The sequence below is a fragment of the Jaculus jaculus genome, chromosome 11, assembly GCF_020740685.1.
Source record: "Jaculus jaculus isolate mJacJac1 chromosome 11, mJacJac1.mat.Y.cur, whole genome shotgun sequence".
Classification (NCBI taxonomy): domain Eukaryota; kingdom Metazoa; phylum Chordata; class Mammalia; order Rodentia; family Dipodidae; genus Jaculus; species Jaculus jaculus.
In genome coordinates, this window is record NC_059112.1 from 90,391,031 (window position 1) to 90,641,025 (window position 249,995).

The 249,995-nt window shown below is 44.9% G+C and overlaps 4 protein-coding genes across 5 annotated transcripts; 3 read left to right on the forward strand and 1 right to left on the reverse strand.

Annotated features, from left to right (window-relative positions):
• The first annotated feature begins 39,815 nt into the window (after nucleotides 1-39,815).
• Nucleotides 39,816-71,403, forward strand: Actl6a (actin like 6A). The gene is made up of 14 exons (XM_045130126.1): nucleotides 39,816-40,025; nucleotides 48,305-48,381; nucleotides 49,529-49,703; nucleotides 56,220-56,320; nucleotides 57,199-57,296; nucleotides 59,268-59,362; nucleotides 59,623-59,729; nucleotides 59,829-59,918; nucleotides 61,953-62,014; nucleotides 63,874-63,988; nucleotides 64,171-64,251; nucleotides 66,393-66,488; nucleotides 70,055-70,141; nucleotides 70,927-71,403. Exons 1-14 carry the CDS (start codon nucleotides 40,001-40,003, stop codon nucleotides 71,005-71,007), a joined length of 1,290 nt encoding a protein of 429 aa, XP_044986061.1. The 5' UTR covers nucleotides 39,816-40,000; the 3' UTR covers nucleotides 71,008-71,403.
• Nucleotides 71,404-71,645: 242 nt separating this feature from the next.
• Mrpl47 (mitochondrial ribosomal protein L47) lies at nucleotides 71,646-84,863 on the reverse strand. Its single transcript, XM_004652321.2, has 7 exons — nucleotides 84,727-84,863; nucleotides 82,044-82,189; nucleotides 81,325-81,385; nucleotides 78,724-78,820; nucleotides 74,855-74,985; nucleotides 73,064-73,159; nucleotides 71,646-71,866 (listed from the first exon to the last, which is right to left on the reverse strand). Exons 1-7 carry the CDS (start codon nucleotides 84,822-84,824, stop codon nucleotides 71,743-71,745), a joined length of 753 nt encoding a protein of 250 aa, XP_004652378.1. The 5' UTR covers nucleotides 84,825-84,863; the 3' UTR covers nucleotides 71,646-71,742.
• Nucleotides 84,864-85,164: 301 nt separating this feature from the next.
• On the forward strand, nucleotides 85,165-98,839 carry Ndufb5 (NADH:ubiquinone oxidoreductase subunit B5). The gene is made up of 6 exons (XM_004652318.2): nucleotides 85,165-85,323; nucleotides 91,854-91,939; nucleotides 93,417-93,483; nucleotides 94,860-94,921; nucleotides 97,498-97,604; nucleotides 98,620-98,839. The coding sequence occupies exons 1-6, from the start codon at nucleotides 85,200-85,202 to the stop codon at nucleotides 98,738-98,740; spliced, it is 567 nt and encodes a 188-aa protein (XP_004652375.1). The 5' UTR covers nucleotides 85,165-85,199; the 3' UTR covers nucleotides 98,741-98,839.
• A 20,383-nt stretch (nucleotides 98,840-119,222) lies between these two features.
• On the forward strand, nucleotides 119,223-241,444 carry Usp13 (ubiquitin specific peptidase 13). Of its 2 annotated transcripts, none has more exons than XM_045161512.1 (21): nucleotides 119,223-119,399; nucleotides 144,112-144,237; nucleotides 156,137-156,197; nucleotides 169,050-169,171; nucleotides 175,000-175,142; nucleotides 177,796-177,980; nucleotides 184,663-184,757; nucleotides 187,534-187,721; nucleotides 191,732-191,803; nucleotides 192,268-192,361; nucleotides 203,726-203,851; nucleotides 205,139-205,292; nucleotides 206,331-206,505; nucleotides 216,459-216,547; nucleotides 218,671-218,793; nucleotides 222,978-223,004; nucleotides 223,442-223,585; nucleotides 225,421-225,587; nucleotides 226,396-226,549; nucleotides 234,382-234,466; nucleotides 236,661-241,444. In XM_045161512.1, the coding sequence occupies exons 1-21, from the start codon at nucleotides 119,223-119,225 to the stop codon at nucleotides 236,752-236,754; spliced, it is 2,601 nt and encodes an 866-aa protein (XP_045017447.1). In that variant the 3' UTR covers nucleotides 236,755-241,444. The 2 variants fall into 2 exon arrangements, with proteins under 2 accessions (XP_045017447.1, XP_045017448.1); XM_045161513.1 differs by lacking the exon at nucleotides 119,223-119,399 and adding an exon at nucleotides 119,822-119,903.
• Nucleotides 241,445-249,995: the final 8,551 nt, after the last annotated feature.

Consider the following 249,995-nt stretch of genomic DNA (forward strand, 5'->3'; position numbering starts at 1 on the left):
AGTGAATTCCAGGTCAGCCTGGGTTAGAGCGAGACCCTGCCTTGAAAAACCAAATAAATATATATAAATATTTAATTAATTTATTTGTTTGCAAGGAGAAAGAGAGAAACAGAAACACAGAGAGAATGGACACACTAGGACTTCTTGACACCACAAACAAACTCCAGACACATGTACCACTTTGTGCACCTGGCTTTTTACATGGGTACTGGGGAATTCAACTCGCATGGGCAGGGTTTGCAAGCAAGCACCTTTAACCACTGAGCCATCGTTTCAGCCTAGAAATGGTTTCTGTTGTTTAAGTCACTTGATCTATGGCATTCTGTTCCACAGAGCTCATTGTTTTGCATATGTAGAACATTCTTTGCTCTGACCAGAAGCTAGGTTTTTTAGTGGCATCTTAACACCACAGAATTATTCTTATCTGTTGGGCTCTTTGTTTCCCCATCAATACAAGTGGTACTGACCTAACTTTTTGTTTCATTATTTAATTATCTGATAGGGGGCTAGAGAGATGGCTTAGCAGTTAAGGTGCTTGCCTGCAAAATCAAAGGACCCAGGTTCGATTCCCCAGGACCCATGTAAGTCAGATGCACAAGGTGACACATGTGTCTGGAATTCATTTGCAGTGGCTGGATGCCCTGGCATGCCCATTCTCTCTCTATCTCTCAAATAACTAAATTAAATAAAAATATTTAATTACCTGATAGCATTCAGATATTCATTCATGCTACAGAACAGTCCTCTCTATACAGACATTCCAAAGTCATAGTCCTAACATACCCTGACAATTTCAATAAAAAGGAGCCACAAGACTAGTAGCAATAGGGCTGGAGAGATGGCTTAGTGGTTAAGCGCTTGCCTGTGAAGCCTAAGAACCCCCGTTGGAGGTTCGATTCCCCAGGACCCACCTTCACCAGATGCACAAGGGGGCGCACGCATCTGGAGTTCATTTGCAGTGGCTGGAGGCCCTGGCGCGCCCATTCTCTCTCTCTCCCTCTTTCTCTCTGTCTGTTGCTCTCAAATAAACAAATAAAAATAAAGAAAATTTTTTAAAAAGAATAGTAGCAATAAAATTAACATGGCTGGGGGGCTGGGGAGATGGCTTATTGGTTAAGGCGCTTGCCTGCAAAGCCAAAGAACCTAAGTTTGATACCCCAAGACCCTCGTAAGCCAGATACACAAGGTGGCACATCCATCTGGAGCGTATGCAGTGGCTGGAGGCCCTGGCGTGCCCATTCTCTTTCTCTCTCTCAAATAAATAAATAAAATAAAATTTAAAAATTAACATGGCTGCTAATACTGTGTGTTTGCAGAGAGCAGAGCACACACTACCCCAGGTTCTAGAGTTTTGAGTCACTGGTTACTATTATTATCCCAAGTTCACAGCCAACAGGTGAAGTAACTTGTCCCACACAGAAAATGCAGAACTAAATTGGAAACTGACCTAATTTCCTTGGACATCTGACCTTATTATTAAAACACTAATAGGAAGAAAATGCATGACCATGTGTGGAAGATATTCTATTTTTAGATATGACTCAAAGTTTTAAGAAAATGAATTCTGTGATAACACTGGGCTACCTGGGATGTGAGTCAAAGACAGAAGAGGGCTGCAGAGATGGCTTAGCAGTTAAGGTGCATGCTTGTGAAGCCTAAGGACCCATGTTCAATTCTTCAGGTTCCATGAAAGCCAGATGCACGTGGTGGCGCATGCATCTGGAGTTCATTTGCAGTGGCTAGAGGCCCTGGCATGCCCATTCTCTCTCTCTCTGTCTCTTTCTCTTCCTCACTGTCTGTCTCTAATAAATAAATAAAAATTTTAAAATATTTAAGAAAAAAAAAAGAAGGGCTGGGCTGGAGAGATGGCTTAGTGGTTAAGGCATTTGCCTGCAAAGCCAAAGGATCCTGGTTTGATTCTCCAGGACCCACATAAGCCAGATACACAAGGGGTCACATGCATCTGGAGTTTGTTTGCAGTGGCTAGAAGCCCTGGAGTGCCCACTCTCCCCCTCTCTCTTTCTCTCTCTCTGCCTCTTTCTCTCTATCAAATAAATAAATAAAATATATTTTTACAAAAGAAGGGCTGAAGAGATGGCTTAGCAGTTAAGGCATTTGCCTGCAAAGTCAAAGTTCAATTCTCCAGGATCCATGTAAGACAGATGCTCAAGGGAACGCATACGTCTAGAGTTTGTTTACAGTAGCTAGAGGTCCTGGTGCACCCATTTTCTCTTTCTGCCTCTCTCTCTCTCTCTCAAATAAATAAATAAGTAAATAAATAAAATATATTTTTAAAAGAAGAAAAGATGGCTTAGCAGTAAAGGCATTTGCCTATAAGCCTAAGGACCCAGGTTCAATTCCCCAGGACCCACGTAAACCATATGCACAAGATGACACATGCATCTGGAGTTTGTTTGCAGCAGCTGGAGGCCCTGGTGCCCCCATTCTCTCCCTCTCCCTCTCTCTATATCTCTTTCCTTGCAAATTACCAAATAAGTAAAAGAAAATTGTGCCTTCCAGCTTCATTTGGACTTCAGGAACTGTCTGTGTCTTCACTGTCATTGCTGAAAACACTGCGTATTGCAGCCTGACTTGTTCTGATGGCAAAAAAATATAACTGTGGGCTGAGAGGACCAGGGGCCATCCTGTGCAGTGCTGCGTGAATGGTTGGTTCACCACCCTGTCAGACATTTCTATATTTTGTTCTCACATCTTTGTCATCTTTATTGCAAAGGTCAGAACTGTGCTTCCTTACCAAGACTGTGAAGTTGTCCTCTGGCATCAGTTTTCTTCATCTAGTTATATAAACTCTTGAAGACAGATCAAAATTTTCCTCTCCTTTTCTCATCGGCTAGCTGCTTCCGTGACAAATCACTCCAGTGTTTTGGGCACAGAAGCTCCATATTAAACAGTTTTGAGCCATAGGAAAGAAGAAATGGAGAACATTCCTAGAATTAACAAGAAGAAAAAATTGCTTCATATATGAACAGTACAGATGGGAATTTATAGAAGGCATAAGGAGGGGTCTGGAGAGATGGCTTAGCTGTTAAGGGGTTTGCCTGCAAAGCCAAAGGATCCCAGCTGGACTCTCCAGGACCCATGTAAGCCAGATGCACAAGAGGGTGCATGCGTCTGGAGTTCATTTGCAGTGGCTGGAGGCCCTGGCATAACCATTCTCTCCCTCCCTCTCTCTCTCTCCCCGTCTTTCACTCTCTCAAATAAATAAATAAAATATTTTTTTTAAATAAGGGACTTATATTAAAAGACAATAAAGAAGGCATAAGGAGGTTTAAAGAAAATGGAATATTCTATGAACAGGTCTCTAACCCACGGGGTAAAAAAGTTTTAAGTGTATGTCTTGCCCTGGGAAAGGGGTGTTTAGTAATTAAATAGTTAAGCCTCAGTGAAAGCTGCTGGCAGCTGAGGGGGTGCTGACACAGGAGACAGGAAGCGTGGAGTCAATGACTTCTGCTGACAGGAAGGGGTCCAGGGAAGAGGGAGGGAGAAGGAAAACAGGGTGTCCCAGGGAAGATTCTCAGTTGTCCTCGGCTTGGAAATCTTTCTCTCCCAAGTTGAAGCCAGGCATTGGTTGGCAAACTTCTCCCATTGCACCAGGAAGATTGACAATGAGCTGAGAGGAGAGAGTTGAGCCAGTTGAGAGGCGCAGGCGTCACGCCCAGACCCAGTTGGAACTAACTTCAGCATCTCAATGGAGGGAGGAACTGAGATGCTCAGACATCTAGAAACGTAGTAGATAAAGCTTTCTCGCATAAAGTGATCAAAAAAAAAACATACTTAACATTCGCTTGACAATTTTTGCATGCCAAGAACTGTATCAAATACTTTCTAGCCATTATCTCATTTAATTGTCAAGACCATGCCAGGAAAGTATACATGGTAGGAATTATTTCTCTCTTCCTAAATAAACACATGAGGTTTTGCAGACTAAATAGCTTGCCCAAAGTAGAAATTTAAATAGTTTTCTCGTGCCAAAGTATAAATTTCAAACAGTTGAAAATATGATATTGGTAAAAATACCACAGTGAAAAAAATGCCTAAAATGTAATTCATTTATAAGAGAGCCCCAGCTGATTCAAAGAGGAAGACAGAAGTGTGTGTGCTTGCGTGCGTGCATTGTATCTCACCAGCAGGAGAAAAGAATGCTGGATAATGTCACAAAGTTAGAGAAAAATGGTCTGATACTGCTGAGCGTGGTGGTGCACACCTTCAGTGCCAGCACTTGGGAGTCTGAGGTAGGAAGACTGCTCTGATTTAAAGGCTAGCCTGGGGCTAAAAAGTGAGTTCCAGGTCAGACCTTGCCTAGAAAAAAATACAAATAATAATAATAATAATAATAACAATAACAATAAAGAAAATGAACTGATATGAACTTAAACCCACAAACTTTGGGGCTCTTTTTCTTTTTTGTTTTTGTTTTTGGCTTTTTGAGGTAGGGTCCCATTCTAGCTCAGGCTGACCTGGAATTCACTATGTAGGCTCAGGGTGGCCTCGAACTCTCAGCAATCCTCCTACCTCTGCCTCCCAGAGTGCTGGGATTAAAGGCATGTGCCACCACACCCAGCTTTTTTCTTTCTTTTTAAAGGTTATATTCTTTAAAAATATTTTTTTGTGTGTGGTTTTTTGAGGTAGGGTCTCACTCTAGCCCAGGTTGACCTGGAATTCACTATACAGTCTCAGGGTGACATCAAATTCATGGTGATCCTCCTACCTCTGCTTCCCAAGTGCTGGGTTTAAAGGCGTGCGCCACCAAACATGGCTTTTAAAAATATTTTCTATTTATTTGAGAGAGAGGGGAAGAATGAGAGAGAAAATGGGCATGCAGGACCTCTAGCCATTGCAAAACAAACTTCAGATGCATGAGCCACCTTGTGCATCTGGCTTTACATGGGTACTAGGGAATCGAACCTGGTCAACAGACTTTGCAAGTAAACATCTTTAACTCTTGAGCCAGTTCTCCAGTCCTGGGGTTCTTTTTCATTTGGATTTAAAATATCTGCTTTCCTATAAGACAAAAGTTTCAGCTGCTCAGTGCAATAGAGGTTCGTATCTAATTTTAAGGACTTAAAATCCAATCAATGAAACATAATAGATCAAACAAAATTATATCCCCAAGTAACCAAGTGCTCTGAGGTGGACTTAGTATACAGTATCTGCTATAGTCTGATTGTTTGTGTCCACCCTAAATTCATGGATTGAAATCTTGTTTATAATGTAATGGTAATAAAGAGGGATTGAAGGGTCAAGCATGATTCAAAGAGCATGATTCAGTCATAAAGACAGAATCCTAAAGGAATGGGATGGATGGGATTGGTGCCTTTGTTTGTATGGTTTTCTTGTTTTAGTTTTCACTCTGGTCCAGGCTGACCTGGAATTAACTATGTATTCTCAGGGTGGCCTCGAACTCACGGTGATCTTCCTACCTCTGCCTCCCGAGTGCTGGGATTAAAGGCATGCGCTACCATGCCCAGCTTGTTTGTATGTTTTGAGAGATGGTCTAATGTAGACCAGGCTGACTTTGAATTTATTACAAAACTGAGACTGGCCTTTGACTCCTGATTCCCCTGCCTCCACCTTCCAAGTGCTGGGATTACAGGTGTATGGCTCTGTGATCGTTTATATTGATTATTAATTTAGAATTTAGACTTACCTGTGAGGGATTATGAGGGTGAGATCAGCCTCTAGGCTTTCCTGTGAATTATCTTCATTAGGTTAGTTGAGGAGAGTGGCACTATTCCATGGGCTGGGGTCCTGGGTGATATAAAAGAAGAGAGCCAGCCGGGCATGGTGGCACATGCCATTAATCCTAGCACTTGGGAGGCAGAGGTAGGAGGATCACCATGAAGTTGAGGCCACCCTGAGACTATATAATGAATTCCAGGTCAGCTTGAGCCAGAGTGAGATCCTACCTCAAAAGAGAGAGAGAGAGAGAGAGAGCTGGCTGAGTGGCAGAATTCATCACTCTCTTCTTCCTCACTGTTGAATGTGACATGTGACCAGCTGAATGTGAGCAGCTTGGCTTCAAGCCCTCATTGCCATTCCTTAGCCTGGCATGATGCACTGTAACCTTGAACTGTAAGTGGAAATAAACACTTCCTTCCTTACATTCCTTTTATTTATTTACTTATTTGACAGAGAGAGAGAGAGAGAGAGAATGGGTGTACCAGGGCCTCCAGCCACTGTAAATGAACTCCAGACACATGTGCCCCCTTGTGCATCTGACTTATGTGGGCACTAGGGAATTGAACCCGGGTCCTTTGACTTTGCAGGCAAACACCTTAACTGCTAAGCCATCCCTCTAGCCCCCTTACATTCCTTTTGTCAGATATTTGGTCACTGCAAGGAGAAAGTAACTGATACAGTCATCATATCCATAGGTAGTTCCCTTTTAAAAGAAGCCCCAAAGAGGTGAGTTTCTCTTTATGCTATGAGAGCACACACTGAGAAAGTACCCCTTATGTAGCAGAACGTGGGCCCGATACTGGATCTGCCAGCACCTAGATCGATCTTGGACTTCTTAGCCTAGTCACACAGTCTATGGTATTTTGTGGCAGCTGGAATTGCCTAAGACAATGTTGTGTACTGCCCTTTCTCAGTCTAGTGAGGCAACTACAGGCCACATGTGGCTGTTTGGCATGTGAACTGTGATTGACCAGTGACCAGGGTTTTGCATGACACAGCCCTGCGGCTTTGGGGGAGTGCAGTGGACGGCACGCCCAGTGGGCCACAGACACACTGTTGTAGGTGATAGTGACATGGGTGGTTTCTCTACCACATGTGTGCCTCTGACCCATGCTCTTCTCCAACCTTAGTGAGACAGTTGTCTCGAGGTTTACAGTCCATCAAAACCACTCATAATGGTTTCAGTGTGGTGCAAGCTCCCACAGGCTCATGAGTTGAACGCTAGAGAACTCTCTTAGCACTCTTTTTTTAAAAATGTTATTGAGGGCTGGAGAGATGGCTTAGCGGTTAAGCGCTTGCCTGTGAAGCCTAAGGACCCCGGTTCGAGGCTCGGTTCCCCAGGACCCACGTTAGCCAGATGCACAAGGGGCGCACGCGTCTGGAGTTCGTTTGCAGAGGCTGGAAGCCCTGGCTCGCCCATTCTCTCTCTCTCCCTCTATCTGTCTTTCTCTCTGTGTCTGTCGCTCTCAAATAAAAAAAAAAAATTTTAAAATGTTATTTATTTACTTGAGAGAGATGGAGAAAGAGGCAGATTAGAGAGAGAGGGAGAGACAGAGAGAGAATGGGCATGCCTAATGGTTTCAGGGTGACACCAGCTCCCACAGGCTCATGAGTTGAATGCTAGAGAACTCTCTTAGCACTCTTTTTTTTTTAATTTTATTTATTTATTTGAGAGAGATGGAGAAAGAGGCAGAGAGAGAGAGGCAGAAAGAGAGAAAAAGAATGGGTGCGCCAGGGCCTACAACCACTGCAAACAAACCCCAGATGTATGCACCACCTTATGCATCTAGCTTAGGTACTGGGGAATTGACCCTGGGTCCTTTGGCTTTGCAGGCAAGTGCCTTAACCGCTAAGCCATCTCTCCAGCCCCTCTCTTGGCACTCTTTTCTGAGGGGATGGAAGCTTTAGGAGGTGAGGCCTGGCTCAGAGCAGTAGGTCACTGGGATGTGACTTTGGGGTTTGCATCTGCCTCGAGGTAAACATTCCTCTGCCATATGCTTCCACCACCACGATGTTCTGTGTCTCCTGGACCCAGAAGCAACAGAGCCACGAACTCCAATTAACCAATAACTGAAACCTCTTAAGAGCTTCCAGAAATCTTTGTCCTTAGAGTTGTTTACATGAAGCATTTTGTCACAGCCTTGAAAAAGCCAAGTAACATACCAGTGTGGTGCATTTTCTCCCTGCCATTATTTTCCACTTTGAAATTTCTTCATCTCCATTATGTCTTCTTTGACAGTAATTAGCGTTGCAAGTGGGTTTTATTATTATTTTTTGCAAGTAGGTTTTAATTTGATCTTTGATCTTTATTTTTTTATTTTATTTTTTTAATTTTTCGAGGTAGGGTCTCACTCTAGCCCAGGCTGACCTGGAATTCACTATGGAGTCTCAGGGTGGCCTTGAACTCACGGCAATCTTCCTACCTCTGTCTCCCGAGTGCTGGGATTAAAGGCATGTGCCACCACGCCTGGCTTGATCTTTAATCTTGAATGATACCATCTTCCTGAGGTATAGAACTGCTGGGGTAGGAAATGACAGAGGAGAAGAGAATTCCACTTTGAAATGACCACTGGGTTGTGTTAGCTTTTGCAAATTCTCTGAACCTCTCTAGATGAATTTTGAAGGTAGGAGACACCTATTTATGAACCCCTTATTTGCCAGTTATGACAATTAGTAAGTCATTAAATATCACTTTAGACCTTGCTTTGGTGCCTGGGATGGCCCTGGGAATTCCTATGACTCTCTCAGGTGACAAGTCTTTAGAGACTTTGTCAAAAAACAAATGTGATGGGCATGGTGGCACACACCTTTAATCCCAATACTCAGGAGGCAGAGGTAGGAGGATCGACATGAGTTCAAGGCCACCCTGAGAATACATAGTCAGCCTGAGCTACAGTAAGACCCTACCTCAAAAAACCAATAAATAAATAAATAAAAACAAATGTGACCCTTGCATACAGGCACAATAAGACACATGGGCTTGGTAGTCATGCCTTGGGTCCTGGTGATACTCTGCTCAGGTCCCCCGTGTGGCTTCAATACCAGCTCTGCACTTGTACAGATCACTTCACTCACCCACCGTGTTGGCTTGATTCAGGTCCGCTGTTGGCACGAAGAGAATTTCCATGAGCCTCCAATCGCAGCCTCCTCACAGGACCTTTTCCCACCCAGGCAGAAACTTTGAGCACAGCTAGCTAGTCGAGAGAGCTTGTGAGGCAATATAGAGTTATGCATCCTTGGGCAAATTACTTGATGATTCTGAACTTTCTCTCCATAGGAAAACAGAGATGATAATGTTCACCTTGCTGGGTCATTGGAGGAGTTAAATATGACTTTGATAAGACCCCCCCCCAAAAAAAGAATGCATGACCAAGAGTATACAATCGTGGATACAGGGGGATGGTTCAGTGGATAAAGTGCGTGCCACACAAGTGTGGTGAGGCCACAACTATTGGGGTGTGCCAGCTTCTGCATCTCCCCAGGACAGACATGAAGCGGGATGTGGTGGCATGTTTGGAATCCCAAAATGACTACAGTGAGGTGGGAGCTGGAGGCAGGAACCGACTCCCGGGCCAGCTGGCTTGGTAACAGGAAACCCTGATTCAAACAAACTGGGTAACAAGGACAGATACCTGAGGTTGACCTCTGACCTCCACATCCAGGCTGTGGCACATGTGAGCCCGCACTCACACATACACCACACACGCATGAAAGTACACACGCATCATATACACACAAAGATTAAAAAAGAGTATACGATAGTAAGAGCTTACTTCAAAATTAGAGATGCCAGCAGTATCTGGAGTATCTGGAGCTGAGGGAAGCTCAGTGGTAGAGTGCTTGCCTAGGTTTGAAAAATAACTGTGTGCCAGGACTAAAATTTTCCAATTTTCTCTTTCTTTTTTTCTTTTATTTATTCATTTATTTATTTGAGAGAGAGAGAGAGAGAAGGAGAAGGGCAGAGAGAGAGAAAGGGAGAGAATGGGCACGCCAGGGCCTCTAGCCACTTCAAATGGACTCCAGATGCATGAACTACCTAGTGCATCTGGCTTTATGTGGGTACTAGGGAATCAAACCTGAGTCTATAGGCTTTGCAGGCAAGCACCTTAGCCACTGAGCAATCTTTCTAGCCCCAAAATTTCTGATTTTTTAAAATATATTTTATTTATTTGAGAGAGAAAGAGGTAGAGAGAGAGAGAGAGAGAACGGGCATGCCAGGGCCTCCAGCTACTGCAAACAAACTCCAGATGCATGCTCCCTCTTGTATATCTGGCTAACGTGGGTCCTAGAGAATTGAACCAGGATCCTCCTTAACGGCTAATCCATCTCTCCTGCTCCAGATTTTCTAATTTCTAAGACTACAGTGAGCTCATATTGACATTACTTGAAATGTGATAGACTACCTCCTCAACACACAGTGGTTTATTTATTGATCACACATAAAAATATATTTGTTAAATGTTCAAAGTTAGAATTCCTTTTACTGATGAGAAATATAGAACTGATGTGACTTTATTGATTTTTTTTCCTGATAAAAACATATGAACTATTCATGCTGATTGAAACCCCAAGTCTTATTTTTCAATATTTGTTTTAAATCATTTCATTTCCAATGAACATGAAATATCCCTCTATCTACATCTATTGGTTTCTCACCCATGAGTTCAGGCCACTATGCTTATACAAAATAATCCTCCCCAAATTACACCTGAACTAAACATGTATAGATTTTTTTTTGTTCATTTTTTATTTATTTATTTGAGAGAGACAGACATAGAGAGAAAGACAGATAGAGGGAGAGAGAGAGAATGGGCGCACCAGGGCTTCCAGCCACTGCAAACAAACTCCAGACGCGTGCACCCCCTTGTGCATCTGGCTAATGTGGGACCTGGGGAACCGAGCCTCGAACCGGGGTCCTTAGGCTTCACAGGCAAGCGCTTAACTGCTAAGCCATCTCTCCAGCCCAACATGTATAGATTTTTAAAAAATATTTATTTACTTACTAGAGAAAGAGAGAGAAACAAGCAGATATATAGGGAGAGAGAATGGGCACACCAGGGCCTCTAGCCACTGCAAATGAACTCCAGCTGCATGTATCACCTTATACATCTGGCTTATGTGGCCCTAGGGAATCAAACCTGGGTCCTTAGGCTTCACAGGCAAGCAGCTTAACCACTAAGCCATCTCTCCAGTCCCATATGTAAGGTTTTTTTTTTTTTATTGTCATCATTCCCTAAATACTAACTATAACAATAATTTACATAACAATTACATTATATTAAATATTTTATTCAACACAGGGATGGTTTAAAGTATGGAGGGGGGATGTTATGTGAGAATCCTATGCTATTCTATAAAAGAGGCCTGACGATTCTTGATTTTGGTGATTTCACCGAGTCCTAGAACCAATGCCTCATGGATATCCAGGAACAACTGGATTTCCTTTTTGGAACAGATCCATCATGTTTCCCTTTGAAGTAAAGTGGGTTTATCTAGTGACTTTACCAAGACTATTTTATGAACTACATTCAATTCCCTCTCACATTTTTCCACAGATGAAAGAAATCGGTGTGTATAGAGAGAAAAAAAACTATATACTGTTCTTAGAACAATGCCAGTCATTAAAATTAGAGCTTCAGAGACAAAGACGGGGAATTCTTTTCTCTACTGTGAAGTCAAGTTCTCTGTGAAATAGAATTTCATCAAACTGAATGTGTCATGAATTTTAAATGCCATATATTTGATGCTGGGAGGGAGAAGGTGAGGATGTTGTCCCTTTTTGAAGTCTTGTCTTTAGATGTGTTTGGTCATTGCCTTGGCAACCCTCACAAATGGCAAGCGACATCAAGGAAGGAGAAGCACTGCTGAGCGCACACCCCACACGCATCATAGAGCATTCCAGAGCCTGGGCTCATGCAGACACCAGGTGGCTGTCACATGAGTGCAAGCAATATTCCCTCTCATGGACATTCTTCCTGAACTTTTTGATTATCACTTGATTTTTTTGACAATGTCATAAACCTATGCATAACATATACAAATTATTTTTGCATATGTACAAAAATATACATAGCATAAACAAAACAGACCCGTATTATTTTATGTGCTTATGTATAACGTGGCTGGATCATATTCACCCCATTACCCTCCCTGACCCCCCACTCATCCATGCTGATCCCCTTCTTCCCAACAAATCTCCCTTCACGCTTGTGTCTGTTTTTAAAACTTTTAGTGGTTCAATGAGTTAATTGGGGTTGTGTAGGTGAGCATGGGTGGGGTGTTATTTATGTAACTTACCAGGGGTTACCCCAAGTGAAGAAAATGTCTCCCTCTCTGGGCTGGAGAGATAGCTCAGCAGTTAAGGACACTTGCTTGCAAAGCCTGCTTTCCCAGGTTTAATTCCCCAGTACCTACATAAAACCAGATGCACAAAGTGACGGTTACATCTGGAGTTTATTTGCAGTGGCAAAAGGCCCTGATCACTTCTCTCTCTCTCTCTCTCTCTCTCTCTCTTTCTCTCTCTCCTCTCCTCTCTCTCTCTCCTTCTTCTCTCATCCTGCAAATATAGTAAAATAAATGCAAAAATAGCAACTGTAAATGCTGAGTTTTGTGGGGTTGTTTTATTTTTTATTTTTTGAGCTAGGGTCTCACTCTAGCCCAGGCTGACCTGGAATTCACTTTATTCTCAGGGTGGTCTCTAACTCATGGTGATCCTCCTACCTCTGCCTCCCAAGTGCTGGGATTAAAGGCACGCACAAGCACACCCGGATATGCTGAGGTTTTTTTTTTTAATTTTTATTTTATTTTTTTATTTGAGAGCGACAGACACAGAGAGAAAGACAGATAGAGGGAGAGAGAGAGAATGGGCGCGCCAGGGCTTCCAGCCTCTGCAAACGAACTCCAGACGCGTGCGCCCCCTTGTGCATCTGGCTAACGTGGGACCTGGGGAACCGAGCCTCGAACCGAGCTTCTTAAGCTTCATAGGCAAGCGCTTAACCGCTAAGCCATCTCTCCAGCCCTTTTTCTTTTTTTTTTTTTAAAGCCTTTATTTCCATGTTTTCCTCCAAATCTTTTGCTTTCTTTTTTTTTTTTCTTTTTATAGCCTTTAGGCGATACTGAGTTTTGATAAATGCACACATCTGCCACCTACAACAAGATATAAAATCATATCACCCCCTTCAAGTCTCAGGAAGCCTTAGAGAAGAGTGGGTGGAAAGAATGTAAGAGGCAGAAGATGGGGAGCAGTGTGGTGGAACGGTTGTTGGACATGACGTGGTTGCTGCGATACAGAACCTTATTACTATTCAGATGACCCTCGCTACATCCACGCTCCTTAGACAACCACTCCTTTGATAGGACGAAAGCATTTTTAAGAGCCTCGTATTAAGGCTTATTACTTGTAAGAGCCTCTTCTCGTGAACCGCCCCCAAAGCCTTTCGAAACACAAAGTCCAAATGCATAGATGCACTTCATGTCGGGCATTCACTGTAGCTCTTCCTCGAGGTCAGCCATGGAAACTCAGCTCCCACCTCCAGGGCAACATCAGAGCAGGCCACCTAATTTGTGGGATCCTGTACAAACTAAAACTGCCAAGTTTGTTTTTGAAATGTACTGAACGATTCCAGACGGTGGCAGACAAGAATTTGGCTCAGCATGGGCCTGTGTGAGCTCAGTAAATGTCCACTGTGACTCGATGAGCGAATCACGCATCAGCCATGGACGCCAAGCCAGGTGTGAGGCCCCTTGCTATGTATGCCACACGTTACTTCCTTGGCCATTGAAGGGACAAGGAGCCCAAAAGGATTCGGTAGAGGGCTAAGGCTACCTTGGCCCTAACTATTTTATTTTATTTTTTATTTGAGAGCGACAGGCAGACAGAGAGAGAATGGGCGCGCCAGGGCCTCCAGCCACTGCAAATGAGCTCCAGAGGAGTGCACCCCCCTTGTGCATCTGGCTAACGTGGGTCCTGGGGAATTGAGCCTTGAACCGGGGTCCTTAGGCTTCACAGGCAAGCGTTTAACCGCTACGCCACCTCTCCAGCCCCTGGCCCTAACGTTTTAGGGAGAATTTCAGCGGAGATCTGTTGGAAGATACATAGAGGTGTGGCGCTATCTTAGCCTTGCATATAGTGAAATTGAAGTCGACTAAGAAGGGACCAACTCCAGCTCAGGTGCTTGAATCAGGACGTGCCTACGTAGTAGTTCATTCTCTTTAGAAAGTGGGGAAGTGTGTTCATAGCTCAAGCTAGACCAATCTCCCCCGTGAGATTTGCGCCTTCTTAGATGAGAAATGAATCAGGAAGTTTTAGGGATTTGGTAAGTTTCAGTTTAGTGAATTAGGTTTTCAACATTTATGAATTTTTTTCTCCCCTATTTTCTTCACACGTTTTTTTGTTGTTGTTGTTTTGTTTTGTTTTCAAGGTAGGGTCTCTCTCTAGCCCAGGGTGACCTGAAATTCACTATGTAGTCTCAGGGTGGCCTTGAACTCATGGCAATCCTCCTACCTCTGCCTCCCAAGTGCTGGGATTAAAGGCATGTACCACCAAGCCCAGTTTTTCTTCACACATTTTAAAAAATATTTAATTTAATTTATTTATTTATTTGACACACAGAGAGAATGGGTGTACCAGGGCCTCCAGCCTCTGCACACAAACTCCAGATGCATGCAGCCCCTTGTGCAGCTGGCTAATGTGGGTCCTGGGGAATCGAACCTGGGTCCTTTTAGCTTTTCAGGCAAGCACCTTAACTGCTAAACCATCCCTCCAGTCCTCTTCATGCATTTTTAAAAATAGTTTATTTGAGACAGAGAGAGAGAGAGAGAGAGCCAAAGAGAGAGAGAGAGGCAAGGAGAGAGAGAGGATGAATAGGTATGCTAGGGTCTTCAGCCACTGAAAATGAACCCCAGAAACATGTGCCACCTTATACATCTGCCTTAACACAGCACTGGGAATTGAACTCAAGTCCCTTAGGCTTCACAGGCAAGCACTTTGACCATTGGGCCATCTCTTCAGCACTCTTCACACTTTTTTTTTTCTTGGTTTTTCGAGGTAGGGTCTCACTCTAGCCCAGGCTGACCTGGAATTCACTATGGAGTCTCAGGGTGGCCTCGAACTCATGGCACTCCTACCTCTGCCTCCTGAGTGCTGGGATTAAAGGCGTGCACCACCACGTCCAGCTACACATTTTTAACAATAGTCTTAAATTGCTGCTATTTGCTTTTAGTTTGTTTGGTTAATGCGTTTTGTTTTTGAGACAGTGTCTCATGTAGTCAAGGGTGGCCATGAATTCACTATGTAGCAGAGGATGACCTTGAGCTCCTGATCCTCTGCTTCTACCTCCCGAGTGCTAGGGTTACGGGCGTGGCCGCCATATCCAGTTTATGCAGAGATGGGGATCTTTGTACATGCTAGGCAAGCACGATGCCAACTGAGCTTCATTCCCAGCCCAACAGACTACTTTTTTTTGTTTGTTTGTTTTATTTTTTGAGGTAGGGTTTCATTGTAGCTCAGGCTGATCTGGAATTCATATGTAGTCTCAGGGGGTGGCCTCGAACTCGTGGTGATCCTCCTACGTCTGCCTCCCAAGTGCTGGGATGAAAGGCATGCACCACTATGCTCAGCCAACAGACTACTTTTAACTCAGTCCTAGTTTGATGGCAAAGTACAGTGGAAAGCACCAAGAGTTCCCATATGCTTCCTGTCCCCCACCCCATCCCCACCCCATGCACAGTCTGTCACCTCAGAATTCCCCATCTTAGCATCCAGTGGTTCAGTGAATCTACACTGAACATCATCATTACCTCAAGTTCACATCAGTGCCGGCTCATGGGGTTATACATTCTATGGATTTGAACTGTATTGTCACACCTATATTTACCACTGTAGTGTCTCTCAGAACAGTTTCACCACCCTAAAACTTTTCCATGTTTCACTGGTCCATCCCTCTTTCTTTACAACCCCTGGCAAACACTGATCAGGTTTATATTTATTTAAAAGAGAGAGAGAGATAATGGGCATGCCAGGGCCACCAACCACTGCAAATGAACTCCAGATGCATGTGCCACCTTGTGCATCTGGCTTACGTGGGTCCTGGAGAATTGAACTGGGATCCTTTGGCTTTGGCAGGCAAAAGCCTTAATCTCTCCAGCCCTGATCAGTTTTTATTTTCATGCTTTATTTCTTTGTGTGTGTGTGTGTGTGTGTGTGTGTGAGAGAGAGAGAGAGAGAGAGAGAGAGAGAGAGAGAGAGAGAGAGAGAGAGAGAGAATGAATGGAAGTGCCAGGGCTCGCTGCAAACGAACTCGAGACACATGCACCACTCCGTGCGCCTGGATTTCCGTGGGTACTGGGAAATAAAAGCTGGGCCAGCAGGCTCTGCAAGCAAGTGGCTTTAACCACCAAGACTTCTTCCCAGCCCAAACACTGATCTTACTGCTGTTTTCCCGTTCCATGTCATGTGGTTGCAGGCGTGCATCATGCAGAGTTCGCACATCGCTTCTTCTTTTAGTAATTTGCATCTAAAGTTCCTTCCTGTCTTTGCCTCCCAACCCCCCAGTTTGATAGCTCATTTCTCATTTGTGGTGTGCATATTCCATTGTCTGATTTAACCATCCATTCATTACTGAAGGGCATCTAATTGTTTCCAGTTTGGGAAACTGTGAATAAGGCTGCTGGAAACATCCATGTGCAGGTTTTTGGACATAAGGTTTCAGCATGTTTGTGTAAATAGTAAGACGTTTAACCACTGGATTGTTTTTTGGCAAAAATGTGTTTAGTTTTGTCAGAAACCACCAAACTCAAAAGTGGCTGCCCCCCCCAAAAAAAAACAAACAGAGACCCCTGCTTCTCTTCCTTGTCAGCACTTGTGCCTTCACTGTTTGGGATCTGGGGCACTCTAATAGTATGTGATGGTAGCTTTTTATTTCAATTTGTTTTATGTCCCTTATGAGGTAAGATAATGACAATCTTTGCATGCGCTTCTCGGCCTGTGTAGTTTCTTGGGTGAGGAGTGTGTTGTGGTTTGGGGTTTAAGTAAGACTTTTTTTAATTTTTATTTTTTTTGAGGTAGGGTCTCACTCTAGCCCAGGCTGACCTGGAATTCACTATGGAGTATGGAGTCTCAGCGTGGACTCGAACTCACTGAGATCCTCCTACCTCTGCCTCCCAAGTGCTGGAATTAAAGGCGTGTGCCACCATGCCCGGCTTTGAATATACTTTTTAAAAAACAGAATAATTAGTCGGGCATGGTGGTGCTCATCTCCTATCCCAGCACTCTGGAGACAGAGGTAGGAGGATCACCATGAGTTCAAGGCCACTCTGAGACTACATAGTGAATTCTAGGTCAGCCTGAGCTAGAGTGAGACCCTACCACAAAAAGGAAAAAAAAAAAAAAAAAAGCCAGAATAGAACTGAGAAACTGACAACATAAACTGCAGAAACAAAGCCTGTAGATTCAGGTCACTTGGGTTCTTGGAAGCATTGGGTAAATGTATTAGTACTGTCTTCCCAACAAAAAGTCTCTTTGTTTAAAAGTGTGGCACTGCTGCTCACTAATGTCTGGTACCATTCTCAGAATGCACGCTGCGGAACCAGCACGTTTTCACAGTGGCCACTTTATTATCTGCAGCCTTTGTGCAGCGAGTTCGACTGATTCTTCAATTCTTGCTCGCCTAAGATGGTCTCTAAGAAAGCTCCTTCTGCCCAGTGTTTTAGAACTAATAGGCATTTAAAAACCGTAAATATGGATATTTGAATTTCGTTCAGTACCTCACTGAATTTTCAAGGGGATGGGGGAAGACAGAAAAAGTATGTATTCCGCCAGGCGTGGTGGCGCAGGCCTTTAATCCCAGCACTCGGGAGGCAGAGGGAGGAGGATCGCTGTGAGTTTGAGGCCACCCTGAAAGTACATAGTGAATTCCAGCTCAGCCTGGACTAGAATGAAGCCCTACCTCAAAAAATTAAAAAAAAAAAAAGAAAAGTATGTAGTCCATTTAAGCAGCTGTCGCTATCTGCATTTGATTATGTTACCGAGTCTCAGCCCTGGTATCACAGAGATAGACATAGAAGAGAGGCGTGAGTAGAGAGACCGTAACTTAATACTCAGATGGAGGAAATACAGGCCTCATTAGGATCTGAGTGAGGGGATCAAGTGATCAAACACTCCATGTAGATATAAACTGCTGTATTAATCAGGACCTTTGGTTACTGGTGGTAGCAGTCTAACCCAAAACACAACAAACCAAAAGAGGGAACTTTTTGCTCTTATCCACTGAGGATGGAGCAGGGGCACAATTGGGATTGTGGGATGCGAGATGTAGGAAATCAGTGCTGGTAGGATTCCCTGTGTTGGGCCTCCCTCTGGGAACTCTCAGAGGAGACACTTAGGTTTTCTTTTCTCTTCTTTTCCTTCCCTCCCTTCCTTCCTTCCTTCCTTCCTTCCTTCCTTCCTTCCTTCCTTCCTTCCTTCCTTCCTTCCTTCCTTTCTTTCTTTCTTTCTTTTTCTTTTGTTTTGTTTTTCGAGGTAGGTCTTGCTCTAGCCCAGGCTGACCTGGAATTCCCTATGCAGACTTAGGCTGGCCTCAAACTCACAGCGATCCTCCTACCTCTGCCTCCCAAGTGCTGGGATTAAAGGAGTGCGCTACCATGCCCGGCTCAGAGGAGACAGTGATTCTTTTGTTCCACTTTGGAACATCCTGAATGATTCTGATGGGTCTTGCCTGGTCAGTTACTTGCCCAGTGCTGAGGTAAACATGTGTCACTCCTAGCAGTTCTCCTTAGGAGGAGGAAGGCGTTCTGGGCAGACAGGCGTGAACATAATTGCTCAGATTCAGAACTGAACTGGACTCTGGTGTAATGGGTTCCAACCTCCTGAGTCAAGGTGCTCCTGATTCAGACAAGTTGATCCGACCCCACCAGAGTTTTCGGAGCACTTGGTGAATGTGGAAACTCATTCCAAAGCCGTGGTGGACGCTCTTGCCAGCCTTACTGATAGTGTAGCAAAGATGAACACCATTTAAGAAGTGGGCTTATAGGTGCTCACCCATTATTTTGGTGTGGAAGAAATGGATGGGAAAGTCAGGGGAGAGCTAGAAAGATGGCTTAGCAGTTAAGGCACTTGCATGTGAAGCATAAGGACCCATGTTCGATTCTCCAGATCCCACGTATGCCAAACGCACAAAGATGAACAAGTGCAAGGTTGCACGTGCCCACTAGGTGGCGCAAGCGTCTGGAGTTCAATTGCAGTGGCTGAGGCCCTGGAGTGTCAATTCTCTTTCTCTCTCTCTCTAGATAGATAGATAGATAGATAGATAGATAGAGATAGATAGAGATAGATAGATATAGATATAGATATAGATATAGATATAGATATAGATATAGATATAGATATAGATATAGATATAGATATAGATATAGATATAGATATAGATATAGATATAGATATCTTGCTCTCTCCAAAAATAAAAAAATAGGGGCTGGAGAGATCGCTTAGTGGGCAAGGTGCTTATCTGCAACGTCAAAGGACCCAGGTTCGATTATCCAGGACCCACGTAAGCCAGATGCACAAGGAAATGCATGTGTCTGGAGTTTGTTTGCAGTAGCTACAAGCCCTCATGCACCCATTCATTCCCTCTCTCTCTCTCTCTCTCTCTCTCTCTCTGCCTCTCTCTCAAATAAAGAAATAATAATAAATATGTTTTTAAAATTTAAAAATTAAAAAAGCAGGGGAATGAAAAGGCTCTCTGCAGGTATGATAAGCCAGGGGCCTGAAAGATACAAACGGGGTGAGTAGCTTGAGTTTGGGAGGTGTAGTGGCTGAACTGTGATCTCCTAACCCCTTCAGAAAGAGTTATCCTGAAGAGCCAATCCCTGCCACCCATGAATGTGGCCCTGTGAGAGAAACAGGGTTTATGTAGACGGAATTAAAAATGGATTCTGGGGCTGGAGAGATGGCTTAGCAGGTAAAGGTGCTTGCTGGCAAAGCCTGATGGCCTAGGTTTGATTTCCCCAGTACTCAGGTAAAGCCAGGTACACAAAACCGCACTGTGTCTGGAATTTGTTTGCAGTGGCAGCAGGCCCTGTGTTCCCAAGCCTCCTTCCCTCCACCCCTCTCAATTAGTTAAATTAAAAACAAAAACCTTTTTTAAAACAGTGGACTTGGGGCTGGAGAGTTGGCTTAGCAGTTAAGGCGTTTGCCTGCAAAGCCTAAGGATCCAGGTTTGACTCCCCAGGACCCATGTAAGCCAAATGCACAAGATAGCTCATGGGTCTGGAGTTCGCTCACAGTGGCTACAGGCCCAAGTCCACTTATTCTCTCTCTCTCTCTCTCAAATAAATAAAATACTTAAAGGGGGGGAAGGGCTGGAGAGATGGCTTAGCGGTTAAGCGCTTGCCTGTGAAGCCTAAGGACCCTGGTTTTAGGCTCGATTCCCCAGGACCCAAGTAAGGCAGATGCACAAGGGGGTGCGCGCATCTGGAGTTCGTTTGCAGTGGCTGGAGGCCCTGGCGCGCCCATTCTCTCTCTCTTTCTCTCTGCCTCTTTCTCTGTCCATCACTTTCAAATAAACATAAAACAAAAAAAAATTTTTTTTAAAGGTGGGGGGAAAGAGTGGACTTTATCCCAGTATGACTGAAGTCCTGATAAGAAGAGGAAATTTGGACGCAGACACGGATTCTCACAGGGGAAAGTCAGCGCAGGGCACAAAGGGAAAGAACGGCCCTGCGGGGACTGTCAGAAGCTAAGGAAGCCTGGAGACCAGCAGAAGCTGGAGGACAGTGGGAAAGATGCCCCCTAGTGGCTTTCCGGGGAATGGTTCTTTCAACACCCTCGACTAGACCCGCAAAACAATGAAATCTGGTGTTTCAAGTCGCTGAGTTTGTGGTGCTTTATTGGGCAACACCAGAAAACTGACTCCAATGGTGAAGTGGGACTTAGGGAGCCAAAATGAACAAGTGAGAAGCTCCAATACGTATGATGTGATAGCATTTATCTGTTTAGATTGTGTAAGTATGTGCATGAAAAAACATGCAAATTAAAGAGAGAAAGTTAAAAAGAATACCTCTCCCACTTTTTTTCTTTTCTTTTCTTTTTTTGAGAAAGCATCTCACGTTGATCCTCCTGCTGGGTGCTGGGATGATGGGTGCGTACCACCATTACCGCCTGGCGTATGCAGTTCTGGGGACCTAACCCAGGACTTTGTGTATACTAGGCAAGTGTTCTACCAACCAAGGCATGCCCTGTCCTCTCCCTTACATTTTTAAAAAATATTTGATTTTTATTTATTTATTTGTGTGGGAGGAAGAGGCAAATACAGAAAGAATGGGTGCAAACCTGGATCCTTTGGCTTTTCAGACAAGTGCCCTAACTGCTAAGCCATCTCTCCAGCCCTACATATCTAATTTTAAAAAATGTGGGCTGGAGAGATTTTAAAAAATGTGACTTAGTGGTTAAACACTTGCCTGTGAAGCCTAAGGATCCCAGTTGGAGGCTCGATTCCCCAGGTCCCACGTTAGCCAGATGCACAAGGGGGCACATGCGTCTGGAGTTCATTTGCAGAGGCTGGAAGCCCTGGCGCGCCCATTCTCTCTCTCTCTCTCTCTTTCTGCCTCTTTCTGTCTGTCGCTCTCAAATAAATAAATAAAAATAAACAAAAAAAAATTAATTTTTTTTTTTTTTTTGCGGTCCGGACGTGGTGGCGCATGCCTTTAATTCTAGCACTCGGGAGGCAGAGGAAGGAGGATCACTGAGAGTTCGAGGCCACCCTGAGACTCCATAGTTAATTCCAGGTCAGCCTGGACCAGAGTGAGACCCTACCTCGAAAAAAAAAAAAAAAATTGAGAGAGAGAGAGAGAGAAAAGGCACACCAGGGCTTTCAGCTGCTGTGAACGAACTCCAGACGAGAGCGTGGGGGGGAGGGGAGGGGACACTTGTGCGCATGTGCAACATTGCACACTTGCGTCACTGTGTTTCTGTCTTACTTGGGACCTGGAGATTCGGGTCATGAGTTCTTAGGCTTCGCAGGCAAGTGCCTTAACTGCTAAGCCATCTCTCCAGCCCACTCCCCTACATTTTTAACCAAGCAGGGATTCATTTATTTCAGTTTGTAGGCATCTGTTTTAAAATGCAAACATCCCTTGAAAGTTTATTGGAATAGTCTATATTTAAGGGTGTTCTGCAAATAGCTAGTCAAAGTACTTCGAATACTCAACAGATAACAGAACCAGGGGGACTCTAAATTTCTTTTTTAGGATGGCCTGGAGTACAGAGTCTGGTTAATTGACCATTATTTTAACATTCTCTAGGTAATATTTCTAGGAATAGTCCTACTTAATTTTTTATGTTAATCTGTTTGTTATATTTTCTGTTTCAGTTATTAGGCTATGCTTGACCCCTGGTTTAAATAATATAAAGTTTGGGACTGAGGAGATGGTTCAGTGGATTAAGTGCTTGCCTCACAAGTAGGACTCCCTGAGTTCCTGTCCCCAGCCCCCCCATAAAAACTGGATGCGTTTAGGGCAAACATCTTCAGTGTGATAGGAGGTGAAGACAGCAGAACCCCCTGGAAGCTAGCCTGGCAAACACAGCGCTAAAGGAGAAACCTCTTCAAACAAGGTGATGGTGAGGCGTGGTTCTAGGGATGTCCCATGAACTCCGCACACACACATGCACACGCTCCCCTAAGGACCATAAGGTTTTGAGGACTCTAGATAGAAAATCTTTTATTTACTAAGAGAACTTCAGACAAGAAGGGGGCCAGGGAGGGAAAGGATCTTCTGTGGAAGTGGAGGGGGCTGCGGTGAGTGAGAGGAGAGCCTGAGAAAAGCAAGGCAAGAGAAACATCTCGCAGAGCCTGATGGGCAGTCACTGTCCGTTGGTAACATTTGCATTCAGGCAAAAGCTTGGGTTTCATTTCCCAGGTCTCATCTCATTTGAATTCTGTATTCTAGGGGGTGCTACATCAGCATTTGTTTCAACAGAAAATGTTATTTTCATTTCCTTACCCCATAGGTCACTTAAGTCCCTTTCTCCCCATGGCCCTCCCTTCTGATTTTTGAGAAAAAAAAAATGAGAATCTTCAAGAAGATGCACTATGTAATCCGGGCATGGTGGCAAATGCCTATAATCCCAGTATTTGGGATGTGATGGCAGGAGGATCAGGAGTTCAAGGCCATGCTTAGCTACATAGCAAGTTTGAGGCTAGCTGGGCTACATCAGACCCTATCTCAAAAAGAAGAAGGAGGAGGAGGAGGAAGAGGAGGAGGAGGAGGAGAAGAGAGCCAAAACAAACAACAAAAACCCCAAAACAAAAATTCAAATATCCAAAGAAAATAGGCCATATCTCACATCTGAAGTAAGTAACATGATGTTGGAGTTACGCATAGGACATAAAATATCATTTCTGCCATGTGAAATGTTTTTCAGAACATGAAACAGCAATATTATTACTATTTCAGGTACCCAAAAAGAGAGCGTTTTTGTATTGCATTTGAAAATAGGAAATCGGGGCTGGACTGATGGCTTAGCTGCTAAGGCACATGCCTGCAAAGCCAAAGGGTCTCGGGTTTGATTCTCCAGGTCCCACGTGGGCCAGGTGCACAAGGCGCACATGCATCTGGAGCTGGTTTGCAGTGGCTGGAGGCCATGGTGTGCCCATTCTCTCTCTCTCTCTCTCTCTCTCTCTCTCTCTCAAATACATACAATATGAAAAACAAGAAAATAGGAAATTGCAAGCATCTGCTGAGTACTTGTACTGGGCATGATACTTTGCTAGACCCCGAGCCCGTGTGTGTGTGTGTGTGTATGTGTGTGTGTGTGTGTGTGTGTGTGTGTGTGTGTGTGCACATGTATGTGGGAGGTGGTGTTAGGGCTCACACAGAAGCAATAGACAGGTAATGTCCTCTAAGAACTTATAGTTTGGTATAAGACATCAAATACGCATAGAAGTAGCATGCACAAGGGGGATCATAGGGAAATTTGAAGGGGTTTTTTGAGCTCAGTTCTATCCATTTGGGTCAGAGGAGGAAGTAGGGCTTGAGCTGTGTTTTTTTTTAATTTTATTTTTATTTATTTATTTTTTATTTTTTTTAAATTTATTTATTTATTTGAGAGTGACAGACACAGAGAGAAAGACAGATAGAAGGAGAGAGAGAGAATGGATGCGCCAGGGCTTCCAGCCTCTGCAAATGAAGTCCAGACGCATGCGCCCCCTTGTGCATCTGGCTAACGTGGGACCTGGGGAACTGAGCCTCGAACCGGGGTCCTTAGGCTTCACAGGCAAGCGCTTAACTGCTAAGCCATCTCTCCAGCCCTTAATTTTATTTTTTATTGACTACTTCCATGAGTATCGACAATACGCCATGGTATTCCCTCCCGCTATTCCTATTTCCCTCCCAAACCTTCCCGCCATTGCGTAGCTGCTTCTTTCCAACGAGTCTCTCTTCTATTTTGATGTCATCATCGTTTTCTCCTCTCATGAAGGTCTTGTGCAGGCAGTGTCAGGCACTGTGAGGTCACGAACATTAAGGCTATTTTGTGTCTGGAAGACAGCAGCCCTACCCTTTCTTTGGTTCTTACCTTCTTTCCACCACCTCTTCTGCAACAGACCCTGAGCCTTGGAGGGTGTGATAGAGATGCCTCAGCGCGGAACCCTACATTGTCACTTCTTCCCAGCACTACAGTGAGTCCCAAGTCACCCAAGTGGTCACTGCCGTCTGAAGAGAGAAGCCCTTCTAATTAAACGTGAGAGTAGCATTAACATATGGGCACAGAAAGTGTTTAGAGGGCAGTTGGTGGGCATAATATATGGATTTAGCCAGACAATAGTTGTCATTACTCCCCTGGGCCTTATGACCTCTCCAGCATTAGGCTTTAGACTAGGTTTTCAGTACCAGCCATGAAGTCCCTCCCTTGGAGTGGTCTCTAGTCCAATCAGAGAGCAGTTGGTTTCCCCCATAACACATGTTCACTATTGCAGGAGTTAGCACAGGTTGGCCTGGCTTTCAGGGTCCACTGCTGGTTAACACCACTGGTGACTTCTCTCTCCTAGGCTGACCTGGACTTCACTCTGTATTCTCAGTGGCCTCAAACTCACTGCAATCCTCCTACCTTTGCCTTCCAAGTGCTGGGATTAAAGGCGAGCCCCACCACGCCCGGCTTCATTTCCTTCAAGCTTTTCCGACAGCTGGTCAACAGAGAGGGGGTTTCCACTGAGCTGGTTTTTGGAAGGAAGACTTGACTCAGACATGGGCACAGCAAGGATGCTCAAAGAATACAATGTTATGAGTAGAACCCATGGGCAAGGACGCCTCAGAGGCTGGCCAGTGGCTGGTGTGGGTGACGACAGAATCAGGAGTGGTGGTGAGGACAGGTACGTAGGTGGTGTTATGGGCTGAATGCTGCCTTTTTAGTCATATGTTCAAGTCGTAAGCCCAGTGCCTCAGAGTGAAACCATATTCGCAGATAATGTCTTTCAACTAAGCCATGATGGGTCTTTAGAGCAGACCCTAATCCAATATGACTTACAACCTTTGTGAGAAGAGGGAATTTGGGCGCAGGTGTGTGTGCACTCAGAAATCCCTCAAGAAGACACAGGGAGAAGTTGGGTAAGAATGAGCCCAAGAGGCCTCAGATGACATGAAGCCTGTCAGCGGCTTTTTTAATTTTTCTTTATTTATTTTTTGGCTTTTCGAGGTAAGGTCTCACTCTAGCCCAGGCTGACCTGGAATTCACTATGTAGTCTCAGGGTGGCCTCGAACTCATGGTGATCCTCCTACCTCTCCCTCCCAAGTGCTGAGATTAAAGGTGTGCGCCACCATGCCCGGCTTTATTTTGTTTTTGAGAGAGGCAGAGAGAGAGAGAGAGAGAGAGAGAGAGGGAGAGAGAGAGGGAGACAGGGAGAGAACATGTGCACCAGGGCCTTTCAGTTGCTGTGAAAGAACTCCAGACACATGCGCCCCCTTGTGCACATGTGTAACGTTGCATGTTTGTGTCACTGCTTCTGGCTACGTGGTTCCTGGGGATTCGAACATTCATTCTTAGGCTTTGAAGGCAAGCACCTTAATTGCTAATCCATTTTTCCAGCCTTTTTCACTTGTTCAAATTAGAATACAATGTAATTGGGTTTCATCATGGTATTTTCTTTTTCTTTTCTTGTCTTTTTAAATATTGTTATTCATTTGAGAGATGGGTAGGGAGAGAGAGAATATGGGTACACCAGGGCCTTCAGCCACTGCAGATGAACTCCAGATGCATGTGCCACCTTGTTCTTCGGGCTTACTTAGGTTCTGGGGAATTGAGCCTGAGTCCTTTGGCTTTGCAGGCAAGCTCCCTAGTTGCTAAGCCATCTCTCCAGCCCATGATTTTTTTTTTTTTTTTTTGAGGTAGGGTCTCACTTTAGTCCAGGCTGACATGGAGCTCATTCTGTGGTCCTAGGCTGGCCTCAAATTCAGTGATCCTCTAACTCTGCCTCCCAAATGCTGGGATTAAAGGTGTGTGCCACCACACCTGGAGCATTTTTAAAAAAGTTATGTATTTATTGATTTATTTGGAAGGAGAGAGAGTATGAGCACACCGGAACCTCTTGCCAATGCAAAAGAACTCCAGATGCATGTGCCACTTTGTGCATTTGGCCTTATATGGGTACTGGAGAATTAAACCCAGGCCATCAGGCTTTGTAAGCAAGTGCCTTTAACTGCTGAGCCAAATCTCCAGCCCGTATCATGACATTTTCATACTTTGCTCTTATTGGTCCATCTCTGCCACTCTGCTGGTCCTCTTTCCCTTCCTGCAGATTCCCTTTCTTTCCCCCAATGTCATATCCCCTCTTTTTCATGTCACCTGTATTCTATTACCCTCAGCTCTTCTTTCTCTCTATGGTCTCCTTTCTAGTTTCAACACAAACACACACACACACATCTAGTCTCTGTGTATGATAGAAAGCATGGTATTTGCCAGGCATGGTGATACATGTCTTTAATCCCAGCACTCATGAGTTCAAGGCCACCCTGAGACTACATAGTGAATTCCAGATCAACTTGGGCTAGAGTGAGATCCTATCTCGAGAAACAAAAGAAAAAAAGAATGTGGGCGGTGGCTTTTGTCTTCCTTCCTTGCTTATTTTGTTTAACATAATGATTTCCGGTTGCATCCATTTTTCTGAAAATGTCAAGATTTAATTTTTCTTTACAGTGGAACAAATTACACAATATATATAAACATATGTCACATTCTCTTCATTCACATAGGTTGATTCCATTTTTTGGCTACTGTGAATAAAGCGGCAATAAACAAGGGTGTACAGGGGTCTCTGCAGCAGGACTTGGAGGCTAATGCGATCCATGCTGTGCTTGAAGAAGGGAACAAGAACCATCCTCTGAAGGCCCTGCTCTAGAATGGGGAGAGGCAGAAGGGCAGGATGGAGGGAGAGGCAGAGGGCAAGAGGATTATTGCTGTCAAGGCTGATTCTTCTTGGTGTCTATACCTGGAGCTCAAGACTTATGTGTTTTTTGGCATGAGCCCAGACACAACAGCCTTTCCAGGATAAGAAGATCAAATGGTCTGGGGCAGGTAAGGAAAAAAAAAAAAGACAAAAAACATTCTTTTGACAGTTTCAGTTGAATGAACTCTGGGAATCTTTAAGAGCTTTTTTTTTTTTTTTAATTAACATTTTCCATGATTATAAACAGTAACCCTTGGTAATGCCCTCCCTCATCCCCCCCCCCTTTTTTGAGATAGGGTCTCACTCTGGGCCAGGCTGACCTGGAACTCACTATCTAGCCTCAGGGTGGCCTCAAACTCGTGGTGGTCCTCCTAACTCTGCCTCTGGAGTGCTGGGATGAAAGGTGTGTGCTACCATGCCCAGTAAAAAGCTTTTTTTATTTTATTTTTTTATTTTTATTTTTTATTTTCAATGAGGCCATGAGGACCACCAAACGATTTTGCAGCAGTGACCATCAAGGACAAAATATGTCCTATTTCCCCACATGCTGAGGATATTGCAAGGGATAGAAAACAGTGAGACCCAACCTTGTAAATAACTTGTCTCTTAAGCTAGTAGACTTGCCTAGAAAAGACGTAAAAACTCCAGACGTGATTTGATGTGTTCTTTTCACTTCATTTTGTTTATGGTCTTCTGGAGTCTGATATCCAAGGAACGTGAGGAACAGGACTTCACGCACTGGGTAATAGAAGCTAGCCGAGGAGCTGGGCACGTGGTTGGGGGGACAGAGGTGGAGGCGAGGCGGAGTGATATTCATAGAGAAGAGCAACCAGTTGGGGGGTGAGGACACCGGAGGGGGTAACTGGGAGTAGCCAGCTCAGAAGTTGAAATGCTCAGGGCCTGGATTTTGTCTTTTATTTTTTTTTTACATTCATTTATTTATTTTGTTCATTTTTATTTATTTGAGAATTACAGAGAGAGAGAGAGAGAGAGAGAGAGAGAGAGAACGGGCGCGCCAGGGCCTCTAGCCACTGCAAAGGAACTCCAGACGCGTGCGCCCCCTTGTGCATCTGGCTAACGTGGGTCCTGGGGAATCGAGCCTCGAACCGGGGTCCTTAGGCTTCCCCAGGCAAGCACTTAACCACTAAGCTATCTCTCCAGCCCTCATTTATTTATTTTGAGATAGGAAAAGAAAAGGGCGGGGGGGGGGGAATAGGCATGCTACCAGGGTCTCCTGACATTGCGAACAAACTCCAGACACATGTGTCAGTGTGCACTGGGAACTTGAATCCAGGCTGTCAGGTTTTGCAAGCAACCATCTTTAACCATTGAGCCATCTCTCCAGCCCGGATTGCATTTTTATTTTATTTTATTGAGACAGGGTCTTCTTTGTTATCCTTAATCTTCATTATCAGTTTAACTGGATTTACAATCACCATGGAAATAGCCCCTGGGCGTGTCTATGAGGTAGCTTGAATGCGGGCAGCTCCACTCCATGGGCTGGGGACTGGACTAAACAAAAACGAGAGAGAAAGCTGCGCACGAGAATTCTTCTCTCCGTCTGCTTCCTGACTATGGATACACTGTGACCAGGTGCCTCACTCTTGTGCCACCATGATGGACTGAACCCTCGAGCTGTGACTCATATAAACATTTCCTTTTCTAAGTTGCTTTCTCAGGTATTTTGTCATACCTGAGAGTGATTAATACAGTCCTGCCATTGCAGTCCTAAACTGACTTGAGCTCACCATCCTCCTGTTTTTGCCTTCCCAGTGCTGGGATTACAGGCACACCCAACCCAGAGTTTGAATTGTCGAAGAGAAAAATAAGTTCACTTTTGGGTATTTTCAGTGAGGTGAGCTGCACTTTACAAACACTGAATGGGCCAAGATGGGAATACAGAGACACGACAGTGATTTGCGTGGAGGTGCTAGTCAAGGTCAAAGGAGTGAAGGACACATCCATGCGTCGGCATTGGAAGAAGAGGGTACAGACCACGAAGTCCCAGGCTCAGGTACAAGAAAGGAGAGGCGGAGGAGTGGTCATAACCAGATAGGACAACCAGGACACAAAGCCGTCCAGAGGGGGTCAAGCCAAGGAACAAGGGATGTGGTTCAATTTTTTGAGTGAAAATTAATATATAAAAATACTAAAAAAAAAAAAAATTCTATGAGGTCCTGAGACTTCATAGTGAGTTCTAGGTCAGCCTGGGCTAGTATGAAACCCTGCCTCGAAAAACCAAAATAATAATAATTAATAATTGATACTAAGAATAAATAAATTAAGAAATAAATAAAAATACTATGAGGGGAGGGCTGGGGAGACGGCTCAGTGGGCAAAGAACCTGAGTTTGGATCCCACCACTCAGGTGCAAGGAAGCCAGGCATGGTGCCAGGAGCCTGCACCCCTACATTGCTGAGGCAGAAACAGGGGCTCCTTGGGGCTCAGTGTCCAGCTGGTGTAGCTGAACTGATGAGCTCCGGGTTCAGTGTGAGACTCTGTCTCAAAAAATAAGACGGGGGGCTGGGGAGACTACTCACTGGTTAAGGCGATGGTCAGCCAACCCTAATGACCTGGGTTTGATTCCCCAGTGCCCACATAAGCCAGATACACAAAGTGGCGCATGCATCTGGAGGGTGTTTGCAGTGGCTAGAGGCCCTGGCACACCCATACCTTCTCTCTGTCTGTATCTCTCTGCTTGCAAATAAATAAGTAAAATATTAAAGATATCCTTAACAATATAAGATGGAGTGTGTTTGAGAAGATACACTGACCTCCGCCCTCCACATACAGGCATACACATGTGTGCTTAGACATACATGTTTACCTACATACATATGAACATGCATGCACACAAACATGTGCCAAAAAATACAAACAGGAATAGGGTTAAAGCTATGAAAGCCATCAGGCATGTTCAACCCATGATCCATGGGTTGCATGCTGTCCAGGAAAGCTATGAATGTAGCCCAACATGAACTCATGAGCTTACTTAAGATACTGAGATGTTTTCTACTTTTGCGATAATTTTTTTCTTTGTTCTTATTAATTTATTTATTTGAGAGGCAGAAAGAGAAGCGGGTAGAGAATGGGCATACCAGGGCCTCTAGCCACTGCAAATTAACTCCAGACAAATGTGCCACCTTGTGCATCTTGCTTACATTTTTGCAATATTTTTGCAATTTGATGGCATGGCTCTTGTGTATAATCTTTTTACGTGTGTGTATTTGTGTGTGTAGGTGGGTGCATATGCATGTGCAGCTGAGTGTGCTCACGTGGAGGCCGGAGGACAACCACGGGAATCATCCTCCTCGGGAATGCTTTCACCCATTGAGATGGTCTTTTACCTGCAGCTCACAAATTAGCCTAGACTGGCTGGCTGGTGATCCCAGGAATCCAATTGTTCCTGTCTCCTTGGTGCACCACCATGCACTTTGTTTTGAAGTTTACTAGGACCATAGACACAGACAGGAAAAGGGATCTTGAAATAGAAAGGATATGTTCTGACCGCTTCAAATCCTTATCCTTTCACTAGCTGTGTGATATTGGGAACACTGATGAGTCTCTTTGTGTGTGTGTGTGTGTGTGTGTGTGTGTATGTGTGTATGCACGCTTCTGTGTGTGCACATGGAGGCTAGAGGTCTATGTTAGATGTTGTCCTCACTCTCCGTCTTAGTTTTCAACACCGGATCTCTCATTGAACCTGGAGATTACTGATTTGGCTAGACTAGCTGGCCATTGAGTCCCAGGGACTCTTGGGTCTCCACCTCCCCAGTACTGAAATTATAAATGCATACCACTATGCCTGGCATTGTTACTTAGGTACTGGGGACTGAACTCAGGTCCTCAGCCTTGCAATATAAGGCACTTTACTGACAGCCACATCCCCATCCTCAAAATCAAAATTGAGTGAACAAAGTGAACAAACTCTCATAGGATGATGTTGTGATCTTACATACACGCAACCTTTTCTGGGCTAGTATATTTTCACGGTCAGTAATATATAACTATTATGAAGCCTTATGAAGGCAGGTGAAATCTTCCTCATTCTAAAATGTTTTTAGAGTTCTTGAAGAAAACTTATGGAGCAACCACAGGAAGAGGGTCAGACTTACACCTGTGTTTGCCATTAGGATGGTAAGCATCTGGTAGCCATTGCAATAATTAGATTTACAAAGAAGTGAGCAGAAGTGTGTTTGATCTCAGCGGGTACCTTCATACTACGTCAGTAGGTGTGTTTCCATGTTAACAATGTGGTCCTGGAACGATGAAAAAAATGGAGGAACAGAAAAGATGTCCTAACTGGCTCCTTGGGCTGTGTGACAGACAGCCCCATCATTCCGTGTTGTCCCTAAACTGGACCACTGTGAAAAGCCCGACTTACCCTAGAGTGACTCAAGGTGTCATGGTGTCACTTTACAGCACCAACTGGTGAAGTACTGGCATGCCTCACTCATCTTGAGACTTCCCACGGAGCCACAGCAAATGCATGGAGAGGAAAAAACAACAAAACCAAACTGACTCCAGACGGCCGTCTCTTACTCAGGATGCTTGCATGAGTATTACATTTTTTGAACCTCAGTAAACAGAGGTTGATCTTTCTCTGACTCTGTCTATATACATTCAGAAATGCCCTTATTAAAATGTGATTTTTGAACTGAGCATGGTGGGGCACGCCTTTAATCCCAGCCCTCCAAAGGCAGAGAAAGAAGGATCATCGTGAGTTTGAGGCCACCTTGAGACTATATAGTGAATTCCAGATCAGCCAGGGTGAGACCCTGCCTCAATAAAACCAACCAACCAAACAAACAAAAATTTCCTTCCCCCCCACCCAAATTTGCTTTTCATACTTGCTTACTTCTTGTACTTTGCAGTGTGAAATAAAACAATTCTAGATATATATAATTGTTTGTGTTGTTGATTAACATGATAACACTCCGAACTTGTTTCTTTCTTTCTTTTTTTTTTTTTTTTTTTCGTTTTTCAAGATAGGGTTTCGCTCTAGCCCAGGCTAACCTGAAATTCACTATGTAGCCCCAGGGTGGCCTTGAACTCAAGGAGATCCTCCTACCTCTGCCTCCCGAGTGCTGGGATTAAAGGTGTGTGCCACCACACCCGGCTGAAACTTTTTTTTTTTTTTTCCCAACAGTGAATTTAATCAAAGCTGAGGGAGGGACCAGATAGATCCCTTTCGTAGGAGCGCTGACCTGAGCATCCCATCTGGCTGTGCAATAAGAACAGAGAACGAGCGACGCCAAGAGGCAAAGATAGGTATTGCATCTTGTTACAGGCCATCCTTTATGTTTATTACAAAGTCTTTTTTTTTTTTTAACTCTCCATTTTTGTTTTGTTTTGTTTTGTTTTTTTGAGGTAGGGTCTCGCTCTAGCCCATGCTGACCTAGATTTCATTATGTACTCTCAGTCTGGCCTTGAACTCACGGTGATTCTCCCACCTCTACCTCCCAAGTGCTGGGATTAAAGGTGTGCGCCAGCACACCCAGCTACAAATGCTTTATTTATTTATTTTAAAGTTTTTATTTATTTATTTATTTATTTATTTATTTATTTATAGATGGAGTGAGAGAGAATGGGCCCACCAGGGCCTCTAGATACAGCAAATGAACTCCACATGCATGCACCACCATGTGCATCTGGCTTATGTGGGACCTGGAGAATCGAACCTGGGTTCTTAGGCTTCAAAGGCAAGTGCCTTCACCAACAGCCATCTCTCCAGCTTTTTATTTATTTATTTATTTATTTATTTATTTATTTTTTTTTTTTTTTTTTAGGTAAGGTCTTACTCTCAGCCCAGGCTGACCTGGAATTCACTGTATTGTCTCAGGGTGGCCTTGAACTCACAACAATCCTCTTACCCGTGCCTCTTGAGTGCTGGGATTAAAGGCCTGTTCCACCACGCTAGGCTACAAAAGCTTTTTGAAGAGCACTTGTCGGCATAGATTTGGACTTACAGTCACCTTGTGACTATTTGCTGTGGTCCAGATAAGTTTGTGGCACTTTAACTTATTTTAAAAATATATTTTATTTATTAATTTGAGAGAGAGAGAGAGAGAGAGAGAGAGGGAGAGAGAGGCAGATAGTTCAAGTGCTTTTAGTTTTGATATGATGTAGCCTTGAGAAATGAGGAAATAGAATTGTTCTTTAATATGACTAATTATCAGTAACACTAATGTAGGCCAAGCCAAAACTTTAGAGAAAACGGGTGTGATAGTTTGAATGTGTAAAGTGTCCCCCACGGCCTCATGTGATTGTGTTTTTAAGCCTCACACTCAGTCCCCTGTGGCAACTTGGGAGGTGGAGGCTTTCTGGAGAAAATGTGTTGCTGGGGGCGGCTTTAGGGTGTTATAGCCAGCTCCCCTTTCCAGAGCCAAGTTACTCTTCCTGCTACCCACCTGCCACTGTGCCAAGATGCGATACCCAGCCTCGGCTCTGCCATGCTGTGGTGAACCTCCCCCTTGAGACCAAGCCAGAACGAAACCTTCCTTCCACATGCCGCTTCTGGTTGAGCGTTCAGTCCCTGCAATAAGGTAACTGCAAAATAGGCTATAGAGGAGAAATATTAATGCAAACAAACTGCAGCGAGTCTAATACTTTATGTAGCATCAAATAGATTCTGCTAGGTTAGTATTGCATGGAGGTAAGGAGTACCAGAGATTGAGTTCAGTTTTTTTTTTTTTTTTTTTTACTCTTTTAGTGTATTTTCCAGTTTTTGTTTGTTTTTTGAGGTATGGCTTTACTCTTTTTTAATTAATTTTTTAATTTAATATATTTTATTCTTTGAGAGAAAGAGGCAGAGGAAGACAGAGAGGGAAAGGGAGAATGGGTGTGCCAGGGCCTCCAGCCACTACAAATGATGCATGCGGTCCCTTGTGCACCTGGTTTACGTGGGGCCTGGAGAGTCAAACCAGGATCCTTTGGCTTTGCAGGCAAACACCTTACCTGCTAAACCATCTCTCCAGCCCCAAGGTATGGTTCTAATCTTAATGTATTTTTTTGTATTAGCTTTTTGTAATTTTTTAAGAAAGAGAGAGAGAGAATTGGTGCACCAGGGCCTCAGCCACTGAAATTGAACTCCAGACTTGCACCACCTAGTGGCCAAGTGTGATCTTGTGTTTGCCTCACTTCTTGGGTGTCTGGCTTATGTGGGATCTGGAGAGTTGAACATGGGTCCTCAGGCTTTGCAGGCAAGCCATCTCTCCAGCCCTTTTGTCATTTTTTGAATTAATTTATCTTTTGAAGTATGGTATCACTCTACATCACGCTAACCTGGAATTCACTACATAGTCTCAGGGTGGCCTTGAACTCACAGTGAGTGCCTCCTGAGTGCTGGGATTAAAGGTATGTACCATCATGCCCAGTGTAAAAAAAAAAATTTTTTTTTCCCTTTTTGGGGTAGGGTCTTACTCTAACCCAGGCTGACCTGGAATTCACTATGTAGTGAACTCCTTGAACTCACAGCCATCCTCCTACCTCTGCCTCCCAAGCACTGGAATTAAAGGGATACACCACTATGCCTGGCTGAATTTAAAATTTTAATTAATTTATTTATTTGCAAGGAGAGATAGAGAGATTAGTCCTGACACTCAAGTGCCCTATGGAGAAGTCCATTTCCTCTGAGGTTCATTATAACAGTTCATTGTTAAATAATGCCATAATTTCAGCAAAGTATCAAGAGAACCACACTGCCCCCAAATCATGAGTGAACCAATGGTCTCTTCTGGTGTCTCTCTGAACTACCAAATTCAATAAATCTCTTGTTTTGTCTAAACTGTCTAAGCACAATGCGGTGGTTTGAGTGAAAAATGATGTCCCCCATAGCCTCATGTATTTGTGAGTAAGCCTCGTACTTGATCCCCAGCTGGGGAACCCTTGCTAGAGGAGGTGTGTCACTAGGGGCAGGCTTTTGGATTTTATAATCTAGTCCTGCTTGCTATAGCTGGCTGGCTTACTCATGCTGCTTCCTTCCAGCTAATGTGACAAGATATGACACCCTACTATCTGTTTATGCCATGATTTCTCCATCACGATGAAACTTCCCCTTAAAACTGTAAGCCCAGGGCTGGAGAGATGGCTTACTGGTTAAGCACTTGCCTGTGAAGCCTAAGGACCTCAGTTCAAGGCTTGATTCCCCAGGACCCACGTAAGCCAGATGCACAAGGTGGCGCATACAACGGGAGCTTGTTTGCAGTGGCTGGAGGCCCTGATGCACCCATTCTCTCTCTCTCTCTCTCTGCCTCTTTCTCTCTCTGTCTGTCTGTCACTCTCAAATAAATAAATAAATAAATAAATAAATAAAAATGAAGAATTTTTTTAAAAATACAAAACAAAACAAAACCCTGCAAGCTCAAATCAACCCTTTCCTTCCATAAGATGCTTCCGGTTGGGTATCTTTTTTTTCCCCCAGCAATGAGAAGGTAACTGATACACACGACTTTCCAGCACTCTGTCAGCTGTCCTTTTGGCTGTCCAAGCTTCGTGTTCCTCTATGCCTCGTGCAGTGGGAGAAAAGAGTCATAGCGCCTCAGGCTTCACTGTGGCTGAAGGTGTGGTCCTCATCAGCTCTGCTGAACTGTTCCACTGTCTGAAGAATTCTGGACTGCTGGGACAAGTAATCAGTATTTCAGTGCATGGTAGATGTATTGGTGAGGGCTATCAGTAGATCAACCTGTTTAACTTGTTGCATATGAATAGGTAGGCATTTAAATGTTAAGCTGATTTCAATGGATTACTGTGCTATAAACTCAAAAACAATCTCTCTTCAATATTTTTTTTCATTTTTTTAAATTTACTTATTTGAGAGTGACAGAGAGAGAGGGAGAGAGAGACAGATAGAGAGAGAATGGGTGCGCCAGGACTTCCAGCCACTGCAATCGAATTCCAGATGCATGCGCCCCCTGGTGCATCTGGCTAACGTGGGTCCTGGGGAATTGAGCCTCGAACTGATGTCCTTAGGCTTCACAGGCAAGCGTTTAACCGCTAAGCCATCTCCCCAGCCCTCTCTTCAATATTTTATTAGAAGTTCATTACCATATAATTTTTTTTTTCGAGGTAGGACCTCATTGTACCCCAGGCTGACCTGGAATTCACTATGTAGTCTCAGGGTGGCCTCAAACAGCAATCCTCCTACCTCTGCATCTTGAGTGCTGGGATTAAAGGCGTGCACCACCATGCCCAGTTTATGGTTTGTTTTTTAAGGACTTTTTATTTATTTATTTGAGAGAGATAAGAGGAGGCAGATAGAGAGAGAATGGGCATGCCAGGGCCTCCAGGCACTGCAAATGAACTCCAGATACATTCACCACTTTGTACATCTGTCTTACGTGGGTCCTGGGGAAAGCAAGGAAGTGCCTTAACAGCTAAGCCTATTACCTTATAATTCAATGGCTTAATTCAAACAGATCAAATATGGATTGGAAGTAGAAACATTTGAAGGGCTGATGTGCATCTACAGTGAGTCCTGGTCATGAGGAACATAGTATGCAGCACTCAGACTCAGCGCTAGGTGTTGGGCATGGGGACTCAGCACACAGTACTGGGGCATACAGTGTACAGCACGGGCACTTAGCATGCAGCACTTGGGCAGACAGTGTTACCGCATGGGGACTCAGCACTCGAGCAGATAGTGGCACAGCTGACAGGCCAGCAAACCCTCTCCATGGCCCCATGGCAGTAGGCAGGCTCTCCTGTTTTCCCGCCAGTTGCTCTCTGTCACACTCAGCTCTGCCTTTATGAGGTCAGCGAATAAACTTGGTAAGGTCCCAATAAAATTTAGTTTAAGGTTCTTGACATGTGAATATCATGTTACTTTCACACATCTCGAAATACTCTTTTTGTATGTCTGTGTGTATACTGTGCATGTGCATATGTTCATATGTGTGGGCACGTGTGGGGGCACACATGTGTGTACAGATGTGTACACATGTGGAGGCCACAAATAGATGTCTGGGATCTTCCTCAGTCACTCTCCACCTTATTCTTGGAGACAGGGTCTCTCTTCTTTTAATTTTATTTATTTATTAGATACAGAGACAGGGAGGGAGAAAGAGATAGAGAGAGAGAGAATGGGTGCGCCAAAGCCTCCAGACACTGCAAATGAACTCCAGACTCATGCACCACCTTGTGCATCTGGCTTACGTGGGACCTGGAGAATAGAACCTGGGTCCTTAGTCTTCGCTGACAAGCACCTTAACCACTAAGCCATCTCTCCAGCCCGAGGCAGAGTGATGAACCAATTCAGCCAGCCAGTGAACCCCAGAAACTCCATGTCCCCACCTCCCCAGTGCTAGGATTGCATGTGTGACACCATACCTAGCTTAAAAATCATTTTGAACCTGACCCAGGACCCTCCCTGGTGGACAGCTCAGCCTAGCTGTGTTTCAGTAAGTGACTGGCATGGGCATGTCCACGTGTGTGTGTGTGTGCGTGTGTGTGTGTCCACACACACACATGCTCATGTGCACTGTTGTAAAATGACTGCTATCTGGTTATGTTACTCAGGGTAGGATGGGGCCTCACCTGAGAAATCCTCCCAGTCTGACCAAGATAGTTTTTTTCCTTGTATCCTCTTCAGTGCGATCAGAGTCCAGGGAACTTGAGGGGGTCACAATGAATAACCAGAGGAGTTGGGGTGTGGGATGGGATGGTGCCAGGGCCCTGCCACCTGGCTTTAGTTTTCTGCTTTCTTTTCTCAGGATGCCCCTAGGCCTGGGACATGTGCCTGGCTTATAGAAGCATCTGTGGCTGGGTGATCATGGGCTCCTCTCTCTGACCAGGGCAGGCATTTCTGCCCCCGAGACTGGGCAACAGATGTTTCCACAGCATATTTATTTTTACTTGGTTTTCATGTCATTTAATTTTTTTTTTTAGGGCTGGAGAGATGGCTTAGCAGTTAAGGTGCTTGCCTGCGAAGCCTAAGAAGCAATGTTCAACTCTCCAGGTCCCATGTTACCCAGATATGCAAAATTGAGGCAAGCACAAGGTCACACACGCCCACTAGGTGGCGCAAGCGTCTGGGGTTGGATTGCAGTGGCTGAGGCCCTGGTGTGCCAATTCTCTCTGTCTTTCTCCCTCCTCTCTATAAATAAATAAATAAATAAATAAACAAACAAACAAACAAACAGACAGACAAATGAATGAATGAATGTATATCTGGTCCGTTGTTAAAAAATTTTTAAATGTTTTTTAAATTTATTTATTTGAGAGACAGAGGAGAGAGAGGCAGATAGAGAGAGCGAATGGGCAGGCCAGGTTATCTAGAGGCTGCAAAGGAACTCCAGATGCATGTGCCACCCTATTTATGGCTCATCTCAAAAAACACAATCCCAAATAATCATTCTTATCTCAGAACATAAAAAAAAAAACACAAAAAAAACAGATGGTAGGTGGGATTTGGCCAAAAGACTATAGTTTGCTGAATTCTACATTGTTGACTTTTTCCTAGATGACCAGATGTACTGTGGTGGTCTTGCGAGTGGGAAGGCATGTTCATACTTGCTTTGTTCCCCAACTACTCATGTCACTCTCTGCTTCCTCGCTGGCGTTGAGATGGAGGGATGGGGCTTTAATCAAACGAGGTTTGGATATTAAAAGAAATTTTTTTGTTGTTGTTCTTTTTTTTATTTGAGAGTGACAGAGAGAGAGAGAATGGGCGCGCCAGGGCTTCCAGCCACTGCAAATGAACTTCAGACGCGTGCGCCCCCTTGTGCATTTGGCTAACGTGGGTCCTGGAGAATCAAGCCTCGAACCAGGGTCCTTAGGCTTCACAGGCAAGCGCTTAACTGCTAAGCCATCTCTCCAGCCTGGTTTGGACAACATTTTTACAGATCAACCTGTTTGTCAAACCTGAAGGACCGAAGTACAACTCGTTTCAGTAATCCAGGCACAACAGTCAGTGTGGAGATTGGAGATGTATTTAGGACAGGGTGTGGACTTGAATGGCAACCTATTAGCTTGTTTAATGCCTGCCTCACAGGATGAAATTGAAGAAAAAAAAATATAATATATATACATATATATATTATATTTATATTATATATATATATATATATTTTTTTCCCCTGAGGTAGGGTCTCTCTCTACCCCAGGGTGACCTGGCACTCACTCTGTAGTTCCGGGGTGGCCTCGAGCTCACAGCGATCCTCCTATCTCTACCTCCCGAGTGAGTGCTCCACCACGCCTGGTTGCATTTTCACTTCTCAAACATAACAGTTAGTTGTAAAGTCTTTTTTTTTTTTTCCATTCATCACAAATCTCACACCACGTCGACCTCCATGCTTTTTTTTTCCTGGACGTCTACCTTCCTCAGTCACAGTTCCCACCTTCCCAGGGCGATCAGCTACACCCCAAGTAACCAGACTGAGCAGAGGTTTCTCACGGAGCCTTGCTCCTCCGCCCACTCTCCCGCTCAGCTCCGAAGCCCCGCCCACCCTCCAGCACCAAGCCCCGCCCATCACACGCAGGCGCGCGCACGCACACACACCCTCCGAGAGGCCAAGCTTGTGAAGCCCCGCCCCTTCCAGCCCCGGAATTCAGTTCCCTTCTGCCTACGCTCCCCTCTCTCCCCACCCCCACGGCTGCCTCCCATTGGACAAGCTGTCCGTGCCGCGACAGGAGCCTCGCTCTTATTGGCTGGAACGTGAGACGGGCTCCCTCGTGATTGGCTGACATGAAAGCCCAGCAAGAGTGGCTGTGCTGCCCGGGTGTGTGGACGCCGCTTTGTTGCCTGAGGGGGGCGGCGGTGGAAGTTGAGGGCTTGGGGGGTGACTAGCGCGTTGCGTGGACCCGGAGTCGCCGCCGCTGCCGCCGTCCCTGCACCCGGTTCCCTTCAGCTGAGCATTCACCGGACCGCAGCCATGAGCGGAGGCGTGTACGGCGGAGGTGAGTGAGTGAGCGTGGCCAGGCAAGCGCGCGCCCCCGGCGGCCGTGTGCGGCTCGGTAAACGGCCGGCCCCGTTTCCCCTAACCCCCTCCCGTTTCCCCTCCGGTCCCTGGCGGGCCCTTCCGGTGCACCGCCGGCCCTTCCGGTTCTCCGGCTGGATCGCGGCCTCCCCGCCCACTTGGCTCCGGAGCCCGCTTGCACGAGCGCGCCTGCCTGGCTCGGCGTCTGGGGAACAGGGAGCGCTGCGTGCGGCGGCCGGGGGATGGCGGGGAACGTGTGGGATGACACGGGGACGGTGCGAGGGAAGACTGACGTGCGGTCCCGGGCGCTCCGCGGCGTGCCGGCCAGGGCAGCCGCGGCTGGGAGCGAAGTTCCCGGGCGGCGGCGGCGGCGGCGGTCGTTCGCGGATGCCCAGCGCGCGGCGTCCCGCCTCGCTGCAACTTGCCCAGGGCGGATGCACGGTCACTGGTCACTGTTTGCAGGAGGGACCCCTAGAAGGGACCGGCGGGGCAAGCCCTGCGGCGTGGGTGTCCCACGTTCTCGGATTTTGACGCGCGGTTTAGAGTCTCTTGGAGGTGGATGCCGACCTCCGCTTCCTTCCTCCTCCTCTTCTGTCCTTGGCTTTGCCTCCCCGGCGTGAGTAGCTTGTCTCTTCCTTTCCTCTTTGGTTTCTTTCCCTATCCTATCCCTTCTACTTTCTCCCTTCTTTTCCCCTCCTTCCTTCCCTTCCCCCTCCTCCTTTTTTGGTTTCTCCTTTCCTCCCTCTTTTCGTCCTCCCTTTACCTTCAATTTACTTCCTCGTCCCTTTCCTTCTTACCTCCCTCCTTTCCATCCTCTCAGTCATTCCCTCTTTTCTCTCCCTTTCTCCTCCTTTCTTACCGCTTCTTTCCTCCTCTCCCCCTTTCCTTCCTTTCCATCTCCCTTTCCCCTTCATTTCTCCTTATCTTCCCTCTCTTTTCCCCTTCATTCCTATCCTTTCTCTTTTTTCTCCCCTCCTTCCACTTCCTTTCTTCCCCTTTCCCTTCCCCTCTCTCATCTGACCGTCCAGTCCTGACATAAAAACATGTGCCTATGTGAGTGGGTCTCTTAGAACTCCGCAGGTTATGACTTTCAGGTTCACTGATCCAAAGAGCTGGAGGCTGTCCATCCTTACATAGCATCGCTCAGGATGGCTAAGGAAGAGCTAGTATTCATGCTAGCAGCTGGCATGTACTTAATGCGTGCAGTCCCAAAGACTTTCTACACATTGCATTTAACCTGTGTATTTATTTAATCTACATTAACATATAACAACCTGTATATGTTAGGAAACTAGGTATCAACAAGTATCAAGTAACGAGCCCAAAGTTAAATGACTTCCCTATGTCGGTGGGACTTGGTGGTGCACACTTTTAATCCCAGCGGGAGAAACAGGTAGGAGGATCATTGTGATTTTTTTTTTTTTTTTTCAGATGTAAGCCGGGCGTGATGGCGCACACCTTTTTTTTTTTAAAATTTTTTATTTATTTATTTGAGAGCGACAGACACAGAGAGTAAGACAGATAGAGGGAGAGAGAGAGAATGGGCGCGCCAGGGCTTCCAGCCTCTGCAAACGAACTCCAGACGCGTGCGCCCCCTTGTGCATCTGGCTAACGTGGGACCTGGGGAACCGAGCCTCGAACCGGGGTCCTTAGGCTTCACAGGCAAGCGCTTAACCGCTAAGCCATCTCTCCAGCCCGATCATTGTGATTTATAGGCCACCCTGAGACTACATAGTGAATTCCAGGTCAGCCTGGGCTATATAGCGAGACCCTACCTCAAAAAAAAAAAAACAAAGAAAAAAGTTTTGTGGTTGTTTCTTTATTAGCTACTTTTCAAGCATATAACAACATATGGTTTAGGTCTGAGAACCAACACCCTGCTTCTTACTGGCTTACATAGAGGGGTGCATCTTAAAGGCTAGTTTACATACAAAGCATTTACAACTTGAAGCATAAACATATGATTTTGTTTTGAGCTACCAATGTAGGTAGTGTTTATAATAGTACATTTCCTAAAGAGTTTACTATAAAGCGCAACATCTTCCACTTAAATATTGAGTACTTACCTTAAACTTGCCTGTATATTAAAAAGGTCTTTGTAAGTTGTAGAAGTTAATGGCTGTCATATGCTAAAGCTTATTTCCGACCGAGTCTCACATCAACTTGAGTACCTAACTCATCTGACATTCCGCACTGTGACAATGGTTTCCCAAGGTGGTGGTGGGGTGATCACCCGTACAGTCTTCTTTCATCTGCACTTAGCACACCTTTACATGATAAGTGTGAGCCAGTGTACCACCAAGTCACCTTTGCTCCATCGTTAGCTTCATCCCTTTATCCTTCTTCTCCTTTAAGGTTGACTTTAACAGTACCTCAAAATCAGCTTCTGCTGAAGTCCCTCGCCTGTCCTGGGGCACCTGGTCCAAGTGGAACCACCTGCCGCCTCCCAAATTGCCTTCAGCCGTTTCAGCCTTTAGCTGTCTCTATACAGGATGCTTGAAGGCCGAGTTATTGTTTCCTTAGAAAATTACATCACCCACAAGCTTGGAAGCCGTTTTCTTTGGGAGCAGGGTTGGCAAAGCTTTCAACAGTGAAATCATGCAGGTTTTAGTAGAAACGGGTTTTTATCCATCAGAAATTGCTTGCTAGGTTCTAAACCTCCAGAGTGGTGCAGTTACAACATGAAGCCTCCTGTCTTGTTGCCACTTTCCTTCGGATTTATTGGTGCTTGGCTTTAACATCAAGTTACAGGAAATAGATACATCCCCATTCTTGAAAAGGAAAATGGAAAGATTTCAGTTAAGATTCTACTATGTGCAGATTACCGTAATCAAGTCCAGAAGATAAACTGCTTATTTGGTTCATTTTACACACAATTCTTTCTTTTTCCTTAGTGTTTTCTGGGTGCCATGTTTAGGCTCTGATTTTAAGGAGTTCACAGTCTAGTAGGTGAGTGAATTATTAAATAAATGTGTACTCCTGGGCTGGAGAGATGGCTCAGTGGTTAAGGCGCTTGCCTCCAATCCTAACGACCCAGGTTTGATTTCTCAGTATCCACATAAAGCCAGATGCACAAAGTGGCACATGCATCTGGAGTTTGTTTGCAGCAGCTGCAGGCCCTGGCACTCCCATTCTGCCTTGTCTCTCTCCTCTCTTCTCTGCTTGCAGATAAATAAATAAAATTTAAAAGTAGATGTGTACCCTAGATACTTCATTGCTATACATTTTTTTCTATTATTAAGCAGATGAAGGTAGAATGTTAATTTTTTTTTTTTTTTTTGGTTTTTTGAGGTCTCGCTTTAGCCCAGGCTGACCTGAAATTCACTCTGTAGTCTCATGGTGGCCTTGAACTCACAGCAGTACTCCTACCTCTGCCTCCCAAGTGCTAGATTAAAGGTGTGTGCCACCATGCCCAGCTCTAGAATGTTAGCTCTAGAATATCAGTTGTGTAGCCGAGTTTAATGGCAACATTTTAATTGTATATGAAATAAGGGTGTATGTTGTACATTTTGTATGGGTGACAGGTGGTCACTAGTGAAAAAACATAAAAGGGGCAAATTAGCACAGTGGAGGGGGCAGTCAGACTTTACAAAAGAGTTGGTGGAGAGGATGGAGGAGGAGAGAGGGACGGCTAGCTGAAGGAGAGTAAGTGGTGTGTTGGGAGACAGTGTGAGACTGCTGTTGGATATGCCTGGACTTAGTTACTGAATGATTTTTTCCCCCCAAGATAGTATCTCACTTTAGCCCAGGTTGACCTGAGACTCTCTGTAGCTCCAGGCTGGCCTCAAACTCACAGTAATCTTCCTTTCTCTGCCTCCTGAGTGCTGGGATTGAAGGCATGTGCCACTGTGCCTGGTATTTTTATTTTTGAGATCTTTTATGTATGTGTGTGTCAACAGCTCATATTCATTGTTATTCTTTTTAAATTTATGTTTTTGATGTGTGTGCACGTGTGTGGATGCTTATGTGTATCTTTAAGGATCCCCGATTTCAGACAAAATAATTTGAACCAGAAGACAAAGGATTGATGTCTTGGGACAATATAGCAAATCAAACTAGAGATAAAAATAGGTGCTCTTCATTTTATTTAAGTAAGATAGGATGATTCTGCAAAGGTACAGCCTTTCAGCTCAATATTTACAAAGGAATTGTAGGAAGCTTGCATGTGATACTTCTGTACTTAGTACTGAGAATAAGTAGATACTATGTTTTACCATGCTTGTCTCCAATAGCTTAGGAAGAAAGAGGTTCCTGGTAGACTCCTCCTCTCCTTAGCATATCCACTTAACTGAATGTAACGTTCTCTGACTCCATGCATATGCTTATACTTTACTATGCAAATGTACCTTCATAGTGAGTTAAATAGTATCAGTGGCATGGACACGTGTGTGTTTGTGTGTAATTTGTGCCTAGACTTTAGTCTAAGCATTCTTTTGTTGTGTATCTATATTGATTCCTGGAGTTTGATAGCATTCATATAACTGCTAAGAATGAACTGTAGCTGTTTTTCCTAATGAGAACCATTAAGTTATTTCTGTGTTTCCTCTGGCAAGAAATGTGACAGTAATTGTAACAGCCAATCCTTGCTATGTCAGCTACTGTTCGCAGTGCTTGCATGTGTTATTTAATCAGCATAGTATTCTATGAGAAGGAAGTTGTTATGCACATTTGGCCAAATAGGACACTGAGGTAGAGAAGTTCACATAGCTTGTGAACAGTTTGTGCGTCTCTGAGCTGGATGCATCTTGACTAGATAGATGACGTACTACTATGTAGATACATCTTCACTTCTGTAGGACTTAGTAGGACTGACTTGCTTTAGTGGTTGCCATGATTTACAGATTTTACTAGCAAATACTCTATATCCTTGCCAGTTTAATAAAGGTAGATAAGATTTAATAATAATTGGAAAAATATTTTAATAAATCAATACCTGAAAACCAAAGTGCTTTGTTCATGATGTCTACCGTTTCGTATGAGGTATTTAAAAGTCTAACCAGAGGCTTTTCATTGAATTTCTCCTTCAGCATTAAACGTTAATCTCCCAGGATCTGAGATGTGTAAAATTTAATGACATCTTCCTTTTACTGTTTGCTTGGCCTGTATAGTTCAAAAATTGGTTCTCCATCATATTTATTTATTTTATTTATTTTAAATTTTTTGTTCAGTTTTATTTACTTATTTGAGTGTGACAGAGAGAGAGAGAGAGAGAGAGAGAGAGAGAGAGAGAGAGAGAGAGGGAGGGAGGGAGAATGGGTGCGCCAGGGCTTCCAACCACTGCTGGCGAACTCCAGATGCATGCGTCCCCTTATGCATCTGGCCAACATGGGTCCTGGGGAATCCAGCCTTGAACCGGGGTCCTTAGGCTTCACAGGCAAGCGCTTAACTGCTCAGCCATCTCTCCAGCCCTCATATTTATTTTTATTGATGTGTTGCCTTTTTGGCTGCTTGAGGTATAATAAATATGAATAAATGAACTGCACTCACGTGGTCTAGGTGTCTTTTGCCACCATTGCCACTTGTACTGTGTGCCTTTACAGACTGTTGTTGCGGTCAGGTTCTCATTGATGGTGGAAATCACCCAACCAAGAGCAGCTTGTGGGAAAAAGAGGTTTATTTTGTCTTACAGGCTGGAGGGGAAGCTCCACAATGGCAGGAGGAAATGATGGCATGAGCACAGGGTGAACATCACCCCCTGGCCAACATAAGGTGGACAGTAGCAATAGGAGAGTGTGCCAAACACTAGATAGGGGGAGCTGGTTTTAATACCCATAAGCCTATCCCCAACAATATACCCCCTCCAGGAGGCATTAATTCCCAAATCTCTATCAGTGGGGAATCCAGCATTCAGAACACCTAAGTTTATGGGAGACACCTGAATCAAACCACCACATTCCACCCCTGGCCCCCAAAAACTGATAACCATCCATGATATAAAATGCAATACATTCACCTGACTTTAAAAGTCCCCATAGTTTTTACCAATTCCAATGATGTTCATACATCCCCATAATCCAAGGTCTTTTACCTGAGCCATAATAACCAAAAATTCGCCCCCAAACCCATAATGACACAGTAATCATTCACACTGCAAAAGATGGCATTGGGCATAGCAAAGAAATATTCAACCAACACAAGATTTAAAACAGGGCTGGAGAGATGGCGTAGCGGTTAAGCGCTTGCCTGTGAAGCCTAAGGACCCCGGTTCGAGGCTCGATTCCCCAGGTCCCACGTTAGCCAGATGCACAAGGGGGCGCACGCGTCTGGAGTTCGTTTGCAGAGGCTGGAAGCCCTGGCGCGCCCATTCTCTCTCTCTCCCTCTACCTGTCTTTCTCTCGGTGTCTGTTGCTCTCAAATAAATAAATAAAAAATTAAAAAAAAAAAAAGATTTAAAACAACCAGGGCAAACGTCAAACTCTGTAGCTCCAAGTCCAACAACTCTAGTTAGTGACAAATCTCTTAAGTGTGATAATTCTAACCAGCAGCAAGTCTCTGGAATTCCAGTTCTGCCCCTCCTAAGCTACTCACAGTCCTGGAAAACTTCATCAAGGCCGGCAGCTTTCCTTAGCCATCTCGTGGTCCCAACATCTTCACTGGGTCTCCACTGCAATGCATGGTTCATCTTCATGGCCCCATGGAGTCTCCATGCAGGCATCCAGCAAACCTGCTTCACACTGCCCATGGCCATTTCCAAAACAAAGACCACATTGCAAACTCAATGACCCTCTCTTTCCTGCATTTCTTATACACCACAGTACCAGGTAGGGTGCCAGTTTGTTAATCAGGGGGGAATAAAGCAGACTTTGAAGAACAGGACACTCCTAGAGCACTCAGGCCCCTTCAAAAGAGTCTACATTCTTCCTTTTTAACCCTGGGCAGGTCAGCTGGCCCAATCTGAAAGGTTGTAATTTCTCAATTGCAGCTGAATGGATCTCTTCCCTGGTGGTCTACTGGTTAGGATTTCGTGCTATCTCAATTGCATCTGAACAGGCAGCAGTTCACCCAAAGATTTTCGTTTTCCTGTGCCATATCCCTCTGCTCACACCAGTTCATTTCTATGCAAAGCAGCCCTGCAGAATTTCTCTGGACATGGGCATAACAGTAAGCCTCACACAAGCTGCTAGGCCAGTCCCAAGCACAGCTCTTTCCTACCCACATAAGCCAAACCTCAACATTCCATAGTTCTTACTGCATTCAGGTCTTTCAACTCTGACCAGAATAGTCCATCAAGCTGTACTTACATATATCTGCAAGGTATCTCTGAGGCCAAAGTTTGAAATCCTTCCACATTCCTCTTGAAAATCAGCTCTGAAAGATGATAGCTACACAGTCAGGTGTCTAGCAGCAATCCCACTCCTTGGTGCCACTTTATTGTTGCAGTCAGGTTTGCATTGCTGGCAGAAATCACCCAACCAAGAGCAGCTTATGTGAAAAAGGTTTATTTTGGCATATAGGCTTGAGAGGAAGCTCCACAATGTCAGGGGAAAACAATGGCATGAGCAGAAGGTGGACATCACCCCTTGGCCAACATAAGATGGACAGTAGCAATAGGAGAGTGTGCCAAACACTAGCAAGGGCGAGCTAGCTTTAACACCCATAAGCCTGTCCCCCAAAATACTCTGCCTTCGGGAGGCATTGATTCCCAAAGCTCCATCAGCTGGGAACCTAGCATTCACAACACCTAAGTTTATGGGGGACACCTGAATCAAACCACCACAACTGCCATGGTGGGTTCTCTCAGCATCTAACTTCAGCTTTGGATTTTCACATTTAGAATTGTCCCAGTTTGCATGCTAATTGCAGAATCACCCTGGTTGTTGGTGCAGAAGAGGTCTGTGCTTCTCAGCTGGGGTCCCGCCTCTGACAGCCATGGCTGACTGCTGAAGGTCCCAGCTCCTGTCTCTCTCCAGGGATAATACTTCTTGCTGCCTCAGTTCCAAGAATGAAACCCTGTTTGCATTAGCCCTAAGATACTGAACTGTCCCTTTTGTCCTCTTATACCTTGGCTATAGATATTTGTAAATAGTGCCTTCAATAAGGAAATTCACCACCCACTCTACTGATGCAGTGTATGACTGACTTTGTTTAATTAAGTGAATCTTTAAGGTGTATTTAAAATTAGATTCAATCTCATAGTAATACGAATGTATTTTTTTATGGTTTTCACATAATCTCATTTTAAGCTCATTAAATATGTCCTTAATTTCCATACAGTGCTACTTGGAAGACGTTATGGTAATTACCTTTTTCTCTTTTCAGATGAGGTTGGTGCCCTTGTTTTTGACATTGGTTCCTACACTGTGAGAGCTGGTTATGCTGGTGAGGACTGCCCCAAGGTAGGTGTAATGCTGGAGATAATTGGATATAAATGCCTTTAATTTTTTTTTTTATTTACTTACTTATGAGAGAGAGAGAGAATGGGTGTGTCAGGGCCTCTAGTCACTGCAGACGAACTCCAGACGCATGAGCCACCATGGGCATCTGGCTTATGTGAGTACTGGGGAATCGAAACTGGGTCCTTAGGCTTTGCAGGCAAGTGCCTTGTTGCAGTCCGGTTTGCATTGCTGGTAGAAATCACCCAACCAAAAGCATCTTCTGGGAAAAAGAGATTTATTTTGGCTTACAGGCTCGAGGGGAAGCTCCACGATGGCAGGGAAAAACGATGGCATGAGCAGAGGGTGGACATCACCCCCTGGCCAACGTAAGGTGGAACACAGCAACAGGAGGGTGTGCCAAACACTGGGATGGGGAAACTGGCTATAAAGCCCATAAGCCCACCCCCAACAATACACTCCCTCCAGGAGGCATTAATTCCCAAATATCCATCAGCTGGGAACCTAGCATTCAGAACACCTAAGTTTATGGGGGACACCTGAATCAAACCACCACATGCCTTAACCACTAAACCATCTCTCCAGCCCTGTAAGTGCCTTTGTTTACAAAAAAAATAGAATTTATTATTGGAGAGAGACAAAGAGGCATAAAGAATGGGTCTGCCAGGTCCTGCACCCAGTACAAATAAATTACAGATGAATGTGCCACCATATGCAAATGGCTTATGTTGGTTCTGGGCAGTCAAACCTGGATCCTTAGGGCTTTGTAGGCAAGTGCTTTAACCGCTAAGCCATCTTTCCAGCCCTGTAAGTGCTTTGTATGTAAAATTAAGTTCTTATAAAAATACTGACTCAAGCTGGGTGCACTGGCACATGCCTTTCATCCCAGCACTTGGAAAGCAGAGGTAGGAGGATTGCCATGGGTTCAAGGACACCCTGAGACTACATAGTGAATTCCAGGTCAGCCTAGGCTAGAGCAAGGCCCTACCTCAGAAACATATGACCAAAAGTAAATAAATAAATTCAAAAAGAAATCTGACTCAAATTTGGCAATAGCTATCAGGAAACCCGTCCCCCCCCCCAAAAAAAAAACAACAAACTTCCTTGTAAGAGCAGGTGAGACTTCCCACACTGTCTTTGACCCTTGCAGGTGGATTTCCCAACAGCCATAGGTATGGTGGTGGAAAGAGATGACGGCAGCACGCTGATGGAGATAGACGGAGACAAGGGCAAGCAAGGCGGCCCCACCTACTACATAGACACCAATGCTCTGCGCGTTCCCAGGGAGAGCATGGAGGCCATCTCACCGCTGAAAAATGGGATGGGTACGGTGTTTTCCCGTGGACTTGATTATCAGTAATGTATGAAACTTCTCGATGCAGGGAACTTCTTTTTTCCAAGTTAGGGTCTCTCTCTAGCCCAGGCTGACCTGCAATACACTATGTAGTCTCAGGGTGGCCTTGAACTCATGGTGATCTTCCGACCTCTGCCTCCCGAGTGCTGGGATTAAAGTTGTGTGCCACCACTCAGCGTCTTATAAATTGGATGTCAGGTTTTTTGTTTGTTTGCTTTTGGTGTGCATGTGTGTTGTGTTGTGTTGTGTTTTTGTCTTTTCTAGGCAGGGTTTCACTTTAGCCCAGGCTGATCTGGAACTCACTCTGAATTACCTGGCTAGCCTCAAGCTCCTGGCGATTCTCCTACCTCCTGAGTATTGGCATTAAAGATGTGTGCCACCATGCCCAGCTTTGCTTTGTTTTTATTTGATTTCGCTGCCTGAAATTCCAGGAACCAAGAATACAAAGGTGCATGAGAAACTTAAAAAAAAATATTCATTGATTTATTTATTTGAGAGAGAGAATGGGCGTGCCAGGGCCTCCAGCTGCTACAAATGAACTCCAGATGTGTGTGCCCCCTTGTGCATCTGGCTTACATGGGTCCTGGGGAATTGAACCGGGTCCTTTGGCTTTGCAGGCAAGTGCCCTAACTACTAAGCCATCTCTCCAGCCCTGTATGTGTGTGTATGTATATATTTATTTATTTATTTATTTATTTATGTTTTATTTTATTTATTAGAGAGAGACACACACAAATAGATAGGCATACCAGGGCCTTCAAGCTGCTGTAAAAAAAAAAAATCCTTGGACACATGTGACATCTTGTGCATCTGGCTTACGTGGGTCCATCCCTCTAGCCCAAGAAACATTGTTAAACTCAGTTGGAAGGGTGTATCATGGGGTGGGTTGTCTATAATGCGTTCAGTAAACAGTGGGTTTACAGAGGAGAGGTTTTTGAGGTCAGGATGGTTTTCACAAAGGAGGGAACATGTGGAGGGAATCCTGGCCAGTGAATAAAAATTTGTCCAGCTGACACAGGGATCAGCTGTGTGAAGGGGTGGGTTTGTGAAAGAAACATCTCAAGTACACATGGCTGTAGCTTTGAGTGTGTTAGGATCAGTAGCAAGAGAAAGAGATGGAGAACAACCAACCACCAAAAGGTAGAAAGCATCCCAAGGAGCACACTAAGCTAGTAACTAAAGAGTAACTCCCAGGGTTTTACATTGAGATGGAATGTGTTCATATTTGTCAGATTGAAAGATTCTCTGACTGCAGTGTGTAGGTTCTATTGGAGGGAAGTACTGGAGGCAGGAAGAAAGAGATGGGAGTTTAGCTAAGGAGTGAAGAAGTTTTGAACTGTAATACCGATGGCAGAGATCCTGAAGGGGGATTTCAGGTTTCCAGGAGACGAACAGTACTGAGGGATTGGAGAGTTCCCAGAGTTTGGCTGGGTGGCTGAGTAAAGGGAACAATGTGCTCAGATAAGGACTGGTGGTGGAGAAGGTTATGGTCGTGAAACGTAAATCACTCTCAGGTATAGCTATTTACTACAACGACTCACAGGACACAGTGTGCAGTTGTCCTCAAAGATTAGGTTTATTGCACTGGAAAGACACACAGGGAAATTGACAGTATAGTCAACTTCAGTTTGCAGAGATGAACTTCCAAATCAGGCACAGTTAAGGAAGAAGGGATGTTCATTTGAAGCTTACAGATCCAGGGGAAGTTCCATAATGACAGAAGAAGCTGGCCTGTTTTCACAGGTCCAAGCAGAGAGAGAGAAAAACCATAAGCCAAAACCCAAAAGCCACGTCACACAGCACACTTAGGAATTCCAGGCAGAGCTCAGGCACTTTGCATTTTCTTTAGAATTCCAAATCTACCTTTATACCTTAGGGCTGGAACCTAGAATCCACCCAGTGATGCCTTCTCCATCTAGGTAGCCGTAGATGTAAATTATACACTTTAATAAAATTCTGAATATAGTAGGGGCCATCTATTTCAACTACCACATTCTACCCCTGGCCCCAGTAGATTCATAATCATCTCACATTGTATATTGTCAAACTCAAAGGTCCCCACAGTTCTTTATCAACTTAAGATCGTACCAAAGTCCCAAGTCTCCTTAGATTTAAGATCATCTCTTAGCTGTGAGTTCCATAAAATCAAACAAGATTTTTACTTTCAACATATAAAGGCACAAGGTAAACACTTTTTCTTTTTTTTGCTTTGCTTTTTTTGTTTTTCAAGGTAGGGTCTCACTCTGGTCCAGGCTGACCTGGAATTACGTATGCAGTATGTAGTCTCAGGGTGGCCTCAAACACACGGCAGTCCTCCTACCTCTGCCTCCCAAGTGCTGGGATTAAAGTCATGCGCCACCACGCCCGGGTTTTTTTTTTTTTTGTTTTTTTTTTTTTGGTTTTCAAGGTAGGGTCTCACTCTAGCGCAGGCTGACCTGGAATTCACTATGGAGTCTCAGGGTGACCTCGAACTCATGGTAATCCTCCTATCTCTGCCTCCCCTGGGATTAAAGGCGTACACCACCACACCTCTTTTTTTTTTTTCCTTTTTATTGATAGTTTCCATACTTGTAGACCATAAACCATAATTCCCTCCCCTCTCTCACATCCACACTCCATCATATCCCCTCCCTCTCTCCATTAGTCTCTTTTATTTTGATGTTATCATCTTTTCCTCCTATTATGAGGGTCTTATTAAGATAGTGCTAGGTACTGCGAGGTCATGGATATCCAGTCCAATTTCTGCCTGGTCACTTGCATTGTAAGCAATCCTACCCTTCCTTCAGCTCTTACATTCTTTCTGCCGCCTCTTCTGCAATGGACCCCGAGCTTTAGAAGGTGTTATAGAGATGTTTCAGTGCTGAACATTCCTCTATCACATTTTCTCAGCACTATGGTGCCTTTTGGGTCATCCCAGTGGTCACTGCCATTTGAAAAGAGAAGTTTCTCTCACCAAAAATGAGAGTAGCATTAATACATGGATATGAACATTAAGTAAAGTGCTTACAGAGCAGTTTGGTGAGCATAATATATACATTTAGCCAGATAAGAGCAGGTATTATACTCCTAATGCTCATGACCTCTCCCATCATAGGCTTTTGATTAAGTTTTCAGTAACAGGCATGTATTCCCTCCCATAGAGTGGGTCTCCAGTCCAGTTAGAAAGCAGTTGGTCTCTCCCATAACAGACATGCCACTATTGTACCCGCTGGCTCATTTGGTCTGGCTGGCCAAACTTGATACTTGTAGTGACCACTGCTTTCACCACTAATGGTTTCTGTTTCCCTTAAGGCTGCATGCAGTGCAGCTTTTTCCAGCTATCTGTTAGCTGGTCTACAGGGAGGAGGTTTTCAGCTCAGCACCAGTTTGATTTCTTGGTGACCTTGTAGCCTGGGCATGTGGAGTCTTCAGCAATAGGGTCTTATCATCTATTCCTGGTGGGAAACCAAGAACTTTGGCAACAGGCTGTAATGTTTTGGGGTTATCAGAGACTTCCTTGGCTAACAACTCACTGGAAGGTATCCCACTCTTGGCACTGAAATTTTTCTAGTAACAGTCTATGGCTTGTGGGTGTGCTGTTATCCAGAAAAAGTAGGTTATCATGTGGCTCATTCATAGTAACCTGAGTTTTGATTAACCTTCCCCCCACACTCCTTTTACTCAATCTCTTCCCCTGACCTCGCTTAGGCCATTCCACCTGCAGTAATCTGTCCATCTACTTTCATATATACAGTACCGTCCCCTTAAGTCTACTGCTCTCCTCCCTCCCTTAGAGCCCTTTTCTAGCTTACTGGCCTCTCTCTGCAAGGTAAACATTTTCAATTGCTGTAAGGCATAATAGGGAGAGAGTGAAACAATGCAGACTCAACAGCCATCAAGCAAACATCAAACTTCTGCAGTTCAAGTCCAATATAACCACTGACTGACAGTCTCTGGATTTTTCAATTCCACCCCTCCAGCTGGGTAGGGTAGCCAGGGAAAACTGGCATCCCTAGCCACCAGCCTCCATGGTAGCCCTTGTACAGTCCTAATATATCCAAAACACCTTTGGGTCTCTGTGCAGAGTGCAGCCCATCTTCTAATGGCTTTGCCGCATGTCAGGGTCATCGTGCCCCGCCTTGTGCTGCATCTCAGCAGCAGCTCCTGGAACCATGTGTGCACTTCATGACCCATTTCATGCATTTTTTATGTTTCCAAGACCAATACCAGGTGTGCAGGTCACAGCCATATCCTTAATTCATAACCTTGAAATAATAAAATACATCATAACCTTGAATTAATGAAATAAATCATAACCTTGAAGGACAGGTTCCTTCTCAAGTCTAATCTTTCGAAAAGAATTTGCATTTCTATCATAGTCTTTCCTCAGGCATCCTTTCCATTGTTTCAGTGTAAAGTAGTTGAACCATCTTCCTTGCAAATCAAATATTTGACAATAGCAGCTTTAGCAACCAGTTTCTGTGCCAATAATTTTAAACTCGCTTGAATTTTTCCAACTTACAGTCTTTGATCTCTCAGTCCCCTATCATTAGCCAAACACATCAGTCCATTACAGATTTAACCTTTAAGTTCTCTGGGCCAGGGCAGCAAAATGCAGTCAGCCCTTATGCCAGTAGCCCAGTTCTAAGATAGTTCTCTGCAGTTTTTCCTTCCCCTTAGAAAGTTCCTAAGCCAACTCTCCAAATACACTTCTCTCTGCACTTAGCCCTTTCAAACTTTCATCAGAATAGTCCATAATACTTGGCTTTTCACTTCAGAAGGCATCTTCAGTTACAAGTACTAAGTCCATGTCCATTCCTCTAAAACAAAAGTTCCAAAAGACCAAAATCTACATTAATTTTAGCTGTACCCCACTCTTGGTACCAATTTTGTAGCAATCAGCTTCAGTTTGCTGAGAAGAACTTCCAGATCAGGCACAGTTACTGAGGAAGGGATATTTATTTGAAGCTTACAGATCTAGGGGAAATTCAGTAATGGCAGAAGAAGCTAGCCTGTTTTCACAGGGCTAACCAGAGAGAGAGAAGAGCTACAAGCCAAAAGCCAGACCAGGGTGCACAATTAGGAATTTCAGGTACTCTGCATGTCTTTAGACTGGAATTCCAAATCTACCTCCATACCTTAGGACTGGAACCTTTGGCTCTGCCCAGTGATACCTCCTCCAGCCAGGTGACTGTAAATTACAAACTTTAATAAAATCCTGAATATATTGGGTATCATCTATTTAAACTACCACACAGGGCAGGGGTGAATCCCGAGGAAACCAGGGATAAGCTTCTAAAAGTCTCAAGGGAGTTGTGTATATGCTTCATGCTTCGATAACTAGTTGTAATGACATTGTATTAGATGCCAAAGAAACTCATTAGAGAATCATTCAGTTAACCGGAGATGGTCATGTACTGCCTATGCCTAGCATGTGCCAAAACTCTAGACTCACAGGAGGGAAGCACTATGCTCAAGCAGGTGAGAACAGTGAGCAGTGGGGAGGCTTTACACCAGCATAAGGCGTGGTTACTAATGCAGCGCCCAGACACTGGGCGAGCTGTGCTAGAACTTTATGCACAGCAAGTTCATGGACTTCAGTGCAGTTGGGGGCATCAGTCATAATCCAGTAGCAGGTCAATAAAGGTCATGAGAAGAAGTGATGAAGTGGAGTTGCATTGTATTACTCAAAGGATTTGGAATCTGAGAAGAGGGTGAAGAATGCAGATTCTCAAGAAGACATGCTCCGTCTTAACCACTAGAGAAAGTGGTAGAGGAAGGAGCAGGCCGCCCTGGAATTGGGAATGTAGGGAAAACTCAAGGCAGAGAAGAAAGTTTCAGGAAGGATGAAAGTCCACTGATCTATGCTGTCAGGTGTGACATTGACGTCTGCACTGCTGCTTTTCAAGGCTATGACGTAAAAAGAAAACCTCAGAAAAGTCTCTGGATGTATATTGAGAAATAATGACATTTCTTTTTTGAGCTGTGCCTGAAAAACTCCATAAATACTTGGAATCAATATTGCCAAGTAATTTCAAAAGATTCAGTCAGAAAATATGAGGTATTCACTAGAATTGCTTATTTAATTCATTAGTAGCTTATGTGAGCCATAGAGGACTGTATAATATGTCAAGTTGAAGATGGTAGTCTCTGAATTTTAAATGAAGCCTTTAGATCATTGTTTTCCAAGTAGACCACAAGCTTTTTGAGTGTCGAGCCTGGATCATGCACTACTTTAGCATTTTTCTCTTGGAATCTGATCACGTATTGGGCCTCTAATAAAAGCTTACTGAGTAACAATTATCGATATTTTGGGTCTGTTAAATACCATAATTATATTTGGCACAGTTCTGGGGGCTCAAGTGACCAAGAAAGCTATAGTGACCTCATATAAAGTGCCATGCTACTAAGTGCTCTGTAAAGTAAGTGGGTATATTAAAGTAGTGATTTGTATCCCTAGGAACAATCTCTGTCTTCAACTCAACTTTTTTTCAATCTTCTCTTCTAGTTGAAGACTGGGATAGCTTCCAGGCAATTCTGGATCACACCTATAAAATGCACGTCAAGTCAGAAGCCAGCCTGCACCCTGTTCTTATGTCAGAGGCACCGGTGAGCAGACTTACTTAGGCTTCTAAGTTCTCTAGGTTTTGTTTTGTTCTTTAGTGCTATTTGCATTTGAAGAGTTCATTGTTTTTCTTTTGAATAAGCATAGAAGTTCACATTTTGAATTTGAAAGGATTAATTTTAAATATGGTTATCGCTTTCAGTATTTCCACAAATAAAATATTCACAGAACAGCAGAATGCCCATTGGTTTTTCCAGAGACTTGTTTAACCTTGGTTTCCTTGGACTGCTTTCCATTCTGTCCATGTGTCACTGTTCCCTGTGCCTCAGGGCACAGTGTGTCTTTCTATCTATCTTCTCTCTCCCTCCCTCCCTCCCTCCCTCCTTCTGTGTGTGTCTGACTTTATGTGGGTGTTTGCAAGCAAGCACTTTAACCACTGAACCATCTCCCCAGCCCTCATACTCAGATTTCTGAAAAAGGCTAATGATGAACTAGGGCTAGAAATTTCTAGACTGATGTCTTTTGTGAAATATACTTAGAATGTAAAGACCAGAACATGAATGTAATGACTAAATTAGCAGTGTCTTGTTGCAGTTTCTTTTATGAATACCAACTATCAGTGGGACAATTTGGTATTTTAAAATTCATATTAATACTTTATGTTAAGAATCTTAATTTTCCTGTGCTTTGGGGGAAATCTGTAATTTCTACACTTCATAGCAGCTGACAGTTTTACCTAATAATAATAAATAAGAAAATTTAAAATTTACTAAGTTTCATTATAAAGAGGAAACAAAAATAGAGATATTATGAAAATCTACCATAGTATTTTATTTTGAATGTTTTGTATTTTTGCTAATATGGTTCTGTAATGTAGCTTTTAAGGTAAAATGAACAATGAGCCTTTTCTCTCCTTTCTCAGTGGAATACTAGAGCAAAGAGAGAGAAACTGACGGAGCTGATGTTTGAACATTACAACATTCCAGCATTCTTCCTTTGCAAAACTGCAGTTTTGACAGCGTATCCTTGAAAGGAAAACACTCAGTTTTTATCTACAGTATATAAGATGTTCCCAGCTATACCTATGGCAGATACTGGCTTTTCTTGCTTTTTTAGCTATCCATCTTCCAAACAAGTTCAGGTGTGTTCAGGTTGGTATGGCCGTAGACAGCTATCCATTTTTCAATTTTTTTTTTTTTTCCCCGAGGTAGGGTCTCACTCTAGCTCAGGCTGACGTGGAACTTACTATGTCATCTTGAACTCAGGGCAATCCTCCTACCTCTGCCTCCTGAGTGGTGGGATTAAAGGCGTGCATTACCATGCCTGGCTATTTTCCAGTATTTTTCTAACCTTTTTTTTTTAATGGCATTTATTTGTCGTACATAGTGTTGCATGTCATAGACAGTTTCTTTCAACTGTGTCATGTACTTTGTCCATATTTGCCCCAGTCTTAGTAGTTCCCCTCCTTAGTTCCTCCTCCCTGTCTTCCATCCATCTCCCTTTTGCTTTTGTGCCCTATGTATATGTTTTTAAATTCTGTGAACTCTTGGATCTTAATATGATGGTTTCCAGTTACATCCATTTTCCAGCAAATGACAAATTTTACTCTTCATGTCTCAGTTAAACTCCCATTATGTACACATACCACATTTTCTTTTTTTTTTAATTTTTTTTTTTGTTTATTTTATTTATTTATTTATTTGAGAGCAACAGAGAGAGAAAGAGGCAGATAGAGATAGAGCGAGAATGGGCGCGCCAGGGCCTCTAGCCACTGCGAACGAACTCCAGACGCATGCACCCCCTTGTGCATCTGGCTAACGTGGGTCCTGGGGAATTGAGCCTCGAACCAGGGTCCTTAGGCTTCACAGGCAAGCGCTTAACCGCTAAGCCATCTCTCCAGCCCCACATTTTCTTTATGATTCCATCTGTTGACATCTAGGCTGATGTCATAATTTAGCTGTGGGGAGTAGTGCTGCAAAAACCACGGCTGTAGCTGGGTGTGGGGGAGCACTCGTTTAATCCCAGCTCTCTGGAGGCTGATGTAGAAGGATCACAGTGAGCTCAAAGCCAGCTTTGGCTACAGAGTAAGTTTCAGGTCAGCCTAACCTACAGTAAGACTCTGCGTCAAAAATACATAAGTAAATAAAACAAAACAGAAACTATGGATATGTAGGTATCACCTGTGATGTGCTGACTTGGAGTCTTTTGGGTTGATTCTTGCAAACAGAATAGCTGGGTCAGCTACAAGTTCTATTTGTTTCTTTATTTACAGGCATAGGGCATATGGGAAGTATAGCAGCACCTGAGCCTTTTGCTGCTGCAAGTGAACTCCAGATGAACGCACCACTTTGTACATCTGAACTTACATGGCAACTGGGGGACTGAACCCTGTCTGGCAGGCTTTGAAAGTAAGCTCTTTAACTGCTTGAACCACCTGCCCATCCCTTCAGTGTATATAAATCGATAGATTAGGTAGGTAGGTAGGTAGGTAGGTAGGTAGGTAGGTAGGTAGATGGATGATAGATAATAGATAGGCAGGCAGGCTGGCTTATGTGGATGGTTTGGGAATTGAATCTAGACTGGTAGGCTTTGCAAGCAAGTGCCTTTAAATGTTGAGCCATATTCCCAGCCTCCTCGGTGTTTTGTGAGAGTGGTGGTGTTTCCTGCCTCAAATGTTACAACCTTCCACTGTCTTTGCTAAGGTTTTGTAATTTTGTTACATCTGCGTTTGTTGAAAGCTTCTTGATCAGACGCTGGAGACTTTGAGCAATTGTGCTCATTTTAGCCAGCTTCATTAAGGAAATGTTCTTCTTGCAACCATCTAGAAGTTCTGCCTGGGAAGTTTGTTTTCATGCCTATACTTACTTTAACACATTTTCAACCTTAATGATATGTTTTAAAAATGGTTTAAACATTGAAAGAGCCTGCCTTTCAAAATAGGTATTATTTAAGGAACCTTGTTACTTTCTTTTCCTTAACGCTTTAACCCAGATTTGCTAATGGTCGTTCTACTGGGCTGATTTTGGACAGTGGAGCCACTCATACCACTGCAATTCCAGTCCATGACGGCTATGTCCTTCAGCAAGGTAACTGCTTACCTGGGACCAGAGATTACTTTAATTTCATGGAGACATAATGAAGCAAGACAATGAACTGGACTACTAACGCATATTGGTTTTCAAGTCATGTTTTCCATTAAGAGTATTTTTAAACCTTTATTCTTTATGGTACCATAAAACTGGTGCATGGCTTTGTGCTTTTGAAAGACAGTTTAATTCACAGAGCATATTTATCCCCGGGAATTTAGACTTACTGTTCTTTTAGCCTTGTTTACCTTGGTGCACAGGCATTGTGAAATCCCCTCTCGCTGGAGATTTTATTACCATGCAATGCAGAGAACTCTTCCAAGAAATGAATATAGAATTGATCCCTCCGTATATGATTGCTTCAAAAGTAAGTAATGACTGGATTTTCTTTGTGAAGTTGATCTTTAGCTCCCTGCTCATGTGCTGTGAAGGCTGTTAATTAAGCACATGCTCTTGGTACTCTCAGGAGGCTGTACGTGAAGGATCTCCAGCCAACTGGAAAAGAAAAGAGAAACTGCCACAAGTCACAAGGTCCTGGCACAACTACATGTGTAATGTAAGTTTTCTTTACTCTCTTTGTAAAAGAATGTGAACACATTGTACTTTAAGCTCTGTAGTATTTAAAAAATCTTTACTTATTTATATTTATTTGAGAGAGAAGCAGAGAGAGACAGAGAATGGGCACACCAGAACCTCCAGCCACTGTAAATGAATTCCAGGCACATGTGCCACCTTGTGCATCTGGCTTATGTGGGTCCTGGGGAATTGAACCTAGGTCCTTTGGCTTTGCAGGCAACTGTCTTAACCACTAAGCCATCTCTCCAGCACCAAGCTCTGTAGTTTTTTGTTTTGCTTTTTTCTAGGTAGGATCTTGCTCTAGCCAGGCTGACCTGGTCTCAAGGTGGCCTTGAACTCACAGTGATCCTCCTACCTCTGCCTCCTGAGTGCTGGGATTAAAGGTGTGTGCCACCACGCCTGGCTCATATCTCTGTAGTTTTAATGATACTTTACAAATAAATTTAATAGCTCAGGGCTGGAGAGATGGCTGAGTAGTTAAGGTAGATGCTTGCAAAACCTGATGGACCAGGTTTGATTCCCCAGGACCCAAGTAAAGCCAGATGCACAAAATGGTGCATGCATCTGAAGTTCATTTGCAGCAGCATGAGGCCCTGGTGTGCCCATTCTGTCTGTCTTTCTGTCTCTTTCCATGCAAATGAATAAAATATTTAAAGAAATGTTTAAAATATTAATAGCTCAGTGGGGTGTGTGTGGCACTTTGTATATCGGTGAAATGTTCTCCAGACTATTGTATTTTCAGTTGGATTATTGTGCTAAGCCCTGGAAGGAATTTTAGTTTTAGGGTAGAAACAAGGGTTATGCTATTCTGTTTCTCTTTCCTTTTTCTTTTTTTGTTTTCTTTTGACTAAGAAATTGATTCTAGCTCCTACAGAGCCTGCTAGCATGGTATACATTTCCTTTCCCAGCATTAACCAGCCATATCTAAAATACTTGTGACCGCTCTCAGCAACCAGCCAGTGACAGGCTCTCTCCTAAAAATCTGAATGTGTAGACCTGTATGGGTGAGAGGTTAGTATAACAATCTGTCAATCCGTAGATACGTATTTGTTTTTTGTAAAAGAATAAGTCGTAATTTCCTAAGAGAGTATATATTATTTACTAAGAGAGTATATATGTGACAGTATATTTTAGGTTACATAACTAAAGTTGTATATGTTGGAAAATGGAAAATTGGAAAGGATTAGTAATTTTACCTAGATAATTAGAAATTATTTTCCCTTATCAGCCTACAGGTCCTGCCTATTTAACAGCAAAAAGTGTTAACTTTTATGTTATGTGCAGCAATTCCAAATTTATACTGAAGATGTGTATGTGTGTATATTCAGGTATAAAATCTGGCTTTTAAATCCAAATTATTTTTAAGGAAAAAATGATGTTCTGAGACTGGTTTAGCTATGTAGTACCATGGCACAGGTTCCTTAATATTTGTATCTCATTGTTTTGTATATATGTTGTAATGCACATATTATAATTTACATAACTCTATTGTATATAAGTTACAATTCCTATAAATGTACTTTGGTTATGTTCTCTCTGAACCATATTTTATGTACTTATTTATTTATAAATTTTTTTGTTTCTTTTTATTTATTTGAGAGTGATGGGGGGGGGGAGGGACGGGCAGGCAGGCAGAGAGCGAAAGAGAGAATGGGCGCGCCAGGGCCTACAGCCACTGCAAACGAACTCCAGACGCGTGCGCCCCCTTGTGCTTCTGGCTAACGTGGGTCCTGGAGAATTGAGCCTCGAACCAGGGTCCTTAGGCTTCACAGGCAAGCACCTAACCACTAAGCCGTCTTTCCAGCCCTGAACCATATTTTATAAATTTTCATGTAAACGTTCAGAATTGGGTTTCTTGATCCTTACGAATGCATGCTACAGCTTTGTGGTTTGTAAAAGGTTTACCATCCACAGCTGTTGTCAAATCTCCCACTCAGGAGGGAGTTTTACTTGTTAAATGTAGATGACAAGCAGAGTCCAACCTTGTTTCTTACACTTGTTTGCTCATCCTTAGTGTGTCATCCAGGATTTTCAAGCTTCTGTTCTTCAAGTGTCAGATTCAACTTACGATGAACAGTATGTTTTCCTAATTTAATGGTATACTGTTTTAATATTAAAAATGCTAGAATGTGTTCAGTCCAGTATATAAAGCTATGGTAGATACTGAATACTGTTTGTAAATATGTTTTAATTTCTTACAAATTGGTGCTCTGTAGTTGTGAAGGAGAGTGTGCTCCACGTGTCACAGGGTCGTCGTCCCCGTGGTGATTGTGAAGGAGAGTGTGCTCCGTGTGTCACAATGTCGTCGTCCCCGTGGTGATTGTGAAGGAGAGTGTGCTCCGCGTGTCACAGGGTCGTCCCCGTGGTGATTGTGAAGGAGAGTGTGCTCCGCGTGTCACAGTGTCGTCGTCCCCGTGGTGATTGTGAAGGAGAGTGTGCTCCGCGTGTCATAGGGTCGTCCCCGTGGTGATTGTGAAGGAGAGTGTGCTCCGCGTGTCACACTGTCGTCGTCCCCGTGGTGATTGTGAAGGAGAGTGTGCTCCGCGTGTCACAGGGTCGTCGTCCCTGTGGTGATTGTGAAGGAGAGTGTGCTCCGCGTGTCACAGGGTCGTCGTCCCCGTGGTGATTGTGAAGGAGAGTGTGCTCCGCGTGTCACAGGGTCGTCGTCCCCGTGGTGATTGTGAAGGAGAGTGTGCTCCGCGTGTCACACTGTCGTCGTCCCCGTGGTGATTGTGAAGGAGAGTGTGCTCCGCGTGTCACAGGGTCGTCGTCCCCGTGGTGATTGTGAAGGAGAGTGTGCTCCGCGTGTCACAGTGTCGTCGTCCCCGTGGTGATTGTGAAGGAGAGTGTGCTCCGAGTGTCACAGGGTCGTCCCCGTGGTGATTGTGAAGGAGAGTGTGCTCCGCGTGTCACAGTGTCGTCCCCGTGTTGATTGTGAAGGAGAGTGTGCTCCGAGTGTCACAGTGTTGTCCCCGTGGTGATTGTGAAGGAGAGTGTGCTCTGCGTGTCACAGTGTCGTCCCCGTGGTGATTGTGAAGGAGAGTGTGCTCCGCGTGTCACAGTGTCATCGTCCCCGTGGTGATTGTGAAGGAGAGTGTGCTCCGCGTGTCACAGTGTCATCGTCCCCGTGGTGATTGTGAAGGAGAGTGTGCTCCGCGTGTCACACTGTCGTCGTCCCCGTGGTGATTGTGAAGGAGAGTGTGCTCCGAGTGTCACAGGGTCGTCCCCGTGGTGATTGTGAAGGAGAGTGTGCTCCGCGTGTCACAGTGTCGTCCCCGTGGTGATTGTGAAGGAGAGTGTGCTCCGAGTGTCACAGTGTCGTCCCCGTGGTGATTGTGAAGGAGAGTGTGCTCTGCGTGTCACAGTGTCGTCCCCGTGGTGATTGTGAAGGAGAGTGTGCTCCGCGTGTCACAGTGTCATCGTCCCCGTGGTGATTGTGAAGGAGAGTGTGCTCCGCGTGTCACACTGTCGTCGTCCCCGTGGTGATTGTGAAGGAGAGTGTGCTCCGAGTGTCACAGGGTCGTCCCCGTGGTGATTGTGAAGGAGAGTGTGCTCCGTGTGTCACAGTGTCGTCGTCCCCGTGGTGATTGTGAAGGAGAGTGTGCTCCGCGTGTCACAGGGTCGTCGTCCCCGTGGTGATTGTGAAGGAGAGTGTGCTCCGCGTGTCACAGTGTCGTCCCCGTGTTGATTGTGAAGGAGAGTGTGCTCCGCGTGTCACAGGGTCGTCGTCCCCGTGGTGATTGTGAAGGAGAGTGTGCTCCGCGTGTCACAATGTCGTTGTCCCCGTGGTGATTGTGAAGGAGAGTGTGCTCCGCGTGTCACAGTGTCGTCCCCGTGGTGATTGTGAAGGAGAGTGTGCTCCGCGTGTCACAGTGCCATCGTCCCTGTAGTGCTTTGGGGTTTTGAGGGAGTGTTTATGCTTTGTGTGTTTTCAGAGTAGCCGCACAGATGCCGACTGTTCATTATGAATTCCCCAATGGTTACAACTGTGATTTTGGTGCAGAGCGGCTAAAAATCCCTGAAGGATTGTTTGATCCCTCCAATGTGAAGGTATGATAGCTTACTTCACAAATATCTTGGCTTTTTTTTATGTGTAGCATGTGTATTGGATTATAAAACCTAAAGGTTTAATTTAATTTAATTTAATTTTAATTTTAATGAGGTTAATTTGTTGGGGGTGGGTGCTTTACTTGCAGCGCCTCTGCATCAACACTTATTTTCTTTTGCTCTAGGGCTTGTCTGGAAATACAATGTTGGGGGTCAGTCATGTTGTCACCACAAGTGTTGGAATGTGTGATATTGATATCAGACCAGTAAGTGCCAGTCTCTTCTTTTAGGGCAGTAAAATGCCCCAAATCATTGCTCAGTTGACAACTTCGGCCACTTTGAAGTAATTTGTAGTATGTGTAAAGGATGAAACACCAGGAAAGGCGAAGTGCAGAACTCTAGAGCTGTGGGATCCATGCAGCGTGCACTTCTGGAACATGTGTATGATTTAAATGATGGAATGAGACTTGAACTCAGCTGTGTTGCTGTGCCAGCCCCACTGTAAACGTGGCTCATGGTTACTCTGCTGGGCATTGCAGATCATGAGAATATTGGTATTCTTACAGGAAGCTTCTTTGAGTAGGGATGCTTGATTTCCTAAAATGCAGCAAACCAAAATACATGAAACTGGTGTTTTTCTTGATATAGTACAGCTTTATTCCTCCCTCTTGTGTTTCAGGAAGGCGTGGTTTAAAGTGTGTAACATTTACATGGAGTTGATTTAGATGATTTTTACATTGTGCTATTGCTTGACTCTGTGTACTGTGTTGGTTGAGTATTTACTTAGGTTGGTTGTAAAGGCCTTTGAGTGACCATGAAAGACGTTTATTTCCTGAACAGACCTGTACTGTCTCTAGGACAGGAAGGTTTGGAGGTTTTTTTTAGTGTTATTTGAAGGCCACTTCAGAGCAGGCAATTGAAATACATTTACAATAATGATGACTTCCATTTTTATTGAGATTTCACTTTCAAATTAATGATGATTGCAGATGAGATAACTTTTTTGTTCCATTTTGTTTCAAATATTTAGATGATTTAGATTCCTAGAATAAGTTTTTAAGAGTTTAGCTATTTTAAAACCATTAACATTAACTTTTTAGTGTATACATGGAAAGTAGATGTACATAGACTCTTATAAGAAGGAATTAGTTTTTATTTGGGAGGCCTCAGTGTGTGTATCTTGAAGCTCCCGCATACCTGTGTGAAAAAGAAAGCATTTTGTGGCTGGGAAGATGGCTCAGCAGTTAAAGGTGCTTGCTTGCAAAGCCTGTCAGCCCAGGTTTAGTTCCTAAGTACTCACATAAAGTCAGATTCACAAAGTGGCACATGCATCTAGAGTTCATTTGCAGTGCAAGAGGCCCCGGTGTGCCCATTCGAGGTAGGGTTTCACTTTAGCCCAAGCTGACCTGGAATTGACTACATAGTCTCAGGGTGGCCTTAAACTCACGGTGGTCCTCCTACCCATACAAGTGCTGGGATTCAGGGTGTGTGCCACCACGCCCAGCTTTTGTCTTAACATAAATAAAAAAATTTTAAATGGTAACGTTGTTTGGCTATGATTCTTATAATTTTTGTTTTGTTTTGTTTTTCATTTTTTGAGGTAGGTTCTCACTGTAGCCCAGGCTGACCTGGAATTCACTATGTAATCTGAGGGTGGCCTCGAAATCACGGTGATCCTCCTACCTCTGCTTCCTGAATGCTGAGATTAAAGGCATGTGTCACCATGTCCAGCAGGCTATGATTTTTATATTGTGCTCTTGTCATTTTAACTCTACTGTGTTGATTATAATTTACTAAACAATTACCTGTCCTGATGAGAAAAGATCTCATGTAAATATTGATATAATCATGTCTGGATGAGTACTTGAAGATGAAGTCATTAATAAACTATACCTTTAATATTAGCAGCTGTTCTGCCAAGCAATTACGAATTTTTGTTTGTTTGTTTGTTTTGGGGTTTTTTTGTTTTTTTTTTTTTTGAGGTAGGGTCTCACTCTGGCTCAGGCAGATCTGGAATTCACTATGTAGTCTCAGGGTGACCTCGAACTCACGGCGATCCTCTGCCTCCCGAGTGCTGGGATTAAAGGCATGTGCCACCATGCCTGGGCAATTACGATTTTTAGAATAGCAGTTTGAAGTTGGTGGCTCCTCAAGCTCGGTGTCCATCAGAGTCTTCTGAGGCTAGTTCTTGCCTACAGGCAGTGTAGCAGGATGGCAGAACTGTAGAGGAGGGCTTTAGTTTTCTTGGTTTCTTTTTTCCTAAAAGCTAGGTTCTCACTATATAACTCAGTCTAGCTTCTTTGTAATCCTTCTGCTGCAGCCTGTGGAGTGCTATATAATTAAAGGCATATGCTACCCTGATTAGCTGGAAGCATCAGGAGCTAACTTGTTTCTGTTTTTACCCTAGGGCCTCTACGGCAGTGTGATTGTAGCAGGAGGGAACACGCTGATCCAGAGTTTCACTGACAGATTGAACAGAGAGTTATCTCAGAAAACTCCTCCAGTGAGTTCTCATTGTTGTTTAGTCTTGTGTATCCTCACTGATGGTGTAGAATGGTGTGCTTTTCAGGAGATGTTTTGTGTGTGCCTTGCACATTTTTACTTAATATGTCTTTACTTTTTACTATGTATTTATTTGATAGAGAAAGATGGGGAGAGAGAGAATGGGCATGCCAGGGCCTCCAGCCACTGCAAATGAACTCCATATTTTATGCCCCCTTGTGCATCTGGCTAACATGGGTCCTGGGGAATCGAACCTGGGTCCTTTGGCTTATTAACCATAATTTCTCAATGTTACCTATTGGTATTATTTGTCTTTTGTTTTGTTTTTCAAGGTAGGGTCTCACTGTAACCCAGACTGACCTGGAATTCACTATGTATCTCAGGGTAGCCTCGAACTCATGGCGATCCTCCTACCTCTGCCTCCCGAGTGCTGGGATTAAAGGCAAGTGCCACCATGCCTGGCCTGATTGTCATCTTCTTAAAAATTTATTTTTTTAACTTGAAAGAAAAATTTTTGAGAGACAGAATGGGTATGCCATGGCCTCTAGCCACTGCAAACAAACTCCAGACACATGTACCACCTTGTGCATCTGGCTTTACATGGGTACTGGGCAATTGAATCTCGGTCCTTTGACTTTGCAGGCAAGTGCCGTAACTGCAGCCCTTATCTACTCATTTTATATTTAAGTGCTTCTATTCTGGTAGGCACGGGGAAGACAAGTATAATTACTCCCCCACAAGGGCTCATCCTACCAGGAAGGTTAGGCATGCAAAAAACACTTGTAATGTGCTAAGTGGTTCAGTATGCCATGAGCCAGATGCTCACTACACTGGGGAACGAGACTTACCTCTCTAGGAGTGTCAAGAGGAGGGCTTCGTGGAGCCGCTGCGTGAATGGACACTGTCAAGTTGCATGTAGGTGAAGGGAAGGCCGTGTGTAAGAAGTATGGTAGAGGACGGCCTGTGCATGTGGTTGAGTGTAGTTGGTGTACAGTTGTATAGGTGAACAGTGTGCCTGGAAAGAATGAATGTCATTCACTACAGTTACAGATGTCATCACAGATCAGTGGCTAATGCAGTGGAAAATTGTCAGTTATGGAGATCCAGTGTGCAGTCAAGGTGCTGTTGGGCCACACTCCCTCCTTGATGCTGGGGGACAACCTTTGCTTCCTGCTTCCAAACCCTGCGCTTTAGCAGCAGTGCTCAACTCGCATCTGCTTCTGCTCCCTTGCACAGGACACCTGTCGTGATGGCGTGACAGGAATACCTCCTCCACTGATTTCTTCTGAGCTGATTCAGTGTTCCACATTGGGCATACTTCTAGCACCAGTGATTAAGACTTCAGCATAGCCTTTTAAGAGATATAATCCAACCCACAACAGATGTGTAGCAGGCCATGTTTCATTAATGAGCTGTTTGGATTTTTTTTAATCATAGTAGCAAATTTATAGGATAAAGTTTGACAGAAGACCATTGACCCTCATATATTAAAAAAAAAAAATCACAGGAGCATTGTGCTAATTCTATTATGTTTATTATGTTTGGTTTTTCAAGATAGGGTCTCACTCTAATCCAGAGTGACCTGGAATTCACTATGTAGTCTCAGGGTGGCCTCAAACTCACAGTGATCCTCCTACCTCTGCCTCTGAGTGCTGGGATTAAAGGAGTGTGCCACCATGCCTGGTGATTGTGGTAATTTTAAAAGGACTAGACAAACTTGGGGTTCAGAGAGGAGGTGATTTACATGGTAGCAAGAATAGGCTTAACCTTTAAATTTTTTAAACCAATATCAGGTGTGTGTTTGTGTTTAAATAAGGTATTCTTCATTAATATTAACTTAAAACTTTAAGCCCTAATAATGTTTGTAGAATTTGTACCTTTACTAGTCTTAAGGCATCTCATTCACACACACACACACACACACACACACACACACACACCCCTACTGAGTATTGATGCAGCTACAAGACTGATGCATGGTTTAGAGGTACTGCATTCTTGGATGTAAGAATCTGATCCAGCCGGGCATGGTGGTGCACACCTTTAATCCCAGCACTCGGGAGGCAGAGGTAGGAGGATTGCTGTGAGTTCGAGGCCACCCTGAGACTACATAGTGAATTCCAGGTCAGCCTGGGCTAGAGTGAGACCCTACCTCAAAAATAAAAAAAATTAAAAAAAAAGAATCTGACCCAGGGCATCCCCAAAGCAGTACTGATCTTAGAAAGTCCTTGCATGACAAGTACAGGCACTGGTGGTCCAAGGGCTGCTCAAGCATAGTTTTGCCCTTCAGGAGGTAAAGGTCAAAGGGGTGGTGGGGAGATTCCATTTGTATTGATAGCTTTCCTTTACGTGCTTATCCTTCATATCTCCAGCACCTTTCCCTTGCCCTGTGCTCTACCCCTGCCAGTTTAGTGACAAAACTCAGGCTTATGTCTGTGTACAGGTTACTATCACCAGTTTGAGAGCTGTCCCTAGGGGCAGGTTCCCAAGAATGGGGAAAATCTGTTATGGGAAGTGTGGCCAAACTTGTTAGGCAGGCCTGTAATCCCATCTGAGTTAGAATTACAAAACAAGTTCAAGGCTAGTTTGGGCTACACAATGACATCAAGGTCACTGGACAACTTAGTGAGACTGTATCCCAAAAAGTAAAGAGGGGCTGGAGAAATGGCTTAGTGGTTAAGGTGCTTGTCTGCAAAGCCAAAGGACCTTGGCTCGATTCCCTAGGACCCACACCCACGTAAGCCAGATGCAAGGCGGCACATGCGTCTGGAGCTCGTTTGCACGTGCCCGTTCTCTTATCACTCTCTCTCTCTCTTTCTCTCAAGTAAATTTTTTTTAAAAAGTAAGAGAACTGGGAAGATAGCTAAGTGGTAGAGCACTTGGCTAGCATGTGCAAGGCTCCAAGTTCCATCCCCAGTGTGGGAAATAGAAAGTGTGAATTCAAAATGATGGTGTTCTTGGAAGGCTGGGGCAGGGAATCACAAGTTCAAGGGCATTCTTGGCTACATAGTGAGGCCCTGTCTCTATAAGAAAAACCTGTGGCTCAGCTGTTAAAAGCACTTGCTTGCAAGGCCTGACTGCTTGGGTTCAATTCCCAGTATCCATGTACACTCAGATGTACAAAGTGGCACATGTATCTGAAGTTCTTTGCAGCGGCAGGAGGCTCTGCTGCACTTACTCTGTCTCTCAAATAAATAAATAAACAAACAAACCCAAAATCATTCTGAAAAGAAAATGTGAATTCAAAAAGAAGTCCTAGTTTGGTAGGCGAGTAGTGTGAGAACCACTGAGGTGGAAGGGTGGGACAGCATGAAGCCCAGAAGGGAGATCTGAGAGGGGAGGCAGGCTGGGATGATTACAGTTGGGGTTGCATGAAATGGAAGCAGTGTAAGACAGCACCTTACCTGTGTTATGTGTATGCTTGCTATGACAGAATATGAACTGTAAATAAGGAACTTAAGCTGTTTCAAAAGTCACCAAGTTTGGTAATTGAAAAAATGTCACACTTGAATTTCTAAGCTGAGCCAGCTGTCTTGGTTGTCCTAATGCTTCTTCCCTCCTTTGTAGAGCATGCGGCTGAAACTGATTGCAAATAATACTACGGTGGAACGGAGGTTTAGCTCCTGGATTGGTGGTTCCATTCTAGCTTCTCTGGTTAGTTGAGCAGTTACTTTTCAAAAGGATTCTTACTCAGATTTGGTATACTGTTGAAATACTAAATTTACTAACAATATTCATCCTTACGTTTTATAGCTATCTACATACAGATGCACATGCATATTTTAATTTTTTTTTCCTGAGAGAATCTGGCCTTAAGCAGTTTTCCTGCCTCAGTCCCACATTCAGCTGGCTGAATGTTCTGGTATACAAAATGTCCTTTTGTCTTATTAGTGAACACTTGTCAGCCTGGTTGAAGTTCCCTTCCATACAGGGGTAGAAAAGTTAAGTCATGTGTCTTGTCATACTTCTGCTGGCAAGTGCTGGCTTTTGTCTGCAGTGCATTTAAAATTAAATCATTCCATTTCAAAGTTCCCTGGACTGTTGGTGAGACAGTCTTGGGGCAAGTGAAATCATGGTGCTGGTTCTTTGAACAGTACTTGTACATCTCTCGATCCTAGGCTTGGAGCCTTCTTCCCTCAGAAGGGTTGAAGGAAACATACTGAGGTTTTCCAACAATTTCTGTTACTGCCTTCATTTTCTCTGCCACATCCTGGACTGTGTAACAGGCACAGAAAGTTGCAGTCCTTTTGAACACCTGAAAGGCAAGGCTCTATCCAGTCCTCAGCTGGTTCTGGAGGAGGGAAACGAGAAGAGAGTGGGGAGGGCTATTTTGGGGGAAGGGTTTAATAGTTCCTAGGCCTTTAGGAATTGGTCAGCATTTAAGAATAAAAAGCACTTGATAAAAAGTGAGACATGATATATTTCTTTCCATTCTACAGGGTACTTTTCAACAGATGTGGATCTCCAAGCAAGAGTACGAAGAAGGAGGGAAGCAGTGTGTAGAAAGGAAATGCCCTTGAGAGTTCCCAAGCCCTGACCTCCCGTGTCACCTTGTGTTTCATAGCTTTAGTACACTCAGGAAAAACGACCATTTTTTGTAGAATGTTTATACATGTTTGCATATTTCAATTTCCACTTAAATTTTTTAAGGCTTTAACTGCTATAAATTAAAATGAGTTTGTGCTTTCCTTGAAATACACTTATTCTTATTACAAGCGCATTTTATAATTTTGTATAAATGTCTATTTTCTCTAAATATTTTGCTTTCAGTAAAATTCTTTACAACTCTTTTTAGTATATTAATTACCAGTGGGTTGGTAGGATTGCCTTTTATTGACTAGTAAGAGTTACTGCCTATGCCTTTTATCTTAGGCTTACAAAATTAAATAAAAATTACTAGCCATTCCAGAAACATGTTTTGGACTTGTGTATTGTGATTTGCCTCTTTAAACACTAACTTTTTACTATTATTTTGTTTTATTAGCATTATAAAATCCCATTTTCATCCTACTAGCAGAAGTAGTAAAATTACCTGAATTTCAAAAGCAACCTTACTGCCTTTTGCTCTGACAGCTCAGCTAACTGTCACACTGAGAAAGCCCTACAGAGTGGGGATTAATTCTGCAGTACACAACTTCCAGAAATAACTGGGAGGTCATTTGTTCAGAAACATGATTGCTTTATAAACCACTTAACATATACGTAGTATACAGACCACCGTGAAGAAAAACAAAACAGAGCTTTAAGAGTTCATATTAAATAAGTCTTGACTTCTGAGCTTCAAAACGATGTGGAAATTTTTCCTGAAGAATTTTTTCTTTCTTCTTCTGTAAGCTTTTCTTTCTTGCTGTTGTGCGGGCTTGTTTCTCAAGTCTTAGTCTAAAATAATAAACGCATAACAAGCAATTTATAAAAAAAAGATTTTCTTATTTCTCTAAATGTGGCCGAATCAATTGCATCAAACCCTCAACCATGCCAGTTTGTCTCTGCAACTTCGATCACCATGGTGCGCCGCTGCAAGAGACAGCTGAGTCCACAGTCCTTGCAAATCAGCAAGACTGCAGAAGTTCAGTGCTGAAGCGACCAAGGCATTTTCCTGTCTTATTTGAGAGAAGCTAGGATTTCACTGAGTATGCTGGGCTTTTTGTTCTTTGTGAGGCAGGGTCTCTCACTCTAGCTCAGTGTAGCCTTGAGCTCAAAGCTATTGTACTCCAGTCTCCCCAGTGCTGGGATTAAAGGTGGTGAGTAGGCACTATCTGGTTTTACTGCTCTCTACCACAGCACCCCAGACTCTGCTAACAGGAAGCATTAATATTGGGACATGATAAATTCAGAAGCACCAAAGTTTCTATGGGATTTCAAGTTTTGGGGGGTGAACTATTTTATGTTTGCTTTTGGATATGGAATCAGTGTTTTAACCAGTTTTGTTTTGGGGGAGAGTAGGGAAAGATTCAAGGTAGGGGTCCACTCTAGCCCAGACTAAGCTGGAACTCACTGTGCAGTCCCCAGGTTGGCCTCTAACTCACAACGATCCTCCTACCTCTATTTCCTAAGTGCTGGGATTAAAGGTGTGTCACCATGCCCAAATTAACCAGTTTTAAAAAACTTTAGTTTCTAGTTGGTGATTCTTGGGACAACTACACTCCTCTACCAATAAATGCAGTATATTCTCTATCCAGTGGAGACTGCGGAGATGAAGACCCTGTAGGACACTATGAATTCAGAGACTCATAACTCAGAGACCCTTCTCTCCATCGCCCCTTTTCATCATTAGTCTTGGAATAACACAAGCTCACACTTGATAAATGCTTTGGACCTTCACTTTCGTGTGACAGCATTTCCTCACCTATTTACACACATATACAAAAAGCCATTTTTGATAATTCTGAAAGGATAACACCTGTTAACTGGCTGGAGGTGAAATATGACTTCAATTTTCTCTCTTCTGTAATTCAATCTTCCTGTTTTTCTATAACGACCATGTATTGTTTATGTAATAGAAATTAAAATATAAAAAGGTTTACTATGTCATCTGACGTAAACAGGCTGTAATACAGTAAGGGGATTTGTGCTCACCTGACAAAACGCTCCACATAAGGCATTGCAAAGAACCGTTTCCTGTTGTATCTTTTATTTAGGTACCAAGGAATAGGCCATTGCTTGAACTTGTGCCTACCAAGAAAGCAAAGCATCACTACTTTAGAGAAAAACACTTTGTATATTTTGTACTTCCATCTTTCTTCCTAACTGGCTTCAAGTGAATTAATCTTTGCAGGGCAATCACTTTATCCACTAAGCCACCTTAGCCTAAGAACTTTTAATAGTTCTAGTTTTTGTGTGTGTGTATGTTTTGATTTATTTGTGAATACAATGAGAGAGGGAGCGGGGAGTATGGGACACCAGGGCCTCTTGTCGCTATAAGTGAACTCCACACATATAACTACTTTGTTGTGTACCTGGCTTTACTTGAGTATAGGGGAGCTGAGCCCAGGCTGGCAGGCTTTGCAACCAAGCATTTTAACTGCTGAGCCATCTCCCTAGCCCGTAGCTACAGATTTTTTTTTTTCGAGGTGGGGGTCTCTAGTTCAGGCTGACCTGGAATTCACTAGTCTCAGGGTGGCCTTGAATTCACAGCAATCCTCCTACCTCTGCCTCTCGAGTGTTAGGATTAAAGGCGTGCGCCACCATGCCCGGACTAGTTCTAGATTTTTTTTTTTTTTTTGAGAGCGACACAGAGAGAGAGAGGAGAGTGAGCATGCCAGGGCTGCTTAGCCACTGCAAACGAACTCCAGACGCATGTGCCCCCTTGTGCATCTGGCTAATGTGGGTCCTGGGGAATCGAGCCTTGAACCAGGGTCCTTAGGCTTCACAAGCAAGCGCTTAACTGCTAAGCCATCTCTCCAGCCCTAGTTGTAGATTTTTAATGGACAAAGAGCAGAGGTATATCTTCAAGTTTGCTTCATGGGTTTTATAACCTGAAGTTACATGTATATGTCTTTATTTTTGTGCATCTGGGGAGATGGCTTAGTGGGTGAACAAGCTGCACAAGCATGAGGACCTGAGTTTAGATCCCCCAAGCCCATCACACAAAACAACAGGAATGGAGGTGCATGCCTGTAATCCCAGCACTGGGGAGGTAGGGCTCAATAAGCTTGTGTAGTCAGACTGACCCTGACTCAGAACAAGGTAGTGAGGAACTGACATCAACCTCGGGCCTCCACACAGATGCCCATGTGTTCCTGCACACTAGTACACACATGCAAATAAGTCATGAGATTCTTGCAATGTCCTATGATTTACATAAGACAAGAACCTCTGTTATAATTAACTGCATATATAACAGTCACAGGAATGGGATAAGGATGAGATGGCTGGGATGGTACTAGCTTTACCCAATAAAGTGACCTTCATTCATATTCTTGGTGCTCTGAGGGGGTTGGAGAACTCTCGTTACATAATTCACATCTTTAATTTGTTGTTGTTGTTGTTGTTTTTTGATGTAGGGTCTTGCTGTAGCTCAGGCTGACTTGAAATTCACTATGTAGTACCAGAGTGGCCTCTAACCCTCAGAGATCCTCCTACTTCTGCCTCCCAAGTGCTGGGATTAAAGGTGTGCGACACTATGCCTAGCTGATTTTTCTTTTTCTTTTTTTTTTTTTTTTTTGAGGTAGGGTCTCACTCTAGCCCAGGATGACCTGGAACTCACACTTTAATTCTAGACTGGCCTCTAACTCTTCCTACCACTGCCTCCCAAGTGCTGTGACCAAAGGTGTGCACCACCACGCCTGGCCCTCTGTTTAGACTTCTTAAAACATAAAGCCTGGGAACAGATCTCCACTGTCAACGAGGCACAATGCAACTATGTACCAGATGATTCTTCCAAAGATGTCCCTCCTCCAGGCACCAGGCCTTGCTTTTTCTTGACCGGTCTGAAGAAGCCGTAAAGCATCTTCTCTCTCCTGGACAACTTTATCTAATGCATCCATGGAGTCAACCACCTGGAAAAAAAACTCAAATCTTTAGTTTGTATCTTATGTTTAGAATAATCTTTTTATTATTGCTTGAGAATTTCCTTAGTAGTATGCCAATAAAATGTTAGGAACATTAGACATATTTGAGCTTTAAAAGAATTATGAGTAGCTGGGTGTGGTAATACATGTTTCTAATCATGGCCAGTTGGGTACATATAATGAGACTTTGCTAAAACACACACACAGCAATAAAAAATTATGATTAGTTTACCTGAAGGAAGTTTTTAAATCTATTAATTAAAAAGCTAGAGTGTGGGGCTGGAGAGATGGCTTAGTGGTTAAGGCACTTGCTGCCAAAGCCAAAGAACCCAGGTTCTATTCCCCAGGACCCACATAAGCCAGATGCACAAGGTGGTGCATGCATCTGGAGTTCATTTGCAGTGGCTGGAGACCCTGGCATGCCCACCCTCCCGCCCGCCTTCCCTCTCTCTCCCCCTCCCCACTCTCAAATGAAAATAAAAACCTAACAAACCCCAAAAAACTAGTGTGTATATGACCTACTGGGGAATTTATTTCTGAAATACATTAGCAGGGAGGGGTGATTAATTAAACTCAGAAGTATTACTAGATACTATCATTATAGGAAATGCATTCATCAGTGAAGAATGTTTATCAAGTGCCTTGCTTGCTGACGTACTTAAGAGTCCAAATAATATAAATTTCCTTAATATACACCTGAAAATACACTATGTGTGTATGTGTGCTTGTGTGAAAAAAATATATATATATTTTAATTTACGTCACACAGCAATGAGGATAATGACCATGAGATCCTAGTCTCCAATACATCATTTTCTACAGACTTAGTTATTTGAGAGAGAGAGGGAATGGTACACTGGGGCCTCTAGCCAGTGCAAATGAACTCCAGATGCATGCTCTCCTTTGTGCATCTGGCTTATGCAGGTACTAGGGAATCACACCTGGGTCCTTGGGCTTCACAGGAAAGTGCCTTAATCACTAAGCCATCTCTTCAGCCCCTGAAATACATATTCCTTAAGTATCAGATTTCTTTCTCTAAAGTGGCTGGTCCCAATGTGGGGGCAGAGAAAGGACTAAATGGGTCTTGGACATCTTGGCGAACCTCTTTAGAAGAAAGTGTTGCTCTGCATATCCCAGAAAAATGGGGAAGGGGCAAATGTGGAGAGAACCTCCAGACAACTGTAAGACAACTGTAAGAGTTGGTGAGCTGGATGGGGTTGGGGATTTAGCTCAGTGGATGAGTGCTTGACTACCAAGCACAACACTCTAGAGATGCGCTGGAAGAGGAGGCTGGCAAAAGGATACTTGTGACTGTAAACAGAAGGAAGAAAATACAGGGGGAAGAATGGGAGGAAGAAAGGGAGGAAGGATAGGAGTCATTTGTATTTGAAAATGATACAAATTTGCAAAAGAAAACAAGAGCATTAAGGAAGCAGGGTCCAGCCTGAAGAGACTTACACTGGCCAAATGCGTGACGACCGGTTACAGGACGAAGGAGAGAAAGAACAAGAAAGCCTTTCCTTTCAGCAGAAAGCCAACTAATAAGTACAGAATGAATGATGATGGGATTAGAAGATCTCACCAAACACAAGAGGCTCAGGTAAGAATCATCAGGGCACGCTAAGCCCTGTGAGTGAAAGTTAAGTATAAGATCTCAAAGTCCACCCTAACAAGATGCTTATTTAGATAGGAAGAATGTATGTGCATAGCAGGAAAACCTGACCGAAGGTACTTAACCACACTGCTACTGCAACAGGCTCAGTAGAGCATACCTACATGCTGCATGATGCAGAATTTTCTTTCTTTCTTTCTTTCTTTTTTTTTTTTTTTGAGGTAGGGTCTCGCTTTAGTCCAAGCTGACCTGGAATTCACTCTGTAGTTCCCGAGGAAATGCATATGTCATTGCTGATACTCCCATCATTCTTTTTTTTTTTTTTTTTAATCACTCTAGCTCAGGCTGACCTGGAATTCACTATGGAGTCTCAGGGTGGCCTTGAACTCACAGCAATCCTCCCACCTCTGCCTCCTGAGTGCTGGGATTAAAGGCGTGCGCCACTATGCCCAGCTTTATTTTTAAACACACACACACACATTTTTTTTTGGTTATTCGAGGTGGGGTCTCACTATAGCTCAGGCTAACCTGAAATTCACTCTGTATTCTCAGGGTGGCCTTGAACTCATGGTGATCCTCCCACCTCTGCCTCCTGAGTACTGGGATTAAGGGCATGTGCCGCCACGCTCATCCCTTAAGTATTTTTTTAAAAAGTAAAGATTTTTAAATTTGTATTTACTTATTAGAGAGAGAGCAAGAAAGTGAGAGAGAAAGAATGGGCATGCCAGGGATTGTTTTGCTTTTTGAGATAGGCTAATTAGCAAAGGTAGCCTAGGCTGGCCTGGAATTCATCATCTTCTGGCTTCAGGCTCCAGAGTGGGGGTTATAAGCATGCACTACCATATCCAGTTACCCTGTCTATCTGAACACGAAAAACATCAGATTCAAACTGAGGGACAAGCTCATAATCTTCAACACAACTCATGTAACAAAGACTGAATCTATGGATTAGGGGACTACAGAAAAACTGAAAATGCATGATCCAGAATTTTCTTTTTTTCTTTCATTTTTTTTGAGGTAGGGTCTTGCTTTAGTCCAAGCTGACCTGGAATTCACTCTGTAGTCTCAGGGTGGCCTCGAACTCACGGCGATCCTCCTACCTCTGCCACAAAAGTGCTGGGATTAAATGCATGTGCCATCATACCCAGCTTAGAATTTTCTTTTGCTAAAAAGAATATTGTTAAGATATTTGATACAATCTAACATATATAGATTACACCAATGTTAATTTCCTAATTTACAAATTATAGAGTTGGGCTGCAGAGATGGCTCAATGGTCAAAAGTGCTTGTTTGCAATGCCTGACAGTCTGGGTTCAATTTCCTAGTACCCACATAAAGCCAGATGCACAAAGTGGCACATGTATCTGGAGTTCATCTGCAGTGGCAGAAGGCCCTGGCAGGCCCATATTCCCTTTCTTTCTCTTTCTGAAACGGATAAAAAATTTTTTAAAAAAATTATATGGTGGTTATGGAAGCAAATTCTGTTGTGTGGAAATGTTTTTTATATAAAAGGACATGATACATCCACCTTGGTCTCAAGTCTAGGAAAAACATGTGTATGTGGAATTGGGAAAGAGAAGATGGTAACACAAGTATGATAAAATGTTTATTCATGGAGTCTGGGTGAAGACTCTAAGAGAACACTTGGTACTATTCCTTTAGGCTTTTCGGCATCTCTAGTAACATGTAAAGTAAAGTTTGCAAAGAACCAAGTATGTAGTTCAGACTTCATTAAGCCAGGGTCACCTTCTCCATGATTTGTGGAAACACCTGAGCTTTCACTCCACACATTCCTTGAATTTCTTGAGACATCATGTCTGTAGCCATTACAGCTATGCATGTTTTAGCAAACTACTAATTGTTTCTTACATGTCAAACAGACTCACCATGGATGACCCAACAACCTTATTCCTAGGTATCTACTCAAGGTCGGATAAGGTCACAGCAGAGGAGCATGAACTTTGGTTTTTAGGTGTCAGAAATGTTCTATAATGAGAGAGTTTTAATGGGTGCACAACTCTTCAAATCTGCTTTAAAAAAAAAAAAAAGGAACCATATGCTCTTTCTTTTTCACTTTTACCCCACAGAAGTTTCTAGCCTCCCACAGCTTTACCTTTTCTAACCGCTCTGGACTTGGCATTGGCAAACTCTGCCGCTTGGCCTCCTGTTCCAGAGTGAGAAGCATGTTCCTTTCTTTCAGCAGGACATACCTGGATTAAAGAACACAAAGACAACGCTACTCTGAGTGATGTTAGTAAAGCTGTGATTTGTCACATCAAATTTCATGTTCTGTACTTGAAAGCCCTTCAGAAACCACTGCCAAGAACAATCCTTTCGATGGTGCTGCACTTAGCTGCTTCATCTGCTCAGTAAGTGAGTGCCATGAATGAAGTGTTAGGAGAGTCCTAACAGAGCCAAGTCACAGTCTCTGCATTCCAAGTGGAAAGAAGAGGAAGACGTGTGATGAATGACATTTACTAAGTACCTGCTCCATGCCAGGTTACACTGGAGCACCTTATATTCAGTTCTGATTTCCTATCACAGCAACCTTTTGAGGTGAGCACTGCTTATTTCCTCTTCCTGCAAGAAGAAACTAAGGCTGAGAGAAGTAGGGTGTTCTCAGTCACACAGCCAATTCTGGATTAAAATCTCTGGCTTGCTGTATAAAAACATCCTATTCTTACTCTACCATGCTATTTCTGGAGTGACTTATTGGGGGAGAGAGAAAGAGAGAGAGAGAGAAAACAAACGAACATACTGGAATAATGAAGTAGAAAGATGAGGTCTCTTTTCTTGAGCCAAGATGACCAGGGAAAGCTTTCTAGAGCTGAGATTTGTCCAGATGGAAGGGAGACCACACCAGCCTATGCAGAGGTACTGACCCAGCCCAGCAGAGTTGAGTGAGGGAGGTTTTGTGTATACGTTTTACAATTATAACTGGAAGAAATGGAACAACTGGAGTGCACTGTAAATGAGACAAAGGAATGTATGCTATGGAAAAAAGACAACTGGGGAAAGGAGAGGTCAAAGGCAGTTTGATTTTAGCCACAATGAATGAAAAAGTCCCAAGTTTCCCTTTACTGGCAATTTATAATGGTAATGTTTTGGTATCTTATTTTCTTATAACAAATAAACATACAATATCAGTGAGTTTTGTAAGCACTTTTCAATTTTTTAATCTGCTAAGAAATGTAATTAATCCTTCAAGTTAGAAAATGTAATGCCTACTAGAGTGCCTAGACAAATAACAATTGTGATAGTTTGAATGTATGTCCCCCATAGACTCAGGTGGTTTCTTAAAGCTTGTCTCCAGCTGCCTGGCTGGAGAGGTATCACTGTGGGTGGATCCTAGGGCCCAGCCCAAGATGTGTTTGGGGTTGATTTGAATTCCAGACTAAAGGTATGCAGAGAGGTCTGGGCACTGGTGGGTTTGTACTGGCTGCTTTTCGGTGTTTGCTCGCTGGCAGTGGTGTCTCTCTTTGCTTGGATTGATGAACAGCAGCCATCTTCTTCCTCCACTAATGGAAGTTCCCTTGGATCCGTTAACTGAAATCAATTCTGTTCCTCCCATAAACAGGGTTTGGTTGGCTGTTCATCTCAGCATTGTTGAACTGTCTACTACAAGAATTATCAGTGAAGTGGGTTGAGTCAAAGAACTGGTGGGGACACAGACCAGCTAATTGCTTTCATGCAGGGATACAGGGACAGTGCTGCCAGACCATAGGTCTGACCATTCACGAGAAGCCAGGAGTCTACATATTTCACATGCAATTTCAAAAACAAGTATGGGCTAAATATATTCAATTAAAAATGCAACCCTGGGCTGGAGAGATGGCACAAGGTGGCACAGGCACCTGGAGTTCGTTTTGCAGTGGCTGGAGGCCCTGGTATGCCCATTCTCTCTCTATCTGCCTCTTTCTCTCTCCATTTATCACTCTCAAATATATAAAAAATAAACAAAAATATATTTTAAAAATGCAACCCTATCATAAATCTTCTCAAGTTCTTCAGGGAAATCTGCCAGAAAACCCTAAGTTCCCAATTAAAGGAACCTTCAACATGAATCCCCAATCTAAAGAACAAAGGTATGAAACAGGTAAGGAAAAGAAAGCCTAATTTTACTAGCCATTTTCCACATCATTTTCTGAGCTAATTTAGGAATCCAAGATTGGCTGTGTGACCCAGAATACCTTCATTCTCTCAGCCTTAGTTTCTTCATGTAGGAAGAGGAAATCAAATGGTACCAACTTCAAAAGTTTATGAGAATTAAATTAAAAACTGAATAAAAATCGCTCAAAGCGGGTGTGGTGACGCACGCCTTTAATCCCAGCACTTGGGAGGCAGAGGTAGGAGGATTGCCATGAGTTCGAGGCCACCCTGAGACTGCATAGTGAATTCCAGGTCAGCCTGGGATAGAGTGAGACCCTACCTCGAAAAAAAGTAAAATAAAATTGGTCAAATTGTTAATGTGACAGTATTGGTTTGACATGTAGCTCTTAAAGTCTCTAAACCCCCAACTGCTTTAGAACTGATCTATGTGCCTTAATGTAATCTAATCTACCCTATTTATAAATTCTCTCATGCTCTCACCAATCATATAACCACCCACAGTACTATGGAGCAAGTGACTGTGCCCAGTTCCTTCATCACACAGCGTTATACTATACTACAGCTGCTCCAACCACTGGGCTACTGCCCTATTTAGGATACTTACCAAAGTTTATGTAAATCTTCGTTACTTTTATTCCGTAACTGTTGACAGGTCCATGCAGCTCCTATTTAATCGAGAAATTCACAGCATGAAATAATGCTTCTAGCTCTCTGTCCTTCACAAATTACTTATCCTCTCTAAATCTATGTTCTTATTGGTAAAATATATAATAGCACCATTATATAATTCAATTAAACAACACTATGAAAATATTAGTAACATGACTGGCAATAGCATGCAAAAACTGTTAACATTAATATCAAATGAATTTTCATACCTTAACATTATCCTGTCATTATAAATTAATGTTCAATTATCACTAAAAAAAATAACCTAAAGTAATCCCTAACCTCACTTTAGTTGATAATTTGAATCTATTCTTTTTCTAAACATTCTGTCAACCTGTCAAGGGACTGCTAACTCTATTGTTATAATGACCTTTAAAGTTTTTCTAGTGAAGAGCCCCCACCCTCCCCCAAAATTGATTTTATCGTTTGAGGGAAGGCCTTGCTCTACTTCACACTACTGATCTGGAATTCATTTTGTAGCCCAGGCTGGCCTCAAACTCACAGCAATCCTCCTGGGATTAAAGGCGTATGTTACAAACTAGTTCAAAGGAAATCCTAAAAAAGTAAATACCCAAATAATTACTAAACTGGATAATCCTAGAATGATGGCACATTCAATAAATATATTTTGTATTGCCACTCTATATATCTCACCAGATTTTACTTTTTCTTCCCCCCAATTCTTTGGGTCATCAAAAAATTCTTCGAGTCCTTTCCTTGGCAATGTGGTGTGAAGTGACTTACGTTGCTGAAGGGATGTGATATCTGGTGCATTCTTAGGCAACAAACTAAGAGAATATCTGCAAATGAATATACATCAAGTGATTACAGTTTTACAATATCTGGATTTTATAAGCATTAAGTTGAATCATTTTCTCACTATAATATTTTAAAAACCCACTCAAGATATTTTTGTACCAGAAATAGCAAGCTTTAAAATGCTTAAGAAAGTATACTTAATATTGTACCATAAAGACTGCTATAATTTTAGACATAGTACATTAACACACTTTTAGTTTAATGTAACATTTTTAGGCCCTTCATCCACTACAGCAGTAAGCCTATGATTTAAGTATTTTTTAGAATGGCCAGTAAAGTGACCTAAAATAAAATGGGAAATGTATCACAGGTGTTATTTTCCTACCAAGAATACTTAACTTGAATCTAATCATGATGACATAATCAGAGGAGTCCAATAAGAGGGTTATTCTAAACTAATACTACCACAAATACCAGTATCCTGAAAAGGTGGGGGAGTAAATGTTTTGAATTAATGGTAACAAATGTAGTAAATGATGCTTCAATGAATTCTGAACACTTCAAAAAAAAGAGAGAAGAAAGAACCAGGACAATTTTAATTTGTACTCCATGCTACATAATGGTATATTTCTTCAAACAATCTTTGTGTTGTGGTTAATACGATTTATGCATGTGACATGATGTTTGAAATTTGGTATTTGATACACAGTGCCTAATAAAAGGTTCATAAATATAGACATACACAGAAATGTGACAAAAAACTAATGAGTGGTTAATAGAAATGAAGACTATATGGCTACTCTGTCTTACTCTAACAACTTTTCTATTGGTTTGACAGGATTTTTAAAAAATATTTTATTTACCTGCAAAGCAGAGAGAGAGAGAGACAGACAGACAGACAGACAGAGAGACAGACAGATGGACAGAATGGGCATGCCAGGACCTCCAGCCATTGCAAACGAACTCCAGATGCATGCATCACCTTGTGCATCTGTCTTATGTGGGTACTGGGGAATTGAACTTGGGTCCTTAGGCTTCGCAGACAAATACCTTAACTGCTAAGCCACCTCTCTAGCCCTGATTTGACAGTTTTTATTAAAAAAAATGGATAAACAACAGTAAACAAAAAATATATGTGCACCTACAAAGTTAAAAAACAATGGATAGAGGGCTGGAGAGATGGCTCAGCAGTTAAGCGCTTGCCTGTGAAGCCTAAGGACCCAGGTCCGAAGCTGGATTCTCCAGGACCCACGTTAGCCAGATGCACAAGGGGGAGCATGCATCTGGAGTTTGTTTGCAGTGGCTGGAAGCCCTGGATCGCCCATTCTCTCTCTCTCCATCTATCTGCCTCTTTCTCTCTCTGTCACTCTCAAGTAAATAAATAAATAAAAATGAACAAAAAAAATAAAAAATAAACAAAACAATGGATAGAAATGAAACGTGTTTTCCCGGGTATACAATTGATTTTTATTTTCTTTATTTTCTTCTAAATATTTTATTCCTTTTTCTCAGCAAACAGGTATTCATTTTACAGTAACTATTTCCATTTTAAGCAAGAGAGAGAAGAAAAAATTGATTCAAGTCTGTCACCTTGTTCAACTTATAATCTCTGAACTTAAACAAAATGGGGGGGGAAAAAGCCAAAGGCTTATCTCTTAAGTTATTTGTGCAATAATACAATAGAACACAAATGTCAATCAGTGTGCCTCCAACGATGTAAAAAGGCAGAGGTACTCTTATAAAACTCAGCTCGTTGCAGGCAAATGTCAACAAAGGGTAGGAAAACACACCCTAGCATAAAAACTCACTGGTCAATCCAAAAGACAAGTTACCTTTCATTTAAAAATAATGTGCATTTGCCTTCCAAGGCTCAGGGTCTAATGAGGAAGAGGTGGCAGAAAGAATGTAAGAGCCAAAGGAAGGGTAGGACTCCTTACAACATATTCCCTCCTGACATAAAATGGCCTGGATATCCATGGCCTCACAGTGCCTGATACTACCTGCATAAGACCACCATAAGAGGAGGAAAAGATCAAGACATCAAAAGTAAAAGAGAGACTTATTAAGATGGGGAAGGGGTATGATGGAAAATGGAGTTTCAAAGGGGTAAGTGGGGGGGGGGGGAGGGAGGATATCACCATAGGGTATTTTTTTATAATCATGGAAGTTGTTAATAAAATTTTTTTAAAAAAATAATGTGCATTTGTAGGATGTTCCTTTCTCAAACTTGCATAAAATTTTCAGTGGACTTGGCTAGTTTCATTACCGAACCCTTTATGGGCATTCTCTTTGTGACAGAACCTAGAAGTACGAAGACCCCTTCCTTTTCACCACACAAACCAGACACAGCGTACAGTGCATAATCAAACACTCTTCAGAAACGTGTCCCCCCCACCCAAAGGTCACCCAGCCCAGTGGTCTGTTGCTGTGCTGCTAGGTTTAATTTAACAAGGGCTCCTTCTGCAAGGTCACAAACCCACAGCGGTGGGCTCGGCCATCTAGGCCGTTCCCTCGGAGCTGCTCTGGGCCGTTCCGGGAGCTAGAAAAGGTGGACAGACCTACTCCTCACATCGCTTACCCTGGGCTGGCAGCGGCCTTGGGACATATTAGCAACTTGGTAGCTTTCAGGACCGCTGAGGCTCTTCTGCAAAGACCCGTCAAACTGGACGCAGCCATCTTTCCAAACGGAGCATAGCGTGTTTCCGCTAACACATCGTCACTTCCGTTGTTCGCGCGGCGGGTGAAGAGAGCATGAATGGGCCTCTGCCCTCACTCAATATGGCCACCTCTCACCTTCGTCCTCATTGGTAAGAGTGCCACTTTCACTTTCCGTTACTCTTTCCCCCCTCCCACCTCGGCCTATACGTCACTTCCGTTTTCTGGGGCCGACCGGTAAAGAGAACAGTCACAGATCCTTGCCCTCACTCAATATGGCCACATTTCGCCTTCGCCCTCACTCAATATGGACACGCCCCGCCTTCGCCCTCCCTGGAAGATTGACCTTCGCGGCTCCCGTTACTCTGCCCGCTTCCTCCCGTGCCCGGCCTAGCCATGGTGGGCATGAGCTTGTTGCGGCGGGCTTCGGCCACCGCGCTGACAGCTGTGTGTGCCCGCCGGGTAGGCAGCCGACTCGCAGTCGGAGGCTTTCTCACGCGGAGCTTTCCGAAGGCTGTTGGTGAGTGCTGGCCTTGGGCGACTCCGCGGACCGAGGGGCGGCAGGAGAGACGGGAGGACGGCTCCCGGGTGACCTTGGACGGATCCGCGGGCGGCTCGGGCGGGTTGTGGGCCCGGGGCGTTCGGAAGGGCTGGCGCCCTGCACGAGTAACCCCGCAGGCGTGTCCCGCTAGGCAGCACTGGTAACGCGCTTGGCCGTTCTCCACGCCAGCCAGGCGCAGAGCTGCGACCTGTCTGTAACGGCCCTGGGCGCCTTGTTTTTGAGACAGGCTCCCCAACTTGCCGCCATCCTGCCTCAGGCCCCGAGTTGCAAGGATTACAGACGTGAGTCACCACACTCAAGGCACCGCATTCTTTTTTTTTTTTTTTTGACTTTTTATTAAAAACTTCCACGAGTATAAACAATATGCATGATCATAATCCCCTCCCAGGTCCTCCCAAATCCCCCTCCACTGAATCTTTTCTTGTTTACAATTAGTCTCTCTTCTCTTTTGATGTCATCATTGTTTTTCCTCCTATCGTGCAGGTCTTGTGTAGTTAGCCTCAGTCACTGTGAGGCCACTTTGTGTCTGTAAAACAGCATTGTAAGCTGTCCTGTCTTTCCTTTGGCTCTTTCTGCCACCTCTTCACCAATGTTCTCTGAGCCTTGGACGGTGTGATAGAAATGTCTCAGTGCTGAACATTCCACTGTTACTTCTTCCCAGCACTATGCAGAGTTTTGAGTCACCCCAGTGGTCACCACCATCTGACAAGATAAGACCAAACGTGAGCATAACATTAACCTATGGGCATAAACATAAGTGTTTAGAGGGCAGTTTGGAGGGTATAATATATGCATTTAGGTAGATAACAGAAGTAGTTTTACCCCGTAGGGCTTATGACCTCCCCAGCTGTAGGCTTTTGAGTTGGTTTTTATATTTAAAATTTTTAAAAATAATTTATTAGAAAAAGAGAAAGAGAATGGGCGCAATAGGGCTTCCAGGCACTGCAAACGAACTCCAAATGCATGCGCCCCTTGTGCATCTGGCTAACATGGGTCCTGGGGAATTGAACCTGGGTCCTTTGGCTTTGCAGGAAAGCACCTTAACCACTAAGCCATCCCTCCAGCCCTTTTTAATTTTTTATTTATTTGAGAGAGGTAAATGGGCACACCAGGGCTTTCAGCCACTGCAAACAAACTCTAGATGCATGAGGCATCTTGTGTGTCTGGCATATGTGGGTCGTGGGGAATGGAACCAGGGTGTTTTGGCTTTGAGAGCAAGTGCCTTAACCGGTAAGCCAGCTCTCCAGCCCTTCACAAGATTTTTAGTACAAGGTATGAATTCCCTCCTATGGAGCAGGCCTCCAGTGCAACCAGAGAACCTTTGGTTTTCCCCCAAACAGACACGCCACGACTGCATCAGTTGGTACATTTGGCCTATCTGGCCAATCTTAAGGCTTCCAGGGTCCATTGATAGTAAGACCATTGATGCCTTCTCTCCCAACAGGCTGCATAGCTCTTTCCAGCATCCTGACAGGTAGTCAACAGGGAGGTTTCCAGCTCAGCTCTAGCTTGACTTTTAGTGACCTGCAGCCCAAGCATGTGGAGTCTTTACCAATAGGGTCATACCATTAGTTCTGGTGGGCAACCAAGAACCTTGAAGTCACCATGTTCTTGACAGATTCCACCTGACACAGCTTCTAGCCCCACAGATAAGAAGTAGGGTTGATAGAAGCCCATGATTGCTGAGGCTGTCCTAATACAAAACAGGCCTGCATATTCATTAGGCACAGTAGTTACTCTGCCCATAGAGTTCATGATGGTTTTAGGAGTCTACAAAAATGTTTTTGCTTTTTTAAAATTTTTATTTATTTATTTGCAAAGAGAGAGAATGAATGAATATGAGAATGGGCGTGCCAGGGCCTCTAGTCAGCGCAAACAAACTCCAGACACATGAACTACTGTGTGCGTCTGGCTTTATGTGGGTCCTGGGGAATCAAACTTGAGTCATTAGGCTTTGCAGGCAAGCACCTTAACCACTGAACAATCTCTCTAGCCTGTAAGATTTTTTGAGGTAGGCTGTCTAGTCCAGGCTGACCTAGCATTTGCTATGTAATCTCAGGTTTGCCTCGAGTTCATGGCAATCTGCCTATCTCTGTCTCCCAAGTGCTGGGATTAAGGGTGTGCATCAGCACATCTGGCTATAACTTTCTTTTTATTTTATTTTATTTTTATTTATTTGACAGAGAAAGAGGAGGGAGGGAGGGAAAGAGAGAGAGAAGAAATGGGTATGCCAGGGCCTCCCGCCACTGCAAATGAATTCCAGACATGTGCACCCCCTTGTGCATCTGGCTAACGTGGGTCCTGGAGAATCAAACCTGGGTCCTTTGGCTTTGTAGGCAAACGCCTTAGCTGCTAAGCCATCCCTCTGGCTCTATAACTTTCTTTTTTAAAGGCTAATGTTTCTGAATACATAATCTTTCAGTTCAGATGGTATTCTACATTAATCCAGTCGTAGCATAGCATTTTTACTGTCTTAGAAAGGATCCTGAGAGGGTGGTACTGAAGTCTAAGGACAGCCAGAGCACAGACGTGTGAGCATTGATTGGGAGCTCTGTGGACTGTGAGCTGTTTTCTAAGTTACAGTCATTGCACCAACCCTCACATGGTTGGTGAAATATGCCATTTATTTCATTTTTTTTTTTCTTTTTGTACTGGTGATTAAATTTAAGACCTTGCATGTGCTAGGTAAGTACTTTGTCACTAACCTGTATACCCCCTGCCAGCCCTTTTCCCTGTATTTATTTATTTATTCATTTATGACAGAGAGAAAGAGGCAGATAAAGAGAGTGGGGCTGGAGAGATGGCTTAGCAGTTAAGGTGCTTGCCTGTGAAATGTAAGGACCCAGGTTCATTTCCCCAGAACCCACATAAACCATATGCATATGGTGGCACATGTGTCTGGAGTTCATTTGCAGTGGCTAGGGGCCCTGTTGTGCCCATTCTCATTCTCTCTCACACTCACACACACTCTCTCTCTCTCCCACTCTTCTCTCTAACAAATAAAAAGTGTGAGAGAGAGATTGGATGAACCAGGGCCTCTAGCCACTGCAAACAAACTCCAGATGCATGTGCCACTATGTGCATCTGGCTTTTATGTGGGTACTAGGGAATTGAACCTGGGTTCTTTGGCTTTGCAGGCAAGTGCCTTCACCACTGAAACCATCTCTCCAGCCCTATTTTTTTGCATTATTATTATTATTATTATTTTGAGACCATGTCTCACCAAATTGTGCAGCCTAGTCTTGAACTCACTGTGTTAACATAGGCTGGATTTGAACTTATGATCCTCCTACCTCAGCCTTCTAAGTAGCTAGAACTATAGGCTTGTGTCATCAGACCCAGCATAATTGACCATCTTATCCATCTGTAAGTGTGAGCTTGTTATTGAATGTATTCGTAGTGTTGTACTACCGTCTCTGTCATCCAGCTTCATAACTCTTTGCATTTTGCAAACTAACTTTTCCTGCTCAATAATGACTCCCCATTAGCCTCTGACAACCATTCTACTACCTGACTGTATAGTTTTGACTTTTTTACCTCATAAATGTGGAATCATTATTTTGTGTCTGGCTTATATCAGTTAATATAACATCCTCAAAGGTGGGGGGTCGAGAATGGTCATGCCAGGACCTCTTGCCACTGCAGATAAACTGCAAATACACCACTTTGTGCATCTGGTTTTATGTGGGTACCGGGGAATCGAACCAGGGCCAGCAGGCTTTGAAAGCAAGCAGCTTTAACCACTGAGCAATCTCTCCAGCTCCCAGGTTTTTCAAATCTAAATAACAACCATTGGCAGGGATGTACATTTGTGCCTCAGGATCTACAGGGATTCGCTCCAGGCCACTCAGATACCAAGGTCCTTGTTGCTCATCTCTTGCACAGTGTCTTAGTGTATGCATGTAGCCAGTGCACTCCTGCTATGCATTTTATATCTTCTCTAGATTCTTGATGGTAATGCCGTGCAGTACTAGTGAATAGTTGCTGTGCTGTTCGGGGGACAATGTGTGTTCAGTCCAGGTGCAGTGCTGTTTCAAATACTTGTGTTGGTGGAGCGTAAGTGTGTGGAACCCACTGTGTCACTGAGTCCTTATCTGGTCATTTGTCAGTGGAAACTTGGGTTTCTTCTGGGTGCCAGCTATTGTGAATAATGTGCACATGACATCAGAGCATGTCTCTGAGGTCCTGCCTTCCGTTCTTCGGGGTGTGTTCCCAGAAGAGGAGTATTGCTACCACATCATAAATCTCTTTTCAAGGAACCATCATACTGTTTTCCACAGCTGCTACACCATTTTGCGTCCTCACCAGCAGTGTACATGTGGTTTAGTTTTTCCAAGTTCTCATCTGGCTTTTAAAAATAGTAACATCCTAATGGGTATACAGGGGGATCTCATTAGTGTTCATATGTGTTTCCTTAGTGATGAGTGCTGTTGAATGTTTTTTTTTTTTTGTGAGTGTATTTTTTTTTTTACTTGTCATTGATAAATGATAACCAGGAAGAGCACTAACATTGTTTAGCCCATACAATTATTAGGAAGTAGGGAAAGTCAGTGGCCAGTTTTGATTATTGTGGTTGAAACAACACAAAACTTTCCTTCTCTCTGTCTCTCTCTCTCTCTATTTTTCTCTCTCTCTCCTCCAAGTCAAATTCCTGCTGGATATTTGTTGATAAATACTGCAGGTTCTTTCTATTTATTTGGCAGTGGCCTCCTAATTTATATTCCCTTATAAGAATTGACATAACTTGGGCTGGAGGGATGGCTTAGTGGTTAAGGCGCTTGCCTACAAAGCCAAAGGACCCAGGTTCGATTCCCCAGGACCTATCGGGAGTTTGTTTGCAGTTGCTGGAGGCCTTGGCACACCCGTTCTCATTCCCTTCCTCTCTTACTCCCTCCCTCCTTCCCTCTCTCTTTCTCTCCCTCCCTCTCTCCCTCCCTCCCTCCTTCTCTCTCTCCCTCTCTCTCTGTCTCTTTCTCAAATAAATAAAAATATATATTTTTATAAAAAGAATTGGGGCTGGAGAGATGGCTTAGCAGTTAAGGCACTTGGCACTTGCCTATGAAGCCTAGGGACCCGGGTTCAGTCTCTCTCTGGATCCCACGTAAGCCAGATGCACAGAGGTGACACAAGCGTTTAGTTGTTGAACATGCACACTCGGTGGCGCAAGCATCTGGAGTTCCATTGATGTAGCTGTGGCCCTGGTGCGCGGATTCATTCTCTCTCTCTCTCTCTCTCTCTCTCTCTCTCTCTCTCTCTCTCTCTCTCTCTCTCCCTCCCTCCCTCCCTCCCTCCCTCCCTCCCTCCCTCCCTCTCTCTCTCTTTCTCCCCCCTCCCCCCCTTCTCTCTCTTGCTGTTGCTCTCACTCTTGCTCTTTCTATGAAAAAAAAAAAGAATTGGCATAACCTGAAGTTCTTTACCGCTTTAGCACAGTTGTGCAGAGGACACAAAGTGAGCAGCTTGTCAAGGGTATCCGCCCTTCCTGCTTGCTTTTGAAACTGTGGGAATGGTTGCCAGGTGTTTCATTTTAATTTTAATTTTTTATTTAAAATTTTTTTTTATTTATTTGACAGTGACAGACAGAGAAAGAGGCAGATAGAGAGAATGGGAGCACCAGGGCCTCCAGCCACTGCAAACAAACTCCAGATGCGTGCGCCCCCTTATGCATCTGGCTAACGTGGATCCTGGGGAATCGAGCCTTGAACTGGGGTCCTTAGGCTTCACAGGCAAGCGCTTAACCACTAAGCCATCTCTCCAGCCCCAGGTGTTTCATTTTTCATTAATTAATTTATTTATTTACTTGAGAGAGAGTGTGGGGTGCCAGAGCTTCTTGCTTGCCACTGCATACAAACACCAGATATATGTACCATTTTGTGCATTCAGTTTTCCATGGGTACTGGAAAATCGAACCACGCCCAGCAGTCTTTGCGAGCAAGCACTTTTAATGCTGAGCCATCTTTCCAGCCCCTAATTATTAGTTGTTTCTTTTTTATTTATTTACCTAGTTATTTGAGAGAGAGAGGGAAAGGCAGAGAGAGAGAATGGGTGTCAGGGCTTCCAACCACCACATCTAGCATCTAGCTTTTGTGGGTACTGGGAAATTGAACCTGGGTCCTTAGGCTTCACAGGCAAAGGCCTTAACCACTAAGCTATTTCCCCAGCCGTAGATGTTTCTTTGACAATGAATTAGTATGAAGAGAACTGAAGAGTTGTAGAACACTTTCCAGCACACATAAGACCCTGGAATTCATCTATTACTGCCAAAAATAACAATAATAAAATAATGAAGAGAGCTCTGTTTTAGAACAGAAGATGTCCTGCCCACCCTGGCCTTAGTACTCAAATAAAAATTAGTATTTAAAAGTCTTATTTCATTTAAAAAAGTTATATATCTGTATTTTCTTATAATCTAATCTCACCCCACAATGCATTGATGATATTCCTACTTGATCCTTGTGTGAAACAGCCCCCTTTCACTTTCATCCTTGTAGCTCCTGTTCGACACAGTGGAGACCACAGCAAACTATTCATCATCAAAACATCTTCATTCTACGACAATCGGTTTTTAAAGTTGCTGGTGAGTTAAAACATCTTATTGAACTGAAATCTTTGCACAAAGTATCACTTGTCTGCCTGTTTAGGAGACATTGTTCATTTTAAAATTCATGTTTCTTAGAAGGGATTCAGAGTGTATAGTAATATCTGATTTGTTACTGAATCTTCTTTTAAGTTAGAGAACCTTTTTGTCAAGAGAAGTTTCAGACTGACTGGAGGTAGGACTTGAGCCATTCTTCTCAGGGTCATGGTGTTTTGAAGTCTATTGTGCGTTCTCTGGTATAAGGGTGAAAAGATGTATCTGCAGGATGGGGCCGGTGTAACTGTAGCATGTCTGTATCAGCCCTTAAGAGTCCAGCCTCCGCCCACTATCCGGGGTGGGGGAGTGCAGATTTATGAAACTTAAGAAAGTAAAATTATGTGAGGTTTTTTGTATTATTAAAATATATCTTTAAATATTTATTTATTTGAGAGAGTTGGGGCCTTTTGCTACTGCAAAAGAACTCCAGATGCATGTGCCATTGTGTGCATCTGGCTTTATGTGGGTACTGGGGAATTGAACTGGGCCATCAGACTTTGCAAACATGCCTTGAACTGCTGAGCCATCTCCCTACTCCATGTATTACTAAAGTATTTTTGTTTAATTACCAAAGAACTCATTGAAAGAGATCTTTAATTAAGGAGCTCTATTTTGGTATGTGATTTTTAAATTTCTGTTATTTGGAAATACTGACTGAGTGCATAGACCCTCGCTGTACAGGACTGTTTGCCTGTAGCTCAGGGCTGAAAAATGCCAGGTCAGGGTTTTGATATGGATGGCCCTTGGAACTCCATATGTAGCTGAGGATGACCTTAACCTTTGGATTCTTCCTGCCTCCACCTCCCCAGTGCTAGAATCCCAAGCATGGACCACCACACCTGGCCAGCTTCTCTTTTCACAACCATTCCAAAGACTGTTCAGTAGATAGAGTTGTTCTAATATGTTTACCCTGTGTTCTCCCTCCCTCCCCCCTCCCCCCCTCCCCCCCCCCCCCCCCCCCCCCCCGCTCTCTCTCTCGCGCGCGCTCTTTTTTTTTTGAGGTAGGGTCTCACTCTAGCCCAGGCTGACCCAGAATTCACTATGTAGTCTGTGGGTAGCCTCCAGTTCATGGCAGTCCTCCTACCTCTGCCTCCCAAGTGCTGGGATTAAAGGTGTGCGCCACAGCGCCTGACCCGGCCCTGTGTTCTTAATACAAGCACTTCTTTTACTGCTTTAATTTAAAAAAATAGGAGTTACTTCATCTTTATTATGTTGTATTTATGCAATTAATCCTGATTTTTAATTTTCATTTTTGGTGATAAATACAATCTAGGTCAAAAGAATGCCACAGAAATCAATCATTTGACCCTTGTTCCCATTTATTTAGCACAAAGTTTAAGAAAGTCCTCTAAGGATGATTCAGGTGAAGAGACATAGGAAATGGCCATGAGAACAACTTTTTATTTCTTTATCCTAACAGAAATTCTACCTTTTACTGACTGGGGTTCCAGTGTTGATTGGCATAACATGGGTGAACATATTTATTGGTAAGTCCTCACATTTAGTCCATGCGTCATCAAACTGGTAAACTTGTATAACATGTTCTAATGTTTAAAAGGGCATCGTATTTGCATTGCTTGACCTAAACAGGGAGGAAAGGTTTATCTGGGCTCACAACTCCAGAGCGATTTTAGTTCATCGTAGAGGGGGAGCTCTCCTGTAGCAGAAGGAGCACCAGTAAGCAGAGGAAGCAGGCTTAGCCCGTAAAGGTCTGTCCCTAGTGACCTACTGCCAGCTACGTTCACCTTCTAAAGGCTTCATGGCTTTTAGAATGGCAGCGCGTGCTGGGGACTGGACGTGTAGCAGGCGAGCTGCTGGGGACATCAGTACAGAGGCCGTGTGGGAGGCTCCCGGAAGCCTCACCTTCCTTTTCCTGCCTCCCCCAAACCGGCTCTGGCAGGTAGAATAAGGAAAAGTAAACGGTGAGAAAAGAGGCCAAAAGCCGTTTAAAAAATTCTTCCTAGAGTATGTGAGCCTATGGCTTTAGAAACTGAACTAACTGCAAGCCTCAGATTTCCACAGAAGACCTTCTGAACAGTATTAAATGCTAGCTTTTCTTCTTGAACCTTCAATTTTGTTTCTCTAATGTGTCTTATTATACTTTGTATAAAAACAATATGGGAAACTCATTGATTGATATTGGAGATTATGACCTACTCTTGGAAGATGGCTAAAAATACCTCCTGATTGTATAGAGTTTCAACTATGGAATTTAGAAAATTGGATCATCGGTACACATAAAAGAAGTAAAAATCCTTTAATACTGTTGGGTGTGGTGGTGCATACCTTAAATCCCAGCACTCAGGAGGCTGAGGTAGGAGGTTTGCTGGGAGTTCACGGCCAGCCTGGAACTACAGAGCGAGACTCTACCTTGAAAATAAACAAACAAACAAATCCTTGACTGCATAAAGTAGGTTTCCTACTTTGTTGCTGAGGAATTAATATTCTAAACTTCCCCTTCCTCCCTCCCTGCCCACTCTAGCCCAAGCTGTCCTCAAACTCATGGCAGTTCTACCTCAGCTGGGATTACAGGTGTGTGCCACCATACTGGCTAATATTATAAACTCTTTTTTAAATAAAACAAATCCTTTTTAAATTTTAATTTGTTTATTTGCAAGCACAGAGAGAGATAGAGAGAAGAGAGACAGACAGAGATAGAATGGGCACGCCAGGGCCTCTAGCCACTGCAAACGAACTCCAGACACATGTGTCCTTTGTGCATCTGGCTTACATGGGTCCTGGGGAATTGAACCTGGGTCCTTTGGTTTCGCATGCAAACGTTTTAACCTCTAAGCCATCTCTCCAGCCCTAATATTATAAACACTTAATGCTGAGGTTGAACATTACCATTTTCTCTTACTAGGTGAAGCTGAGTTAGCAGAAATCCCAGAAGGCTATATCCCAGAGCACTGGGAATACTACAAGGTCTGTATAGTTCACTGAAAATTACCTTCTGCTAGTTGTACTAGTTAATGTGAATCTTTTCTTTTAAATTTATTTTAAAAGTATTTTATTACATATGTTCATGCATCACCTTTACATGAGGTAGATCATTCAGTTTTTTAAAAATTTTATTGACAACTTGCATACATATAGGCAATATACCACGATCATAATCCCCTCCCACCACCCAGCCTTCCCCTCTCAATTCCTCCCCTCAGTGAATCCCTGTTTTCCCAACTAGTCTCTCTCTTTAAAAAAAAAATTATTGAGAACGTATAAATGTAGACGATATGCCATGATCATAATCTCTTTTCATCATCCTCCTTTTAGACAGTTAGGATATAGTTTTATATTCAGTTTTTTATATCAAGTAGACTGATAGATTTCTGACATTTAAACAAGTACTCTTGAGAGTTTCTGCATGTGCATGTATAGAGAATATGTGTAGAGAGACATACAGCGTGTGCACATGTGTGTGTGTAGATATATGTGTAGGAGGCATGCGATGTGTACACGTATATATGTGTGTAGAGAATGAGTGTAGGCTGGCTGAAGTGTGTACATGTATGCATTTGTAGAGTATGCATGTAGGGAGGCGTGAAATTTGTGCATTTTTGCATGTGTAGAGAATGCATCTCAAGACTGCAGTGTGGGCATGTGTGCGTGTGTAGACTATGCATGTAGGGAGGTGTACAGTATGTGTACATATGTGTGTGTAGAGCATACAGGTGGGGAGGATGCAGTGTGTGCACATACGCATGTATGTGTGTAGGGAAGCATGTAGTGTGTAGAGTATGTATGTGGGAGGCGTGCAGTGCGCACATGTGTGTGCAGGGTATGCGTGTAGGGAGGCGTGTAGCGTGTGCACGTGCGTGTGTAGGGTATGTGCGTAGGGAGGCGTGCAGCGTGCACACGTGTGTAGGGTATGTGTGTAGGGAGGCGTGCAGCGTGCACACGTGTGTGTAGGGTATGTGCGTAGGGAGGTGTGCAGCGTGCGCACGTGCGTGTGTAGGGTATGTGCGTAGGGAGGCGTGCAGCGTGCGCACGTGCGTGTGTGGGTATGCGTGTAGGGAGGCGTGCAGCGTGCACACGTGTGTGTAGGGTATGTGCGTAGGGAGGCATGCAGCGTGCACACGTGTGTGTAGGGTATGTGTGTAGGGAGGCATGCAGCGTGCACACGTGTGTGTAGGGTATGTGCGTAGGGAGGCGTGCAGCGTGCACACGTGCGTGTGCAGGGTATGCATGTAGGGAGGCGTGCAGCGTGCACACGTGCGTGTGTAGGGTATGTGTGTAGGGAGGCGTGCAGCGTGCACACGTGTGTGTAGAGTATGTGTGTAGGGAGGCGTGCAGCGTGCACACGTGCGTGTGTAGGGTATGTGCGTAGGGAGGCGTGGTGCATGTGCATGTGCATGTGTAGGATATGCGTGTAGGGAGGCGTGCAGCGTGCACACGTGCATGTGTAGGGTATGTGTGTAGGGAGGCGTGCAGCATGCACACGTGTGTGTAGGGTATGTGTGTAGGGAGGCGTGCAGCGTGCACACGTGCGTGTGTAGGGTATGTGCGTAGGGAGGCGTGTAGCGTGTGCACGTGCGTGTGTAGGGTATGTGTGTAGGGAGGCGTGCAGCGTGCACACGTGCGTGTGTAGGGTATGTGCATAGGGAGGCGTGTAGCGTGTGCACGTGCCTGTGTAGGGTATGTGTGTAGGGAGGCGTGCAGCATGCGCACGTGCGTGTGTAGGGTATGCGTGTAGGCAGGCGTGCAGTGTGTGCACATGTGCGTGTGTAGAACATTCTGAGGGCTGATTTATCAGTTAAGGTGCTTGCCTGCAAAGCCCAAGGACCCAGGTTCAATTCTCCAGGAACCATGTAAGACAGATGCACAAGATGGCACTTGTGCCTGGAATGCCTGGAATTTGTTTGTAGCAGCTGGAGGCCCTGATGCTTCCATTTTCTATCTGCCTGTCTCTCTCTCAAATACATAAGTAAAAATAAATGCTAAAAAATTATTTGCATGTGTGTATGCACATGTGTCAGTTTGGGTGCACCAAAATTGTTTGGCTTTATGTGAGTGGCTGAGAAATTGAACTCAGGCTGACAGTCTTTACAAAGCAAGTGCCTTTAACTACTGAGCTATCTCTCCAGCTCCATGTAATCTTTTTTTTAAAATTTAATTAAATTAATTTATTTATTTGAAAGAGAGAGAGAATGAGAGAGAATTGGCGTACCAGGGCTTCTAGCCACTGTAAACGAACTCCAGATGCATGCACCACCTTGTGCATCTGGCTTACATGGTTCCTGGGGAATAAAAGCAAGATCCTTGGGCCTTGCAGGCAAGCACCTTAACTGTTAAGCCATCTCTGCAGTCCTTCATGTAATCTTTTAAATGAGAGTAAAAATAGTATCTATTTAATGGGTTAAAAAGATTTAAAACATATAAAATAGTTGGCACAGTAAAGGCCTGGTTCTATGTGACTAAAATGGACATTTTAAGCTGTAGTCAGCTAGGAAAGCCGGCAATACCCAGAAAGTAACTTGTTTCCAACAACCCATCTCTTGTAGCACCCAATCTCAAGATGGATTGCCCGTACTTTCTATGACAGTCCTGAGAAGAATTATGAGAAAGGAATGGCTATTCTTGAAATTGAGGCTGAAAAGGCTGATCTATGGTAAGAAAAGGGTTGGGGATAAAATGGTTTCCTTGGGTTGTAAATTACAAGAAGGGTTAATAAAACAGTTTCATCCAGGTGTGGTGGTGCACTCCGGAGGCAGAGGTAGGAGGATCGCCATGAGTTCAAGGTTACCCTGAGGCTACAGAGTGAATTCCAGGTCAGCCTGGGCTACAGTGAGACCCTACCTCAAAAACCAAAATAAATAAATAAACAAAATAGTTTCAACATGGTCAAGACCCTCAATGAGAAAGCCTGCTTCATTTCCTTCCATCCCACACCTAGTCTCATCCTTATTTAATAATTTCTTAGATCTGTTTCTAGAGAAAATTTTATGTTAAAATACACTTTATGGGAACAAAAGAGAGTTGAGGGAGGAGATTACAATCAAGGTGCGTTATGTAGATGAGTGAAAGTTGTCAATAAAATTTAAAATAGGGCTGGAGAGATGGCCTAGCAGTTAGGCGCTTGCCATCGAAGCCTAAGGACTCCTGTTTGAATCCTCCAAATCCAACGTAGCCAGATGCAACAGTGACACAGTGTGCAGTGTTACACATGCCCACAAAGAAGTGAACGTATCTGGAGTTTGTTCACAGTGGCTGAAAGGCCTCCCATTCCCTCTTTCTCTTTGCATGTGTGTGTGTGTGTCTGTCTATAAAAAAGAAAAAAAAATAATAAAATATAATTTTTACTCAGAATGGTATAGCTGGGTCATATGGTGGTTCTATTTTTGTTTCTTTGTTTTTGTTTGTCAAGGTAGGGTTTCACTCTAGCCCAGGCTGACCTGGAATTCACTATGTAGTCTCAGGGTGGCCTTGAACTCACGGCAATTCCTACCTCTGCCTCCTGAGTGCTGGGATGAAAGGCATGCACCACCATCCCTGCTCTCTCTTTTTATTTATTTATTTATTTTTTATTTTTTTTTTTTTTTTTGAGGACCTTCCACACTGACCCTAGTGTGGCTGCCCCAGTTTCCATCCCTAGAATCACAGTATTGTTATTACATTTCTTACAGGTTAAAGGAGCAGCAAGTTCGAAGGCTGATGCGTGAGAGGGGAGACGGGCCCTGGTATCAGTACCCAACTCCTGATAAGGAGCTTATTGATCATTCTCCAAAAGCAACTCCTGACAACTGAGTATTTCTCTAAGAGCAAAGTGTGCTCTCTCTAGTGGACAACTAATTAATAAACATTTCTGTATTTTTGCTCTGTGTGAATAAAAGAGCTTCGTCTGTTGCTCTGTTTCTCAGTGTGGTTCAGATGGAGGTTTTGAATTGGGGCCATTTGGCTTCATCTTCAAGAAGATTTGCCGTGTAGTAGCACAAGCTGGAGACGCAGGACTCTGCGACTTGCTAAAATTGCGGTGGCTTCAACCGGCTAGTGCCGTGTGGATCTGGCGGATGGAGGCTGTGGAAACAGGTCCGTGTATTCAGTGAGGAACTAAGTCATTTGAGCATTGTAATGTAGACAGTGGGATATCCAGGGGCACAAGAAATACCGAAACAACTATATAAAAAGTTAGCATCTTAATAAACAAGTTTTCCATGAACAAGTCTTAAAATTTATAATGTCTTGTTTCCTTTTTTGGCCGTATATGATTATTTAAAACCGTATACATGCCCATACTCTTTCCTCAAGTGCAGTTGCTAAGATTCTATAGAGTCTCTTTTTGTAAACTCCAGAGGAGTGGTTATATAAGGTAAAATGATTATTGCAGAGATTATGAAGTGAATAAAAGCTAAAACTAGCGGCCCTCGTTTATTAAGCAGTGACTGCTGAGCATGGTGCCAAACAACAAACTGCCCTTTCTCACGTTCTTTCCAAAGTCACTTGATCAGGTTCGGTTATTTTGGATTTTACAGATGAGGAACTCATGGCTCAGAGACAATATATAAAAGCATTTTGCCTGTGAGTTTTAGTTGTTGCTGCTTTTTTGGAAGGATTTTCTCAAAATTCTTTCTGAACATAAAACTGAACCACAAATGACTAAAATTCAAGCCACTAGGTGTCCATTATTATCTTCAAATGGAGAAATTAACTTGGATAGCAAAATGAACAAACAAGAAGCCCTCTGCCTCCAGCACACATTTCCACTGACACTGCAGTGGTCTTCGGGTTGCTTGTAGTGTCTTACTTCCCCAGAAGAGGGCAGCACCCCCAGCTACCTCACCTGAGGATTCCTTAGGCGGTCCAAGTACCACCTCACAATTCTAGAGGGTTGGGAGGACACACATGCTCCAAAGCCCCGGGTTATGCAGACTGTCAGACCCCTTTCTGCTGTAATGTGAGTGTGGGTTTGCATGCATGTGTGTGTGTGGAGGCCAAAGGACAACTTTGGGTGATGACCTCAGCAATGCTGTCCACCTTTCCTGACAGAGGGTCTCTTACTGGCCTGGAGCTCACCCACTAGACTAGAAAGACTAACCAGTGAATCCCGGGAGTCAACCTGTTTTCTCCTCAGTGCTGGCATTGCAAGCACCCTAGCTTTTTTTGGTTTAATTTAAAGATTTAAATTTTATTTGACAGAGAAAGAGGGAGAGAGAGAATGGGCATGCCAGGGCCTCCAGCCACTGCAGACGAACTCCAGATGCGTGCGCCCCCTTGTGCATCTGGCTAACGTGGGTCCTGGGGAATTGAACCTGGGTCCTTTTGGTTTTGCAGGCAAATGACTTAACCATGAAGCCATCCCTCCAGCCCCACCCTAGCTTTTTTACATGGGGGTTGGGGATTGAACGCCAGTGGCACTCCTCATGCTTGCAAGGCAAGCGCTTTATCCAGTGAGCCATCTCTGCAGTTGCAAGCCCGTTTGGGGAGAGTGACAAGAAAGGCAGAAGCAGGCCCTGTGCGCGGTGTCAGTGGTGCCAGTCTAGTCAAAACAGTCACTTTTTGTACTGCAAGGTGTTCGAAAATAGTAGGCTTTATTTTTGGTTTCTACTGTGACTATAAAAAAAAGTTAACAATTTTTGTTTAAAAAGTTGCTACTATTAAGTCTAATACATAGTAAACCATATTTTTATCCCATTTTCTACAACAGTGCTTCTGTTCAGATACCACCATCCTCAAATGAAAAAAAATGAGGTGTAAAGTCACATAAAGTTACACCTGATAAAGAATTGTACCCTGTAGAGAATCTTCTCTTTTCAGATAGCAGTGACCTTGGGACGACTCAGAAGGTATCATGGTGACAGAAGGAAATGACCACAGTGCCCAGGACTGCAATATCTCGATCACACCTTCCAAGGCTCAGGGTCTATTGCAGAAGAGGTGGCGGAAAGAATGTAAGAGCCAAAGGAAGGGTAGCACTCCTTACAATGTGCTCCCCGCAGACACAAAATGGCCTGGATATCCATGACCTCACAGTGCCTGACACTACCTACACAAGACCATCATAAGAGGAGCAAAAGATCATGACATCAAAATAAAAGAGAGACTGATTGAGATGGGGAGGGGATATGATGGAGAATGGAGTTTCAAAGGGGAAAGTGGTAGGAGGGAGGGTATTACCATGGGATATTTTTTAAATCATGGAAGTTGTTAAAAAAAATTGGAAGAAAATAAAAAAAGAATTGTACCCTGTGCAGAGCTTTCTGGTGGTGGCTTTGGGGACCAAACCCAGGACTTCATGTATCCACTGAGCTACACAGTCCCAGCCCCCACACTGGCTTTCTGGGAGCTGCAGATGTTTGGAGCTGTTCTGCCACATTTATCTTTTATTTATTTTTTTAAAATTTTTTATTTATTTATTTGAGAGCGACAGACACAGAGAGAAAGACAGATAGAGGGAGAGAGAGAGAATGGGCGCGCCAGGGCTTCCAGCCACTGCAAACGAACTCCAGACGCGTACGCCCCCTTGTGCATCTGGCTAACGTGGGACCTGGGGAACCGAGCCTCGAACCGGGGTCCTTAGGCTTCACAGGCGAGCGCTTAACCGCTAAGCCATCTCTCCAGCCCCCCACATTTATTCTTAATAGGTGCCTTAGGATAAATTCCTAGAGAAAAACATTTGTTCAAAGAACATGCTTTTAGCGTGACTTTACATGTGTGTTTCTAAGTTGCCATTCTGGAAGGCTGTACCTATTCACACTCTGTTATTATTATTTTGGCTTTTCAAGGTAGGGTCTCACTATAGTCCAGGCTGACCTCAAACTCACGGCAGTCCTACCTCTGACCCCCAAGTGCCGTCACACTCCCATTATTAACAGCATAAGAACGCATCGGTTTTGGGGGCTGGGGAGGTGGCTCTAAAGTTACAGTGCTCGTGACACAGCATGAGGACCTGAGTTCAGATCCTCAGCACCCATGTAAAAGCCCGAGCGCAGCATAGTGTGCGTGGGGAGGCTAAGACAGGAAGATCTCTGGACAGCAAGTCATGAGTCAGTGAGCTCCAGACTTAATGAGATACTCTGTAAATAAGGTCATGAGGCAATAGAAGAAGACAGCCTATGGCCGTCACACTCGTGTGCCCATATCCACACATGTACCACACGTGCATGTGTACACACAGACATACCCCAAAGTAAATAAAAGGAAGACATTGACTTCCTCAAGCATGAAGGTGTTAAAGACTTAAGTCTCTTGTCAGCTGCATGGTAGGATTGTGTGACAGTTTCTTTCTTTTTTTTTTTTTTTTTTTTTGAGATAGGGACTCTAGCCCAGGCTGACCTGGAATTCACTATGGAGTCTCAGGGTGGCCTTGAACTCACAGCAATCCTCCTACCTCTGCCTCCTGAGTACTGGGATTAGAGGCATGCACCACCACGCCCCACGACAGTTTCTTTTAACATCTGCAATGTCCCATAAACAGTGTTCTTCTCAACATTCCCCACAGCGTGCACGTGCGTGCACACACACACACATACACACACACATACACACACACACACACACGGAATGAAGTTATCTAGATTACACTGTTATGTCTGTATGGAAGAATTTTGTGTAATTAGTGTGCTTTACTTTTCTCCTTGTAACTGTTTTGTCTGAACACTTCCATACTGTTTGTTATGATGACAAAAATGGAAAATTTTGAGATACATGTCTACTGAAGTTCATAGAAACAATTTTACCTGTGTTCTTCAAAAAATAACCTAAAACAAAAGAGAGTGCTTTCAGTCAGGAAAATAAGGAGAAGAGGATGAAAGTTGAGCAGGAAGTCTGCACTGCCTGTCACAGGATTGCACATTTTAGCATGGATTGGGGTCAGCTTTTGCCATGGTAACCAATGATCCAGACTAATGGAGCTGTCTGGTAACATTGGGAAGGGAAAATACACTCTCTGCCCACATGAAAGGACTCTGCTCACATGAAAAAGACCAGGTGAGGAATGAGTAAGTTCAAGCAAATACTAGACTATTCCACAAGGGCCTTGATTACCTACTGATACCATTTGAATAAGAAATGCCCCTCATAGACTCGTGTGGAATGCTCAAGTACCCACGAGAGATGCTATTTTGGAAGGTTATGAAAGCTTTAGAAGGTAGGACCTAGTTGGAGGAAGTAGGTCACTTGGAGCCTTTAAGGGTTTTCCTGGTCCCCACTCCCTTGCTTCCTGTCTACTATGAGGTGAAGATGTTTATCCCCCACACACTTCCACTGCCACGATCAGTCTCTCTTCTATGCATGTCAACCGTGACTCTGCCTTCCAAGGACAGCTCTGATGATATTTGGAGCCCACTCAGAAAATGTAGGCTAGTTCCTCCACCTGGGGGTCCTTTACTGATGATCATTTTTGCACATAAAGGAATTTTCACAGGTTCTAGGCATCAGGGTATAGTTAGCCCTTGGCAGGGGAAGGGGTCATCATTCCTTTCTCCAGAGGCCTAGTGGGAGGTTATTTTGGGGGACTGCTTTTCTCTGAATGTACCTCTGGGAAAATTGGCCTATTGTATCCTCATTGATCGCCTCTGCCATGAGCTGTCTTGCTTCCATGCTTTTGCAGTTGGAATATTCTCCCTCATTTTTAGTAATATTTTCCCAATTTTACTTTCCATATATTTTTCAGAAACTCTCACATGACTATCTGTATTACTCTTGAGGCTAAAGCACATTTTGGTAAATATTTTTATTTAATACTCTTTGTCCCTCTAACTGGATTTCAAGTCGCTTGAGGGCAGAGACCATTTTTATGTATCTTTGTATCCCCAGTTTTTTTGGGAGGGGGTAATTTTTCAGGGGTATTACCAGGTGTGGTAGTTTGAATAAATAGTCCCCAATGTATTTAATGTTTTTTAGTTTGTAGTTTGGATCTGTAGTCACTTGGCTAGAGGAGGTGTCATTGGGTGGATCCTAAAGTATGGTGGTGGGTTTGAAATTCCAATCTAAAGAAATTTAAAAAAAAAAATGTGTAACTGGAGTTTTTGAAGCATCTTGTGGATTTTGGCTTGAGGCTTTTTTTCTCTCAGTTTGGACCTGTGAAAGTGTGCCAATTTTTCTTTCTTTCTTTCTTTCTTTCTTTCTTTCTTTCTTTCTTTCTTTCTTTCTTTCTTTTTTGTCATTGTGGAACTTTTCATGAATCTGTAAGCTTTAATAAGTATCCCTTTTTCTATAACTGTGTCTGGTATGAAAGTTCATCTCAGTGAACCTAAAACTGTCTAGTACACCAGGGAAGTAAACACTTGTAAAAAGCAACTAGCAGCTTGCCTGGATATGCTGGCTCTTCTTATTTGTGGGAAAGAACTGTACTAGTACTTCTCATGGGCCTCACAAATAACTTTGCTAAGAATATTGCTGTGAGATGTCTTTTTCTGTTAAATTTTCATCCTATCCTATAACTCAGTTCTGAAGTTAATCTACAACCATGAACCAGCCTGAGTAGAGTAATGTGACCAGATTTACTATGCATTAGATGGCCTTTGTCCTGAACAGCACAGGTCATCAATATTGATGAGGAATGTTGAACATGCTGACATGACCTTAAGCTTTACCCTTGGTTTTATCTTCTCAGTGACCTGGTTGCATTCTTGGCCCAGAGCCATGTGTGAATGCATGAGACATGTTGACTACTGTTGAAAGCAACAGAAGTCAAAAGTAACAAATTGCCCAGAAGAATGTTGAAAGCAAAAGGTAGGCTTAGAGTGAATAATGGTGTGTGTGTATGTGTGTGTGTGAGAGAGTGTGTGTGTGTGTTCTGAATCAGTAAAGTTTGTCCAGTCTTGCCCTTAAGTCCCTTCTTTTGTACAAATGTTTAAGGAATTTTTTGATCAAAGTTCCTTGTCCCTCACTCACACATTGCTATTCCTCGCTCATGTATTGCTATTTTTGCTGTTCCATAAAAACACCAGATGTGTGTGTGCCTGCCAAAAGCAGCAGCAGCATCAGGAACACAAGTGGCAGCAGCAGCAGAAGGTTTAAACAACACCAAGAGTTACTTTCTTTATTTCAGGCTCTGCTCCAGGAAGCAGCAGACCCACTCTTAGGTAAATAGCTCCAAGGATCAGTGTGTCTATATTTCAGGATACTGATGCAATTGGACACTTATTCATTCTAGCAAATTCCAGACTAGCTCCCATGTACTTTATAAATATTTTCTATTCTTCACAGTGGATACAGTGTATGTATGTATATATGTATGTATATTTATTGTCTTGTTTATTTGTTACTGTCTCTTTCTCAGCAGAATTATTCCTTTTTGCTTCCCCATCACAAGCTTGGCTGGGCATATTTTGAGGCTCTGCTGCCTAGGACTGTTCTAGAAATCTAGGTCTTAAGTAAGCAATCTATGGATGGCAGGAAATTGTTGGGTCATCTGATGACAGTGCCCAGAAGGAAAGTCTGCATGTGGACCTGGCTGTGACGCTTGGTGTCTGACCATAGTGCATCCTTGTCATGGCTGAAGCTTGCTTCTAGCATTTACCACCAAAGAACGCTAACCTTTTAGTTTTACAGAAATGTGTTGCAAGTAGTGGATCCTTGAAGATATGAGGGTGTTTACAATGCTTTTCAGTTCAAAAGGAATAGAAGGCACACCATGGTACTCAGGTGTGAAATCAACCACTCAAGTTAGTACCTGTGTTGTCTAGGGCTACGTGCCCAGAGCCACAAACCTTTGTGAGCCCACTATCCTAAAGTTGAAATAGAGGGTATGGAGAGGAAGTAGGCTCTCCTAAAACACATGAGGTAATTTGATGCAAAGAATATATATGCTCAAACCATTAAATTCTTCAAAGATAATGTGAGCCTCAATAGTTACGTGAAAGTTCCAGTCAGATATGGGGGCAGGCACCTGTAATCCCACTACTCAGAAGGCAAAAGTTCAAAGCCAGCCTGTTTTACATAGTGAGACTTTCTTTCTCTCTCTCTCTCTCTCTTTCTTTCTTTCTTTCTTTCTTTTTTTTTTTTTTTTTTTTGAGGCAAGCTTTCACTCTAGCCTAGGCTGGCCTGGAACTCACTCTTTAGCCCAAGCTGGCTGCAAACTCATGGTTATCCTCTTATCTCAGCCTCCTGAGTGCTCAGAAAGATACCTGAGAAGGAAGGAAGGAAGGAAGGAAGGAAGGAAGGAAGGAAGGAAGGAAGGAAGGAAGGAAGGAAGGGGATTCTTGCTTGTAGCTATAGAGTGGGATCCTTGAAAATTAATGCTATTTCTAAAAGTGCTATTCACTCACCTTCATGTCCAACTTATAACATGGATGAGAACAGAGTGGACTCCTTATAATTAACAGAAAGAAAACTAGTAACATGCTGGGGACTAGAAGAATCTCATATTCTGAAATTCCTTTGAACATGTCCCCACATTTCCTTCAGGAATAAATCCACAACTCCCAGGATCAAGTCAGCATTTTTCCCATTGTTCAACTCTTCTGTGTTTTCTACTGATAACTGTTTCCTCTGATAACTCAGTGTGGTTTCCAAAGGTACAGTGCAGAATCAAAATGGAAAAGGTCTGAACTGGAGAGATGGATTAGCAATTAAGACACTTGCCTGTGAAGCCTAAGGACTCATGTTCAAGTCTCCAGGTCCCATGTAAGCTGGACGCACAGTAACACAAGTGCACAATGTTGCATATGTTCACAAGGGAGTGCACGCATCTGGAGTTTGATTGCAGTTGCTGAAGGCCCTGGCATGCCAATTCTCTCTCTCTCTCTCTCTTACTCTTGCATAAAAAGACCAGTCTTTTGGACTTGCTTAGAAAAAGTGGAAAATGTCTAGCAGTTATCCTAAAAGGAATTGCAGGAACCAACAGATTGTACAAAACAGGCCATGTTTATAGGGGACAGACTTTGAGGATGTAGGAGTAGGAGGGCAAACCATGAATTTGGATCAGGCAGTTTCGTTGACACAGATCCACTGGGCAGACATTCTGTACAGATGGCGCGCTGCGGGCTAGGATCCTCCAGCAAGCTGGGACTAAATGCAGGCTTGTGCTAGATGATGGCAGAGGTTGGCAGTCCCTTGGCATAGCAGAGAGGTCGGGATCCAAGAAACCAAACTGCTGAATTTAATCTAGGCAATATATGTTTCCAGTGGCACCTAGAACCTCTTTTTTTTTTTAATTTTTTTAATTTATTTATTTGAGAGTGACAGACACAGAGAGAAAGACAGATAGAGAGAGAGAGACAGAATGGGCGCGCCAGGGCTTCCAGCCTCTGCAAACGAACTCCAGATGCGTGCGCCCCCTTGTGCATCTGGCTAACGTGGGACCTGGGGAACCGAGCCTTGAACCGGGGTCCTTAGGCTTCACAGGCAAGAGCTTAACCGCTAAGCCATCTCTCCAGCCCACCTAGAACCTTTTAAAGGCAGTTTACTAATTGCTCTCACTGGCTCAGAATGCTGATGGCAGAAGTTGCAGGTGAAGTGGGCGTTCTGATTCCTGGGGTGAAAGCAGAAGGCCATCCTTGGTGGTATTGACCTACTGTCAGGAGCAAAGCCAGTAATGCTTAGGACATTAGGCAACAGTCCAAACGTGAGTGATGGATCTCAGAGATGTTTAATTCACATGACACTGGCTGTGGTACTTCATGGGTTTCTGGGAGTATAAGTGGTGGGCAGTCCACCAGGATGCCATGTTGTACCCTCACCCACTGCAAGTTTAGCAAGCAGAGGCCGAGTCAAGCTGACACACTCAACAGTAGTGGTCACAGCCAGATGATAGTTGGAAAGTCCATGGTGGAAGGGGAGGTGGGGCTCCTTGAGGAATGATGATGCAGGATCATCAAATATAGACGCTGTGGACTTTCCTCCATCTTCCTCTCAGCTACTCTGCTAGGAGCTGTGTACTTAAAAAAAAAAAATATATATATATATATATATATATATATATATATATATATATATCTTATTATTTATTTGAGAGAGAGAGAAAGAGAGAATGGGCGTGCCAGGGCCACCAGCCACTGCAAATGAACACCAGATGCATGCGCCCCCTCGTGCATCTGGCTTACGTGGGTCCTGGGGAGTCGAACTGGGATCCTTTGACTTTGCAGGCAAATGCCTTGACTGCTAAGCCATCTCTCCAGCCAAAGCTGTGTACTTTTTGGAGACCTGGAAACTGGCTTTGAGAAAAACTAAAGCTGAGTTGGCGAAGTGCTTGCTGTGCAAGGATGAGGACTTGAGTTTGGATCCCCAGAACTCATGTCAAAAGCCAAGTGTGGCAGTGTGAGCCCATGATCTCAGTGACCCTATAATTCCAACGCTGGGAGGATGAGAGAGAAGATCCCCGAAGCTTGCTGGCCAACAAGTCTATCTGAATCAGTGAGCTTCAGGTTCAATGAGAAATCCTATCTCATAAAAACAAGGTGGAGAGCAATTGAGGAAAACATCTAACACTGATCTCTGGCCTCTATATGCATGCATACACATGTGTCTCTGCACATAAAAATGCACACACTCATGCATGTACACATAGACACATATACAAAGTGGAGTCTATCTTGGTATCCTATTTATCAGATGGCAGGCCTATTGGAGGTTGGGAAACACATAAGGTGTTGACCCTAGTTCATCTTTTGGTGGGTGCAGTAGGACCCTTAGCTCATCTGCAGATAGCATGACTGGAATCCACAGCTCTGGGTTCTGCATTGGCTTGCTGACCTGTGGAGCTGTAGTTACCATAGTAGAAAGGACAAGGAGGACGAACTGTTCCCCTCTGGAACACAAAAGAACCGAGGGATGAGACTGCCATCCTGACAGAGCAGCAGAGATCTGTGCATTGCCAAAGACCAAGCAGTGGACTCAATGACTCCCTGTGTGCTCCACTCTGTTCCTCAGCTTCGGACAGACTGTAGGACGGTGACAGTGACCTACCATGCATTGGTGAATAAGACAGTAGCTTCATTTGATGGGTATTTGAAAGATAATCTTACCAGGAGTGGTGGCGCACGCCTTTAATCCCAGTACTCGGGAGGCAGAGGTAGGAGGATCGCCATGAGTTCGAGGCCACCCTGAGACTACATAGTGAATTCCAGGTCAGCCTGAGCTAGAGTGAGAACCTACCTCAACCCCCCACTCTCCAAAAAACATGGCTGTTCTCCCTTACTCAAACCCATACCAAGTCTCTGGTTCTGTGTCACAGGTGAAGCTTTCAGAGAGCTAGACCAGGGCTGGCTAACTTTTTCTGTAAATGGAAAGACAGTCCATGTATTTATTGTTTTTCTTTAGATCATACTGTTTCTGTTGTACAGAAATGGGAGTTGGCATCACCATTGCAGCATGAAGCCAAGCAGAGCACCAACAAAGCATGCTGCAGGATGCAGTGTGGCCCAAGTGCTGGCTGGCCCACTCCTGATCTTGACTCGCACAAGGCATGAGGCTAATCCCCGTTGTGATGACAATGGCAGATAGGAACAGAGGAACAGGACGTGGCAGGTACCCTGTGGCAGAAGGCAGGTGATCTGGACTCAGGACACTAAGGCAGAAGGATTGCTTTGAGTTGGAGATTAGCTGCAAGTACAGTACCTTGTCTCAAAAAGGTGGGGGGGGGGAGGCTAGGGCTGGAGGGATGACTTAGCGGTTAAGGCGTTTACCTGCAAAGCCAAAGGACCCAGGTTTGATCCCCTAGGACCTACATTAGCCAGATGCACAAGGGGGCACATTTGTCTGGAGTTTGTTTGCAGTGGCTGGAGGTCCGGGTAAGCCCATTCTCTCTCTCTCTCCCCTGTTCTCTTTGTCAAATGAATAAATAAATAAAATATTATAAAGGGGGAGGCTGGGGAGATGGCTCAATGGTTAAAGGCATTTGTTTGCAAGCCTCCTGGTCCGAAGTCAATTCCTCAGCACCCACATTGAGCCAGATATGAAGTAGCACATATATCTGTGGTCCCAAAGGGCCCATGGGAGGCAGAGCCCAGAGAGTCTTGGAGTTCCCAGGCCAGCTAGACTGGTGCACACACAGTGGCAAAACAATAAGGCGACCTCTGTCTCAAGCAAGGTGGAAGGGGAGGATGGACACTGAGGCTGTCCTCAGACCCCACATGGCCACAGTGACACACGGGTCTTCATACGCACTCATTAAGTAATAATTTTAAAAATCCAGTCAAGTTAATAATGGAGATTAAGTATCACAGTAACCAAGAGTGTAAAGGTGAGGTTTTTTGTTTTTTTTTTTTTTACCTTGAGCTTCCTGCCCACTGAAAGGCACAATCCTGAGTGAGCGTCCTTGGATCTTGGAGGCAGTGTACATCACATTCAGGTAACTTGCTTTGACCCATCTCCTGGAAACCCTGAAGCACAGCATTGGCCCCATGGTTGGAATTTATTACTGTGTTCCCTATGTCTCCTCATGTGTGCCCGGAAATGGTGGTGGGCTTGTCAGATTGGTCTGAAAGATGACCTGTCCACCTCTGTATCTTCTGAGTCAGGATCCTGAAGGACTGTGCGGAATAGCACACACCATGAAAAGGCGAGCAGGCATCGGATTCCTGGTAAGAGAAATAGCAGCTTACCACACCTGGATGCCAACAGCGGCCCCGGGAGGCTCGTCATGCCCGCGTGAGCCCACGTTCTCATTAGGCAGATTGTCTGAACTCCGCAGAAACGTCTCTACTTTTCTATGGATGGTGAAGGGGCCATGGAAGAAAGAGCCCATGAAAAGGAAAGTTGATGTGGTTGGTGATGTAAAAAAAAAAAAAAAAAGTTAACATTTATTCTGTCTGCAAAAAAATATATGCTTAGCACAAAATATTTAGATGACCCAGTAAAAATCACAAAGGAAAAAAGAATGTCATCTCCCAGAGACAACAGCTTCTGCTAGCTTATGACCCATTCCGAGCTAGACCTTTTCTATACTATGAATGGTTTATATGTGTTTATGGGTATGTATTTTTTGTTGTTATTTTTAAGTTATTTTAAAAAATATTTTATTTTTATTTATTTATTTGACAGAGAAAGAGGGAGAGAGAGAAAGAGAGGGAGAGAATGGGCACGCCAGGGCCTCCAGCCACTGCAAACGAACTCCAGATACACACGGCCCCTTGTGCATCTTGCTACTATGGGTACTGGGGAATCAAACCTGGGTCCTTTGGCTTTGTAGGCAAATGCTTTAACCACTAAGCCATCTCTCCAGCCTGTGTTGATGTTATTTCTTGAGGCAGCCTCACTGTATAGCCCAGGCTGATCTAGAACTCTCTATTACTCAGGTAATCCTCCTCTCTCAGCCCCCTGAGTGCTGGGATTAGAGGCATGAGCCACTCCACCTGGGTAATGCATATGCATTTAAAGGAATAGTAATGTGTATGCTCTTTTGTAGCTTGCTTTTTCTAGTGTGTGTGCATGGGTGTGCAAGTGTGGGCGTGCGGGTGCCATGGTGTGCGTGTGGAGGTCAGAGAACATCTCCGGGTGTCCAGGCACTCTTCATCTTCTACGTCATTTGAGGCAGGCTCTCTGGTGGCCCAAGGCCGCATTCACGGAGTTAGGTGCCCTGTGAGCTTCCGGGCGGCTTCTCCTGTCTCTTCCTCCTTTCACAGTGTGGGTGTGCTGGGCTGACAGATGCTAACACTACACAGTTCTGTGTCGGCTCTGGGGATCTGAACTCACGTACTCACATTTGCATATGAGCCATCTCCTTAGCCCTTTAGCCCGCTTTTGAAATTTGCATCATTGTGTCCATCTTTTCATGTCAATAAATATTCTTTTTGAAATATATTTTTAATTTATTTGCAAAGACAGACATAGAGATAGATGATAGATAGATAGATGATAGACAGAGGAAGAGAGAGCATGAGGGGTAGGCCTCTTGCTTCTGCAAACAAACTCCAGATGCATGTGCCACCTTGTGTATCTGCCTTTACATGGCTACTGGGGAAGTGAACCCAGGATAAGTTGGCTTTGCAAACAAGGGCCTTTAATCACTGAGCCAGTAAATATTCTTTTTAAAGCATATATATGTGTGTGTGTGTGTATATATATATATATATATATATATATATATATATATATATATATATTTAATCTAGGCGTGGTGGTGCACGCCTTTCATCCCAGCACTTGGGAGGCAGAGGTAGGAGGATCATCATGAGTTTGAGGCCACCCTGAGACTACATAGTGAATTCCAGTTCAGTCTGAGCTAGAGTGAGACCCTACCTCGAAAAACAAATATATATTTAAAATATATCCTCAGGCCCAGTAAATATTCCTTATTTTTTTACTAAGTAGAAACCTGTATGGGCACATCATGTGTCAGTACCGTCATTTCCCTCCTCCTCCTTCTCCTTCTTCTTATTTATTTAGTTTTTTTGTTTTTTGAGGCAGGGTCTCACTCTAGCCCAGGCTGCCCTGGAATCCACTATGGAGTCTCAGGGCGGCCTCACACTCACAGCAATCCTCCTACCTCTGCCTTCCAGGTGCTGGGATTGAAGGTGTGCACCACCATGCCCAGCTACTTTCCCCCTTCTTGTCCCCATTCCGCTGAGGCCCCTCCTCAGTGGGACTGCTGGTACCCCCCCCCCCCATTGCAGGTTATGAGATGTGAAAGCATCACTCAGTCATTGGGGGGGATGGGGCAAGTGCCTCTGGACATTCCCTTCTACTCCGTGACTCTTACAATCTTTCCACCCCCTCTTCCACAAAGTTCTCTGGGCCACGGTGGGCGTGTTTTAAGTCTACTTCAGTGTTGTGTCCTCAGCAGCTTTGGATTTCTGCACCCAGATGCACAAAGTGGCACATGTGTCTGGAGTTCATGAGCAGTGGATGGAGGCCCTGGCATGTCCGTTCTATCTGCCTCTCTCTCTCTCTCTCTTTTATTTGAGAGCAACAGACAGAGAGAGAAAGAGGTAGAGAGAGAGAATGGGCATGCCAGGGCTTCCAGCCACTGCGAACTCCAGGCGTATGTGCCCCCTTGTGCATCTGGCTAACGTGGGTCCTGGGGAATCGAGCCTTGAACCAGGATCCTTAGACTTCATAGGCAAGTGCTTAACCGTTAAGCCATCTCTCCAGCCCCTCTCTCTCTCTTGCTTGCTCTCTGCTTGCAAATAAATAAATAATATTTTAAAAATATATGCTTATGCATTTATCTGTGAAAGAGAGAGGACAGAGAGAGAGAGAGAGAGAAAGACTCAGAGTGAGAGCAAGAGAGAGAGAGTGGGCATACAAACTCCAGACCCGTGCACCACCTTGTGCATCTAGCTTTACATGGCTACAGGGGAATTGAACTCTCTCTTTCTTTCTCTCCTTCCTTTCTTTCTCTTCTTTCTTTCTCTCTCTCCCTGTCTGTCTGTCTGTCTGTCTCTGTCTCTCTGTCAGGCTTTGCAGGCAAGCACCTTTAACCACTGAGCAATCTCCCCAGCTCCAATATTCTTATACTGTGTGATTTTCATGTCTTCATAGAATTGTCTCAGAAAGGACCATGTTTTCTTCTTAGTGTCTTATCATTTTACACTTAGTGAGAACTGTTTCTTATAAAGGTCAGCCACCATGACAGTAAATCTTATGGCTGTGTGTCCCTTACAAGCCTCACCAAAGGTATCTTTGTGGGATTGCCAACATTATTAGGAGGCCTCTAGGGTCAAGAGTTGTTCTATTAACTGAAACAACTATGATAACTTTTTTTTCCCCCCTCTGTAGATTCCTCAATACTCCCTCTTGACATTAGTCATTATATTAGCCATTATAAAATTCACATCACATTTTAACGTGACCTCTGTTGGTTCTCAGAATGACATTTGAACAGCAATGAATTTCACCAAAAAGACACAGACTTGACTGCAGAACGTATTGGTTACAGTGTCATTGAGGTGAGTCATTCACTTGGCAGGCACTTATTGAATGCCCCAGATAAAACCATCCCAGTGTGGGGGTTTGAATATAAAACACACCCAGTAGCCTCAAGTGTTTGTGATTAAGCCTCAGACTTGACTCCTAAAAGATGGGGCCTTGTTGGAGGAAATGTGTCCCTGGGGTGGGCCTTGGGATTTTACTCTCCAGCCCCCTTGCCAGGGTCAGGGAACTCATTCTTGCTGCCTCCTTCCGGCTGCTATGTGGCCAGGAGCCAGTTTCTTCCTCTTGCCATGCTTTCCCCACCACGATGAAGTGTCCCTTCAAAACTACAAGCTCCAACACACCCTGTCCTTTCATAAGGCAATGACAGAGTGACCGCTACACTGACTTTCTGTAGTGTGCACGAACATTAAAAAATTCTTCTTCTTTCAGATAGGCTTTCTACTTATGGAGAGTCGTAAGACATGGAATCCAAATAACTAAACAGCAGTAAAATAGATGCCAGCAGTTCCCTGTGATACATATAGGCAAGACAGGGCCTATAATCTTTGCCAGTGTTGTTTTGTCCCTTTTTGGTGCTGAAGATCAAACTCAGGGCTGTACAGATGCCAGGCGCACATTTTCTACCACTTAGTTGCACCCTCAGTATGGCACTGTATATATACATTAGAATACATCTCTGAGGGTTGGAGCAGTCAAAAGGGGTCCAGGAAAAATTGCAACATTTTGAAAGGATCGATAGGATAGGGACAAGAGGGGAGACGAGACCAGGATGCAGATTTCTTTCTCCTTAGGCGACAGTAAGTTGATGTCTCCAGAAGTGCCAGAGTGAGGTAAAGTATGAAGGGCAGCTATATGTGAGTGGCCCCAGAATGCCAGGCCATTATAGCCAGGTGACACCTCCACATTGCTGGCGGGAGCTTTTGAGGAAGAGTGACGTGGTGGCTATGGTACTTACTTTCTCGTTGCTGGGACGAAACATCCAACCAAGAGCAGCCTGTGGGAGGACAGGGTTTCAAGGGGGAAATTTCATCCTGGCAGTAAAAGCACGATTGGGTCACATGTCCACATCAGCAGAAGGAAGTAGTTTATCTACTGGGCTTGAGTTGGTCTTTATAATCCGAAAGCCAACCCCGCCCCCACCAGCAACACAACTTCTCCAGGAAGGCTCCAACCTCCCAGAGAGTCCACAACTCTCCCAAATTGCAGCCAGGTGGGGACCAACTATCCAAAACACGTGAGTCTATGGGGGGGCAGTCATTGAACCCCCACAGCTGCCTTACTACTTTGATGTGACATACATCAGTCCTTAGTCGTTACATCTTCTGCAGTTTCTGTGTTAAGACTTTAGCTTCATGTTGGAAGTTAAAAGTACTTATTCCTCATTCCTTTTTCCTCCTTGTTTATAGACTGAGATTCATATGCAGAAACTGGAACTAAAATAGCCCAGTTGTCAAATTTAAAGGGTGCAGTAATTGAAGCAGATACTTCCCCTCAAATATCTTTTTGTTGGCTTGTTTGTATGATTTCAGATGGGCTTGTGCTGTTGTCCAGGCAGGTCTTAAACTCCTGGATTCACTCATCTTCCCACCTCAGCCTCCTAAATAGCTAGCCCTACCAGTGTATCCACTATGCCCTGTTCCAAGATGTTTTATGGCACTGTTTTAATTCAATGGCATCAATTAACTAAGAGCTTTGTCTCTACAGGTTTTTTAAAATAATTTTTTTTAAGCCAGGTGTGGTGGTTCACACCTTTAATTCCAGCACTTGGAAGCCAGAGGTAGGTGGATTGCCATGAGTTCAAGGCCACCCTGAGACTACATAGCAAATTTCAGGTCAGCCTGGACTAGAGTGAGACCCTACCTCAAAAAAACAAATTTTTTTTTAAAAAAAAATTTGTTTATTTATTTTGAGAGACAGAAAGAGAGAGAATGGGCATTCTAGGGCCTGCAGCCACTTCAAACAAACTCCAGACACATGTGCCACTTTTTACATCTGGCTTATGTGGGCCCTGGTGAATTAAACCTGGGTCTTTAGGTTTCACAGGCAAGCACCTTAAGTACTAAGCCACTTCTCCAGCCCTTGCTAAGGTTTTATATTATGAAACATATGCAACATTATTGGAAACACTTTGAAATTAGAAACAAAATCTTATACCCAACTCCTGAACATAGTGATTTAAGTTTTATGCCTTTTTAGTCATGCAAAAAAGCCATTTTTGCTGGGCGTGGTGGTTTATGCCTTTAATCCCAGCACTGGGAGGCAGAGGTAGGAGGATTGCTGTGAGTTTGAGGCCACCCTGAGACTACATAGTGAATTCCAGGTCAGCCTGAGCTAGAGTGAGATCCTCGAAAACCTGAAAAAAAAAAAACACCATTTTTATTGGATACAATTGTAATAATATTACATAAGCATTTTATGTTAAGCATGATATCTCAAAAATGTTAAGACAAAGTTCATTATGATCATTTAAAGATTTCCATAGGTGTCTTTGAGCACAAGTATCCCAGTTAATTACTCCACTATTTTTTGATGCTTTCCTTTTTTTTTTTCCTGCTGTAATTAAACTTTCCATCTGGCATGCCATGGGTATTCGACTATGTAGACAGCTTAGGTATATCTGTATGTATTTATGCATATGTAAATTGTATGTAAATATTTTGATATCTAAATGTATATGTGTATGTAAATGCATAGACATATGTAAATATATGTCACATATAAATATGTAAATGGATATGTGAATGCATATGGACATGTAAATATACATGTATATGTCTGGGCTCATGGCTTATTTGGTATCCACTTCTTCCTTAACCTTTCAGAAGGCCACAAGTGGGCTGGAGAGATGGCTTAGTGGTTAAGCGTTTGCCTGTGAAGCCTAAGGACCCCGGTTCGAGGCTCGATTCCCCAGGACCCATGTTAGCCAGATGCACAAGGGGGAGCACGCGTCTGGAGTTTGTTTGCAGTGGCTGGAGGCCCTGGCGCACCCATTCTCTCTCTCTCTCTCTCTCTCTCTCTCTCTCTCTACCTATCTACCTCTTTCCCTCTCTCTCTCTCTCTGTCACTCTAAAAAAAAAAAAAAATGAACAACAACAAAAGGCCACAAGTGGAGCCTGTGCTGCCTAAAGCCCCAGACAAGTCATGTCTGCTGTAAAAAGCACCCCTAACTGATTGCTTTGTTGTGGCATTTTCCATAATTTGTTTTTTGAGACAGGGTCTTACTGTGTAGCTTAGGCTGGCCTGAAATTCACTGTGTAGTTCTTGCCCGCCTTGAATTCACGATCCTCCTGCTTCTGTCCCTGTGTTCTGCGGTTACAGGCATGAACCACCAGTCTTGGCTTTTTCCATAACTGTCCACTGTGCTGTGATATGAGCAAACCTGGTGTGCATTGTTGGAGTTATGCAGCAATAGTCTTCAACTTTTGTTTACTGGTTCTTAAACTTGGAGTATTTTTATAATAACTAAATGGAATTTGAGTTAATTTTTAAAGTAATACCTTACATGGAAAAATTTGAAGTTTGAAGCTAGGCATGGGGCATATACAACCTGACATCCCAGCTACTGCAAAGTCTGAAACAAACAAACAAACAAAAAAATGGCATGTTTAAGCCGGGTGTGGTGGTGCAGGCCTTTAATCCCAGCACTCGGGAAGCAGAGGTAGGAGGATTGCCGTGAGTTTGAGGCCACCCTGCGACTCCATAGTGAATTCCAGGTCAGGTCAGCTTGGGCTAGAATGAGACCCTGCCTCAAAAAACCAGACACCACCACCACCACCAACAACAACAAAAACGGCAAGTTTGAGGTCAGCCTGGGTGACTTCGCTAGATTTTTGGCTCAATATAAAATTTAGAAAGGGCTGAGGATGTAGCTAGTGGTAGATTACTTGGCCAGTATTAGCAGGTTTCTGGGCTCAATTATAGCACCTCAAAAAAGCAAAACAAAACAACTGTGGTGATTTGAGCATGCGTACCTAATGTTTGGCTCACAGCTGGCAGTAATTTGGGAATTGGAGCCTTGCTGGGGGAGGTGTGTTGTTGGGGGTGAGTTTACGGGTGTTACAGCCAGCTTCCCCCGACGGTGTTTGCACACTCTCATGCTGTCCTGTTCTACCTGCTGTGGCACAGGTGATGCTCATGCCACGCCTTCCCCCTGCCATCATGGAGCTTTCTCTTGAGACTGTAAGCCAAAATCAACAACTTTCCTTCCATCGGCTGCTTTTGGTCAGGAGTTTCATGCCAGCAACACAAGGGTTCTCGAAGTTCACGGGGCACGCTGAGGACAAAGCACACAGTGATCTCCTGTGGCTCATGAAACCCGTGTTGTTTGAAGTGGGAGGCGGGGTTTTCTTTGGAGAGGGTCAGATGTATCCTAGGCCGACCTCAAACTAGCTACGTAGCCGAGACTAGCCTTGAACTCCTGGTCCTCCTTCCTTCTCCTCCCAAGTACTGGATTTTTTTTTTTTTTTTTTTTGCAGGTGGAGTTTCACTGTATAGTTTAGGCTGACCTGGAATTCACTATGTGGTCTCAGGACAGCCCGAACTTAACAGTGATCCTCCTACCTTTGCCTCCCAAGTGCTGGGATTAAAAGATGTGGGTTATCACGCCCAGCCCAATTTTTGTTGTTGTTGTTGTTAATGATAAGGAATGAGAATATGCCACAAGACACGCTGTATTCCCAAATCACCAAGCACTCAGCCCCACCCCATTTATTATTTTATTTTGAAGAATCGGATGGAGAACTATATATACGTGGGTAAGGATTCTCAAATCAGGCCATTGAATGGACAGGGGGATCTTAACTCACACAGAAGATACAGCAAAGGCAAGGAAAAAACAGGAAGATGTTATGGCTCTGAAAATCAGTCCATCCATCATCCATCCATCCAACAACCTTGACAGTCTCCCCTTTTCCCCCCTTGCAGTTCGTAGGAAAATTCACTTGTGCCCTTACTGGGCTGGTTTCTCTTTTATGGAGGAATGGATGTTTAAAAAAGAAAAAATAAAAAAAGTAGAGAGCCAAAATCAAAAACCCCAGGCTCAGTGCGTGCGGCGCCACAGAAGTACGTGGCGCAAATCCTGACACCCCCCTCACCTCACGGTGCTTCAGGTTTTGCGCACCCAGTCCCACCGCACCCCACCCCCCCATCGGGGATCCCGCTCTTTGTGGCCGCTTCCTGCGGAGTCGGGATCGCTTCCCTCCCCCCCACCCCCGAGGTGCATCCCGCGGCAGCCGCTGGCGGGGGTGGGGGTTGGGGGGCGGGGGTTCCCGCCAAGCTCGGGGCTGTCCCCGCGTCCCCCGCCCCGGGGCGCTGCGGCTGGAGCTCCCCGCGCCCCGCCTCGCCTCGCCTCGCGAGCTCTGCAGCTGGACCGGGCGACTCGGCGGCCTCGGGAGTAAAAATAGCAGCGCCGCCAACCGCGCGCGGAGCCCGGAGGAGCCCCGCTCGGCAGGCCCCGGCTCGGCCCCGCGGCGCCATGCAGCGCCGGGGCGCCCTGTTCAGCGTCGCGGGCGGCGGCGCCAGCGCCAGCGCCAGGAAGATGGCTGCAGGAGACCTGGGCGAGCTGCTCGTGCCGCACATGCCCACGATCCGCGTGCCCAGGTCGGGCGACCGCGTGTACAAGAACGAGTGCGCCTTCTCCTACGACTCCCCGGTAAGCCAGGAGCCGCGGGTGTGTGTGTGTGTGTGTGTGTGTGTGTGTGTGTGTGTGTGTGTGTGTGTGTGTGTGTGTGTGTGCGCGCGCGTGTGTGGTTGGGGGGGCGGGAGGGAAGCGAGCGGGGCCCGGGGCTCGGGGCCCGGGGTGGGCGGGCGGTGGTGGCGCGCGGGGCAGGCGGGGGAGAAAAGATGCGCAGCCCGGCTCCTCTTCCTCCTTGGCCGCCCACCACCCTCCTCCTCCCCCCTCGAGCCCAAGTGGGCTTTCCCGCCCCACCCCACCCCCCCGCGACCCCCGGCGTGAGTTGGAGGGGTTCTGCAGTTCGCTGAGCCGCGGTGGCCCACGACGAGGTCGCCAAAGGATGGTTTGTTCCTGCCGGCCTCGCTAGCCTGCCAGGGCCCGCGTCCCCAAGAGCCGGCCCTCGGGAGATCGGTGCCATCAGGAAGAAGAAGAGTTAGGTCCCGGTTCCCTGCGGCTCTCCCGCGGGTCGCCGTGGCCACCCCGGTGAGGGCCCAGGGAGGGACGTGGGTAGGGATCAGCTCTCCAAGCCCTGGTCTGCGCACCGCCTTGCTCCTCCTGGAAACCTTTGCTCTGCCCGGCGCTTCCCACGCCAGAGCAAAGCCGATGGGCTCGGAGCTGTCCGCCCTCCACTTCCCATGCTCCCCCACTCTCTTTTTTTTTTGCCATTTGAATGTCAGGAAGGGAACCTCTTGGAGGCCCCACTCGGACCGCAAAATTAGGGGGGGCGGATCTGCTGGATTATGGAAGCTCGTGAAGTCTTTCTCCCCTTCCCTTCTATCTAAGTGAGCCACACTTGAGCTGATGTGCGCCAGGATGAATTATTAAAAGTTCACTCCAGAGTGAGACCTCCGGGAGAAGGGGGAAGTTACGAACGAGACACATCCTCGCTTTGCACCCAAGGCAGCCGGGAGGCAGGTGTCTCCCCCCCCCCCCCGCCCCGTTCCCTGTGAACATGTGTGAAGCCAAGGCAGAGTGAATGCCCCTTTCAGGAGTCAAATGGGCTTCGAAGTGACTCAGCTGTCTGGCGTTTATCATGTCTTTTTTTGAGGGCCGGGTTATTTTTATCTTCCACTTCAGATCTCGTATGTCACCCGGGCAGATCTCTGCACGCTGAGAGGTGCATGGGTCGGAGGGAAAGGAGGAGGGTCTCAACACTAAGCCAACACATGTTCTTAGAGTGTGGTTGAGGGGGAAGGGGGGACCCCAAAAGAGATGCAGCTATTCCAAAGTTTCCTTTGTTATCTTGTAGGTTGATTTTGGGTAGTTCTGTAGGGCGTGTGTGTGTTATACGTTAGAGTTCCAGAATTATCCTATCTGTGACACTTGGCTTTTCTTTTATGCTATGCCCAATGGTATTTTGACATAACATTTAGTTAATTTGTCAGTTACTTAGTTTTCCACCTATTAAAAAGATTCAGCTAAGAGTGTAGCAAAATGGTTATATTTAATACTCAGCCTATTGTTCTATTCAAAGAGACCACCCGCACCTCCATTCCATCCTGGTCTCCACAAGGCACTTGGAAATACCATTTCCCGAATGTGGGGCCTTTGTGGGGTGGGTTACACTAGGAGCTCTTTGGGGTGGTGTCCACTGGTGCTTTAATCTAAGCAGTTGAAGTAGGAGGCCTCCGTCTTCAGGGCAGCCCGCAAATGTTTTTTCTCCATGTTTGGTGGGATGGCTCTGGAGCTCCGCACACAGACTTTGTTATTGGAGACATTTGCCACTTTACATGGTGTGTGATAGCTGCGAGAAGAAGCTGACTGAATTCCCTTCCACAGAGAGCTGCTAGGAGCGGTCTGTGTGCCAGATACTGCTCTAGAAGTCTCTCGTCCAGTGTATAGTGATGATTTCATTCATTTCGCTCGTTCGTGGGGTGTGTGTGGGGGACTATAGGATTGCTCATAGGTTGATGAGTCAGTTGGTTTCAAGGGAAGGTGACGTGGGAGGGTTTATAACAGATCTTTTCAAGCACACAGTACCTGATGATGAGGGGTGTTTCTTTCTGGTACTTTCTTTTGTTTTCCTTTTTTACTTTCTGTTTTTTTTTTTTTAATTGAGAAGTTTAACATGGACATTCTGTAATTTGATCATATTCCCATTCCATTACCCTCTTTGTCCCCCCTCCTGGCCCCCATTCCACCAAACACTCTCTTTCCATGTAGCCCTTCTGTTTTAATGTCTCATTCCTTTAGTTCTGCATTCTCTACATCACAGTGTTGATGGGCTCAGAACTGTGCAGGTACTGGGGTTAATGACAACCACTGTGAGGATGGGACCGAGCCGGTTGGTTCAAGCCCAGAGGACAGTGCCCCAAACTTCTCCTAACTCCTTGGCTCTTACAGTCTTTCCGCCCCCCTCTTCTGCAATGTTCCCTGAGCCTTGGAGGGCTTGATAGAGGTGTTTTGTTTAGTGCTGAGCCCTCAACAGCCTCTTGTTTGCAGCTTTGTTGAGTTTTGAGTCTCTTCAGAGTCTACTGCCCTCTCCATAGAGAAGCTTCTCTGGCTGGCAGTGAGAGCAGCCCTGCATTCTTTCCACCACTTCCTCTGCAGTGTTCCCTGAACCCTGCCTGGCAGCCGGTGTGATGAGATGACTTCTCCAGTGCCAAGCACTGGGCTTCCTTCTCTCCTTACCCCCCTTCTCCTCTCCCTCCCTCCCTTCCTTTGACTCTTACATTCTTTCCGCCACCTCTTCCACAATGGACCCTGAGCCTTGGAAGGTGTGATAGAGATGTTCCAGTGCCGAAACACTCCTCCGCCACATCTTCTCAGCACTATGGTGCCTTTTGGGTCATCCCAGTGGTCACTGCCATCAGATGTTTCTCTGTGAGTTATTTCCTCATCGCCCCACCCCCCCCCACCCCATAAGCATCTCAGTCAACCCTGTGCAACTTGCGCATCTTCCTGTCTCTGCTTCTGAGCGTACCCTTCCTGGAGAGTGGACTGGCATGGATGCCAAGGATGTTGAGGAAATGTGCGAATTACATGTTGTAAATGGGAGACGGGAAACATATGGAAAACACTGTGAAAACAATCACATGGGATTTACGTGTAGAATGTTGTGACTTCACTAAGTGTCGGAGACAAATGGGGAGTAGAAGGTCTAACAGACAGACAGGGTTTGCTGGGTGTGATGGCATATGCCTTTAATTTCAGCACTTGGGAGGCTGACATAGGAGGATTGCTGTGAGTTCAAAGCCAGCCTGAGGTTACAGAATGAGTGCGTGCACACACACACACACACACACACACACACACACACATAATGTATATATTTGTTTTTTTTTAAAGGTAGGGTCTCATTCTAGCCCAGGATGACCGGGAATTCACTATGTAGTCTCAGGGTGGTCTCACATTCATGGAGATTCTCCTACCTCTCCCTTCCATGTACAGGGATTAAAGGTGTGCACCACCACACCTGGCTTTTAATAAATATTTTTAGTTATTTATTAAGAAGAGAGAGAACACCCCAGGGACTCTTGCCACTGCAAATGAAGTTCAGATGCATGTACTATTTTGTGCATTTGCCTTCATGAAGGTACTGGGGAACTGAACCTAGGCCATTAGGCTTTGCAAGCAAGCGCCTTAGCTGCAGAGCTATCTCTGTAGCCCCTCCAGCTATTAAATAGGAGCTTAAGAGCTCATTTCATGAGTTAGGTAAATTAATATAAAAGTGTGCCGGGGAAACTTGTAATCAGCATACACATTTGCCGTACAAAAGGTGTGGGGATGAGCTATCAGAACAAGCTAGGAATGCACTGTGAGTGAAACAGAGGGATGAACTATGGGAAAGGACTGTGGGCATATTTCTTATGGACCTTACAAAGAACTTTTCTGAGAATATTGCCGCGAGGTGCCTTTCTGTTAAATTTCTTACTTGTAATTTGCCATAAAGTTAATGTTACAGCTGGGTAATCCTCCCACTTAAAGCAGTGTAGCTAGGTTTCCTCTGCCTTGGTGTTCCCTTGGCCTGAACAATACAGATGAACAATGTTCATACACACCAAAAAAATGTTTAGAGATGCTGGCTGGTCTTAAACTATGTTCTCTACCCATTTTCTTCAGTGGCCTAAACAAATGTGCATGTGTGAGAAGTGCTGACCATAGATAGCATTGCAGACAAGGTGGCCAATCATCAGTTGCTCACGGAACTGCCGCTGGTCTATTGAAGACAACAGAGGGACTTAGCGTGATTACATTAATGAAATGTGCGTGTGTCGTGCATTACCAAAGCCCAACAGGTTATATTCCCTAAATCCTTTCCTTTTACGAATGTTTGAGGATTATTCCAAGTCAAAAGTCTCCTCCTTTGCCCATGTAATGCTGCTTGTTCGTGTGTTACCCTTTTTTTTTCTTGGTTGTTCAATGCAGACACCAGTGAGTGTCCGTGTGCAAAATCCTACAGCCGCTGTAACATTAAAGCACAGGCGGTGACAGATACAGCAGGTTTGCCTTGGTTTCAGTGACTCTGAGGGTCAGTTTCTTTTTCCTCAGCATTGTTGCTAGAGGCCGCAAGCCCCCTTGCTTGGGTGACTTCAATAATTAGTCTCAGGCTCGGCTTCGAGAAGCAGCTAGCCCACTTTTGGATAAATGACTCCAAATGCTAAGTTTCTATAACTCCAACGCTGTGGCCCACCCAACTGGGCAAAAGGAAGAAAGGAAAGAAGGAGGAAAAAAGTGTCAGTCACACACTGTAATCCCAAGGATTTAGATGTCCTATGACATGTGGAAAGTTTCAGTGGAGGAATTTTTTTTGTTGGTTCCCACGTCTGCTCACAGCCTTCGTGGGCCACCATGGAAATAACTCCTCTTGGTGGTTGAGTTCTTTTGCCTCATCTGTTCCTAAGCTGTCACCTCTAATGAAGCCAACCCATGGCTTTTCAATGTCTAAGACTCATTCCCTTCACTAAAACTGCCTTCCTCTTGTCATGCTTTATCAAGGCTCTTTTTCACCTTCTTTTTCAGACTTCATCCTGTCCTCCAAACACCTGGACTGCATGGAGCCTGTGCTGTTCTTAGACATTGTCTGTTTCCATAGTTGCCTTGCTCTTTTCTCGTTCTCTTACCCTTTTAATTCTTATTTTTTTTTTTTAAAAAAAAACATTTACTAGGCATGATGTCTAGTGTCAAGCAACAGGTTTGAGGCAGGAGCACATGCCACTCTTCCTGGCGGTGGGAGAGTGGGTGCTTGTCCATATCTCGTCTTAGCTTGGTCAGCTGAAAAATGCAGAGGCTGAGTCAGGATTTCACAGAAGCTCGTAGATTTTGGTCAGGTATCCCAGGGACCAGGGAAGGGACGAAGGCAGAAAAGGGAGGAAAGCCAAACCAAGACTGGCACAAACTCCCTGGGGTGAGGATGCTCTAGGGTGCTGTGGGATGTGCCTGGGGTCCTCCACCTGAGATGCCGACGAGGGGAGAGGATGTTTATCTCCTGCCCGCTGGGCCAGGGCTGCTCACTTTCCAGCTTCGTATTGTTCCCAGAAGGCCCAGTGGGATCCTCCAGCCTCCCCAAGGAGCAGCTGAGAAGTGAGCGACCCTGGGTGCCGCTGAGGGGGGAGGACTCAGGCCACACCTGCCGTGACAATGTGCGCTCAGTGGCTGTAATGACTGTCCCCCCCCACCCCGGGTACTACATGCAGAGTGCCCCTGTGCCTCTTCTGTCTGCAGCAGGGCTGTTTGTTTCCCCGTGCCCTGCAGTTCTGGTGGCCTGATGATGCTGAGGTGTCATGGATGATTCTGTTTATTAAGAATATACTTTGTATGGACACATCGTGTGTTAGTACCATCTTGTCCCTTCTCCCTGCCCCCATCTAGCTGGGGGCCCTCCTCACTGGGGTTGCAGGTATTCCCCATGGTGTTGTGGGTTATGCGTTCTGGGAGCAGCAGTCAGTTATTTTGTGGGAGAGGGAATGCCTCTGGACATGATGGCTCAAGCTGTGGCTCTTAAAATCTTTCTGCCCCCTCATCCGCAAAATTCTCTGAGTGCTGGTGGGTGTGTTTTAAGTCTACTTCAGTGATGAGCTCTTCGGAGCCTCTGGATCTCTGCTTTGGTAGGTGTTGAGTGTCCTTACCCTGGCGCTGATTGTCACGCTCACCATGGAAGCAGCACTCTTGCTCATCTCCCCAATTCCTCTGTGGCTTCAGCTGGGCCTTGGCTGAAATGCGAGGAGTGGTTTATCTCCTCAGGTCTCCCTACCTTCTGAAAAAGAAAAACAGATTTGGGAGTCCTGGCCTACTCACTCCGTGTGCGCACCCTCTGGCGCAGGGGATCATGAGTCTTTTTTATTGACCGTTTTTATGAATACATAGGATCATAATCACCTCCCATTACCTTCCTCTCTGCCTCCTCTTCCCCGCCAAACTCTTTCTTCTTCCCAACTAGTCTCTCTTCCACCTTGATGTCTTTTTTTTTTCCCCTTATGTGTGACCCACTGGGCTTAAAGTTGCTAGCATGTGCATGGGTGGGGATTTATTTACCAGAGCACATTTAGCCTTCCAGAGCTATACCAGAGAAGAAAATGTCTCCTATTCCTACAGCAACCATTCAATGCCAATAGTGTCTTAGGAAGGGATGGGAATGCTTTCCTCTCCTCCACCTCCCATGATATATATTTGGTTTTTCAAGGTAGGGTCTCACTCTGGTCCAGGCTGACCTGGAATTAACTATGTAGTCTCAGGGTGGCCTCAGATTCTTGGCGATCCTCCTACCACTGCTTCCTCAGTGCTGGGATTAAAGGCATGCACCACCACACCTGGCTACCATGATGGAATATTGATGGGCCCAGTATTGTGCAGGTAACAACACTTGCTGTGAGGTCATGAATGCAGCAGCCATATGATGTCATAAAGATGGTGTTCCACAGCACTCCTCCCCATCCTGTGCCTCTTAACTTACTTTCTTTGTGCCCCAAGCACTTCTGCAGTATTTCCTGAGCCTTGGATGGGGTGAGAGATGTCTTGTTTAGCACCGAACACTCAACAGTCACCTTTGATACATGCGAGTGTCCCCACTGCCAACTGCAAAAAAAGAAGCTTCTTTGACCAAAGCCGAGAGCATCACTAGCCTGTGTGCATAAATGTAAATATTTCGAGGGTGTCTGGGAGTCTTTGTGAAAGTCTGGCACACAGGGCCCTGAGGTAATGGTTCAGAGATCCATCATGCAAAACCTTGGGAGCCCCATCGGTCTGTGGGGAAACTTTATGATAGGGATAAGTCCTGAGCTCAGAACTTCTTCCCGTGGCACTGTGGAGATGCTGGCTGTGCCGGGCATTTCTCAAGTGTTGCCACTAACAATCGTGACCACTCACGTGTTCTTAACATGTGCTTCCTGGAGAGACTGCTCTCGTGTTCTTTAAAATTGTGATAGGACCCTCTTGATAATTAAAAATTATTTTTATTATTTATGTATTTATTGAAGAGCAAGAGAAAGAGGCAGGGAGAATGAGAGAGAGGGAGAGCAAGAGAGCGAGAGAGCGAGAGAGAGAGAGAGAGAGAGAGAGAGAATGAATTTGGGTGTGCCAGGGCCTCCAGTCCTTGCAAACACACATATACCACCTGGTGCATCTGGTTTGTGTGGGTCCTGGGGAATTGAACCTGGGTCCTTTGGCTTTGCAGGAAAGCCTGTTAACTGCTAAGCCATCTCTCCAGCCTGATTTTTTTATTAATTAATTTTTAAACATAAGTTGTAATATGTACCCCCCCACCCCTCGCCTCCAGTCCCCATTTCCCTGCAGGCCCTCCTCAGTAGGGTTTTTGGTGTTCACTGTGGGGTTATTAGGGCCTCTGTCTCTGTGGGGAGCTGTGTCTCAGGGTATTTCTACCCACCTTGTAACGTACCTCTTACAATCTTCCCACCCCCTCTTCCATAACAGTCCCTGAATTTTGGCTGGTGTGTTCTCAGTTAGTGCTGACTTCTCTGTAGTCTCTGTATTTCTGTTAAGATGTTGTGGTAGTTTGAATAGATGGCCCCTATGTGGTTTGAATAGAATAGATGGCCCCCAATATATTCAGTTGTTTGTTTGTTTGTAGTTTGCATCTGCAGCCACCTGGCTGGAGGCAGTGTCACTGGATGGATCTTAAGGTGTGATGGCGGGTTTCAGATTTCAATCTAAAGATATGAAAAGTGTGCCTAGCTGGAGTTTCTGAAGTGTGCTGTGTGGTTTTTGGTTTTTGGCATGTGCATCTCTCTCTCTGCTTGGTCCTGTGAAGGCAGGCCAGCTTCTTCTGCCATTTATGGAACTTCCCCTGGATCTGTAAGCTTCAATAAATATCCCTTCCTCCATAACTGTTCCTGGTCTGGAAGTTCATCTCTGTGAACCTGAATCTGTCTGCTACAGCCCCCAATATATTCAGTGTTTTATTAGTTTGTAGTTTGCATCTGCAGCTACCTGGCTGGAGTAGGTGTCACCGGGAAGATCTTAAGATGTGGTGGTGGGTTTGAGATTTCAATCTAAAGATAAGCAAAGTGTGCCTAGCTGAAGTTCCTGAAGTGTGCTGGGTTGTGTGGCTTTGGGCTTGTGATTTTCTCTCTCTGCTTGGACCTGTGAAGGCAGGCCAGCTTCTTCTGCCATTATCAAACTCTCCCTGGATCTGTAAGCTTCAATAAATCCCTTCCTCCATAACTGTGCCTGGTCTGGAAGTTCATCTCAGCGAACCCGAAACTGTTACAGAAGTGTTTCAGTTCACCACAGCGTTTGTTGCCATTTCCCTAGATGTGGATGTCAGGTTTGTATTGCGAGCAATACTTGTGTTGCTGCCTCCTCTGCAGTTTCTTCTGGACCCTGGTAGAGGTGGTGCATCTACTTGCGAGAATTCAGCTGTCTTTTCTTGTGTTGATGGATCTTGGATCTCCCCAGTGTTCCCTGCCATCTGTAAAATAAAACAGATTCTCAGACTTAAGAGTGAGAGCAGCTTTGGTTAAAAGGGATGTGTCTAGGAACTTTTTGAAACATTTTTTTTTTTGAAACATTTTGATGAGCCTACCCACTGAACTCGAACTGACTTGGTTCCCGGTAGCAGTTATGAGTTCTCTCCCACTGAGCGGGCCGCATGTCCAATTGGAGGGCAGTTGGTTACCCACAAAGGCTGTGTGCCACTATTGCACGGATGTGTAGTCCTTCTCCAGCTGGTGAATTGCATGACTTTCAGGGTCTCCTCATTAATGCTGTTGGTGACCACTGTCACCCAGTAGCTCCTGGAGCACTGTCCCACCCCATGAGGGTTTGCCAGGTGAGGTTTGCCACGTTGTCTCTTGGCCTTCTGAGATGCTAGCCTGTGGTGTCTGTAGCAATTCGGTCTTACGTTTTAGCTCTGTCAGGTAACCGAGTATGAGGCAAAGGCCTGCATTGTTTTTGGGAATCTCATGGATCACCCTGGCCAACTGCTCGCTGTGGGGGTTAACCCAGATCTGGTCCTGGGATCCACAAGCCAGAGCTTATGGTTTTCCATCTTCTACTGGGCATTTCAGTCTGGTCCACCCACCACCCTTAACTGGGGGTTCTGTCTTGTACGCTGTTTAGAAACACAGCTCAGCGACGGTTGGTAGAGCTGTCTTGCGGCACAGCTCTCACCGTTGTGGTCTCTAGAATTCCGTTTTGCAAAACTGAAACCCTGTCATTAAATTTCCCACACTGACTCTACCCTGCTTTTGCCTCTATGATTTTGACTGTTCTAGTTACCTCACAGAAGTGGACTCACAGCAGTGTTCCGTCTGTCTGGTTTATTTTGCTTGCACAATGTTCTTTTTTTTAAAATTTTTATTAGCATTTTCCATCATTATAAAAAAAATCCCATGGTAATTCCCTCCCTTCTCCCCCCCCCAACTTTCCCCTTTGAAATTCCATTCTCCATCATATTACCTCCCAATCTCAATCATTGTACTTACATATATACAATATCAACCTATTAAGTACCCTCCTCCCTTCCTTTCTCTTCCCTTTATGTCTCCATTTTAACTTACTGGCCTCTGCTACTAAGTATTTTCCTTCTCACACAGAAGCCCAGTCATCTGTAGCTAGGATCCACATATGAGAGAGAACATGTGGCGCTTGGCTTTCTGGGCCTGGGTTACCTAACTTAGTATAATCCTTTCCAGGTCCATCCATTTTTCTGCAAATTTCATAACTTCATTTTTCTTTACCGCTGAGTAGAACTCCACTGTATAAATGTGCCACATCTTCATTATCCACTCATCTGTTGAGGGACATCTAGGCTGGTTCCATTTCCCAGCTATTATAAATTGAGCAGCAATAAACATGGTTGAGCACGTACTTCTAAGGAAATGAGATGAGTCCTTAGGATATATGTCTAGGAGTGCTATAGCTGGGTCATATGGTAGATCAATGTTTAGCTGTTTTAGGAACCTCCGCACTGTTTTCCACAATGGCTGGACCAGATTGCATTCCCACCAGCAGTGCAGAAGGGTTCCTTTTTTTCCACATCCCCGCCAACATTTATGATCATTTTGCACAATGTTCTTATCTGTGTTGTGGTATAGGTCAGAATTTTCTTCCTCTTTCAGGGTGGACAGGATTCTGTTGCTGCGTAGACCTTCGCTTCTCGTCCACTTGCTCATCTGTTGAGGGACACTGGGTTGCTCCCCGCTTTTCCCACTGTTGCTAGTGCTGCTGTGAACGCAGCCGGGCCTCTCATTCTGTTAGTCGCCAGATGGGGGACAGCCGCCTCTCGTCTTTCATGTTGAGGCTTGGGCCCTTGCCTGCTCTTGCCTGGACCCTCCAAGAGCCTCGCAATCAACTCCCTTGCTTTCCTTCCAGCCTGTGCACTGCCCTGCTAGTTATTTTTCTAAAACGTGTCTGACCGCATCGTTTCCCTGCCTGAAGCTCCCCAGAGACATGGTTCAGATGTCCCTGGCTTCAGCTCATCAAATCAGTTCACTGCGCGGACCCAGCTGCCTTCTCAGCCTCGCTCTGGCCCAAGCACCTTTCCCATCTTACATGCTCCGTGTTCCATTCCTCCCTGTGTTGGCCTGGGACATTCCCTTGGCTAGAATACCTTCCCTCAACCCCTACCCCCTATTCCCTTTGGGACAACCCCAGCAATGCTGTGTAACTGGCTCATGTGTTTGCTGTGAGGATTCCCACTCCCCTAAACTGGGCTGGACCTTTCATTTCTTTTTTGAGAGAGAGAGAGAGGCAGAGAGAGAATGAATTGGCATATCGGAGCCTCAGCCACTGCAATCGAACCCCCAGATGCTTGCACCACCTGGTGTGCACACGCAACCTTGCGCTTGCCTCACCTTTGTGCATCTGGCTTATGTGGGATCTGGAGAGTGGAACATGGGTCCTTAGGCTTTGCAAGCAAGTGCCTTAACCACTAAGCAATTTCTGCAGTCCAGGATCTTTGTTTTCAAAGCACTTTGCTTATCACTAGCACAGGCGGGCTATTGAGGGTAAAAGTTATGGCATAGATGAAGTCTGAACAGAGATTGAAAAGCAAAGGAACAGAGGATTGTGCATCACACTTTCTGTGAAACTGTGCTACTAGGCTTGCATCTTTTGCTATTTTTTGTTTTAAGACCCTGAATGAATGAATGTGTGTGTGTGTGTGTGTGTGTGTGTGTGTGTGTATATATATATATGAATTAAAAATAACCAGTAGCTTTTGTTTGTGGGTGTGTGCCCGTGTAATAGGCGCACAAGTGAATGCAGACGCACACACCCTGTGCAAGCATGCGTTGAGGCCAGAGAACATCTAGTGTCCTCCTCTGTTGCTCACCCCAGTCTTTCCTGGAGACTGAGTCTCTCTGAACCTGGACCTGCAGTTTCCATGACCTCCACTGATTCTTCATCTCCACTCCCCACAAGACTGGGGTCACAGGCAAGTGTGGTCATGCACAGCTGTTTAAGTGGGTGCTGGAGAATCTCTCCAGGTCCTCTCAGGCACACACACACACACACACACACACACACACACACACACACACACACACACATTTTGGTTTTTCAAAGTAAAGTCTCTCTCTAGCCCAGGCTGACCTGGAATTCACGGTGTAGTCTCAGGGTGGTCTTGAACTCACAGGGATCCTCCTACCTCTGCCTCTCGAGTGCTGGGATTAAAGGCGTGCGCCACCACGCCTGGGTCAATATGGTATTTTTTTATTATCATCTTCATTCTTAAGTTTGACCCCAGAAAAGTGAGGGAAAGGGGTGGTGCTTCCTGGATGTGCTGTGTGCTGCTCCTAGATGCTTCAGGGGCCGTGTAGAAGTGACCTTGTGTCCTGCACTAGGGAGAAGACAAGGGGCCCGGCCTCGGTGGACGCAGGGCACTGCTGTGCTGCCGCTCATGCTTGGCACTGTGACACGTGCCCGATGGATCTGAACGAGGGCTGCCATATCGGGGGCCACAGTGACAAGCGCTCAGTGAACCGGAGCGTACCTTGGGGCTAGCTTGAGATGCAGAACCACTTGTGCTTTCAGTGGCAAGATTCCAAATGAAACATTTTGCCTGTGGATTAGCTCAGTGGGTAGCGTTTCCCACCCAGTGTGCAGGCAGCTCTGGGGTTGATCTCCACTGCATATATCACACCTGGTGTTGCACACCTGTGTGCCTTTGAGAGGTGGAGGCAGGAGGATCAGAAGTTCAAGGTTGGCCTTGGCTCTGTGTTCAGTTTAGTTGGAGGGAGACCCTTTCTTCAAAACAAAATTCTAAGTGTTTCTGTGTTACTTAGCCAGCATCACTACTTATTTCAACCCTGCCATGCACCTGGCACTGTGGTGGGTGCTACAGTGGTAGAGGTAGGACTCAGTTGGAGGGGACAGAGGGCTGTGGGCAGGCGGAGTGTGTGACATGGCTCTTCCTTTGTGTAACGTTTTGTTGATTCTGTGCAGATGTGGGTGTGGATGTCTGTGTGTTCAGGCTTGTGGAAGTCAGAGGACAACCTTTACCTTTTTGTGTGGTGTATGTGTACATGTGTGTGTGGGTGCACATGTGTGTGCGCAGGTCTGTTGTGTTTTTGTGGGGGCCAGAGGTCAACATCAGGAGTCTTAATTGCTCTCCACTGCATATGTGTTTTTTTCTGAGTGGGGTCTCTCACTGAACTAGAGCTCACCTATTTGGCTAGATTAGCTAGCCAGCAAACCCCAGAGACCCTTTTATCTCTGTCTTTTCTTTTTTAACACTCATGTTTATTTTATTTATTTATTTTAGAGAGAAAGGCAGATGAGAGAAAGAGCACACCAGGGCCTCCAGCCACTGCAAACGAGCTCCAGATGCATGCACCACCTTGCTCATCTGGCTTTCTTGGGTACTGGGAAATTGAACCTGGGTCCCTTGGATTTGTTGGCAAACACATTAACCGCTAAGCCATCTCTCCAGCCCATGTCGCTGTCTTTCCAGTCCTGGGATTGTAGGCACCTGCTGTCATACCCAGCTTTTATGTGGGCATTGGGACTCTGAATGCAGGTCCTTTGCTTGTGTGACAAGTCCTTTACTGACTGAATCATCTCCCCAGCCATGTTCTGCGGGTTTTTTATTTTTTTTTAGTTTTTGGAGACAGTGCCTCTCATTGACTTGGAATTCACTAAGTGAGCTAGACTAGCTGGCCACCCCTCCTCCCCCAGTGCTGTGTGTACATGGATTCTGGGGATTGAACTCAGATCCTCATGCTTGTGAGGCAAGTGCTTTACCCCCTGAGCCACCTCCCCAGCCCCTTGCTCACTACTTTAGAATGTCTATTATGAACCAAACACAGGACTAGGTGTGTGGAAGTACATCACTGCATTTCACACAAGGGTAAATGGCTCCTAGGAGATGGCTCTTGTTGTTACCCTCCCAGACAAGGGAACTGAGGTAAAGAGAGATTTGGTGACTTGTTCATAGACTGGTTCAAAATATGGTGCATGATGAGATGTGATCTAATCCCTAATGTGTCATGAGGCTAGATCTGAACCACTGACGGGGTAGTAAAAGTTCTGAACAGGGTAATATTTAAAGCATGTGCATGGAGATTTCAGGCCTGGGAATAAGCAGCACATCTGTCCTGGACAGCTGGGTAGGATCTGCATATGTGACATGTTGAAATGATGGGCATGCAGTGGGCAGGGGGAGGAATGAAGATGAGGCCATGCTTTTCATGTGTGTGTGAGACAGTCAGCTCTTCTGTAAGAGGGTGTCAGTGGGGAGACTGGGTAGCAGGGCTGACTTCTGTGTGGTGACCAAGGAAGTTGGTTAAGATAAGAGTAGAGATTAGATTAGATTAGAAAGATTAGAGAGATGGTTTAGCGTTTAAGGTGTTCGCCTGCAAAGCCAAAGGAGCCCGGTTCAATTTTCCAGGGCCCATGTAAGCCAGATGCACCAGGGGGCACATGTGTCTGGAATTCGTTTGCAGTGACTAGAGGCCCTGGTGCTCCCATTCTCTCTGCCTCTTTCTCTCTCAAATTAACAAACAAACAAACAAACAAACCAAAAACAAGATTAATGGGCAGGAGAGATGACTTAGTGGCTCAATAGTTAAGGCACTTGCCTATGAAGCTTAAGGACCCAGGTTTGATTCCCCAGTACCCACGTAAGCCAGATGCACATGGTGGACCATGTATTTGGAGTATGTTTGCAGTGGCAGGAAGCCCTGACACATCAATTCTCTCTGCCCCCCTCTTCTGCCTCTCTCAAAAAAATAAAGAAAAAAAAAAGAGATTAGAGTTGATAGAGAGCTGGCTGTAGTGATACGTGATCCCAGCATGTGGATGGAGAAGGAGGGTCAGGAGTTCAAGGCCAGCTTTGTCTACATAGTGAGTTTGAGACTAGCCTTAGCTACTTGAGACCTTGTCACACCAAGAAAAACAAATAGCCTAGACGGGCGACCCTTGGTGGCCAGATAATGCTAGATGAGAAGTGGGACATCTAGAGTTCGGGACCAGGCAGGAGGCTTCTTTGGGACTGGCTGGAAGGGTTCCTGCCTCAGGGCAGTAACTGTGGGGATGGGGAGAGCAGAAAAAAACCCAGTTGAGAATTTAGGGACAGAACACACAGCCTGAAGGAGTGGGGAAGGCCACGACTTCATGGTGAGGAGGGTAAACAGAAAATGCCAGTGGCTGGTACTTTGTGTTCTCTGGAAAGATGGAAACCGCAGACTTGCTCAGAGGCCAGGGTTAAGATTTCAGAATCGGGCAGTCTGTAGTTTGGGTACCCTGGATTTATGAAGGTGCTGCCCCCTCATACCCCCCTCCCCCACCACCCATGTGCTTCTGGAATCTTCTTTTCAGTTTTGAAGGAAGCAGTCACCAGTACATACTTCTTACCTTCCTTTCAGTTGGCTCAGGTTTGGGGCACATCATAAAGGAGACAGGGAAAGGACGTCCTCTAGGAGTAAGGAATGTGCATAGGGGCTGGGGAGATGGCTCAATGGTTAAAGGTGCTTGCTTGTGAAGGCTGACAGCCTGTGTTCAATTTTCTAGTACTCACATAAAGCCAGATGCACAAAGTGGCACATGTATCTGAAGTTTATTTTCAGGGGCAAGAGGCCCTGATGTTCCCAATCCCTCCCCCTCCTCTGCTTGCAAGTAAATAAAAACAAAACAAAACAAAACAAAGACATGTGAATGGGCTTTCAGAAGTCATTATGGATGACATACCTGTGACATTGCTGTTCCATGACCTAAACCACTCTGAAGAGAATCTTCTGGGTGTTTGTTATAGGGGCGATGGGCCAGGAGGCTGAAATTTTTCATCCTTCCTTTCTTCCCTTCCTCCTTCCTCTTTCTTCTTTTTTAATGTGCATATGTGTGTGTGTGTTTGTGTGTGTGCAGGTGCACATGTGGGTACATATGTGTAGAGGCCAGAGGACAACCTTGGGGGTCATTCCTCAGGCCCCATCCACCTCTTTTAAGACAGTGTCTCATTGGCCTAGAGCCTGCCAGTTAAGCTAGGCTGCCTGGCCATTGAGCTCCCAGGATCCCCCTGTGATCCTCCCCAGCACTGGGATTACAAGCATGAGCCAGCACACCTGGCTTTTTGTTGCATGGGTTCTGGAAATTGAACTCAGGTCTTCATGCTTGGCTGGCAGCCCCAGTGAGCTGAAGTTTCTGAACAGAAACCTGTTTTAAAAATTTTATTTATTGGGGCTGAAGAGATGGCTTGGCAGCTAAGGCATTTGCCTGCAAAGCCAAAAGACCTCCATTCAACTCCCCAGGACCCACGTAAACCAGATGCACAAGGAGGCACATATGTCTGGAGTTCATTTGCAGTGGCTGGAGGCCCTGGCACGCCCATTCTCACTCACTCTGTCTCTAGTAAATAAATAAGTAAAAATAAATGCTAAAAAAATTTTATTTATTTATTTCTTTGCAAGGAGGGAGAGAGAGAATGAATGGGTGCCCCAGGGCCTCTAGTTTCTTCAAACGAACTTCAAACACATGTGCCACTTTGCACATCCGACTTTTCTAGGCATAGGGGAATCAAACCCAGGTCATCAGGCTTTGCAGGCAAGCACCTTAACCATTGAGCCATCTCTCCAGCCCTTTTAAAAGAAAATTTTTCGGGGGCTGGAGAGATGGCTCAGTGGTTAAGGCACTTGCCTGTAAAGCCTAAGGACCTGGGTTTGATTCCCCAGTACCCATGTAAGCCAGATGTGCAAGGTGGCATGCACCTGGAGTTCATTTGCAGAGGCTAGAGGCCCTAACACACCACTCTCTCTTTCCCTTTCTGTGCCTGTCTTGCTAACATAAACAAATAAATAAAAAATACTACAAAAAAGCTGGGCATGGTGGCACACGCCTTTAATCCCAGCACTCAGGAAGCAGAGATAGGAGGATTGCTGTGGGTTTGAGGCCACCCTGAGATTTCAGAGTGAATTCCAGGTCAGCCTGGGCTAGGGTGAGACCCTACCTTGAACCCCCCCCCCCCCAAAAAAAAAAGATATTACAAGGAGAAACTTTCAAGGGAATATAATTAGGAAAACTTTCTCCTGAGGAAAGCAAGTACTTACTTGTTCTGGTTAATTCTTTGGGTATAGCTGTAGAAGAGTTGGGGTAAAATGGACGTAGATGTTTGTGTGTCCTCAGTAGTTGTTAGAAATGGACTTGGAGGGCGGGTGGCAGTTTCATGGCACTGACTGGCCAGGAGAAAAAATGAACAGAAGGGTGTGAACAAGCATCAGGGAGAGGTGATTTGTATACTGCATTTTGGGAGGAAGGCCGCTGAATGGCTTCTTTGGATGGCCATTTGGAGAAGGTCTCCAGCCTGTGGGTTGGCAGAGGCCTCAGCTGGTGCTAGTTACCTTTTAAGGTCCCCGGTGTCCTTGCTGGGCACAAGTTGAGGAGGGTGGTTGGACTGTGGAGGCTCCAACCCTTCAGCTACCACAAGGTCTATAGGCCCAGCCCCTTGGGTCTTGAAAACTTCCCAGGGACTCCAGTGACCCTTGGGAGCTTGAGGAGGGGCCACCTCTCCCCTCTCCACCGGAAAGCCTGGGAGAGCACGTGGAACAGAGCACTCCCTGGGGCAGCCGTCCTTCTCCTGCCCCCTCGGTCCATTTTGAATGAACCAGGCTGGAAGGGGATCGGCTCCTTCCTGCAAGCTCTCTCCACAACGACTGCGCTTGCTGACAGCCTCCCACCCAGCTCCTGCTGGCAAAGGGGCACCTGCTGCCCAGATACCTCAGGCAGCCTGTGGGGCAGGTAGCCTGCAAACAGTCTTGTGACCTTAGCAATGGCTTTGTTCTTGGAGCTGTGTGTCCTTCTGTCTAAGCGGCTGCTGTGAAGGGCTGTCACTGTGGCCACTTAGTAGACGCTGCTTGTGGCTGTCCAGTGCTCCTGTCACAGCACCTGGGGCGGGGGGGGGGGTCCTGTCTTTTCTTGGGGGCTGAAGACAAGTGACATGGAGCTCAATCGGGCCTAATCTCGTGCTTGCCAAAGAGAGACAGGCTGCCTCTGTGATTCTGTGTGAGGCTGGGCCTGTGGTGAGAGACATGGGCCTGAGCATTTGCTGGCTCTTTGGGGGGAACTCTGTGGTGGGCTGTTCATACCCATGTCAGCTCCCTGTGAAAGGCTTAACAGAGAAGCCTGTAAACCCACTCCTCATGTTTAGTTTCTCAAATGGGTCTAGAACATGCAGTGCAGCCTCTTAGCTATATTTTCTCTTGACCCCTTCTTCATAATCTTTCCTCAGTGGTTCAAACAATGAAAATGATTTGGCGGTACTTCTCTTTACAAGCCTCCTGGGTTTTGGATCCCGACTTTCTCTTGTTCATGGGACTTCCCCGAGCTGGCCTCTGTAGGCCTCTCTTCCTCCTCTGCCTCCTCTCTCGGGCTCCTCCAGCACCCTGACTTTTTTTTTGATTCTTTGACAATGGCCCGTGTCCTCTTGGAGCTGTGGCTTGGTGCGTGTTTAGCCAGGCTTCTCGTCCCTCTTTTCTGGCCTTGGTCTCTCTCTCTTGAGAGCTCATCCGCTCAGAGCACCTCCCAGCCTCCACGGCTACCCCAGGCCTCAGGTGCCTGTGTAATTCTTACCTCTGCTGGTGATGATTTGTCTCTCTCTTTTCCACATGTACTAAGAGGAAAATGTCATGAAGACACCAACCTTGCCTGTGTCCCTGTTGTCATGTGAAGTGTGGATGGAACTAATCCGCTCTTTTTGTTGTTGTTTTGAGGTAGGATCTCAGTCTAGCCGAGGCTGACCTGGAATTCACTATGGATTCTCGAACTCTCGGTGATCCTCCTGCCTCTGCCTCCCGGGTGCTGGGATTAAAGGCGTGCACCACCACACCCGGCCCAAATCCACTCTGGCTGCACCACACCCCATCCACTCATTTCATCCCCTAGAGGAGACATCACTGCCTCCATGTCTTTCTCAGCTGCTATTCTAGATTCATAGTAACGAATGTCTGCAGTGGGGCCGGGCTGTGGGGGGGGGGGCACATTCTTTTCTCTATGGTAGGCACAGTCTCTTCTGCCTCCCTGAGATGGCATGGCTTATCACCTTTTCGTCCCCAAATTTCTTCAGCTACAAGATCATCTTAGCTATTTTGACCACACTGTGCTGTGACTGGCGGGAATACACAGAACTGTGCAGTATGGTTGCTGAAGCATCATATGGACAAGGGAACATGGAGACTGCGGCATTCGTCATTTATCTACGCTTTTATTTATTGATTTGAGTGCGTGTGGGTGTTTGTGCGTGTGTGTGTGTTTGTGCGTGTGTGTGTGTGTGTGTGTGTGTGTGTGTGTGTGTAGAGGTGTGCCAGGGCCTTTTGCTGCTGTAAACAAACTCCAGATGCACGGGCCACTTTTTGCTTCTGGCTTTACCGTGGATACTGGGGAATTGAACCTGGGCTGGCAGGCTTGGCAAGCCAGCGCCTTTAACTGCTGAACCATCTCCTCAGTTCTAGTTATTTTTAGGTAAGAAACAAATCTCTGTTCCTGAGGAATAATTAGAAAAATACCAAATGATAAACCTGAAGAAAAAATATCGTCGTATCACCCCCCCACATGGAGATCACATTGCGTGCTGGAGGGTGTGTTTTTCCAGTGCTGTAAGAACACACATGCTAAATTGAGTTTTCTCCTGTTTTGTTTTGTTCCATGTTTCTGTTTTGTGTGTTTGAGGTATCACTGCAGCTCAGGCTGACTTGAAACTCACTCTGTAGCCCATGCTGGCCTCAAACTTGGTGATCTTTCAGCCTCCCAGGTGCTGAGATTAAAGGCGTGAGTTCCCAAGCCTGGTTTATTTTATGTTTTTGAGATCGACTCACAGTATATAGTTCAGGCTGGCCTGGACTATGAAATCCTCCTGCCTTAATCTCCTGAGCACTGGGGTGGCTGGGGCGCACCAGCACCCTGGGCTTGTTAGGTTTGGGCTCTCCCTTGGGAAAACACCACATATATTCTTCTTTCTCATCGCAGGCAGGCGCCTTAACCGCTGAGCCATCCCTCCAGCCCTGTTCTTCTCATTGCTACGTGCACATTTCCAAGCCTGTTTTAGACGCCCGATGAGAGCTGCCTTTCACAAATGTGCTATAAATTATGAATGTCACATCCTCTCATGAGTCCAGGCGGCTGATTTGGTCCATTTTTTCCCTCTTTTTATTCCCCTTTGTGTAAATAGTCAGTGTTCTAGAAAGTACTGTGTCCTTATGCCTTTTGTCTCCACTTAGCAGGGTGTGCGTGAGTCATAGCCTTCCCGTGGCGTTGGTATATAATCTCTCCTGGCCGTAGGTCTGTTGTGACTCTGTCTCCCTACGTCATGTTTCTCACTGTGGCAGTGACTGTCTGTTTTCCACAGGAGAGGCTGCCCTGTACTTAGGAAACGTCACACACTGTTCCCGAGTGTGAAGCTCACGTGGACTCGCTGCTCTATCCTGTCCTGCCTTCCAGGGTGAAGCTAGTCTCTAAGAAAACACTCTTGCAAGCAGAGCCGTGGAGTCTTTTTTTTTTTATTTAACATGACCTTGAAACCTGTCACCTTGACCTTCGCATCTGGGAATCGCTTTTTGTTTAAATGGCAGGTCAAGGAAAAGAAGTGGCTTTGACCTTGATGTTACTTGTGACTAGTATGTAGGGTAAGAGTGTGAGTAACAAAGAAACGTCTGGGCTGGAGAGATGGCTTAGCGGTTAAGTGTTTGCCTGGGAAGCCTAAGGACCCTGGTTCGAGGCTCGATTCCCCAGGACCCACGTAAGCCAGATGCACAAGGGGGCGCACGTGCCTGGAGTTCGTTTGCAGTGGCTGGAGGCCCTGGCGCGCCCATTCTCTCTCTCTTTCTCTGCCTCTTTCTCTCTCTGTCACTCTCAAATAAATAAACAAAAATAAAAAAAGAAGTTTTTTTAAAAAAAAAAAGCAAAGAAATGTCTGTGCATATCATATGTATGTGGAAAAGACTGCAAGGTGGAGTTTGGACAGTCCTCAGGCTTCTGACACTGCTTCTGTCTCTTGTGGCTTGATCATGGCTGGGAGACGTTATCCAGGAGATTCATCTTAGAACTCTAAGGAGGGTTTCTTGATTTCCTTGTGATTTTAGGTGCTGGAATAAGCTTGCATCTTGTTCAGATTTCTGGTTAGTACAATATGAAAATCATCCTTTAATCCTATTAGTTTAATACAGAGAAATGCACCCTGGTCATTCTGGGGCGAATGCCCCTGAGTGTTGGAGCTGGATAAGGTTCAGGCTGGGATGAGGCGTGGAGCTGCCAGGCACTGGTTGAAGAAGTGGAGAGGACCCCTCTTGCTCACAGCAGGGAGGAGATCTGGACCTTAGCAGCAGTTAACTATCCCAGCTGCTAAGATGATTTCAGCCCGGCAAACCCAAGAAGGCAGCTTTCCTGCTGTTGCCTTAAGCTGCTTTTCTATACATGGCCATCCACCTTACCTTTTTCATGCATGTGTGTGCATGTGTGCGTGTGCATGTGGAGTGTGGAGGCTGGAGGACAACCTCAGGTGTCATTGTTGTGAACGTCATCCATCTTGGTTTTTGAGGCAGCGTCGCTCACTGAACCTGGAGCTTACCCATTAGTTAGTGGAGCTATCCAGGAAGCCATAAAGATCTTGCCCTCAACCTGGGTGTCTGCCAGACTTACTTCTTACTTCTGCTGAAATTCTGCAGTTATAAAATGCTTGAGAAGATCGGATCATGATCATTGCCCCATAATAATTAATAACCAGCACTTATGTAATGACTGAAGGTAGAGAAATCTCTGTGATGTGCTTTTTCATTTCAACTTCACTCAGCCCTGTGAGGTGGAAGTTACTGTTATGGCCAGATTTACAGGGAGCTATGGAGCCCAAGACCTCACAACAGCAGTGCAAGTTGATGACTGTTCATGACTACACAAATCCCATGTCCCCCATCTATCTTATGGTTCAGTTTCTTTGATTGAATTATATTTTATTGAAAGAGAATGAATGGAACTGTTACATTGTTTTGCTCACAATGTGTGGTGCTCAATTTTACAGGCTAAATAAATTCACTGACTATTATAGTAATGTAATATATATGCATATACTATTTTTGCATTTTATTTATTTGAGGGAGAGAGAAAGACAGATATAGAGAGAGCGAGATTGGGTATGCCAGGGCCTCTATCCACTGAAAATAAACACCAGGTACATGTACCACCTTATGTATCTGGCTTACACAAGTGCTAGGATATTGAACTTGGGTCCTTAGGCTTCTCGGGCAAATGCCTCAACCCTAAGCCAGCTCTCCAGCCATTTATATATTACATACATACATACATACATACATATATATTACACATACATATATATTTGCATATGAACACCAGATGTTTGTATTAATTTTTATGGGGGTGTTGGGGAATTGAATCCAGGCTGTGGGCTTTGCAAGCAAGTGTCTCTATTGAGCCAACCCCAAGCATGTTAATTCATTAATTCACAAAAATCTTTTGACAATACCTGATCTATTAATCAAAGGAATGTAATGTATTATCTTTAAAGAAAATTTCCTTCCTCTTTCTCTCTCTCTCTCTCTCTCTCTCTCTCTTACAGGGTCTCACTGTGTAGCTCAGGCCGGCTTCAACCTCAAATCCTCCTTTCTCAGCCTTCCGAGTATTGGAATTACAGGTGTGCTTTACCACACCTGTATGTCAGTATAATGAATTTTTATAGGAGTTTTTGGGCAAATTTTTCTTTCTGAAGTTTATTTTTCATTATTTGGATTGGTGAAACTTCCAGGGATCTACTAAGATGCACTTCTTTTTAAAAAGGCTGGGCTGGAGAGATGGCTTAGCGGTTAAGATGCTTGGCTGTGAAGCTTAAGGAGCCATGTTTGACTTTCCATATCTGATTTAAGCCAGATGCACAAGGTAATGCAAGTGCACAAGGTTGCACGCACATGTATCTGGAGTTCGACTGCAGTGGCTGGAGGCCCTAGTGTGCCATTTTTTCTCTCCCTCATTAAAACAAAACAAAACAAAAACAAAACAACAAAAGGCTGGGCAATTCTACAGCCTAAATACCCAGAGGGCCACACTAAGCGAAGTGAAGAAAAAGAGACGGCACCGAGATAGAAAATCAAGCATCTGAAATGTGAATGGCAATCTGGACTTTTCACTTTAATGGAACGGTTTTATAGATCTTGAAATGTAGCAAAGAGATATTGACAAGCAATAGACTCAAATCAAATCTAAGGCTGATGCTTCCAGGCTATGTGCACTCACACAAATGACTTACTGCTGTTTTATTTTAACCGTGAAGTGGAAAGACTAGTGAGCAACTTTCAGCGGTTAACAGAAATAATTACCGCACACACACTGGACACAGCATTAGGCATGTGTGTTGTGAGACCCGTATGTGAGGGAGCATGTGAGAAGCAGGAAAGGTCTATTTTGGCTCACAGTTTCAGAGTCTCAGTGCATGGTCGGTGGACACCATTGCTGAGGAGCTGTGTTGAGGCAGGGCATGGTGGTGGGGCTTGTGTGGCAACGTCACAGCTACTCACCTCCTGGCAGCCAGGAGGCAGGGTACAGGAATGCAAGCACCCGACCAGGGTAGCTTATAGAAGGAAAGGGCGGATCTCGGGAAGCTTCTTCATGCAGGACAAGCGTGGCAGGAGCAGGAAGCTGGCTCGCATGGTCACATGTCAGTAGAGGGTAGTGGACACAGTGAGCTGAGTTACGAACACGCAGTGAGGCTTAACTAATCAACGTTAGGGGCCACACTTCCTCCCGGACTGCATCTCCCCAGGGCTTCACCAGCTGCAGATCCAGTGTGAGGCTTAATCACAGACACGTGAGGCTATGCAGGGTAGTTAAACCATCACACTCCTTCTTCTTCTTCTTTTTTTTAGATTTATTTATTTGAGAGTGACAGACACAGAGAGAAAGACAGATAGAGGGAGAGAGAGAGAGAATGGGCGCACCAGGGCTTCCAGCCTCTGTAAACGAACTCCGAACTCCAGACGCGTGCGCCCCCTTGTGCATCTGGCTAACGTGGGACCTGGGGAACCGAGCCTCGAACTGGGGTCCTTAGGCTTCACAGGCAAGCGCTTAACCACTAAGCCATCTCTCCAGCCCTCCTTCTTCTTTATTTTAAATTTTTTGTTTTTTTTATTTGTTTGAGAGTGACAGAGAGAAAGAGGCAGAGAGAGAGAGAGAGAGAGAGAGAGAGCGCGAGAGCGAGCATGGCAGGGCTTCCAGCCTCTGCAGACGAATTCCAAATGCGTGCACCCCCTTGTGCCTCTGGCAAACGTGGGTCCTGGGGAAACGAGCCTCGAACCAGGGTCCTTAGGCTTCACAGGCAAGCGCTTAACCGCTAAGCCATCTCTCCAGCCTTCCTTCTTTTTTATGCTATCTAGTCCCCAGCCTATTGGTTGGGGCAGCCCACACTGGGGACAGGTCTTCTCCTCCCAGACAAACCCAGAATTATATTTTAATAATCTCCCTGGTGTCTCGGTCTACTCAAGTTGACAGTCCAGGCTCACCAACCATCACCGCGTACGGTGACATGTAGCTAGCCGCCTTCTCTCCCTTCCTTGCCCTATTTGAAGAGTCAGACAAGCATGCTCGTGTTCCAGGGCCTGCAATGTCTCCGTGATGCGAATTTGCTTTGCAGAGGTGGTGTGGCCGTGGTGGGTGGCTGTGGGGCCGTTTTGAGGGTTGTGCCACATATGTACCAGAGTGATGGTGGCCTCTTTGCCAGGCTTCGCCTCAACCCCTGACCTTCTTTCCCACTCTGTTCTGTATCTTGGCCAGATGTCCTTGGCTAATGCTGTTCCCTGTCTCTCTGTTCTAGAGCTCTGAAGGAGGACTCTATGTATGCATGAACACATTTTTGGCCTTTGGAAGGGAACACGTTGAAAGGCATTTTCGAAAGACTGGACAGAGTGTGTACATGCACCTGAAAAGACACGTGCGCGAGGTGAGACTATGCTCGGAGGACCGACTCCAGGATCTTCCATAATGGGACCTTCGGTGCTTTATTTTATTGTTTGGAGTTTTCAGGACTCCTGTGTAACTGATTCTCTTTGAAGATGGGAAAGAACAGCAGTTTGTCGCACTTCAGAGAGCCCCGCTTATCCCAGACCTTATCTTTACCAATTACTATTATTATTTTGTATTGATTTATTTTGGCATGTAGATATGTGTGTGGGTGCATATGTGTAAAGGTGTTTGTGTGGAGTCCGCAGGCTGATGTCCCGTGTCTTCGCTGATGGCTCTCCACTTCACTGACTGACACAAGATTTCTTTCTTTTTTTTTTTTTTTTTTAAATTTTTTATTTATTTATTTGAGAGTGACAGACACAGAGAGAAAGACAGATAGAGGGAGAGAGAGAGAATGGGCGCGCCAGGGCTTCCAGCCTCTGCAAACGAACTCCAGACGCGTGCGCCCCCTTGTGCATCTGGCTAACGTGGGACCTGGGGAACCGAGCCTCGAACCAGGGTCCTTAGGCTTCACAGGCAAGTGCTTAACCACTAAGCCATCTCTCCAGCCCGAGACAAGATTTCTTATGTGAACCCAGGACTTACTCCTTCAGCTGGCCTAGCTCGCGCCCTTGCCCCTGGGATCCCTGTCTCTACCTCCTGAGTGCTGGGATTACAGGAAAGCTGCCCTGCATGGCAGTTATGTGTGTTGGGACTCTGAATCCCAAAGCCTCACATCTACATGACAAGTGCTTTACCAGTGAGCTTTCTTCAAGTCCCCCGCCCCCCCCCCAGTTTTACTTTTCCTCCTCCACCTCTCTGGTTGAAGTTAAGGAGATATAGGGTGAGAGATTGGAATAAAAATAACTTTAAGTTTAAAGATACAAAGAGGTATAAAAGTTATGCCAGAGCTGGAGAAATGGCTTAGCAGTTAAGGCGTTTGCCTGAGAAGCCAAAGGACCCAGGTTCGGTTCCCCAGGACCCACGTAAAGCCAGATGTACATGGGGCACATGCATCTGGAGTTCCTTTGCAGTGGCTAGGGGCCCTGGCAAGCCCATTCTGTCTCTCTGTCTCTCTTCTCTCTCTGCTTGCAAATAAATAAAAAAAAACTTTTAAAAAAGTTATGCTAGTCACCTTATAGATCTAAGACTCAAGTAAAATTTAAAAATAGAAGTTTTTATTTAAGAGCTTTTTCTTTTTCTGAGAGCAATAGAGAAACACAACTTTCTTTTTTAAAAAATATTTTATTTACTTGGGATGGGGGGAGAGAATGGGCGCGCCAGGGCCTCTAGCCGCTGCAAGTGAACTCCAGATGCATGCGCCACCTTGTGCTTCTGGCTTATGTGTGTCCTGGGGAATTGAACTGGGGTTCTTTGGCTTTGCAGGCAAATGCCTTAACTGCTAAGCCATCTTTCCAGCCCTGACAAATACAACTTACCTGAAAGGTTAATTCCCAGGTTAGGGAGATGCCTCAGTGGGTAAAGTGCTTGTCTTGCAAACATGAGGACTTGAGTTTGGTTCCCAGAATCCACGTAAACAATACCAGGCATGGCAGCTCATACCTGTAATTCCAGCATCGGGAGGTGGAGACAGGGGCATCCCTGGGGCTTGCTGGCCAGCCAGCCTAGCCGAATTGATGAGTTCCAAACTAATAAGAGACCTTGCCTCAAAGGTCTCTTTGAGCAAGGACCCCTGAGGTTGTCCTCGGGCCTCGAATCACACCATGTACACGTGCATGCACACACATGCATTAAAAAAAAGAAAATTCAAGTTTCTTGCCCCCAAAGTAATTGATTGATAGTCATTCTCATTGTCATTTTCGTACATGCCATTGTGCTTTATTTACATAATGTGTATTTATGAATAACATATCCTGTAACTATTTTAAAGATATGGATACATATGGTCACACTGTCACCTGTAATTCCATATAGAGTTTCCCTACTCAGTGTTGTTTTTAGAATCTATGTGTGATGAGATGGAGCGGGATGTGCCGTAATTCATATTAAGAATTACCTGGACCGGGTGTGGTGGCGCACGCTTTTAATCCCAGCACTTGGGAGGCAGAGGTAGGAGGACCGCTGAGTTCGAAGCCACCCTGAGACTACATAGTTAATTCCAGGTCAGCTTGGGCCAGCGTGAGACCTTACCTTGAAAAACTAAAAAAAAAAAAAAAGAATTATTTGGTACTCCATCCAATGATTAACTTGTAACTTACTTAATTAATGATATTTCCAAATACAACTTTTTATAAATTTTACTTTTTTTGCGAGAAGAGAGAGAGAAAAAGGGAGTATTAACATGCTAGAGTCTCTTACTGCTATAAATGAACTTGAGATGCATGTGCCACTTTGTGCATCTGGCTTTATGTGAGTACTGGGGGATCAAACGCCAGCCAGCAGCTTTTGCAAGCAAGGGCCCTAAACATTGAGCCATTTCCCAGCCCTACAGTTTGATTTTGCTGATTCTCAATTCCCCTCCTATACCTTCCTGCACCCCATTTTCCTTCCTTCTGTTTACATGTCACATGTATCCTGTTGTCATCCCTCCCCAATCTTGTTGTAACTTACTTTCTTCTTCTTCTTTTTTTTTTTGAGGTAGAGTTCACTCTAGTCGAGGCTGACCTGGAATACACTATGTAGTCTCAGGGTGGTCTGGATCTCATGGTGATCTTCTTACCTCTGCCTCCCAAGTGCTGGGATTAAAGATGTGCCTCACCATGCCCGGCTTAATTTACTTCATTCTATTGTTAAACATTGAGAGTGTTTGTGTTTTTTGCTACTTCAAACAATGTAACAAACGGTGAACATTTTGATACATTTCTGTTGGGGGCAAATATACAAAGATTTCTGTAGGAAATTTATCGAGCAGGGATATTGCTAGTTTGGGGGTGCTTGCCTTCATTTTGTTGGGGATTGGATAAAATCTGTCCCTACAGTGATTGTATCAGTTAATGCTCTACAATGGCTCTGAATTTTCTGTCTTACATCCCCAACTTCCCTCACCAGACTCTTGATGTTGGTCAGTTATGAAATAACATCAAAGTGTTTGGCATTTCCTTCTGTGGAGACCAGGCATTTTCATATGTATTTATTGTCCAGTGTGGATTTCTCTTCTCTGATTTGCCTATTCATATTTTTGACTTTTTTCTTTGCAAGTTTATCATTTTCTTTATAAGTTTCATGAGTTCTTTTTTTTTGTTCATTTTTTATCTTTTTTTTTTTTGTTCATTTTTTATTTATTTATTTGAGAGCGACAGACACAAAGAGAAAGACAGATAGAGGGAGAGAGAGAGAATGGGCGCGCCAGGGCTTCCAGCCTCTGCAAACGAACTCCAGACACGTGTGCCCCCTTGTGCATCTGGCTAACGTGGGACCTGGGGAACCGAGCCTCGAACCGGGGTCCTTAGGCTTCATAGGCAAGTGCTTAACCGCTAAGCCATCTCTCCAGCCCTCATGAGTTCTTTTTTTAATTATGGCTATCAAACATTTGTTACAGACAAAATTTTCTTGTAAAATTATTACATATAAACACATGTATGTTGTCATTTTATTTTTGTTTTATAAAATTCCTTTTATAGTAAAGTCTTAAATTTTGTTTTCATTAGATTTACAAAGCCTTTTTTAAAGTAAAATAACTCTTTTCAGTTGTGCTTTTTTGTATTTTATCTAAAAATTGTTTCCTGAGTAAGATCATAAAAATATTTCTTCTAATGACCTTTTATTTATTTATTTTTTTGTTTTTTTGAGGCAGGGTCTCACTCTAGCCCAGGTTGACCTGGAATTCACTATGGAGTCTCAGGGTGGCCTTGAACTCACAGCAATCCTCCTACCTCTGCCTCCCGAGTGCTGGGATTAAAGGCGTGCGCCACCATGCTTGGCAAATGACCTTTTTTTCAAATGTGTGTTTTGACATCTTAAGTTTTTAATCTACCTGTAATTTATTTTTGTATTTTGTTCAAAGAATAGAAACCTGTTTTTTTTCCCCATTAGTAACTAACTTCCCCAGTATAAATAAAGTAGGACACCTTCCACAATGGTATATAAAGTTGTGTATTTTTTTAAATAAATTTATTTATTTGACAGAGAACAGGAGAGCGATAGAGAGAGACAATGGGCGCGTCAGGGCCTCCAGGTACTGCAAACGAACTCCAGACACATGTGCCCCTTTGTGCATCTGGCTAATGTGGGTCCTAGGGAATTGAACCTGGGTCCTTTGGCTTTGCAGGCAAATGCCTTAACTGCTAAGCCATCCCTCCAGCCCAAGTCGTGTATTTTTATATTTGAACTTTGCATTCACTCTGGGTCAGTTTTGGATTTCTCACTTGTGCTCTACTCATCTGTTTTTTAAATTTTTTTTTTATTATTATTTATGTGAGAAAGGCAGAGAGAGAAAGGGGGGGGGCGCCCCAGGGCCTCCAGCCACTGCAAACCAACTCCAGACGCATGTGCCTCCTTGTGCATCTGGCTAACGTGGGTCCTGGGGAATTGAGCCTCAAACCGGGGTCCTTAGGCTTCACAGGCAAGCGCTTAACCGCTAAGCCATCTCTCCAGCCCTCTACTCATCTTACCTGTACAGGTATGGCAGGTCCTGATGTCTTGTAGCTCAAGCATTCTTTGCCTTCTTTTTTTTCCAGAATATTTAGATTTTTTTTTTCAAAGTTGGGCCTTGGAATCAGTTCATCTAGTTTAAAAAAATTTTGTTGAGGGCTGGAGAGATGGTTTAGTGGTTTAAGTACCCGCTTGCAAAGCCTGATGGCCCAGGTTCAATACCCCAGTGCCCATGTAAAGCCCGATGTACAAAGTGGCACATGCGTCTGGAATTTGTAGCTGCAAGATGTCCTGGCGTATCCATACTCTCTCTCTTTCTTTGTCTCTCTCTCTCTCTGCCTCCTTGCAAATAAATAAATTTATTAAAAAAATAAAATATGAAAATCTTGTTGAGATTTTGGTCACAATCACACTGAATTATTGATTGATCTGTAATCCACATCATTGTGTAAGGTCACTCCTGTGTCCTTAGTACTTGACAAAGCAATGCTTCACAAATCTTTACTGGAATGACCACTCAATTTTGTCATTATTTATTTAGGTCTCTTATATCATTCATAGTATTTTTCACTTTTCTATAAAGGAATGCATATTTTGTTAATTTTTCATATTTTTATTTATTTGGAAGGGGAGAGAAAGAGAGAGAGAGAGAGAGAGAATTAGTTTGTGTGTATGGGTGTGCAAGACCTCTTGCCACTGCAAACAAATTTCAGATGCATGGACCATTTTGTGCATCTGGCTTTACATGGGTACTGGGGAATTGAACCCAGGCCATCAGGCTTTGTAAGCAAGTGTCTTTAATGGCAGAGTCATCTCTCCAGCCCCTTTGTTATTTTTTTAAAGGTTCCTTGTAATTTTGGTTACTGTTACTTAACATTGTTAACTTCCCACTATCTATGTTGAATGGGTCTCCTGCTTTGTAGATTATGTCCATCTTCCAAATAGTCAATTCTGATTTGAAATTTATTTAATCTCATGTTTGCCTACCTGACATGTTAAGAGAAAGACTAGGTGACCAGACAAATTCCAAAATTAGCTTTAAAAGAGTTCACTTTTTTTCCTAATGTGATAAGATGCACATTTGAGCCTCTAGTTGGGGGATACTCGTTAATTCTTTTTTTTTTTTTTTTTGAGGTAGGGTCTCACTCTAGCCCAGGCTGACCTGGAATTCACTATGTAGTGTCAGGGTGGCCTTGAACTCATGGTGATCCTCCTACCTCTGCCTCCTAAGTGCTGGGATTAAAGGTGTGCGCCACCACGCCCGGCCACTCGTTAATTCTTACACAGTCTTCCTTGTGTCATGTCTTAGTGTAAAGCGATGAAACTAAAAGAAACGGAGGCTCAGAGATGTAACTCACCTGGGTGGCCAAGTCAGCGGCAGCATTGTGAGACCCCGGGGATCACGTGAGGTCGGCTCTTGTGTGAAGCGTGACGTTAGGCATTTTGTCCTTTTGCTCATGGGTGCCTATTTTGATCTGCTCTTCTCTCTGCCTGAATTGTCCAGGCCCATGACTCGTTCAGCCTGCCGCTTATGACTCATGGCTTAAAACACTGTCAACAGTCCCCTCAGCTGACCCTTATCCTCCATGATGCTCCAGAATGCCACTTTGTTTTAACCTGTTCTGTACAGAGTACATGGAGACCATGCACAGGATCGCCTATGATGCATTTCCTGGATCCCTGAAACTCATGGGCATGTGGTTCCCCATTTGTTTCCTTCCCACCCCAACAGAAAACCATGTTCCGTTGGGTCTTTGTGGTCCCTTCAGGACTCAGTATCACAGTCAGATTGAGCTTGTTGACTCACTGAAACTGACCAGGTTGTTAGATTTTGGCTCTGATCTTACTGTTCCTTTTTATTTTTCAAGTTTTAAAAATTTGCCGGGCGTGGTGTCACTTGCCTTTAATCCCAGCACTCGGGAGGCAGAGGTAGGAGGATCGCCATGAGTTCGAGGCCACCCTGAGACTACATATGAATTCTAGGTCAGCCTGGGCTAGAGTGAACGCCTACTTTGAAAAAAAAAAAGAAAAAAATTTTTTTTAACAAATTTATGTATGTGTGTGTGTGTGTGTGTTTGTGTGTGTGTGAGATAGATAGATAGAGTGAGACAGACAGACTCTAGGGCCTTGCCACTGTAAACAAACTCCAGACACATGTGCTACTTATGCATCTGGCCTTACCCGGGTACTGGGGAATTGAACCTGGGTCAACAGGCCTTGTAAAGCAAGGGCCTTTAACCGCTAAGCTGTATTCCCAGCCTCTTCTTGGCACTATTCTTTCTTAGCTTTCCTCCTTTCTTCTTTTCTGTCTGCCTTTTCTCAACCTTTGTAGCCAACACTCTTTCTTTGTTTACCCTCTGGTTACCTGCATTTCCTAGGACGTCTTTCAGCAGCCTGCTTTCTCGCTCTGAGGGACACTCTTCTTTCTCTTCTCCACCTTGTGCAGTCACTTTCTCAAAGAAGATGGCTTCCAAATTAATCTCTCTCCAGAGCTGAATGAAGATGGGACCATCCGAATCTTCTGGGCGTCTCTACTTCCAGGTCTCATGGATTACTTCTGCATCAGTAGGCCCAGACAACAGACATTTTCCTTTTCTCAAAACCTGCCTTCCTTGTGTACACCAGGGACCTCGACTTCCCGGTTTTACTTTCCCTCTGTCTTCTTGAGGTCAAGTTTTACTGATTCAGCTCCTTAGAGAGCTCTGAAGTTCATCCTGCCCTCTCCTTCCTGCCGTCCTTGCTCCTGAAAGGATTCATCCTGCAGCTTCCTGACTGATCCTCCTTCCTCCAAACTCACTGCCCTCATTCCCGCCCTGTCTGCACAGTGCCCCCTCCATGGGCTTTCAGACGCCTATGGCAGTCGCCCGTGGCATCAGTCTCTGGTGTATCTGCTTGGGCTGTAGAATGAAGTCTAAGTTCTTTGGTGTGATGACAAGGTGCTCATGACTGGGTTCCCACAGGTTTTCAAAGCCTGCCTGTTATTGCACTAGTTTTGTGTTCTCTGCATGGCCAATGACTTCTTTCTAGAACACATTTTATGCCTTTGCTCATGCTTTTCTTTTTTTCTAGCTGGGACAACTCTTTTTTAAAATAATTAATTAATTAATTTATGAAAGAGGGGGAGAGAGAGAGAGGAGGGGGGGAAGAGAGGGAGAGAGAGAGAGAGAGAGAGAGGGAGAGGGAGAGGGAGAACACAGGCATGGCAGGACCTCCAGTCATTGCAAACGGACTCCAGACACATGCTCCACCTTGTGCATCTCGCTTATGTGGGTACTGGGGAATTGAACCAGGGTCCTTAGGCTTCACAGGCAAGTACCTTAACTGCTAAGCCATCTCTCCAGCCCTGGGAAGAACTCTTTGACTTGTATTCTCTGTGGGAAAAAAAATATCCATTCATCCATCTACCCATCTATCTTCAACTCACCCATCCATTTATTCCTCTATCCATCTGTTTGGTTATCTATCCCTCCATTAATCATCTACCCATCTTTCCATCCATAACATCCATGTTGGTCAACTTGTTGTCAGGACAAAATACTTGACATCAATCAGTTCAAGGGAGGAAGGGTTTACTTCAGTTTCCAGTTCTAGGTTACAGTCCATTATAATGGAAGGTATGGCAGCAGGAACAGGAGACAGATCCTGTCATATTCAGTGAGGAAGCAGAGCAGAGCAATGATGCTGGTGTCCAGCACACTCCTTTTTATATAGCTCAGGACCCCAGACACAGTTAAGGCGCATCTTCCTGCATCAATTAACCTTATCAACATAATCCCTTCTAGGGGATTCTAGGTTCTCTCCAGTTGATAGTCAATGTAAGCCATCACACTGTCCATCCACCCACCCACCCACCCATCCATCCATCCATCCATCCATCCATCCATATATACATCCAAGATAACAGCTACCTTCTATATGTGGGTCCTGAAACCCTCTTTATATCCCCACTGTTCATACCTTCACCCCAGATGGACCAATCAATTCCTCTTCCATGTGATTGCACCATGTTTGGAACTTCTAATACTTGACAGAAGCTCCTCTGACTTCCTTCTATGCTGCTTCCCTTCTGTGCTGGTGAGCTCTTCAGGAGAGGGATGTGTGTTCATTCAGTGTGACTCCATATCGCCACACAGAACCCGACCCACAGGCATGGTCATATTTATTGATGGGAGAACTTTAATGCTGAAACCCTGCCAACATCTGCTATTGACAGAGTTAGGAGTCTTTGGATGGAAACGCCATTATGTTTGCTCCTTGAAAGGGAGTGGGCCCAGTCTAAGTTGGAGGTATGAGCCCCACGATCAGGGAGAGATGCATATCCCATCCCATCTCTGCTCCCCCGTTCATTATCCTGACGTCATGTGCAAAAGGAGACAATAAGAGGGCACCACACGTCATCTGTGGAGAGGTTTCAAGTGGCTTCTAGGATAGAGAAGAGAACCTTTGGTTCAAGGTTCATTTCATCCCTTCCTGAAGGAAGTGAGAGGTTGCGGGGGGCGGGGGAGGACAGAGCTTCTGAGAACATGGAAGAGAATGACTCTAAGAGAGGAGACATACACTTGGCATCATTTTTTTTTTTTTTTTGTGGGGGGAGGTTTTGGGTGCGAAATTGTGTAATTTTGAAATTGCTGTGGTGTGGACTCTAAACGTGGTAGACACTGTAAAAACTTTATATAGGAATTGCACAAATGAGTTGGGTTTCAACATGAAATAATAAAGTGTGGGAAAATAGATTTAGGACTGAAGACAAGCTAAACAAGAAGACAGATTGCAGCAGTATCAAGTTACCAAGTTCACAGCATGACCTTGACTCGTTTGGCTTCTTGGAAAGATGCCAGGATTGGATTGATCCAGGCTCTTCTCCAGTAGCTGGGATGGTGTGCAATATGAAAATGCTTTTGACCCATTGAAACAACAATTGTTTACTTTTTGCATATGTATGTGTATGCCCATGTTTGTGGAAGCCAGGCATTGACACTGGACATCTACCTGAGTCACTCTCCACTTTATTTTTATTATGAACTTTACTATATGAACAAATCATTTGTTGGTCCTGTTCCCCTTGTGTTACGGTTTTTTTTTTTTTTTTAGGTTTTTTGGTTTTTTTTTTAATATTTTTTGGTCATTTTTTATTTATTTATTTGAGAGCGACAGACAGAGAGAAAGACAGAGGAAGAGGGAGAGAATGGGTGCGCCAGGGCTTCCAGCCCCTGCAAACGAACTCCAGACACATGCGCCCCCTTGTGCATCTGGCTAACGTGGGACCTGGGGAACCGAGCCTCGAACCGGGGTCCTTAGGCTTCACAGGCAAGCGCTTAACCGCTAAGCCATCTCTCCAGCCCTACGGTTTTATATATACCCTCTTCACGGCCCCTTTTCCACAGAGGGTCCTCAGTGGGGTTGTTGATATTCACCATGGGTTTATGAATGTATCAGTCATTCTCAGGGTGGGAGGAAGGGACAGTGCCTCTGGATAGCCTTTCTATCCTGTGGCTCTGACAGTCTTTCCGCCCCCCTCTTACACAATGTTTCCTGATCCTCGGCAGGTGTGTTATAAGTCAGCTTTTAGTGCTGAGCTCTATGCAACCTCTGGATTTCTACTTTGATGAGTTATGTGTGTCCATCGCTATCTCCCTGGAGCAGGTGGTCAGGATATCAGTGAGAGCAGCACTCATGTTTAAATTGCCACTTCCTCTGTGATGTCTCCCAGGCTCAGGCTGATGTGCTACATGTGGCTTGTCTCAGGCTAGGCATTTGGCTCTTTTCTTGGTGTACCAATGGATCTGGAATCTCTTTGGTTTTTGCTGCCATCTTTAAAACAAAACAAAACAAAAATGCCAACAGATTCTCCAACCAAGAGTGAGAGCAGCATGGGTTAAAAAGGGACAAGCATTGTTAACTGACTTTCTCATAGGTGTAGTCAACTCTTCTTCTTTTTTGGGGGGGGGGTTTCGAGGTAGGGTCTCACTGTAGCCCCGGCTGACCTGGAATTCACTATGGAGTCTCAGGGTGGCCTCAAACTCACAGTGATCCTCCTACCTCTGCCTCCCCAGTGCTGGGATTAAAGGTGTGCGCCACCGCGCCCGGCCACTCTTCTTGTCTAAGACTAATGGGAGCTTCTCTCTGGAGTCTATGACCATGGGATCCCTAGGACTCTGACCTGGTTCTCAGTACCAAGTGTAAGTTCTCTCCCACTTGAGTGGGCCCTTTGGCCAACCAGAGAGCCATTGGTTACCTGTATAGGCTGTGTGCCCCCGCTGCACAGGTATGCGCATCTTGTGTAGCAGGTTAACTTTTGTACCTTGCAGGGTCCCCTGCCTGTTCATGCTGTTGGTGGCTCTTCTTCCCCAGCAGTCCACCTCGCACTTTCCAGTGTGACAAGGGCTGGCCACCAGGGAGCTGCCTTCCTTCCAAGTTCCAGCATGCTCTGTCCATGTTCTGTGTCCGCAACCTTATTTTTGATTCAGGATCTCTTGCTGAGCCTAGAGCTCACTGATTTGGCTCCTCTAGCCCATCAGTCAGCCCTAGGTATCCCATCTTCACCTCCTGGGGGTTGGAATTATAGGCTCACGCCGTCACGTCTGGCTTTTACATGGGTGCTGGGGATCTGAACTCAGGTCCTCATGCTTGTGTGACAAGCACTTTATTACCCCTTGAGCCATTTCTCCAGCTCCTGAAACAAAAAATGATTATAGTTCTATTTAAGAGTAGAATTATGTGTGAGCCTCTTTGCCCAACCATTTGATGGGCGTTTTTGTTCACTGCTATTGAGAACTTCCACAACAGGCAGAAAGCACATGAGGCTTAGAATGGCAAACACAGCCATCTGGTGGGCTTTCAGGAAAAGTTTAAACAGGCTGGCTTGAGCTTTCCGACTATGAGACTATCAGTGACTATGTATATGTCCACATTTATTAAACCTTTCAACATTAGTTTAAGGACATCCACGACAAAGGTCTGGGACCCCTGCGTTGGCACAGGACCAGGACCTGCTCTTCCTGGTGTCACTGTGTTCTTTCCTGAGTCTGTCTTGCAGTGTGGGCTCCAGCCCTCCTGGGAGGGAGCATTGCCCACGCTCCAGCATGACCTTCTCCTTTTTTCTGGTTACACTTTGCCCTGGAGAAGGGTCTGCTTCAGCGCTGGGTTGACCCCATCACGAAGGACACTAGCATGGTCCTCTGCCCGCTGCGGGGACCCGGATCCACTTATGGTCTACCCTAGACTCTCTAGTCCAGAGGAAATATTTTCTTGTGGCCTTTTGGAATGGGGCATGCCTGGGGTTTGCATTTTTCCTTAACCTGTTTTTGTGTGGGCTGCACTTTAATAACCTGTCATTTTTGTTTCAGAAGGTAAGAGGAGCCTCTGGTGGAGCTTTACCAAAGAGGAGGAATTCCAAGATTTTTTTAGGTAATGTAAGTAGTTATTAAGTGTCCGCAGATATTCTCTTATTTCCCTCCCCTCTCTTTCCCTCTCAGTCTGACTCGAAGTAATGAGGTTCTAGTGATTTCTTTTGAGTGTGTGGTATGTGCACACACATGTGTTCATATGTGTGCAGGTGCACGTGTGGAGGCCAGAAGACAACCATGGGTGTTGTTACTCAGGTATTCCATCCACTTCTCTTTGAGACAGGGTCTCTCATTGGCCTGGAGCATACCCATTAGGCTAGACTGGCTGGCCGCCATGCTCCAGGGATCCTTCTGTCTCCGCCTCCCTAACTCTGGGCTTATAGGTATCCACCTCCAGGCCCAGCATTTTCACGTGAATTCTGAGGGTGGGATTCAGTCCTTATGCTTGGAGGGGCTGCCCTTTGACCAGCTGAGCTGGCTCCTCAACACTCTCTTAGTTTCTTCATTGCTGTGCAGTTCAAAGCACATGGGCTGCTTGCAGCCAAAATATCTGCAAACGTGGCCTGACCCACAAGCAAAAGCTTACTTAAAACAGTGTGAGTTTTATTTATTTATTTATTTTTGCATTGTTTTTTGTTACAAGATTGAATTCTGTAGATGACAACATCATGTCACAATGTCACAAGGTTGGACACTCCTAGTAGGCTTTGAAGCAACTATTATGATGAGGGAGCATTTGTGATCCTGTTTTTGGTCAGTTCCTTTATTAACTTTGAAGGAGAACTAGTTTTTTTTTTTTTTTCTCAAAAACTAGCCAAACATCAGGCTTTATGAGTTCACCAGTTTTCTTTTAAAATTAGTGTTCCTTTTTGGCTCCAGGATCCAATCTGGGATGCTACATTATATTTACTTGTCATATTTCCTTTACCATTTGCAATCAGTGGTAGGTCCTCATGATTTTATTTTAATAATTGTGACATGGGGCTGAAGAGATAGCTCAGAGGTTAAAGGCATTTGCTTGTAAAGCCTTATGGCCTGGGTTAAATTCCCCAGTATTCATGTAAAGCAAAGTGGTGCAAGAGTCTGAGTTCGTTTGCAGTGGCAGGAGGTCCTGGCACACACACACACACACACACACACACACACACACACACTCTCTCTCTCTCTCTCTCTGTGTGTGTGTGTGTGTGTGTCTGCCTCTTTCCCTGTCTCTCTTTCAAATAAATAAAACATTAAAAAAATTGTGACATGTTTGATGAGTATGGGCTGGTTATTTTATGCAATACACCTGTTTTATGTTTTCTTGTCAAGTCTGAAGTCACACCTTTTTGGCAAAAACACTCCTGAGGTAATGAGTCCCTCGCAGTGGTCGATGTCATGAGGTCCATGGCGTTGTTATATCTTCATGCTGGTGATATTTAGGTGGTGCCTACTGGATTGGCCCACTGTCAAGTTACAGCTTAACTGGTAAAGTCGTCAGAGGAGTCTTCTCCTCAGAGTGTGACCTGCTGATTTTAGTATCTATTTGGTTGGTCTTGCCAGCAGCAGTGAGGACCGGTTTTGATTTCCCTCATTCCTTTGGCTTTGTTGGTAAGCGCCATAACCAGCAAGTCATCTCTCCATTCCCAGAAGAGCTTCTTTAGATTTATTTATTTATTTATTTATTTATTTATTTATTTATTTATTTATTTATTTATTGCAGGGGGGATGGGCATACCAAGGCCTCTAGCCAATGCAAATGCATTCCAGACCTATGTGCCACCATGTGCATCTGGCTTATGTGAGACCTGGAGAATCGAACCTAGGTTCTTAGGTTTTGCAGGCAAGTGCCTTAACTGCTAAGCCATCTCTCCAGCCCCAGAAGAGATTCTTTTGATCATGCTTATGAAATAATACTCATGACACTGATTTCTGTATTACGTAACTATCCTCATCTTTTGTGTTAGGCCTCTGATATGATTTTATCAAGAAAGAAAATGTTTTAGTATTTTTTTTGCCCAAGCATGCTTGCATTTCCAAGTGCCAGAGATGATTGCTTAAAAGAAATTTCAAAATTCTTCGCTCAGTATGATTTCATTTTGGTACCAAACAGCCTTACACATTATAATATGTATGTGTATATATATATATGCTTACACACCCTGGAGTGTCATGTACATATGCACATATATGTACATATTGGGAGACTAGAAGAGTCTGGAAGAACATATTGAAAATTTCTAACACACCTCTTTTTTAAAAATTATTTTTATTATTTGCAGAGAGGGGAAGAAAGAGAGCAAGAAAGAGAAAGAGAGGGGGGGGGGGAGAGGGGGGAGAGAGAGAGAGAGAGAGAGAGAGAGAGAGAAAGAGAGAGAGAGAAATAGAGAATGGGCAAGCCAGGGCCTTTTGCTGCTGCAAATGAACTTCAATTGCATGTACCACTTTGTGCATCTGGATTTATGTGGGTACTGGAAAACTGAACCCAGGCTGTCAGGCTTTGCAAGCAATCACCTTAACCACTGAGCAATCTCTCCAGCTCTAATAATGCCTTTTTTCGGATAAGGTTGAAGTGGTCCTGATTTTCTTCTTTTTGCTCATCTGTGTGTGGACTTTTTGTTTGTTTGAGATGAGATCTTGTTATTCTTGTTATGTTTGCCAAGACTAGCCTCAAATGCCCGGACTCAAGCACTGATCTTTGTGCTTTAGCCTCCGGAGGAGCTGGGTCTCCTGCCGTGAGCATCACCACACCCAGCCAACTCTTTTCTCTACCCAGCATGCCATAGTGTCATGAGAGGATATGGGAGTATGAGACATGAAGCCGTGGAAACACCATGGAGCTGTGTTTCTTTCTGGACCTGATTCTTGGGTACTATGTGCTGGCCCAGTCTTGTCTTTTCTCTTGCTTTTTGAATTGGGGTTTTCTTGAGGAGATGTAAATGTGGTGGTTTTTCTTCCCTGGCCAGTTATTCTCACTGCTCAGCACACTTTTCTTTTTTCTTTTTTCTTTTGTAGTAGATCTGAAACCCATCAACCAAACCCAAACCAGTCTGGAGTGGGTTCTAAAAGTACAAAGGATTGAATGCAGTATAATGTTGGGTGATTAGACTTCCAGATCCCTTCCACTAACACCTATATAATGTGACATCAATGAACTAACACCAGTGTAGCTTTCTTAGTGGAAAAAATTATTAATTTTATTTACTTTTTTAATACTATTTTCTCCTCTCCCTTCCCTTCTCCTTTCATTTTAAATACCTCCCTCCTTTCCTTTCACATTTTTGGGAGTGGGGCAACAGGGTATTTACATAGCTTAGTCTAGCCTTGAACTTGCTTTGTTGCTGAGGATGGTCTTGAACTCCTAATCCTCCTGCCTCTATGTCACAAGAGCTGGGATTACAGGTGAGCCTATCACACCTGGTTTCTTTATAAAATATTTATTTATTTGCAAGCAGAGAGAGAAGAGAGACAGAGAGATAGAGAGAATGGGCACACCAGGGCCTCCAGCCACTGTAAACGAACTCCAGATGCATGTGCCACTGTGGATTTGGCTTTTGTGGGTACTGGGTATCAAATTTGGGTTGTTGGGCTTCACAGACAAATGCCTTTGCCACTGAGCCATCTCTCCTGCCCAATACCTGGTTTTTAAAGATTATTTTCTTGGGCAGGAGGGATGGCTTAGCAGTTAAGGTGCTTGCCTACTAAGCTAAAGGACCCAGGTTTGATTCCCTCAGGACCCATGTAAGCCAGGTGCACAAGGTGGCACTTGCGTCTGGATTTTGCAGTGGCTAGAGGCCCTAGCATGCCTGTTCTCTGTCTCTCTCTCTCTCTTTATTTATTTATTTATTTATTTATTTTTAAGGTAGACTTTCACTCTAGTCTAGGCTGACCTGGCATTCACTATGTAGTCTCAGGGTGGCCTCGAACTCGTGGCGATCCTCCTACCTATGCCTCCCAAGTGCTGGGATTAAAGGTGTGCGCCACCATGCCTGTCTCTCTCTCTCTGTCTGCCTCTTTATGTCAAATAAATAAATAAATAAATAAAATATCTATTAAAAGACTATTTTTCTTTGGTTGCATGAAAAAGTTAGCTGACCTCTTAGGTTTTACCCTTTGCATCTTCTTCCTTAAAGACTTTGAGTTTTGAGTTTTTCAGTGATTATTCGGATGCAGAGGGCATTGTGCAGTAACGGTCTTCCAAATTAATTAAAAAACTAGGCTGTGAGGTTCTGTGCACCATCCTGCAGGGTCCCTTCCGTGACACCACCACCAGTTTACTTCAGCCAGGCTCTTACTACCAGATACCCTGCGTTCACTCAGCATTTCCTGCCTCAGAGTCAGGATAGGTCTAAATCTCACAGCCCAGCAAAGTGTGTGTGTGTATACATATATATACACACACATATATATATGTATATATATACACTCTTTATTTATTTGACAGAGAAAGGCAGGGGGAGAGAGAGAGAATGGGTGCACCACGGCCTCCAGCCACTGCAAACGAACTCCAGACACATGCGCCCCCTTGTGCATCTGGCTAACGTGGGTCCTGGGGAATCCACCCTGGGACCTTTGGCTTTGCAGTCAAACGCCTTAACTGCTAAGCCATCTCTCCAGCCCCAAAGTATTATATTTTGACTGTGCTTGTTTTTTAAAAAACTTAAACTGAATATCTGTTTTTTTTTTTTTTTTTTTGAGAGTCTGGCCCCAGCTTATTTCTGTATCATTTCATAGCCAAATACTTTAGCATTGTTTTTTTTTTTTTTTTTTTGTCCCAGTCAGAACTTGGGTGCTGTCCTTGAGATACAGTCCCCTTAGACTGCTGCCTCTTGTTTTCCAGCCACTTTTTTGCTACTGATCACAGCTGTGTTCAGGTAGACATGCCCGTAAATAAACATTCGCTTTAGGATTACTTCAGGCTCAGGTAAGAGAAAACTGCCTGATAACTTTAAGCAAGATAGGTCTCTTTGGCAGAGCGTGGTGGGAAGCAGTGAGTGAGCGGATGGAATGACTTCCTTGTAGTTACCTTCACGTTGCTGGGACAGAACACCTGGCCACAAGCAGCTGATGGGAGGAAAGGGTTTCTCTTGGACATTATATCTTACCACAGCAGCTGGCGGAAAGCAAGAGTGAGCTGAGCTCTGGCAAGGGGGAAAATGGGATATAACACCTCCAAGCCCACCTCCAGCAATACAGTTTCTTCAGCAAGACTCTGCTTCCCAAATTGCCACCAGCTGGGATCCATGCATTGAAGACACATGAGTTAATGGGGGACCTGTGACTTAAACCACTGCACTCATGTTCATCCAGGATCTAGACTCTTCTTTATTCTGTCCTCACAGTCATTTCAAGGTGCACAATAGCTATTGGAACTCCAGCTATCATATCCCCATCTACAACACAGGAAAGAGGAAGGGGACAGAGCAAAAGAACCTTATTTCTCAGTAGTTCCATTTTCTTTTCTTTTTTGTAAAAAGTATTTCATTTATTATTATTTATTTATTTGAGAGAAAGAGAGAAGCAGAAAGGCAGAGAGAGAGAGAGAGAGAGAGGGAGGGAGGGAGGGAGGGGGAGAAAATGGGTGCACCAGGGCCTCCAGCCACTGCAAATGAACTCCAGATGCCACCTTGTGCATCTGGCTTACGTGGGTCCTGGGGAATCGAACTGAGGCCCTTTGGCTTTGCAGGCAAGAGCTTTAACCACTAAGACATCTCTCCAGCCCTTCATTTTCTTTGGTTCAGCCTTCTTATAGGTCCTCACTCAGTTAATACCTGTCCAGTCCAGACTGGGTCACTTGGCCACACTCTGCTGCCAGAGGGGTGTGGAAACTATTCTGCTAACTGACTTCATTGAATAAAGTTGGGGGCCTCTCATGAAAGAGAAAGGGATGACTGTACTGGAAGGCAGCTTGTTGCTCTTGCTGTGGACATCTCTTCAAAAGAGGCCTTGCAACCATCTCTTTGCTGGGAGGAGGGGACACAGGGCTCTTTGGCATTTTCCTTCTTGTGTCCTGACTTGTATCATTTCCATTAGCATTGACAGCCGTTACCCATTCTCTTTGTTCCCTTTGCAAAAATGAAATGGACAACACTTTGTCTAGAAGAGTTTTTTTTTTTTTTTTAATCACTTACCCAATTTAAAAGTAATTCCTTTTCCAGTTGCTCAATGTTGACAGTGAAGCCATTGAGTCATTCAGCGATGCCTCAATGTTGTTTCTCTTGGGTGCTGAGGTGGTCAGCTGGTGCAGAGTGGCTGACCATCCTTCTGGTTAACAGTCATGTCACTTCTTCCCCAATTTATTTTTTTTCAAGGCAGGGTCTCACTCTAGCTCAGGCTGACCTGGAATTCACTATATAGTCTCAGGATGGCCTTGAACTCTCAGCGATCCTCCCACCTCTGCCTCCCAAGTGCTGAGATTAAAGATGTGCACCACTATGCCCGGCCCTCCCCAACTTTTTGATGATCATGCAAATGATATGACCTAGCTTTAGCTTTTGATGGCTTTTCCTCTTCTCCCCTCCCCTCCCCTCCCCTCCCCTCCCCTCCCCTCCCCTCCCCTCCCCTCCCCTCCCCTCCCCTCCCCTCCCCTCCCCTCCCTTCCCCTGCCCTCCCCCTCCCTCCCCTGCCCTCCCCCTCCCTCCCCTTCCCTTCCTCTTTTATTTTAACAAAGTCTCATATTGCCCAGGCTGGCCTCAAATTGCCATATAGTCACAGATGACCTTGAACAAATGGTTAATAAGTTGTTAGAATAGAAATGCCGAGTTGTTTGGGTGTAACTACTACATAGGTAGAATGACTGCATGTTCCTGGTGGCTTTGGGTCACGATGAAAAACCCACTGGTGTGTGCGGTAAAACGTCTTAATTAAACTCCTAAGCTGGACAGAGACTCGCTTAAGCTGTTGAAAGATAACTTTCAACAGCGTCAGAGTGTGAATTTGAGAAGCAGCTATAAAGCACAGTGCTTATGAGAAAGAAGGAAAGAAATGGGATCTGAGGAGTCCAGGATCCTCACATATCCTAGACTCACACTGTGCTGCTGGCCTAATCTCATATTTTTATCATAAAGGCACTAATGTGTAAATAATTGCTAAGGCACTTAATAAAAAAAGTCATATCATTGGCATGTCACACACTGCAGTGCTGAATACTCATGGTTTTTATCGCGTCTCCTCATCCAGTTTTCGCAGAGAGGAGCAAATGAGTTCAGCCTCTCTGTGTCTGAGAGGACCGTGGGAAGGCTACCGCTAAACTCAGAGTTTAAAGCTCACTTTTTTTTTTTTTTTGTTTAGTCCAAGTATTTATACTCTCTGAGAAACAATTAAAAACAAAAAAATATGTGAGTTCAAGGTTAGCCTGGGCTACATCGTGAGTTTGTGGCCAGCCTAGGCTATAGAGTGAGTGCCTCAAGCAAATGAAAATCTGTGGAGAATTCTGGGAATGAACCTGTTCAGAAAACATAACCAAGCCCACAGTGACCAGAGGTCCAGAGAACTCCTCTCTGCATTTCATCCCGAAGAGCGTCTGACGTTGTGTTCTGTTCTGAGAGGGCTCCCTCGCTCCCTTCTTTTGAAGGTAATTAATTGGTCAGATTTCAGACATGAGACAGACAGATAACCAGGACAGTCAGGCTCAGAGAACTCTGACTGGGGATCAGAGCCCAGCGTTGTTAGGAGCCTGTTCCTCCTGCGCAGCCTAGAGGGAAGCAGGTGTGGTCTGAGCCTCTTATCCTAGGGGCTTGGGATTGTCCCTGAGGTAGATCTGGGGAAGAGAGGTGTTGAAGTTTATTGAAGAGAGAGAGCCCACCAGAGAAGAGACCAGCCAGGTGGTGTCAGTAAATCTCTGGTGGGAAGTAGTTGTTGGAGCGAGTTGGGGTCCTGGTCCTGCCAGTCCCTATGGCATGATCACTTTGTAAGTCTCTCAACCTGGTGCTTATGGAGTTGCAAGGCTCAGTTTAAAGAAATGTGCGCATTTTAGATGATGCGTAGGGCTGTGTAATTCATGTTCAGGAAAGAACTTACTATGAGATGTGGGGCCCCTCTGCTGACCTTTCCCTTGTTTGGAGTAAGATTGGGATTGGCGAGCAAGAAGAAAGGTGATCATGGGAGGGGGATGGTTAAGATAGAGGAATTGGGGGGGGGAATAAAATTGACAAAAATGTCAAAGGATGGGAAAAAACGAATAAGAATTTCAAAAAAGAAGCTTGGGAGAGAGCATGATCTGTCTTCCATCCTAGTAATTAAAAATGAAAGTGGCTGGTTGTGGTGGCGCACACCTTTCATCCCAGCACTTGGGATGCAGAGGTAGGAGGATCGCCATGAGTTCGAGGCCACCCTGAGACTCCATAGTGAATTCCAGGTCAGCCTGAGCTAGAGTGAGACCCTACCTCGAAAAGCCAAAAAAGAAAGAAAGAAAGAAAGAAAGAAAGGAAGGAAGGAAGGAAGGAAGGAAGGAAGGAAGGAAGGAAGGAAGGAATAAACTAAGGGCAAGGATGTGAATTGAATCCTGCCTTTGTGTATGACAGCAGTCATTCTTTTTGAGACAGGCTCTCATATGGCCTGGGCTGGAGGGTGACCTGATCTTCCCGTTTCTCCCTCCCAGGCACTGAGGTTTCAGGTGTGCACCACCGTGCCTGTTGATTGATGTGGTGCTCAAGATCGAACGCAGGGCCTCGAGCATGCTAGGCAGGCATTCTACCAACTGTGCTGTACTCCCAACTTGTGACGGCAGTGTTACCTCTTTTAAAACACCTATCAGGGGCTGGAGAGATGGCATAGTGGTTAAGGCACTTGCCTGTGAAGTCTAAGGACCGGGGTTTGATTCCCCAGTACCTACGTAAGCTGGATGCACAAGGTGGCGTATGAGTCTGGAATTTGTTTACAGTGGTTGGAGGTCCTGGTGCACCCATTCTCTCTTGCTATTCTTCCCTCTGTCTCTCAAATAAATCAATGAAATATTACAAAAAAACATGTACCTGGAGTGATGGCTTAGTGGTTAAGCGCTTGCTTGTGCAGCCTAAGGATCTCAGTTCGAGGCTCAATTCCCCAGGACCCATGTTAGCTAGTTGCACAAGGGGGCGCATGCATCTGGTGTTCGTTTGCAGTGGCTGGAGGCCCTGGTGCGCCCATTCATTCTTTCTTTCTCTCTCTTTGTCTGTTGCTCTCAATTAAATAAATAAATAAATAAATAAAAACAGACAAAAATAGTTAAAAAAAAAACATGTATCAGTTGCCAATGAAGAAAACAACCCTGTGATTTCTTGTTCCTGCTTGCTGTTGTCCTGAGCACCAGGTGGAGGTGACCTCCTGAGGTCCCTGTCACTGGGTACTGAGCGTGTAGTGTATGCTGGGCACTGTGTAGGGACTGGGGATATGACAGGCACACAAGGTCCATTTCTGCTTTTCCCAGCCTAACAGCTGAGAAACATTTGAAGGTCCTGCCTTTTCTACACTCAGATGTCATGCAAGGTCCCCACATGACACCCTGGACGCTCTGTAACTTATTCAACATTACTTCTGACCTGGAGCAGCCAAAGGGTAGGTAGGCACTTTAGTTAAGCTAGCTGTGAGGAAGAGAAAGACGGTGATGGGGAAGATGGTAATGCCAGCTGTCATGTAGAGAAGGTGAGGGAGAGGACGGTGATATTAGCTGCTATCTGTGGGGATCCCAGTGCCTCCCAGAATCTACACCAGGTTTCCTTACGACCCGATCTTAATGAATGTCAACAATCCTGTATCATAGATTGCATTGTCCACGGCTACTCATGAGGAAAATAAACTTGGAAAGAACTCACTCAGGGCTACGTACTAGTAAATACTAGAGTGGAATTTTTTTTTTTTGACACTTGAAGTATGCAGGCATGGTAAGATTTGAGTTAGAGTTAAATGAACATGTTTTCAATAGAAAAGAGCTACATAGGGCTGGAGAGATGGCTTAGCAGTTAAGACACTTGCCTGTGAAGTCTAAGGATTGGATTCAATTTCCTAGTGCCCATGTAAGCCAGATGCACATGGTGGCGCATGGGTCTGGAGTTTGTTTACAGTGACTGGAGACCCTGGTGTACCCATTTTTTCTCTTTCTGTCTCTCTAAAACAAATTACACACACACACACACACACACACAGTCTTGTGTGCATTGAATCTGGGCACAAAAGCAGAAAGTTAGTACTTTGGTTACTTGAAGTTGTTACGTGCACAATATTTTATCAATAATAAAGAAAATCTCAAAAGCTAGGCGTGGTGGCTCACACCTTTAATCCCAGCACTCGGGAGGCAGACGTAGGAGGATCGCCATGAGTTCGAGGCCACCCTGAGACTACATAGTGAGTTCCAGGTCAGCCTGGGCAAGAGTGAGACCCTACCTCAAAAAACCAAAAAAAAAAAAAAGAAAATCTCAAGACTAGAGGGAAATTTATCTGTTTGCTACTTCTATTCCTTCAGCTTTCCTTCCTTCTAATTTCTGTCTGAGATTAATACTGTGTTGTCTTTACGGTGGAGATCATGTTGTATTTTAGTATTGCATTACATAAACATATCATGCATCTGCCTAGTCTAAACAACCATCATTTTAATGGCACTCTATGAAGCTGAACATCATTTTCACTGGGTGTGGTGGAGCATGAGTTTAATCCAAGCACTCTGGAGGCTGAGGTAGGAGTGCTGTGAGTTTGAGCCATCCTGGGCTATAGAGTGAATTTCAGATCAGCCTGGACTAGGTGAGACCCTGCCTCAAGCAAACAAAACAAAATAAAAACAGTATAATTTTCTTTTAAAAAGTATGTTATTTATTTATTTATTATTTGTTTATGAGAGAGAGAGAGAGAGAGAAAAGCAGATAGAATGGGCATGCCAGGGCCTCTAGCCATTGCAAATGAACTCCAGATGCATGTGCCACCTTGTGCATTTGGCTTTATGTGGGTACTAAGGAATCCAATGTGTTCCTTAGACTTTGCCAGCAAGCACCTTAATTACTAGGTGATCTCTCCAGCCCCAAAAGTTATTGTAATTTTCAGATTCCAATTTTTTTCTTATAGATTGTGGAATGCTTTAATTTTTATCATGTCTGCTTGAATTATTTTCTTGAAATAAATGCCGTTAGTACTAATAGAATCTTAAAACTTCCTTTTGTTAAATTAATCTCTCAGGGCTACCCTAGCAATATTGTTTGGGTCTTTATTTTGATGTTTCTGATTCCTAGTACTTAGAATCTGTTTTTCTTTTTTTTAAAGGCAGGATCTCACTCTAGCCTAGTCTGCTAATGAAGAACTCATTCTTTAACAGGCTGGCCTCAAACTCACAGTAATCCTTTTACCTCAGCCTCCTGAGTGTTGGGATTAAAGCTGTGAGCCTCTATGCCTGCTTTATCTGGAAACTCTTATTAAGATGTTTTTGCTGTGTCTCAGTTTCTTACTTACAGTTGCCCCACCTTTGAGAATTTATGAGCAGAGCTGTACAGGAAAATATACCACAGGGGTTTTGGTTAAGGGCATGTGAGGTGAGAACAGAATTTAGATTTTGGCTCTCAGGCAGTTCCAGGTAATATTCTTCTGTCCACCGAGCCCGTGTTTCTGGATGTGTCTGTGCATGGCTTTGTGCGAGTGGAACATAGCTTGTTTGCTTTTAGTCACCATAGTTCCAAGCATGTAAACACGCACACATGACCTGGAACACTGGCATCCTGTGAATGTGAGGTTGCAATGTCTATGTAAATATTGTGACAAGACATTTCCTTAAGCCGTCACCAAGCACAGAGGCCATGACTCAGTGGACAAGTGGCTGTGGAAGCTCATCTTTCCTACAGAGAATTTCTCAGGGCCCGAGGGTAACAGGACTCTACTTGGGTGATGGGGTTTCCCCTCGGGCTTACTGTGCCAGATCTCAGCCACTGTTAGACATGGGGGGAGGCAGAGAGTGGAAGGGGGAGATTTAAGTTTTATTTTTAAAAAATATTTATTTATTTATTTGTAAGGAGGGAGGGCGGGAGGGCATGGGTGCACCAGGGCCTCTAGGCACTGCAAATGAACTCCAGACGCATGTGTCACTTTGTGCATCTGGCTTTATGTGGGCACCAGGGAATTGAACCCAGGTCATTAGGTTTTATAGGCAAGCACCTTAACCATTGAGTCATCCCTCCAGCCCTCAAGTTTTTTTTTTTAAATATAATTTATTTATTTGAGAGAGAGAGAGAGAGAGAAAATGGGCACGTCAGGGCCTCCAGCCACTGCAAATGAACTCCAGATGCATGCACCACCTTATGCATCTGGCTTCAGCGGGTCCTGGAGAGTTGAACTGTGATCCTGTGGCTTTGCAGGCAAAACACCTTCACCGCAAAGCCATCTCTCCAGCCCCTCAAGTTTTAACTAATAGCTACTGCTTATAGTCTGTTTATTATTTGCCAGCTCTCTGGTCTACCGCATCTCATTTCTCTTTTACAACAACTGTAAGAAGGGTGTTAATCATCTTCACGCTGGAAATGGTGAAGGAACACAGATTCACGTTTGTGACTTGACCAAAGTGACATTAAGTTTGGGCTCCATCCTCAAACCCATGTGCTTTGTCTGTATGACAAAACCTGCTCTGATGAAATCACGAGCCAGGGGCCCAGATCATAACCAACCATCTAGTCATCTCAAAGTCTTTATGAACTCACCATCTAGCATGTCTGTTGACAACCGTGAGGCTGTGGGATGTGAGTCGGTGTTCTCCCGTCAGTTGCTGAGTCACAGATGTGCATCACTTAGCAACGGCGACGTAGGGCAATAGGGACGGGGTCCTGTCAGCCTTGTGTTGAGCGGCACACCCTGGGGTTTCATCCGTGTGTCTGTCTGTGTGTGTGTGTGTGTGTGAGAGAGAGAGAGAGAGAGAGAGAGAGAGAGCTTCCTCAGCATGGGATAGCCTTTCCTCACTTCTCCTTCTGTGTGTTTCTTCTCTCCTCAGATCTAGATACTGATGACGATTTAAATAGCGACGATTATGAATATGAAGATGAAGCCAAACTTGTTATATTTCCAGACCACTATGAAATAGCACTTCCAAATATCGAGGAGTTACCAGCTCTGGTCAGTGTGTGTGTGGGGAGGGGGCTCTGTGTTAGAGGTGTGTGTGTGTGTGTGTGTGTGTGTGTGTGTGTGTGTGTGTGTAGGCTGGGAACCAAGGGTGGGTTGGAAGGAGGAAGAGGAAACAAGTCAGCAAAAGATGGGCATGGAGGGTCTGGGAAGATGGCTCGGCAGTAGAAAGTGCTTGCTTGCAAAACCTGATGTCCCAGGTTCAATTTCCCAGAGCCCATGTAAAGCCAGATGCACAAAGTGGCACATGTGTCTGGAGTCCGCTTGCAGTGGCAGGAGGCCCTGGAGCACCCTGCTCACTATCCCTTCCTTTCCGAGGTCACACAGGATGGCCAGGCCACGTTGGCCATGTGACTCAATTGCCCGCGAAGAGACTGGGCTAGCTTCTTGTGTCCTGGCTGCAGTCCTTGCTGGGATTTTCAAAATGTGCACCTCACATTTGCAGGTGTGGCTGGGGAGATACTGTCTTTGGATCACAAGGAGATAATGTTCCTATGTGGTTTCCATCATTGTCCTTCTGTGTAAGGTTTTGTTTGGGGAAATGAAGTGTTTCGCTGCTCAAACAAGGGCCCCATGATTATAAAACAACATGGTGTCCGACCACCACAGGCCCCGTGAATTTCTGGGAAAGTAGCTCCTTTGAGGACTAAGAAAATGCACAAGGTTTTCTATTCTTGGTCGTGAGCCTCCCCGCTCCCTTTCTCTTCTCTTTTCCTTTTTTTTTTTTAATTCCTTTTTGTGGAAGGATCTTAATTTTCCCAAAGCAGCTCAACACTGGGGTGGTGGCGGGGATGGGGAAACCAGCTCTTTCCTTTGCTTCTGGAATTTTCTGCCTGGGCACTGAGCTCCTGTGGGGACCCTACCTGTTCCTTCTGCTCTCTCCTTATTTCCTGCTTTGCCACTAACATTTCAACCTCTTTTCCCGTTCGTTTCCTCCATCCACGCTGTATGCATACACCTTCTCTTCCCAGAGCCTGCCCACAGGTGGTTGTGGGGTCAGGGTGGGTTGAGTTCAGACATACCAGCTCGTTTTTTGCCCCCCTCTTCTCAATTGCTGTCAAGAACCAAAGCCAGGCCTGTAGATATCCCAGTGTCCTGGATAGTACGTGTCTGGTGACAGCCATCTGCTTAGTTGGCTGCTGCCAGAATTGGTGTTTGTATTCAGGGCATGTGTGTGCTGAGGGACTAGGCTTGTGCAGTAAAGCTAGTTTCCTTGGACCTGCTTTGTATCAACATTTAAGACCACAAGAACAAGAAGTTTAGTTCTCTACTGCAGCCCTACTTATTAAATCTAGCATATTCTTTTCCATACGAAGTGTTCAGTGGCCGGTGAAGAGTGTGAACTAAATGACCACTGCTTTCTCTGTGACTCACTGGCTATTACCAAGAATAAAATATATTAGTGGACAAAATGGTCTTACCTCCGTACTTTCCCTGAAAGTCACATGCTGATGCTCATGAGAGTTCTTATTTTATTTTGTGTTATTTTATTTTTCATGAGAGTTATTATTACCCTTGTTTGATGCAGCTGTGGCTATGCAGTTGGGAAAGAAGTGAAGTGTCTTGTGAATAAATATCACAGAAATTATGTTTATTTCATTCAGTTATGACACTCTATGTAAAAAAAATTCAATAAAAAAGCGTCAAGCCCATTTGGTGGGCTCACGCCTGTAATCTTAACATTTAGGAGGCTGAGGTAGGAGGATTGCCACAAATTCATGGCCAACCTTGGGCTACAAAGGGAGACTCTGCCTCAAGAAAACACACACACACACACACACACACACACACACACACATCATTAAAATCATTTTTATATCCAGAGTATAATTTGCAAGGCAAATACTCTTATTTAGAAGGGAAGAGCAACAGAAATTCAATTCTAGAAAAAAACAAACAACAAAAGAAAAAACAAACAAACAAACAAAAAAACCCAAACAAAAACCTGGGTGTTGTGGCTCAGGCCTCTAATCCCAGCACTCAGAAGGCTGAGGTAGAAATGCCATGAGTTTGAGGCTAGCCTGGGCTACCGAATGAGTTCTAGGTCAGTCTGGACTAGATGAGACCCTACCTCAAAACAAATCCATCAAGATACAGTGTAATTCCTAGGTCTTTCAGAATATTAAAAAATACTTATTTGCCTTATTTAAGAAAGAAAAGGAGGGAGGAAGGGAGGAAGGGTGTGTGTTCTAGGGCCTCTTGCTGCCGCACACCAACTCCAGGCACCTGTACCACTTTGTGCATCTGGCCTTATGTGGGGGGGATGGACCCTGAGCAAGTAGGCTTTGGAAGCAAGAGCCTTTAACTGCTGAGCTATTTCCCCTGCCCTAAACAAACATGCAGTGAATCTCAAGAGCACACAGGAAACAATAAGATATAATAAAGAAACTGGGAAATAAAGAATTGTTGAGTAGGATGCCTATTTTCCTTTGTAAGTGTAAGTTAGTTGTGTGTGTGTGTGTGTGTGTGTGTGTGTGCATGTGGATGTGTGTTCATTTGTATGTGAAGTTGGACATTTGTGTGCATCCATGTATGAACGTGTGTGTGTGTGCGTGTGTGTGTGCAGGCGCCAGAGGACAACCTGGATTGATTCTCAGGAATTCTTCATCTTCTTGGAGAGAAAGCCTCTCACTGGTCTGGACCTCACCCAGCAGGCTAGAGTGGGTGGGCAGCAAGCCCCAGCAGCTCTTCCTGCCTACATCGTCCCACTGTTGGGATTACAGGTGCATGCTACCACACCTAGCTTTTTAAAAAATGTGGATTCTGGGTTTGAACTCAGGTCCTCATGTTTGCATGGCAAACTTGACTGATGGAATTTTCTCCTCAGTACATGTAATTTAGTTTTAACAATGGCAGTGTTTAGCAAACATCTTGTTAAACTCTTAAATTTTTCCCTTATTTTTTAGAAAAATTTATTTGATCCATAAAATGCAAAAAACGTTGGAGCTTGGAATGTAGCTCAGAGCACTTGCCCTGGGTTTGATTTGAATTGAAGCAAAGCAAATGTAAAAATTATACATATTTGGGGCTAAGGAGATGGCTTGGGGGGGTGGTAAAGTGCTCCCAGCTTAAGCTGGAGGATTGGAATATGATCCCAGGTAAAAAGCCACATGCTACGGGGTCTTCTAGAAACCAAGTGTGCTGATGCTGAGATGGGAGACAGAGACAGGAGAATTGGAAGCCTGGAAGACCATGGGAAGGAAGCACAGCAGAGGAGAGCAGCGTGAGAATTCAGAGAGAGAGAAACCATGCCTCAAACGAAGAGGAGGTGGAGAGGCAAGGAGCGACCCAAATGCAGTCTTCTGATCTCCACTCCCACGCCTCACCTGTGCACATTTGCACTCCTGTTACACTCACCACACACACAGACACACACATACATAAACACTGTACATATTCAAGAGATGACATGCGCATACGGTGCAGCAATGCTTTGTTTTGTATGCAGACAGCCTGTCTCTATGTAGCCTAGGATGGGCTCCAATTTACAATACTCCTGTCTCAGCCTCCTTGGTGCTGGGACTCCAGGTGTGTGCTGCTTGCTGTTTCTGGCTTGGTTAATGTTCCCAACAGGGGGACATCCATCTCTTCCAACGTTTATGATTTCTTTATGAGGAAAATATTCAGAATCCTTTTCTCTAGCTTTATGAAATATATAGCATCTGATCTCTGTGGGACCTGTGCTGTGCACTACTATGGCAGAACTTTTTCTTTTCTAACCATTGCCTTGTGCCCAGTTTTCAGCCACTCCTGATCTCTCTCTCCCCTTACCTGTCCCCAGCCTGTGGTAGGCATCACTCCCATTTCTCATGTTCCATGTATGAGAGCACGTGGTACTTGTCGCCTGTGTTTGGCTTATTTCACTCGATACAATGACTGCAAGTTCTTTTTTGTAAGACATATTTTATGTATTTGCAGCGGGGGATGGGAAGGGAGAAGGAGAGAGAGAGAGAATGGGTATTCCAGGGCCTCTAGGCATTGCAAATGAACTCGAGATGCTTGCGCAGCCTTTCACATCTCTGACTCCCTTCTCACCATAGGCATACTGCGATTACAGAATCCTGCTGCGGTTTCCTGCTTTTGCTTCCGTCCTGGGTATCAAACTCAGGGACTCAGAGCACAGAGCAATCTCCTCAACCTGGAATAACATTCCCTTTTATTTTTATCTATTTATTGGAGAGAGGGGGAAGGGAGGGAGGGACAGAGAGAGAAAGAGGGAGAGAGAGAGAGACAGAGAGAAAGAGAGAGAGAGAGACAGAAAGAAAGAGAGAGAGAGAGAGAGAGAGAGAGAGAGAGAGAGAGAATGGATGCACCAGGGCCTCTAGACACTGCAAACAAATTCCAGATGCATGCACCCCCTTGTGCATCTGGATTACATGGGTTCTGGGGAATGGAACCTGGGTCCTTTGGCTTTGCAGCCAAGTGTCTTAACCACTAAGCCATCTCTGCAGCCTGGACATTCCCATTTAATGTCAAATAAAATCCCATTGTATGAACATACTACATTTTGCTACTAAACACACCAGTGTGAACACCTGTTGGCGTTCACATGTTGTGTGGTCACATGTTTCCCTGTCTTGGGTAGACTGCTGGGTCCTGGGACAATTTAACCATTTGAAGAACTGCCAAATTGTCTTCCAAAGTTAAGTGGCTGTGCTGTTTTACCTTACCACCAGAGTATGTGTTTTTACACACACAATTTGTAGTATTAAGCAGGCAGCAAAAATGCTGCTAGGCGTGTGGGTTTGAGAGAAGGACAATGTATTGTCCTCCTCCCCTGGTCAGCAGGTGCCGAGGACACCACAGTTTGCTTAGGGCAGGCTGTTTTGGCACGGGGACACTGGGCATGTCCTCATCCGGGGTCATATTTGCACCAGATTAAGAAGTGGAGCCTAAATGCATGCCTTTGTGTGATGAACAGAGGAGATCGGACATCTGGGTGTACATGTGTGAGGAGGAAAACATGTCACTCGGGCAGATTCTGGACATTCTTGTCCCCAGTTTCACCCTTGTAAATCACTCACTTCATACTTCTCACCCTGTTTGCTATGGGGTAGGAATTGTTAAGTATGAACCTCACTTGAGCTTATGAAACTGGATTCCCTTTCTTACTTTTTCATGTCATCGTCAACATCCCAAACTCTGCCAAGGACGAAAGTCTAGCTAGATCCAGGGAAAGTGCAGGGGACCAGGGCTTCATGTTTGTAGTCATTGCAAGCTTTATTTAAAAAAATTTTTTTTTGTTTATTTTTATTTATTTGAGAGCTACAAACAGACAGAGAGAAAGAGGCAAAGAGAGAGAGAATGGGCATGCTAGGGCCTCCAGATGCATGTGCCACATTATGCATCTGGCTTACATGGGTCCTGGGGAATTGAGCCTTGAACCGGTGTCCTTAGGCTTCCCAGGCAAGCACTTAACCACTAAGCCATCTCTCCAGCCCCCATTGCAAGCTTTTAAGCTTTAAAAAATATTTGTTTATTTAAGACAGAGAAAAAGAACGCATATATATGTATATATGGAGAGGGAGGGTGGGAGAGAGAGAGAGAGAGAGAGAGAGAGGGAGGGAGGGAGGGAGGGAGGGAGGGAGAATAAGAATGAGAATGGGCGTGCCAGGGCCCTCTAACCACTGCAAATGAACTCCAGACCCATGTGCCACCTTGTGTATCCGGCTTTAAGTGGGTACTGGGGAATTGAACCTGGGTCCTTTGGCTTTGTAGGCAAGCACCTTGACCACTGAGCCATCTCTCCAACCCGCTTTTAAGCTTTTATAGTCACTTGTAGAAGTTGAGTTTTTAATAGTGTACATTACTTTGCCTTCTAGGTGACAATAGCTTGTGATGCTGTTCTCAGCTCTAAGTCCCCGTATAGAAAACAGGACCCAGATACATGGGAAAATGAACTACCTGTATCCAAGTATGCCAACAACCTTGCCCAGCTGGATAACGGAGTTAGGATTCCTCCAAGGTGAGAGTCAACTGGTGAAAACTGGGACTTCAGCTCCTGAAACTGGTCCAAAGAAACATTTTGTTTTTCTACCTGTTCTCTAAATGAGCCCTTACATATTTTCTTACCGGATGCCTTTTATTAAAACTCAGATCAAAACTGAAAATCATGTCAAGCAAAATGGGTGACAAAACAGAAAGACACACATGGCATGTTTTCCCTCATATGCAGAACCTAGCCTTAAAATTCTGTATATGTGCACATATATGTATGTGTGTGTAGATCGTCCAAAACTGGAACAGGGATTGTGAGAGGGAATGAGGAGATCTTAAGGGAGGGGGGGAAGGAGAGGGTTATGGAATACATGTTATACAAATGCACAAGAAGGGACAGCTTGGGGGAGGAAGGGAGCCACTGGGTGAGGAGAGAGTATAATGGAGGGCTATGAATAAAGGGGAATGATAAAACAAAATGTACTGACCCATAAGTATGAAAAAGCCATAGTTAAAAAAGCATTGCTTATGCACAGAGACATTGCCTTTTACCCATAACTAGTGGCTCACCCCACAATGCATGATCCATATTCCCTAAGGAGGAGGGTCCCTGCAGAAAGGGGAGGACAGGGAGGAGGCTAACGAAGGAATCAACATGACTGTATACACACTGGGTACATAACTAATAAACAACAAAATAAAAAATTAAAATTATATGTTAAAGAAAAAAGACAACAGCATTACTTAGCATGGTAACTTAAAGAAAGAAAAAGCCGGACGTGGTGGCGCACGCCTTTAAATCCCAGCACTCGGGAGGGAGAGGTAGGAATGATCGCTGTGAGTTTGAGACCACCCTGAGACTACATAGTAAATTCCAGGTCAGCCTGGGCTAGAGTGAGACCCTGCCTTGAAAAATAAAATAAAATAAAAAACAGAAAAAGAAAGAAAAAACAGAAAAAGAAAATACCCAAACTTCTCTCTGAAACTATCTGTTCTTGGTAATAGTTTAAGAAAGTTCCTAGTCCACAGCCCTGTGCCCGTCCCTGCGTCAAAGCTGTTGGTGCCCCCCACATGTAGTACTGCTTGATGGCTTTTGCCACCTAGTGACACTGCTCATGCCTAGGCAGTCAGAGATGCCAGAGGCAAAAGCCCTCCTCCTCCTGGCTCAGCCGCACAGGCGGGTGTGTGTGTGTGAATACCCAGCCTCCTAACCCCTGTGGGATATTGTCCCCTGTGGGTCCTCGGCTAGATTGAGGCCCTGTGTGTGGTCACCTGCTCAGAGCTACATCCTTTCCTGTGTGTCTTCCCTGACCTTCTGGGGCCACCTCCCACGCATCTTTGTGTTCAGTTGTCAGGTCTTGGCGGGAATGCCCTTTGAGCCTCTCTTCCTGTCTGGAGGAAGAGAACAATGATGGTTAGGAGCTGGTCCCTTTCTCTGTGGGTTTAGGGCAGGTGTGTCCCTTCTCGGCCTCATCGTCCCCTTTGTAAAAATGGCGATGGCGGTACTGATGATGATCGGTGTTTATTAGAATTAAATAGGACTTTCTGTAAGGGACCCAACGTGTCACTGACACTGAATCTTCTAAGTTGGATCTTCTTCTCATTCATCTGGACTTGGAGCATGGTAACGTGTGCTTGCTGTCTGTTCGTTGCTGTAACAAGCACTTGAGAAAAATCACAGCACGAAGGGAAGTCTTGGCTCACAGTTTTGGAGATTTTCTACCAGGCTAGTTGGCCCCATTGCTCTGAGGTCAGCGATGACATACTACGTCACAGTGAGGTGCACACAGAGGGGTGACCTGCTCAGCTTCCAGTGGGGTGAAAGGACAGAGACAGAGGAGATGCCAGGCTTCCAATGTTCCCTTTGAAGGGACACCCTCAGTATGACCAGAAAACTTCCTCTTGACCCCACTTCTCTCCATTCTTATCACTTCCATTATGCCAAGAGGTAGGGAGTGTTCTTTGAGGGACATGCTGAGCCAGACCATAGCATGGGTTTTTTTGTTTTTTTTTTTTAACTAGCTTTGCCACGTGTGGTTAAGGCTTTAGAACTTTAGATGAGGGCTGAGAGATGGCTTACTGGGTCAAAGTGCTTGCTGTGCAATCAGGAGGCTCCGTGTTCAAGTCCCTACAACCCACATAAAACTGGGTGTAAGAACTGCCCATCAGCCCACAGCTCCTATGGCAAGATGGGAGCAGAGATAGGAGAATTTCTATAAAGCTGCAAGCCAGCAAGCTTGGCAAACACTGCAGGAAACGGCAGAGAGACTTTGCCTCCAACAAGGTGGAAGGTGAGGACTAACACCCGAGGTTGTCCCCTGACTTCTTCACCCACGCTCTCACACACACGAGCATACACATCAGAAAAAGAACTTCACACGGTTGTGTATGTGGAATCCTCAGTGTTCGTAACTTACGGAAGCACCACTGACCTCATGTGTGAGTTCTAGAAAACCTCTCTTCTTCATGCCACGCGTCGCTGTATCAGAGATGCTGACAGTTGCCAGCACGCTCTGGGAGGCAGGCATGGCGCGGCACGGGTGGTCCTGATGTCCCGGAGGAGATAACGGGGAAGCAAGCCCGTGCTGCTTCCTCTGGGTCTTTCCTGTGACCCGGCCGGTTTGAGCTGCTGTTTGTTTTAGATGCTGGGCTGCCCTGACTGCTCTCCAATGACTTTCTAGCGGCTGGAAGTGTGCCAGGTGTGACCTGCGGGAGAACCTGTGGCTGAATCTCACCGACGGCTCCGTGCTGTGCGGGAAGTGGTTCTTTGACAGCTCGGGGGGTAACGGGCACGCCCTGGAGCACTACAGGGACATGGGCTATCCGCTGGCTGTGAAGCTGGGCACCATCACGCCGGATGGGGCAGGTGAGTGTGGAGTTCCGAAGTGGGGCGCGTACCCTGACAGTTCCTGTTAACTCAGCCTGTGTCGGAATCATGATTTCTTTTTTGCCTCTTGGACATAAATTTTCTAATCTTCCAAAACTTGAGGTTTCGGGAAGATGGCTCAGCAGTTAAGGCTGTGGCTTGCAAAGCCTGCTTGCCTAGGTTCAAACCAGTTACCCGTGGAAAGCCTAATGCAAAATGTGGCACATGTGTCTGGTGTTTCAAGAGACCCTGGCATGTGCACACATGCACATGCACACATACACACACACATGTGAATAAGTAAATAAAAACATTCAATGGAAACATGTAAAGTTTCCTTCAAGGTTTAATGATGAGCCTTGAGGCTCAGGTATTTTGGTGAGGGAAAGAAGGATGGAGGGATTGAGGGATCAAAGGGATTAGTGTTCTCCATTTGTCTTCTCCTCTTGGGCTAATTCAGCTCAGCAAAGACAAAGTCTCAAAGTCAGAGCATTTGTTTTTCAGGTCATAATGGGAACCTTCGCTGCCAGTCTGTGGGCTGTTTATGTCAGCTTGACCAGAACATTCCTTCCCTGTGGGAGTTGGATTATATTTAGAAGATTGCTTAGTGAATATGGAATCCAAGATGGTTTAGATTCAAATATTCAATGGCATCACCAGCGTAATTTGTCCATTCTGGTCTCCTTGCCCAAGGATGGCGGACAGTGTACCCATTCAGCGTCACCCTCCTCATCCTTGAGGTCTCCACTGAAAGTATCACCTCCCCACCCTACCAGTGAAGCCCTGATTGGCCAGGCTAGGCCTGGGTGGTGACATGGCATAAAAATGGACCCCGTATCCAGTTCCATTCTGGTCCCCATGGGTACAAGCAGCAAACAAAACAAGAAACAGATCGCCCGAGGCAAACAAACAAAAGCTTTTCTGAGTGGGAGGAGGAGGGCTTTGACAGGAAGGGCATAAGGTGAGGTGGAGGCCCGAGAGGAAGCTGGTTGTTTACCTGTAAAGGGCTTCTGTGTTGTGGGTGACCTCAGGCGGGTGCTACAGAGACACCCCAATGGCAGCCGTGGAGTGGCGCATCCCACCCTGAGTGCACCGCTCGGTGACAGCTCAGCTCAGCTTGGCCTTCTTCGTGGTCTTCAGCCCTGACCTGGGCACAGCCTCTGGCGTTTTTCAAATCCCCCGGGGGTTTAGCACCAAGGCACTGATCGCCCCATTTTAGCATAGACCTGGCTCGTGCCCGTTGCGTGTCAAAGCGCCTCGTGCTGCTGCGGCACTGTGGCCTTCTCCCAGGGTTCTGTGACCATCGGGTTAGTGGCGGTGACCACGGACAAGCAGAGCCTCGTTGCTCATGGTAACCACTCTAGCATCTCCCGAGGGCCTCTGCACACAGTGGGTGCTTAGTAAAGATTTGTGCAGCGAACAAATGAAGGAAGGTACGACAATAAAATCTGCTCTCTGATCCACTAGTGTTAGTTTATTCTTTCTTTCCGCGCTTTCTTGCCTCCATTTCTTTCTTTCTTCTCTGTCTCTTTCTTTCTTTTGCTTGTGTGTAGGTGAGTGAAATGCAGTGTGGTGTATGCATGTATATGCACTTTTGTAGTGTTCCGTGCACTCACCTACAATGGCTGGGGTAGGAAGTTGGGTGTCCCACACCGTTGCTTTTCTGCCTGTTCTTGTTTGAACCGTAGTCTCCTACTGACAACAGAGCTTGCTGTGTGTGTGTGTTGGCATGCGTACATGCGTGCCCAGTGGTTCCCTGGTCTCTGCTCCCCCTTGCCAGTCTGGGGTTACAGGCACGTGAGGCCACATGGGTTCTGGATATTTAAATTTAGGCGGTTTCAAACCTCCCATGCCCTCATGCTTCGGTAAGAGGTACATTTAACTGCTGAGCCATCTCTCCAGCTCTGTTTTCCCTTTTATTTGTAATTATCTATTTTTTATTTTTTTTAAATCAGTTTTTATTTCTGAGCAGAGAGAAAGAGAGATTAGACAGAGATAGAGAGAGGGGGAGGGAATGGGTACACCAGACCCTCTTACCACTACAAAAGAACTTCAGATGCATGTGCCACTTTGTGTGTCTGGCTTTGTAAAGGTATTGATGAAACCTGGGCTGACAGGCTTTGCAAGCAAGTGCCTTTAACCACTGAGCCCTAGTTTTTACTCTTACCAGTTTTCCTTTCCTAACTACAGTGTAGGTTGTATCTGGACTGAGGATTGTCAGGCATGCCTTGATCGCATTCACTTTCTGTGTATTTATTTTTCCAGTGCAGCTGCTAGAGCATTCTCTCGTTCTTTTCGGTATGCCTACAGATATCAACACATGGTGAGGGGTACAGTTGGTGGAGGGGTGAGCGCTTGCTCTGAGGAGAACCTTCCCTCAACCTCCTCTTCTGACTTTACTCAGTGTCAGCCCAGGGGCTCTGGATTTCTCCGCCTTGAGCTATGAGCCTCCTGCATTCTCGTCTCTTTTTCACGAGAACTTGCTGCGCTGTGCTGTTACTGTGTTCTGGGGCTTAGGAAAAGAGCTCAGGGCACACAAATGAACATGTCTAGTGAAGTCCTTCATAGCTACCCCAGTATTCCTTCCAAGACTTGAGATTTTAGATTTTAAATTTACAAGAGCAGGGACCCTTATTATTCTTAACATTATGTCTCTGGTACCTGTATATATTTTGTGTTCAGTTGATATTTATTTAAATCTTTTTTTCCTGATTTATTTATTTATTTGAGATACAGAGGAGAGAGAGAAAGAGAGAGAGAGAGAGAGAGAGAGAGAGAGAAAATGGGTGTACCAGGGTCTCCAGCTGCTGCAAATGAACTCCAGATGCACGTGCCCCCATGCGTATCTGGCTTATGTGGGGCCTTGAGAATTGAACCTGGGTCCTTAAGCTTTGCAGGCAAGTGCCTTAACCGCTAAGCCATCTCTCCAGCCCCAGTAGATACTTATTAAATGTGATGAATAAATGGATGAGTGAGCCAATAAGTTTATCTGTGTAGCTAAACAAGGCTGACCAGAAGCATACTGATCCTAATAGCATAGCATCCAAGAGAATCATTTTAATTTATGAAATTACTTATAATTTTTTTTTCAAGGTAGGGTGTCTCACTCTGGTCCAGGCTGACCTGGAATTCACTCTGTAGTTTCAGGATGACCTCGAACTCTTGGTAATCCTATTACCTCTGCCTCCCGAGTGCTGGGATTAAAGGTGTGGACCACCATATAATTTGTTTTTCTTTCTTTTGGAAACAGGGTCTCATGTAGCCCAGGCTGGCTGCAAACCCATTATATAGCTGAGGATGACCCTGACCTTTAAGATTTTTTTTTGTTTATTTTTATTTATTTATTTGAGAGTGACAGATAGAGAGAGAAAGAGGGAGGGAGGGAGAGAGACGGGGGGGGGGCGGGGGAGAGAGAGAAAGAGAGCGCGAATGGGCATACCAGGGCCTCCAGCCCCTGCAAACGAATTCCAGACACGTGCGCCCCCTTGTGCATCTGGCTAACATGGGTCTTGGGGGATTGAGCCTCGAACCAGGGTCCTTAGGCTTCACAGGCAAGCGCTTAACCACTAAGCCAACTCTCCAGCCCCCTTTTTTTTTTTTTTTAATTTTTTGTTCATTTTTATTTGAGGATGGCAGAGAGAGAGAGAGAGAGAGAGAGAGAGAGAGAGAGAGAGAGAGAGAGAGGGAGAAAGAAAGAGGTGGGGGGGGTAGCAGCACCTTTAATCACTGAGCAATCTGCCCAGCTCAAGATATTTTTTTCAGTCAGAATGTTATAATAAATATGAAAAAATCGAAATCTTCCAAGTCAGGTAACAAATCATTACCATTTTGACCTTATTTTGTGCAGATTCTCTGTTGTGGTTTCAACTTCAGTCCTAATGTCCATCTCTGCTCCTGATATATATATATTTTCCTTCATTGAGTTTAGGCCTTATTTTATGCCATGCTTATCATGTGAGTGGGGCACCCCTAATGACACCTTCACTTTTATCTTTCCTGTGGACTGATGACTCAGACTCCATGTGGCTTATCTTGTCATTTAACAGGAAATGGAATGGTGACAAGTTTACGTGTAAAATGAACATTACTCATGGAGCTCTGCCTGGCTATTCCTGGTGGGATCCTTCCCTGGACTTCATAACTGTGGTCCTGGCTCCTTCGTCTGTGCTGGGGGTGTGGAGGCTCATCCTTGCCAGGAAGGGCTCACTGGGCTGTGCTAGTTTTTAAGCCGAGTCATGGCTTTGCTAAGCTGAATGTGGAGATAAAATAAATTTTCCCAATATTGCTCTCCTGAGATATCTTGAGAGGTAGTCTGATGCAGAGAGAAGGACACCAGGCCAGAAGTCAGATACCACTTGTGGAATGTGGGAGAGAATCGTTTAGCCTTTCTGAGCTCTTTCCTCTGCCTATGATGTGCCTGAAAATGTGTTCTGTGAGGACAGACAAGGCCGAGTATCTCATGGGCTGAAACCAAACGTTGCCCCTGGAACTTGTGTCTCGGAGATCTTGTTGATGTGGTAGGCATTCCCAAGGAGCCCCGGATGCCTGGTCCACACACTATATATACCTCAGAAACCAGGCTCCACTCAAAACCTTGTGTTGTCCGGTGGAATATTGTCCCCCTATCTCACTGAGCGCAGAGTCCCAGCACTAGGGAGTATCTGGGGCCCCCTGGTTACCCCTGTGCAGTTGCCTATGTGGGATGTGCAAGAACACGTTGCAAAAAGCCCCACACCGTCTTCCTCCAACAACCTCTCACCAGTTCTGTGAGGTGTGGACAATAAATCAAGAGAGATGGGGTTAGGGGAAGTGGGGAGCAGGGTGGAAGGGCTGAGAAGATAAAGACAAGATATTTAATAGAAGTTTGACCCCATTAGCCATACCTCCTGCCCCGTGTTTCCTGTGCGCCTCCTCTACCCAGGGATGATCCTGCCATGGTAGACAGCTCTTCCCCACCTTAGAATTATGTCATTGTGGTTTGGGTTCTAAGAACCAGGAGCATTTGTAGCCATCTTATTTTAAATTGTTTAAACTATAAGGCTGTCCTTTTTATTATTTTAGATAATGTTTTTGAGACAGGGTCTAGGGTAGTTACCTTCTCATTGCTCAGACAAAATACGTGACAAAAAATCAAGTTTAAGCTGGGCGTGGTGGCACACGCCTTTAATCCCATCATTTGAGAGGCAGAGGTAGCAGGATTGCCATGAGTGTGAGGCCAACCTGAGATGACATAGTGAATTCCAGGCCAGCCTGAGCTAGAGTGAGACCCTGCCTCGAAAAACAAAACAAGGGCTGGAGAGATGGCTTAGCAGTTAAGTGCTTGCCTGTGAAGCCTAAGGACCCCAGTTCGAGGCTTGATTCCCCAGGACCCACGTTAGCCGGATGCACAAGGGGGCTGGAAGCCCTGGCGTGCCCATTGTCTCTCTCTCTCTCTCTGCCTCTTTCTCTCTCTCTCTGTCACTCTCAAATAAAATAATTAAAAACAAAACAAAACAAAAAGTCAGTTTAAGGGAGAAAGGATTTATTTATTTATTTCAGCTTATAAGTTTCAGGTTACAGTCCATCTGAACTGCCTCAAGTAACTCCATTTTGGTCTCGCTGACTCCATTTTTGTGTTCTTCTCCCCCCCCCTGAAAACCACATCCTGGGGAACAGAACATTCTTATCCAAGTTATACCTGCTGTACTGGGAAATTTATTGTTTTCTGCAACTCCAGCGGGCTTATTGTTTTTGATTAACTATAACCTCTATGCCCCTGGTTTGATGTTATTGATTATCTGTAACATCTATTTAATCTGGCCTATACCTGCCATGATGTAATTGTGGCTTTTGGCTTTATGAACCCTATTCCACCTTCCTTTGGGGTCGAGAGCCCTCCCAGGCATTAGCCCACTCTTGGCCACTGGCTTGATAAAAGACTGTCAATTGGCTTAAGAAGCATGTTTACCTGTAATTCTCTTGTGTGGGCTCTAACACAGCATAGCAGGGAGAGGCATAGTGGCAGGGGCTTGAGGCAGCTGGCATATTGCATTTACGGTCAGGATGCAGAGGGAGGTGGATGCTGGTGCTTAGCCAGCTCTTTCCTTTTTGTAACAGTCCAGGACTCCAGATCATGGAACGGTGCTGCCCACAGTTAAAGTGGGTCTCCTCATCTCAATTCACCCAGTCAAGGGAATCCCTTATAGGCATGCCCAGAGGCTAATCAAATATGCACAACACCTGATTGGTGATTCGAGATACTGTCAAGTTGACAGGATCTAGATTATAAGCCATCATAGGGTCTTTCTCAGGCCAGGCTGGCGTAAACATCATGCTCCTCTTGCCTCTTCCACTGAAGTGCTAGAATTATAGACATGCAAAACCACCCCTGGATTTTGGAGTGCTGGGGATTGAACTGAAGGCCTCATGCATGCGAGGCAGGTGCTGTTTTAACTGAGCTACATCCCCGTTCCTTCTTAACTTTTTGACATGTCAGAAGAGCCGAGTTACGGGCACGTTGATGAGATGTGTCTATTGCATTTGCTGTTTGTTTATCATCTTTCTCCTTGTGGGGTGTTGTGAAGTGTTTGTTCACGGGGGTGCCTCATCCTCCGCCTGCTGCATAGTAGGGTTCACTAGGTATGTGCTGAAATAGCTGACATGATTACGGGCCTCAGGGTGTTTTCTTCTCTCCATCCTCCAGATGTTTATTCGTTCCAAGAAGAGGAACCTGTGTTGGACCCTCATTTGGCCAAGCACTTAGCACATTTTGGGATTGACATGCTTGACATGCATGGGGTAAGGTGTGCCCGGTCCCTTATAGCCTTTTTCTAGCTTACTGACCTATGCTACTGATTTTTTTGTTCCAGATCACCATGGGGATGGGGGTTTAATATAGAATAGTCTGCTTAATAGAGAATTCTACTAACATGCATCTGTACTTCATAGATTTTTTTTGCATGTGTATGAATTATATGTGTGTTCGTATGTGTGAAGGTGTCATGTACGTGTGTGCATATTCATGTGGAGGGAGGCCAGTCACAAGGATTTTCCTCAGTCATTCCCAACCTTATTCCTTGAGATAGGGGGTCTCCCTGAACTTAGAGCGTACTAAGTAAGCTCCAGGGATCCGCCTGTCTCAGCCTCTCCGGAGCTGGGATTCCAGGTGTGCGCCAGCACCCTCGGCTTGGACATGGGGGCTTGGGATGTGACCTCAGGCCCTGTGCTTGTGCACCATGCCCGTTAACCACTGATTTTATGTTTTAATTATCGCCTTTGCTTCTTGAACTGATTAAGTTAGTAGTATCTCCTTTGGGTTGCCAGCTTAGATTTCTTTTTTAAATGTCGCAATCAAAACGGCACTTTATAAAGTACTGTTTATTTGCAAAATTTCTGGTTTCTTTAATGGACAATGGAGTGACTTACTTTCCCCCCTCTCACTAAAGGGAGATGACCTTGAAAATTATCTGTATCTACCCCACTTTAATTTCATGGTGGGGAACAAGATTGCTGGGGTGGCAGATAGAATAAGCCATTTATTGTTGGTGGAAAAGCAGGGCTTCATTTCAGAGTGTGTTTCAGGTTGATATCATGATGACCGTGTAGTGTTTTTCCCTCTGAAGCCTCCTTAAATGTGATCATTTCCTCCTGGGCCATTCTCCCTGTTTTCCTCTTTCTCACTCACACCCACTTCTTCACGGTGCTTCTTCACTTATTTTTCTCTGCTCCTCTTTATATCTTCCTCTTCCCAGGTGCTTCTGAGTCTCAGTTTCACTTGGCCTCCCTGTGTTCCTCCCTTGAACCATGTTGTCCCTTAAGTCTTCTTGCTTACTCATTTTTAAACAAATATTTATTTATTCTTAATTTTATTTTTATTTATTTATTTATTTATGAGAGAGAGAGAGAGAGAGAGAATGAGTGCACCAGGGCCTCCAGCCACTGCAAACGAATTCCAGATGCATGTGCCACCTTATGCATCTGGCTAACGTGGGTCCTGGGGAATCCAGCCTCGAACCCAGGTCCTTAGGCTTCATAGGCAAGCACTAAGCCAGCTTTCCAGCCCCATACACACACACACACACACACACACACACACACACACACACACACGCAGAGGGAATGGGTGTGCCAGAGCATCTTGCTGCTGCAAATGAGCTACAGATGCATGCACCACTTTGTGCATCTGACTGATGTGGGTGCTAGGGAATCCACCCAGACCATCAGGATTTGTGAGCAAGCACCTTTAACTGCTGAGCCACCTGTCCATCCCCTAGCTTCCTTTTTTAATTCCTGTCTTTCATATATGTCTCTTGTCTCCTTCTTTCTTACCTTTTCTCTCCATGCCCCAACTCTTTTGTTTTTCATGGCAGGGTCTTACTCTAGCCCACACTTGGAGCTCACTCTATAGCTCCAGGCTGGCCTTTAACTCCAAGAATCCTTCTACCTCAACCTCTCTAGTGCTGGGACTAAAGGCATGTACCACCATACCCAGCTCTCTCTTCCTTTAAAAATATTTTTTTCTCATGGTTTTAAAAACTGTGGCAAAATATGTGTAACATAAAATGGCTCTTTTAGTTGTATTTCTTTAAGATATTTAATTAATTAATTAATTTGACAGAGAGAGAAAGAGAGAGAGAGAGAGAGAGAGAGAGAATGGTGCTCCAGAGCCTCCAGCCACTGCAAACGAACTCCAGATGTGTGCACCCCTTTATGTATCTAAGATGGCTAACATGGGCCCTGGGGAACTGAACCTGGGTTCTTTGGCTTTGCAGGCAAATGCCTTAATCGCTAAGCCGTCCCTCCAGCTCTAGTTGCATTTTATTTTGCATATGTGGTGCATGTGTGTATGTGTGTCTGCTCATAGGCATGCATGGGTGGGCATGCATGTGTGTTGTGTATGTGTGTAGAGGCCAAAGGCTGACATTGGGTGTCTCCCTCTATTGCTCTCCTCCTTATTTATTGAGATAGGGACTCTTTTTCAACCTAGAGCCCTTTGATTTAGCTACTCTATCTGGACAGCTTATCCCAGGGATCCACTTGTTAACATCTCCCCAGTTCTGGGGTTACAGGCAGGTACCACCATGCCTGGTATTCACCGCTGGTTTTGGGTATCTGAACCCAGAGCCTCATTCCTGTGCAGCAAGCAGTTTACCAACTGAGCCATTTTCCTAGTACCTAGCTCATTTTAAATGTGCAGTTTTGTGATATTATCATCACATTTTTGTGCAAGTCTCGCCATCTCTCAATGTCTTCTAACTAGATTGCTCATTTCTTGTCATATAATTTGAGGAAAGTGGTAAGAAATACCCACTGACAGCCGGGCGTGTTAGCACACGCCTTTAATCCCAGCACTCGGGAGATCAGAGACGGGAGGATCGCCGTCAGCTCAAGGCCACCCTGAGACTCCATAGTGAATTCCAGGTCAGCCTGGACTAGAGTGAAACTCTACCTCAAAAAACCAAAATAAATAAATAAATAAATACACGCTGACATAGAAATAATTTCATAGGCATTTTTTTTTTTTTTTTTGAGTGGAACATATACTGAAGGCTGTTCTTTAATGACTCTGCTTCAGACCGAGAACGGGCTCCGTGACAATGACGTCAAGCCGAGGGTCAGTGAGTGGGAAGTGATCCAGGAGTCAGGGACGAAGCTGAAACCAATGTACGGCCCTGGCTACACAGGCTTGAAGAACCTGGGCAACAGCTGCTACCTCAGTTCCGTCATGCAGGCCATCTTCAGCATCCCCGAGTTCCAGAGAGCGTAAGTGCCCCGCGCTGTCCACGGGCCGCAGCCCTGCGCGCCCAGCGAGCCATCTTGAGTGCCTCTGTCGTTCTGCCCGGATGGTGATGCTTTGATTCTCCCATGAGGGCACTCACGTAGTGTTTCGGGATCAGGAGAGCGGTGGAAGCCGAGAAACACCATCCTGCAAGTTTGTTCAATTCATATGGCTTCTGCTGTTCGACCCTCTGGGCCCAAGAATATGTGACAGGACTCCCCGGTCCTCAGGACACCTGCCAGGTCCCTCCTGAGGATGGGCCAGGAGAGGGCCAGGGATTGGCTTGGCTGGTGTCTCTCTTCCAGGGGGGGTTGCACAGGGTGTTTTTGTTACTTTCTTGTTGTGACCAAATGTTGGACAAGAAGCAGCTTATGAGAGGAAGGATTTATTTTAGCTTACAGTTTGAGGTTACAGCCTATCACGGCAGGGGGAGGCATGGTGGCAAGAGATTGAGGCAGAGCTGGTCACATGGAATCTGCGGTCATGAAGCAGAGAAAGACAGATGCTGGGTCTGTGGTGGATGTGGGTCTGCAGTGTGCTAAGTGTGGAAACCAAGTGGCAGCTTACTCATCGCTGTAGCAACTTGCCCTGTCCAGTAGCTTACTTTTATGTTTTTTTTTTTTTTTAATATGTGGATGTATTTGTATGTGGCCAATGTGTGCACATGTGTATGGAGGTCAGAGGACGACCTTGGGTCTGTCCTCAGGAAAACCGTTACCTGCTTTAAGACAGGTAGACGCTGGAGATCCCTGATGTTTGGTTAGACTGGCTGGCCAGGCAGCCACAGCAATCCTCTTGTCTTTGCCCTGTTCAGTCTTGGGATTACTTTGCCGGGCATTGGTGGTCATGCCTGGTTTTTTACATAGGTGCTGGCATGGTGACAAAATACCTGTGATAGTCAACTTAAAAAGAAAAGGAAGAGTATATTTTGGCTTACAGTTTTGGAGATTTAAGGCCACGACTGATTGGCTCCATTGTTTTGGGCCCACGGTAGCAAAGTACTTCATGGCAGGAACATGTCGAGATAACCCATTTATTTCATGTGTGGTATGAGGAGATGGGGACAAGGTCCCACTCTTTTTTTGAGAGCATGTCCCCAGAGATCTAGCTTTCTGTGTGTATAGCCCTCACCCCTCTTAAAGGTTCCACCACTTCTCCATAATGCCACAGGCCGGGGACCGAGCCTTTGGACAAGGCATGGCCTATAAGGGACAAGTATCCGAATTGTAGCGGTGTGTCTTCTGTTTGGATCCTTGTAGCTGTGGAAATAATTGATAGACTTACTCAGTATTGGCTGGAGAGATGGCTTAGCGGTTAAGGCCTTTGCCTGCAAAGGATCCTGTTTTGATTCTCCAGGACCCACGTAAGCCACGTGAACAAGGGGGCACATGCATCTGGGGTTCATTTGCAGTGGCTGGAGGCCCTGGCATGCCCATTTTCTCTCTCTCTGCCTCTTTCTTTCTCGAATAAATAAATAACTAAATAAAAAAATAATTCTCAATATGAATGCATTTATTCAACAAAAACGTGCCAAATGCCCTTTTCATGCCTGATGCTACTCTGTTGCTGGTGATGCACGTAAGGTCTCCATCGTCAGAGATTGCACTTTAGCATGTCAGAGTCGCAGATAAGAAAAAAGAATGTAAGAAAACTGTATCATTCCACGTAGTGACACAGGCTAAGAAGGCAAGGAGAAAGTTTTTCTGGGTGATGAGAAAGTACTGTGGGTGGCTACTCTTCTTTAGGCTGGGACAGGGGAGGTGACTTTCAACAGATCTGAAAAGTCTTCCAGTAGAGCATCTGCAGAGCAGGCGACCCTGGAAAGAGACAGCAGATGGCCTGGCCCAGAAGCAGGAGGGAGCTTGCCTTGCCACGGGGCAGCAGAGGCAAATGGCCAGTCCATCACAGCAAGGAGAGAGCGGTGGCAGATGAGAGAAGTGGGCAGAGTGGGCTGCCCGAGACAGGAGGAGTAGGTGTTGGAAGCCAGCCTGGGTCATGTATTAATACTACTCTGTCACAAAACAAAATAAGAACATGAAGTTGGGGGTGGGAATGGCAGTTCCCTTTCTTGTTGCTGTGACAAAATACCTGGCCAAAGCAACTTCAGGAAGGAGAGGTCTATTTCGCCTCAGAGTTTAAGTTTACAGACTGTCCCAGCAGGAAAGGCATGGTGGCAGGGGCCTGGGTCCTACTGCGTCACAGTCAGGGAGCAGAGAGAAAGATGAATATGGGTGCTCATTCAGCCCAGGACCCCAGCCCATGGGATGGTGCTACCTACAGTTAGGTTGGGTCTTTAAACCTCAATTAACCAAATCAGGGGGGAGAGAGAGTGGGGGGAGAGAAAGCGAGTGAGCACACTAGGGTCTCTTGCTGCTGTACTCCACCTCTAGACACGTGTGCCACCTTGTGCATCTGGCTTTATGTGGGTACTGAGGAGTTGAACCCAGACTATTATATTTTTCATGCAAGCATCTTTGACTGCTAAGACATCTCTCCAGCCCCCAAACTAGATTCTAGAAGGATAGGCCTACACTGTGCCTGGCAGAGTCCTCCTGTATCGTTTCTTTTTCTCAACTTTTATTAACATTTTCCATGACTATAAAAAGTGTCCCATGGTAATACCTTCCCCCCGCCACTTTCCCCTTTGAAATTCCATTCTCCATCATATCCCCTCCCCCTCTCAACCAGTCTCTCTTTTATTTTGATGTCATGGTCTTTTCTTCCTCTTATGATGGTCTTCTGTAGGTAGTGTCAGGCACTATGAGGTCATGGATATTGAGGCCATTTTATGTCTGGAGGGAGCACGTTGTACTGAGTCCTACCCTTCCTTTGGCTTTTACATTCTTTCCATCACCTCTACCGCATTAGACCCTAAGCCTTGGAAGGTGTGATTGAGATGTTACTCAGTATTCCAACCACTTCTTTCCAGCACTATGATACCTTCTGAGTCATCCCAAAGTCACTGCCATCTGAAAAGAGAAGATTCTCTAACCAAAGTGAGAGTAGCATTAATATAAGGGCATAAATATTAAGAGAAGTGCTTACTGGGCAGTTTGATAAGCATAGTATATACATTTTTCCAGACACCAGCAGATGTTACACCCCCTAGGGCTCATGACTACCCTGTTTTAAGTTTTCAGTATCAGGGATGTGTTTTCCCCCAGGGAGCGGGCCTCTAGTCCAATTGGGGAGCAGTTGATTTCCACCATGACAGACGTGCCACTATTGCACCCGTTGGCTCATTTGGCCTGGCTGGCCAATTATAAGGCTTGCAGTGTCCACTGTTGAGTATCTTCACTGGTGGTATCTCTTTCTCCCATTGAACTACATGTAGAATGGCTTCTTCCAGCTTCCTGTCAGCTGGTCTACATGGAGGAGGTTATCAGCTCAGTTCTAGCAGGATTTCTCAGTGGCCTTGCAGCCCAAGTATGTGAAGTCTTCAGCAATAGGGTCTTGCCATCTATTCCTGGTGGGAACCAGGTCTGTATCTTGATCAAAGAAGACTGTTGCCCCTAATCTTACATATTTTGTTTGAGACAAGATCTTGCTGTGTAGTCTAGGCTGGCCTTGAATTTACAATCTTCCTGCCTCAGCCTCTCCATTTGCTGGATGCCATTTGTTTTTGATTATGATTGTGATTGTGATGGGCATAAACCAGTGGTTCTTGACTCAGGTGCTATATCAGAATGACACGAGGAACTTTGAAATGAATTCTAAATCCTAAATCTCAATCTCAGTTGAGGAAATTGGAACACCTGAGGGTGGCTGTGGTTATGGTTAAGATCTAAAGAGACTCTAACCAGGGTGGGACCCATTTGGACAATTTCAACATGTTGGGAAGGCTTAAGAGTTTGGCTGTGGAGCAAGGATCTCTTGGAAAACTTCTCAGGGGGACGATTTAATCATGACAGAAAGCAAGAAGTATTGCTGAGAGTTACAGCTTGCTTCATCATTCCCAGGGTCTCTGTTTTGACTGTTGCCTCTCATCCCCTAGGTATGTAGGAAACCTTCCAAGAATATTTGACTATTCACCATTAGATCCGACACAAGATTTCAACACACAGATGTAAGTGCCAGATATATGCGTGTTTTAGCACAAGTTTCCACTGTGGTATTCATGATAGTTATCACCGAGCTGCCAAATTCAAGGCAGTTCCTTTTCCTTCCTTCCTTCCTCCCTCCCCCTCCCTCCCTCTCTCCCTCCCTCCCTCTCTTCCTCCCTCCCTCCCTCTCTTCCTCCCTCCCTCCCTCTCTCCCTTCTTCCCCTCCTTCTTCCTTTCTTCCTTCCCTCCCTGCTTCCCTGTCCCCCTCCCTCCCTCTCTTTCTTTCTTTCTTGTATATTTATGTGTTTTAAAATGAGTATAAGAAGAAATTCATGAACTTATGAGGTACTGAGGAAAGTTTGAGAGTGGAATCAGAATTAAGATGAGTCAAATGATCTATTTGCGAGCAATCCCGATAAAACACTGCACCTCAAAGTGGACTCATTGTATCAATATCTCTTTGTTTTTGTGTCTCTTTCCTGCTCAGGACAAAGTTAGGACACGGCCTTCTTTCAGGCCAGTATTCAAAGCCTCCCGTGAAATCTGAGCTCATCGAGCAGGTGATGAAGGAGGAGCACAAGGTACGTGTCCCCGCGAGTGCCACTTGGCATACGGGTAGGTGGGACTTTGCCAGTGAGAATGTGGGTCCCCGGCGTGTTGGCAAATGGTAGCTATAGACTGAGCAAGCTGTCAGGACTGCGGTTTCATCGCAGAGTAAGCAAGGCCTGTCTGTGTGTTCTTCAACTGGGATAAGGCTACATATGGGGGACATATGTCTTCCCCTTGCATGATTTTTCAGAAAAAATGCTCTTCATGGGATAGAGCTAAGGTAGGAGGAATAAATCCATTTTCCCACTCTGCATTCAGTCTTGCCCTTAGAGTCTTTTTCTTCTACTGAGCCTTAGCTTTATTTGCAAGGGTTTTCATCTCTCCTTCCCAAGAGGGTCTTGCCAAGTGTTTCATGGCTTCTCTTGTTGAGATTGAGCAAATGTCTGTTAGGCTCAGATTGGATCTGCACAACAAGGGCAGTTGGTTTCCTCCATGACAGACGTGCCGCTGTTGCACCTGTTGGTAATGATTTCACCCAAGTCTTACACTTGGTGAACCTTACTGATAGCTGCATCACTGGAAAGCTCACCCCAGTACCATGATGACTCATAAAAGCTGCCTCCTTGGAGCTCCTTGCACAACTTGCAGGCAGTTCCACAGAAGAGTCTCCTCATCCCAGCAATTAATTACTGCTTCTGTAACTTTAGGGAGGGGCCTTAGGAATCTTGTAACCTTTTGAGTCTTGTAAGTTTCTGGAGCTTTTTGGGTTTTATAAGGGAGTGTTTCATTTTGGAGGAAATAGCTAGGAAGTAGCCATGCTGGTCTTGAACTCCCTTTTTTTTGGTTGTTGTTAAAAATATTCTACTTATTTATTACTTGAGAGAGAAAGAGACGGGGGTGAGGAGAATGGGTGCACCAGACCTCCTGAGAATGAACTCCAGACACATGCACCACTTTGTACAACTGGCTTTACCTTGGCACTGGGGAATTAAACCCAGTCCATCAGGCTTTGCAAGCAAGCACCTTTAACTATTGAGCAATTTCTCCAGGCCCCTTGGCCTTGAACTCTTGATCCATCTGCCTCAGCTTCAGGAGTCCTCAGGTTTCCAAGGCCTTTTGTTAAACATGGGTATCCCAGTCTCTTCTTGGAGCTAAGGATTCAGCCTTTCTGAGGGAGAGAGGGGCAGGCGCCCTCATTGGTACATTAGCATGTAGTTTTACAGCATACTCAGCTAGGGGAAAGTCGGCTGGCCAGTTGCTATTGGTTGATGGATTCCCCAAGCACCTGTACGAGGGGGCTGTGGTCCCTCCCTGGGCTTCGCTGTTGTGTAGCCTGTGGGGTATGTCTGGGCATAGACTGTACGAGAGACATCATGGAGGTAATGGAGAGTAAGAGATAAGGAAGTCCTCTGTCCTACAAGGTCTTTGGGGGGGGAGGGGCTGTTTTGCTCACCATAGGGGTGGAGCTTGTTGCCTTGTGACTCACAAGTAATTGACAAGTGCAGACAGGGCAGAAGGGCAAGTTCAGCAAGATTTATTTTAGGAAAGAAAGTAGAGTAGAAAACCTTCCAGGTTGGGAAGGGTTCTGAGCAGGTGGTCCTCATGGTGACTTGGATCGGTGTGTGTGTGTGTGTGTGGGGGGGGGGGGCGGGGGTTCTTCTAACCTTAGGGGCGTAAATTAGGTATTGAGTTGGCTAAGTTTAACTGCGTACGGAAGACCTTGACTAGCTGGTGCATCGGGGAGGAGAGCACAGACTCAGAATGAACCCACTGGCCTGAAAAAGAAAACATCCTAGAAGAAGGAAGAAGTAGGAAGCAGTCCCCGAGTGCCATTTTGGTGAGCCAGACAGGCTTAGGTTCAGACTGGAGTTGTCTTCTCATATCACCTGGGTAGTTTGACATCTGTGTGTTTTTTTTTTTTTTCAAGGTAGGAGTTCACTCTAGCCCAGGCTGGCCTGGAATTCACTATGTAGTCTCAAACTGTCCTTTAATTCACAATGATTCTCCTACCTCTGCCTCCTGAGTGCTGGGGTTAAAGGCATGCGCCACCACACCCGACATCTATATTCTTTCAAGCCTAGCTAAGTACCTACATAAGAAGGCTACCCTGGGCTGGAGGGATGGCTTAGCTGTTAAGGCATTTGCCTACAAAGCCAAAGGACCCAGGTTCAATTTCCCAAGACCCACATTAGCCAGATGCACAAGGGGACACATGCGTCTGGAGTTTGTATGCAGTGGCTGGAAGCTCTGGCGTGCCCATTCTCTATCTCTCTCTCTCTCTCTCTTTCTGTCAAAGAAATAAATAAAAATAAAATATTAAAAAAAAGAAGGCTACCCTGCTTCTAATCTCTTATCAGAGAGGAGGTAAATTGGTGCTAGATAAGACAGTAAAGTTATGATTAAATGTTACCTCAGCCTGGGCCTCTTACAGCAACCTCGGCTGAGCTGTAACGTTATTGTGCTTTTAGAATCTTCTTATCTGAGAAAACATTCCAATGCAAAGCTTTCAATGTGGCAGTATTTGGAAGTAAAGTTGGGCTTTGCTACTGGGCTGATGGATGTCTTTGGACATGGATGGAAGGTAGTTCATCTTGGAGCAAGGCAGATTATTAATTTATCCTACAAACTACTACCTGTGGCTCATCTCCCCCATGTCAGATCTGGTGGCTGTCGTTCAGTTATTCTGTAGAGCTCCACGTGTGGGTCTGGGCTTGTGGCTTAGAACCTCTGCCCCACCTGGTCGAGTCAGGCAACCCTCAGTAGCACTTGGGCTGTATCTGGCCTGAGCGAGTGTTTTGCTTGGCTCATATATAACACCCACACTTGGAGTCCCAGCTCCGCAGTGGCAGCTGCAGCCCAGTGGCATCCCTCCCTGAACATGGGAGGACGCAGTCCCCAGCTGACTTGTGACCAGGCCACTACTACTGGTATTTGGGTTTGTGACCTTTGCTCTAGATGACTCAGAAAACCCTTTCCTGTTCTGAGGCACCAGGATGATAGTGTTAAGAAAGAATTTGAAGACCTGGTGGTCTGGAGAAAGAATCTCGGGGGAAGGGTCTAGGGAGGTAGTGTAGTCGCTAGAGCACTGGCTTGGCCCACATGAATCCCTGGCTTCCATCCCCAGCGCTGCATCAACCGTGCATGCTGGTGCACACCTGTAGTCCCAGTACTTGGGATCTGGAGGCAGGAGCCTCAGAAGTTCAAGGTCATCCTGTGCTGTCCTGTGAGTTCAAGGCCCGTTGGGATACATGAGACCTGGTCTCCAAAAAGAGAGGGAGCTGGAGAGATGGCTTAGCGGTTAAGCGCTTGCCTGTGAAGCCTAAGGACCCCGGTTCCAGGCTCAATCCCCAGGACCACGATAGCCAGATGCACAAGGGGGTGCACGCGTCTGGAGTTTGTTTCAGTGGCTGGAGGCCCTGGAGCGCCCCTTATCTCTCTTTCTCTCTATCTGTGTCTTTCTCTCTCTGTCACTGTCACATAAATAAATAAAATTGAAAAAAAATTAAAAAGAAGAGAGACAGGAAGGAAAGAGGAATCCTGAATGTGTCGGGAAACAGAACAGTGTGCTTCCTGGCAGTGGAGGGAAGGGCTTGTCCTGAAATGAGAGAATCTTTGGTTTAAATGTTGATAAGCTTCCTGTGACATGCAAAACAGAGCTTGAACTGATCACACTGGGTTTCTTTGTGGGCCTGGGAGTGTTGGTTTTAAAGCTGTTTCTCAAACAGACAAAACAGTTCACAGCAGAAATCTCTACTTCCCTTGACAGGGGAGGGACTTGCTCTCCGAGGGATCCAGATTTTCACTGCAGTTGGTTTCAGAGGAACCAATTTGTAGGAACCCTCCTTCTGGCAGGCCAGGCACCTCTGTCAGGTGGTCCTGCCCCAGGCTGCTGCTCTTTGTGATTTGTAGATGAGCAGCAACGTCCCAAGAGGAGAAAGAGGGTGCGATCCAGCAGAGAAGGGGGTGGGATAGATCATGAGGGGAAGTGTGATGGAGGACAGGGCTCACGAGAGAGAGGTCTGAGCCATGGGCCAGAAAGGCCAGTAAGTGTACTCACGCCTCATGCCCCTGTGCAGGACCAGCCCTTTCCCTATGCGGGCAGCAACATAAGCAGCAGAGCCTTGCTCAAAGGTAGAAAGCCCTGGGGTTGGGAGTCGCACCAGGCTGTGTGAGGCCTGTGCCTGCTGTTGACCACTGCACTATCCTGTCCCCAGCTGTTGCTCCAAGAGTCCCTGGTGCTGCAAGGCGTGTGACGAAGTAGGGTGTGTTAAGTTTTCAGATCAGTAGCTAGCTCCGCCTCGTGGCCTGCTCACCACTCTCTTAGGTTTTGTATCTTAGTTTATGTCTGGTACGTGTACATTGTGATATTAAAGTTGATCTGTTACAAATCAAGGGGAGACCTAATCTTTTTAAAAATTTTTATTTATTTATTTGAGAAAGCAAGAGAGGGAAAGAGGCAGAGAGAGGTGGGGGGGTGGGAATCGGCACTCCAGGGCTTCCAGCCACTGCAAACGAACTCCAGACGCGTGTGCCACCTTGTGCAGGAGACTTAGTTTTTTAAGCATCTGCTTATTTAATAAGCATTTTCATCTATAAAAAAAAAGTCGGGGCTGGAGAGATGGCTTAGCAGTTAAGCGCTTGCCTGTGAAGCCTAAGGACCCCGGTTTGAGGCTCGGTTCCCCAGGACCCACGTTAGCCAGATGCACAAGGGGGCGCACACGTCTGGAGTTCGTTTGCAGAGGCTGGAAGCCCTGGCGCGCCCATTCTCTCTCTCTCCCTCTATCTGTCTTTCTCTCTGTGTCTGTCGCTCTCAAATAAATAAATAAAAAATTAAAAAAAAAAAAAGTCATCAGCCGGGCATGGTGGTGCATGCCTTTAATCCTAGTACTAGGAAGGCAAAGGTAGGATCATCGTGAGTTCAAGGCCACCCTGAGACTCCATAGTTAATTCCAGATCAGCCTGGGCCAGAGTGAGACCCTACCTCGGAAAAACAAACAAACAAAAAAACCCCAAAAACAGTCATTCAAGTCTAGGGAGATGGCTCAATGGAGAAAGTGTATGCTGCTGAAGCTACTAAAGAGTCCTAGAGAGCAACCCCAGATCCTATGTAATAAAGCAGGAAGCTGATTACAGACGTGCTTCTGTAATCACAGCGCTCTGAGGACGAGGTGGGGGCAGAGACAGGTGATGTTCTGGGAAGCCATGGTGAATACAGTTAAGACGGCCGGAGAGGGAGCCTAGAGGGAGGAACTCTACCTAAAAATGGGTGGAGAGGTGAGGACCAGCCTGAAAGTTCTCTTCTGAATTCCACATGTGCACCATGGCATACACACACACACACACACACACACACACACATCTTAAAAATTACAAAGAAAAGACTAACAGCATTTGCTTTGGACACTGCAATTTCTCCTTATATTTGTTTTGTTTCACCCCAAGGGGTTGAACCCAGGGCCTTGTGTATGCTGAGTAAAGACCCTGGTAATGAGCTGCATTCTCAGCTCTTACATATCCTTGACCTTGGTGCCCATTAAGACACCTTGAAGTCAAGTGCTCTGCTCCCTACTTCTCCTTCAGAAGGAAACATGTTGGGGATAATGGTATATTCTGAACAAACTGTGTTTATTTTCCCCACTAAAACTCCTTCTTTTTTTCTTTTTACTTGTGTATGTGGCATGTGTGTTCATATGTGTGGACCCCAGAAGTTGATATTGGGTGTCTTCCTCCGTCACTCTCCACGTTATTTACTCAGATAGGGTCTCCCATTTGAGCCTGGAGCTCCCCTACTCAGGTTCCTCTCTGCTGCCCCTTCCTGTGGTCTTAATACGTGGGCGTGCACTGCTCCAAAGACTGAGAGCCACCACCTCGCTTCTTGCTTGTTCCTGAATGCCTTGGGCTCTGGGGAGGGTACGTGGGCAGTGTTTGGCTGTGTGCCCGAGCCTGGCACACTGTGTGAAACAGTCTCGTGTAAGCATCTGGGAGAGATTCTGAACATTGCCGTCTTCTCTCCTCCACCTGTAGCTGCTCATGGTTTCACTTGTTGCTGGACAAAGTAAGTACGGTATTCTAGAAGCATCCATGGCTTCCCTTGGTGGAGGCTATTTTGGAGACTCTGGGTCTCCCTCTGGGAAAGTGAGTGTTTGGAACCAGCCCAGAGTCAGCCCACAAGGGACAGGGCAGGCTGCCTGAGGCCACCCGATGCAAACAAAGCCAGCTGGATCCTCTTTCCTTCATGGGCTTGGCCCCAAGGGACTTTCAGGTGATGCCACCAGCCCACTGTCAAATAGAAAACGTGGTTCTCTTACCTTAATTGTTTGTGTAAGTCTGTGGTGTGCGTGCGTGTCTGTGGGTATGTGGGTGCACAGGTACATGTGTGTGCATGCATGTGGGTGCCACAGGTCAACTTTGGGTGTCTCCCTCAATTGCTCTCCACCGGATTTTCTATTTTTATTTATTTTTTTATTTTTCAAGGTTGAATTTCACTCTAGCCAGGCTATCCTAGATTCACGATGTCGTCTCAGGTTGGCCTCCCTCCTTGAAATCAGAAATTTAGTGAGTTGGGGCCTGCTGATGAAGACGGCATGAAGCGTGGTTAAGTTTGAGTTGGCGTGTTCAAACACAGTGGAGAAACCCAGAAGCTGGTCTGCATGCAACATGGCGCAGAGGAAGAGCTGATGCCTCTCCAGTTAGGAAGCTCTTTCTAGAATATCAGTTCTTAAGCAGTATTTCTCTCTCTCATTCTCTCTCTCTCTCTCTCTCTCTCTCTCTCTCTGTGTGTGTTGTGTGAAGGCCAGTGGTTGATGTTGGGTGTCTTCCTTGTTTTTTTGCCACCTTATTTTTAATTAATTTATTTAAAAAATTTTTTGGTAACTTGTATTTTTTTATTTGAGAGTGACAGAAAGAGAGAGAGAGAGAGAGAGAGAGAGGGAGGGAGGGAGAGAGAATGGGCGTGCCAGGGCTTCCAGCCACTGCAAACGAACTCCAGACGCGTGTGCCCCCTTGTGCATCTGGCTAACATGGGTCCTGGAGAATCGAGCCTCGAACCGGGGTCCTTAGGCTTCACAGGCAAGAGCTTAACCACTAAGCCATCTCTCCAGCTGCCACCTTCTTGTTTTGAGAGAGGGCTTCTTACTGAACCTAGAGCTCATTGATTTGTCCAGGTTAGGTAATCAGCAAGCCCAAGGGATCCTCCCGTCTGCATTTTCCCAGCATCAGGGTTCCAGGAACACACCACACTCAGGTTCTGAGTGCCATGCGCACGTCAACCACCGAGCCATCCTCCAGACCGTCAGGCAATAGCGTTGATTGCCGATCAGAGGATTAAGAAGGATGAGTGGAGGGAAAACAAGGAAACGAAATGGGCACAGGAAAGAGGAGGTGTGGAGGTGAAATATGTGACATTGACATTGGGCTGCATTTCAAGCATGGGTCTGAGTTGTTGGCATTTGTCATCATGGTCCCTAGTATAAAGCATCTCCTTACAGGTGTGTGACACGTGGTGGCCCAGAGCACCAGCCAGACCTGCAGGATTTACTAACTTGTTGAACTTCCCAGAGCAGCCGCTCCCTGAGGTCTGTGTTGGAGACTGGTGGCCATAGCAAACTGGAATCAAGCCTTGTAGAAAAGTCCCCATCGACAGTGGGCAGGGCGTGGGGGCTTAAGTGGGTGACCGAGCAAACTGCACAGATGTGACAGGGTGCATTCCTGGTGGTGCCACAAGAAACTGCCTAATGCCAAACCTTTTTTTTTTTTTTAATTTTTAAGAAGAAAAGGGAAAAATTACCTAGTAGAGAGTGAAGTCTAATGAGTCTTTACGTGTCTCCCGAGCAGTTTCAGCAGATCGGTAACAGCTGGTCTGGCCCTTCCGTCTGCCTGGCTCCCACATTCTCTGCTGAGTGGCCTGAATGTGGGCTCCGTGGTGTGTAGGTTTGAAGAAGCTTATTCAAGGTTCAAATCCTACTACCTTCGCTTTATGGAAACTAGTAATATGGGCTTAGCCACGAGAGCTAAGCATATATGTGCCAGAAATGCCATTAGGACACTTGAGAGAAGGAAGTGGGGAGACTTTTCTGGTTGTGCATGTTTGGGCCTGTTTGGGCCTCAGTTTCTCCTTCTGCCAACTAGAGATGATAATAACCATTATCTTATGGTTGGATGAATTGAGCCAAATGTACATGTAAAAATGTTAAGACTTGGGCCTGACACTGGTCATCCATACTGCTCACAGCGTCTGCGTTTTACTGTGCTTGCTGTCTGCCGAATGAACGTATAAATGCCAGCCATTCCATAGAGACTGGGCATTGGGTACCTCTCGTGCCATGTGGGTATCCACCAGCACTGGGAGTGAAGAAAGTTCCAAGTTTTATTTATTTGTTTATTCTTTTTGGTTTTTCGAGGTAGGGTCTCACTCTAGCCCAGGCTGACCTGGGATTCACTATGGAGTCTCAGGGTGGCTTCAAACTCATGGCAATCCTCCTATGTCTGCCTCCTGAGTGCTGGGATTAAAGAGAGAGAGAGAGAGAGAATAAGAGGGAGAGAGAGAGAATGGGCACACCAAGACCTCTTACCACTGCAAATGAACTCCAGACACATGTGCCACTTTGTGCATATGGCTTTACATGGGTACTGGAGAATTGAACCCAGGCTGTCAGACTTTGCAAGCAAATACCTTTAACCACTGAGTCATCTCTCTAGCCTCCTTCAAGTTGCAAGTTTTAAAAAATATTATTTATTTGAAAGAAATAGGGAGAGAGAGAGGAAGAGAGTGAGGGAGAATGGGCACACCAGGGTCTCCTGCTGCTGCAAACTCCAGACACATGCACCACTTTTTGCATCTGGCTTTATGTGGGTACTGAGAAATTGAACCTGGGCCATGGGACTTTACAAGGAAATACTTTTAATTGCTCAGTCACCTCTCTAGCCTGAGAGTTATGAGTTTTACACACAGTTTTCAGGAGCAGGATAGGTTTGCATGAAGTTAACCAGGTCAGAAATGCATCCGTTTTCTGCCTGGCATTGGAAGCACACTGAAAGCCAATGCACGCAAGCTGTTTTTGTACAGGTTCCACGTCCTCAGATATTTAACATTTATTGTAGATAATGTGAATGTCTTCATGCACATGAAGGAAGTCCCAGAGGGCCGAATTCATGACATACACGGTCAGTGAGTCCAAGCAGATAAGCTTTCAGCAAGTCAGGGGACCTCCCCAGATCGAAATGAGAAGTGATTGCTTGGATCATGCGTGTTGGGGAGTGGTATATGTCTTTTGGCTACAGGGAGATGCAGACATTTTCTCATCATCTGTCACTGCCATCTGACTGTGACTCTGCAAACCTTTCATGGACTCGAGGTGGTGGGCATTGGTCTGGAGGTTCGGGAGAACTTAGAGGTGTGACACACAGCCTCCACCTGCTTAGCTGAACACTCGACTGTAGAGGTGGGCCAGAAACTGGCTGAAAGTCCAGGAAAGTTTAAGACAGTTTGTACTCTGAGTTGACTAATAGCTCAGATGGCAGCCTATGTGGGCATCAGAGGAAGAGCATGTTCCCTGGCCTGGCACCAACCAGTGGATGTTATTAGAGTCCTACCTAGTAGCCAGAGAAAACACTTCTTTGCTTCATCTTTCTTGTTCTTTATTAGTTATGTACATACTCAGTGTGTAAAGAGCCATGTTGGCACCATCGTTAGCCTCCTCCCTGACCCTCCCCCTGAAGGGACTCTCCTTATTGAGGATTGTGGGGGTAGCCATTAGTTATGGGGAAGAGGCAATGTCTCCGTGCGTAATGTCCCAACTTGTGGCTCTAACAATCTTTCTGCCCCTCCCCTTCCGTGAATTTCCCTGAGCCACGTTGGGTTTGTTTTAGGTCTACTTCAGTGATGAGATCTTGGGAGCCTCTGTGCCTCTGGATATCTGGTTTGGTAGGAGCTCTTGACATGAGGGTTGTCTCACGAGACCCAACATGGGCTGGAGCCTCCCCCACCCCATCTTTGTTTTTGCTGCAAACAGCCTGGGAGAGTTGGGGCCGGGCGTGGGTCAGCTTTGTTCCCTGCAGGGTAGTCTGGTGGTTGAGACCAGTGTAAGCTGACAGAGCTGCCTGGCTCCTCTCTGCTGGTCTCAGTTTCCCCAAATGTGGATAACCGGAGTTATCACCAAGTTAATAAGCATCACCATCATCAGATAAGTTGAACAGAAGGAGTGTCACCTGTCACTAAGGGTGATGTGAACTCTTCCCACTCAGCTGGGTTGGCATCTTGGGTGGGTTTTCTGGATTTGTATAGATTTCCAGAATTAAAGAGTGCATCAAACCCACATTAAACCTTCTACCAAGCTCAGAGGACTCAGAGAGCGGCAGGGCAAAAGGGTCAGGATCGATAATCTGTCTTTGTTGTTGCTGTTGTCTATTTTCTTCATTTATTTTTATCCTTAATCCTCTTCTTTGCTTCCTTCCACCCGCTTCTGTCTCTTTCTCTCTAACTTTAGGACTGGAGACGCAGGCAGTGTCTGTTCATATAGCTGGTGAGGTCTGGCTTCCGCTTGGCTGTCATAGATCTCATCCCATGGCTGGCGTCTTTGTGGGGAAACAGTAGTGGTTCTTTAGAGATGTTCATCTTGACTTGAGGGACCTTACCAGGGACCTTCCTTGACGCCTTGTCCTGCCGACCTCAGGAACCTTCCATCTGGGTTCTGCCCTGAACCTCCCCAGCTTGTGTTTTCTTTCTTTCTCTTTGAGTATGGCTACCTTATACATTGCCCCTCTGGCCCTGTCACCAGCTGCCACCGCCACCTGATCTCACCATCCGGGCAGCTGCAGCCGGCCTCCTCCTGCTTCTCCTGGTAAAGAGCAGAGCCTACGAGCCCTGGGAAATCTTCACTTCCAGACCTCTGCAGTTTGGGCTCATCCACTCGGGAAGCTCTGTAGCTATTTACTGGGCCCTGGAATAATAATATTTTCCTTTCTTGCAGGCCCCACAACTTTTCTGAGGGGTTCTCTCCTCTACCGCATTGCATAGGAGCCGAGGGAAGATGCTGCAGAGATGGTCCTTCCCTTCCCTTCTGCCCCAGAGTGCCTCTTCCCTAGCATGTCTCTGTTCTGCTCTCAAGTGGGCCACGGAGTCCCTTCTGGCCACTGTGTCACATGCCCTGTACGGATAGGCCTCATGGCTATTTAGAAAGTTGGAGCACTGACCACCCACAGAAAGAGCCCTTCCTATTCAGATACCACATTTACAGGAGTGTCTGTCACATGCTACATAGCTGCTCGCCCTTGTCATCTTTACATTGTCCTCATCTGAGTAATGGGGTGTATGGCCAAGCCTGTGCTTGCTGTTGTTTCTCCACTATGACTGTGTGTGGAGGAATTAACTGTGTGCCGCTTTCATCGTTATTTTCTAGCCTCAACAGAATGGGATCTCTCCACGCATGTTTAAGGCCTTTGTCAGCAAGAGCCACCCGGAATTCTCCTCCAACAGACAGCAGGACGCCCAAGAGTTTTTCTTGCATTTGGTGAATCTCGTAGAGGCAAGTCTTCAAAGAACCCAGTGGGGCTGTCAGAGGCACCCCCGTTCCTCAGGGATATCCCTGGTTGGTGGTTTGATGAAAGCATCCCACTCGGGCCACCTCGCCTCTCTGTGGGCCTCCTGGTAGCGGCCTCTGCTCTGTCCAGTTAACGAGACTGCCCCCTCACATTGTGGTTCCAAACACTGGGGGCTGTCTCCGTGTGTCTTTGATTCTGTGCGTATGGTGGGCGTGTTTGGTCTCTGGATGAAGCCCTTTGAGAGCCCCTTGTGGGACTTCGTGTCCTGCTATCACTCAGAGGTGGTCATAAGTCACTCATGGCAGAGGTGAGTCATAGAAACCCTGGGCTTTAAAAGCCACTGAGAATTCCTGAATAAGGGCCTACTTTCCTCTTCTCTTAAAAAAACAAAACAAAACAGATTTTCTTCCATTTTCTGATTGCAAAATGTTCTTTATATAAAAATGGTAGAGAACTCAAGGGAGAACACACAACCCTCTATAATAGCAACTCCTGGTGTTAACGTTTTGGTATCTAACTCTCCAGTCACTTCCTAAGTGGTGCGTGAATTCTCTGTCTGTGTTCTGTTAGGAATATGTTACTATAGTATCATATAGTCTAATATAGCATGATTTTACATCTAATATATAAAATTTTGTTTAAGTAATGTGTTTATATATAATTTACACATATAATTTATTTATATATAGTTTATTTATGCATGATTTCTATTATGTACCTTTGTAGAGTTATTTCACATATGCCCTACTTTTCCAGTATTTTTTCCTCTTTTTCTTTCATTTAGTTCCTCCCGCCTTCTGTTTCTAACTCCATTCATGTCTGTCTGCCATTATTTTAATGGATATATAATATTACCTCAAAGATGCACTAGAATTTATATACCAAACCCTGCATTTTTGGATGTTACATAAATCCCAGTGTTTTGCTTCTAAAATCCTCTGGTGATTAATCAGGCCAGCTGGCTGTGGTGGCGCACACGTTTAATCCCAGTACTTGGGAGGCAGAAGTAGGAGGATCACCATGAGTTTGAGGCCAGCCTGAGACTACATCGTGAATTCCAGGTCAGCCTGGTCTAGAATGAGACCCTACCTTAGGGAAAACCAAAGCCAATAATAATAATAGCAATAATAATAATAATAATAATAATCAGGCTAGGGGAAATGTTCATTGAATCCTGATCTTGATGTCAGGGTTGGAGCTGACGGTATGCTAGCTTTTATTTATGGCTTCAAAGCCCTAAATTTGCTAACCTGGTGTGATCCAACCTTCAGAGGAACCACATTGGCTCAGAAAACCCAAGCGATGTGTTTCGATTTTTGGTGGAAGAACGTATTCAGTGCTGTCAGACGCGGAAAGTCCGCTACACGGAGAGGGTGGATTACCTGATGCAGTTACCGGTGGCCCTGGAGGCAGCGACCAACAAGGGTAACAGTCCCCCATGTGTCTTCTGGTGGGGGAGGGGACTGCCATAGGGAGAAAGAGCTCAGCTTCTACCCACTGCAAATGAACTTCAGACGCATGTGCCACTTTGTAAATCTGGCTTATTTATGAGTACTGGGGAACCGAACATGTGTCCTTGGGCGTCACAGGCAAGTACATTAACCACTAAGCCATCTCTGCAGACTTGAGAGACATCTACTGATGTTAGATATTCAACTGGTCTCATGAAATAATCCAGCTTTACATCTGTATTTTTTGAGGGCAGCTCTCTAGGAAGAGAAATTGTGGCAGGGCTCTTTGTTGGAGCATGTCCCTTTAGGAGGGTTTCTGGACTTTGGAAGGTGTAGCCCTTCCTTTCTCGTTGCTGGGATAGAATGCTTGATCAGAAGAAGCTTATGGGAGGGAAGAGTTTATTTTAGCTGACGGTTTCAAGGGGCAAGCTTCATCATGGCAGGGAAAGTGTAGGCAGGCAGCTGGTGCATGCCATCTTGTCACAGCCCCAGGAGGGACATAATCACAGTGAGCTGGCTTTGAACACCCAGTAAGCTTGACTGATCAATCTCAAAGTCAACCCTCAGTGACACACCTCTTTCAGCAAGGCTCTGCCTCCCAAAGGCTCCACCTGCTGGGGACTGAGCATGAGTTAGTCATCAACACTGGAGGCTCTGGGGGACATTTTACATTCAGTTCACCACAGAAGGTTAAACAAAGCAGAGGCTCCGCCACGTTAACATCTCCTCCAGTTGGTTTGATCTGATTCTTCCCAGGCATGATTATGTCATGTGCATGATCTGAAACGAGCTCATAGTCTTTTGTCAGTCTCAGAGAAACAGCCAAAAAGTATGACTAACTCCGTGCAGCCTGTCAGAGCGAAGACAGCCCCAAGAGGTGCCTGGGGCAGGCTTCTGTGGAACCCTGAACGCAACCCAGTCCTGAGGCCTTCCTGGAAAATTGTCCCGAAGGGTGTAGGGATCTCATTTAAGAAAAGAAAAACTGTTGCAAGGTCCCTTCCTTTCCTCTTAGATGAACTGATCGCCTATGAATTAACCAGAAGGGAGGCAGAAGCAAACAGAAGACCCCTTCCTGAGCTGGTGCGAGCCAGGATACCATTTAGTGCCTGCCTTCAGGCCTTTTCTGAACCAGAAAACGTGGACGATTTCTGGAGCAGCGCCCTGCAGGCCAAGTCAGCAGGGGTCAAGTGAGTATAAGTTAAGCTGGGCTGCGGCCAGAGCGGTGGGGACGGGGGAAGGGGATTATGGAATTCTTTGGGTGCACGCATGCCTGCCTTACGAGTGTCTGATGAATTACGATGTAGACAGCCTCACTGTCACACATTTCACCTGGTAAGACCTGTCCTGTAGCCAAAAAGACAGGCTTATGATTAGTATTGTGTGTTTGGGTGGGAAGTGCCCTTTTGGAATATGTAAGATTTTGGTTTCATCCTCAAATTGATCTTCTCTTCTTTTTCTTTCCTTTTTTTGCTAAGAGGGTTGCCCACATGGCAAGAATGGTTTTATTTTTAATTTTGTTTTCACTTATTTCCTTCTTTTTCTCCCTCCCTCCATCCATCCCTCCTCCTGCTTTTCTTTCTTTCTTTCTTTCTTTCTTTCTTTCTTTCTTTCTTTCTTTCTTTCTTTCTCCTTCTTCCATTCCTTCCTTTCTTCCTCCTTCCCTCTCTCTTTCTTCTTCCCTTCCTTTCCTCCTTCCTTCCTTCCTTCTTTCTTTCCTTCCTTTCTTCCTTCCTTAGTTTTTCTTTCTGTTGTATAATGTGGTGTGTGTATGTGTGTGTGTGTGTGTGTGTGTGTGTGTGTGTGTGTGTGTGTGTGTTTGTGGTGTGGTGTGGTACTCCATATGCTTGCCTGCAGCTGGAGCTGAATATCCTATTCCATTGCTCCTCCACCTGGTCATGTTTGGAACTGGAGTCTCTTTTACCGATTCTGGAACTTGTGAGGCTGTGTCAAGTCTCAGGTCTCTGCTCCCTTGTGGGGCTGGGGTAAAGGCGTGCATGCTCACACCCAGCTGTTTACATGGGATCTTGAGATTCAAACTCTGGTGGTCTCAGGCCTCCTCAGGCCCTCATGCTTGTTGCAGGAAGCATACTTCTACTGAGTCATCTCTCCAACCCACAAGAACGACTACTGGTGAAGAAAGTATAAAGCGACGTACGGCAGCCTTCAGTCCTTACACGCTGCCGAGCTAGCTTTGAATGCACAGTGAAGATCTGGTTTAGAACTTGGTTGATCATCTCCCTGCTTGAAGATGTCTGGGGCATGATGCCATGTCAGCCTGAGCTGCTAAGCATTTCTCAGAGTTGCTGCTGAGGCCTTATAGTCAGGAGAATCTCACGTTCCTATTGTGAGGCTGACAATCAAGCACAGTATTCTCCTCTTGACCCCTGAACTGATTTGACACGGTCAGCCCTTGCTGGCACACTTTGAACTCTGCGCTGTGCTTGCAATGGGGAGAGAGGAACGTGAGACTGTGTGAATGTCGGCTATGCTCGTCCTTTCCTTGCCGTATTCCACTTGCCTTTTTTTCTGGTGGCATCTATTTTGTCCTCTTACTTTTATTTTCCAGTGCTGGGGATGGAACCCAGGGCCCCATACATGCTGAACAAGTGCTCTACCACTGAGTACTTTCCCCCAGATCGTAAAAGCTTGGTCCTGCAAATTTTACTACTTCTAAATATTCTTGGGCCCTTTGGTTTGAGGCTGAGCTCGAGCTCTCGGCGGACACAAAGAGGAATGGAGGATGGGGAGCTGTGGCTGCCTGGGCTTTACTGCAGCCTCACTTTCAGTCAAGCCCCAATTGTTCATTATCTGAGGAACCCTCCCTTGGGATTCTGCTTGTTTCACATTGCAGACGTCAAATGTCAAACAATAGGAAAACAGAACAATTTATTTAAAAAAAATCTCTAGGCTGGGGATGTATCTCAGTGTAGACTGCTTATCTAGTGTGCATGAGATTATGAGTTTAATTTCTTACATTGTAAAATGCAAACAAACAAAAACAGCCCCTCCCCCAAAAAAACAAGAACATAAAAATGTAACAATACTAAAAAAAAAAAAATCAAAGCAGCCATATTTCCTTAAATATTTCAGTTGAAAATTACTAGTAGTTCAGTTATCAGCTGTGTGCCTTTAAGTAATCTTGTCCCCCAGGCCTGCTGAGCTGTGGTCTGGTATGGGGTGTGTGTGTGTGTGTGTTTGTGTTGTCTTTGCAGGTGACAGTGAGCTGCAGGCTAAGTGTGAGGAACACATGCCACTGGAGCTTAGAGATGTCGGTGGATAGTTAGCGGCTTACATACCATATTTGTGGTGAAAACAGCCTCCTAAGCCAGTGACCCTGGACACTGGGCCTTTCCCCTCTGTGTTTTTATTACGGTTCTATGTGTTTTTATTACGGTTCTAGGAGCTTGGAGGTATGGTGGGATTAGAAGCCCAGAAAGCCCGATCTCATTCTATTGCATAGTTGGTGCAGTCAGCTTCTCCTTGCTGGGACAAATATCCAGCCAGATACAGCTTATGGGGAGGAAAGGGCTTTATTTCAGGCTGATAGCATCTAGGGAAAGTTTCATCAATGGCAGAAGCTGGTTCACTCTGTCATACATCAGCATAGCATGGAGAGAAAAACCAACACGAGCAAACATGAATGGCCAGAGATCCAACTGCTTTGAACGTACCTAGTAGTTCTATACTCCCTTCTAAATACACCTTGGGGTTGGACTCCAAGATCTGCCCCCACCCCGTGACATGTGGAATTGTAAGCTCATTTTTTTTTCATTTTTATTTATTTATTTGAGAGCAACAGACAGAGAGAGAAGGGGTGGGGGAGAGAGAGAGAGAGAGAGAGAGAGAGAGAGAGAGAGAGAAAGAGTGGGCATTCCAGGGCTTCAAGCCACTGCAAACTAATTCCAGATGCGTGTGCCCCCTTGTGCATCTGGCTAACGTGGGTCCTGGGGAATCGAGCCTCGAACTGGGGTCTTTAGGCTTCACAGGCAAGCACTTAACTGCTAAGCCATCTCTCCAGTCTCCGTATTACACATTTCTATTGCCAGGCCCTGAGTTAAGCACTTACCATCAGTTCTTTTTTTTTTTTTTTTTTTAACCATCAGTTCTTAAAATTACCAGTTTTGTCATTGTTCTTTGAAGTGGGGTCTTGCTATGTAGCCTAACTTCCTATCTGTTCTCACATTTAATCCTCTGATTAAGTGAGGGAGGTCCTGTTAGTCTCTCATTTTAGAGATGAGGAAATAGAAGAAGCTATTGGCTAGTAAATGGTGGGCCTGAGTGGGTTGTCCCTGCCTGAGCTCAGGTTAGACCTCTAATCCCCACTTTGAATATTTTATTTATTTATTTATTTGACAGAGAGAGAGATAGAGGAAGAGAGAGAGAGAGAGAGAGAGAGAGAGAGAGAGAGAGAGAGAGAGAATGGCTGTACCAGGGCCTCCAGTCATTGCAAACGGATTCCAGACATGTGTGCCCCCTTGTGCATCTGGCTAACATGGGTCCTGGAGAATTGAACCTGGGTCTTTTGGCTTTGCAGGCAAATGCCTTAACTGCTAAGCCATCCCTCCAGCCCTCTAATCCCCACTTTGTTAAAGTAGGACCTCCACATCCATCATCATGCTTTAACCTCATAGGCACATGCGTCTTGTCTCTTAGGTTTCCCATACTATTTTTGGCAAAACAGTGAATTTATAAAAGTTCTTTGTGTTCTCTAGCAATATAGGCTGTGAGTTGGCCTAAATTTGGTTAATGTAAGGCCTTGAACTTTCCTTTTGTTAAACTCAGAAAAGACCAGAGAGACACACACACACACACACAAAACATGTCCTAAAGAACTTGGTGCTGGGTGTGGTGGTGCATGCCTGTGATCTCTAGCCCTTGGGAGGCTGAGACAGGGGGATGATGAGTGTATAGTCAGCCTGGCCTACATAGACATTTTGAGGCCAGCCTGGGCTACATAGTGAAACCCTATCTCAAAAACCAAAACCATGAAACTGAGCTGATAACCTCCTCCATGTAGACCAGCTGACAAAAAGCTGGAAGAAGCCATTCTACATGTAGTTCAATGGGAGAGAGAAATCACCAGTGAAGATACTCAACAGTGGACACTGCAAGCCTTATATTTTGCCAGCCAGGACAAATGAGCCAATGGGTGCAATAGTGGCATGTCTGTCATGGTGGAAACCAACTGCCCTCTAATTAGACTGGAGGCTTGCTTCATGGGAGGGAATACATACCAGATACTGAAAACTTAGAACAGGGTTAGTCATGAGCCCTAGGGGTGTAACATCTGCTGCTGTCAGGGTAAATGTTTATACTATGCTTATCAAACTGCCCAGTAAGCACTTCTCTTAATGTTCATACCCATATATTAATGCTACTCTCACTTTTGGTAGAGAACCTTCTCTTTTCAAATGGCAGTGACCTTGGGATGACTCAGAAGGCATCATGGTGCTGAAAAGAAGTGACAGGAGTGCTCAGCACTGTAATATCTCTATCACACCTTCCAAGGCTCAGGGTCTGTTGCAGAAGAGGTGATAGAAAGAATGTAAGAGTCAAAGGAAGGGTAGGACTCCTTACAACGTGCTCTCCCCAGACACAAAATGGTCTGGATATCCATGACCTCACAGTGCCTGACACTACCTACACAAAACCATCATAATAGGAGGAACAGATCATGACATCAAACTAAAAGAGAAACTGAGAGGGGGAGGGGATATGATGGAGAAAGGAGTTTCAAAGGAGAAAGTGGGGGAGGGAGGGAGGGCATTATCATGGGATATTGTTTACAATATGATGGAGAAAGGAGTTTCAAAGGAGAACGTGGGGGGAGGGAGGGAGGGCATTATCACGGGATATTGTTTATAATCATGGAAGTTATTAACAAAAAATAAGAAAAAAAAAAATCAAACCAACCAAACAAAAACAACCAAAGGCAAAAATGACCCTTCCTTTAAGTGAGCCTGACAGACCATGTCTGGGAGACTCTTTGGAACATTCATTCATTCACTCAGCAAATACTGCATACTCTAGGCAGAGAGCTGGACAAGATCCCACTTCTGCCTTGAACTGCTCACTGTTATGGGGTAGGGGCAGGTAGATATTTTTCCCTTTCTTCTTTGGCATTTTGGAGCGAGCCGCATGGTGTGAGCTTTGGAGGATAGACTTTATAGGCCAGTTGGTATGTGACCTTGGCCAAATGACCTCTCCTCTCTGTGTTGCTCCCGGTCTTCCTTATGGATACATTAGAGACAAAGGGAGTGCTCTATTTATAGAGCTGGGATGGGGAGCAAGAGAATTAAGCTGCCTAAAGTGTTTTGCACAGTACCTGAAACAGCTGTTATTATCATCATTTTTATCTTTCCTTTTTTTTTTTTTGTTTGCCTTGGATCATATGATATTTTAAAAGCTTTTCTTGACAACCTCCATACCACACAATATACCATGATCATAATCCCCTCCCATCACCTTCTCTTTCCCTCTTCCAGATTTCTACTGAATCCTTTCTTCTCAACTATTCTGTCTTCTATTTTTAAAATATCTTTGTTTTTAATTTTTGTTTTAAACTAATTTATTTTATTTTATTTTCTTAAAAATTTTTAAAAAGTTTTTATTCATTTATTTGAGAGCAACACAGAGAGAAAGAGGTAGATAGATAGAGAGAGAGAATGGGCGCGCCAGGGCTTCCAGCCTCTGCAAACGAACTCCAGACGCGTGCGCCCCCTTGTGCATCTGGCTAACGTGGGTCCTGGGGAATTGAGCCTCGAACCAGGGTCCTCAGGCTTCACAGGCAAGCACTTAACCGCTAAGCCAGTTCTCTAGCCCTTGACCTAATTTATTTTTATTTGAGACAGAAAGTGAGAAAGGAAGGGTGGGGGGGGGAGAGAGAGAGAGAGAGAGAGAGAGAGAGAGAGAGAAAGGGAGGGAGGGAGAAAGAGAAAGAATGGGTGCACGAGGGACTCTAGTTACTGCAAACGAAGTCTAGACACATGGGCCACCTTGTGCATCTGACTTACATGGGACCTGGAAAATTGAACCTGGGTCCTTAGGCTTCATAGGCAAGCGCCTAAACTGCTAAGTCATCTCTCCAGCGCTCTTCTGTTTTGATGTCCTCATTTTCCCTCCTATTATTCAGGTCTTGTGTAGGTAATGCCAGCCACTGTGAGGCCATGAGTGCCACAGCCACTTTGTCTGGAAGAAAGTATTTCAAGATAGTCCTTCCTTCCTTTGGCTGTTACAGTCTTTCTGCCACCTCTTCCACAGTGGTCCCTGAGCCTTGGAGGGTGTGATAGAGATGTCTCACTTAGTGCTGAGCACTCTACTGTCACTTTTTCTCAGCACTTTAATGAATTTTTGAGTTTTCCAGTGGTCACTGCCATCTGAAAAGAGAAGCTTCTCTAACTGTAGCAGACAGATTCAGGTTCTCTGAGATGAACTTCTAGATCAGGCACAGTTATGGAGGAAGGGATATTTATTGAAGCTTACAGATCCAGGGGAAGTTCCATAATGGCAGAAGAAGCTGGCCTGCTTTCACAGGCCCAAGGAGAGAGAAAGAGAGAGAGAGAGAAAGAGAGAGAGAGAGAGAGAGAGAGAGAGAGAGAGAGAGAGAGAGAGAGAAGGAGGGAGGGAGGGAGAGAAAAGTACAAGCCTAAAGGTCAAAAGCCACAGCACACTTCAGGAACCCCAGCTAGGCACACTTTGCATATCTTTAGATTGAAATCTCAAACCCACCATCACACCTTAAGATCCACCCAGTGACACTGCCTCCAGCCAGGTGGCTGCAGATGCAAACTACAAACAACTGAATATATTGGGGGCCATCTATTCTATTCAGACCACCACACTAACCAAAAGTGAAAGTAGCATTAATATATGGGCATCAACGTAATTGTTTGGAGGGTAGTTTAGTGATCATAATATATCCACTTACCTAGACAATAGTTAGTAGTTTACCCCTCTAGGGTTTATGACTGCCTTAGGCATAGGATTTTGATTAGATTTTCAGAGATAAAAAAGTATCATATATTTGAATGTGGTTGATTAGTTATATTTTTGGCATATTTAGTATGATAAATGATTTTTTTAACTTGTTAGATTTTCAATACTCTAGACAATCTTAATAATTTTAGGAGAAATAGCATGCATCTTTTTTTTTTTTTTTTTTTTTGGTTTTTCAAGGTAGGATCTCATTCTGGCCTAGGCTGACCTGGAATTACCTGTGTAGTCTCACGGTGGCCTCAAACTCACAGCAGTCTTCCTACCTCTGCCTTCCCAAGTGCTGGGAATAAAGGCATGCACCATCACGTCCGGCTTCTTCATAGTATTTTTGACTTGACTGTAGCCCGTGAATAATTAACTTATTAAATTATGTAATAGATTGTCAGTACCTGTCTTGTCAGAACTGTCCTAAATTGTTTATTTTCCTATAACTGTTTTGTTTTATTTTTGAGGTAAGGTCTCACTCTAGCCCAGGCTGACCTGGAATTCATTATGTGGTCTCCGGTTGGCCTTGAACTTGCAGTGATCCTCCTACCTCTGCCTCCTGAGTGCTGGGATTAAAGGTGTGCGCCACCATGCCTGACTTCTATAACTTTTTGAAGTTTGGTATCCATTCAGTCTTTTTGGTTGATTTATATTTTGGTAGTCTTTACTAAACATGCATAGCTTCCCAGGAAAAATTATAATTCCACAGATTAATTTTAAAAATAAAAATGTGGCCGGGCGTGGTGGCGCACGCCTTTAATCCCAGCACTCGGGAGGCAGAGGTAGGAGGATTGCCATGAGTTCGAGGCCATCCTGAGACTCCATAATGAATTCCAGGCCAGCCTGGGCTAGAGTGAAACCCTACCTCGAAAAATAAAAAAAATAATGTATGCCAAGAATTATTTATTTATATTTGTTTCCCTTTTTGATTCATAATTTATGACTAAGTTGGATTTAACCATCAATTTGATATCTTCAAATTGCATTAATATATAAAAATACTATTACTTTTGTTAATACCTTGAATAGATACCAGTTGCTACATATATGATTCAACTTAAGACCCTACGGAGGGTTAAAAAATGAATAAAGTAAGCCAGGCGTGGTGGCACATGCCTTTAATCCCAGCACTCAGGAGGCAGAGCTAGGAGAATTGTTATAGGTTTGAGATCACCCTGAGACTACATAGTGAATTCCAGGTCAGCCTGGGCTAGAGCGAGACCCTACCTTGAAAAACAAAAACAAACTAACAAAAAGAATGAAGAATCTACCATGCCTCCATGTCTTCATGTACTCTTAGTTATTCACGACACAGTGAAGTGTTAAGTTATCCTTCCTGCCCACCTCCTGCCGCAACCTCAGATGGACCCGCTACGCTGAGCGTGGGGTGACTGGATGAAACCTCACTGGTGCTGAGCACAGAGTAACCACAGATCTCAGGCCTTCCACATCACCATTTGCACATCATTGAACTCCTGATGACTTTCCCCAGATTTTATGTTAATATAAGAAAAGAAGGTCAGAAAAGCAACACTTTTTACTATAGTTGCAAAGGTCATTAACAGAAGTTCAACTTTGTTGAGTTTTGGTCAAACTGAAGACTTAAATAAGAATGATGTTTATTACTATACATCAGATAATTGTAAAACCTAAATGGAGGTCATAGAAAATTCCAGAAAGAGAACCAGGATAAGCCCAGATCAGTTTCTTAGTATAGCAAAGCCCTTGTTTCCCTCCCTCCCTCAAAATATAGACCTCACTGTAGCTCAGGCTGACCTAGAACTCCCTCTGTAGCTGTTGGTTGGCTTTGAACTCGCAGTGATCCTCCTACTTCTCAAAGCATGCGTCACCGCACCCAGCTCTCAGCTCTTATTTTCTGAAGTTTCCGTGTATCACTGCCCGTACCTTCTACTGTCCTTGTGAGCAGACTTGGGATACAGTGAGGTTGTATGACTTGATTGGTAAAAGCCATAGCAATTCCTTAGGTCTATACACTTCTTTATAGTTTGGCAAAGAGGTTTACATTATTTTGTGAATATGTCTCTGGAAGTCGGTACATTGGTAAATACGTTTTTATAATGTAGAAACATATTCTCGGGAGGGCCAATGATTTGCCCAGATTTCAGTGAACTAAGGAGCTTCTCCAAGACTCAAATCCCCATCTCTCTGCCCTGTGCTATGTTTTCTCTTTCACACTAGAGGGCAGCAACGCATTGGCTTTGGCTTTTGAATTCTGGGGAAAGAAGTATTCCAGATACAAATCAGTGGCTCAGATCCAAAAAGCTTAGAGTTCAGAATCTTTCATTTCATAGACTGAACTTGTCTATGGCTAATCTTTACGTAACCTAGTCCGACAATCAAATAGAAATGATTGGTTCAAAGATGACCAGTGGGGACTGAATAAACTGTCACAGGGGTATGGAATTTGGTATACATACTGAACATTCAGTCCGTGTGCAGAACTGACAAAGCCACGACCAGAGAGTTCAGCCTTTCTGAAAGACTGAGGAAAACTCACGATGTTATATACGTGTTTTAGTTTTAATAAAATTTAAGGCTTGCATTTAGAGAGGTTAGATAATTATTCTCTGATAGAGCTACACGTAGGATCTGTGTTACCATGAATTTAGGGGCAGCGGTGCTTAATGAGGCCTCGGAATTTTCAGTAGTAAACCTCAATCAAAGTGCCTGGAAGCATTCCTTGCCCTGGCTCGGTGCTGAAAGACAGAGATTCCTGGTAGGAGTGAGGTGGGTTTTGCAGACACAACAGACATGCTTATGAACAACTACATCTTTTAATATTCTGAATCTCAGCAAGAATTCTAGAAACCCAAATGGAGCGAAAGCACTTTTCAGAAAGATGAAATGTCACAGCACCACAATGATTATGCAATGTCCCCCCCCGTCCCCCCCCCCACTTAACCCTCACCGTACTCTCATAGTCAGCATTTCTTTGTTTTGTGGTGTGTCCAGGAAGTGTGTCGGAGCGAGCGAGCTAGCGAGTGTGTGCACGTGTGCTTGACCTTCTGCTGTTTCCTACCGTCAGGGCAGCCCCTGGAATTGCGATGCGTGCCTCTGACAAAGCTCTGTTTGCTTTGTGAACTGTATTCACCTTTCTTTTTGCCTTGTTTGATTGATCTAATCCCCTTGTGTTTCCCAGAGCGTCTCGCTTTGCCTCATTCCCTGAATACTTGGTAGTGCAGATAAAGAAGTTCACTTTTGGTCTTGACTGGGTTCCCAAAAAGTTTGGTAGGTACCTTTTGCATGCTTTTGTTTAAATGTCAAGCAAGCCATTTAAAGACCATAGCATGTGAAAGAGGCCCTGTAGCTAGCTGGCTGCCACAATTCATTCCATTCCATTCTTTTTTTATTTTTCTTCCCCCCATGACGTCCACCTTTCTGTTGAATCACACAGCCTGCTAACCCACCCCCTCCAGGAAGGAGTTCTGGAATGACAGGTTTTCAGTGTGAAAGCCTGATCCTCATGTTATCTAGTAGGCCACGTTTTCCAGGCATCACTGTGCATCCGGTGAGCCTGAGAGTCCGTTGCTAACAGGCCTAGGTGCCGCTAGTGCTGCTGGCCCAGAGACTGCGCTTACAGTAGCGAGAGCATCTCTTTGTAGCTCTTCTCTGCCTCTTGGGCAGGTAGGTACAGTTAGTGGCATTCATGTAGCTCGTGCCGATGCATTATCACCAATCAAATAGGAATGGTCACGTTGAATGGTTGAAAGGGGTATGTGGTCAGAGCTTCATGGGGCTTTCTTCTTGCTCATTTGAAAGGCTCTTGACCTTTGTGAAAGGCAGTGCGTAGAAACCATTTCTTCCACCAGGATGATGGAATCTGAAGGGCCTTAGGTTAAGCCCAGGGCAGTGGGAGAATGTACAGACAGTTTACTCTCTGTCTGTTCTCAAGCAAGTGCCTTGAACTGTTTGTTGGTCTCTTAAGAGTTTTACGTTTTTGAACACTGATCAGAACAGGAAGATGGAAGGCTTAACAGCAGCCAAGCACCAGTTGAGGGTGACCATGAAAAAGAACGTAAAACCAGAGGGGTGTTTGCTCAGGCCCTGTGTCAGGCCTTGGCTCTTCCTGTGGAGAGAAATTTGGGGACAAGAGTGGGTGCTGGTCACTCTATCTCGGCTGATACTGGAGGAGCCTGGAATTCCTGAGACCGGAAACTGACTCGTTCCAAAGGCTTTGCACTTCTTTCTTTGGATATAGTTTTCTTATTTTCTCTGCCCTTAGAATTTCTTCAAGGGAACAAACATTGGACCAGTTTTCATTGTCTTACTGAATTTTAAGGGGTAACAGGGAGATGCTTAAGGAACCGGGATTTTTCTCTTGAGGAGAGCAATTGTCTTGAATGTGTTGGTCAGAATATATGTTTGGTTTTTCTTGTCCCCTAAAACTTTGTTTTTAAACTTAGCTTTTGTTCTGTGGATTGTTGTTTTATATAGAGTTTCCACGTCTGGCATCATTTGGGGTTGGCATTTTCCTGGTTCTTTTTACTAGCTCTCCAACAGGAGTGCTTGAGTCCACTTTTCATCCTCATCTGGTTGATGTATCACCAGATCTTCACGTCTATCAGGCATTTTGTGTTTGAGTAAGTCAACACAATGGCAGCTGAGCCAAGCTGTTTTTAATCAAGCATTCCTGGGATAGATGCACTAAAAAGTCAGTTAACTGTTTTAGAATTGTCCTCTTTGTTACCTTAGTTAGAATGCACTCAGGACCTGTGATGATCTGAGAAAACAGCATAACCTAGACGTTATCAACACAAGTGTGTAAGGAGAATAACTTGCAGGAAAGAAGCAGAAAGTATTGGGCAGAGAAACTACATAACCAGCTCTCATGGTCTGGCTCAGGCATTGGCACTCTGGGAAAAGACAAGATTGAACTAACAGAATGACATGGATAGGGTGCTCAGGGCTGGGAAGGAAGGGGGCAGTGGGGTTATTGTCGGGTTGTGATATGTCTAGGTAGAAAGTAAAGGCTGGATCCAGGTAGCTGTTATCGTATGAGAACATGCCCCTGCTTCATGGTTTTCAGAATAATCTAGTCATGTAGATGTTAAAATTAAATCATCAAAATCGGAACATGTCAACAGCGTGAGACCATCAAACAGGATAGATCTGGGCCACACGTAGCCTGTTGGTTTGCTAGTCTGTGACCTGTAGCTTAACTGATTTGTTGCAGTCCAGTGTGACATCCTGCCACCCTCTGTCCTTCCCCCAGATCCTCCATTAACCTCTTACAAGTCTTGATGTGCTGTGAAGGGTTCCTTAGCTCTGCCTAGACCCATGCATGCTGTGAGTCTGTGAGGGGCTGATGGTATGCTCTGGAGACTCCAGTGATAGAATGTGTCCTTCTGCAGATGTTTCTATCGATATGCCAGATCTGCTTGATATCAACCACCTCCGAGCCAGGGGCTTGCAGCCGGGAGAGGAGGAGCTTCCGGACATCAGCCCCCCGATTGTCATTCCTGATGACTCAAAAGGTACCATTTCCCCATGGACACACAAGATGGAGTCATAATTGCAACTGAACACTCAAAACACAAAGATCCATTATGAGTACTTGATTTTATTCATTTATCTTTGCATGTGGGGTGTGTGTGTGTGTGTGTGTGTGTGTGTGTGTGCACGTGCGCTTCTCTGTGTATGGGCACAAGTGTATATACAGGCTGATGTTGGTGTCTTCCTCATCAGCTCTCTATTTACTGAGGCATGGTCACTAGAACCCAGAGGTTGTCAATTTGGCTAGTCTAGCTCGCTACTTTGCCCTGGTGACCCATCTTTTTTTTTGTTGGAGAACGACAGACAGGGAGAAAGAGGCAGAGAGAAAGAGACCGAGAGAGAATGGGCACGCCAGGGCCTCCAGCCCCTGCAAACGAACTCCAGACGCCTGCGACCCCTTGTGCATCTGGCAAACGTGGGACCTGGGGAACCGAGCCTTGAACCGGGGTCCTTAGGCTTCACAGGCAAGCGCTTAACCGCTAAGCCAACCCTCCAGCCCTGATCCATCTTTTTCTGCCTCCCCAGCAGTGTTGTAGTCAGCTCCACATTGCTAGAATGAACTTCCAAGCGAACATAGCTTTTGGGAGGAAGGGGTTTACTTTGAGCTTACAGATCCAGAGGATGTTCCATCTAGGGTAGAAGAAATTGGCTCTCATTCATAAATCCGAGGATAGAGAGAGAGAGAGAAAGAGAGAGAGAGACGACCAAACAGCCAGCACCACAAGCAAGCGCAGCCAGAGCTCAGAGTCCTCTCTGCATAGCTTTGAGCTGGAAGTCAAATCTGCTACCAAATACACCTTAGGTTTTGACACAAGGACCCCCCACAGTGATGCCCGTTCCAGTCAGGGGGCTGGAAAACTAAGTTACAAGCTTTAATAAACACTTGCTGTATGGGGGACATGCATTCAAACAACCATGCACAATAAGAACATTGCTGACTCATCTCTTCAGCCCTCATGCTTTTGTTGGTTTGTTTGAGGCCGTCTCCCTATGTATTCTGGATAATCTGAACGAGCTGTGTATCCCAGTCTGGCCTTGGACTTGCCATGATGCGCACTTGCCTCTCTTTGCTTAATGCTGGGACTATAGGTGTGACCACCCCATTCAGTTCTGTTATGAGCAGTTGAAATGGACAGTTTTCAGGTACATTGTCTCTAGGTGTTTTTGGTTGTTGCTTTTTTTGTTGTTGTTGTTTATTTTTATTTATTTATTTGAGAGCAACAGACAGAGAGAGAGTGAGAGAGAGAGAGAGAGAATGGGGGCGCCAGGGCCTCCAGCCACTGTGAACGAACTCCAGATGTGTGCGCCCTCTTGTGCATCTGGCTAACGTGGGTCCTGGGGAACTGAGCCTCAAACTGGGGTTCTTAGGCTTCACAGGCAAGCACTTAACCACTAAGCCATCTCTCCAGCCCTGTTGCTTGTTTTTTTAAATTTATTTTATTTTTGAGGTAGGGTCTCACTCTAGCTCATGCTGACCTGGAATTCACTATGTAATCTCAAGGTGGCCTTGAACTCACGGCGATCCTCCTACCTCTGCCTCCCGAGTGCTGGGATTAAAGGCGTGTGCCACCATACCTGGCTAAGGTCAAGAGTTTTAAAATCAACACACCCAGTTAATTTTCCCTTTTGGTTGTTTAGTGCACTAGCAAGAACCACACAATTCTGTAACCAAGATCCTGCTGGAAGCACTCCTCTTCTCATGTTTCTTCATTCCCCACCTGGGGGAAACAGGACAGTCACAACTAGAGACAATCTGCCAGGCATGGTGGCGCACGCCTTTAATCCCAGCACTCGGGAGGCAGAGGTAGGAGGATCGCCGTGAGTTCAAGGCCACCTTGAGATTACATAGTGAATTCCAGGTCAGCCTGAGCTAGAGTGAGACCCTACCTCTGAAAACAAAACAAAACAAACAGACAAACAAACAAAAAAGCACACCAAAAAAATAACAAAACAAAAAAACTCTTGATCTTGAGTCATGCCATACCACTACAGATTGGTTCTGCTCAAGGCCTTGAACTCCGATGGTTCGTTATGCAAAAGGTAGAAGTTGTTCATGGAGCTGCATGGCTGGTAAAGTTACTAGTCAGTGACTAGTCTGTGTTCAGCCCTAAACATGACATCCAAGACTCGGAGAACCTTGTGCAAGAGAGGTCAAAAGAATGTTAGGAGCAGGAGGATGGGACGTGGGGCTGGGGAATACTGTCTTCTGGATAAAATGTTTCACTCATGAATTCTTAGTAGATGTACTTACTTGCACATTGAGCCTGTCAATATTTCATCATAGATGAGGAAGGAGTCCATGAGACCCCACACCTCTCAGAGTAAATAGTGACTACTGATGGCTTAGTGGTAAAGATGCTTTCTTGCAAAGCCCAAGGTGTCATGGCCTTTAGTGGAGTAGCCACTGGTGGATTGCCCATTCTTCAGTAAATTAACTTCTCTCCCATGATCATGCAGGTGACCCTAATTTAACTTAGTGAGTCAAAACAAAACAAATGAAAGCAAGGAATGGAAGCAGGATGGGGATCTAATGGAGAAAGGAAGGATTTCGTGGGAGGGGAAAGGAAATGAGAGATTGCAATGGGGCTGGGTGAGACTAGAAATGCACTGTAAGCATGTATGTAAGTACCTAAAATGAAATAAAAAAAAATCTTGATGGCATTTTATCAACTTGGTTAGTGATTCATAGTCAGGGAGTCACGTGGGTTTCCTGATCAGCTTGTGGAATTGTTGAGAAATCATAACTTGGACTGGGGATACAGCTCAGTTGGTAAAGTGCTAACCTCACATTCATGAAGACCTGAATTTGATCCCCAGAACCCATATAAAAATGCCAGGTTTGGTGATGTGCCAGTGTTGAGGAGGTGGAGGTAGATAGACTCCTGTGAGTGAGCTCCAGGCCAGTGGTTGACCCTGTCTCAACAAAAGGTAGTGTTCCTGAAGCACAGTGTATTCCCATACATGTAACTGAACACATGAAAACACATTAAAGATAGAGAAATGGGACTGGAGAGATGGCTTAGTGGTTAAGACACTACTAGCCTATGAAGCCTAAGGACCCAGGTTCAATTCCCCAGGACCCATGCAAGCCAGATGCACAAGGGGTCGCATGCGTTTGGAGTTTGTTTGCAATGGCTGGAGGGCCTGGTATGCCTATTCTCTCTCTCTCTTATCTGCTTCTCAGTCTCTCAAATAACTAAGTAAATAAATAGTTTTTTAAAAATAGAGAATAATGCCCCTCCTCTTTTTTTTTTTTTTTCTCTTTCTTTCTTTCTTTTTTTTGAGCTAGGGTCTTACTCTAGCCCAGGCTAAGGTGGAACTCACTCTGTAGCCCCAGGCTGATCTTGATCTTCCTAACTCAGCCTCTTGAGTGTTGGGATCAAAGGCAAGCATGTGCTCCCGTGCCTGGCTGAGTACATGGCATTTTAAACAAAACAGACATGCAAAAAATAGTTGTCTCACCTCTGTAAGTTCAAAAGCACTGCCAGGACAATCCTGGTTTAATTTCTGCTCAGTTATTCAGATGGATTTTTTTTTTTTCATCCTGGTTCTTTTCTCTCTGCCCTTTTCCCTAACCGGTGTGTTCATAGGTAAGTTAGCTAATAGTGATGGAGCATTCTGGGCCCTCATCAAGTCTTCCCATCCGTCCAGCAGCGAGGGTGACCATGTTTAGTAGGAAAGCAAGGTAAGGAGCTCAGGAGGAGCTAGCTTGGATTCAAAACAGACCCGTGTTAGATTATTCTTGAAAGCTAAGTCAAGGCTGAAGTGAGGAGGCGGAGTAGAGCAGGGGACTTCAGCGTGGCACCCTGCACCAGGTGGTTTCTTCAAGGCTCTCAGGAAATGAGATGCATCAGCTGGTGGGAAATTGCTGTACAGGTGGAGGCAGGAGGACCAGAAGTAAATACAGGAATTGAAGTTACTTAGCTCATTGAAATGTTAATTGGGACTCCATGTTTGATGTGCATCTAAAATCTGGCTCATTACTATAGTGACTGTATATGTAGGTGGTGTTCTGGGTGGGGTGTTCAGGAGTGGAAGGCTTTGGGAATGTCTTGGATCTGTGTGTGTGTGTGTGTGTGTGTGTGTGTGTGTGTGTTTGCTCTCTGTGTCTAAAATCCCTTGATGTGACTCACTCTCATTTTCTGACCTGTCCCTTAATTTCCAGGCCGCCTGATGAACCAGTTGATAGACCGTAGGTATCTGTTTAACATGTTTCTGGGTCCTACAATAGTTAGTAGTGTGATATGTTTTTTGTGGTAGTTCAGCAAAGAGGCCTTGCTCTGTTTGGGTGTGCATAGCCTTTCCTGGGTGGGAAAGACACCTGTATGTTAAGCAAGAAGCATAGGTCGATGGCTAATTAATCAGTCCTTACAGCTCAGGAGAATGGTTGTTGACGTGAGAGCCAGTCCGCCTTGGTATAAAGCCCTGGCTTTGCTGTATACGGCTGCGTGACCTAGGATGGTTTCCTTACCATCCTTGTGTGGGTCATAATAGTGCCATTTCTTCTCTCAAACAGTTCAATGTTTAGGAGGCTTAAAAGGAAGTAAAATAGGACTTTTCTTTGCGTTAGTCTGTGGATAAGGGGTGAAGAGTCTTTTTCACATCAGAGTGTCCTGTTGTGTTCTGTAGCCTCCGACATCGATGAATCGTCGGTGATGCAGCTGGCTGAGATGGGCTTTCCTCTGGAAGCTTGCCGGAAGGCCGTGTACTTTACTGGAAACATGGGAGCCGAGGTGGCCTTCAACTGGATCATAGTTCACATGGAGGAGCCAGGTAGGCTTGTTTTCTAGCATACTATATGAACTATAGCATACTGTCTTTGCCCCCTTAAAGTATGCAAATTTCAGCATTAAAAAGACCACTAGATGGGCTGGAGAGATGGCTTAGCGGTTAAGCGCTTGCCTGTGAAGCCTAAGGACCCCGGTTCGAGGCTCGATTCCCTAGGACCCATGTTAGCCAGATGCACAAGGGGGCGCAAGCGTCTGGAGTTCGTTTGCAGTGGCTGGAGGCCCTGGTGCACCCATTCTCTCTCTCATTCTCTGCCTCTTTCTCTCTGTCTGTCGCTCTAAAATAAATAAAATAACAGCAAAAGAAATTTTAAAAAAGACCACTAGAAAGATGTTGGGGCATATTTATAGGTCAGATTTGAAGAAAATCAGAACTAGAAACATGAAATGGAGGCCCTTTCATGAGCTTTTCCTTCTATCTGTTTTATTAAGATATATTCTTATATCTGCCCACTTAAAGTGTACGCTAAAATAGTGTTTAGTCAATTCAGTTAGGCAACCATTATCATCACCTAATTCTAGGCCGATTTTGTCCATCCATTAGGAATATCATAGACATTAGCCATCACTTCCCTTGTTCTTGAATTCTTTAGTCCATGGCAGGCACAAATCTACTCTCTGGGTATCCTACAGTTGTTATGAACGTGTAAACTAGTGTCACAAATACTTATTGCTCTGTTTCCTTTTACAAGTTTTACACCTTTTGGGGCTAGAGAGATGGCTCACCAGTTAAAGGTGCTTGCTTACAAAGCGTGATGGCCTGGTTTGATTCCCCAGATAAATAAATACAATTAAAAACAAATCAAAAAAACAAAAATCATAAAAAGTTTTAGGCCCACATTTAAATCAGTGATCTATTTTTTAAAAATTTTATTTAAGGGCTGAAGAGATGGCTTAGCAGTTAAAGTGTATGCCTGCAAAGCCAAAGGACCTCAGTCCCATTCTCCAGGACCGACGTAAGCAAGATGCACAAGGGGGGTGTGTGTACATGCATCTGGAGTTCGTTTGCAGTGGCTGGATGCCCTCATTCGCCCATTCTCTCTCTCTCTCTCTGTCTCTCTCTGCCTCTTTCTCTCTCACAATCTCAAATAAAAATAAATTCTTATTTAAGAGGGAGAATAAATGGGCATGCAAGGGCCTCCAGCGATTGCAAACAAACTCCTGATGCGCGTACCACTTTGTGCATCTGGCTTTATGTGGGTAATGGGGAATTGAACCTGGATGTTAGGCTTTGCTGGTAAGTGCCTTAAGCACTGAGCCATTTCTCCAGCCCTCTGTGATCTATTTTGAGTTGATTTTGTTTGTGGGGTGAGGTTGGGCACTGTCTTTATTATTTTGTTTCAGACAGCCACTTGTTCTTGCACCATTTGTTGCAAAGACTGTCCTTTCCCCACTGAAAAGTCTAGTTGAAACTGACTTGTTCTGTGGGCTTTCTTTTTTAATTCTTTCTTTTTTTGGGGGGGGGATTTTCAAGGTAGGGTCTCACTCTAGTCCAGGCTGGCCTGGAATTCACTATGTAGTCTCAGGGTGGCCTTGAACTCACAGTGATCCTCCTACCTCTGCCTCCTTGAGTGCTGGGATTAATGGTGTACGCCACTATGCCCGGCCTGTGGGCTTTTTTAATTCTCAGTTTTGTTAAACAGATATTTATGTCTACCCATATGTTAATTCTCTACTATCTTAATTATTGTAACTTTGTAGATATTATTCCTTATTAAGGCTAAAGTGTTGTATAATTCAAGACCAAAAAAAACCAAACCAAAACAAAAAAACAAACAAATTAAAACAGAGCAAGATTTTGAATGTGGTCATTTCCCTTAGACTTTGCTGAACCACTGACCGTATCTGGTTATGGAGGGGCAGCATCCGCTGGAGCCTCTATATTTGGTGCTACTGGATTGGACAACCAACCTCCCGAGGAGATTGTAGCCATCATCACCTCCATGGGATTCCAGCGAACTCAGGCCATACAGGCGCTGCGGGCTACGGTGAGCATGAGGCTGGGGTGCGTGGCTGTGGTTTTGTGAACTCCCTCTTGTCCTGGAGGTGGTTTGCCCCTTTGGCGGTAGTACTGGAGACCTCCCAGGGTCCTTTGGCTATTTTCGGTCACCTTTGTCTGACTCTACCCTTCACCATGGTCGTAAAGACTTACTTGCTCATAATCTGCACAAAGCTAAACTCAGCCGAACAAGGCGACCTTGAGTGAATTTAAGCTTAAGGACATGATAAAGCTGAGGTAAGATGACCAAATTCCGAATGGCTTTAGTGGAGCTCACAGATTTGAACTGGGAGCTTGCTGTCGCCGTAGAGCAAAGAGGGATGCCTGACATCCTGCTTCAGTAAGACAATTCTTTAGGGTGAAAGTGTTTTTTTTGTTTTTTTTTTTTTTATGTTAAGATCTTCAAGAAAGGTATCTTGAAGGTTCTCCTAGGAGACTCTTTGTAGAGAGAAGGATCTCCAGGTGGTGATGAACAACATCCTCTTCTTCAGTGTAACAGTACCCTTCCCTTTGGCATTTTGCACCTGTCATTTTTAGCAGCAGCCTGCAGAAATGAAGAGCTAAGGCTGGTGGGGGTTTGGAGCTGAGGTACTGCTCAGAACCATTTCCAGTGACTCCAGTGACAGGCCTTGGTTGGGACAGTTGAAGTAATGATTGAACCAGAGGGTGTCATTCAGAGGTGCAAGAAACTCATGAATTTGTCCTTCTGCCCTATCTACTTGATATATGGTGCAAGTGGCTAGGCATCAACGAGGTCTCAAGGCCACATTCATAGTCAAAGTGTTCCATTCTACTAGAACAATAACCTGGAAAGAGCCCTGGATTGGATCTTCAGTCACCCGGAGTTTGAAGAGGACGGTGACTTTGTGATTGAGATGGAGAACAATGCCAATGCAAACATCGTGTCAGAGGCCAAGCCAGAAGGCCCCAGAGTCAAGGATGGATGCGGAAGTAAGTTCCTGCCTTAGACATCATCTCAGCGGTCATGAGCATACTTTCTGCTCTTGCTCTTCCTCTCAGCCCTACTTACCCACACCTTTGCCGTCATTCAACATGAGCATGAGCCATCTTCTCATGAATGCTGTGTCTTGCCACATTACCTGGGTGACCATGATTGGATAAAGGCTACTTTCATTCAGAGTCAGGCCACGGGGGTGTGTGTCTGTGTGTATTTCTGTAAATTCAGTGTAAGTTATGGACTTTGTCTATTTCTTTTTTGGTGTATTGCTGGGAATTGAACCCAGGGCCTTGTGCATGATGCTAGGCAAGTGTTCTACCACTAAGCTATACAGCAGCAGCCCCATTTTGTTAATTCCTTAGAGGTTTAAATTTCTTCGTGGCAGCATTTGTTTTCATGATGGAATTTTTTTTAATCCTCATTCTTCCTTTTTAAAAAACTTGTTCATGAGAGAGAGAGAGAGGGAGAGAGGAGAGGAGAGAGAATGAATGAGAATGGGCACACTAGGGCCTCTAGCCACTGCAAAAGAATTGCAGACCCAGGTACCACCTTGTGCCTCTGGCTTACGTGGGTCCTGGGGCATTGAACCTGGGTCCTTTGGCTTTGCAGGCAAATACTTTAACCACCAAGCCATTTTTCCAGCCGCCTGTGGAATGTTTTGAGCAATGGAAAGCCATCTCAGCTCATGGAGTCTGTCATTTTAGCAGGCCAACTGCTAGTGGCTTTCTGAAGAGCTGTTTGAAGATGGTAGGAAGTGGTACCACCAGCAGCCACCCTCTGCCTTTTAGTAGCCGACTATTACATATGACTGTGGATCCCAAGCACTGCTCTAGTCCTCACCACAAATAGTTTCACAGGTGAGAAAAATAGAGAGATGGGGAGAGTAGGTATTTTGCCCAAGGTCATGCAGCTCTTCACATGTGGGTAAGTTCGGACCCAAAACTAATGCTCTTGATATCATGATGTGCTGTCCTCGGGCGGCTGTCATGGCCTGATGTCTAGTTCACTGCAGTCAGACTCCAGCCTCTACCCCTGTACCTACCGTCAGGACACCTGATGCTATGCTTTACTCCAAAATACTCAACTCCCACCTACGCTCTTCTCACCTGCTCCAGATCTTCACCAGGTGAATCGCTTTTGAGAAATACCCTTCCTCCATTACTGCACACTGAAGTCTTTCTGAGTGCTCAGAACTTGGCCATAGATTCCATTTCTCTGGACTTCTGGTAATAATTATCCGAATATTGATGACATTTCCCTTTGTGCCATGTTTAATTGTCCCAGTGGCCCTATGAGGTAGGTATTATTATTATCCCAGATCTACAGACAAAAGCACCAAGACAGAGACAGGAAAGTAGATTGTTCAGATCTCGCAGACAATGTGGTAGAATAAGAATTTCAACTCAGCTGGTGTCTACCCCACACAGCCTGTGCCTGGAGCCACTGAAACACAATGCTTATTCTTATGTTAATGTAGCTATCAATTTGATCTTGTAGTAAAATTATTCATGTGGATCTCTCTGCCTCCCACTGGACTGAGGGCTTATGGAGGGCTGAAGTCATTTTGTGAAACTCATGCTGCCTAACACATAAAAGTATTAAGTAAATAGCACTTGAATTATAGATATTCGTATCACTGCATTTGTTCCTATGGTAATAGAGTTGCAGTGTGCCTACACATTAATGGTCTTACCAGATATAACATTTATATATTGAATGAGAGCAAGAGAAAGAGAAAAGGAGGAGGATGAGGGAAAGCATCCCCTTCTCCTCCCACTCTTTTCCCTCCTTCTCCTCAGAATTTATTCACTGAAAGTATTTTAATCCCAGCTAGGTAAGAATTGATGGGGGTGTAGATTTCTTGACTTCCACATTCATCTAAAGAGTATGGTACTTATGGGGGCTGGAGAGATGGCTTAATGGCTAAAGCACTTGCCTGTGAAGTCCAAGGATCCAGGTTTGATTCCTCAGAACCCACAGAAGCCAGATTTAAAAGGTGATGCATTCATCTGGAATTCATTTGCGGTGGCTGGAGGCTTGGGCACACCCATTCTCTCCTCTCCTGTCCCTTGCAAATAAAAAAAAGAATATGGTATTTCTTTTCAGACATCACCAGCTTTCCCAAAGCGGTATAGGCTATAATGGGCCAGGTCTTCACTGATTCCTGAGCAGGGTTGATTACGGGCTCCATGTCCGTGGCTCACTGCCTCACTGGTTTTTCCATAATGGACTTCCCTTTGGAGATGCTGAGTTCTTTTAGTAGAAGGAATCAACCACAACATGGGGCTGTTTGTTAAGCCACCACGTGTTTGGCTGCAGAAGCAGGCAGGTGTGATGGATAGAGTTCCCTTTCTTCGGAGGGGTGTGAGGGCTAAGGGTCTCTCTCAGATTCACATCATCCTTTCAGGCTTCCTGTACCTCAGGGCCTTGCACAGACATTCTAGGACCTGCTGCATATAAAGTTTCGTCTTTGAACAGGACACCATAATGGTGCTTTCATACGTTCTTGATGACACTGTCGATCAGACCTTGGGATGTGGGTGAGGGTGAGGAGGAAATGCTGTGAGATGTGCTATGAGAAGCCAGATACCAACTGCAGGATAAAAAGGCAGAGGCTGGTGAAAAAAAAAAATCTAATTATAAGAAAACAACAAGGCAGAAACCACAATGATTTGACAAATGCATTTTGAGTCTGATTTTATAGAAGAGTCAATGTTTTGTAAGTAACTTCTCCTGTACTGGGGCTAGCTCATGATAAGTGCTCAATAAACAACTGCATGAATGCAAATGACTGGAGGCAATGCTCTCAGGGCAGGGTTTTTATTTTCTCCCTCTCTCTGTGTGACATGCATATATGGGTGTTGTTGGTGTGTGAGGGTGGGGGCCCTGCAACGCCACAGCGTTCATGTTTGAGGTCCGAGAACAACCACAGCTGCTGGTCCTTGCCTTCACGGTGTTTGCAGCAGGGTCTCTTCTTGTTTTCTGCTGTGCTCACTGGCCTGTGAGCTTTTGGCCCATTCTTCACCTCCGCCTCCCATCTCACTGTAGGAGCACTGGAATTGTAGATGTGCTTGTGGCTTTATGTGGGTTCTGGGGATCTGTACTCAGACCCCCATGCTTGCATGGCAAGCTGTTTACCCACAGAGCCATCTTCCCAGGCCCTCAGAGCAGGTTTGGCCACCTCTGGGGAGTGCTATGTGGAGCGCCTGGTAGGATGTTAAATTGTACATTGCATGAATCTGAAGGAAGGACAAAGTAACTCCTATTCTTGGCTGCATTACGAGTTGTCTCCCTTGCTTTATCTGTCCTTAGAAAAATGACGTTATTTATCTTTGTTATCAACAAAAGGATATATATTTATGTTTATATTATCAACTAGGGAACTACAAGGGATATGAAAGCTGCAAGACCCATTTCCTTCCTCACTAGCATTTTCCTTCTTTCTTTTAAAATATATTTTATTTATTTATTTGAGAAAGAGAAAGACTGGGCGCACCAGGACCTCCAGGCACTGCGAATGAACTCCAGATGCATGTGCCACCTTGTGCCTCTGGCTTACGTGGTCCTGGAGAGTCGAACCTGGGTCCTTTTTCTTTGCAGGCAAGCGCCTTAACTGCTAAGCCATCTCTCCAGCCCTTCACTGGCATTTTTGTCAGAGCAGGGCTGAGGGAAAGTTGTTGTGGACAGAGAGCAAGCTGGGGAAGCTATCTTCATCTTACTTTCATCCAGAGGGAGCTAAGGACACTTAGAGATACCAACTGTTCAAGTTAGGGGGCTGCTTGAGAAAACCCAGCTTACCTCTGGAGACCAGAGTCTTCAGGGTTAGTTCAAGGTGTCTTTGGCTGTCCTCATGTTCTGAGCCCTCACTGTGTGACTGACTGAAGCCCATTTTGCCTGCTGCCCAACATGCCAGTCACTGAAGTACCAGCTTTGCAAAGGCAGTTTACTCCCAAGCTGCCCATAGTCTCCAATCTGCCTCCCTAGTATACAGTTCAGGGATACTTGTGGCCTTAAAGAAATAGGGTGGTCTGAGGCAGGGGCAAGGTGATTTGAGGTAAAGGAATAATGGAGAACTGCTGGGGATACAGTTCATTGTTAGAGTGCTTGCTTCGCATGTGTAAGGCCCTGGGTTCGATCCTCAGTCAAACCAACAAACAAATGCAAAGGGGTTGTTCTGTGCGTATGTGAGCATGCTGTGGCTCCCTATAGCATAGTTGTTCACAACATTGTAGCTTCAGCATCCTCTGAGGGTGGAGTTTCTGGCTTTCTTATTTCAGGGGTGGCTGGTATAGCCAGTGATGCTGGAGATAGAAACTGACGGCTCAGGGACAATAAAAATGAAATGGAGCCAAATATTAGGAATGCACAGTTCAGAGAGAAGGGAGATCGTGCCCGTGAGAGAGATCCAGGCGTGGGTAGTCCTCCTACAGGCCTGGCTACACTCCTCCCGTCAATATTAACCGTTACACAGACATCCTGGCAGGGATAGGGTGTAGTGTTAACAGAGTGTATGGGGTGTTAAGTGAGTCCCCTTTGGGATCTCCAGCAGTCTCATTGTCTCAGTTCGTTTATTCTTACAGACATTTTTGGAGAAGGCATCATGGTTTATGATACAGCTGGGTTCTGTAGGTAAGATTGCTAGGAGAGTGAAGGGGCAGGAAGAAGGTGTACCCCATTAAAAATTTTTTTTGTTCAATTTTTATTTATTTATTTTAGAGTGACAGACATAGAGAGAAAGGCAGATAGAGATGGATAGATAGATAGAGAGAGAGAGAGAGAGAGGAAGAGGAAGAGAATGGGTGTGCCAGGGCCTCCAGCCACTGCAAATGACGCGTGCGCCCCCCTGTGCATCTGGCTAACATGGGTCCTGGGGAATCGAGCCTCGAATTGGGGTCCTTAGGCTTCACAGACAAGTGCTTAACCACTATGCCATCTCTCCAGCCTAAGTGTACCCCATTTTGAATGGGTAACGAGTCATGAGTTAAGGCCTTAGGAGTGCATCTGGTCTTTTCAAGGGACCGTATCAATGATCCAACAATAATTACCATATATCCAGTGCAGCTCCAGAGTGCCCTTGACATAAGCGTACTCTTAAACAATTACATCTACTAACGCTTACTGAGCAGTAGTCGTATCTCATAAGGGCACGGCACGTTAGCCAGCCTGCAGTCAAAACTGTGGTGGCTTGAATGCAAAATGTCCCCCATAGAGTCAGGTGTTTTGAACACTTCATCCCTAGTTAGTGCCGTTTGGGAAATTTGCAGAGCCTCGCTGGGGGACGCACACCACTGCAGGCAGGCCCTGGGGTTTTATCATCTAGCCCCCACTCTTCGTTATTTCTCTACTTCCTGTCTATAAAGGGGACTGTGGCTACCCATCCAGCCTGCCGTGCTGAACGCTAGCTACCTTCTGGAACTGTGGGCTGAATTGTAGCATTTTCCTGCCCTAAGTTGTTTCTGGTCAGGCATTTATGTCTAGCTACGAGGAAGCGACTGGTATACAAAAATGAGGGGAAAGCCCAAATATGCGCTCTGCGTGTTCTTGTCACCGGCTTAGAGGCCAGAAAGCTGCACAGTCTTTGCTCGTTTGCTTTACTGCAGCTAAAGATGCTGAAGTTGCTTTTCTGGAGTTGAGACCAGTCAGGAAGCGCCACATTATCTTCAATAATTTGTTTACTATTTTGAAGCTGGGCATGGTGGCGCACGCCTTTAATCCCAGCACTCGGGAGGCAGAGGCAGGAGGATCACCATGAGTTTGAGGTCACCCCGAGACTCCATAGTGAATTACAGGTCAGTCTGGCCTAGAGTGAGACCCTCCCTTGAAAAACCAAACAAAAAAAAAAATTGTTTACTATTCGACCATCTTACTTCTCACATTTAAAAATAACTTCTCAGGGCTGGTGAGATGGCTTGGAGGTTAGGCGCTTGCCTGTGAAGCCTAAGGACCCTGGTTCGAGGCTCTGTTCCCCAGGTCCCACGTTAGCCAGATGCACAAGGGGGCACACGCATCTGGAGTTCGTTTGCAGAGGCTGGAAGCCCTGGCGCGCCCATTCTCTCTCTCTCTCCCTCTATCTGTCTTTCTCTCTGTGTCTGTTGCTCTCAAATAAATAAATAAATAAATTAAAAAAAAAAACCTTCTCAGCTGGCCGTGATGGCCTGTGCCTTTAGTCCCAGCATTTGAGGGGCTGAGATAGGAGGAGTGCCTTGACAGAGTAAGTTCTAGGTCAGCCTCGGCTAGTGTGAGGCCCTACCCCAAAATACCTCCTCCTTCCCAAAAAGAAAAAAAAAATCATCTTCCTTAATGACTGGAATGATTGTCTTGGTTGGAAAACAATTTTATTTTTAGCGTGTGTCTCTGTGCATGTGGTGTGCATGACTGTGTATGTTTATAGATGCAAAAATAGCCAAGAGGGGGATCTGGGGATAAGCATTTGAGGAGGAAGGTTTTAGTCAACATGGTGTAAGGCTACTGAAGACTAAGTAAAATGGGGATGCAAGTGATCATGGGGGAAAAGCACAAAGAGAAGAATGGGAAAGGACCAATGCTTTTATACCTTTGAAAAGAAAAAGGCAATAAAAGTTGAGTACAGGGCTGGAGAGATGGCTTAGCGGTTAAGCACTTGCCTGTGAAGCCTAAGGACCCCGGTTCGAGGCTCGGTTCCCCAGGTCCTACATTAGCCAGATGCACAAGGGGGCGCACGCATCTGGAGTTCATTTGCAGAGGCTGGAAGCCCTGGCGCGCCCATTCTCTCTCTCTCCCTCTATCTGTCTTTCTCTCTGTGTCTGTCTCTCTCAAATAAATAAATAAAAATTAAAAAAAAAAGTTGAGTACTAGAAAATGAACATGCAAGCACAGTTTGTCTCCTATTCAGATAGAAATATTAATTACTGGTGGCTATAAAAGTTTGTCAGTGCTTGCTCTCAGCTCTGCTATCCCATCATTCTCTACAGCAGATTGTTAAATGTTGTGTGGATTTGTGTGTGTTTGGTATTGTGCTTGCTGGTAGGAGCCACTTGTAGGAGGGCAAACCTACCTCACTAGAAGGCCACGTGACTCTGTTTTGAAAGTAGGAAGCCCGAGGCTTGATCCTACACAGGTTGTAGTGATGGTATAGTTCAGGCATCTGTGTGACGCGGTCGTGTTTTCTATAATTGATAACAATTCCTCGTTGCTTTCTTCATCATCATCGCGTTTGCGTGTGTTTTAAAGTGCTCAGGTAAGTCTCATACAGCCCTAAGGAGTGGGTGGTCTTTTTCTTCCCTCCCCTCCCTTTTCCTTCTTTCCCCATCCTCTTTTTCCTTTCCTTTACTCTTTTCTTACCTCAATAATAGAGATAGGCAGAGAGAGATGAGACAGCTTGTCTACTCTTTTTTTTTTTTTGGTTTTTCGAGGTAGGGTCTCACTCTGGCTCAGGCTGACCTGGAATTAACTCTGTAGTCTCAGGGTGGCCTTGAACTCATGGCAATCCTCCTACCTCTGCCTCCCAAGTGCTGGGATTAAAGGCGTGCGCCACCACGCCCGGCCAGCTTGTCTACTCTTATGCAGTTTGGAAGGGACAAAGCCAGGGCTGCTCTTTCAGACCCAAGAGCTTGCCATCAGACTGCTATGCGGAAGGTTTGGTTTCCTTCCCAGACTGGAGTTTAACATCAACTATTTCCTGGTTAATATGAATTTGCTGGTGGAATTGGTGTTGTGTGTGTGTGTGTGTGTGTGTGTGTGTGTGTGTGTGTGTGTTAGGGCTGCATTGCTGTTGGCTGTAAATTCTCATCAGAAGTACACTAGATTCTAGAATTCTGCCTGATAGCAACGGTTTTTCTCTTTGTAGGGTATGAGCTGTTTGCATTCATCAGTCACATGGGAACGTCTACGATGAGTGGCCATTATGTTTGCCATATCAAAAAGGAAGGAAGGTGAGTCTTTGGAAGGTCGCCAATAGCTGTGATTTATGGAGTCCACACTGGGCACTGGCCTCCCCTGAGTGCTTTGCTTGTTGGCTTCTTGGCTGCTGAAGTTGAACTGGAAGTTTGGAGTGAAGGGGGAGCGAGGTGGTTGTGGTTTGTAGGGCTGTCATCCTTCTGGTATGTTCTCTGGGGATGCCCTTCCTTCTGCTCCCACTGTAGCCTGGGGTGGGCACTCCTGTTTTAGAACACCAAGTAACACCTAAGCTTGGCCTCCCACTGTGGAAACGGCACATTCCCACCCAGACTTGGTGTCTTCAGTGGAGTCTGGTTCGGGTGTGGCTTTTCGTTTTGTCCTCTCAGTTCGATCAGTATGCTCACTGAGCACAGAATTTATATTGATAAGGCTTTTTTTTTTTTTTTTTTTGCCAAGTGTGGTGGTTCTTTTAAAATAGGAGTAGCTTAATTTCACTGTGAAAAAATTAGTAACTATAAAAACAATTAAAAAAACATGTACTTTGGAAGACTAAAGAGATCAATTATTTTCTGCCATCTTTTGAAATATTTTTCTTTATTTTATTGGTATCATTGGAAGAGGGTATATATATATATATATATGCATATACATGCATGCATATATATTTATAACTCTTTCTAAAATCTTAAATTATGTGTAAGGTATCTGTACTTTTAAAACTTGATTTTCAATTTGTATTGTGATCCATATTATATATTCATATTATATTGTATTTCTTACTGTACCAAATAGTCTGTGAAAATTTGACAGTTGTATATTAGTTCAGTAGGCAGATGTTTATGTCTGATTTTAAATCACTTCTGTACTTAAGGTTTAAATAAACACTATTGTATATAACCCTTTGACTTAGCTTCTGAAGCTATCTATGGAATTCTACAAAGAGAATTATGGAATAAATAATTTACCAGAGGCCACAAAAGTCTGACCCAAAGTCCACATCCCTATCCCATACTATCTCTGTGATATGATGAAATATATATTTGGTCTTCAATTCTGTTTCCAAAATCATTAGGATCTAGGGAGATTAGAGTAGGTTTTGTAAGCTCATGTACTGACTGGGGTCTGGGGCACTTTGATACCTTCAGCCTGGCCAGAGACATGAACACTTGATTAGAAGAATTACGACAATCTAACTGAGGAGTAAAAAGGGATGAAAGTTAAGTTGATAATCAATGAGCAATGATTTAAACTTTAAGCATCCATAAACCCCCAAGGAGGAGTTCAGTGGAAGGGGTGTGGGGAGAGAGATCAAGAAAAAGTAGTAAGAGGGAATGATGATCAAAATATGTTACACACACACACACACACACACACACACACACAAACTGTCAAGAGGAGCTGGAGTGATGGCTCAGTGGTTAAAGGCACTTGCTTGCAAACCTGATGGTCCAGGTTTGAATCCACAGTACCCCATAAAGTCAGAATGCACAAAGTGGCACGTTATAGTGGCAAGAGGCCCTGGCATACCTGTTCTGTTTCTGAAATAAAAAATATATAAAAAACTTGTCAAATTATAAAAATCAGGTAGTACTTATTAAAACTTACTACAAAGAAAGAAATAAAAAGATTGCAACAAAGCAAGCGAGAGACTCGGGCTCAGGGAGATTCCAGGCAGCACGCATGTGGAAGCTGACAGAGGAGACGGAGCCTGGGGAGAGTTTGAAAACTCAGCGCTGCTCCCGTGCTCCTTCTTCTGCAGATGCGATCTGCCGCCTGCCGTCTCTTGTGACACCCTCTATCATAAGTGCATAAGCTGGAAACAGAATTTACTAACTGCTTTTTGACTGTGCTCAAACATCATGGGCTGGAGAGATGGCTTAGCGGTTAAGGTGAGTGCCTGTGATGCCAAAGGATCCAGGCTCAGTTTCCCCAGGACCCATGTAAGCCAGACACACAAGATGACACATGCATATGGAGTTTGTTTGCAGCAGCTGGAGGCCCTGGTGTGTTCATCCTCTCTCTCTCCCTCTCTGTCAAATAAATAAATAAGACATTAGCAAAATCACTAGGCAGTGGGGATTCCTTGCCAGAATTGTTCTTTTTTGTATAGTAGGCTGGAGTTACCTTCAGGAATCGTGGTTTTTTATGTGTGTGCCTTTGTATGGTGCAGTGAGCTCTCTCTGTGAATCATTTGCTTGCACCTCTCACATGCTCTGTCTTTGTTTGCAGATGGGTGATCTACAATGACCACAAAGTTTGTGCCTCAGAAAGACCCCCTAAAGACCTGGGTTACCTGTACTTTTACCGCAGGAGACCAAGCTGAACCTCAGACACAGGTTGGCGAGAAGAAGCCATATGCCTTTTTAATTTGCCAAAAAATAAAAAAAAAATAAAAAAGAAGAAGAAGCAGTAGAAGAAGAAGAAGAAAAAAAAGAATAAGAAGTTGGAACCACCAGACACAGGGGAATATATGGGGCATTTGTAGTTACTTAAAGAGCACGGTCATGTGACAGCTTCTGAAATAGAACTGGGAAGAAGTTTCTATTGGTGGCCGTAGTCTGTTGTAGTTTTGATAAACAGTCAAGGAGAAGGTGATGTAAGCAGAGGTATTTCTACTGCTGAAATAGCATCTACCATCAGCTCATCAAATGTGGGGTGTGCCCCCAGCCCTGTGCTTTGCTTCGGGGAGGGGTCCACTGGCAGTGGCCTTCAGAGACATCAATCAATGTGGCCAGTAGTGTGGTTTCACCTAAATACATCAAAATCCCACTTTTTTTTTTTTCATGTAGAAAACCACCCGAGGCTTGGCTTTATTTGTGGTATAGTTTTTTTTTTTTCTTTTTTTCATTATCCACATGATGTCTGACCTATCCGTGTATAATAGAACACCTGCAATGAAAGCTATTTTTAATTTAACTCAGATCAAAATACATTATGCAGTTGTGTGAATGTGTGAGAGTGAGTGTGTGAGATCTTTGTAGCCCAGTAGGCAATCTGTGATGAGTTGGTTTTTGAAGGCTGAGTAGTTGATATGAAACATATCTGGAAAAGGAAGGTAAACATTTTAACAAAATTATAACTCAGGAATAGTTCTAAACAAATTAATTCCAATTCAGTTTTAAGCAGTACAAAGGGCTGAGTTACCCCTGTCGGTGCTATCAACAAAGTCACTTGGCGGGGAGGTGGCATTTGCTGATGGTGCCGGATGCGCAGGTTTCCTCAGACTGTACTGTGTCCAAGATACATGGATTCTCTTTATCTCAGTAGCTCATTCCCCCAAAGGTACAATATTTGTTTTTAGTTAGAGGAGCTAACTTTTTTTTTTTTTAATCATGCCACATGGTAACTCTCTGGAATCATGTTAAATGCCCAAATTTGTCAAATTTTCTCTTTGAAAGAAAGTATTTGAACTCTTCATCTGCCTCCTTTTCTGTATTTTCCTGGGTCTGGTCTCACCTCGGCCCTGGTTGATGTATTACTTCCCTCGCTGCTGATCTCTTGTGTCTCACAGTGTGATCTTGGGCACTTTAAGGATTTCAGATACAAAAGACACTCCCATGACACCACGAAGCCCCTCTTTTCCACTTGGCTATTTTGTTCATTAGTTGCAGCCTGGGATTAAAGCAGACTTTCAGATATGATACAATAGGATGAAAACTCTCATTTTCCCACTGTTTTGCACCAAATTCTAGGCTCTCTGGAAATTCTCATTCAGTTTATTCAGTCAAATTAAAAAGGATTTAATCCTGTCTGCTTAAGATGTACTTGTTTGATTGGAAAGATCTTTCTAGAAAAATAAAGCAGCAGTTGGGTGAAATAAAAGCAGAGGCCTTGGATCAGGTTGTAGTGAGTTTGAACAGTCACGGCTATCGTCACAACGGGGCATCTTCTCACAGGAGATCACGTGAGGTGTACCATGTAAGTGAGGGAATGTGGAGCCCAGGCCCGAGGCCTAGAAACTGGGGTGCTGTCTTCAGCTGGTGGTAGACCTTGGGCAAATCTCTCCCCCGCTTCCCCCGTGCCTCACTGCCCATCTACACAGTGATGGGGTGACACTTCCCCTCTCTTTTGAGTCTGTAGGGAGATGGCATCTAAGGAAGTCATTACGGAACAGTAGGTGAGATACCACTGTGGGACCTAGCAGAGTCCACGCCCTGACTTCTTTTACTTGATGTTCTCTTCCCTTTGGAGACCGATGAGATGGCAGAAGGAGGGAGCTCGTGGCACAGTCGTTCTCTACTAAATGCCCTGACTGATGCCACCTTCTAGTCGGTGTTAGGCATGTGTTGACCCCACGTTCAGCAGACTTCATGAATCCAGTCCCCTTAGGGCTGAGAATCCTGGGACAGTGGCTCCAGACACAGACCAACACTGGCTGGCTTTCAGCGATGTTACAAAGCAAAGGCTTTGGGCGTGGGGGGGCCCGCCAGAGAATCACTGGAGGTTTGGATTGGGACATGGACAAAGGTAATGTGAATTTTAAACAAAATAAAAAATTTTATAACAAAACTTTGTAAAAATCAATGATGTAAAGTCTGCATTTAATATTATGGTCGATAAATTATCTAATTTCACTAAGTAAAACAATTTAGCCCTCTTGATGTCAAAACATATTGTAAGTAAACATAAAAAGTTGCCTTTTCTCCTGCCTCACAAAACAAAGGGCTATTTCTACAAGGCAAAGTTTTGTATATGTGTTATTTATTTCAAACAGAGAATTGGGAAGGACTGGAAGATACAGTGGCTGTCTTTCTTGCTCAAAAATGCATCTATGTGCGTCTCCTGACATCTACAAAGCAAGTTTTTCTGGAGTAGCCGTGTGGAATGTACCGCTTCATTTTACACACGTGTATTGATGACATTATTTGTGACTGAGACCTGGAGTAATACATGGGCTGTGTCAGCTGGTCCACTGTTAGTCCTCTGTGTGAGGCTTGGTGGCGTCATTGTGTCATTCTCAATGTGTGTGAAAGGCAGATCTTTCTTCCTGTAAATATCTTTTGATATCCATTTGTGTAGCATCCCAATGAATATGTCTGTGGAAAATGTGATGTACCAAAGTTTTTTCTTGTCAGTTGGTCTAAACACCCAAACAACGAGTTGGAAATCCAGTTTGGTGCAGTGGGACTTTTCTTTTACGGGAGAAAATTTTACATCAGTGTTGCTTTTTAGTATTTTGGAATTAACCCGTTTTCTCAAACCTACAAGAGAATGTGCCTGTCATGTCCCAGTGCTCCTTTGGGCACTCCCTTTACCCGAGCCGGAGCTTTCCCTGCAATGCACAGAGAAGAGAGCCCACAAGGAGACAGTACCTGCATTTGTCTGCTGACTCCATCTCTAAGGATGATGGGGTGCACTCACTTTGCATCCCTAGGTCTTTGTCTTCTCAATGAATGTCTTAGACCAGACAATCTGGGAAGTCCTTTCTAGTCCTAATATCTGGTTTCATTTTTTACTTTCCAGTGGTTCCTGCTGGGATCTGGCCCGTGAGCTGTGGGTCTCGCTAAGAGGTTTAGGGTAGGTTACTCTGGCTTATGTTCCCAGGGTCGGAACCTGAGCCTTCTTTGGTGCCTGTCCTGTTTCTATCCCGGCTTCACTTTGCTTTCTATGCTAATATTTTCTCCCTGCTCCCAAACCGTACTGCTTTTTAATCCATAAGACACATTGCCCCTGTCCCTCTCCAAAGCCAATGCAATCCACTTAAAACACCCTTTTGGAAAAAGTCTCATCAGAATTACCTTCAGTTTGTGTCTAGCATCTGTGGATTATTTTAAAATTCTGATTCCTCTGTAGATAGCTGTGATCCTCAAGTAAGTGCTCATAGACTTTTCTGTCCCAGAAGTGATATCTTTGTCATTGTGAGCACCATAGCCAGCAAATCTCATCACCAACCCAGGCTGTCGTCAGAGAGCTGTCAGGGGGACAGGGGATGAGATTAGATATGATGTGATTCTGCCCTTTAGGTAAGAAAATCCCAGGAGACAGATTAAGTGTCTGCATTCCTAAGTGGGTATGTAGGACCGATAACTCAGTGTCACGGGAGTTTCTTACTCAACAGATCAGCCTCAAAGTGTTTACAAGTAGCTACGTGGACCTTTCGTATGGTAATCTGTAGCCACATGTGGCAAAAGATCACTTGGGATTTGGCCAGACTGAACTAAGATGTCCTGCACAGGTCTTGAAGGCTTCATACCAAAAAAAAAAAGGAGTATAGATATTTAATATTTTGTATTGATTACAAATGACACAAGGGGTATGCCAATTAAATAGAGTAATCATTGAATAAATATTAAAATTAACTTCAGCCTTTTCACCTGTTCTTAGTGTGGCCACAGAGAAGCTTAAAATTAGGTCTGTGATTAATACATTGCTGCTGGACTTCCCTTGGTAAGGCAGACAGTGACATAGGATAACTAGGAAAGGAGTTCTGCAGAGCATCCCAGTGGAAGCAACACAGATGTTTTTGCTGGAATCAGGAGCATGTGAGGCACCAGATACTGCCCAGAAAGCACAGGATTTTTCTGCCTTAAAAAGTTATATGTGTGCATATCTCAATTAAACAACAACAAAAACAAAGGCAAGTGCAGCCCACATGGCCTTCCTTTGGTTTTGCTCTGAGCCTTGGCATCTGTTTTCTCTCGCATCTTCCTGGTGCTTGGTTGTTAGCCACAGAGGAGGTCAGGCTTGTTGGTCTTACCTCAGGCAACATTCTCTTGTGGTTCTTCCCTCCCCAAATGTGTAGTCTGTTCACAAGAGGGTGTGCAGAAATGCCCTCCCGATCTCGCCACTTCTCTTGGCTTGGGCAGAGGCTGAGCCTATGGCCCATGTCCACCCACCCAGCAAGTTTGATGTCAGTTCCTGAAAGAATTTGTATTTATTTTCTTTTGCACTAGTCACAGTTGGTGTTTAAACTGTTTCAGGTGTTTTGGGAGAGTATTTGCCTGTGTTGGAAAGAGAGATGGACGATTTATTGCTTTGATTGTTTTAAATTAAAAACTATTCTCACAACCTGAGGTCCTTCTATGGCTCTTTTTTTTTTTTTTCTCCCTTTCTTTTGAAAAAAATGCTAAGAATATTGGTGGTTCTTATCCATCAGAGGAGTGGGGAGCTCGGGACAGTGATGGATGCGTTTCTCGCTAGGATTTCTTGATGTGTTTAGTGCTGTGCAGGAGGGAGGGATCAGGGCAGAGGGAGATGACATCCTTTGGATTTTCCCTGCTGGATATCAAGTCATATAGAGGTGTGTATCAGTTAATTTATTGTTGCTGGGACAAAATGCCTGGCCATGGGTAGTTTATGGAAGGAAAGGGCTGGTGGTTCCAGAGGGTAGAGTCCACAATGGCAGGGAAGGCACGGCAGGAGCAGGAAGCTGACGTCACATCAGCCTATTAGCAGTGAGAAAGCAGAGAGCTCCCCGTGCTGGTGCGCAGTCCAGGCCCACGCCCACAGCTCAGATGGATCTTCCTACCTCAACCTAATCAAAATGGTCCCTCACAGGTGATTCTAGGTCCTATCAGGTTGACAATCAATATAAATGGTTTCAAGGTGTACATGGAGACCCTTCTGTGGTCCTGGTGTGCTCAATTGGTTTGGAGCTTCCCTGGTTCAGTTAAAAGTGGAATGGGTGAGTTTTAAGTCTACTTCAGTAAGCCCCCAAAATAACTGACTATTGCTCCCACGATGCACAGGCTGCAACAACATGGGGAATACCTGCAACCCTACTGAGGAGCGTCCCCAGTGGAATGGGGGCAAGAACGAGGGAAAAGAGGGTACCAACACATGATGATCCATACGAAACATCTTTTTAATAATATTTTATAATAGTTTAAATAATAATAAACATAAAATATTAATGGCATTAATAATAAACATAATAATGAATAATAATAAACATAAAAAAGTGGAATGGACATGTGTTGTCTTGGGAAACTGCAGCATGTCTTTGCCACCACATTACTGAGGTGCATGAATTTCCTAGTACTGCCATGACAAATTGCCACAGACTTAGTAGCTTAAAACACTTAGGTGGCTAAATACGTTAGGAGGCCAAAATGAACATGCAGTGGTAAGTTTCAGGAAGAATCCCTTCCCTGCACCTACCAGTGGCGTTTCACATTTGCTGGCTTTGGCCTCCTGACCACATTGCCATCTACCCTACCTTCTACTCTCATGACTCAGTGGACTCTCTTGCTTCCCTCTTTTTTTTTTTTGCTTTGTCTGAAAGATTTTTTTTTTTTTTTTGGCTACCATCTACCTGCCCAAACAAGTGCAACTCTTTGAAGAAAAACTAGAGCCCAGACACTACAATGTAAGTATCACAATGTTCCGCACTGAATCAAAAATCTCTAGACATGTTGGCAAGCTGGAGCATGTGACGTACAACTTGGGGACTGTCGGAAACAACCCCAGAGATGACAAGAATGATGGTGTTAGCAAACAAAGACATGAAAACAATGATTAAAACCCAGGCATGGTGGCCTACAATCCCAGCACTTGGGAGGCTCTCTCATTCCTTTGTTCCCTCCTTCCTCCTTCCTTCTTCTCTTCTTCCTTCCTTCTTCTCTTCCTCCTTTCTTCTTTCTTCTTCCCTCATTCCCTTCCTTCCCTTCCTTCTTTCTTTTTTTTTTTTTTTGGTTTTTCAAGGTAGGGTCTCACTCTGGTCCAGGCTGACCTGGAATTAACTCTGTCATCTCAGGGTGGTCTTGAACTCATGGCAATCCTCCTACCTCTGCCTCCCGAGTGCTGGGATTAAAGGCGTGCACCACCACGCCCGGCTTCCTTCCTTCTTTCTTTACTCATTCCTTTCTCTTTCTTTTCTTTTCTTTTTTGATAGGGTCTCATGTAGCCTAGGCAGGCTTTGAACTCTAAAACTTTTTTTTTTTTTTTGTTTTTCAAGGTAGGGTCTCACTCTAGCCCAGGCTGACCTGGAATTCACTATGGAGTCTCAGGGTGGCCTTGAACTCACAGCGATCCTCCTACCTCTGCCTCCCGAGTGCTGGGATTAAAGGCGTGCGCCATCACACCCAGCTTGCTTCCCTCTTATAAGGGCTCCTGGGATTAATTGATTCACCCAGGTAATGCAGAACACTTCAATCTCTGGGTGCTTAGCCTTGGTGTACACCTGTAACTCTAGATCAGGAGTTCAAGGTCAGCCCCAGCTACACAGCAAGGGAGAGGCAAGCCTGGACCACACCAGATCCTTTCCAAAAAAAAAAAACAACAAACAAATCAACAACAGCAGCCACAAAAATCCACTTAATTATATCTTTTGCCATTTCCAGCAGCACAGCCACAAGTTGTAGTGTTTAGAGTGTGAACATCTTTAGCGGGGGAGACATCATTTTGCTTACTTTCTGTTTTTAAACTTTTAAAGTTTCTGTTTAAAAGTACATCTATTTGTTGCTCAAAGTTTTTAAGAGAATGAATCTATACATTTAAAGAAATCGAAGTAAATGGCTGACTTCAGTGCTGGACCATATGTTTTGGTGGGAGGAGACAAGGAAGAAATGGTTGAGATAGTGAAGCATTACTTTTAGCCCAGAGAATCTTGCAGTTTTTAAAAACAATGCTTGCAAGCTCGTTGCTTCTCCCATGTACCTACTTTACCCATCATGCCTAAAGGAAGAATATGCCAGCCCAATATGCCATAGAGCCTTTGGTTTTACAAGTGTACTCGGTTACAGACTTTAGTTGTAGAGGGAAATTCTTAAAATATTTGTATTGAAAATTTTATAGATGTGTATCTTTTTGTTTATTTTTATTTATTTGAAAGTGGCAGACAGAGAGAGAAAGAGAGAGAGGGAGAGAGAGAACGGGCGCGCCAGGGCCTCCAGCCACTGCAAAGGAACTCCAGACACGTGCGCCCCCTTGTGCATCTGGCTAACTTGGGTCCTGGGGAATCGAGCCTCGAACTGGGGTTCTTAGGCTTCACAGGCAAGCGCTTAACCGCTAAGCCATCTCTCCAGCCCTAGACATGTATTTTTGAACACAATTCCCTCCCATTTCCTTTTTTTGCCCCTCTTTCTCATACTCCTCCCATTGCACCCTCTTTCCATTTTTATGTGTGCGTATGAGGGAGAGAAAGAGAGATAGAGATAGAGAGAGAGCCATTGAGTTTGTGTTGCCTGAAGGAGCATGGGTGAGGGATTATTTACCAAAGCATGTGGCTACACCTTGCAGAAAATCTCTCCCACTCCCTCAGGGATCATTAACTGCCAGTAACTCCTCAGGGAGGGATGAGGGCGTCATTGCCATCCTCTGCCATGCATGACAGAATGTTGATGGGCCCAATATTGTGCAGGTCTTGTGCAAGTAACAGTAGTTTCTGTGAGGTCATGAATGTAACAGCCCCACCATGTCTTGAAGACAGCATTCCAAGGCACTCTTCCCCATCCCTGGCTCTTACATTCTTTCTGACCTCTTTTTGGCAGTGCTTCCCAAGACTCAGAAAAGTTGATGGAGATGTCTCACTTAGCACTGAGCATCCTGCAGCCGTGGTGGGGGAAATTTAATAGAAAACAGTGGGCCACTCTCTCTTGTGTGGCCAATCATTCGAAAACCTTGGGGGAGCCTTTCTATGCAGTAGGGGGGCAGGGTGGTATAGTGACAGGAATGAAGCAGGTGAACATAAAGTCAAGCCCTGATCTGCAGTTGACTTTGGTAAGTGTGACTTCAGTGAGCACGTGCTGTTCAGAGACTGGATCTTCTCCGTACACTAGGCTCAGGGATACCCACAAGGGCCAGATGAGTTGGGTAAAGCATCTGACAGTCCTGATGGACACAGGACGTTGTTTAGGTCACCATGTTAGGACTTGGGTTCTATAGGGGTTTTTGAGCCCTTGTTCATTATGCCGACCTCAATGACTTCCTTCCAAAAGTATTTTTCTGCAGATTATTCCATTCAGTGAATTGATTCGTTAATTGCCAAAGCATGGTTCGTCACCTACTCTGTGCTGTGCTTGTTTTACTTAAGATGTGACTCTAAATGAAGTGAGCAGGGCTGTGGAGATGGCTCCGTGGGTAAGTATGCTCTGAACAAGCATGAAGACCTGAACCCCACACCCTGAACCCAGTTTTTCATCTTTTATTTTTTTAATTTTTATTTTTACTGACAACTTCTATACTTACAAACAATAAACTATGATATTTACCTTCCCTCCCCCACTTTCTCCTTTAGAACTCCATTCTCCATCATATCCCCTCCCTGTCTCTATTAGTCTCTTTTAATTTGAAGTCATCATCTTTTTCTCCTATTATAAGGGTCTTGTGTAGGCATTGTTAGGCACTGCAAGGTCATGGATATAGAGGCCAATTTCTTTGTGGACAGTTGCATGTAAGGAGCGGTGCCCTTCCTTTAGCTCTTACATTCTTTCCACCACCTCTTCCACAATGGACCCTGAGCCTTGGAGGGTGTGAGGTGGTTCAGTGCTGGACACTCCTCCATCCCTTCTTCTCAGCACTATGTTGCCTTTTGGGTCATCCCATTGGTCATCAGCATCTGAAAAGAGAAGCTTCTCTAACCAGAAATGAGAGTAGCATTAATATATGAATATGAACATTAAGTGTAGTGCTTGCTGGGCAGTTTGGTAAGAATGATATATACATTTATCCAGACAAGAGCAAGCTTTATACCCCTAAGGCTCATGACCTCCTCTGCCATAGGCTTTTGATTAGGTTTTCAGACAGGCCACTATTGCACTCGTTCAATCATTTGTCCTGTCTGGCCAAACTTGAGGCTTCCAACGTCCACAGTTTTCACTGTTGATGACTCTGTCTCCCATAGGACTGCATACAGTGCAGCTTTTTCCAGCTTTCAGTTGGCTGGTCTACAGGAAGAAGGTTTTCAGCTCAGCCCCAGCTTGATTTCTCAGTGACTTTGCCACTCAGGCATGTGAAGTCTTTAGCAATAGGGTCTTACCATCTGTTTCTTATGTGAAACCAAGGGCCTTGGCAATAGTCTGTAATGTTTTGGAGGCAACAGGGCCCTCCCTGGCCAACAACTCACTGGAAGGTATCCCATCCCTGGCACTAAAAATTTTCTAGTAACAATCTATGGCTTCTGGATGTGCCATTTTTTGAGAAAGTAAATTTTCATATGTCTTATTCAGAATATCTTGAATTTTGATTGACCCTCTGCCTGCCCTTATTTTATACACTCTTTCCCTGGCCTTGCTTAGGCCTTTTCCCTCCCTGTAATCTGTTCTAGTTACATACTTACAATACCATCCCCTTAAGTCCTTCCCTCTCCTCCCTCTCTTATAGACTTTTTCTGGCTTACTGGCCTCTGTTACCAATTTTTGCTTGAACCCATATTTTATTTTATTTAAATTATTTATGTATTTTGGAGAGGGGGGGATAGGTGCACCAGGGCCTCTAGCCACTACAAGCAAACTTCAGATACATGTGCCTCCTTGTGCATCTGGCTTAAATGGGTACTGGGGAATTAAACCTGCGTCTTTAGGCGTCACAGGTAAGAATCTTCACTGCTAAGCCATCTCTCCAGCCCTGAACCCATATTTTATTTTATTTTATTTTTATTTTTTTAAATTAATTAATTAATTAATTTTTTAAAATATATCCCATGGTAATTCCCTCCCTCCCCACTCCCACACTTTCCCATTTGAAATTCCATTCTCCATCATATTACCTCCCCATTACAATCATTGTACTTACATATATACAATATCAACCTATTAAGTATCCTCCTCCCTTCCTTTCTCCACCCTTTATGTCTCCTTTTCAACTTACTGGCCTCTGCTACTAAGTATTTTCATTCTCACACAGAAGCCCAGTCATCTGTAGCTAGGATCCACATATGAGAGAGAACATGTGGCGCTTGTCTTTCTGGGCCTGGGTTACCTGACTTAGTATAATACTTTCCAGGTCCATCCATTTTTCTGCAAATTTTGTAACTTCATTTTTCTTTACCGCTGAGTAGAACTCCATTGTATAAATGTACCACATCTTCATTATCCACTCATCAGTTGAGGGACATCTAGGCTGGTTCCATTTCCCAGCTATTATAAACTGAGCAGAAATAAACATGGTTGAGCATGTACTTCTAAGGAAATGAGATGAGTCCTTAGGATATATGCCTAGGAGTGCTATAGCTGGGTCATATGGTAGATCAATCTCTAGCTGTTTTAGGAACCTCCACACTGTTTTCCACAATGGCTGGACCAGATTGCATTCCCACCAGCAGTGCAGAAGGGCTGAACCCATATTTTAAAATGCCAGGCATGGCATACTTATCACTCTAGCACTGGTGGGATTGGATATAGGAGAATTTCTGTTGTGCCCTGGTCACCCAGTCCAAACAAAAAAATCAGGTCCAGGTTTAATAAGATACTCTGTCTCAGGAAAATAGGTGCAAAGATGATAGAGGAGGGCATCCGATGCCTTTCTCTGACTTTCATATATATATATATATATATATATATATATATATATATATGCCTTGTATAATAATTGCACATCTTGTACAATTACAAATGCTACACATACATCAAAACAACTAAAATAACAAAAAAGTAGGCAAGGTATTTGTTCTTGTTGAATTTATTTTTTTAGCAGAGAGAGAGAGACTAAAAAAAAAAACCAGTCCGTTGTATGATGTGTTAAACTATATTGAGTGCCATGGAGCAAGGGTTGGAGGCAGATTACAGTGTTCATGTCTGAGATCTCAACCAGGCCTTGAGGACAGAGGGACACCCGGATGAATGTCTAGGGAGTGGCTGTGGTTGGCAGAGGGACTAGCTGATGCAGAACTCCCCAGAGGCTTCATATATGTCTGATGAGCAGCAAACAGTGAGTGGGAGGAGACAGGAAATCAAAGAGCTGTCCTGGGCCCAGGAGGCCAATGGGAGGACGGGACTCAAGGGCACAGCAGAGCATCATGGGTCTTGAGCAGAGCAGTGACCCATCTGACGGGAGTCTTAGGAGTGCCCTTTGTCTATGCTGGGTCTTAGCAGTAGGGGCTACTGTGGTAAGAAAAGTGGCCACCCTGCCTTAGAAGGTGGTAGCCATGCAGGGAGTGAGGAGGGGCAGTTACTATATCAATGTGAGGGTAAGACCACCAGGACTTCCTGATGTGAAGGAAAGGATAGCCGAGTCTGACTTCTAGGGTTTTCTCCTGAGTACTAAAGCATGCTGTTGCAGTCAACTTAGGGAAGGATTAGCAAGGTTGAGATGCCTGTGGGGGAGAAGGGTAGTCCTGAGCGCAGTGTGAGATGTGTTGGGTTTGAAATGTCTCTTGGACTCTCCTGGCTGATATTGAGTAGGATACTACATGCATAACTCTGTTTTTTTGTTGTTGTGGTGGTGGTTTTTGTTTTTTTATATATTTTTGTTCATTATTTATTTATTTATTTGAGAGTGACACACACAGAGAGAGAGAGGCAGATAGAGAGACAGAGAGAGAATGGGCGCGCCAGGGCTTCCAGCCTCTGCAAACGAACTCCAGACGCGTGCATCCCCTTGTGCATCTGGCTAACGTGGGACCTGGGGAACCGAGCCTTGAACCGGGGTCCTTATGCTTCACAGGCAAGCGCTTAACTGCTAAGCCATCTCTCCAGCTCTAGATGCATAACTCTGGATTTGGGGGGAGAATTGTTGACTGAAAACACACCTTTTCAAGTGACGAGCACTTATGGGATAGTAAGGTGATGGGTCTGAATCCAAGCCCTGGTGGAGGGAGACAGGAAGCAGAGCAGAGACACAGAAGCCTGGGTCAGCCACAAGCACCCTGTGGATCCAAGACTTCTCAGTGGCCAATAACTGGGCTGGGTTAGGTCAGATGAGGCAAACCCTGGCCATAAGATTTACTTCTTTTGAAGTTACAATGACCTCTATGGGAACAGTTCTACAGGAGGGAGAGAGCTTAAAAGACAATGCAAGGGGTTGGAGAGATGGCTTAGCAGTTAAGGCGTTTGCCTGCAAAGCCAAAGGATCCTGGTTCGACTCTCCAGGACCCATGTAAGCCAGATGCGCTAGGGGGCGCATGCGTCTGGAGTTTGTTTGCAGGGGCCTGGAGGACCTGGCGCACCCCTTCTTTCTCTCTCTCTGCCTCTTTATCTCTCCCAAATAAATAAATATAATATATTTTAAAAAGAGAGAGAGAATGTAGGAGAGGAACTGCCCATGAAAAGTGCAGGGAATGTTTCAGGAATTTTGCTCCAAGAAGTGCTGGCGTGGGTGATGGCTGGCAGAGGAGGCAGCATAGTGCTGAGAGAAGTTGTTTTTAGACGTGAGGATGATGCAGACAGTGCGGTCACGGAAGAAGGTAGAGACAAGGGCGCTACCCGGCGCTCTCCATCTTGCTCAGTGACCTGGTCTAGAGACTGCCAGCCCACAGTGGCTGGGGGAGTCTGGAGAGCTGAAGAGAAGGGGGTGGGAAATCGTTATGCAGTTGAATTAATTTTCATCTTTTACATTTTTTTTTGTAATTGAATGAAATTAGTTTAATTGGTATCGCTTCTGAAGGTTTTATGAGGACAGTTAAAGTTATTAGTTTTGGATCTTTGCTATTATAATTTTTTTTTTTTACAGCCATCATTCAGATGGGGT

What these genes read in the sequence shown, in the direction of transcription:
- Actl6a (XM_045130126.1), top strand. Translation starts at nt 40,001, where the DNA reads ATGAGCGGAGGCGTGTACGGCGGAG. An exon ending in CGTATATGATTGCTTCAAAA is followed by an intron (nt 59,730 to 59,828) that starts GTAAGTAATGAC and finishes TGGTACTCTCAG; the next exon opens with GAGGCTGTACGTGAAGGATC. An exon ending in TATCTCAGAAAACTCCTCCA is followed by an intron (nt 66,489 to 70,054) that starts GTGAGTTCTCAT and finishes CCTCCTTTGTAG; the next exon opens with AGCATGCGGCTGAAACTGAT.
- Mrpl47 (XM_004652321.2), bottom strand. Translation starts at nt 84,824, where the DNA reads ATGGCTGCGTCCAGTTTGACGGGTCTTTGCAGAAGAGCCTCAGCGGTC. An exon ending in AAGGCCGCTGCCAGCCCAGG is followed by an intron (nt 82,190 to 84,726) that starts GTAAGCGATGTG and finishes ATTCATTTGCAG; the next exon opens with ATATTCTCTTAGTTTGTTGC. An exon ending in GGAAGAAAAAGTAAAATCTG is followed by an intron (nt 81,386 to 82,043) that starts GTGAGATATATA and finishes TCGATTAAATAG; the next exon opens with GAGCTGCATGGACCTGTCAA.
- Ndufb5 (XM_004652318.2), top strand. Translation starts at nt 85,200, where the DNA reads ATGGTGGGCATGAGCTTGTTGCGGCGGGCTTCGGCCACCGCGCTGACA. An exon ending in GAGCTTTCCGAAGGCTGTTG is followed by an intron (nt 85,324 to 91,853) that starts GTGAGTGCTGGC and finishes TCATCCTTGTAG; the next exon opens with CTCCTGTTCGACACAGTGGA. An exon ending in GCTGAAAAGGCTGATCTATG is followed by an intron (nt 97,605 to 98,619) that starts GTAAGAAAAGGG and finishes CATTTCTTACAG; the next exon opens with GTTAAAGGAGCAGCAAGTTC.
- Usp13 (XM_045161512.1), top strand. Translation starts at nt 119,223, where the DNA reads ATGCAGCGCCGGGGCGCCCTGTTCAGCGTCGCGGGCGGCGGCGCCAGC. An exon ending in TGAAAAGACACGTGCGCGAG is followed by an intron (nt 144,238 to 156,136) that starts GTGAGACTATGC and finishes TTTTTGTTTCAG; the next exon opens with AAGGTAAGAGGAGCCTCTGG. An exon ending in GAATTCCAAGATTTTTTTAG is followed by an intron (nt 156,198 to 169,049) that starts GTAATGTAAGTA and finishes TTCTCTCCTCAG; the next exon opens with ATCTAGATACTGATGACGAT.